Raw genomic sequence first — 284,803 nt, 5'->3', positions numbered from 1 at the left:
TTTGGTCTAGAAAGTAGGTAGTGCCTGAAAACAGAAGAAATTCTGCTGTGAAAGTATCATTCTGTGTTTGGCTGCTGTGGAAAATTTTACCTTAACCTGAGGGTGACCTCGCTGATGGGACTTGTTGAGAGGGTAACTTGTCCTCACTCAGTTCTTTATCCACATTTAATCACCTTGAAGAGCACCATTAGAGGGGTAGGTGTAGAAATTCATCTTCCTGCAAGATTGGAAGTTACAAAACTTGTGAGAACAGGGTAAAGATTAATGAGAAAGAGCTTAAATGAGCCTCTGACAAAAGGCTTGCAACATTTATTACTCAAAGGGGTGGCAGGTTGTTTTGTGGAGCTAACAGCAGGTACCACTGGATAGAACAGAGGCAAACCCATACAAAGTAGATCAAGGCTGGACTAAAACAGGGTCTGCGAAGCTGTTACACAGCAAAGTCTGCCGAAGCAAGAGTTCTGAGCAGTAGAAGGTGGAAGGTGGGGGTGGTATCGTGGAACTGCACAATGATTTGTACCAACTTGGATGCTACAAGGGTTTCCTAAGAGGACACAAAAGCCTCTCTCTGCTGCTACCAATCAAACTGCCCTCAAACCGCACGTGCTCTGCTATGCAAGCCCCAAGTAGTAAATATGACTCAATTGATTCTGAACCCCCACACACAGATAAGTCCCATTAAAACTTGGCCAGACTGACAATCCTTTTAGAAACAAACAGTCCCATGTCCTTTACTCACACATTCTACAAGCACCAAGGAGCTGGATGTGAGCACAAAAGGCTGGCAGTGCTGTCAGACAGAGTTCACCATGGTCTTAGAAGTGCTGCAAAACAAGGTGCAATAACAAATGGAGAAGGTTTTCACTTTTGTGCAGATTTAGCCAAAGGAAAGCTCCTGATATCAGCTGTATCCAGTGTCCATAGACTGAGAAAAGCAGCTGGGGGAAGCCAGCGAATGAGAAGAGAATCAACAACCAAACAGGAAGCATGGGGACTACAGAGAGGGACAGGAGAGCAGCTGCAGTGCTCGGTGTTGCTTTCAAGCAACCAAAGAATAAGGAAAATAATGAAAACAGGGTTTCAAAATGGCTGGTTGTGAAGAGGGTAGTCAGCTGGCTGCCCTTTGGCTCCAACAAAGCTTTTTCTGCTGTGTGCTGTACGATGAGATGTGTGCTGGCCACAGCAACAGGAAAGGGACAGAGCATCCTGTCCTCCTGTGATGACACCTTCTGCTGACCAGCAGTAACCTGGGAGAGGTCTTTTCTGTTCCTGTCTGGGAAGAGAGGGGCTGCAAAGAGACTGCTGCAAGGGGGGGAAAAGAGCAAGGTAAAGCTAAGCTGGAGAGAGTCTGGTAAGAAACTGGGAAAATGATGGCACTCATCTGGAAAGCCACAAAAACCATCACAGAAATCAAGGCTGGAAAGGAAATCAGACATGGCATGTGGTCTGCTACCCTGGACAAAGACAAGATCATGGACATAGAATCACAGAATAGTTTGGGCTGGAAGGGACCTTTAAAGGTCACCCAGTCCAATCCCCACCCTGTCTGGGTTTATCTGTGCAGTGTCACTGTCTGTATGTCCCCAGAAGGTCACTGCCATTGATGCAGCTCCTGTCAGGGTCACTCACATTGGGCAAACACTGATTTCTGAACTGAACTGATCCCACTGAAGGATATCATATTTCATTTTTATGAGCAGACATTTATTTCAGTACTTAGAGAATGAAAAGTTTCTCTCCACTCGAGACACAGCCTGCATTTGGAATAGGTCCTGTTAGAAGCTCTAGCATGAAGCCTGTAACAGAGACTGAAATCTGATTCTCACCAGGCATAACTGGAGATGAAACCAGTTTGGATTTGATGCCAAAATGGTACAACACAGATACAGCCAGGGAGCGTATCCAGAGCAAACCAAACTGCGAGAATCAAGAACTAAAAATGCAAAAAGGAATAATCTTGAACGTGAATTCCAGCTATCCTGAGAAGCAGCTATGGATATAAAATATTAAACACATCCTGCACCTGATACCTAACTCCTCCCAGCCATGCCGTGCCGAAGGCTGGACAACCTGGCGTGCTGCAATGCATGAGGCATTATTTTAGTCCTAATTCTGTCTGTTCCGGGATTATGGCATTAGCACCCAAATCTCACAGTGCGGTTCAAGGGGAAAACAAAAACCAGGCTCCCCACGTTTTGTCCCTGGGATGAGGAAAGCCCTGCTCGGGGGGAGGCAGACAGAAGAGTTATTTTCCAGCAGCCAGACAGTTTGGGGGATGCCGTCTGCAGTCCTCAGGACACTTGGGCAGGCAGGAAGGACTCGGTGGGAGGGGAGGCGACAGCCCCGTGCAGGGAGATCTCCCGGGCCCGGCACGGCCCGTGGGTATTGCCGGCGGTCACATGCGGCAGAGGCGGGGAGGGGAAGCGCCGAATAATTGAGAAGCTGCAGCGCCCTCCTCCCTCCCTCCCTCCTTCCCTCCTCCCTCCATCCCTCTCTCCCTCCATCCATCCCTCCCTCCCCCCTCCCTCCACACTCCCTCCGCCCTGCGTGCGCTGCCGGGAGCCGGGGTCGGCGGTGCCGGCGCAGCCCCCCCGCCCCTCCGGCTGCAGCAGCGCAGCCGCCCCCGCGGGGAGCGCGCCCGCGGCCGCCCCGCAGCACCGCCCGCCCGCCGCGCTCCGCGCCCGCGGTGAGTGCCCGCGCCGCGGGGACGGAGAGAGGGAGGGAGGGGGGGGAGGTGGGAGCCCCTCGGAGCCCCTCGGGGAGCGGGGGACGGGGGGCGAGCCCGGGAAAGGTCTGCCCGGAGCCCCGCGGGGGAGCGCGGCCGCGGCCCCCCCGCCGCGCACACGGGGCCGGTTTTGTGCCCCGCTCGGCAAGGGCAGCGCCCCGGCTCCTCCGGGACACGGGGGACCGGCCCCGGGGGACCCCAGCCCGCCTGAGCATCCCCTCGTCCCGGCCCGGCGCGGCCCCGTGTTTACGGAGTGCCGGGGCACTCGCCGGCGCGGAGGAGGAGGCGGGGGCGCCGGCGCTGACGGCGCGGGATTGATAGAAAACGGGGGAAAAACAGAGTGAGAGGAGGGATATCGGGTGGTCTGAGAGAAGCGACAGCTCTCGCTACAGGTGACCGCGCCGAACGCGGCAGGGGGGGAACGTCGGGAAGCTGCGGGAAGGGGGGAAATGGGGGAACAGAATCGGAGGAGATGGATAACCGCGAGGGAGGCGGGCACGGACAGATGAGACCTGCGGGGCAGGTGACACCCGCGGGGCCGGTGACACTCGCGTGGCCGGTGTCACCCGGCGGGGCGGCTCGGGGTGATGCGGGGGTCGGTCCCGCGTGGGGCCGGCGGCGCCGGGCGGGCGCTGTCCGCGGTGCTGAAGCCCCGACGGGGCGGCCCCCGGCGCAGGCAGCCCCGGTCCCGGCCCCCCGAGGCTCCCCCGTGGCCGCGGGCGACCCACGCACACGGGCCCCTTTTGCGGCTCCGTCTTCCTGCCGGCGTCGGCAAAACTCCCCGCGACTTGGAGGCCGGTAATGGAGTTGGCTTCCTCTTTACGTCACCCCGGCTCGGTGCTGTTTATTGATTCCACACGGGTATTTTGGAGCTGACTGGTACCAGCCGCCTGCCCGCCTCGGCCCCGGGTAGGTGTGCTCCAGCAGCCTAATTTCTTCCCTCAGATTGCTTTCCAGCCCAGGTTTTGTTGCCTATTAAATAAGAGTTTATGCAGATAGACTTAGTACCTTCCTGTCACAGACTGTGCTGAAAGTGCTGTAGTACAGAGCTTCCAAAATCAACACCGACTCTGGGAGTAGGAAGCCGTATCACTCTGGTCGACCCCAGAGAAGACTTTTGTCTCAAAAGGACCATGTCTGATTTTATCTAGCATATTAGCTAATTAATTCTCCCAGTGTCCCTAAGCACTAGGCGAGTACATTTTAGCATGCCAAGGCATTTATTTAACTGCCCAAAAACTGTCATGAGACTGAAAGTCTGTTTGCTAAAGATATTTACGTGTGTTTGTTTTATTGGCACACGTTGCTTAAGGCATGTGACTTACAGGAGTTGAACAACATATTGTAAACAAACAAAACACCTCAAATAAGCCAAAAACGACACTAGAGAGAAAAGTCACCTGGGTTAAACTGACAATCTGTTCTTACTCTCCATGAGGAATCCCTGTTGCATGACAGCAGAGAATTAAGGGGTTCTTGCAGAGATCCAAGGCCCAATTTCCCTTTTTCATCTATCAAAGGTGCTAAACTTTGCCAACAAAACAGAGACTGATGAGTAGTAAATTATACCAACAAGGAATATTGGATCCTCTCAAAGTCAAATGTGCAGTACATATCTGAGAAGACAGCACAGAAGCAAGAGCTGTGATAGGACAAGCTGTCGAACAAGAACTAGGGAAAAAATGTCTTGTTCAGTTGCTGATCAGTAAGCGGAGATGTAGGAAGGAAATTTTGCCTCAGCCCTTAGAGACAGACTGCTGGAATACATTAGACATCAACAAAAATGACAATAAAACTGTAAGTAAGGAGAAAAGAAAAAAAGGAGGGAAAAAAAGGAGGAAAGAAAAGCCAAGGCCTGTCAAGGACTGGAGAAAGGCTCTTACAAAGGAGGAACTATGGCACCTGAGAATTCACTTCATTACAAAGAAAGGTGACATGATTCTTGCCTCTACAGAAAGAAATTATTAGGCACTGAGTTATTCTTCCATCTGCCAAAGAGAGACACAGCATGAGCTAGTGCCGAGGTGCTGAAGCCAAAACATTCCATTTTAAGTGAGGGATCACATTTTTGAACAGTGGAGGGCTGACGACCTGATGAAGAAGCCATCAGAAAACCTGCTGGATTCTCCATCTGTTTATGTCAAGACTTGATGTCCTCCCAAAATATGTAACTTAGCCAAAACAAGTCATTGGGCTCCCTGCAGGAGTAATTGCCTGGAAACTAATGGCCTGCAATTCAGACAGAATTAGCACAGAGGACTTAATGGTACCTTTGATTCTTAATTCTCCAAGTAAGGCACAGGAATATAGAGGTATTCCAGCCTCCCCTCTAGACAAGTATAACGTTCCCAGCGGGTGGGATTTTAACTACGTGCCAGGAGCAGAACAAATGACTGACCAAATTCTATTTTGAATCCCCCAGTTTTCCAATTGGTTTCATTAATTAACTCTGCCTAAAAATAATCTCTTTCTTTGTGCATATTGCAGTGAAGTGAAGCATTTTAAAACCATTCTCCTCAGGGAGTCAGTTATGACTCTCAATTCAAGACGTATCTTATCCTTCTCCAATTTTTTTAGGATTATATGAAAGTGAAGAAAATTCATTCTTTGTGTAACTTCAGAGTCTCAGATGGGATCATATCAGAAAGGATTCCAGCCAAAATTATTTTAAAGGATATATTTGTAGGCTGACGTGACACTACTTCCTTCTTGAGCACAAGACAGTCTGTTTTCTCAGTTCTGAAATCACACACACATAATAGGATTTCATCCATCTTCTCTTGAAGGCAACAGGAGTTTTTCTAGAAAATTCAGTGAGAACAGGCAAACCTCTTACTGACTAAATTAATGGTTTTCCTATGAAGCCCTGCAACACTGAATCAAATAGAATGGCAAGAACTTACACAAACATAAACACCATCCTGGACTTCTCATGAAAACAAACAAACAAGCAAACAAAGAGGAAAACAGAGCAGTCTGTAACAGACTACTTAGCCTCCAGATAATCAGAATTTTGCTTTCAGAGCACCTGAGCTATTAAAGTCATCATAATGTATATGTGTAAGCAACATGTCATTGTTTGGATTATTAAGACATTTAAAAATAAGAATATGAAAGGAAAGCGAATACTTCATCTGTGTGTGGTAGTGAGATCTATATGTCGCTCAAAAGCACTCTTATCTGGTGGGCAGTATTTGTGTCTTTCACATCAATTAAAAATAATTAAAAACCACAAATCGCTCCCAGAATAAAATTATATATATATGTATATGTGTATATATATATATATATATATATATAAATCACTCCCTCTATAAAATATAAAGCCATGGTTGGGTCTGACCTTGTCACTCTTGTGGAAGATAGAAGATCTAGGGATGCAAAGTATCCAGAGCTCAGAAATATAGTAGGTATTTTTAAGCTACTTCATATAGATGTGAAAACCTGTCCATAGACTCATCTCAGCCCAGGTTGAGTCTGCTGAACTCATTAAACCACCCAAGGTGTAAATGGGAGCAGGCTCTAACTTAGATCCACAGAGATTCCTAAAACACTTTTAATTTATGAGGGATGAGACATAGTTAAGCTGTGGTTGCCAACGGGAAACTGCTCCCTACTACAGGAAAAGGTTTTTCTTGTATATGTTTCCTTGACTCATCAAATAGCAGCCCTTCCTCTAGACCATGTGGTCATCTGCATAGCACTGGATGTTCTGAGCAGCACTGATGCTGCCACCACAGCCCTTCCTTTCTGTCACCAGACAGGAACATCTCTAAGGGAAAACTATTTTTTCCCACAATAAAACTCTGGTACTTATGAAACAAAAACAGTGAGGTGGAGCCACACAGCATGTGACTCTATTGCTTTTGTTCCTCAGCACAGTGACTGTATCAATAATTTACCAAAAGTCATGATACCATAAATTAAATCTACCTGGGAGGTGATCAGAAGAAGAGCTTTTACAGTACAGGTTTTTCAAGCACCACAACCTAATTCTCAGAAGACACTGTTACAGGAGCCAGTGGTTTGCTGCCTGTGGGGAAATGGGTTACGGCTGCTGTGCTACAAGTGCCTATGAGGGTGTCAAAACTTTAGGTTGATGTTTCTAAAACCACACGTGTTCATTTAGTCCCTCTCAGCAGACATTGACTCCTACTTGTTGGTGACCATGACCTCAGTTAGTGGTTTGGTCCATTCCTCCTGCGGGTCCCTCAGCTCCATGAGTGCAGGTTAGGTCTTCTTCAACACAGGTTTTTAAAGCTGAGGATGGAGACACCCGTTCGTGCTAGACATCTATTTCAAACCTGGGCAGGTTTCACCCACAGCAGCCCAATTAAAACTTAGCTTTAATCATGTGCTTGAGCATTATTGAACTAGGTCTTGAGATGGACCCATCAAGCCATTCTAAATGAGCCACTGCTCCACAGTACTCAGCAATGCCAGGGTGGCTCCAGGTAGGATTTGGACACCCTAGTCTGGTAGAGAAGGAAATGTGTGCTTCTCCTGCCTGTCCTTCATTTTCAGCTGGGACCATGCAGAAAGCATTGATGACAGGCCTTGCACCACTCCAGCCCTGGAGCAAGGAGCTCGGGAAGCATCTGGATATGCCAGTGCCTTGTCTAAGACACCTGGGCAGCAGCAGGTGCGTTCCACTCATTAACCGGCTGTGGAATCAACAGGGACCAGGAGATGTGCAATTAATAACCAGAGGCACCAGCTCTGCACAGAGTAAATTAAGACAGAAAGAAGCAATATGTCAAGTTCCTTTGGCTGAGAGCTCTGGCACAAGCAAGAGCTATGGCAATAATATTCCAGCAGCTCTACTCTTAGTTGTGTGTGGGCACACCAGTGGAGTTACACTTACCAGGGAGAACAGCACAGCACGGGGAGACTCTGCTGGCTGTAATTATGTTGTGTCAATGAAAGAGATTGGGTTTTGGGGTCTTGCTGCTAAGGGAGGCCAAGAGCAAGTATGCAATTAGCTGCTTTAAAGTGGAGGTGATCACGTTGGCTCAGCTGATTCCCTTGCTCCATAAGGACATCTCTGGGTAGGGCATGTTTATCACTCAGGGATGTTATAATACCTGAACTTATAATTTTTAAGAATACATAATTCTTTATTTAATTCTGCTTCTCTAGTACCATCCTAGATACTGATTTAGCCTTACATATGCATTTTCAACTCACTGGGAAATGTCAAAGAGCTCTCATGCTAAAGCTCCAGGTATTACTCACGCTACACACTGCTTAGGTGTTACGTTGCCTTTACCTGACTGATGATGAAAAATGACTAAACACAGGAACCCTATTCTAAATCTTTGATCAGCTTGTGCTCACATTACTCATATAATCGGTTGTGTTGAAAAGCAGGAGGATTACTCATGTAAGGCAAGGATGTTTTGTCCTAGTGAATAAAAAGAATAAGCAGCAAAATGTAATAAAAGCAGCAGGAGTTGCTATTCACTTCTTTGGAAGTGCAGTGAATCTACCTCAGGCTTCTGCTGAGGAATTTAGTGACACAGGTTACAAGCAGCCAAATTAGCCCCCAGCTCAAAGCTCTCATTTGCATATGCAAAAAACTCCCGTTGATTTGCATATGCTACTACTGCTTCTTCTGGAACCGTTAGTAGGCTCGGGCTTGAAGAATGTGTCTTTCCAGCTTCTTCTGAGGAAAGCAGTTGTTTGAGAACCTCTCCTGCATTAATTAGCTGATAGCCAAAATAGGGGAAGCAGGGCAGCAAGGCATAATCAATTACATTTGTAGAACTGCTGATGGAACACGATAACTAATTAATGAGACCATGTGCACACCCAAAAGAAAAACGCATTTGAAACCTGGAAAGAGCTGATTTGTGTTTGTAAGCCTGATGTGTTTACTGCGTAAAGGGCCAGTTCAGGACTCCTACTGAATTATTACAGAAAGCTGGAAAGATTGCTGGTGAGTGAGAGTCAGCACTGAGAGCAAAAAAACCCAGCAGTTTCTTAGCCGGGAATAAAGGAATCTCTATAAACCCAGCAATCTTCAAAATAAAAGTAGAGGTTTAAAAATAGTGGATTTTCAGGTCCTGTGTTTGCCATACAGGTAAATCTTTTTCTGATTCAGGCGATGAAGCCAAAGTGTTAAACCAGTTCTTTACTGAAAGATTTGTGATTTTGCCTCTGAATGCAAAATGCTACCCAGAAATTAAATAAGTTGTCATAATGATGCATCAGCCAGACTCTTGCAACAGTAAAAATCCATTTTGTTTAGAGAGCCTCACACGTTAATAAATAACCCATTCTGTGAATTATGTCAAATGAAAAAAGCTCTCCTGTCTGGCTTGCAGCAAACCATAATGACTTTCATTCTGTGGTGTAAAAGTATGGATCCACTGAGGAAAGAAAAAGAAAACACAGTCCAGTAATTAGAGAGATTTCCTCCTGTGTGTTGTTAAAGCAAAGACAGTTTTTAAATGAGTATAATTCTAGAAGAGACCGTCTGGTAACCCAGGACTAAATGCTTCAGTGATACAAAAGCAGCCCTTTTCCACTCTTACTGTGAGATTTGATACAGAAAATGTGCTATATCATCAAAGTGGTAATTACTGAAAGTATAGTCTACTAACCAAAACCAGGGAAAAGCTCAGAGTTGCAAACACAGGGCTGCAGCCACTCCACTGATGCCATCAGCAGTCATACTGTTAGAGAAATGTATACCCATCATTGCAAACAGGCCACTCACTACAATCCAGAGATACCAGAATATCAGGAAGATGCTTTTCCTTTCCAACTCAGGGTCTGGAACTGCTACTCTCAAAACCAGAGGGAAGGGTGCAGAAGGATCTGCCAGCCTATTTCCAAGACCAGGTTGGATGGAGCCCTGAGAAAACTGGTCTAGCAAAAGGTGTCCCTGCCCATGGCAAGTTGGGTTGGAACTAAAGGATCTTTACGGTCCCTTTGAACCCAAACCATTCTATGAATCTGTGATTCCACGAGAGACAAATCTGGGTTCCTGGGCACCCATCTCACAGTGTTTAAAATGCCTGAACTTCAGCAGTCAGCACATTAGTGCTTGAAAGCGTCTGAGCATCCAGACCTGTGAGCCCAAACTTCCTTTAGGAGTTGCACTTGTCCAATACCACTGTGGCTTGTGACTGCAGTAGGATGGGGGAGGCTGTATCCAGTGGCTGTCAGCTTTGGTGTCAATATCTGCACTTGGAATGCAGAGTCACACAGCTGCCAAAAATGACTGTTTGGAGGTGTCCAGAGCCTCAAGGGTCCTTCTGCAGATGACCACATGCAGGTGCAAAACCAACATTGACTTCAACAAGGCACGTCTAGAGGAGCATGAATCATTTTTGAGTGTGTTTTCTCTTCTGCTTCCTTAGAAAACCCAACCGAGTTAATCACCACACATTTCTATAAGGCAGTGGTTTTCTCCATTGTACTGATGGAGGAACAAATTTACTAATCTCATGTGGTTTCACTGCTCTCCTAGAGGGATCCTGTCAGAACAGCTCCAAGAAGTTCCTGGTTGCCCACTTTCTGCTCAGCTCACTCATCTATTTATTTACCATTTCCTTGCATTAACTGTATAGTTACAGTCTTTAAGGCTTTTACTTTCCCATCTCAAGACAACAATGACAAACTAGACCTTTTTGCAAATGTGCGAATTGATTATGCCTCTTTCTCTGCAGTTCTCTCTCTTTTTTTTTTTAGTTTTGGTGGTTAAATAGCTTTTTTGCAAACCCAAATGGAGCACTTCATGCATATTGCATCACCTACAGCTCTGCACGCAAAGATTCTTGTCTGTCATACCCTGCACTCATTCCTACGCTGCTCTGCACCATAGAAATCATTGGTACCTGTACAAAACCAGCAGAAAACAAGTGGAAAACCAAAATTCCAGGCATTGGACTGCCTTCTACAGACACAGGGGCAGGAGAAAACCTGATGTCTTGGATAGGTGGATTTACTAAGGGGAGGGGATGTGCCTTCAGGGATGCACATGAGCATCTCTGAAAGGGTGAACAGGGTATTTTGGGCTTCCATCCCATGCAGGCTGTAAGAATTGTAGGTGCTGTCTCCAAATGCATCCAGGCCCTAGGAAGGAGGAAAACACTGATTCCTCCAGTCCCAGAGCTGTTTCTCACTAGACTGGTGCTCCAGAGGATCCCAAGGGACTCTGACAGCCTGGACTGACTGCTTGTGAGGCTGGCATGTAATTAACCCTGGCAGAGCATAGAGCAACTCAGTATCAAGGGATCTGCTGGCCTTCACCATGACCAGCTCTAATTTCACCTCTGAATACGTCACTTCATCTTCTGTCTCATCCAGGCAGGAAGATGAGCTCTCAGCCACCAAAACCTCCTGTGTGAACAGACTGCCCACAGAGCAGTGCTCAAATACTGATTTTCTATCTACTTGATGGGAACCATCAGCTGCAGGACAGAAAAAAGCTTTAACATCTCTCCCATCCTTCCCTCTGCCTTTTCCCCGATAATTCAGGCAGTCCAGTCTCTTCCCTGCAAGGACAGCACTTAAACCATCACACTGTATCCCCCCTGAAGGCTGGAGAGAGGCAAAAAAGGGTGATCTCTATGCACATGCTAATTATATTAATTATATCACTGGATTACTCGTCTATGCTCTTTTAACTCTTGCACTCAAGACTAGAATACAAAGTTTAGGAATTCCTTGGGGGCTAGCTCTGGATACATGGCACCCTTGCCTTATGACTTTGGTCCAATTAAATATTTCCTCTTTTATTTTGTTTATTTGTGAAAAGAGGTTAACGATGTTGGAGCACAGCTTGGAGCAGTGCTAACATCAGTGAAGTACTAAATGTAACACGGATGGAAATAACGTAGGAAATGGCCATTCAACCTCCCCACTTCCATTTTGCTGGGAAGACACACACAAACAATCCCTGAACCCATTTTTTAAGTTGATGCACACAGAAAGTTAGCCTTAAACCTGAGATATTGTCACTGGTTTAATTTAGCAACAGTTTTAGTTTAAATTAATGATAGCTCCACTTGAATTGCTCCGGCAGAAATAAAAATGGAAAGATTAAAAATAAGAAGAGCCCAAAATTACCAGCAAAGGCACAAGGCCAGATTGCTGAAGCTGGACCCACGTGAGCGGCCCCGGGATCGGCAGGGACCAGCCCTCGCTCTCGGCTCTGTGCCTGGTTTTAAATCCCTTTAAGGAGGGCTGACGATGGAGACAGAGCCAGCTTTTACAGTGGCAGCCCAGCTGGGGCTCAGCACTGTAAAAACAAGCACGTAAAACTCCGAATGAAATCGCACTCGCAACGAAAACACCGCGGTGAGGAGCAGCCCCAGCAGAAGGCTCCGCTCGGGTCGAGCTGCTGCCCGACTCCCGCATCGCCCCGCTGACGTCAGTGCTGTCCCTGCTGTAGGAGCTGTAATGAAATTCAGGATCCAGTGTCTCTTCAGACGAGCCGCCTCACCGCTACCGAGCTCACAATCAAAGGAAAACGAGAAGGGGGAGGTCAGGCTAGCACATTGTTCCACTTGTCCTTTTTCTGGGATTGCAGCGGGTTTGCTGCCTGAAGCCGCCTTTTCCATCATCTCGAGCCACCTCTCGCATCCCTTTGAGCCTTTGGGGCTCCCTTTCCCCAGGGAAACGCTTTAGCCCAGCTCTCCATGCAGCCTCTACGAGGAGGGGGTCTGAGAGCTGCTGCTCCTACATCGTAAACACCCGTGTTACTATTCCCGGGGTCCGCTGCAGGCGCTGCCTTGGGGATTGGTAGGAACCTGCTTCAATCCCACATTTCTGGAGCTCATCTCCCCTGGGCAAGGATGAAGGTGCTTTTCCCCTAGAAAATCCTGCAGCAGACTGGGTGCTGCTGACCCAGCTGCTGGGGGCATCATCCAGTTTCCCTCTGTAATAATTACTCTGGGAGCCGTGGAAAACCAGAGAAAACGCAACCTTTTCCTCTTAATGAGGGCCCCTGGCTGACTTTCCATACAACAACAGGAGATCTCTTTTTTCATTTACCACCATCGATATTCTGTTTCAAAGAAACATCAACAGCTTTTAATAGAGATCTTTGCTCGAAAATACTCCTATGGACTCCTGGACAGATTTTTTTCTGTCATTAACAGACAAATCAAGTAAGCCATTCCCAAGATGTGGTTTGGGGAAGATTGTCTGGGTAAGCTGGAGCTGTGGGGGTGATGTGGATGGGCGATGCTGGAGGGCACCGTGCTGCATCTCACCAGCAGAACAAGTTTTACATCAGGAATAATTCAGCACTGACCCAGACAGCAAGGAAGATCCATGCCTGCAAATACCTAGACCTCTCCTTCTGACTTGACTGCAGTTTTAGTTAATTTACCCTGATGAAGAAGAGTGTTTCAGTACAAACAGCAGCCACCAACAAGCACGTGGTGACAGCCCCAAGTGCCAGCCAGCAAGGAAAACCAACCCCAACAGCCTGATGATGGAGAGCTGAGCAGCTCCAAAACCGGCTGCAGCTTATCCCCTCTGAGCCACAGCTCCCTTCATCTTCCTGGGTTTATGATGAGGAGAGCAGATTAAAGAAAATAAGTATAAATTCCCTTTCCTTCCCACTGTGTGCTTTTAGTCAACCAGGGTGAGTGAAGCAGAGCAGAAGGGAACTGTCTCTGCCCCATGGAAAGGGTTGCCATCCATGACATATTTTTTCATTGTTTCAAATGGAGTGAAAAGATGTTTTCCAAGCTACAGAGCAGCAATATGCTGATCTCACTTAAACATCTGGAATAGTTTCGAGTGACTGCTTTAATTGAATATAGCAGCAATTATAGAGTTATTTCATTTCAGATGTTTTGAAAGGTTCTTTTTCTTTTCCTTGGTGACTTAGGAGGGGCCATATGAATTGCAGGGCTATGTTGAGCTGTCATGCAGGAGGATTTGGTCACAGCCCAGCCCCAGGCAGCTGGAACTGCTTGACAGCCTAAATCTGGGTGCATCACCAATCCACCAGCTAGTTCCTGCTTTAAATTTAAAGCATTTAAAGTATTTAAGTTTTTTTTTCATTATTTTAGCAGTTGAGATTATTCCAGAATAAGACTGCCATGTCTTCTCTTGGAGCTCTTTGCAATGCTGGTGAGAAAGTAATTTCTGTACCATGATGTGGCTCGAGAGTGAACTGGGTGGTCCAAATCAGTCATGCTCCTCTCTCTTCAGCTGGGGGAATGCCACTGATTTTTCCAGTGTGGATGTGAATCCCTCCAGCAAGACCTGAGCATTTGCCACCCTTCTCAAAGCCTTCATCAGCCGCTCACAAACACGCCAGACAAGATAATGAAAAATTGTTGATCTCAAATCACGGTCCCGACCCCTATTAAAAACACAGGGCAGGTCTTCCCATGACAAAGCACAACCTGGTGATGGGACCAAGGACCAGCCCATAGCCTCAACACCTCCATCCCACACCATCCTACCTCTCCCAATGGCCCTTCTTGGCTGGTTTAAGTCAATTTGGTGCAAACCTTAGCATAGCAACCTGAGTCTTTCAAACTCAACTAGGAGCACCCATAAAGCCCAAGGTAAATAATTATATAGAGGCTGGGAGGTGGGAAGCACTGCAGGACCTCTTTGCCAGCCCATGCTTCAGACATGTTGTGCTTTGGCTAACAGGAAGCTGAATTTTGGGTAGTGATGAGCACTTTTCTTGGAGAAGTATTTTTCCCTGTGGTTGAAACCACAGATGCACATTTACTTGGGAGCAGTAACAATTTTTCCTTATTATTATTCCTAGCTAGAACATCCAGCCTTTCAGCTTGTGGTTGCTCGAGGTAAAAAAAATCAGCACAATTTGAACTGTGATCAACCAAAACATGAAATGAATGCTGTGTTTCATTTAATAAACTCCAGCAACACAAGGCTGCCTGGTGGACACAATGTAATTTGTTTTGGATGTAAAGACGGAAAAAAATAATTGTTTTGTCTTCAAGGCAATTAGAGAATAAGAAAGATTTCTCTATTAACAGGAAGGAAGCTGCCAGGTTAAAATTCATATTTCATAAACTATTTTTCCTGTTCCTTTGTATTAACTTGCAGACTGTCAATTCTTGTTGTTTTGCTCAAAGCTAAGTCATCATGTGTCACAAGGAAGTCACTGCTGCTGATATTATGAGAACTACACTGTTTGTGAAGAACAGCAGAAAAGAAAGTGGGAATGGCAGTTGCTGAATAGTCCTTGAAAATATGACTGGGGATGAAAAAGCACAGAGAAAGAGCTAAAGAAGATAACGTCATGATTTTTAAGACAATCCTAGAAGAGATGGGTTCAGGCAGGATAATTTAAAAGTATTTAAAAATGGCTGGAGCTATCAGTTACTTGCTTTTCAGTGGCCAGTGAAGCTGGCACTGCTTCTACTGATCTTCCCACCTAGCTTAACCTCACAGAAGCCAGAACCCAAAATGCATTGCAGTTACACCAGCAAGAACACATATCTCAATTTTAAAAAGTATTCCTTAAACAGTATTTAAAGAACTACAAGAATGAAGCGATAAATTGAATGAAGAAACCACACTGAGGAGTCTTTTTAACTTTGTGATTCGTGGGGACCTGAACAAGTACCTTTTAAAACTTTTCCCTTTAGGTTTCACCAGGATGACAGTAGCACGCAAAAACCCCACAAACAGCCAGTATAGCCTGAGAGCTGTAGGATTGAACTTCTATAGCATCAGAATGAAAAAATCACCTGTCCTTGTAAGGGCTGGTTTGTGGTGATCCAGCCCCAGCCCGGCACAGGTGGGCAGTGGTCTCAACACACTGGATGTAGGAGCAAAGCTACAGACTTCCTTAATTTTTTGCAGTACAAGTGGAGCACAGTGATCACAAAATGGTTTGGGTTGGAAGGGACCTTCAAGATCATCTAATTCCAACCCTCCTACCATGACAAGGGACACCTTCCACTAGCCAAGGTTACTCCAAACCCCATCCAACCTGACCTTAAACAATTCCAGGGATGGGGCATCCACAGCTTCTCTGGGCAACCTGTGCCAGGACCTCACCACCCTCATAGGGAAGAATTTCTTCTTTTGTCTGGTCTAAACCTGCACCCTGCCAGTTTGAAGGCCCATTCACCCTTGTCCTGTCACTTCATGCCCTTGTCCAAGTCCCTCTCCAGCTCTCTTGGAGCCCATTTTTATACTGGAAGGGGCTCTGAGGTCTCCCTGGAGCCTTCTCTTCTCCAAGGTGAGCAACCCCAACTGTCTCAGCCTGCCTTCATAGGAGGTGCCCCACAGATGGTCCCCACATAGTCTGCCATGGTAATGGTGGGCTGACAGCCCTGCTGCTGGAAGTGCAGTGCTGTCAGGTTTGGAGTCACGCTGGGTCCTGACCAGTTCCCAGTGTGCCACAGTGGCCACCAACACCTCACAGCTACATGTAGCCATCACTGCTTTTGGTAGAAGTTAAGCCATGTAATGAGCACTTGGAGGAAATCAAGTTCCTGCTGTTGTAGCGCTGTAGCAATGACCAGGGTTACACCCATACAAACATGAAGGAGGGCAGTGCATCCCTGCTGTACAAAACAACTGGGGTGGAGAGAGGAGATTTCTCTGTAGCATCAGCAAAGCTCAAACTAAAGCTCTCCCAGCACTGGAGCCCAGTCAGAAAACAACTTAGGGGGCTCTTTTGGAGCACATCCCTCTTTCTTTGCTATTTCAGTCAAAAACTCTGTTCCTCTCTCTTGCAGCCGGGCCGCCAGCGGAGGAGGGAGATGCAGCCCTGAGTGGGTGCTGCCAAAACCGTCCGTGATCCCCCTCCCCGGAGCCCAGCCCCAGCCATGAGCAGGTTCTTCTCGCGGCTGGACCCGCGGCGGGTGCCGTGGGGGGCGGCGGGCCATGCCCTGCGCACCCGCGTCCTGCGCACCAAGCCTGTGGAGTCCATGCTGGAGGGCACGGGGACCGCGGCCACCCAGGGCGCCAGGCTGGCCAAGGTCCTCACCACCCTCGACCTCATCTCCCTCGGCGTCGGGAGCTGCGTGGGCACCGGCATGTACGTGGTGTCCGGCCTGGTGGCCAAGGAGATGGCGGGACCCGGGGTCATCGTGTCCTTTATCATCGCGGCCGTCGCCTCCATCTTGTCGGGTGAGTCGTGTGTGTGGGATTTTGGGTGATGTTCCCTCTCGTGCCACCTTGTGCATCCTCTCCATTCATGGGTGGACGCCTGGCAGGACCCATGCTCGGCAGCACAAGCTTCAAGGAGGAGGCAGCACCTTCCCCACAGACTAAAAAACCATTTCCCTGGTTCACCCAACTGGGCTCACCCAACTCATGGGGTGCACTGTCCCTCACTGCCCAAATATCAGACCAAACCCTGTACTGGGAGCCAGCAGCCCAAGCACAGTTATCCTGATGAACTGCCGATGGCTTCCACAAGGATGGAGCCTGTGGCCAGTATGTTTTGAGACATTGGAGAGTTTTGCAGTGCGTGTCCCAGGCAGAGAGCTTGACCAAGCCACAGTATTGGAGCGAGAGCAAAACGTGGCTTGTGGGAAACTCAGTTCCAGCAGGGAGGATATCAGTGGCTTGGGCAGCACCAGGGCCAGCTTTCTTTGTTGACATGGCTAACAGTTAAGAAATTCCTGGAATTAAGAAATTAGTTCTGGAGTTGATTTTATTGGCTCCTATTCACGCAGGGTCACTCTTTGAATTTCCAAACAAAAAACACAACAAACAAATGTGCAGGGACAGAGGAATTACGTATTTTAGTGAAAACCCTGTGAACTCCATCTCCTCTGTAGGAACCCAGCTGAGCATATGGCTCGAGCTGCAGTTTCCACATGAAGCCAGTACTGCTGGCATTTGTCCTTTCCAGATCAGTGCTAACACGATGATGTGATATTCCTGCTCTCCCCCGCTCAGAGGACTTTGCATGCTGTGTCAGTCTGGTATCCAGCTTTTGTCTGCGGGTTGGATAAGGAAACTTGAGTAAATGGCAAAGAGCTTTGATAGAAGCAAACACGGCAAAATGACCCAGCTCAGCTTTTCAAGCCTCCAGATTTTTATAGGTGGAGGTGGAAACACACTGTGCTCTTTCCTTGGAGGTTACCATGCTGCTCTATGGAGATCCCATCAAAGCACATGCGAGTTTGAACCCCTGACATCCTGCAGCCCAGAGGCACTGCCCTGACACAGCACAGGGGTGAGCATCACATTCTCTCCAAAGCCCACAAAAAAAGCAGAGAACTTGCAATGAGATCCGATGTTTATTTGAGATCCCAACAGAACAAATAACCCTAAACATCCATTTTTTAACCGAGGCAGTAGATAGCATCAGTGTCTCTCCTTTCCCACTGCCTGCTTTCTCTCCTCTGTGAGGGTTTGGTTAGCTGGGATGCAAACCAAGAGCAAACGGAGCTTGGGCGGGTCTGTGCTAACAAAAACATGCTGTCCTCCAAAAGGGGCTATTTCACCCCAGACATGAGCCCTGCCCCACAGCAGGAGCTCCTCCCGCCTTTGCCCACGGGAGCCTGCGCCACTTCCCACTCCGCTTTCATCTCCCCTTGCTTTTGTAGCCCTGGGAAAGTGTTTTGTGAAGGATGCAGTGTTTTGATAGTCTCCTTGACCGCTTCCTCACTTCATCCTTTACACTACTGTTGTTTGTAACAGCAACACTTTCTTGGCAAGTAAAACCAAGCAAGAATTCAGGAGCTGGACAGGCTGTTGGACTCACTGGGGATGTGATTTCAGCTCTCACATCATGGTTGCTCCTGGTGTGCCAGGCATGGAGTTTGGGCAAGTGTGCACAGACAGATTTTAAGGAGCTTTTAAAAGTTTTAAGGCCAGATGGGACCACTAGATCACTTGCTCTCCCTTAGTCCATCACAGATCACCAAGTTAAACCCCACTGGGTGCAAAGTGACCCCAGGGGTGTTTGGATTAAAAAAATTTCTAACACCAAAAAGCAAACAAACAAAACCAATACCATCCAGAAAGTCATCCAGCTCACCTAGGAGCCCTGCCAATGGGAAACCCCTCTGCACCGATTAGCCCAGTTTCAGACAAGGATTTTTCCAATTTCATCTACCCAACAAATTCCAGTTACACCTTCCCCGAGGTTTAAGCAACATGTACCCCATCAGGGTACTTACACAGGCACCATAATACATTAACCTGATAAATTAAATTAAATCACTTATTCTCTCATTGGAAGGCCTTTTGTTTAGCTCAAGTAGAAGCTTCCCTCCACAAAGCCTCTGCAGGCTCCTGTGACCACCAGCATTTTCCACTCTCACACCCATGTCTAACCAAAACCCCTTCTTGGCAAAAATCAACAGTTTCCATGTCACCCAACCCCATCACCCTTTCTGCAGCCTTTTTCACCAGCTGTTGCTTGGTGATCTCCTCTCCTGAAGTAATACAACCTTGTTTGGAACATAGTGCCATGGTCTTACCTGGTACCCATGTGGGAACAGCTCACCAGCAGCCGGGATGCTCCATGGAGCAGGAGGGAGCTGAGCATGTGCCTCAGGTGCTGCCTGGCTGCAGGATGAGAGGATGGAGCAGGAAGGAGCTGAGCATGTGCCTCAGGTGCTGCCTGGCTGCAGGATGAGGGCTGGGCTAAGGGGCTTCAGCTGCAGCTGATTGTGTGGAACTGGAGAGATGGGAGTCCTTGTTCTAAGGAATCTTTCTTTATGGAGCTGCCTCTTATATGTCAGCATATAGTGATCATGAAACACAATGGACAGGCTCAGTGGTCTGCTGTAAATAATATGAATGCCTCAATAAATTAGGTGCTGTTCGTTAACAAAGGATGATCCCTCTGAGTTTCTTGCATGGTAACGAATTATTTGGTGTTACCTCCAGTGCATCTGAAAGGCCCCTCTCTGAAGGCTTTTTTTTCACCTGAAACATCACTCCCATCATGCCAATGCCCTGTGGAATGTCTCATAGTCCCTGTGCCAGGTAGTATTGGGAGGACCATAACCCACAGCATGGCCACCACCATCCCAGCACACCAAAAGCACCAGTTCCTCATGCCACCAGTTGTGCTGCCCATCAGCTGTTTTCATCTTCGAAGGGCCAATGCCTTGGACCAAACCCCTCAGCTGTGTTTATGTCCTGCTGAATAATGTCAACAACTGTGTAATTATACAAGTGTGATGACTGTCACATCAATTGCACAAGTGTAGCAGATATTCAAGGAAAAGAAATGGTCCTCTGTAGAATGTTTGCTCTTCCGAACAGCCACTGTGTTGGCTTGTTTTCTGTAGAAGCTTGCAAACACTCTTGACTGGGGGGGGAAGAGAAATCTGTCTCCAAAGAGTTGTGGCAGGGAGAGTGTGCCCAGTCTCTGCCTACAGCCCCCAAGCTGAACTGTGCAGGAGTACTGGGAGAGCTGCATCCCTCTGGATACAGAGGGACAAGTGCTGAATAGCTCGGGCTGCCAAGGAGTAACTCACGCAGTGTTGTTGTGCAGTTATATTGTAGTAGTAGCAGTAGTAGTAATAGTAGTAGTAATAGTAGTAGTAGCAGTAGCAGTAGTAATGGTAATAATAATAATAATAATAATAATAATTTTACTAGTATTATTCTACACTGCAGATGCAGCAGATTACTATATATAATATGCATTTAATATATATATATGTATAAAATATACTGATACCTAATGCTGATATCCATAATGTATTGCTGTACCCAATGCGTAGTGAAAGACTGCTCTTCTAATTTGGGATCCTAGTAGAATAATTGAAAACTCAAACATTTTTTACATATTAATATCCTTGCTTTACTGTTATCGTTGTGTATCGATCGCAATTGTCTTTAACTTGTTATCTTGTCATTGGCTAGAAGTAGACCTGCCTCCAGGAAAGTGTATATGATTTTTAGGGCCATCAGAGAGTGACACTAGATACTTGTCCCCATCAGAGCACCAGTTTCATAAATCATTCAGGGCTGTAGTTGTCTGTGAAAGTCGTAGCTTTGCTGAGCACATGCATTTTTCATCAGCTTTGAATAATGACTGTCAGTAGGGCTGGATGGATGATGGGGATGTCTTGCAGCTCCTGTTGGGCTGCTTTACAGAAATCAAGTTTTGAAGAGCCCCATTGCAAAGCAACACACATGCAAGTTGAACAGTGAATGGAATATAAAAGTCCTCCAATAGCAACAAAAAAAGCACCACCAAATTCAGTTTAAGAGATTCAATAACTCTGTGTTTGTACTGTATAAAAACTGCACTTAGAGTCTGAGAGCAGCCACCTCATAACGTTTTTATAAATTATTCATTCCCCTCTCTATACTGAAGTGATTGCAAATTTGAAGCAATTATTATCTTTTAAATAGAGAATAGTAGATGGTAAAGAACTCAATAATTACTAAGTGTTTACACAATGGTAGTAACAGCCTTAACCAATTCACCCATACAAGCTGTACTGAGGTCTTTGGGGAAGGGGTTTTGGGGCTTAATCAGTGTTAAACATGCAAGACACTGTGTGCCCTTCTGGCACTTGTCCTGACTAATATTTGGGGAATTTATAAGTAAGTCCATCCATTCCTTTTAAATAAAAGCTAATGATTGTTTTAAGACATCAGTATGTCAGGGTCAAGTTTTTATTAAAAATTATCCTGACATAGTAAGCACACAAGGAGTTCAGAAGGTATTAATGTCCACTGAATTCTCCTCCCAAACAGTTCCAGTTAAATACTTCTTTTTGCTTTTCTTTTCTTCTTCTGCACAGTTAGTTTTGTGATTATTCTTTAGAAGATTTAAATATAACATTTTTTAAATGTTAAAATAACTTATGTTCTCTATGTGAGACGTCTTCAAACTCCTCTTGCATGGGTATGAACAAGAGTAGGGATGATCAGGACAGTGCTCGTGCCTGGATCTGGCAAACAACACAGTAATAGTTGTTTGGAGATTGGAAGGTTGGGGCAGGGAGAGACGTAGCCCTGTGTGAGCCCTTCAGTGGCATCTTGATCGGGGCAACACCAGTCCAGGATCACATGTAAACATTTAGCTAGTTTGAACTATGTCCCCTCAGAAAAAAAGAAAAATCCATCACAACTCGATTTTAGTGGAAATTTGTCTGGTTTCCAAGCCAAGAAACTGGGGATGGAGGGTCACCATGGCCCCCTGCAATGTCTCTGGGCTCCTGATGCTGACTGCAGCCCTGACACCTCCTGGCACCTCCTGGGAGGTGCCACCAAGGCAGTTTTACTTCCTCGTTTTCCGAGCACATCTTCCTTATCTCTCTTCGTATTCTTCCAACCAGGCGTTTGCTACGCCGAGTTTGGCGTGCGCGTCCCCAAGACCACGGGCTCTGCCTACACCTACAGCTACGTGACCGTGGGGGAGTTCGTGGCGTTCTTCATCGGCTGGAACCTCATCCTGGAGTACTTGATCGGCACGGCCGCGGGGGCCAGCGCCCTCAGCAGCATGTTCGACTCGCTGGCCAACCACACCATCAGCCGCTGGATGATCAGCAGCGTTGGGACGCTGAACGGGCTGGGTACGCCGCGCTTCCGCGTAATGAGGGTCTGGAAAGCAATTGGAAGCTCGTCAAAAGTCAGACATGGATATTAGGCTTCATTCATTATTTACCGTCTGTCTGGCTCTGCTACTTTGCCTCGGCGGTCGGGTTCACAGGCAGGGTTTGAGGAGATGGGATACGGGATACTTTGAGCCCCTTCGGGATGAGCTGGAATTTGGAGTAAACGCACAGAAACAGTCAAATGTTGAAGGGTAGCGACAGCACAGAAACACTTCAGCCACTGCAAACACTCTGCTCGGTCCCATTGGGACACACACAGAATTTTGGTAGAGAGCACAAGCTGGTGTCTGCGGTACTGCCATGGACAAACTTGGGGCTGTGGTGATCCCGTATGACCATCATTTCCAGCAACAATCCATGGGTCCTACCAGTAAGTAAACCAGCCAGATGTCCTGTACCTGTCATGAAAACTTCATGACTGATGGATTTTTAATGAGTATTTGGCAGATACATGTCATGCAAACTGGGACCTGATCACTTGTTTGCTGCTCTCCCAAAACTCTGAACAGTGTCTTTAGGCATCAAGATTTATCACCTTAATTAAATAACTTTAACTGGTGGAGTTGAGGGCATCTGGAGACTGCCTTTGCAATGAGACCAGTGGGTTCTGCAAAGCTTCAAGGTCTGGAAAGTGTTTAAAACTCCCCCACAGAGTTCCTGGGGATGCTGTAGATGGAGAGTAACACATCTTTTTTCTCTCACCTAGGGAAAGGAGAGGAGTCATACCCCGACCTTCTTGCTCTGGTCATTGCTGTCATTGTCACCATCATCGTGGCCATGGGGGTGAAGAACTCGGTGGGGCTGAACAATGTGCTCAATGTCATTAACTTGGCAGTCTGGATCTTCATCATGATTGCTGGACTCTTCTACATCAAAAGTGACAACTGGGCTGAAGGGCAATTCCTGCCCTTTGGATGGCCAGGGGTAAGTCCTGGGCACATGGAGGGACACACAGCACCCAAGTGGTGCCACACACTCAGGTTTGCTCATGGGGTGCTTCCACTGCACCCTTCAAACCCCAGCCCTGGTAAACCCACCTGTGCTTTGGCCAGGGACCTCCAAATCCCAGGACTGTAGTCTTGGATCCAGACCAGCTCGCTCCGCCAAACCCAGAGACTACAGCAATGCTTTGCTTTTACCTCCTGATACCTCTTAGCATAAACCCAGAACTTTTCCAAAACATCCTTCTGGAGAGCCAAACTCCACATGAAAGCATCCCCCAGGAAATGCCACTAATTGTCAGGCCATGGAGCAAAATGCTGTGGCCATCTGAGGCAGGGAGCTCCAGAGGAGCTGGCTCAGCCTCTGTGGAGTGGGGAGATACTTGTGTTGGCTGGTTTTCAACAACAATGTTCTCAAGCATTTGTTTTGAGCACTTCATAATGCCACCTGCCAGTACTTATTTTATGGACGTTCCCTCATAGCTTACTGAGAATTTGGACATATTTGGCTTTTTTAGCTTGCTTGCACTGGTTTTTATCCAAGGATGAACAGAGACTGAAAGTATCTCAGCTGGCCTAAACCCAAGATAATTTCTCAGATTTACACTGCTCGACTCCATTGGGGTTTTGTGCAGAAAAACAAGCAAGAAAGTAAAGTAAACCAAGAATCTTGATTATTGAAAGTATCCCAAGCTGCCATACAGTCCCTGTACCTCCCTTCAGTAAATCAATACCTCTCTGCCAGAGAACAACAGTGAGAAGAGCACTGAGGCTCACTTGAGACCAGAGGTCATCTTTACCTTTGGGTTGTGATTGGCTTTTTATGCCATACAACAGGAGTGAAAAAGAGGAAATAGAAAACATCTGTTTTGCTCCAATTCAGCTCATCAAGTTGAGAGCAAAAACCCATAATTTTAAAAGCTACATATCCAAAACACATCAAACCCAATAGGGTGGTCCCATCATGTTCAGCTGGTTGGTTCTCTCACAAGTTGATTGTAAAAGTAAATCCACCAAGCAGAGGTGTGAGATCACCAGCAGTGTAGGGGATACTTTAAAAAGGTAATTATAGATAGTCCCTAAAAGAGGTGAGTTTTACTGTGTTCCCTATCACCAGACACTGAGATGACAGAGATGTGATGGACAGGTGGTGCCCAGCAAGCAATCTAGATGCATGCAAGGGTTTCACAACTCCAGATCAGCTCACTCACAGCCAGGCAGTCTTTACCCTGCTTCAGCGTTTCTTTCCTATAAATGTCCTCGTTAGTATTGTATATTTTAAAAAATCACATTAAAAAAAAGCCCTAAAAAGTACAAATAATTCCTCATCTAAGGGCTCCAACATGTGCTCCTAACCTGTCTGCAGCTTCCAAGCAAAACAGAGGTTGTTTGGAGAGCGGCACACATCTGACTGCTGCTGCTCTCTCCTGCTTCCTCTGCTAGCGGCTCTTGCTGCCACATGAGACATCTTGCTAACACAGAACGTGTAAACATGTTCCAAATCCCTACTAATATAAACGGATTTGGGGTGGAGGATTGTGAAAGCAAACCTGAAATTGGTTGACTGTTTTCCTCTGCTGCTGGGGCCCTGAGTGCACACAGCTTTGTGATGTGCCATAAGTCGCAGGTGCCTCCAGTGACTCGGGACACACAGGGAAATCTTTCCCCCAGACCAGACCACTGGGTTAGGGGCACTCCCAGGGTCAGTCCCCAGCTCTATGGGTGTGTCCTCTGACCTGCCCTCACTCACCCTTTAGCTCAGACAAGGCAGAACTGGGCTCCTGCAGTTTTTGCTCAGCTCCCTCTCCCTGGCTGGGTGCCAGCCTCCCTCCTGGCACCCAGAAGTTTGATCCTCTGCACAGGTGCTCAAAGGGGCTGCGACCTGTTTCTATGCCTTCATCGGCTTCGACATCATCGCTACCACGGGAGAAGAAGCGAAGAATCCCAACACCTCCATCCCCTATGCCATCACAGCCTCACTGGTCACGTGCTTGACAGCATATGTGTCTGTAAGTACCACCTATACAGGATAAATGTACAGAAATATGCATGTAAGCATGTATTTTTATATATATATATATATATATATATATGTATATATGTATATATATGTACAGTGTGAGTCCCTTCTGGGCATCTGCACAGCTCCCCTCTCCAGTCTGAGGTGAGGTGAGCCAAGGTGCCAGTCTGACCCTTGGACAAGGTCCCTTTCCTTGGTAGGAACTGACATCAGCTTTGTTTCCATGTGCCTGCAGTACCTGCCAAGGCTCCGCTCAGCCATAGCCTGGTTTGTCCCCAGGCTCCTGTCACCTGACAAGACCCCTCTTCCAGCTACAGGGACATGTGGTAGACTTTTCTTTTTCCTCATCCCCACCCACAGCTATTTTTACATCCAGGAGTGCAGGAAAGCAGAAGGAGAAGTAGCATTGCAGCACCTTTTCTCTGTGTTTATGGGAAAAGCAGCACTGCCTCTGCTGGAGATATGGGAGAGGGTCCAAGCGAGGGGAGGGATGGGCAGGGATGGCTGTGTGAGAGATTATGCTGCTCTGCAACCCAATAAATGCATGTCTGTACTCAGGGATTTTCCCTGTAAGGGAGCAAAATTGAGTCATGAAGGAGAAAAAATATTGTTCTGATAATTTCAAAGAAAGCTTCTCGCAAAACCAAATTCTTTCACTCAAATAGGATCAGAGTGTTTCCCAAAGGAATGCAATCTGGATTTGGGGTCTGTCCCATCAGGAGTGCATGACTCAGGTAGCTCTGTCCCAGCAGTGGAACATGGCCAATATGAGTGTTAGTGACCCCACCAGTCCCACCAGCCCCATCAGTCAAACCAGTCCCACTTGACTCCTGCATCACCACTACAGCAAGGTTCAAGCATCCCTTTCCTGCCTTTGAATAGCAGGGACCAAGTTCCCACAGTTTTCTGGATTAACCACCCCACAACAAAGCACGTACAATCCTAGCCTCCAGTATTTTACATCCCCTCCACAGGGGACATAGGAGTACAATCCCAATCAGACTTGAAATTTTTTGGGTTTCCTCCCCGGACAAGCAGCCCCCACACCCTGAGAGTCTCCTGGAGCTGCTGGAGCTGCTGCTGACACCTGTGTCTCACTCCTCTCCCCTTCCGCAGGTGAGCATGATCCTCACACTGATGGTGCCCTACGATGCCATCGACACCGAGTCCCCACTGATGGAAATGTTTGTGGTCCACGGCTTCTACGCGGCCAAATTCATCGTTGCCATCGGGTCCGTGGCCGGACTGACCGTCAGCTTGCTGGGCTCCCTCTTTCCAATGCCCAGAGTCATCTATGCCATGGCTGGTGATGGGCTGCTCTTCAGGTCAGTCATGCCCATGCTGGTATTTATTTTTGGCCCCTTGGGATCTGGAGGGGAATTGTGCAGGAGGATGGGGACTGTCCTGTGCCCCAACACCCCGACAGTGCAGGGGGCAATGGGCATACAGTGACTCAGTTCTTGCAGAGCAGGGCACACACCAAAGCAATAGCCTGGGGGGAAAATATCAGGAGTGGTCTACCCAGAAGTTTTTCATTTGGTGCTGGTACATGGAGATTCCTCTTATGTAAGGATGAGGGTTTAATTCCAGAGTTACTTGCAAAGGAGATCAGCTTATACACATAAAATCTAGGCACTTATTTGCAAGTGTTCCAGTGCCCATTTCAGAGCTGCTCAGACCTAGATCTAACTCCAGATCCAGCCTCAGCAGTACTGCCAGTCGCCAGCTGTCTGGAGTCTAAGCTCCAAAAAGCAAAAAGAGCTGAAGGGATCCCAGCTCTGAGTCTGTCCCTTCTAGCTGGGTTATTGCAGCAGAGAACTGCTGTGATGTGAAATTTTAACTTCCTGCAACTCTTTTGTGCTCCAGGTTTTTGTCCCACATCAGTTCTTACACAGAAACCCCCGTGGTGGCTTGTATCGTTTCCGGGTTCCTCGCAGCGCTGCTCTCCTTGCTGGTCAGCCTGCGGGACCTGATAGAAATGATGTCCATCGGCACCCTGCTCGCCTACACGCTGGTGTCCGTCTGCGTCCTGCTCCTCCGCTACCAGCCCGAGAGCGACATCGATGGCTTTGTCAAATTCCTCTCTGAGGAGCACACCAAGAAGAAGGAGGGCATCCTGGCTGACTGTGAGAAGGAAGCTTGCTCCCCAGGGAGCGAAGGAGAGGAGTTTTCCGGCCCACCGACCAACACGTGTGGGGCAAAGAATCTACCATCACTGGGAGATAATGAGATGCTGATTGGGAAATCCGATAAATCCACCTACAATGTGAATCACCCCAATTACGGCACGGTCGACATGACCTCGGGGATAGAGGCAGATGAGTCTGAGAACATTTACCTCATCAAGCTGAAGAAGTTGATTGGCCCTCGATACTACACGATGCGGATCCACCTGGGGCTGCCAGGGAAGATGGACCGTCCGACGGCGGCCACCGGCCACACAGTCACCACCTGCGTGCTCCTGCTCTTCGTCCTGATGTTCATCTTCTGCTCCTTCATCATTTTCGGGGCAGACTACATCTCCGAGCAGAGCTGGTGGGCTGTCCTCCTGGTCGTGCTGATGGTCCTGCTCATTGCTGTGCTGGTGTTTGTGATCTTGCAGCAGCCAGAAAACCCCAAGAAGCTGCCCTACATGGCACCCTGTCTGCCCTTCGTCCCTGCCTTCGCTATGCTGGTGAACATCTATCTCATGCTGAAGCTCTCCACGGTCACATGGATCCGATTTGCTGTCTGGTGTTTTGTGGGTGAGTCCAGGATTCATTTATTTTAATTTTTTAACTGACACTTTTTTGAAAGGTTGTTAATAATAACAACTTCCCTAATTAGAGTACTTAGGCTGAGGCTTCTTCAGCTGGGACGTGCCCAGTCCTTTTCGTCTGCCCCTTGTCATACTGAAGTTCTTAGAGACCTCATTTTATCAAGCCCCTGAACCACATCTAAATGGAAAATTACACCTCCAGGAAATGTCAGTTTGATGGAAGCAAACTGCTCCATGCAAAGGTGACTATTTTGATGGCTTTTTTGATGCAAGGTAGGCGGGTTCTGGAAATTGCCTTGCAGGCAGGTTTCATACAGATATCAGCCTGCTTTCTTGCTATTGCACCCACTTGAGCTCTTCAGCAGCCCACACCAATATCTCAGCACTGTGTTTCCAAAGCCCAGAGCTGCCCAACCCCAACAGCCCTGGGGAAGACAGAACCAAGGGACCTGTAGAACATATCTCCTTTTCTTGGTCTAAATTCTTAACTATGTGGCAGGAGCAACTTAGGACTCACAGGCTCTGTTGTGGGCCCTTGTTTTTCCAAATGTAGGCTTTCTGATGCATAGCCAGGAGTCCAGCATATCCATAGTTTCTCTTGCTTTACATTGCAACCCATTTACTCCACAAACCCAAGAGAAATAGGCAGCTCTCATAGCTCCTCCATGCTGAGCCACTGAGCAGGAGCTGCCACCTGCACTGTTTGGGCTGGCAAAGCCACACTCGGTGCTTTTTTGGCCCTTGAAGGTGATAGGTGAAGCTGTAAATCCAGGGAAAGCCCTTCTACCTAGAAGCAAAGATGACTCTGAAGCATCAATTTAATCTGCTGTGATTAAGTACTTTCCCCTGTGGGTACATCTAATATCTCTTCAGCTGCCAGCAATGGTAACAAGTCAATTAAGCCACTGCATTAGGTGTTATGGGCTCCAGCAGCCCATCCACAGATGTTTGTGTGCTGGGGGAGGCACATCCCGTTGGTTTTTCTGGCAGAGATGTGTGGTCCTGATTTAACATCACAAGCAGTCCCCTGTGGTCAGTCCACAGCACGTGGAGAAGTCTGGACTTTCTCTGTGCACACTGTGGTGTAGGTTAATCCCAGGATCAACTGGAAATGAGATCTCTGGATACATTTGCGCTCAGGGAAAGCATTGGTGCAGGAGGGTGAGATCAGGCAGGCGTAGTAGCTAGCTGGGGTCCAACCCTCTCCCTCTCACCCACTGCAGGTCTGCTCATCTACTTTGGCTACGGGATGTGGAACAGCACTCTGGAGATCAGCGCCCGGGAGGAGGCCCTGCACCAGAGCACCTACCAGCGCTACGACGTGGATGTCGACCCCTTCTCTGTAGACGACAGCTTCTCCTTTGCCCCCGAGGGCGAGAGCTACCCGGGCTGGAATCCTCCCGAGGACAAGGGCTTCTCGTACCAGCAAATGGCGGGCGCCAAGGAAAGCCATCGGACAAGTAGCAGGTCGAAAAGCAAAGGCAGGCACAAAGCGCCGTCAGAGGCTCTCATTGCCAACGATGAGTTGGACTACTCACCCGAGTAACGGGATGGGCAGCGGGGCGCCACACCACCCAGACCATGAGGAAGGGTCTCTGTGGCTTCCCCGTCCTGTCCCATCCTCCCTGGGTCCTCCACCACCGCCCTGCTCACCTCCGGTCCTCGGGACACGCTCTGCGATTGCCGTTGACCCCGAACCAAAATCACTCATGGCCCGTCCCAACTCCACCAGTCGGATCTCGCCCTGGTGAATGCTGGCTGATCCCCCAGCACTTGTTGATCTCCTGGCACCAGCTGCACCAGTGGAGGCAGTGGAGTGGGAGACGTGCCAAACTGTGAGGGTGTTGAGAGGTGGAAGGAGCCACATGAGGGGACAAGACAAATTGTCCCTGGGGAATGTCCACCCGAAGGCCGCAGCGGTGGGATGCCACTCTTACGTTTTTGGCACTTTCTTGGCATGTGTTTTTTTTTCCTTTGAACCACCTAAAATGACAGCTGAGCCAGAGACACGGGTGTGTGTATAGGTACAAAATGGAGATGGACAAACTCTTTCCCGAGAGTTGTTCAGAGGTAGATGGTTGTTTCCATCACATGGTGTTTCCGTGGCCTGTTCTGGTGCGAAGGCACTCGGTGCACACAGCAGTGCTACCCCTGAGTCCATCCCCACGCCCTGAACTCGAGTACCCCAAATGCAGGGATTCTAAATTAATCCATGTCTTAGTCCAACCTTGAAGTCCCAGCACGGTCCAACATCCCAAATCTGTGGCTGTGACCCTGGTCCCATTTTGGGTCGCAGCGAGGGCTGTGACCCACTCTTGGCTAACCCACCTTGTACGAACGGTCCACAAGGACCACGCGCTGCTGCTCTGAGCATCACCTGTCTGAGGCTGAGTGCTGCTTCCAGCACCTTGTGTCTTTTACAGAAACGACTGCATCATCATTCCCTCGCTGCGCTGGGCACATTTCAGTGCTCACTCTGGCCTCAGTGCTTCGGGGATGCATCCATGCCCTCACAAAACAGCAGCATTCCTGGGTCAGCCACGCCTTGACAGGGCTGGGCCACACGCGGCGAGCAGAGACGACTTGGCAGCTGAAATCTGTCTCCCTGCTGCCATCTCCACCTTCTACCATTTCCTGTGTTTCTGACTTTGGCTTGGTGGGTGCTGTATGAAAAACACTGAAATGCTGCTCGTTCCTTAAGTGTCCATATTTCAGTCTGAAACCAAACTGAGCTGCTGGTTCGCAGGGCAGAGATGGTCAGCAGGTGGATGTTAAACCCCCTGAACATGGCCATGGCCCCCAGCAGTGCCATCAGATTCCCTGCTGCCAGTGTCCCCACAGAACCATTAGCAGTGATGGAGTTTGGTCAGTGATTAGGAGCAGATCCAGTGCTGAAGCCCATCACGCTTGGTGTAAAACACTGCAATGGAGGAACACCTTATTGAATAAATAATAACCAAAAAACCATCTCATCAGACAGCAATGTCCATCCTCCTCCTGGCTGCTGAAGGCCACAGGTGAATCCATCTGTGGGGCTCCTCAGCACAGCCCAGACCAATCCCCAGTATCAGGTGCTGCTGCTGGCATTCCAGAGGAAAATTTAACATCAGTAGAATTTCCAACATGGAAATATCCTCATGGATATTGAGAATCATTAACACTTTGGTTCACTAAATGAGACTCAGCCCCCAAAACACCCTCTGTGGGTAAGTGGCTGCTGGGTGCAGAGGGTGCCTGGACATGTGCCCACCCCCATTGTTCCCAGAGCTCAAGGGTTCAATGGACAGGCTCTGCCTGGGGCCACAAAAGTTTCCCTGCAGCGTCTTTCCCAAACAGTGACAAACTATAGTCATTTTCCCAGTGAAGAAGAGCATCTGATTCTGCAGATATTAACCTGGAGCACTGCGGGCAAGCCAAGGGATGTTTGACCTCTGTGGGGGCTTCAGATTGGGAGTGAGGATTTGGTTAATGGACTTGTGAGCTTTGCTCTGGCATTACCTACTGCTGCCCACCCCTACCACGCTCCTACAGCAGAAAACCGGAGTGTGTCCCACCGAAAAGCTGTTTGCAATGTGTGCACCGCTCACGGCCAGCTCGGAAAACCTTCCTGGAGCTCCTCTCGCAACGGTCACCGCTCACTCGCGCTTGGCTGCTCTCCTCTTCAATGCCTTAGAAGTTCCCAAGAGAGATGGCACCTCGCAGGTCTGGCGTTACGTTTTCAGGGAGAAAGATTGATGCTATTTTCCTACCAGCTCTTGTACTGTACCATATCCCAGGTAGTCATTTTCATCCTGCTTCCACACGGTATTTAGGCATCTGCCGAGCCACAAACTCAAGCCCAAGTACCCTGTTGAATCAAAGCCCGTTATTCTTCTTGCAGCCTTAATCTCTTGCTACAGAGTAGTTACCAGTTCCAGTGTCTGTCGTCATGTCTGCTCTAGTTATGCTGTATAATTTGGTGGGGGCTTGACCCCTTGCTCTTTGGTGTCTGTAGGAACCTCTCCATTGGATCCAAGCATTGAGTGAAGCCCTTTGGCTGCTCTTGTTCCCATTCACCCATCTTCCTTCCCCTTCCCAAGGAAGTGCTGGGGCAGGATGGCTGTGCCACATCCTGGGACTGCCAGGAAACAGCATTTGATGCCACAGCACTGTCTGGTGCGGATGGGCTGCCGTCAGCTCTCGCCGTGTCAGGGGTGGGAGTTGTACCCTCTTCCCAAGCCCACCACATCCCACCCAATGGAGCTGCTTAAGGAGCCACAGGCCGGGTCAGGCCTGGTTCACAGCAGGACCCCCGCCCCCTTCTCTGAGTGGCAGTTCCTGGGGGATGTGTGGGTTCAGTCTCCATTTGAGAGCTCATGTGCTGTCTCTTGTACCAGTGTTGGGGTCTTCAGTGGGCACGAGCAAAAGCTGCCAAGGTAAAATGTCCAGGTGTGTCCATCGCCCCTGGGCACCACTGGCCCCTGGGACAGTCTTGGGTGCTGCAAAGAGGTGCAAGTGCTTATTTTGCTGTAACCCCAAATCCAGCCTTTCTCTCTGGGTGCCCTGAGGGATGTTCTCACATCCCTGACCATCACGAGGGCACAGGCAGAGTGGTACCATCACGCTCCCACCACTGGTGAGAGGCATAGAGCCCCTTCATGCCTGACCACTCCTCCTGAGGGGCCCAGTGCATGGTACAGATTGAGCATAAATACCTCAGACCTTCCAGACCAACTCTATAAGATCTCAGCCCCTCCACAAATTCACTCTACACCGTCACAACCCCTCGGTCCAAGGCCCAGCACACTGGCATCCTCCACATGGCAGCGAAATCACACCCTGAACTACGTGGGATGTTGTAAATCCAGCTTGTAAATGACCTTCACTTCGTTTTGTTTGGTCTCTCTGATGTATATCTTGCTTTTTTTTTGCAGGTGGTACTTTCTGGTGTAACAATTCTCTGCAGTTCTGGTATGAAGTTGGTGTATTTGTTAAAAGCAGTTTGTTATATCCTTTTATATTTTTTTTGTGGTTTCCAGAATCCCATTGGTGCATTGTACAATGGGGTCTCGTAGTGTGTCATGAGAAAGAAAAAAATATGCAGATATGTTATGGAGTGATTTTTATTTTCAAATGATTGTGTTGTTGACAACTATACATATAATACATATATATAATCAAGATACTAAGAAAAAAAATCTAAATTTACCAAATCTGTATATTTTAATAAATGCATAAAGCTTTATTGTGTGCCTTTACATTTAAAAATCAAAGAGGAACTAAGGGATTTGTAAAGAAAGCCAGAGACAAATGTGTCTTAGTATCAGTTTCCATAGTAATGTAAATCTTTTAAATGAAAGACTAAACCAAAAAATAATAAAAGAAAATTTCCCATGTAAATTTTGTTAAGCCAATCAGTACCTGAAGGTCTGATACTTTTTCAGTGCTAAATTGAAGCTAGAGATGAACAATATCTTGCCTTAAGTGCTTCAAAGTTTCCATTGTAGAAGATCCATTTCAGTTAGCTGACTTTGGTATTGACTTGCATTGTTGTGAAAGAAAATGGTTATCTGTTTACACAATTAAAAAAAAATAGAAAAGAAGGAAAAAGCCTAAAGCTAATGACCACAGGTTGACTATTGCAGTGTGAAGCCCTGGGGAGCTACCTGGTCTTTCCATCTGCCTGTGGTGCTGCTAGCACCCACCTTTCCCTGGAGGAACTGGAGTGTGACAGCACTGTCCCCTCCCCACACAGGCACTGAGGCTGTGGGGAGCCAGGTTTCTCTTGTGAAAACACAACTGCCTGTCCTCTTTGGGGTGCTCAGGGCCACCAGTGTCCCCCCATGGTCTTCTCCCTTGTATCCTTGCTATCTGGGGAGTGGGGAGGCTGCCAGGTGCATTCCCATCATGGGGATGGGATCACCAGCTCCAACTGGTCCTGGTGGATCTGGGAAGAGCTCTGCTGGGCATTGGGGATCACCACCCCCACAGTGGGGTGACCACTACAGCTCACACCCCCTGCTCCAGACTTGATAGTAGGCACACTGTGGAGCAGTTTTTACATTCAAGACAATTCTATTTGATCCTGTTTGAGTCAGCAAACAAGCACCCAAAGCCTTCAAGAGCCGACAGTGCCATGGCCATCCCCACCTGTGACAGCCCAGAGGGGAGCAGCATGTTTGGGGAGGGCACAAAGCGGGTATTTCAGCTTTGATCCTTTAAAAACTTGAGTAGTTTAGTGTTCTTGGTGTGTCCTTTGAACACTTCCCCTCTGCAGTGCCAGCACTAATATCCTGTCACATTCTTGGCCCCTTCTCCTCACACCCCACAGTTGCAGACAGTAGATTTTCCCCACAACTGCTGTGGGGTTGTTTTGTTTAGTTTGATTTTTTTATTTTCTTCCCTGAAATAAAGTTTCTTCCCTCTGAGCAGCTTGCCCAGGGCTTTTCAAGGGTTTGGGTTCTGACGCCAGTAACCTGTGACCATGGGCAGAGCAAGCAGAGCCCTGGCACCATGCCCTGTCAAGGGTCCTCAGCCCCACTTGCCTGAAGATCATGGAATCACAGAATGGGTAAAGCTGAAAGGGACAAGGTACAGTCCAAGGACGTGGACAGGAAAAAAACCCCTAAGCGCTGCCTGGCAGGGCTCGTTCCACATCAGGCCATGCACCTCCAGCAGCAGCACCACCTTGCCAAAGACCCGACTCAGGCATCTGAGAGCGATATTCCTGTGCTTTCCCCTCCCGCTTTGCTCCAGGGCTGCTTGCGGGGCAGCATTCCAGCGGTTTCCTGCTCCCACGCCACCGTCAGTCCCGGGGTTAAATCCCGGGGCTCAATCCTCGGGGCACAATCCACAATCCCCGGGCAGCCTGCACAAGCTGGCACGTCTGTGCGCCGCCCCCTCGCCCGTGGCACCCGCACATCAATGGCAGCACTGACAGCGCCCGGCGCGTACAACAACTGCCTGTGCCCTGCCTGTGATGTCATGGGCACAAGTGTCCTGCCACCGGCCCTGCCCGCCCTGGGGACATCGCACAGCACGGCGGCGAGGCACAGCGCACACAACAGAGCCGCCTTCAAGGCTGCGCGGCGTTAGAGGCAGATGCTCGGGCTGCTGCCCATCCCTGGTCCAGGCAGGCAAAGGGTCGCTGTGGAGCACAATCAGCCTCCCTTTGGCTCGTTTTAAATGCTCCAGCCTCTGCTTCCCACAGGGAGCTGGGGGGAGTTGGGAGCTGCAACATCCTTGCCCGTGGCTGTGTTGCCCAATTTGGCTTCTACTGAAGCAGACCAAAGCGAAAGGACAGTCCTGAATCCACAGCCTTGTTTTCAAATTATTCTTCATCACCCAAAACAATTTGGTTGCTCAGACCCTTCTCCTCCCCTCACCTTTCCACTGTGGCTCTCCCCTTGCCCACCCCTGAACAGCAGCTATTCCTCTTTTCCTTCTCCTGGCTTACACAAATTATTTGAACTGAGTTAACATCCCTGGGAACAGATGGGATTTTGTATCAACATAATTAAATTGCTACAGCCTCTGGTAAGGACAGAGTCAGATCTTGATCTTACAGAGTTTTAATCAGAGCGATGACCCCAGATCAGACTCTTCTTTTAGTTGAGAACACTTCCAGCAACATGAGGTCTCAACTTTACACTGCTGGGGGTGCATCTCCACCATCTCGGGGAGTTTCTAAGTCTTCTTCATAATAAAGAATCCCACAAGTGGGTACTACTGGCACAAGCTGCTACTGGGAACATCGAAAGAGCCAATGAATAAGATAATGGTCATTTCCATGCAGGAAAATTACTCATATTTTAAATATTCCCCACTTAATGCCACAGCAGAGCAGAATTTTTCATCTTGAACTGCTATAAAAAAAAAAAAAAAAAAAACAAAAAACCTTCAAAATCATTGGGAAACTCCTGCCATGGAAAAACTAGCTATGGAAACACACAGGAAGGAAGGAAAAAAATGAAGTCAGAGGTTGCAGGTACTCTGTTATTTATTGTACAGTATTTCACTGAAAGTACAAAGGCATCATCAGTACTCACCAGAATTGTATTGTAACAGGTACATTATACTGCATGTTAAAATGTGGTGCTTTAACGAGGCAATACAGAACATAAACTTAGAGGAGGAAAGCGAGGAGTTTAAAAAAAAGTAAAAATACATTTTTAGTAACTGATCTGTACAAAAGAAAGATAAGAAACTGAACCAGAGGGTGGGGATAAGAGCCCCCAAAGTCATTTATAACTATTTGAAAAGGCACTGTTATCTACCGCGTCATTAGGACCTTTGGGTTCGGTTTCCTTCATACTGATGACTGTGGGGGTGGGGGAAATACTGTTACTAAAATGATGAAACTGATACAAAAGTATTTACAGAGAAAGGCAGAAAAGTCCCCTCCTCTTGTTCCAAAAGAGAAACATTCGCCCGGTGGGAGAGGACAGCCTTCCTCCCTATCCTCTCTCCCCAACTGTGCCAGAGCCGAGACCTTGAGCAGGGGAAAGGAAACAGTGAGGTGGGGGGAGAAGCTGTCAGAGTCCTTCTAACAATGGGAAAGTGTCTCTCTCATTTCTGTTTTATTGCTTTAAACTCTCCTATAATCAGGGGAGTTAGAAAATAAACTAAAAACCCTAAAACCCACATGATAACCCCAAACCATCTGAGTCATCCTGGCTGCAAGAAGACGGGGCAGGCAGTCAAGGACAAACTGGGGAGGGACCAAGAGGTAGGGCTGGCTGGAACTGTCTTTCTAGAGAAGGGGGGAACAGATGGGGGGGGGGAATAATGCTTCAAACTACCAGACATTTGTGCTGCTTTTTCTAAATCTCCCCCTGGGAGCCTGACAGCCGTGTGTGTCAGTAGGAGCAAACCCAGGGCACACAAACCCACCAGCCAAAGCATCCGACGGCAGCCGTGGGGCGTCCCCGGGGCGGTTACACGTGCGCGCTCTTGGCGTGGGTGGGGGAGCTGGACCCCGAGCCGTAGTAGAAGCGGTTCTCACCGAACGTCTGGGCATCTCCCGAGCAGCAGACGATGACACAGCCACCGAAGAGGCAGAGGGCAGAGCCGATCCAGCCCGTGTACAGGGAGTAGCCGAAGCTCATGATGGTGGTCTCGCGGTGGGCGCACACCGGGAACCAGATCGTCGCGACGACACCGCACATGGCTGGGGAGAGAAGGGGAGGAAAGGGTCAGGGTTCCAAACTGGAGGGGACTCCAGCATGGAACCCCACCATGGGACACAGAGCACACCAAAAGGGAAGGAAGGCTCTGTAGGACAGGGGACAGAGATGAAGCCCATCCCTCCCAGAGGTCTCCGAGCCGGAGGCCTCATGAGAGAGGGAGTGAGAGAGAGCAGCCATCTCTCTCAGGAGCCAGGAAACAAGAAGAAAAAACAGCTGCTGCCTGACACAATCTGATATGTTATTGAGAAGGGAAAAAGGTTTGTTCCCCTAGAATTAGTTTTAAGGAGGAAGAATGAGAGTCATCCCTGTAACTGATGCTCTGGAGAGCTGTAGAATTAAGAATAGGTTAAATATGAAGCAAGACCACAAAAGCTGTATGCATTAGTGAGAGAGTAAAATCAGTGGCCCAGAATCACCTGATTTAAATCACTATTTCTGCATGGACCCATGTGCTGTGTCCTCAGCCCATGTCAATCCACATCATTGCAGTGGCTCTACTGAACGATCACACAAATGTCACCAAAATATCCCGGCAAGACAGAGTAGGGCCTTATGAAATACGAGCAGAAAATGGGCAGAGATGAAATGAGCAGCAGTTCAGCATTATCAGGATTTTTTTATGGAGAAGAAAATGTCTCACAACTCCGGAAAGCAGATTCTGCTTCCCTATGGAGAATTTCTATCAAGTGATGGGGTCACACCTGGTAAGGCTGTCCAGAAACTTACTGAGTTGAATAGAAGTGGGACGTGGAGGGTCTAAACAGGAGTCTACCTAGAGTCTACAGCGGGTCAGAAAATGACCATAGGATTTGCATTTTACTTGAAATTGCATAGTTTTTTTCCCACAGAAAATAGAAATGGTGGTGCAGTGGTGCTGTGAGGTGACATGTGAGGGAGACAGTCCCCACAGAGTCTCCACATGCACCGAGGGCAACGGGAGTTGATGGTGTTAATCACCTCCCAGGAGCAGGTCCTAAAACAATACTCCTTGATGGCCTGTACATCTGAGAAGAATTAATGTGTCAATATTTACTTGCCTCCGGGACAAGCTGTGCAGGACTCCATTCTTGTGGCTATCAGAGAATGAGAGCAAAACAATAACAGGTCCGTGGCAGCGTTACAGATTTCCACCGACCGTGTTAAAAGGTATCTGGAGGCAGTGTCAGAAAGTTAAGGTTGAAAGAGGGAAAAAGAAAGGGGTGAAATTAAAAATAAAATTGTTTAGTTAAAGCAGAGAACAAACCGTAGCTCCTGGCCGGTACAGCAGAAAACCCATCCCCAAAGCTGCAGTTATTGTGAGAGAAAATATTTTCTTATGGAAGAGAGAAGAACATTTGAAGGATGCTAATAAAGCCAGTAATAATTTTGGGCCTCCTCAAAGCAAGGGCCCCGCAGCTTTGGAAGGAATTTTTGGAGAAGGTAGGGATGGGAAAGAGCATTTCTCCCGCGTGTGGAGCAGTCCTGCAAACAGCTCATGAGCTTCCAACACTTTAAAACAAAAATGTATCAGTTGGGAATCCACAAAGCATTCTAATGGGCTCTGGAAACAAAGCTGCTTTGTTGTCCGAAAAAAACACAATCATCTTTTCTTTTTTCTGTCAGCAGTAAATATATATAAATATATATATTTTTGTCTATAGACTATAAGAGCCTTATCTATACAGACCCTCCCCCACAACACAGGAGCAAGGAAAACACTTGCACTGGGGTGAGAAGAGCTCTCAGGAATGCTCACACAATGGCATCTCTTGTGTGTGTGGCTCCACTACATGTAAAACCATCTTATTTTAGTGCTGACAATACCAGAAAGCTGTGAAACACAAGCCAAGGACTTTGCATGGGTCCTTTTGACCTCTCTGCCTTTGGAGGCCACAAGCTGCCATCAGTCACCAGTGACCCCGTTGCTGAGCAAGAGGGATGCCCTGGAACAGGACTGGGTTTCATCGCTCTGCACAGATGAGATTGGGCTGTAAATCCTCCAAGGAGATGGGAAAAGGACAGTCAGCAACTGCAATACCTCTCCATGGACTCAAATATTGGTCTAGCTGTATCACAGGGAAAGGCTGAAAAAACCAGGTGATTTGACAAGGAACCCAAAGGGATTGGAAAAGGCATTTTAGGGCAAATTTTAAGTTCTAAAACAGCTGCCTACATGGAAAAGGAGTGCAGATGGAAGTTATTATCCCTTCTCTTCTGTTAATGCCGAGACACCCTTTGCCTCTCTCTAAATAAGAAAGTCTTCAGACGGTAGAGCTGCTGTAGCCAATATAGCCTAGGAGAAAAGGAAGTCCTTCAACAAACAGAAGGAATATTTTCTATTAGAACAACCAGGTTAGCTGAAAAAACAGGCATGTTTTGGAGCACACACGTATGGAAAGCTTGCCTGCTTTTTGCACCTGGAGCAGGCAATCCTGTCAAAGCCTCTGCCTCTACCTAAAACATCTCAGCTCTGCATGGCATGAATGTCCTTGCTCCATCAGATTCCTGTGAATCCACAGGGAGACATCCCAGTTCCCAGCATTTCCAAGTCCTTTTTTGACTGTGAACTTGCAGTAGCTCAGTCTGCTGAGCTGAAACTCTTAATATTCTACATTACAGGAATATTTGAGTCAGATGGAAGTGCACAGAAACAAGAAGCACAGAGGGTACTTGGAGAACTGGGGGAGAGGGAGCAGGATTACTCTAACTCAAGGGACAGTGAGTCCCTGCCAAATTCCTTAACAGTAAGTTAAAGGCTTTCTGCAGAATAAAGAATAGTTTTCTTTCACAGCTAAATTTAACTACTCTGAGTTGCTGACTCAAAGTCACACAGATTTCTCTTTCAAAGCATTTGGTTGAAATAATAGATATCCACATTTTTTTTATTCTATGCTCAAGGTAATCTTTTTCTCTTGATACCTATGATTTTACAAGTAAAACTCGGGCAGTGTCCAGAAAAGCTCAGTAACATCCTTTGTTTAGTACATAATAGCTGATAGGTCATTTTGTAGTAGCAATTCCCCCTAACTGATATATATTTCACTGTGTTTTCCAGTGCCTCAGTCTCTCTCCTCCATTAGGAAGATGTCCCTTTGGTTACTAGCAAGGGGACCCCAGATAAGTATCAACAACACGGGCTGGGCCAGGGTTTTTCCATCAACACCAGCGTATGAAATGTTTTCATGCCAGCTCAGAGCAAACCTCTGCTGATGGTTGTTTTCAACTATAAATCAATTCTCTCAGTCAGATAGGATCAAGCCAAGCCATAAACACATCAGCAGCAGGATAGGAGGGCGTGCACACAGGTTGCACTCTGCAGCCTGCGATTATCAGTGGACAGAAAAATCAATGGAATATCTGAGCCCATTGTTTTCCTGGCAAGTTTTCAACTTCTTATATATATAATTTTTTTTTTTTTTTTTGCTCCATGCTGTGTTTCAACCCCTATTTTCCCTTGTAATAAATGTCAGTGACAAACTGCCATCCCTTCCTCAAGCGAGTTAAGTTTGCCATGGGGCCAATTTCCCTGATTGCATTCCCACTCCCCATTTCTGCTGTGTTAAGGAGTGTTTCGGAGGTTGTTTTCTTTTAACCAGAGCTCTGGGACTTGCTCTCTCTTGTAAGAGGAAACGTCTGGAGCCTGTGAGGTTCTGGAAACCACAAGTGAGAGTTCAATGGCCAGGGGGAAATAAGAACAGTCCAGAGCATGTTACTTCTAGAATATAATGGATTTTAAGTCGGTATTATATCTCTCAAGGCCTGATCCGTGCTTGTTAAATGCTCTGGAATGGTAACACCTCATTTTGCAAGTAACAGATCATTCATCAACCTAAACAATGTCAAAGTCCAAAGCTCCATACATTATTCTTCTTCCAAAGGGACTGTCTTACTGATCAGCCTGGGAAAATTTGAGCTTTATAAAAGTAAATGTGGGTTGGTTTGTTTTTTCTTAAAAAAAAACATTTCCTTTCCTCACAGGATCTACCTAGTGGGAAAACCATGTTCAGAGGCAGAGGGGAGCCTGGTTTATGGAGCACCACATCTCTCCATCATCCTTGCACATCTATTCTCCTCCCTGGTGTCCCATCACAGCACGACAAGACAGGGTAGTGGCACAGCAGACCCAAATCCTGGTGTGACACTGCAGCATATGGGGTTTCACTTGTTCTAATGCAGCATTATCCAATACTATCACTGCAATTTGCCACATGTGTTCTGGTCCTGTCATCCCATTGCCCTTTGGGATTTTTAGGGACAATCCTCCTGCCTCCATGTCTGCAGCCGTAGAAGAAGGGCTGACCTGCAGCATGGTTCTCCCTGACTGGAACCAGAAACTCCTGGCTTTTGTGACACAGTGCAGCTCTGCTGGGCCTCCTCATCCTGGGCAGACTCCTCCAGCACTGAAGTTTCACTCACAGGCAGAAAATAACCCCATTTATTTTTTCATTTTGCTGAGCCCAAATTCACGACTCAAGGTTTTGGGACAGAGATGAAAATCACATTCCAACAGCTCTCTAATGTGACTCTTTGTGATTAGGATGTTCTAAACAGACCCTATAAAGCTGATTTTAGGACTTCCAACCACAATAATGTGCCCCTAAACCCTACAGATACTAATAGGGCCCCTTGGACTCAATCCCTTAGACTGGGATGTATGGACTCGTACTACCGCAGGGGGCCAGAGTAGGGATCACTTGCATGGAAGGAGCACCCAGGGGACAGCCCTTCTGAGTGTGCAGCTATATTCAGTGCCCACTTGAAAAAAAATAAGGAGAAGAAGAAGAAAGAAGACGGGCATGATGTCAGTGCTGGCTGCCAGCGACCAGCAGAGCCACACAAAGAGGCCACTTTCCCTCCCCCCTCCTCCTCTGCCACACAGACGGGTGAAAACAAGGCACCGCAGGCTGTTGCTGAGATGACGAGGCTTCAAGAACATGCAGGTGTTGCATGGGGGACAATGAGCTCCACAGTCTGTGCTGCTCAAAACAATCTCCTCCACAAGCACTGAGGACGGGAAGAAATTCCCAGGGGAACTTGGAGGCCAAGAGCTAGGCTGGTCAGAGGGGGTTGGGAGACACAGGGGACACACCAGCCCTCTTCCCATGTCCATGCCCACTCTCTGCTCCTTCCCCTCCTGCTTCCACAGGACCAACCCTCACTCAGTAGGGGCTTTCCCTTCCCGCATGCCTCCATTTATTTCACCCTGTTGCATTTACAATGCCCTGTGAAAATTTGGAGGTCATCCATTCCCTGGAAGCAGCTTGGTAGTTTAGACCTTTTTCCAAAAATAACGTGGCTTCCACAGCGAACCAGCAAAACCAGTGCCTGCAGGCCATGCCTGAGGACTCACAGGACAGAGGCAGGGGGATTCCCATCCCTCCTCCCTCACCCTGCTTCACTCCCTGCCTCCAGTCTTTGTCCCCCAGCTCCTGTCTGTGCCTTTTGTCCACCCCACAGACTGCAGGGATGCTGGAGAGCTCCAGAGTCAGCCCAGCCTGGACAAACATCCTCCCAGGTGAACACAGCCAGCCCACACCATGCCATCCTGGAGCAGGGGAAGAGCTCCAGCCCTCCACACGCAGCAGGTGCCTTACCCAGGAGGATGATGAGGATCCCTCCCAGCTGGGACCGCCGGTACTTGGCTGCTCCGGGCTCGTGGCCCATCCGGATGCAGGGCAGGACCGTTATCAGCAGGAATATGGCGGGAAGGCCCAGGACGGAGGCGGCGATCATCAGTGCTCGACACGCTTGGACATACCCTGTTGGCAAGGCAGGGAAAGAGGATTTGGGTTATTTGGCACAAGAGAAGGAGACCTTTGGACAAAGGCTCCTGTTCGATTAGATCCGGAGACTTGCATGGAGTATGGGAGATGGGATCATCCCCCGTGTAAACATTAAACCTGCGCCAGGTGTGAGGCAGTGAGGCCGCAGTGCAGTGGGCAGTGCATGAGTACAGGATGTGCAGGCTCAGAATTTTCCAACAAACAAATAGCACTGCCTGGAAAACACAAGCTCTTCCCAGCAAGACACTGAGAAATCATGGAGCTGGAAAATATGGGAAGGGAAAGTAGAAGAAATGTCTAGGAAGGAGTTTTCCTATAGCTTTTCATAGCAAGAGCTATGATTAAATAACAAGAATTTGCAGTCTTCAAGATTAAACACAGGCATTTAGAGTTTTAAAGAATCTCCCATCATTCAGAGGGCTGAATAGTGGAAGACCCACTACTGGAACTCTCAGGTCTGGGGAATACTACGAGGAGCTGCCCCAAGGTGCTGAGCACTGTTGACCTGGGAGGAGGAGGAGGAAGAGGAGGAGGGACATTCCTCAACCACATCCCAGCACTGCACCCCAGGAGCTCAGCCTGGTTGTAGGGTTTCAGAGGAGATCCATGGCTCGAGCTGATCACTGGTACAGCCCTTCCTTAAGGAGAAGTGACTGTACTTTGCAGAGCTGCCTGAGTTGCCATAACTGAGAGTCACGTTATTCCTTTGGGTCCCTACAGGCATCACAGGATCTCCTGGCTTTTCATCAACTCCCACCCCTCTCCTGCCTGTCCCTGCACACAAGGCAGCAAGAAACAACAGGGAACCAGGGGCTGTGGGTGTGCTGGGCAGGACTATGGCATTTCTACCATTCTGGGAGGATCTATGTACCCTAATATATGATTTTAAAAATATTTATATGTAGACTGTATATATAAATTTTATGTATTTTATGTACAATGTATATATACTATATAAAACTTACTTATAAATACATTAAAGCAGGTCATTACTTGCATACAAAAGAAAAAGAACCAGTGTCAGGTTTGCCCCAGTATCTGGTGACCTGCCCCAGCTCCCGAGACAGTCTCAGCAGGTGTGCTGGCTCCTTGTACCCTCTCAATAACAAAGCTGCCAGATACAGACACAGGGTTTCATGATGCCTCAAACAACACCAGCACAGTGGAGCCTCAAGCATGTCCCACTGACACATGGATATGACACCAGGAATGAGGACTTACTGTTCCTGGAAATGCAGACCCTCTGTATATCGAATATTTGCTTGATTTTTTTTCAAGAGGAAACTTAACAAAAAAAGTTACCTGAGGAATTCAGGGAGTAAACCAAGGCCTTAAACAAAGGTGATAGCAGTGCCCAGCGAGGTTTCTGTGCAATCAATTCCAATTAAACGAGAATACCAACAATTCATTTCAAAGACTTGATTCAGACCATGAAAGACTCTTGGGCACACCAGGATAAATTTCCCTCTCATGGCAAGCTATGGGTATCAAACAGGCTACAAGCAGAAACATCTTGGTTTGTAATTTGTTTCTGCTGGAGGGAAGCCTTGCTCTCTGCTGATGCAAGACCCATTTACCTATTTATTGAGTTGCATTCAATAGCGTTTCTTTGGGACAAACACTGACTTCTCTGCTGGATCAGACTTAATAACAGCAGTAATAAGAAAGGCAAGCCCTCTAAAATAAAAGTATACACACACAGAGAGAAAGGGAGAATAGGAGTGAATCTGAGACTCAATATTGCTGAGCACTGTGTGACACAGACCAAGCTCTGTAACAGGGAGAAAGTCAGGAACAATCCCTTTTACCTCTGGTAAAATAATTTTCACATCAGTTTAAACAAATAAATCAAGAAACATGAAAGAAAATGACGAGAAATAGTAATTTCTACCCTGTCAGCTTTGGGAGAGGCACCTCTGACATGATATAGGAATTGCAATTTAAAGCACAGGAAAATGAAGCACTTCAGAGTTAACAGTAATTGAAACGGGCAAGATCACAAACTAAACTTACAGGGACCAGACCTCACTAGACTTTGGCAGGTTTAATTAGCTCAAAATGCTAATTAAACACCGTGCTTAATTTTTGCTTTGTAATAAACTAGGTGAAAATTGCTATATCATTAAAAAACATCAAGACAAGTTAAATATAGTTACATCTGTTTGCTGTGTAAAAGTTCTGTCTTGCCTTAGAACCTGTGGGAAGCACAAGACCATCAAGACTAATGATGATCTTCCAAAAGATTAAAAGCCATAGGAGCATTAATAGATGCTGAAAGATTCATTATGCTCCAAATCACTTTAAGGTATCGAGCCTTAACATTTGTAATAGTTCACCATCCTCTTGAAATACTCTATTACACCACAGTGTGCTCTGTATGTTTTGCAGTGCAATCTAGAGACAAGATATGAGAGGAACAGTGAGCTTTTACTCAGAGCAGTGATTAAACATTAACTGGATTTTCGTAGCCACAGATAACATGATACCTGGGTATGATTAAAACCAGGTATAAATCAATAGGCATCCTGTTAAGAGCTATCATTCACATTCTTTAGGGTATTTAATGGACCATCTCCTGTGCTGATGAAGCTGAAGGAGCTTCACCACCAGCTCCTCTGGCAGCAGGACCTGTGCTGCTCCAGGCAAGGCTTCACCCTTCACTCTGGATGGGAAGGGGGAGGACGGGACACACGTACCTGGCAGTATGAGGATGTCCACGAGGGGCTTGCAGTGATAGAGACCTGTTGCCATGACACAGTCTGCCCACAGCCCCTTGGATCCCAGCTCGTCCATCTTCCTGCAGGTGGTGATGGTGTAGCCGCAGGTCACCACCCAGTCGTTGGTGGCCGTCGCCACAACCACCCCGATCCACCCTATAAAACTGCAGACAAATCCAGCCAGGTGCAGGCAGGTGGCCACCATCTCTGTCCCTTGGTGGGGTGAGCTGGACAGGACAGTGCCCGCAGGGGTTCAGCGAAGCCGCCCGGCGAGATCCTGGCTGCTGGGAGCAGGAGGGATGGGGTTTGGCAGGATGAGGTCCCTGATCAGGCTCTGCTGAAAGAACTCGGCTGCCTCTGCCCAGCTCCCTCCCTGGGAGGGGTCAGAGCTGCCTCCAGCCCCACAACACATGGGAGGAGCGAGCGGGGAGCCCCAACTTCTGCCAGTTCATCCAGAGCGTCCGAGGGGAAGGAGGGTGTGGAGAGGAGGAGATGCACAATCACACCCAGCCGTGCTTGAAAAACAAACCAGAGGGGTTTATTCAGATGCAAACAGCCTGACTATTCAAAATTCAGCATCAACGGAGAAAAATTAAGGCAGTGTTTGTGAGCTGAAGACAAATGGTCACACTGGTACCTCCTCGTGGAATGATGAGGGAAGAAACGTGGTGGACAGAGTTACTGGAGAGGTGGAACTGATCATCTCACCAAAGCCATCAGCACAGCTGCAGTAAAGGGAAAAAATCACTCTCGGGTATTTCCTGGTGTTTTCAGTAACTGTAAAAATATAAAAGACTCATCACTGCATTCTCTGCTGCACCTGGCTTTTCAGAAGCATTAACTAACAGTCACCGAGTCTTAAATATGTGTATTTTTAACAGCATCTTACTTCCACTTTTGAACGCTCAAAATAGAATGAGCAGATTTTAACTCAGACTTTTAGTCTGAGGCAATTTATTATACGAATTTTAGTGTATTTGATAAAACAGGAACAGCCCACTTCAAAACGACAAAAGAAGGGAAACTTTGCAGCTTGTTCTGCATCAGGAAAAGCAGGCAGGCAGGATATTTTCCTAACGTTGCTTTGTATTTTTCATAACACATAAATGAGTTATCGCGTGCCAACACACTCCTAAAGACATTTCCTCACTGTGCATCCTCCTCCAGCGCTGCTGGGTTTACCAGGGGAAGGTTTGGATCTCGGCAGATGCCACGTGCCTGGAGAGACCACTAGTGGAGAGCTGTCTGTGGTGCATGGGGAGGGAAAAGAGGCAAAAAAATGACACTACAATGGATTTGCTTCCCTCCTGGAGCTGTTAGTGAGAAATACTGGAAGCCCCACTCTGCGATTAAGGTGTTGGGAATGAAATATATCCTGCTCTTCATCCTCTTTCATCCAACGGTATTTCCCCCCATTTTTAGCAAATAAAGTGAAAAACATGAACAAGAGCATCCTAAGCTTCATCTGTTCCTTAGATTCAAAATTCAAGGACACTGAGGGCACAGTTTTGTCACAAAGCTTCACCTGCACATTGGAGTTACTATATAAATAGCTGAAAATTATCTTTAAAGAGAAACTTTTATAATAAATAGAAATTTAATAGTTGCTTTCACATTTGTTTTATATTGTTGGTTACTCCTTGTTTTTTTGTGATACCTGGTTTATGGTATTTTTGTGAAAAATTGACTTTCCTGATGCTATTCCATCTGCCAACATAACTTACTCCTCTACTGCACCCACTTCAGGTGGAGCATGCTGTTCTTACATCCAACCACCATTTTTATGTTGCCTAGGGTTCAATTCTAGATAGACTAAATCTTTCCCCAAACAATATCCCTGCTTATCTATTATTCAGTAGATAAACTTGTCTTCTCTTGAGTGAAGCTAGTGTTGTTCCACTTCCTGGACTGCACATTTGCTTTGGATGGATCATGTGTTGCCTCCTGAATTTGGAAGGAGATAAGATTACAAATTTCATCCCAAAGCTGAGGTTAGAGGTATTTTTACACAGTGATAGTGCAGGTGCATCCTAATGCACAATAAAAGTATTTTTAAAATGCTGCAAGGTATTAATTTGCAGGTTGCAAACACATCCTTTTGTAATTCGGTCTCCTACAGTTACATCTTCCTTAACCACAAAACCTTCTTAACTCCATGTTTTCCTTCACAAATGTATTTATCAGGGACTGTGCAGCAGCTAAACAGGCAAGGAATAAATTTTACACTTTGGTAACTAACACTATTCAATAGTATTGGAGCTGGAGCCCAGAGGGTACAGTGTGAATTATTTCACTAATGTCGATAGAGACAGAATTTTATCTGTCTTATAAATCACACCATCAGTAGTTAAGTGAGTATAAGTTACTATGAGACAAGTGAACAATGATTTACAAGATCAATAAAATAAGAAATAAGAATGACTTCCCAGCAATATGCCAAATAAACTGAATCACTTTGGGCCACAGTCTTAAAAGTTACCCTTTTAAAAGACACTGCTGCACACACATTAATTTCAGCAACAGTGTGAACTCCTACAAGATCAATCTTTTACCCTTCACTCACACGGTTTCTGTTTGATCCTCATTGTTCTCTCTGACAAAAGACAGGAGCTGCAATTAGTCATAGCCAAGCTATCAACACCCCATGGCTCTTTCTCATCCAGATGACTCACCTTGAACTTTTTCTTTACATCTTCAGCCCTACAGCTGCTCCCTATTTAGAAACACAGCAGTATGAAAATGCAAGTTAGGATGCAGAATAAAAGCAGGTTTAAGTGATACAGCTTGTTTTTCATTTTCTTCTATACTGAAGGCTGAGCTCATGAAAATATCAATTTAATCTTTGTCCTGACTCATACCATGCCTTTCTCTCCTCAGCTGTAAAACATGGACAATTACACAGTAGCATTAAGGGTTTGCAATAACCCGAATCATCATCAGGATTTCCTATATGCAAGAACAGTTCCTTAAAACAAGGACAAAGCATTTTTGCACTGATTTGAGGAGAAGAAAAAATACCAAAGTGTGTGTATGTGAACGTGCTTTCTTATCTGCCTAGAAAAAACTCTCAGGATGCATAAAATCACCCAGAAAAACTCCAAAATATTACTTGTGCCAAGAGTTTTATTTTACTACAATACAGGGTGTTTTTAAGTGACCAACAGCATACAGCTTATTAAGTGGTGGAAGCTCATGGTAAATGGAAGACTCATTCATATACAGCTTAGAGGAACTGCTCCCTTTTTTCATCTCAACTGCTCCTTCCCTCTCCTATTCTGAATTTTCTGCTATTTAAGCTCTCTGATAGGACATAAAACTTGTGTTAAGTAACACAATCACGTGGTTTACAAAAACTAAGAACTCCCAAGAGTCGCTCTAGGAAATATTTCCCATCAGCAGTAACCATTTTTCAGGAAACAGTAAAATTCTCATTTCTGATTTTAACTTTGTATTAACTCAGCATTTATTCTGGTAATGTGTGGTTTTAACCTCATCCATTATTGAGCTCTTGAAGAGAGGTGTGAACAACTCAAACATTGCTTGAGCAGCTGAGTGGTGACAAAACTGAGCACCACAGAACTTGCCAAGCTGCAAGTGGTTGTATTTACAGGTATAACCCCCAAATTTATGCCAAGATACACAGAAATCTTCGTGTCAATACTTTGACAGAGCCATAAGAGCTTTAGGAAGTGGAGTCGTGGGGAGGGAGAGCTTTGATCTTGTAGATTTTGCTAAAAATACCTTCTAGAGAAGTGGGGACCTGCTGCAGGCCACGGGAGTTCTGCTAACAAATTTCAGCATAATCAGGTTTTAATTTGCTGTAATCAAAGCAAGGAAGGCTCTGTCCTCGTGTTAAACACCTTCAAAGAGTCAAGTTTAGAAGTCGGTGTTCAAAAATACGACAAAGTGTTCTGACATTACAGTTCTTTATTTGCTTTTGAATCCACGATCTATACAGGTATTTACAAGGCATGGAAATGGATAACAGCACAAAATACAATTGAGGTATAAGCTAAGAGCACAGTATGTCATGTTTCAATAAATATAATTCAAAATTTGTAAACTAAGTGACCAGATAGATGCATCTTGTTTACTAAAACCATATAAAATATCTGTTAAATCTCACGTGAGGTAGAGGACAGTTCTGTGTGTCATGTAATGCAACCACAGCAACGCTGACAATAAGACTGTACATCATTGGCAAAGTATTAAAAATTGTTGAATGCACGGATCGTTTTTCCTACGGTTTCAGAATATCATTCAACCTGTTGCCTCGAGCTCACACGGACTCGGTTGTTTTGCAGCTACTTTCTGTCATTTGAGAGAATTATACTGGCATGTCAACAGCAAAAAATACTTTGGAGAGCGAGGATGAAAACACAAAAACGTTTTGTCAATCACAGAAAGCAACGTTGACGGCAACGAAATATTTCAGACCAACTTTTTTATTATTTCCTAGAATTAGTTTAAATACAGTACAGCTGTGCTTTCCTTTAAGTGAGGTATCTCTTAGAAGACAAAAAAAAATTCAATTGGTATTGTTACATTTAATCCATTTTCAAATAGCAAAGTTTTATACCGTGTTTGCTGTGCTTGATGAAGTGCTTAAAACTCGTTTTCCAAGCGTTTTCCAACTGAACCACTAACCCTGAAAAAAACAATTTGCTAAGTAATGGAGACACACTAGAAAATCATCGTGCAATTTGTAAGCAATAACTGCTTTCACAAAAGCTAAAAAATGACTGCATTTTTTTAAATAGATATATGCAGCAAATAGAAAATTCTACAAGCTTTCTGTAAAGAAAACTGATGAACACGCACACTACAAATGTAATGAGCAAAAAAAAAATATTGAAATTTGCAGCTTTCTGCTGCTTCCTATTGATGGCTTAAATAAAATTACTGAAATATTGCAAGCACAGATTAACAGGTAGGAGCAATTACGTCTTTTGTCGACTTCACCATGTTATAGAAAACTCTGTTGTGTGGATTAATTACACAAATTAAGTGCAGAAAAAATACAAAGTTGTTATCTTTACCGACAATCAAAATATATACTCTACAAACAAGTGAATTCTAGGTAGCTGACCATGACAGCACTGCAAGGCCAACCTCCTGACTAATGCTAGGAAAGGTTTCCAAAAATTTCATAACACATTCTAGCTATCCCCTCCCCGATATAAAACAAGATGTATGAATAAAACATTGTGACTTCTAAAATATGGGCCAAGACTTATTTTTTTTCCAGGCCACCAGTAGCTTTATGCTCCCACCCAACTTTTCCTACTTCACTAATTGCATTATGCCTTTACTATGTACAAATGGTTTTACACCTAAGCTATCAATATATTAAATATAGAATAAAATTAGTTTAAGGTGAAACATGACTACATTCATCTAAATGCTCAAACTGAACGATATGCTTTATAAAAACCTAAAACACGGACTTAAATCTGGAGATTTAGATAAAAATCTCTTTCGTTGAGGGATACCTGGTAATACTGCGAGTGAGGATGTTTCTAGACTGCCAAAATTACAAGAGTTTTACTCTCTAAGCTCTTATATTTTGTTGATTAAAGTACACAAAGCACGTGAAAGTTCTCTTTTAAAAATGTATAGGAGCAAACTAGGTATTCACCTTGAATCCTACTTACTTTGTTCCAAAAGGTGCACTAGGCAAATTCAATCTTGCCCTAGGTGTTTAATAATCCAACTTTCAAATTAGGGGCAATTTTAGGATTTTTTTTTTTCCTACAGGCTTCATGTCACAAGTATCTGGGAACATGACTTCCTGCCTGAAAGACCAGCAAGCAATAGCTGAAGGCAAAACAAATAACAATACATAAAATGAGAATGCTATGACTAAAAGCAAGGACCTGATGACAGAATTAGTTTCTACCATTAAGTGTGCACTTAAGTGAGGGCCCTCAAGTGTGCATTCCAAGTTCCTAAATCAGGCTGCAAAATAAACCATTCAATAGAACTAGCGTAAGGTAGGGGCAAAAAAAAAAAAAAAAAGTCAACATATATTTGTTCTAGAACTTATACAGTACTATTTACAGTTTACTAAAAAACTATCTTTCGAAGACTGTGAACACACAAAAGTCTATGGCACATTTATGTATACATTATTACTGAAAATCAGTATAAAATTAAGACTACGCGTACGAAAATTATGTTACGCCAAGAGCCTGAAAGTAGTATTTAAGAATTTTAAGAGGATTACAATAATTTAAAATGCATTCTAACTTTAGATTAACTAAATGGAATATTTACAAAGCTACTTTTAAAGTCATTTTAATAAACGTCCCATTAGCTTTATCAGCCAGATGTCTGAAAACGATCAGGAGGCCTCATCTGCAGTTGGAATTGGTAAAACATCCTATAGCTGCTGGAATTCTTGCAACAGTGAAAATATTAGAACAAAGGACAGACACCAGCATTTTAAGAGCCTCCAGCAGTCCACCAAGTGCTGCTGAATATCAACTGCTGGCAAAAGGGGAGATCTGAGCAGAAGTCACAAAATAGAGACAAGACCTGCATGGAAACAGAATATACAGTGTTCTAATATAATAATCCCAGGAGGATTCCATACATTCAACAGCTAAGCTATAAATACTGTGTGAATTAGTCACTGCAGCTGTATTAAACGAGCTGGTGGCCTTATTTATCTACACTGACAACCCAGCGAGTCTGGGTCCAAACACTGACACTGAAAAGCAACTAGAAATGCATCTCTCCATCCTTTAATAACACCTTTTCCCCTTGCCCATCCAGCTAATCCAACGCAGGATCTGCCAAGCAAGTTGAACAACTTGCTCCATTCCCTAATCATCACACTTTTATCAATATTCCTGCCTCCTCTCCTGCCATCCCTGGGTTTGGTGGTTGGTACAATAAAACATTTATGGCATTTTTAAAACAAGTGCTGCATACACAGCCAGAACTATTTAGTCAGCACCTTCTCCTCCAAACCACACTGCAAAGACAGGCCTTTTTTTTTTTTTTTTTTATTTTTTTTAATGCAAGAATTTGGAGATGGAGTTGAAGAAGGGGAAAATATAATCTGGGGGTTTTTTTCTGGCAGGGGGGTGGTTCAAGATCATCTTGAAGGCCCCTTCCAATCCAAACTATTCTATGATTCTGATCGACACTGACAAAGAAAATTGATAATTTTTCATCTATCCTGCTTTTAATTGTCAGTGTAACTATGAAACAGAGTTCATAAACAAAATTGTACATAGTTATAAAAAAATCGTCCTATGACTCCATGACATTTAATTTACCACCTCATTTCTCATCCAATTTAAAGATATGTGCAATTTCATCTTCCTCTGTGATATTCAGTCTTGTTATACCACTAAAACAGAAACAAAAAAGAGCTCAAAAGTTTTCAGTTTTACAAGTTCAGGGAAAAAAATTAATCAACGTAGGCTTTTACTAGTGGCTTCATCCAAAATTAACTGAACTATTAAGAGGATATTAAACCTAAGTACCTTAAAAAAAGAAGCTAAAGCACAAGTTAAAATTATGTAGTGAAATACTAGAATTACGAAAATATTCCTATCACTGACATGATCAGCTGACATCTGCCAGCTGTATCCAACTTTTTGGAGAGAAGTGCAAATAAAGTATTTCTTCATCCAACTCTGTAGCCATGCATTTAATCCACTAGGAACCAGACTTCAGAAGTACTCAAACATTATATATACATAAAACAGTAATTCTGTACAATTACACATTTCCCAACGCTATAGCTTAACAAACATGCTGTATTTCTTAACTCATGGTAACCCTACCATGCCAGTCAAATACAGAGACTATCAAAATGATTTTTCAAAGTGCCATACCTCAGAATTTTATTTTTTAAGCTATGATCACAATGTCAGTTAAGGCCTGTTCTATGTAATGAAAGAAAAACCCACAGGTCGGCAAGAAGCTCAGAGTGTGGAGGCTTAGGGTGCTAAAGAAATTAACACATATTCCTTAATAAATATTTTTCTTGAAAGCATTAGAATCTTGAAAACAGTTAAGTCAAGCTTTCTCAGTTTCTAGAAGAAATAGCCCCACCTTTAAGCCTTTTATTAATGTTTCTTTCACACCTACTACATAGAAGAAAACAGAAGAAAACTTGTGAATTTTTAACTTCCAAAGATTCCACTGTAATTGTAAATTTTTTAATTAATTTAAAAAAATCCCAATGTTTTCTTCTTCCAGCACAGCAGGTAAGCGCTGGCTCAAGCACTCTTTAGATTGATAACAAGCTGTTAAATAGACAATACTGAAAAGATCAACCTGACTTCACACAATGAAATTATAGGGAAAACTCATGCTGGTAAATCACTTTTGAGGCTCAATCATCAGTCATTGTGGCAATTTTGAGCATTACCTAACAGATGAAAAGCTGCCTTTACTTTCCTCGGTTCAAGAACATTTACTTCTCACTGAAACCCAAACTATTTTTGACTTGGAAGAATTCAGAATGTTCTTAATGTACTTGTATAACTGGATGTGCAATTGATAGCAAAATAAAGATACCCACACATGTTTTAACAGACAGCGTTAAAAAGTGTTGAGTCCTTAAGACTGTGTCAGAAATAGACAGAAACTGGTCACTCTAAACCAAGGGTTTCATATTTTTCATTGTTTGAGAAAAACACCAGTACAAATCAATGCAGATTTTCATTGGTTAGGAAAATCTAAAAATGTCTATCTATCTCTAGTTATTTATATCTATGTATATCTTCATCTGGACCTGTCTGGGAAAAAGAAACCTGTAGAGAACACTTTTTCTCAGCACACAGAAATTGTTCACAACTCATTAAAAACCAAAACACCCTGTTTGAAGGAGGCAGTCGTGCTTCCTCTTCCGATTTCTATTTTCCTTTCCCATTTTTTGAAGATTTCAGGATCTGTAGCTTCAATTCCTTTATCATCATCTCTAACTTCTCCCGTGCCTCTCGTTCCTGTCTCAGTTCATCCTGAAGCTCTTGTCTATCTGCCTCTGCATGATCCAACCTCTGTCTCAGTTCTGCCAGCTGTGAAACAGGAGAGACAGAGAGGTAGAGCACATTTTAGCAAAAATGAGAAAATCTAATTTTTAAATATATATAAATTGTAGTTATAGGACCTGTCACACTAGACCCCGTTGACAATACATATAATCTGTTGGGGAGATTAGGATGATGTCTGCATCAGATGTTTCACAAATCCCAGGACAAGCTGCACCTTTTCATTTCCCAGGTTCATTTCTCCGACCTGACAAAATGTTACTTCTTTATTTCAATACCTGAATGCATTTCTAGAGCAAACAAACCCACCAACACTGCTTTCTGATACCCTTTAGTATAAATGAAACAGAATTACCAGAAATGACATTTAGAAAATCTTGACCATAACCACGTAAACCTGAGTCCACTCAAATGTTTCTGTGAAATATTTTATGTTTAAACACAGAAATAAAGTACCTCCTTCATCTTTGGAATACAGTAATAGGCTGTTAATGCAAGTCCTCTGACTCCACGACTTGGATTCAGTGAAGTGCTGCAGCACAACAGTGCCCACTGCCTGCATGTTGCAGCACGTCCCACATACACATTTCTCTGGCTGAGTTTTGATTTCCAGCTCTAAGGAAAGGTACCAGTACTGGTTATTCTGCCCTGCTCTGATTGACAGGGTGAAGCAACAATTAAAGTAGACAATAAAGAAGTCAATTCAATAAAGAAGCCAAAAAGAGAGAGAAGGTAGTGCCTAGACAGGCCTAAAAAGAAAAAGAGACTTTTAAGCAAGTAGCAAATCCCAAATTATTAATTCTGTTTAATGCACACAGAGGGTTCCTCCTAGTCCACAGTTCTCTGACAAAAAGGCAGCCTGGGCAACGGCTTCAGGAAGACATTGGATTAAGGCTTGGGGAAGTTTCCTGTTCCCAGGACCTCTGTTTAAATCTGATGCTTCTTGGAACCAAAATCTACTATAAGATGTGATAAGAGAAGAAAAATGTTCCAATTATATGTTGTGAATAGCTCTGCCACACAGGTAATATCACAGTAAACTTTTACACAAGGAATGCATTTAGTTTTCAAAGTCTAACTTCAGAAGAAGTTAGAACTTGGGGGAACAATCCATGGTTTTTACCCTCTAAAGAAAGCAAGCTGCACAAGCCACATGAAACGTGCTATACATGATTATCTTCACGAATTCGAACACGTCGTTACTTGCACTAATAGGGCTTGTACCAGATGTTTAGTAAATCAGGCCTGAGTCAGAGAGGATTATTTCTGGCAGCAAAGGCCAGGAATCAGTGGAGTGGGATGTCATGAAATTAAATTCGTGAGAAGGATTTACGATGCTGGTCTCTGCCCTACTCACCAAAAATACCAAAACCTGTCTCTCAAGTACTGCCTGTTTCTCACTTTGAGTCAGTAAGAACAGGAAATATACACAGTCAGGAACAAATAAATGACCACAAAACTTTGCTGAGCTCAAGTTTTCGATTTTGTTTACTTCAAAAATGAGTCTGTTAGGACTAGTTTTCTGTGACATGGTGCAAAATACATCACTATACATTTGATCATAACTGCAGCTGATTTTTAAAAGGGTATTCCAGGATTCCCTTTGGCGTTGGCTATATTTTGTCCTATTGGAATGACATGAATACCCTCCAACATAAAGGGACAATAGTAAAAGCTGAAAGGAAAGTGAAAGGAAAAAACAACAACTCCACAGGTTTTGACATATGAATCCAAGGGGCAGGAATGAGAGACACAAATATCATTTTCATTTCCAAGAGAACTCCTGGCCAAATGTTCTGCTGCAGCACAGAAGGGGCTCAGCAGATAGTGCAGAAGATTCTGTTCCACTGAGGAACAGAAAGAGCAGCAAGTTATGCTGCTAATTCTTTTTAGCATAAAAGGAAGAAGATGAATAGCTTATTCAAAGAAATAAAATGAGACTGTTTAACTCTATACCGCTGGCAAGCCCATATACATTCAGAACAGTTTGTTTTAAATGAGGATATAACAGACCTCATGTTTAAGATTAATATTTCATCAATAACATCATGTGTTTCTGTAAGTTGCATTCTACCCCAGCTTTAATCAAGGGACAGGGAAATAAATATTGCTGTCACTGTGACCTATTTTGGTATTTGTCTGTGGTGTCAAAACACACAGAGAAAATGAAACCCTTAAGCGCCTGAGCAACAGCTTCACCATTTCCTGATAACTAAATACTGTTAGGCTGGAAACAAACCTTCCCTTCTCACCTGTGCTGCATATTCAGCTTCTTTGTCTTTTTCCAAATTGGAGTCACAGCTACACTTTTGCTTCATCACTTGGTCCAGTTTCTTCTCCAAGTCTCTCTGCTCAAAATAAAACTCTTCCATTCTTTGAGCATGATCTGCTTGCAAACACTCTAGTTCTTTCTGTAAATTCTGCTGCTCTTCAGTCAGTTCCTTCATAGCTTTAGAGTTACTTAACATTTCCACTTCCTGTAAAGAAAAATCAAGATCACATACACCTTTTTTTCTAAGACCAGAAAAATAAAAAAACCTGGTTTACTGGTTTACTCTGAAGTTGAAAGAAGTGCATCATCAGAAAACAGAATAAATGTGTTTGACTTCTTTTTCCACTAGTATTTTGAAATTTTTGAAGACTTAATTTATTTTAACTTACCTACAAGCTTTACCTCCGACAGCAGAACAACCTAAAAGTGGTAGCTTTAGGGCCCTACCTGAACTCATAGAATCTGAGATTAGCATTTAAACTAAACTAAAATAAATTAAAATAAAATATTAGGTCTGTTCCATGAATGTAAGAAGCAAAGACAGTATATAACTTAATTCAGAAAACAAAAATGTCACAAGTAAGCACCAGCCTCTAAAATCATCCATTATTACAAAAGGGCTAAAACTAAAATCCCTAAAAACAAGCCTCAGTAAACTGAAATAGGAGGATGGTGTTCTTTTTTTGTACAGGGCAGTGATAAGACCATTCCTAGAATATTGATGTCACCTCTTTAAAACCCTTAAAACTGAGAAATTTGAGAGGATACAGCAAAAGCAGGAGCTGCTTGGACCCAGCAGCTGCAAACTGAAGAGACACCAATTATTAGCGAGCTCAAACCTCCTGAGCGTAACGGATACTAAAGATCTGGTGTCTGGATTCAAGCTGAGGGAAAGATGATCTGTGTGTTTTGCTGTTCCTAAATGAATGTAATCTGTGCTATTGACTCTGGGGCCAGCCAGCTCCCAGCAGCTCTCTGGTGTCAGAGGTGAAGCGCTCTCAGACTGGCACTGTACCATTTGGAGCTGCTGCTTCCTCCGCAAAATGGTGTTCAGCTTTTCCTGCTGTTTGATGTAGGTTTTCATCACTTCTTCCATGATCTTTCCCTTGTCATCTTCACAACTGATGTCTTTCATGAGCGTGGGGGACAAGGTCCGTGCATCACCCCCCCCTTCGGCACGGGCAGAGTCTCTGGTGAGTTTGGAAGAAACGCGCTCGGATTTCCCACCTCTCGCAGGACGAGTCGGCACCACAGGTGGATCTACACAGAAAAGAAGAACACAGCATAATAACCACAGAACATTCAACTCCCAGAGTGGGGGGAAAAAAAAAAAAAAGGCAAAGAAAAGCAAGATAACAAAAAGGTGTGAGGAATTTTTGGAAACCTGAGGTGATGTCACAAAGTTCTTGCTCAGTGGTGTTACACTTTCCAAAATTCTGTGCTATAAAAATCAAAGACTTAGACATGATTCTGACTACTCACCTAAACGTTTATGCTGCTCCACACCACTTTTCAAGTCAATTTTTTCCTGTTCTTCAAGAGAAACCTCTGGATAGGAGGCAGCCTTTTTGTGCTTTCCACTGCTGAGCTTCTTCTCCGACTGCCCAGGTGAGGATTTAATTACTTCTGAAGCTTTGACTGTTGTTTTTGCAACATCCTTATATTGTGATGCAAGAGATACATTCGGGGCAACCACTTTATCACACATATAAAGGTAGTAACTGAAACAGCAGAAGAGTAAAATTCATAGTGAAAGGTAAGACATAATAAATGATGGCTGGTACAGAGCAGTAAGTTTAATTTGAGTTCAAACTGTAAAAAATAAGCACACCCTTTTTAAATTTTTCCTATGCAAAAGGAAATCCTAACAATCCACTTAATCTTTACTGAGTAGATAATCTAGATAAGGTTTTGAGGCTATCAAACAAGAGGATTTTCCAAACATGGCTGATTAAAAAAAAAAAACATACAGAAAATCATATGAAGTCTTCATTTAAATTCAAAGAGTGAAATTAGAATGCCACTAAATCCAGACAGACTCTCTAGCATTTTCATAATCCTTATACTTATATTAGCAGTGGAGGATGAGGAAGTGATCAGTGAAGTGGCAGTGAGCATCTTAAACAGCAAAGCTGCATCCTGACGGTGCTGGGGTATGTCCCAGACCAATGCTGGACCTTCTTTTCCACATACACTGAGTGGCCTGTTTGGATTTTCCTGGGCTCCCAGGAGCATCCCTTTGTACCACTCCAACCTCACCATTCAGCTTTTGGGTAGTACAGAGGGAAGAGAGTCCCAGATGTGTCCAGGTCAGTACCAAGACAACCAGTGTCCCGATGCTGGAGTCAACAATGCTGTCTCCAACACCTCCCTTTCTCCTGGGTCTGAAGGAAGGCACTGACAGAAACAGGAATGTGAGGGACCATCACAGGAGTGCTCCCATTCTCGTGCCTGTGTGGGAACCAGTGTGATGTGTTTGCTGCTTTGCTGCCTGCTGTTAACCAAAAGGGTCTGCTCTGACCCAAATTCCCCCTGTGTAACCACAGGGGGTGAAGGCACACAGGAGGTCAAGAAAAACTGTTTCCCTCACTGAAGCAGATGACAAACTGTGTGAGAAGTTAAGGAAATGCACTTGGTTTCTCAAACCAGGAAACTACTCAACAGACAACTCAGCTGCAGCCATTGCTCCACTGTGGAAGAAAGCCTTCAAACACTTTTTACAAGTCTTTTCTGGAAGAAAATTAGCTTGCTTTCACCATAAGTGGGTCCTGTGCAGCTTTCCAGGAGCATGCACTGTACTATAATGTGAAAGGTCAAAAATTATCTTCTGTCATTTCTACTCTGAAAAGTGAAATTTTAATTACATTTCAATAGTATTGCCTACTGAAGAACACTCACAGATCACAGCTTGAGTCCTGTACCAAAAACTACTCACAAGCAGTTCATTAGTATTGACATTAAGAAATGCATAAAAAGTTAGAGTTCAATTATCCCTGTGTGATCCCTTAGAGTTTCCTTAACAGTTCAGGTTGCAAATACCTTTTTCTTCAGTTTGAATTACACTTAAATAGCCAAAAATATTTAAATATTTGACAGCACTTATACTTTTAACCAGGAAATTCAGTTACCTGGGATGGAAAAAGGAGGGTGGTTGAGGATCAGCTTCTGCTTCTTGCTTTATAACTGGATACCACTGCGATAATTCCAGGTTCTGCTGTGGCTCTGCCTAAAGAAAAGAAAATAAATTGGTAATTGGAACATAGGTACATGTTATTTACATTTTCATAAGCACTCCTCAGAGGAATGGCATTTACACCATTAATACAGACACATCTGAGAAACTGGAGTATGGGAAGTGGGGTGTCTTTGGCAGAGCTTCAGGGTGAGGCCAAGCCACAGAAGTTTCCTCGATCTCCAGTATCCCATTATGGGCAAAATAGCAATGAAATTAAAAGAAAATCTCTTTACAAACCTATCTAAAAGCTCTGCTGAGTTCCCAGAACTCTGCCAGAGGCATGTTAAACAAGTTTGGGAGAAAGAGAAAGCAGAAACTAGGATTCCCAAAAGGTTGTGGGAGCCTTTTGCAATAAAGTATCTCTACATAGACTAAAAACCTGTGAGATACTTTATTACAAGATAAAAAGGAACAATTTGATGGTGTTCCAGGGACTGAATTTTATTCAATCATGAATTTTTATTGTAGAAGCAGGCAGAGCTGCTCACAGTAACATGACAACTCCATTCCCTTTGCAGTAACAAACAAAATTAACTCAGGTGCATCAGAATATATAATCTTAAAAACTTCTGTGCATTCTCTTGGATAACAATTCCTGTTGTGTGTCTCAAGAAACATTTTTGGAATCACACTTCAATCAAAGTTACTCGTGATCCTTCATACTCCCCTGCAAAGTTGCTGGTAATTTCAAGGGAAAGGTGTCTCATCATATATTTAAGCAAGACTTGTAGGTAAGAAATTGGTTCTTAATTTCACTGTGTTAAAACAGCCCTGGGATGTGGGTTTTTGGGTAGGGTGTGGTTGGCTGACCCCAGGCAGCTGCCAAACACCCACACAGCCACTCCCTCAGCACCAACCCCAGCGAGATGGGGACAAGGACAAGAAAGTTCCCAGGACAAGATAAAGATTGTTTAATAAGCGAAGGAAAGGGAAAAATACAAGTGAAGCAAAGGATATCACTCCTTGTGTGCTATATCATCAGAAAAGTTTGTAACTACACACCCTGAAATAAACTGCTACAGAACTCCATCCCTGGCAGTCAGAGAGCACCCAATGACACCAGGATTGTCTGTGCCATGGTCTGCAGAATCCCACATGACTGGAATCCAACATGAGGGACCAAATCCCACCTATTTCATTCTGATCAAAACTTCCAGCCCCCTAAACTCGGATCTCACAATGAAACTGAAATTTAACTCCACCCTTGCAGTTCCTCAAGTCAGTTCCAATGCAGACAGAAAGGAGGGAGGGCACAAGGAAGCAGAGCTTCAGAGTAGTAAATTCATAATCAAGCCTCTAAATAATAAAGTCTTGAATAATCTCTAGAAAAATTGGCCTCATCCTGACACTTGTGAAGTCTTTTCTACTTACTCAGATCATTCAAGTAATTTAAATAATCACATATAATCTACTTATATAGCAGCTAGTATGCAGCAATCTGATTTTGTCCTGAACCACATTTGTCCGTATTTTACAACTTCCATTTTACCATGTTTATATATTTACATATGAAATTACCTATCATGTAATCTCTATTTTCCAGTTATTAAGTCAGATTTTTACTTTTTTTTTAACCTATTTCAAATGGAAACCGACTTTACTGTCCACCCGTTAATGTGCATTTTGCAAATAAATTTCACAGCATGCAATCAAATTTTTACTTATGAAAAAAAATGCAATGTAACCATAAACATGAAGTCATTTTCTAACAGGATTCTTCCCTCCACATACAGGTTAATAAAATAAAGCATCTACTTATATATATATATATACATATATGTATGTTATTTCATTACCCAACAATTTGTTTATTTTAGATGCTCTTAAATAATTCTGTAAACACATTGAGTTAGTTATACCCAAACTGTTTGAAAGGGCTACAAGAAAAATGTCTTATTTGTCTTCTAAGCTAGTTGGACAAAGCTGTTCTTCAAGGAAAAATAATATATAGGAAAGTAGTTTTTTCAGTCTAATCATTAAGCCAGTAGTTTCAGCAGAGACAGGATTTACAAAATACTCAGAAGCAATGTTAACTCTTCACACTGAGCTTTTCCCCACACACTGTGACCAACACAAGGAATTAGTCTGAGAAGCAAGACAAAGTTTTAATGCAGAGAGGTCAGAAGCTGTCGCAAAGTCAAAGGAAACGAGGATCTGCGAGCGCAGAGATCAGCACAGACTCGGTGACAGCTGTTCCATGAAGAGCAGGTGGATGTGGCACTGCAGTCTAGAACTCCACAGAAAACTATGACAATCAAGCACACAGCTTACAGATTTCTTACTAGCACAAAGAACAGAAAGGAATTAACCTCCTGAGTACTTTGTCCGCTCTTAAAATATTGAAGCAGAATATTTATGCACTGTGAGGTGAATAAACTCAGAGTGAAACATTAAGGAGAAAGGCGAGGTATGGGATCTAAGATGCTCCAAAGGCCATGGGAATGAACTGATTTATTACTACTAGATGGATAAAGACCTGGCCAAGGGCAACTGTTCTTCCTGGGCCCTCCAAGATAACAAAGATGCATTGGCACTTCAGAGTACTGACTCAGCAAAGATGGTAAAGAGGTGACAGAATGGCAAATGGAACATCCTGCAAATAAATTCCCTTAGGAGTATAAGGAAAGGGAATGTCTAAATGTTGTACCTAATACTTCTCTCACACCACAGAAACGAGGGAAAGAAATTGTGGCTGCCCCATCCCTGGAAGTGTTCAAGGCCAGGTTGGACTGGGCTTGGAGCAACCTGGTCTAGTGGAAGGTATCCCTGCCTATGGCAGGGGGTAGAACGAGATGAGCTTAAGGGTCCCTTCCAAACAATTCTATGATTCCATGAAAAGATGACTGAAGCAGCCCAAGCTTCTCCAGGACAAGGAAACGGAGGCTGTGCTCCAACACTGCCCTCCTAAACTATTCTAATCTTTTATACTTTCCAGATGAATATCCACAAGACAAAAAAAAAAAAAAGAAACCAAGAAAAAATCCTCCCCCATCACTTAATTTTGTTCACGTTTTCACAGCTTCTCACTCTGGTTTCATACGATGCTTTGTAAGAAAGAATTACACAGGTCTGCAACGGAAGACTGCAGAAAGTTTCTGTATTTCATTTGCACTGGTCCAGTCCAAATGACTGCTACTGCCAATTTCAGCTGGGTTTTTTTGTCTGTGCACAAGAAACCGAAAGATCTCATGGTCTGAAATCTGCTACTGTGGAAAGGGAAGCAGCATTTATAGGTATGAATATGGAAGACTATTTCCACCATGCTGTAGTTTATTTCCTACGCTGGCTTTGCAGGGATAAAGACTGACAGGTCTTTATCAGTTGAAATGCAAAGTCTCCTTGCTAGGAGACTGCATCTTCAACTAATTCAGCACATGGAAGTGTGCCATACTGCAGACTTCCATAGGAATTTGCTGCTAAAACCCCTTCTTGTAGACTGACACCACTGTAACAGTACCTGTTACTACAGCAAGCCTTCCTGCAACACTAACTTTTCAGGAATTTATGTCAAAAGGTGTCAGCTTATAGCACCCCTTTTTGGGCTCAGCCATCTGGGCTGCTCTTGCTGCTATTTTGAAATCCACCACAAAACATCCAACAGGCAAAATGGATTTATCATCAAACCAAGAGCCATCAAACAGACACGGAAAACCAAATACACTGAAAAGAAACAAAGACAAGGGGCAGAAATCATTAAAGACCTCTTTAAGTTTAAATTATACCCAAAACTTGTACTTTCTATGAATGGAAACATCTATGATGTAAATGTTTATCTGGTGCTTGTCTTATTATTTAAAATAGAAGCTCTCCAAGGGACAAATAAGCTCTGTATTTTTGAACCACAGCACAGACTTGCAGCAGTATTTTAGGAAAAAATAAGACGTCTATTATTAACCATTGTCAAGATACCGGCCTACAGCTCATTACTTGGGCTGCTTAAAACCCCCCTCTTTTTGGCATATTTCTCTACACAAGTGGTTTAAACAGAAAGCTCTTGCTGAACAAGCAGACTTTGGGCTCCTAAATAGCCCTTTAGCAATGCACCATTACCCTGTACACAAGTCATGAGATGGGTGGCCAGCAAGCCAGGTTGCCACCCTGCCCACGTGTGTGAGCTGGAGCACAAATAACAAATGAAGAATTCATTTGTAATACTTGATTTTCAAGCTCCTTTCTGCTTTGCTCAGCTGCTGCAACACACGCCGCATAAAACCTACTCAAAGGTCAAATGGGAGAATGAAAATTCCCTCAATGGCCCTGATTTTTCCATAGTCTGTAATACCTCAGAACAGAACAAGAACCAACAGAGCCAAGCTGGCTCGAGTGGTTACTTACAGCCCAAAGAGGAAAGAAATTACCGCCCCTTTTAATGAGAAATGTTATTTCCATGGTGAAGCTCTCTTACAAATTTAACTTAGGCTTGATGTGACAAGCATTCCCACTTAGCAAAGCCAAGCAACGCGCTTCCAAAACAAGTATTTACGTGTGAGCAGGAAGAGATTTGGGAGTTTTACCAGAGCAGGTGAACTTACTTTGGACCGCGTCCTTTTCTGATTTTTCTCACTGAATTTCTCCTTCATTTCCTCCAAGAGATGCTTCAGCTCCCGCTCCTCCGATGTTCCCAGGTATTTTTGGTTAATGTGCAGGTAGCAGTGCCACTTGGCCGACTCAAACCCCCAGTGGCAGGTCCTCTTGTCCGGGGATCTGTGCGAATGCATCACGAACGTCTGGGGCGAGAACATCCCGTAGCATTCCAGACACTGGATACACGGGTCGTCCGGCGCAAGGTAGAACTGAGGTGCAAACAGCCCCTGGCACTTGCCCAGGCATTCATGCTCTACTTCAAAGGCACTGCCAGTCTCTTTCAGCTGGGCCAAGGTGTTCTTACAGGGGAGAAAACTGCCGTTTTGGGGAAAAGTGCGAGGGCGCAGTAAAGCATTGCATAGTCTCTGAGCATCCGTCAGTGTAATGAGCCCACAGGACGGAGCGTTGAATGGAAGAATTCCCAAAACCTTCAGGATATGGAGCTGGTCGGAAGTGCACCGTGAGCAGTAAATGTAGAGTTCATCACACACCGTGTTGATCTGCTGCAGTGAGAAGTCTCGGAGAACCGAGTTCAACACTTGAGGAAGGCAAAGTCTTTTTTCTCCCCCGACTTTAAAACAAGAGATGGATTCCCCCTCCAGCAGAGTCTGGGTGAGCTCCGTGGAGCTGTCCGGAGGAATGAGCAGCGGGCCGGAGAGTACTTGTGGCGATGGGAGAGGCAGGAAGACGGTGGGTGACATGGTCTCCTGGGAATAACGAGCTGAAAAAGCTGCTGGTCCACCCAGAGAACTCTGGCTGCTCAGGTGAAACTGTGCCAATGTGTGTTTCAAACCTGGATTTAAACTCAAAGGCTCAGATAGCGAAGCACTGTTTGGCTTGGCGGGTTCCCCATCAGCCTCCACAGGAGTTTCGTCATAGTCATCCAAGTTTTCCTTCTTTATTGTTGGCAATTTATTTATTACAACCTGTACTTTGTTATTTACATGCATTTCTGTCATTGCTTTTTTCAGTGGAGGACTCCCATCCTCTTGGATCCTGCTCCTTTTCTGGTCTGAAACCAGACCTAGAGGGAAGTTCATCTGTGGGCTTTCCATTGCTAAACACCAGAACTTTATTAAGTTAGTCTTAAATGTGCATTTTTCTGATTGTTCATATAAAAAATAGTTTCAAGTGATCTTGGATTACCTCAGGTACAACAAGTTTCACAATCCTTTCAGTAAAATGTTACTTCTTCAGCCTCCAACACTAAAAACTGTGACCCATTTTGCATGTAATACCATAAAATTACTAATGGAGAGGTTACACAACTTTTTTAGTTATTTGTTCAATTTTCTAATATAAAAAACCCACTGCAATATTTATACAAAAGGCTTTTCTTCATACCCTACCCCCTATTTTACACAGTAGTCTTGTACAGTAATTTAGTAAAAAATGATGTGCTGATACACGTCCATCCTTGATCATTGTTTTCCTTTAAAAAATATACTGTCTTTTCAAACAAGTCTCTATTTAAATATTAAAATAGAAAAATAGGCTCAGCCTGAAGAACGTCAATCTTAACGCAGCCAATCCAAAACGTAGTTTTAAGTTGCGTGAAAATTTTATTCAGCACTTTCAGCTCCCAGAGATCAAACACAATCTTAAGGGCTTGCTTTATTGTGCTGCCAGCTTTATGATTTCACCACCACCACGAGAGTTACTACGGCAGTTCACAAATAAATCCTCAAACTAAAGGCTGATCCAGATCGACAGCAAAAGCTAAACGTCCCTAGAGAGTCACCTTTCGCCCAGATGTCACTGGCGTGTGTCAGAATTTTCCCAGCCCGAGTTATTAGTAGTAGAGGTGAGATCCAGGCCATGGGCTGAATTCATGTGCTAGAGCGGAGTTCTGCCAGTCCTTCCTGATAACCTGTGAACAGAGAGAGGGGCCGGTCACAGGCAATCCCAGGGTTTGCTCAGCACCTGAAGGGGCTTCAAGAGAGCTGGAGAGGGACCTTTGACAGGAGCATGGAGTGACAGGACAAGGGGGAACGGCTTTAAGCTGAAAGAGGGGAGGTTTAGATTTGATACAAGGAAGAAATCCTTCGCTGTGAGGGTGGTGAGGCCCTGGCACAGGGTGCCCAGAGAAGCTGTGGCTGCCCCATCCCTGGGAGTGTCCAAGGCCAGGTTGGACGGGACTTGGAGCAACCTGGGCTAGTGGAAGGTGTCCCTGCCCATGGCAGGGGGGGTGGAATGAGATGAGCTTTAAGGCCCCTTGGAACCCAAGCCATCCTGGGGCTCCCTGCCAGAGGCAGGGTGCCTTTCCCAGTGACTCACGGAGCCCCGGGACGAGCGCGGCCGACGGGCGATGCCGGCGGGGGAGGGGGTGGCCCGGAGCGGCTCTCCCGGCGAGCACGCCCCGCAGGACGGGCGCTCCCCCGAGCCCAGGGCCGGGCACCGACCCCACTCTCAGTCCCCGGCCCCCGACCCCGCAGCCCCTCCCGGGACGCCGCATCCCGCCGCTCCCACCCGCGCCGTGACTCACCCCGGCCCCGCCGGCACCGCTCCGGGCACGGCTCAGCCCTTCCCCCTCCCGCCGCCGGGCTCTCCCCTCCGCCCCGCCCGGCTCCCCGCTGTCCGCCCCGCACCGCCGCCGTGCCGCCCGCTTCCCCCGCGCTCCCCTTGTCCCCCTCTCCCCGCCGCCTCCGTGCCGCCGCCGCCGCCGCTCCCTCCCATCCCCCGCGGGCGCTCCCGCCCTTCCCCCCGGCTCTCCCACCCCTCCACCCGCGGCGAGGCCGCCCCGCTCGCCGCCGCTCCCGGCGGGTCCCCGGCGCGCTCCCCGCTCCTCACCCGGCGCCGCGGGGGCTCCGGCGGCCGCGGGGAGCGGAACAGGCGCCGCGCTCGCGCCGCCCACCCGTGACCTCACTGCGGAGACCGAGACGGCGGCGGCGGCGGCGCGCGGGCACGAACCCGCCGGCGGCGCGCGCCGGCCCCGCCCACTGTCTGGGGCAGCGGCGGGAGCGCCCGCCCGCCCCTCCCCTTCCCCCCGACATCGCCGCCGCCGCCGCCGCCGCCGCTTCAGCGCCGGGGAGCCCGGAGCGGCCCCCTCCGCCCGCGGGAGAGGGCAGAACACGTTAAAAATTATATTTTAAAAATGTATAAATATAATAGACATTAAAAAGTGTTGTTTCTGTCCGCCCGCCGCCCCCGCCTCAGCCCGCCCGGGTCAGACCCGGCCCCGCGCTGCCCTCTCTCCCCCGTCAGAGCTCGACAGGCGCCGGCGGAGGGACGGGCACGGAGCGGCAGCTGCGGCGGGGGGGGAGGGAGAGCGGCCGTGGCAGAAGGGCAAAGCCGGGCGGGAGGAGACCCCGGCGCCGGCAGGGAGCTGTCGGGAGGGTCGCTCCCCCGAGGCGCGGCGGCGGCAGGCGGAGGCCCTCAGTGAGGGGCTCCCAGTCACTGTCCCTCAATGGGGGTCCCTCAGGGACTGTCCCTCGGCGAGGATCCCTCGTAGAGGGTCCCCCAGCGAAGGTTCCTCAGCGACTGTCCCCCAGCAAAGCTCCTTCAGTGACTGTCCCGACAGAGGGTCCCTCAGTGACTGTCCCCCAGCGAGGGTCCCCACGCAGGGTGGGCTCTGCTCTGCCTCCCCCGCTGGGGACACGGAGATGTGGTGAAGGCGGGTGGGTGCGATGGTGTCTGTCCCCAGAGCAGTCTCACAAGACGGCTCCCCCAGCCACAGGCTCACAGGAGATGCTGAAGTGCAAGAGACATTTAGGGAAGCGGAACGATCAAATTCTGCAGAGAGGTGGGGAAGATGCTCTTCAGGGACTGCTTAGTCGCTGTACAACTAGTTCACATATTACAAATTCCTGCTGCCTGCAAGAAACCCAAAGCTTTTCTGTTTTACATCTTTGAGAAGACAGCGCTTCAGCTGGGATTACGGCACAATCCAATTTGCCGTTGCCTTTCATCCCACACAGTTACATATTTTGATGTGAGTACAAAAGCACAGCACATGAAAATGGGGCAGTTGTACAACTGCCAGGCACCGCCTAGCACCGGCCAGCGCTGCCCATGGCCAGGGCTCCCTCCTGAGCTGTTTCCTAATGCTGTCCCAGAAGGATTATTAGAGAGCAGCAAAACCTGCCTCACTGTTGATCAGCTGAGAGGGGGGTTTGGTGCATTTTAATCCTTGACTTTGCACCTTTGGTATGCTTAGCTTCCCTCTGGGCTGGCATGGCCCACCGATGGGTCCTTGAGCATCACTGAAGCTGCTTCATGAGTCATCTCTTAACTTGCTTGCAAACCACCACATCCACTGTGATATCTACAACAATATCTACAGTATCTTTAGTACTGGGTGATCTTTAAGGTCCCTTCCAACCCAAATCATTCCATGATTCTATGATCTACATTTCCTCCTGATGATGGCTATGATCTACATTTCCTCCTGATGATGGCTGGGCAAGGAGTGACCTGGGATTACTGGTGTTGTGTGTGGGTTTTGCCCGTTGCTGATCTTAGATTGTCACATCTGTAGGTAGGAGCAATCCCTCATTCCATGTCTGCATGGAATGCAGCTGGTGCAATCTTTGGGCCCTGTGGTGTGTTATATTGCAAAAATAATTTATTTTTGACAGTTTAAGTAGTAGAATAGGGTTTAGAATAACTGTATAAAATAACAATGCCTGAGCTTTTAATAATAACTGTGATGACAAAGACAATAATGATTATATTCATTTTTTAAAACGTACAGAAAACCATTTCACCTTTCTATTATTACTCAGGTACAGATGAAGGAATCGTAAAACTGAAATAGAGCACGACCTCAATTTTTACATTCAGTAGAAAATCTCGTAACAAGGATCACTGTTTTACTGTTGCCACATTGCAGCACTCAGGCAGCTTTCCTAGAAACAAAGGGGTACCAAAACCAAACCTTAGTGTTTTTGAGGGATGTAAACCTCTGAATTACCTGTGAAAACAGAGAAGGAAGAGAAGGCATAAATTCCTTTCATTCCATGTAGGCCAAAGCAGAGAAGAAAGCTTCCCAAAAACTGGAACTGAGATTTAATACTGGGGAAGAACACAAGCATTGGAGAAATACAGCCCCCCCCCCCCTTTAATACTTTATTACTTATCCTTTTTTTGTTTCTGTAAATCACTAAAGATTGAGTCAGTCTTTCCCCATAATAGTACTTATTTAGTTATTTTCATGACTACTACCATTATGAGGAGAGCATAGTTCCTTACTTACATGTACCCTAGTACTTTCTAGCTCCTTTTGCCAGACTTTGCCTGTGCAACTCCCCCACAGCAGCAGAATCATCGCCAAAAAGGGTAGGTATGAAAACATCAGGCTCTATGCACAAGTTTCATGAACTGGAGGATGATCAGGACTGACACCTCTGTGCTTTCCAGCCACTCGAGATTCACCACAAATAGCGTGTATTTTAAGAAAATGTCATGGATGCTGGACCATAAACCTGAATCCAGCACGGTGCAGCAATGGGCAGTTGTATCCTGGTGCTTTCCATGAATTCCATCCTCTAGCCTGCAGCAACACAATTGCACAGGGCTGTGCAGGCATCATCTCACTGTGGCTGCGACAACAAATGTCTCTGCAGCATTTCCAGGATTGCCTCACACAGTGATTCTGCAGAAGGATTTATAAATATTGGCATTTCCTCTCCATTTACAGTTAAGCAAACACCACGAGGCAAAGCAGTTGCAGGAGTACAAGCAACAGCCTTACAGGAAAATGTGAACTGCAAGGAAAGGGAACATGCAAAAGTGCACTTATGTTTGATCTCAATTCTCTGTTTAAATTCTGTTTAATTCTCTATTGTTCTGCAATAAGATGTTTGCAGGTAAGACAACAAATAGCTTTATAGAAAAGCAAACACATTTGTGAAGAAGACTAACATCCTGTACTTATTTATTGAGATACAAAGCCATGAATAGCAGAACATATTTATATATTTTTAAATATATACACATATACATAATAGCAGAATAAAACAAGATTTCTAAATACACCAGCTTTTGGAGCTGATCCTGAAAGACCCAGACCTGTGATAGAATTGTCCAAACTTTCTAGACATTCCTGTCTGCTCCACCCTCTAGGAATTTAGGACCTGATAAAAAAAAATTCTTTTCAAATACCAATCCACTAAATGCACTTTATCATAATCCATTCTAAATTTACCGAAGAAAATGCAAGATGTATAACACCAGAGCTGGCCTGATCGATGGCTGTAAGGAAGGCAATGTACGTAGGCAGATATTCCATCTTTTATTAGACCTACTGATGTAATGGAAGCTTAGAAAGTCAGTGGCATTATTTAATTTGGGGTTTTTTTCCAAGTTCTGCTGCACATTTTCCATTTCAGGTTGCAAATTCTGGTAACTATTGTGCTGTAATGATAGTGTTGCTATAGAGCTACAATAATCAGGCAATGGAAGACAAAGTTTGTAGGTAGAGGATTGTCTAAAAAAAGATGTTAACTCTGCCTACAACTTCTACTGTGGACTGTGAAAAGCAGTTCTGAAGACACTGTGCAACTAAAACCTGAGTTACAGGTTTTAGTTACAAGAGGTAATAAAGTGCACTAACAGTGCACAGGAGGAATCTTTGACTATTAAAGTCTCTGAATTTTCAAGAAGTGCTGGGGCTGTGGGGAAGGTTACAAACTTTTCATATACACACTCCCTGAAGATGCTAAAGAGCACAGTTTAACCCTGAACCAAAGACTGTGCCTTCTCTTAAGATATTATACTGCACTTTTAAAAGAAAATCACTTCAGTAGCAATGTTTAATAGTAACACTTCGGACCACTGTTGTGAAACCTCCTATGCCACATTAAGTCAGACAAGATACTGTATTAGATACCCTATTATTTTACCCTAAGCACAGAAAGTTGATACATTTTGGCAGGCACCACATCCTGCGGGATAAGTCACTGTGGGAACAGACCCATACAGAACACTGAAGCTCCTGATGAACTTGAACTACACCTTAGTGCTACCCCAGTGCAGAAGAAGTGTAAACCCAGGCACTTTGTTCACGTTTAGAAGTCAAATGTGGATACAAGAGACTCCTGGTTCTATTTATGCCATCCATCTCCTGCAAAAGCCAAACAGACAGGGGAGGTAGATGCTTCTCTGCCTTTAATTATTGGTGATTAAATGGTAAGAGCCCACACTTCAAGTAGGCAGTTCAGATCCCTTTATCACAAGCAGGAAAAAAATTATCTTAAAATAAGCTAATTAAAATAAAATAAGTTCCTGGGGGAACTCTTCAAAAGAAAATGCAAGGTATGGTAAAATCCCCTTTTGCTCAAAGGGGCTTCAATCCCCACCTCCCTCTTCCTAGGAAAACATCATTATTCTGTGGCCGATTTCAGATTAAATTTCTCTTGGTTATACGTCTTACACTGTCCCTCACAAAGAGAGGACGCACGCTTAGCAGTTATCAAGTGTATATATAGATTATACAAGCTATTAATTTCTTTTACAGTGTCTTAGCATAAACAATTGCTCAGACTGAGGCGAGAGCAGCTGGGCACCCAACTGAACAGAAACAAGGAGCGTGCGTGGGGGGAGGTTAAGCATGTAAGATATGCAGCCATCTGCAGCACTCCCAGGGACTGCTGGTAACACTCTGCATAACCAGCCAGACTGAAGAGATTTCCTCTTGCTAAAACATACACAGAGACTGGAACACAGATATATTAAAATACTGCATCCATAGCAGGGTATGAGGTAAGTGCCCTCGCCCCCTCCCGTGTCAGAAATCTCAGAGAATGCAGGGGAGGAGTTGAAGAAACAAAGAAAGAAATCATGCAGAAATAAGTGCAGCAGACGAGAGCTTTGCTCAGAACTCCAAATCCCAGCTCTGGCAGCTGAGGTGACGTCGTTACAAGTTCCAGCTGAAAGAGGCCCTTGGACGAGCAAGCTGGAGTCGCATTTTGTATTTCCCTTGAAGCTTTCAGTCTCTGCGCAGCACAGTGAAGCCTCACAGCTTTTGTCTCAGCTCTGGTGTTGGAATGAAAGACAGAACCTACAAGGACGCTTTTTCTCCAAAAGGGCATGAGGAACATGAGGCTGAGGAATGATGCTGGAGAGGGACCTGCATTCTCAGACACATTTGGGAAATGCAGACTGAGGAAGGCATTTCTTGGGTTGCTGGGGTCTATCCCAGAGCAACGTTCTACAAGAAATGACAAGATTAGAACAAGGCTCTTGTGAGTTGTGGATAGTTAAAAGGGTCAATCCCAAGCAAAGCCCAGCATTTCACAGCATTTGTTTGAGATTTTAACACACAGAGGCCTAATATAAATGTTTTATTTAAAGTAAAAAGTGTGCACAAATAAAGGAAATGATTACACAACAACGTTCAAGACCATATTCCATATGAAACAGGAAAATAATAGTGACAATATTAACTAGCAGAGCACCCATAGGAATCCAACTCACATACAAAAAAGGAGGTTACTCCACATAAATACATCATGCTTCTGATGCAGACACGTTCTCCAAAAAACAAAGCCTACTGCACTGGACTGTTTACACCCAATGTCCCTTCTGAATATTTATGACAGTTGCTATATGCTTAACAGTGAAAAATAACAGTTAATATCATGGCACTTTGGAAAAAATTAAAGTTTAAAAATGGATTTACAGCAATATAAGATATTTGTCACTTTTGCAACATTCTTAATGGTTAGATATGTAAATAGAAAAAGTATCTTTTCTGTGGCATTATCTATGTTTAAAAAAATTAAGTTTTGCTTTACTCTTCTGTGATAAATGGCAGAAATGTCCTTCCTTACATAAAGCCGTTTTCCTTAATACCCCATAGGAATCTAAGCCACTGTAGAGACAAGGCTTTTCTTGTTTAAATAGCTTCTGCATTTAATATCAGTTCTGCCCTGATGTCTAAACCAGCCATGTGGGTGCAGGAGTCAGAGGCTGAACAATCACCATTTTAAAACTGCACGTAAGCAATTCCCTTGACATAAACGTGCTGAAGGTATTAGCTGCTCTTTAAAAGGTTTACTCTGATATTTTACATTTGAAAAGACACAACTTGAGCTTAAGGGAACATGATTTTTAACAGTGCGGAGGTTCAACACTTCCCTGAAACTGAAGCCCCTCAAATCACTTCCCAGTTTTGAAAACTCAGCCCAGTCTAAAGAGTTTCCTATTCATGTTGCAAAGAAAAATATGAGCTAACTATGATACCATGACACCAGCATGTATTTGTGCAATCTCTCTCCTTGCAGCTCACATGGAAGTGAACAAACACAGGAAGATTTGTATTATGAATTTACAGTGTTGCAATACAAGGATTTTCAAGGAGAGACACTGGCCAAGCAGAAAGTCTTCGTAAAAGCTCCAGGTAATGTTTGCTAACTTGTGCTTGCAGATACTCAGACCTGCTTTCAGTGATACTTAGCTTGTCTTGCAGCTCTTACATAATACAGATTCCTTTCTTCAATGTCTCTTAATCCCTTTTCCCCAAAGCAATAAAAAAAAAAAAAGTGGTACATTTGGCATTTCTTCAGCCCAAAACATTCATAACTATTGCTTAAACATTACAAATAAGAATTACCTGTGCTGTATATTACACTGCTTACTAACATGAAATGTAACAAACACACCTCCTAAGTCCTAGTTTGAACCATTCTTTCAATTGCTTTCCTTGAGCCTGCTCCCAACATTTCAGGTTTGACTGTGATTACAGATCACCATCTCTAAGGGGAGGAGTTAAGGGAGTCATTGTGGACAGCACCTATTTTTATTCTAAATATGCTTTTTCCACTGGCAAAGTGGAACACATTCCCAACAATGTGGCAGTGAGATCAAAAAGGAACCAATGCCCTGATCCAGGCCCCAGCTGTACCGTGTGCAGTTCTGATGCAGTTAAGACAGAAAGTGTAAAAGCAATAAATAGTATGAGGCTCTACATCTGTCAGTATTAGCTGCCCATTACCGCTAAATTATGCTGTAGAGATTTTAACTTCTCAAAGTGTTAACTGAATTCTTTATTTAAACTGACACTTGATGCCGTGCCCAACCCTCGCTGACAGGGCCAGGCTAGAAAGGCACTCTCTGCATCAGCATGTAATTCCTAGTGTGAATTCTGGAGCAAAGTCTACCAATTCTAATATTGAGTTAATCATCTCCTTCAGGACAGGATCAATAAACCCTGTGAAAGCAGCCATTCTTATTCTTGACCTGTGCAGTGTCTGCTCTCCTTGCTGTCATTTCAATCTGAAGGGCACTAACATAGCTCTAAGCATAAAACAGGGAAATCAGATGTTTAGAGAGAAGAGATTCAGAACTCCAGAAGTGATAAGTTCTTACTCATCTTGCTGAAAAACCTGAAATCCTTGAATGATAATTTATTACATCACCTGATGCAATTTGTGTTCATTAAGCACTAAAAACCCCTCCTTGCTCAGAAAGCTGTACTGGCAAACTATACAGCCAGACACCTTTGTTCAGGCACAGGAGCCCCATAGACCAACTCCTGTGTTAAAATTCAAGTTTGGCAAAACTGCTGGAAAGTTTAACATTTTAAATCTGGCAGCTGAAGGTTCAGCGTAACAACTGTCCTGGACAACATTAATACAAAAAGAAAATTAACGAGTAATTCACTGGTGGCAAGGGCAGGATGTTCAGTTACTCATTCTATGCAAGTGCATCCAAATGGAGAGATGTTTATCCATGCAGAAACAAACAGAGTAACAATTGGCACAGTCCAGAAATGGAGAATTCAGACACATTCCTCAGCTGACATCAAAAGAGGATTTATGTATTCAAAGCCTTCAAATTCAGACTGGTCAATCTTCTTCACAATATCACTATTAAGATTAAGAAACAGTCATTAGTTCAGCAAAATTTAGAAGATAACAATATTAACTGATAGTTTGACTTAAAATTTAAACCTGCCCAGTGGATTGCAATTGAGAACATTTCCCTTCTCTCTTTTGTCCTTCTCTACCTTTACAGTTACCACTGTTTTTTTTCTAACCCCTATAATGGTACTGAAACACAAAACCCCTCAGGAGCAGTGACTGGGCTGCACGTTCTCACACAAAGCAATCTACAAGGTCTGCAGTTTTAAAACTTTCCCTAAACAGTCAGTTTTGTAAAAACCTGAAAACATTAGATGTGACAGATACTGCACCTGCATCAGGAACTTTTCTACACTTTATTTGCACATTCCACATTTAGAAAGGGATGAAGAAGGAAGCTGGATCTCAGACCTGATTAAGGTGCACAGGTAACATTTAATGCTCACTGTGTTAATGTGCTACATGAACGTCACATAAAACCCTAGAAAAATTCCTGAAATGTGAACAGCAGTGACTCAATCAAACTAGAAAGGCCCTTCCCTCCTCATCCCAAATCAGGGCCCCTCCAGAATAAGGAACCACAAATCTACTACCAAAATCAAGCACATTATCATGCATTTTACCAAAGCTTGTCAGCCAGGATAACCTCACCTGACTACTAACAATTTAAAATACCCAAACAAGCCACACAAAACATCTTCTCTTGTTCAGATAAATTCAATTTAAACCCAACATTCTAGAAATATCATTGCTTGAAGCAATGCAAAAAGAAACTACTTGACAAAACAGGTCTTTTCCTTCACACATTCATTTCTTGCAGATGATACCACTAAAACTTGTGAAATAGCACTTGTTTGTCTTTTCCTGAACTAAGATTCTTTATAGTAACTTTTCCACTGTTAGTTGATTTTTACATTGTGCCAGAGTAAATTGCTTAATCCAGAAATACTATGTCTATCATGAGGACACACAACAGAATTTTTTTTGAACTAACACAAGAAAGTGCTATTTATTGCTTTAAATATCCTTTCATGTACTACAACTACAGCTAGTAAATGAATTTTGACCTCTTCACTGATTTAATCAGAACTTTGTAAATTCTCCATTACTTACTCATCATCTGGAGTGAGCTGCACAGGTTCATTGGTGAACTGGGAATCAAAGTTATCCAGACCAAACTCTCCAGATATATTTGGCTTAAATGGAGGCACCACTTGTTTTTGCTCCATCTAAGAAGAAACACACTTAATAAGTGACACCTAGAACGAGTTACAGCCTATTGAATTGGTTTTAAACAAGGCTGGAAGTTACTACTACGTTTTATACTTTCTACAATCATTCCATTAATCTCCTGGCACTTACTGTGTGTAAAAGGGTTAAAAGATTCTGCATTGCAATCATGGTAGAACATAAATTAAGAGCTCAAGGGTTTTGAGCTTAGTCATCTCTTGTGCTCAATACAAGTTTTCAAGCCAATTACTGTAGCAAAGAAAATCAGCCAAGCCAGTGGGCTCTCACATACCAGATCCCAATCCACATTGCGGAAGAAGGGATGTCCCTGGATATCTGCAAACCCTGTTTGAGGATGGCAGCCCAAACGTTCCTTTGGATCCTGTGCAGGGAATAAAGTATTTCTAAATAAGTGCCATGGCCTATTCATGGTGCCATGAATGAAATGCAAATGCTACAAATCCCACAAGAAAGGAAACACTAGAGTCACGTGGGACACTGAAGAACTAAGTTCACATTATTTACTTTGGAAACTGCCCCAATTCACTGTCTGAAATAGGCACAAATATATGGAAGCCCCTAACTGAATGTTATATGAACGACCATGCCATCTTTCTTCATTTGTATTCAGACCTTTTTAAACACACCACATGTTTCAGAGCAGGTGTGGTTAGATTACTAATTAATTTGATTTCTAACCCATACCCTCCCCTGCTCCTCCCTGAGCAGATTATGCCAGGCAGTCACACTGGGGCAGTAACTGCAGCTACTGGTAAATACTGTGGAAAGAAGGTTATCTAAACAAGACAATTCCACCTCCATGTACAGCTCTCCTACCAGGGAGCTGTAACAGTGTGCAGTGAGCAGCGTTATTTTCTTAAAGTAATTTAACCAAATCTGGTTTCTCCTGTTCCTATCTTCCTACTCATGCAACTCTCACTGAAGGACAGCACGTGCTTGGACTCATCCACTACTAAATGAGCACCTTCTGACCCTCAGGCTGGAGAGCTCCCAGCAAGCAGTGAGCACATCCTGCCTCTGCGTTCCCTCCCTGGAGTCATCAGAAGGTGTTAAAGTGATTTGTTAAGCTGCTTCTGTAAGAACCAAAATAAATCTGATAAGTTTGTTCAGTTCCCCAGGTTAAAGAAATCACTTGGAGCACGTCTATGCCTTTCACTTTGAAATTTCCTTACAATCCCAGCCTGAGATCCTGCAGCTTCATGTTTTCAGACAAGTGTTCAGCCCCACTAAAAATCTGTTTTAGGCTCATGCGTTTTCTACTCTGTTTCTCTATATGGCAGATAAAGTACATCAGCTGCACATCAGTCAACAGGTATTCAAAAAACCAGCTGCTCTTGAGAAGCCTTCAATAAACCCCTTTAGCTCTTACCTTGTTAAGGAAACTCTTTAGAACACCTGCTGCTTTAACAGAGAGGGATCGGGGAATTCGGATCTGTTTTTCCAAAATTACTGCAAGAAAACAAGGTTCCTATCAGCCTTGACATCTTTGAAGTCAGATTAAAAGTAAGCAGAAGCACAGCACTGAAGTGTAGGAGCACCTATGGTCCTTACCTTGGAAGAGATAATCTTCTGTGTTCTGATCAGGATTGTCAGAACTCCCCACGATGTCAAACGGCGACCGGCCCGCCATCATCTCAAACATGAGCACGCCAAGAGCCCACCAGTCTACGCTGAAGCCTAGAATTCAAGAGAGAAAACACCACTGGAGACATTTCACAACAAAAATACCAACACTTTTGAGGCTAAAAACAGTCAGAGAAGAAAGAATAAATTAAAAAATGTAAGTATTGCCAGTCTTTCCAATCAGCCGAATAAAGGAGAGAGAATGATTGTAGCAGACGTTACTTGGATCATTATGTGGACAACAGGAGGGGATGCTGTACAGAGACAAGGAAATGGAGAGTTTAAAGGTTGGTGTTAAGACCTTAACAAAGGTTTAGATAATATTTAAGCTACTCATTACTAACCAACAGTGTGTTATCCAGGGAGGGAGATAAGGACAAGGAGGAAGTATGTGATTCCTAACAGCAGCAAGTCAGTCATTCATGGAGCAAAGCACATCTACTCTGCTAAAGGAAAATCCCAGTAGCCAGGCTGGGACTGATACAGTCTGTCTGGCCTAGAATGTTTGTGATAAGGAAGGAAGATCTAAAGCCAGTCTGAAAGAGACATTTGACTGAAATAAAACAGTAGATTAAAAAAAAAATACGCAAACATCTACTATCTAGGCCCTTTGCAATGCATTTGTATGTAATCTATCACTGCTGCCAAATGTAAAGCTCCAAAGCCAAACACAATTCCAGACTGCAAGTATATCATTAGTAGTATCTAAAATAGTTATAAACAATAATAAATTTGAAAGACTCAAGCTATTCTTCAAGACTGGCAAAAAGAATTTAAAACAGGGAAGGCAGAGTCTCTCATTTGCTTTGTGTGATGTTTTCTGCTCTTCTTTTGAAGGCTGTATTTACTTTTTCAGACAGGATGATGAATTAAGACTGTCTAATGGAGATTTATACTTTCTACTGCTAAGCAACTCACGTAAGAAGTAAGAGACAAGGTAAAAGTTATGAAGTAGCACCAAAAAAATTCCATTTACCATAATCCTCTCCCCGAAGAATTTCAGGTGCAATATAGTTTGGAGTCCCGCAGAATGTGCTGGTTGTGTCACCAGGCCTCAGACCCTCCTTTGAGAAAAGATGGGAAGAAAATACTTTACAGTTAACCAAAGATCTCACACTCCCTCTCTGTTAAGAAGTTAATTTTGAGTTCATTTAAGTGTCCTTAATAACAAGCATAACGGCAATTCCATGGCAAAGTCAAACTTGTGCTCCAGAGTCTTTGTAGTGACAAAAGTTTTTCCAGGGGAAATGGGCAGAGTCACAGGATCCAAACAGAACCATGTGGGACTGACACATTTCAGCCTCTTGCTCTGTTTGAAATCCAGCTGCCCTGACTGTTCAGTCAATCCCTCCCAGGCAATTTGATCCAGCAGCTTTATAAAAAACACAAAGAGTACCTACACTTGTAGTCTGTGCACTTTGGCATTTGTCTTTTCTCCATGCGTGGAAGTGAAATGAGTAAACAGCTCATGAGCCCTGTGTCCAAATATATACCTTGCATTTCATATTTTTAAGTCTCTGCACCTTTTAATTTATGACAACTTCTTAATTGTTGATTTTCCTGGTTAGCAAGAAACTAAAGCTTACCTTGCACATGCCATAATCTGTGAGTTTGATATGCCCTTCAGAATCTAGCAGCACATTATCCAGTTTTAAATCCCTGTAGATTATCCCTCGTTCATGTAAATAGTTCAATGCCAGACTGATTTCAGCAGAATAAAACCTGATGTAGAAAGAGATACTGATTGCTCAAGTGATCAAAACCCAACCCACACAAGTCTTGGTAGTATGATAGTTTTGAAACATAATCCCATGTATTCTATTATTTTTCCACAGAGAAGTGGCAAGTTGTTTATAATCATCCAAATGTTTCTATCCACTTAAAAATTTGTTTTTAATTAATATTAATGACTACTGCAATCATCCCTTTCATCTCACCATCTGAGATTAAGCATATGCACCAAGAACTCAGCATTTGCCTGGACAGCTGGTAGTGGTTGTTGTAAGAGAAACACATTGATTTAGACATGTAAAAAAATACCACAGAACTGTTTTTCTAGGAAAAAAAAAATCACACTCAAGTCATACAGGGTAATGCCAATGCAAACAATACCTAAGGGATTCCTACTACAGTTCCTCCTTGAAACAAAAGTACAGAGGCTTGCAGCACCAAAATGAGGATGCAGTTCCACATTGCTTAAATCCTTAACATCTGGAGAGGATTTGCTGGCTCATCCTCATAATCTCTGCACTGTTTTGATGCAGGAAATCTGGAATGAGACACACCTGGCATGCTCCTCTGGCAGCTTCCTCTGCCTCTGCATATGGAACATCAGGTCTCCTCCATTCACATATTCTATAACAAAGAATAACCTGGAACACACAGGATTGTTACAAATGATTGTGCACGTGGCTGAAAGGGGTTTGAGATGCTACAGGTCTGGTATCAGTGAATGCCAATTCCATTCCTCCCACCTCTCTGCTAATATGGCTGGTTTCACCACTTCCCCTCCTTTTGAATAAATTTCCAGTGTTAAATATAATATAAAAGTATACTAAGTTTCTCTAGATAATTCCTTTATTGCTAAAAGAAAGTAGGTAAACCTTTCCATACTCCTAGATTAGAGCTAGTGCTTGTCATTATTATATCTGTGACTACATAAATAGATGTACATCAGTTTCTATGCACAAACCAGGAAAAAAACCCAAACTGATTTTCATTCCTGATCCCTTTAATCTCCTTTGTTTGTGGTTAATACTTCCTTCTCACTTCCCTCCCCTAGCTTGTCACCTTTACAAAACAGCAAGAACATTATTTAAATATACAATAACTGTATTTTATAGGTACTTGAAGTTATTACTGTATAGAGTAGGAAAACAATCATTTTCATCTCTACTACTTGTGTTTTCCTTTCAAAAATTCAGATTCCATTTTCCGAGTCTTGCCCAGATTCATCTTCAGAGAATCCAGGCAAGTTTGAGACCAATTTCCTCATTGTTTAAACTTATGATTTTCCTCTCGTTTTTCCTCTCCCATTTCAAGGTCCCTTATATCTCATATTCTCAAGCCTTTTTTCCCCACTAGCTGCACTTCTCTTTCTGTCCAGAAATCTTCGCATCACACCTAACAGTACTTTATATTCTTTTGCATCTTTCCCATCTGAAAACCTTAGATGAACAAGGGATTTGGTTCATAAAATGCTACAATGATTTACAAAACGTTGACTTTTGCTACCTACCTACCACCTTATGCTTTAAATAGGCCTTTGAGGTGCCTAACAGGATGATTTTTTTTTTAAATAAAGACTATCTTCTTATTATCTTATGACCTTTACCTGCTTTCTGTCTGAAAGCAAGAGTGCAGTCCAACCAGAAAGGGATGGTTTGAAGCCTGTTCAAAGACGTGTTTCTCTGTCTGAACCCAATCAATATCCTGTTTGTTGAAGAAAAGTGACATTCAGAAAAAGGATTGTTGTACTCCTTACGTCAAGTATTAATGACAATAAGCAGAAAGACTTCCAAGTGCTTTGCTGCCCTTATTTTACTTGCAAGAAATTAAATATTACATAGTTCTGCAATGTGAAGCAATACAATACAGTATATTCCGTTTTTTTCCTGAACATCCTGTACTTTTAACCTCAATATGTAACCACACTTGTGAATGAAAACATCTATCAAAGATAAACTGGTGCAGGCAAATGTAAAGTAGCACCAAGAGGTGCAGCAGAAATTAATGGCAGACTGAGAAATAAATGTAAAACTGTTGGACAGCAAGTCACAGTCACTCAAATCTTTTCAGAGTAGTCTAAAGAAACCCAAAGAAATCCTCACTAACAGGAGGTTTTCAGCAGTTTAACACTGCAGTTGCTGACAAGTTTTCACTCATCACTGTGCAAGGTACAAAAATTGTTAAGATAGAGGTCTGATTTAAACAGCAATTCAAATAACATTGGGAGATTCCTTTGTGACAAAAAAACCCCAGACTTGAACATAAGAAAATCAGACTCCACCCACTTCATTTCAGCCCAGCAAACCAACATAAGAGGAGTGATACAGAATACTGCTCCAAAACAAGGAATCAATCCAGGCTTATTCACTTCAATTCTGCAGGAGTGCTGCTGCATACAGTGCTGAGTATGGAAGGAGACACTGAGAGCAGAAATCATGAGGCCCATGACAGAACCACAGGCACAGGAGGGTGGCTGGGAGCCACCAGCCTGGCAGTGAAGATCCCAAAATATGTTACCTGCCTTGTTTACCTTCTATAGTGCAGTATAATAGTACATGTTTAATTTTCCATGAGTGCTGCAGCCCACAGCCTGGCTCCCACCTCGTGGGGGATACTGGAGCTCTTGGGAAGAGCTGCCCAGTTCACTGACAAACCCCTTGCCCACCTCATCATCGTTGACAAGCTCTTTCTTCACCACTTTCATGGCGTAAATGCGCTCGGTTTTCTTCAGTCGGACCAGCAGCACTTTGGCGTAGCTGCCTCTTCCAATGACTCGGAGCAAGTCAAAATCCTGAAGGCCCAGGCTGGAGGAAGCTTTGCCACTTTCCCTGATGCTCATTGCCTGTGGATAAAGACACTTGGGAATGGGGAAGCACTTGCCAATGTGAGCAACTGTGGAAGTCGGCATTTCGAACAGAAGAGCAAAATTAATATAAACAAGTAATTCAATTAACAGTTGTTATTCTTAAAACTGCACTGTCCTGGAAAGGAATGTGAGGGGGGAAAAAAAAGAGGCAGAGGAGAGGTGGTAGCTAAGAAACAAACTAGACTGGAGGAATTTGGAATACTTTCTAAATCAAGTGAAGGTTCGAAAACCTTATTCAAAAAACAGTGAGCAAGCCATACGTGCACACACCTGAGTGAGCAACCCAAATGTGCCTCATGTGCTCATTTTCAGTTTGTGACAAATTAGATTACCAAAATCTACAAACTGAGAGACATACAGGCTTTAAGATCTCCGAGGATCCTCATGGATCCCTTCCAGCTTGAGATATTCTATGCACAGAGTTAGCCTGGTTAAGCTATTTTACCTCTTTTTCTTCACCAACATGGTCCAAGCTCTCATGACTCGAGGGATTGTACGGAATCACTAGAGGTGAAAGAAGAATTATTAGACCAATGCAGCACAAAAGTATTTTCTTTTGCCCTAAAATTTCCACACTCAGATACACAATTTAAATGCATCTATGGCAAGTATTCAACTGATGGGTTTGAGTTAGAACCGTCATTCTGACTGCTACAAGAATAAACTGTTTGGTTACCACTCCACTAGAAACTCTGCTGATGCTGGTAAAGGTTGGTTTTTTTGCTTGATCAGGGCATTTAAAGCTTACTGATGGAAAAATGTAACTGACAGCCTAAATTCTCTGGTTTTAGTCAAGTTTCTTAAACTGATATGAAAAACTGGAATTTTTATATTTATATCCCCCGATTATTAAGAAGCTGTCTTACTTTTCTTATTCTGTGAAAAAGTAAAGAAGGGTTTTTAAAATAATTTTACTTCAATGTTCATGTTTCAGCAAGTTGCAATAATTTAAAGAAATAAAATTATTGATGTTACCTGATTCTACATTATCTGAATGCACTGATGATGGATCCATAGGCATTATTGGCTCCTGCAAATATGCACAGAATTCTTGTAATAAACTGTCCAAGTGTGAGAAGCATTATTTTAGAGTCAATAAATGAAATTAATGATCCCTAAGGAATACAATCTAGCTACTTTTTAACTTGACTAGTCAATATAATTACCCTTAAACAACAAAAAAACCCAACTGCAGTCCTTATTTTCCCTATTTTCTGGAAGTTATGACATTTCCAGAAGCTGTTGAAGTGATAACTTAGTACAACATAGGACAGAAGGACAGCAGATGAGAAGTGAGAAAAACTTAAGTACTTCAGCAGTACATATATTTGTCAAAAGAATTCACAAAATGTAGACTTGTAGCTGTCTGCTTTATTAAACCAGAAGCAGTAATAAAATTTTCTGGTGACTTAAGAACTAAGGATGATTGAACTTCTTGGGAGAAAAGTTAAGTCTTCTACACCTCATCTTCCTTTTCTGTAAATGGGAAATAATCCAATAATCTAACTGACAGTTAGAGAATTTATTTGACCTGTACTTCACTTTGAAGATGTAAAATAATGTGCTATGTAATGATATCATGAAGGATGAGATAAATGTCACTTGTATGCTTATACTTGACACAGATGTGAAAACCAGACTCCTGTCTTGCTACTAATTCTGCTCAGTGAATGCCAAACTTTCTTGCAAAAGTCACATTAACCATAAAAAATGATGTTTCACCTACTGTGATCATTTGCAGCTGCAGTTGGAAAACCAATAGCATAAAATCTTTTGTTTGTTTGATTGGTTGGTTGTTGCTCTTTCAAGACAACCTCTTGGGTAATTTTTACTTACTGGCTGTAGTGTGTGACGGCCACAATCACTACTGACAAGCTTGTGACACTTCTTGTGAACCAGGAGTTTGCAGTTGATGCACTTGTAGCCCTGGCGCCCCAGGCCCCATATCCGGTCAGTGCAGATGGCACAGTGAGCTCTCTGCAATCATAAACCAACCCTGATTAAAGAGCAAAACTAAACCATAAAAACCATCCAGCCACATTTTCAGTAACCAAGCTCATTTGCTGTGTAATCTCATCTCTCTGTGCATAGGAGTCCTTAACAGAGGAAGGCGGGAGAGCGGAAGCTTCAACACATTAAACCACCAGATAACGGGAATGGGAAGATCACAACTCACTGACAGTCACAACACAACTCTAAAGATCCATGAAAACAGGGTGCCTACAGAGGCAAGAGTGGAAAGTGATTAAACTATGGTGCCCTGACAGCCTTTGACCTGCATGAGGTCAAAAAACAAAACAAAAAAAAAGCCAAAGTTAGATATGAGGATGCTCAAGATGAAGTTTAGTGGAGACAATCTCAAGCATTAAGCACACAATACACTAAGTTTAGAGAAGAAGGAAAGATCATTGAAGCTGTCAAGGGACCTGACTTTTTCAAATATTTTGGGTTTGTTTTCTGCTGTGTCTTTTTCTGAATACAGCAGATAGCCTTCTGGGTCCTTCACTAATTATATTTGACCACTGCTTCTTGAAAATATTCCAAATGGTTTGTTATTTTCAGTCGATTACATGGCACCAGAAGCAGGCAGTTTTAAAGGAGAAAACTGAGATGTTTCTCCAAAGTAATGAAAAAAAGTCTATGCATCATAAGCAGCTTCAGACCTTTTTACCCCCAGAACTTAAAGAACTGAAAATGCACTTTCAGCTCACAGACATCTAATGCCAGCATCTCAGTTTGCCCTCTTGGAAGATTTTAAGGGAACACAGGAGCTTTTATATGATTGATATCATAGTTTCAAAGTATATGTAAAGAAAATTGCAACCAATTTATGTTTTTCTATTTTAAAGTTCCTGATAATTTAATGTTAAGTTTCCTGAAAGTACAGGGTTACCAAAAGCCTACAGACAAACAACAAAAATGAGAATAAAACTACCTTACGACTTTTCAAGGCAGTGACATCATCGTTACAAAAGTAACACATCCCTGTATCATGGCTTTAAGTACCCAACAAGAGTCTCACCCTGTTAAATCGTTTGGCTTGGAAAGTGTGACCATTTGCACAATAGAGCTTTCGCCACCGGCGGGCGCCTCGGCGATAAATGGATTCTAAGAGGAAAAACACAGGATTATCTCCATACAAATACAAACACAGAACTACAACAGCTGCTCATGGACCCTTCTGCGTAGAGGGATTTGCAGAGTAAAGTTTCACTCCTGCACCTTACAGGAAGACAGAGGAATGTTCCAAGTATCTTTTGAAGTTTTGGAAAAATTTGAAATAGAATATCCCAATCAATGCAGTTGATTCTGATTTTCCAGAATTAAAAGGAACAGTGAGTCAAGAGAAGGAAAGCTGTCCAAACAATACAAACACTCGTGTGCAAAGTATGCACCTGCCTTACCTAAACTTAGGGAGGAGCTGTGGGAGAAGAGGAAGGAGGAAGGGATGTGAATTTTGGAAGCATGTCCTGGTTTATATGATGGCTTGACAAATCCTCCAGTGTTTTAGATCTAAAGCTGACACTGGTTGGTTGGTTTATTTTTTTTTTAATTATTACTTTTATTTTTTCTTACTTGAGGCATATCAGGAAAGAAAACTGAAAACTAAGATATACAAAACCACACTGAGCTGCAAATCTCTTCCTGATTCAGCCTGCAACCTCATTTTTTTCAGACATTCTGCCCAAGTTAACTGCACATTTACATTTGTCAGAGACTTGGACACCAAGCTGACAGATGTGAGTGTGCATAACGTACACACACTCTTTTATAAAACTTTAAGACTGAGGGGAAATTACCTCTCTAATGTCTAGAACATCAGCTAACATAACTTAGGGGTTTTCAGAGAATCCTCCTGATAGTACCTAAAGATCCATTTTAAATCAATTAACCACAGATCTCTAAATGGTGACACAAGTCATTACCACTGGTTACCACTGGTTACAAGCCTTACATTTGTCACCCAGCAATCTGTCAACTCCCAAAAAGACAGGAATAGGATAAAAAACTGTCACGATAGAAAAGGCAAAAGCAAGGAAAGCAGATTGACATGGATAGTTAACAGGAATGTGAAATGCTTATTAACAATGAGTCAGAAGTGACAAACAACATTAAGTTTAGCAAGACTTTCTATTCCTTTTCAATATTTAATTTATACAGATTTGCATTATTAATATTCATAAGTGTAGGATGCCAAACCATAGAATATCAGAATCTGCTAAAACAGGAAATCTGAACTGGTTTTCTGTACTTCTCAAATAAAATGCCCACTTACTGTCTTCTCCTGGACAAGGCATGCCAGGCCGCTCTGGTACACAAGGAAACACTGCAACAAAGACATTAACTTCTGATGAATTTTTATTTCAGACAGAAAATAAATCCTTGGGTTAAATACAACACTCCTGAAAGGCATTCAGCCATATGGGAGGACAACACTGACTGCATTTCAACAAAACCTACATACATGAGAAATACGAGCAAAAAGCAGAATAAATGAAGTTATTTCCTAAAGAAAGTAACAAGAAAAAATAATGATTCTGGTTTCTCATGTGACCAATCTTCACAGTTAGTCAAGATTTCCAAATGCTATAAATGTATTATATGACAGTGTCCCAACAGCTACATATGATATTGACAACATGTGTCTTTTTTTCTCCAGTTTATTTATTTATTTCAGTAACACTACCCATTTTTTACAGTTTATTCAGCTTCAGAACTGTCAGAGAGAAGTATAACTGCAGAGACAGTCCTGGTGCCAGTTTGATCAGAAGCTTATCAAATACCAAAATAAATGGAGAAAGGGCAGATCAAAAAGTAAAGTAATATACAGAAAACCAGTGAAATACATCTACAAACAGATTACATTCTTCTTCCACATTTTAAAACTCCCTGTGGGAAGCTGAAAAGCTTCCTCTTCCTTTCAAATGGGCTGATGGTGAACTAGAGTTTTTGTACCCTTTTAAGAGCAGGAGCATGTTAAGACACTGGAATGTAACACAACAACACTTCACAATGATCCCCTGCTCTTCTTCTCTAATCTGGTAAACCAAGATCAACATTCTACTTGCAAAAACTTACAAACAGCAAGAAAAATATTTTGCAGAAGCTGCCAAAATAGGCATATAACCCTGAAAAATAAAAATTGAACAATTCCACATCAAAGAGGGGCACGATATTACTGGGTTTAAAACTGGTATTGGGTTTAAAACTGAAGTACTTAGTTTTAGAAAAGCCAAACTTTTGACTCATCTGGCATCACAAGTGGAGCTTATTAACTTTTTTCCTAATATAGATGCTGCTCTAAACCACTCATCAATAACAAAGTGCAGGATAATAAATAAATTTAATAAATAAAAAAACCCAAAAAAATTGCACTGCATCCCTTTTTCCATTCACTGACAGCAAGTGTATGCAGGCACTTGGGCTGAATGAATGAAGACACTTGAAGTCTGTCAGGAAGATCGTCCTTCATCAATAAACTACCAGCAGAGTATTTCCCCCCCCCCCTTAATTTAATAAAGAACAGCTAAAATCACAGTGCAAGGTCATCAGCATCCCCCTGACACAATTCCACTACAGGCTTTAAACAAGGAGGACGTGCAAAAGGCACAGATAATGCAAGGTCAGAATTCCACTCTTCACAGGTACAAACGTGAGCAGCAACACAGCGAATTTCCCCTCACCATGAATCAGAAGCTCTGAATCCTTGTTTAGTTCATACAACCGAAAGGCCTCTTCTAACTCCAGCTGAGAAGAAACTGTACATGGATCTCCTGTGGAGAGATAACAGAACAACACAACACTCATCCCAATTTGTTCTGTGCCATTCCACAGTTCCCTCACAGTTGGTTCTGAGATAATTATTGTAACAAAGCAGAACAACATTCTCAATTGTGGTAGTATTTATTTTTAACACTCCTCAGAGGGTACATCTGAAAATACATTCATATTGAATGCTTTCAGGAGAAATAAAAATATGGGATATTCCCAAGAGGCAAGCAGATCATCATCCCAAAACATCACTGGTTTGGTCTGCTACAAGCATGGTCATAGATCATCTCAGTACAGGGGGTGCAGGTTATGGTCCTGCACCTAAAAACCTTCTGAGATTACACTTTATTTAGCAAATTTTTAATTAGAACGGAGTCGATTTTATTTTCACAGCTGCTTCAACACTGCCAAGAATTTAACCAGAGGTGCAAAAGCAGTTACACCTCTAGTCTCTCCTCAAACCTCAATGAAAACTTCTGACAAATAACATAATCTAAGCACAACACCCCATTTTTCTGATTTTTAACTACTACTTTCACACTCTCACTTTTTTGAAATAAAATCCCTTTAAAGAAAGGGCACCAGGGCAGGAAAAAAAGTGTGGGTTGGCTGGTTTTGTTTCTTTTTTTTTATAAAACAATTGCAGTTTTGTCAACCATTTGAGATGGTGCAGGTTAAATTACATGCCAAATACTTGATGATAGAGTTTCTCTGCCAAGACTGTGTTTTCTTTGGTGTCTGATGTAGATTAGTAACATTATAAAAAAACTGTCCCCCTAAAACAGTAAGCCTTTTTCAAAATAATACTACAATTACAACTGAAACATTTTTTAAACAATGTTGAATCTCAATCATCTGCCCAAAAGAAAGAAAAAATTTCTAATTATTAGTTCAATTTTTTCCCCCTCTCTCCACCTACACAAGATGTTCTGTGCAAGAACAAGGGATTTATCTCTGCCTGCTTGTACTCCAACATGAGCAGAACAAGCTTCTTTCTAGCCAAATCCCCACAGAGCAAGTCTGCTGCCATATAACACTTCCAATTTTTAAAAGAAATGCTACTTTTCATGTCCTTAAGTGGTAAATTGGAAGAAGGTAGGACAATTCCCATCTCAGCTGAACTGGATCCACTCTGGAGGTTTTACTGCTCTGAGTTTTTGGTCAAGACCATGGTTTGAAAGTTAATGAGCACCAGCCTATTAACTATTTAAGCTCACTATTAAACTCACCCCACAGAAGTTTTTCCAGTTGTTTTGTTTCTAATGTATCATAATTTATTTGTTTCTAATGTCTCTTCCCCCAGCACAGGAAGGACATGGACCTGTTGGAGCAAGTCCAAGGAAGCCACCAAGATGATCAGAGGGATGGAGCAGCTCTGCTGTGAGAAAAGGCTGAGAGAAGTGGGATTGTTCAGCCTGGAGAAGAGAAGCTTTGGGGTGAACTAATTGTGGCCTTCCAGTGCCTGAAGAGGCTCATAAGAAGATGGAGAGAGACTATTTACAAGGGCCTGGAATGACAGGACAAGGGGGAATGGCTTCAAACTGACAGAGAATAGATTTAGATTGGGTATTAGGAGGAAGTTCTTCCCTGTGAGGGTGGTGAGGCCCTGGCACAGGTGCCAGAGAAGCTGTGGATGTCCCACCCCTGGAAGTGTCCAAGGCCAGGCTGGATAGGGCTTGGAGCAACCTGGGCTAGTGGAACGTGTCCCTGCCCATGGCAGGGGGTGGGACTGGATGAACTTTAGGGTCCCTTCCAACCCAGGCCATTCTGTGATTCTGTCCATTCTTTTCTATTGCTAAAATAGTAATAAATGTAAATGGTCCATTTGCAGCGTTCTGCTTTATTGTTTTCTGTACATCATAATCCCTCAGATGAGACTTTGAAGCCACCTGCCATCATTTCCCCTCCATTTCCCTACAATTGGCCCACCTGAACATCCCACTGCCCATCCACTCCACAAACTTACATCATGCAGAGCACAGGGAAGAGAAGGAACAACTGATTTACTCAGACTCACTATTGGAATCAACAAACCAGTTTTTCTTCATTTGTTTTTGACATCTGTACAAACAGCTTTTTGTTTCCTTTTGGCAGAAGCAAAAGAGGGTCTCAAGAATAAGCAAACCAGGAAAAGAAGTTGATAGACATCTCTTTCAACAAGTTCAAGCAGTACAAATATTGCAGTCAAAGACAGCTGGGACACACAGGAAAATATTTACTTTTGAGTTATACAGCAAGAAACAACAGACTGAGGACACACACAAGGCCAGTGCCCATCCCACAGGATGTTTCAGGAGACAGAGGGAAGATGAATCAGCCATATACAGATAAAATAGAAATTTGTCTAAAACTAAATCAAGTTAATTCTATTTTCCAGTAGCATCTGAGAATTTTGGAAGTGATTCCACTCAACTAAATTAGATCTGTCTTTGTGTGCCATTACCTCCATGACACAGGAGTAGCTACACATGATGCTTTCAGCTTGCAAAGGCTAAAACCACACTTAGTATATGCCAAATAAAAGCCTTACTGACCAGGTAAATCCAGTTCAGTCACACACATGAACAGGCAGTTCAGTCAGGAAGCAGTGATGCCTTAGATCCCTTATCTTGTCTTACACTATAAAAAGCATCAGCAATAGTGTAACACGAACCAGCCCACAACACACATTTCCTCATGTTACTATTAAAGAGCAAACTTCAGTTTTAGTGAAGAGGATGTGATACAGGAATTTTCCAAGAAAGCAAAGCAGGTTTCTAGAAAGAATATCAACTGAAGACACTTCAGAGTGGTGGAGAGAGAGAAGGCAGAGGTCTGGGCAAGAGACCATGCATTTTTCATGCAAGAATTACTCACAAAAAAGACAGAAGGATTTTTTTAAATACACTCCTCATCACCAAATTAACATTTTATCCACTGACATTAAACTGTAAGTCAATGATTAAAGCAAACACAGCTTGCTCATGAAAATTAATTCATTTGTGAACACATGAATATAATTCAGTCAAACTGCAGCATGCCTTTTTTCTTAACTTATGTCTAATTAAAGAGCAGAAATTGAGACAGAACAAACTGTGACTTCAAATAAATTATTGACTCAGCACAAAATTTTTATTAAAATATATACTTCTTACTCTGACAGACACTGCAGACTCTCCCTCTGCAGTGAGTGGTCCATTATCCTCCTCATGATAAAACAACACAGCCAGCTTACTGTGAAGTAAATGTTCAACTCCAATAGCTCTGCTGTATGATCACTCATAAACACTCCATTTTACTGTACTGCATCTGCCTGGTGTAAATAACTGTGGCATAATGAGAGGAAATAAAAACCCCCACCCCACTCAGACTCCCAAACCCACATAATCTTCAACACACCTGCCTACAGGGCTCTTCCAAAAATCAGCTCTGGTCCATGTTTAGCTTTCAGCTCCAAATAAACTGGCAGTCATCCAATTTTGAAAGGGAGGAAACAGTTCTATAAGCACCTTTTATGCTGATGGCTGCCTGCAAACACCAACCACGGCCAACAAATCACTGCACACTGCAGCCCTTTATGTACTGCATCAGCTAAAACAACTCCACAGCCATCCCATAACCCAGATGTGCCTTTGCTGGGGCTCAAAACCTACGTGTAGAATAAACTGATTGTACAGAGAAAACAGGACCTACCAATAACCTTTAAAAAAAAAATACTACTGTACACATGCAGCTCGACTGGATGACATCTGCTAAGGAACAGGGAGAACAGACTCTGGACTTTTTTCATCCAAGGTAAACTTTAAGATGGATACTGTAAGTGCTAAAGATGACAGGTTCTCAGCTAAAGTTGTTATTGCACTTTGATGAAAAGCAACTATACATCATTCAGACAAGTAATTTCCCTTTTAATATTTAGAAAAGGTTTTATTAGAAGCTGTGTGTTAATAGACTTTAGGTTGTTAAAGTAACAGCTGGTAATAACACTCGAGATATAATGTTTTTGGTTACACACACAACTCAACTATATATTAAATTGCATCGATATTTTAGATAAATACTGCTATTTGTATAATTCAATGTCAGTTGAACTCTTTTTCAAAAATGTAAGATGTAAAGGGAATCATGGTCTTCTTCAGCAGTATGAGTACTTTCTGTTCCCTTCATAAGAAATCCCAACATTAAATTAACATTTTGATATTCACTGAGATCTTACTTGGTTTAAAAAGAGAGAAAGTTACACACTCAGCAGTGTGAAACAAGTACCTTCTCATTAAGCTACACTTACAAAGGCACTGGATGACCATTATTTTTGGAGTCAGATTTACTATTTCTGTGCTCTATAAGAAGGCAGAGGGAAAGGAAAAGATGCAAGGGAAAGAAAAGCTGGAAAGTTGAGCAGCATATTGATGAGCATTGATTTACCTTCCTCATCAATCCACTTCATGGTGAACAGCTGCTCGTTGTCGAAGGAGCACATGTCCCGAACTTCACTGCACAGTCCCTCAAACGAGATGGAAGGTTCAAAATAGGTTATCATGATGTCCCTGAGCAAGAGAAAAACAGACTTGAGAAACTACACTGCAAAATGTAGCACTTGACCATCACCTCTAACACTTTTCATATGCCACCAATATAAAACCCACCCCTGATGCAGCCTCCCTCTGAAATGTTAAAGTAAAGTGAAGTACAGAGGTTCCCTTCTTATAGAAAAGTCAGGCTCCAAGTGATTTTTATTACTTGACATTTAATCCTCCAGGTATCTGCTTCAAAAAAACTAAGATTTACTGCTCAAATAACTATGAAGTGAGTTGCAGCAGATATTAGCACACAGAGAAATCAGATATATTACACCAATGGAAACTCAAGAATGAAATGCTGCAAATGTTTTGAATAATGTTAATAACATATTTTTGGTTTTACTTGCTCTATAACAGTTATTTTGTTATTAGATATCAAAATGTAAAAACACACATCTTCTCCGACTAAATTCTGATTGTGTAGATGTTATGAAAAATTAATGACAAATACTAAACAGGTTTTCTAGGAGATTTGGGGGGATGTTCCAAATATTGAAAGAGACTTTAAGACAAGAATGGTGTTTCACTCTATGAAGGGAAGGCTGACAGAGAGCCATATACTTAAAATTCAGATTTATCAATTTACTGTTAAGCAGAATGGGTAGTTCTGTGATAATTGAGATTAAAAGTGAGTTAACCTGTTTTTAATATGTTAGGATAAAATGCTGACCAATTGTGTTGGTATTGTCTGGGCCTTAAAGGGGAACAGGTGACTCAGGGTTCACCTTAAACAAAGGAGTCAGGAGAAACAGTTCAGAGGAAGGTGGAAGGCTGTTTACAGCACACTCCTCCTCAAACACCTCATTTAAACCCAGTGTCTGAGCTACAAGACTAATTTTCCCATAAAAACCTCAGCTAGTTGGATTTGCATCAGTGGGTGCCAGCTCCCAGGACTGTTTGGTGGGGGGAAAAAAATAACCAAAGTTTTCATCTGGTCAAAATTCATATCAAGCTTCCTACCAGAATGAAGTGTACATATGCAGCAAGTTAAATGTCTTTAAATCACCTTGTGCATGGGCAGAGTGGGATCAAGGAGGTGACTTAATGTAACAGTTATGGTCAGGGAACCGGAACGATGCTCCGGAGTGCAGAGAGCACACGATAAACAAACTGCTGGCCTGAGGCTCCTCCAGGTTCAGCAGCAGGAATAAAATCAAGCAGCAGTTTCTAAGCACTCCAGAAGAACAGCGAGTCTGCTTCTGGATTTATGAGCACCACCAGCTGGTTTGGGTACAGGAAAGACTCCAGTAAATAGGATAGAGGTGTCCAGGATGGACACTGTACCTCTTCAGTAAGCTGAATAAAGCAGTCAAAAAGTTGCTACATGGTTTGGTTGAGGAATTGCTCCTCATCTTTCCGCATGAGACAAGACGCAAAACAAAACATTTGGAGCCCAGTATTTAGGCATAATACAGCAATTTGGGGCAAATGAGGCTTCATTTGAAAGCCCCAACTGTGCCCACCCTACACAGCAAACTCTTCTGTGCAACACAAAGGTCTCCCTTTGCATCCTCCCTAAAACCAGCAATAACTGGGAACTCAATTCCAACGTTTGTTGGATCCACATCTGACAGCCTGTGACTGTCACAGACACACGGGCACCCCCTACAGAGCAGCTCCGTGTTGGGAGGCAAAGCCTTAACCTGTATTTCCTGTTTTTCCGGGAAGGAAATAAGGCACTGCTTACTTGGCAGCTCCACCGATTTGGTGCTAAAGTTTACCATTCCTTTGTTTATTCACATTTTAGTCCTTCAAATAAAGGATAGTTTAATTATTTTAGAATTTAAGCAAATCCTCTAGATTACTATCTTAATAACTCCAACAGACAGTTATTAGATAATTTGGAAGATCTCCTCTGCTATACCAAACACTGATCAGTGTTTCAGAGAACCTTAGCTCAGAGCAATATTAAAAGAAAAAGATGATATTAAGTATAAAAAAGGTTCCACAAGCAACACCTACAAAACAGCCTAATGTATCCCATATTATGTATGTGGAAATACAGATACATTATACCTATTATCTACATACCCACATATTTATCACACACCTGGGTCAGTCATTAAGGCTTTTGATAATGTCTAATTACAGACCACTGAAATGAAGCCACACAGGACTCCTGGGGAATTCTGCTGTGTCAGGGTCATTTCTGTACCATAAGAGGCAGGCGTTGACATTCACAAACATTTAAAGCATTTCTTTCCCCCGTGGAGGTCTGAGGTATCAAACTACCTGGTCCCACAATCAGTTTTTCAGGAAAAAATGTACTTTTGCAAAGGTAAACCAGTGTTGAAACAGCAAGAAGGGATGAAAGTGTCTCCATAGGCTTAGACCAAAGCTTTCTTACGCTGAACACTCTCCTTGATCATCGACAACCCAAGACATTATGCTGAAGAATTGGTCAGAAAGCATTCAAGACCAAGAACAATAAAAAGAAAGTAATGCAAGAACTCAAGAATCCTTTAGAAATTAATTTTATGGAAATCCTTATGGAGGTACATTTTGATTTCACAATTAAAATTCAATTTTTTTCACCCATCTTTTCCCACTCATGCAACTACATTAAAATTAAGAAAAGAAGCAAGTTTAACACATATCATGAGAGGACTGTCAGGAGTATTTTTCATTCGAACCAAGTCAAACTGAAGGCAGGCAGAGCACTGGTAACTGCTTTTTTATTAAAAATCTAATCTACATTACAGCCTGCACAGCTAAAACCAGCACAAAACCTATGTCAGGCACTGAAAGAATACAAGCTAGGATTTCTAATAATGACAGAAAAATGGTTCTTATACTTGATTAGTTTTACTTATTTTTTTAAATCAAGAGCATGAATTCTACAGGGTTCCTTGAGCACAAGCAGTGTGTTATTCCCACCTGTTCTCTGCTGCTACAACATGTATTAATGATATAACAACTTGTACTGACCTGACAAAAAGCATCTACAACAAATGAGATAAGACAAAAGGCAAACTTTGAATATCATCAGAGAGCTGAAATGGGTGTAATTACAGATGCTGATCAGTGCCATAAGCTTGGAGCTGCTATACTTTTGTTATTGCATCAACAAAAAACTATGTAAACTTTTAGAGTAATAAATTCCTAAAAACTCCCTGAGGACCCTCTATCACACACACTGTACAAATCACACTAACTCTTTACAACTGGTAACACTATTTTAAGCGTTTTAAACAACCAGCCCTATGAGAAAGATAAGCAAAGTTCACCTGAGAGAAGGAAATACGTGGACAAACTCAACCCACTGCCCTAGTTCCCAAGTCTCCGGGAAATCCCCACCCCCTTATTCTCATGATCTCTGTTCATTTTCAGGAAAATTTTCCTTCCTGTTTTAACATCTTTCATGAACTTAAGATAAAGAATTAGCACTGCACAGCTCAATGAAACAAAGGCTCTTCAAAGGGTCCTGTGTGAAGTCTTTGTCTTGGCTGAGAAAAGCAATTGGGCTCCTGGCCAGACCCACGTTTTAGGGATTCAGGTTCAGCTCTTTTCCCCAGGCAAGTATCCCAACTATCAGATTCACAAACCTTTCAAGAACAAATCTGTGCTTCGAAGTGGCTGTTGGTTTTTGTTTTTTTCTTTAACCAGAAACTCCTCCTGGAAGATGAAAAGACCTTCCCAGCAAGACTTTCCCAATAACTTCTACAACCCACTTAAACGCTTCTATTAAAATGAAATTAAGAGAGATTAACATTTCCTGATTAACACTATTTCCCATTAAATCCTCGATCCAGCTCTAATCTTGAGATGGTTTATTTGAGGAAAGGGGAAAAAGGTGCCTTTGATATCAGCATTCAGATCCTCAGTCTCCAAGTCATTCCAGGGTAAGTGCAGGTAAAGTGTTTGGCTTTGATACCCACTTGATAATGCGAGTCTGAAAAGGGGCTTGAGACTTTCTGTTGTAAGAAAGTGGAGAGAATAATTTGCTTATATCTCAAAATAAATCATGACTAAGGCATTCAGCCTGTTAGTCTGTAGGTATTCACAGTGGTTAACCAACACCCTCCATGACTCAGTGATGTTATTAAACTGATAACTGCATTAACAGAGAAAAAGTCAACGGATAAGACTCAAAAGAAACATTCCAATATCTCTGAAATTATTACCACGGTCATGAGCCAGCATTTCTGCCCAGTGTAGCAGATTTTTTCCTCACTCCCACACCCTTGAGCTGCTTTCTCCCTTCCTGCTCCACAGCCTTCCTCTGCTAAAGCAAGAATTTATGTGACTGCATGTGAAAATGATCGAGATTAGAACTGACCCAGCAGAAGAAAAATAAATGGTTTTAACGCAGAACAATTCCCCTTTTAGTTCACTGTCTGACCAAATGAAGGCTTCTGCCAGCTGATAGCCAGGGGCACCTCTACTTCCTTAAGAAAAGGTAGATTAAAGAGACTGTGAAACAAAGAGCTGAGAATTTCACATACTATTACTTTGACAGTCTCACACATCCTTTAAGGCCACAGACTGTGTCAGTCTCTAGAGTAACTTCTACAGACTTCTGGCAAGAAAAGCCCCAAATCAGACACAAGCCAGAAACTAAGCACAGCAGCAAATGCCAAATGTTCAGTGTGGTTTCTATACCTCTCCTTAAAATTATAGGGCCAGAGATAGCAGAGAGTAAATACTGAAGAAGTAATGCACCCCTTCTTGTGCTGAACACAGATAACTGCAAGGAAGCTGTCAAGTGTCATGTGTTTGCTCTTAATCCAAAAATGCAATCTACATTTTTTGCTGCTTAGATCACCTCCACTCAGACTTAATGGCTCAATGAACCACTGGCAACCCTTGCACTCAAACTTTTTAAGTCCTGTAACTGTTACTATTTAATAGGGGGCCATGAGCCCAAGACAGAACATTTCTTCTGCCTTATATGTTATTGCTGGAGAGACACTGAATTAGGCCAACAAAATTCAGATTTCCATTCTGCAGACCTCTAGTATTTTGCTTTGTTTGTTTTTAACAGCAGAAGCATAATCGATGGTACATAATAATAATAATCTTAGTTACCACTCATAGGCTCCCTTGGAAGTCACTCAGTCCCTGGGAAAGAGCCTAAAAACCTATGAAACAGATTTTCACACAAACATCCTCTTTTTTCAGATCTGGACATCACCTAATACAGAACAACCAGGACCAAAGCTGGACCCTGAACACACGCAGTATGAATTTTGGCGTGTATTATGAAGGAATATGCAGTTGTTCCTGCCAGCAGGGCCTGGGGATGAAGGGAGCAGGGTGAGCAGGGCAGAGAGGCTGCTCAGGTACATCCTTGTTCATCGGGAAGGCCATCCCAGCAAGAGGGAGGATCCAGCTCCCCCCAGACCCCAACATACGGAGAGGAGGCTCCTCCGGACACAAGCGCTGCACTTGAAATCCATGTAAACACGGCTGGACGGTCGTAGAGGGTTCATCCTACCTTCTCTCCCTCCTCCCCTGCAGTCAGGGGATACCCAGGGCTGGAGCCAGGGGTGTCCGGGGGATCCCGTGCTGGGCACCCCGGACCCGGCTCCCCGCCCGCGGGGCTCGGCGCCGCACTCACCCCTTGTAGTAGGCTTTCACCCGGACCTGGTGGGCGCTGTCCCCGCCGAGGCTGCCGCCGAGGCCGCCCGGAGCCGACATGGTGCTGCCGGCGGTGCCGTCCCGCTGTGTCGGCATCGCCCCCGGGCCGGGCCGGGGGATCCTGAGGGAGGGACCGGGGCCGGGAGCGGGGCCGGGGCGGCGGCGGCTGCGCGACCCCCGCGCCTCAGCGCGCCCCGCCCGCGCCGGGCGGCACTACGTGCCGCGAGGGGGGCGGAGGGCAGCGCGCAGGAGAAGCGGGGCGGGGGGAGCGCGAAACCGCGCGGGACGGCACCGGAGGGGAGCGTGGGATTTTTTCCGGAGGAGTCGCTCTGAGAGGAGCCGAGCGGCAGCTCTGCTGCCCAGGGATGAGGGTAACAGCGCCCCGTATGTGCCCCCCCGCGAGCTGCGTGGGCTCTCCCCGGCGGGACTCCACACCTCTGGGGCGGGATGTTCCACGCCGGAGCGGAGGGGGGAGAGGGGGCGGCGGCACGCAGGCAACAGGGGCCGCAGTGGCGGAGCCGCCGCAGCCGCCGCTCCCAGTCGGGCAGGTCTGAACCCGTCGGACGGTCCCTCTGCTTCCTTCGCCGCCCCCGGAGCGGGGCCGGCACCGCGATCCACACACAACTCCCCGGCACTTGGTACGGCCCAGCGCGGGGCATGGCGGGGCCGCGGCGCCGGCGCGGCGGGAGCGCAGCAGGATGTGGGGTGTTGGATATTCAGCGCCGGGACAGGGAGCGAAGGAGGAAAACTCGTTTTATCCAGGTACCGACGGGGCTCATCCCCACAGCGTGGGCAGCAGGCGAGGGAGGGATTCTCCCCCTCTGCTCTGGGGAGATCCCACTTGCAGTGCTACCTCCAGCTCTGGGATCCTGGACACGAGAAGGTCGTGGAGCTGCTGGAGTGAGTCCAGAGGAGGATCGTGAAGATGCTTCGAGGGCTGGAGCCCCTCTGCTCTGGAGACAGGTTGGGAGAGCTGGGGATGTTCAGCCTGGAGAAGAGAAGGCTCCAGGGAGACCTGAGAGCCCTTTTAAGTGCCTAAAGGAACTCCAAAAGAGCTGTAGAGGGACTTTGGACAAGGGATGGAGTGACAGGACACACAGTAGTGGCCTTAAACTGAAAAAGAGTTAAGGTTAGATATTAGGAAAAAATTCTACCCTGTGAGGGACGTGAGGCCCTGGCACAGGTTGCTCAGAGAAGCTGTGGCTGCCCCATCCCTGGAAGTGTTCAAGGCCAGGTTGGATGGAGCTCTGAGTATCCTGGTCTAGTGGAAAGTGTCCCTGCCCATGGCAGGGGATTGGAATGAGATGGTCTTTAATGCTCCAACCCAAACCATTCTGCTGTTGTTCTTTTAAGGCTGAAAGAGCCAGAAATGCCCATAGAGGTACTGGCTGGAAGCAGCTGTGGGCCAGGCTCCAGCTGAGCTTTTCCATGAAACCAAACCCATCACTACCATCCCAATGCCAGGAATAAAAGCATTGGACATATCTAACTAAGCTCCTTCGCAATCAGTTCACACCATGACTCCTCCACTGTTGTGGCTACTCCCAATCTGATTTGAGAGGTGACAGAAAATTCTGGATGTTAACACAAATCCATGGCAAAAGCAGCCAGTGCAGAGCTGATGGGCAGCAGGAGCTGTTCAGAAATTATGGCAATGCATTTCTTACAATTACTACTGACCAAAGTGTTTTCTGTGGGAATTCTCAAGACTCCATGCACTGTGCACTCCCCACAAGACAATATGGTCAGTTCAGGTGAAGCTTTAATTCCCATACATGCTTTTTTTAGAAAAGTAACATGAAGGATTTGTTTTAACTGAGAGGGTAAAGAGGGGGGTTAACAAAAGGTATTTTGATTAAAGCTGTTAATCATAAGCCACCTTATCACTGCAAGCAGTATTTCCTCTCAGCTTTGCCTATTTAACATCAATAACTTTGACAACACACACTTATTGCCCAACGCTTCCTGAACTGAGGGATGCTTCCGGTAGTCCTAAGAAAATGAGAACACTTTTTTTCTTCTGTAACAGTAAAACAATGCCTTTTTCCCACTGCCCCCTCCAATCAGTATTGGAGCACCCTGGAGCTCCAGCTTTTTGTTACAGGCTGCTGCACTTTCAAAGCAACACACTTGGCTCTTCCTCATATTTGTGATAAAACAACTTAGAGCCTTATTTTCTTTACTTCAGTTGTGGTTGCAAAGTACAGCTTTTTTTTTGCTACCTGACCTTCCTGCGGGGATTTGTTCAGTTCTTTGTTCCCCAGGAGCAAGTTATTTGCTCCACCCAGCATCCACAGAGTCTTATATCTTATTTGTACAACAGAAAGTACCTTACTCTACCTGAACTCACCCGTGTCTTGCACCAAGACTTCCAACATGTTTTCTACTTCCTGCTGGATCTCCACCACCTCCCTGGGCAGCCTCTTCTAATGTCTAACAACCCTTCCCATGAAGAAATTCTTCCTGATGTCCAACCTGAACCTCCCCTGGTGCAGCTTGAGGCTAAATGTCCAATCACCAGCTGGTCAAGCATTTCATTCTCATTCATACAACTGGTTCTGTATAAAATATTTAAACTGCCATGAACCAGCACTCCTGTCTGAGGTAGCAGTTCTCTGCCTCTCACTGCACAGAGCCACTCTTTCTGTATCCTTGGGAATACAACAGCTTTGGAAACACCGGTATACCTAAGGCTGTGTAATAATGTTGCATAATTCTAAGATACAGAAGACATTGCTTCATCACAGAAATATGTTTCATGAAGAGGGATGAGTTTATCAAGATGTCCCACGTAAAATTTGAATTGGGTCTGTGAGGTGGAGTGACTACTTGTCTTCACAGAGTTTGGGCTTTGCTCATCTATGCCTGGTAATATGCAGGAGCTGCTAATTTCAGACTGGAATTCTTGACATAATTCAATTCTGATGAATCATGGTTATTTTAGGGGGAGGGTTAGTCTTCCCCATAGCAGGGAAAGCTCTGAGGCAGTGTTATATAGGAAGGAAGTAAAAACTCGCTTAACAGGGATAAAAAGCTGTTTCACATTCCTCAGAGAAGTTAGTAGTTCACCAGCAGTGCCCTGGCTGGAACTGCTGAGGTCCTTGAGAAGCAGGTATTACATATATGGAGAAGCACTACAAGGAGGTAATTCCCTGACCTTAACCATGGGAACCAGGAAGGTGTCCCTGTCCATGGCAGGGGGCTGGAACTGGATGATCTTAAAGGTCCCTTCCAACCCAAACCACTTTGTGATTCACCTCCCAACAGCACTCTCCAAGCAGCATCTACCACATCCTCCATTTTCCTACTGTAGCTAAAGCATGAAAAACTAAAGCTCATTTGTCACAGGCCCAAGCAACACATACCTGAATTCTACCCCTCCCACAGGAACCTTGCAGTACCTGTCCCTGCAGCCGTGCTCACTTTGTTGCAAAATGTGGAATATGTCAGAATTATCTGAAGTCAGGATGTTCTGTGTTGTAAGATCTCTGTGTACTTTCAAGCCTAATCAGCAAGAAAGGAGAACTCATCAGTGGGACAGGCAGCAGATGGATCCCTTAGTCAAGGACATCCTGGAAGCAACAAGCTTTAAGGAAGCAGTAAATCAAGATGTTAGCAGTGCTAACTTGGCAGAATACTCAAGGTCCCTGTATACTATAGCTGAACTATCTTCATTGTAATACCAAAAATCATGCCTGCAGGTCAAAAAGACCCTGGCCAGGTGCAGACCCTTCCCCAGAGCATGCGTAGAAGTTATCTGGGATTATGTACTTTGTATAGAAATTAATAATGAATCCTAATTTCCAGAGGAGACCACCAAGATGATCAGAGGGATGGAGCACCTCTTCTAAAAGGAAAGGCTGAGAGAATTGGGATTGTTTAGCCTGGGAAACAGATGGCTCCAGGGTGACCTAACTGTGGCTTCCCAGTGCCTGAAGGGATCCTACAAGGAAGACACAGACTTTACAAGGGCCTGGAGTGACAGGACAAGGGGGAATGGCTTCAAATTGACAGAGAGGAGGTTTAGATTGGATATTAGGAGGAAGTTCTTCCCTGTGAGGGTGGGGAAGCACTAGCACAGGTTGTCCCATCCCTGGAAGTGTCCAAGGCCAGATTGGATGGGGCGTGGAGCAACCTGGTCTAGTGGAAGGTGTCCCTGCCCATGGCAGTGGGGTGGAATGAGATGAGCTTTAAGGTACCTCCAACCCAGGCCATTCTGGGATTCTTTGATTCTAATAGAGGGGCTGTGCTTGGGAAGTGACTAACTCCGAACTGTGTATAAATAACAGTGTGGAAAGTCTGGTGGGGTGTGCTGGATTTGTGGGATACCACCAAGCATCTGGGCTTGGGCAGCTCTGAAATAAATAATCCGTGTCGCTCTCGAGTGTGTCATTATTGGCTTGTTGCACACTGGGGAATGAGCCTGATTTTGTTCCCCAGACAGTAACCTGAATGACCACACAGCACCACGTGCAGAGCTGTGGGTGTGATGGAGACTGGGCTCCTCACCACAACCTGCCTGCACTGGTATGAACCTGATCACTGTCTCACGGTGATCCCACAGCTGCTGCGGCATCCCTCAGCCTGGCTCCCACATCCCCATCCCCATCCCCTTCAGTGGGATAATAGGATCAGTTAGGTTGGAAAGGACCTCTGCAATTATCGAGTCTAACTGATGACCGAAAGCCACCATGTCAACTTGATCAGAGCACCAAGTGCTACGTCCGGTCTGGCCTTAAACACCTCCAGGGACAGTGACTCCACCACCTCCCTACGCAGTCCATGCCAAATGGAATTCCATTCCAAATGGAATTCCAAAAGTCCAGTCCAAGATCCCCCAGTGCAGCTGCCACAGTACCTATGGTGATGGGCAAGGGAGGTTACACGGGATTTATCCTGAAGGCACCTCTCACAGGCAACCAAATACATCCAAACCCCATAAGTATTGTCAAAGTGCATATGTATCAGTGATGCAGGAGAGACCAGACTGCTTTAACTCATATTCACACAGTGCTTCAAGCTGATGGGTGGCAGGAAGGGTGGAATGAAGCAAGCAGAGCCTCAAAAAGGAAAGTTGGATGGCTTGTGCTGCGATTAAGAGCGAGAAGCTGCTGAGAGCATCGAAACAACAGCTGCTAAATGTAAGAGGCACTTGAAAGAGTCTCTATTTTGTTATACATGGAAATGCGTAGGTTATTTTGGTTGAGAACACCGCGTTTTCCAAACCCCCGACCCCTCACGGGCAGCGCCAACATGGCGGCGGGCTCCGTCACGTGCCCGGCGGCGGCCGCGCCCCGCGCGCGCGCGGCACCTCCCCCGTGAGGGAGGCGAGAAAATGGCGGCGGCGGCGGCGCCTTGAGCGGCGCGTCCCAGGCGAGTGTCCCGGCGGGACGCGCGGGGCGCGGGCGAGCGGCAGCCGCGGGGCCCCGTCCGGGCCGCGGGGGCGGGGAACGCGCGCCCTGACCGCGCCCCGGCGGCGGGCCGGCCCCTCCCGCCCACCTTTCCTCCCCTGAGGGGGCGGCGGCGGGGCCGGGCTGGGCGAGGCGGGGGCTGAGAGTGGGTCCGAGCGGGGGGCGTCCGGCGAGGGGGCCGCGGGGCCCCTCAGCGCGAGGAGGGTTCACGGCGTGGCATGGGTTGTATTCCCACAGAGCATATCTTCGTTATTTGTTTTATTGTCATTTTATTACCTTTTTTTTCGTTATTTAATTATTTCTTTCAGTGCCTTTTGCCATATACCAGAATGCCTGTGGGTGGTTAAGCTTGGAGGAAATTTTCCGGTTTTTTGTTGTTTTTTTTTTTGTGGTTTGTACCCTTAGAGTTGTAGCGGGAGGTTGTGAATGGAAAGAATAAGACTAAACTGTATATATTAAAAAGAAAAAAAAAAGCCCCGACTATTTTTAGATAACAGTTATGCTTGCGGATTGTCAGCAATGTTTGTTATTACCATAGTGTTTACCAAAACTTTATAAAACATGAGCAGTGATATTCGTGTGCACTGTGAAGGTAGTTTAACCTTACTGGCATAGACTAGCAGGTATTTTTTTTACTTAAGGTGTCTGCTTTCACCGAAAAATATAAAGCAACAAAACTACTGAATATTTACCTTATGCACAGTAATTTGAAGTTATGTGGCGTCTTGTACTGTTACTGCTTGAATAAACACTTATTTTCAATATAGTTTTCTGTTGTGCTTTGTATTTTGCGCTTGCTTAAATCCATAGTGGTGGTTTAAAGTCACTTTAGTGTGTTTTTTAAAACTTACTCTGCATTACGGAGATTCTTTAACTTTAAAGTTGCTCAGGAGCATCATTGCAAGGTCTTCATCATTAAATAGGATTAATTTTACTCCAAATTAGCATCTCATACCTGCTTGAAGTGTGGTGGTTGGAGGAGATGCTGGGCAAAATTTTAGGAGCTCTTTCCTATTTTCGTTGTACATCCATTATGGGAACAACTTGGGCAGTGACAGCTTTATTTTTGAAAATGAGACACTCTGAGCTAAAGGATTAACAGCTCTCATGGGGTGAACTCGTGATGGAATAGTTAGCAAGTGGGATATGTTGCACATCTTGCTTATAACACATCCAGAATGTGGCTGAGAATGAAGGAAATGATACATCCAGTGTTGTTTTCTTAGGCTCATTTAACTGCTTGCATAACTTTGCAAAAACTAGCTAGACAAGCTGTAGGTGTAAATATTTTGAAGTGCTTTTAATGTCCTCTGGAGGAGACAGCACTGGTTTTTTGAGGTACTTTTTATTATGTGAAATTAATGTAAAGTGGTTTTAGAAGTGCTGCTGGTTTTATTGCAGTTGGAGTGGTAACCTGTGTGTGTTAATTTGTGCCCTGATGTAGGCAGACAAATGGCATCGATAATGCACAGCACATCTGAATTTTTAACAGTAGATCATACTTTTTCTTTAGTTCTAATAGCAGGGAATCCCTACTTTTAAAGCATCCTTCGTTGCCATGAATTTTTTTTTGATGGCAAAGTATATGCAAGGATCCAATATGATGGTGGGCAAGAGGTCCTTAGGTGACCATATATCTGTTAAATTTCAGTTCTTGCAGGTACCCAGGAGCTGGAGCATCGTGTGCAGCTCTGCTCGCAGAGTAGTTGTGTTTTGGGAGGTGAGGGTGGAGCCTGGCACTGTAGTGTTCTGCTTCCAGCTGTGTGAGCTGAAACTCCTAATTATGTTCCCGTTTGATGCAGCATCCAATGGGTGGTTTGTTAAGCACTTGGCAAAGCTGCTTTTTTTCCCAGTACGTTTGCAGCTCTCTCTGATGATTTCTCTGAGCCCTTCTTTATGTTAAGAAGGAAACACATCTTCCCCTCCTCCCTTTTATTAACATCCTTCTAAAAGCAATAAACAGCTACTATGCTGTTTCCTGTTAATTATAGTACTAAGACTGAAAAAGAAACCAAAGTAAACACCTCTCATATATTGAGGTTTGTGATTCATTTCAGTTTTAAAGGTGACATTTTGGGAGAGAGATTGTACTCTGCAGCAGAGGGAGTTCTCATCAGGCTGGGGAGGATCATCTGAGGTGATTAGATAGGTAGTTTCTTCCTTGGTTCTTCCTGCATTGTGTGAGGTATTGCTGTAAAAAGCATTTTTCAATACATCCTTTCCCTCTCTTTCCAAACAAAACATGCTACCAGTGGTTTTTACCAAGAACAGGGTTTGCTTCTTGTCCAGGATCAACCAGCAGTTCAGTGCTGGGCTGTGAGGGAATGGGATATGGCAGTACGCCTTTGTAGCTGGCTGGAAATCTTGCATGTATTCCTGAGCAACTTTTGATGGATCTTAGATTATAACCACATTTCTCAGTAAATTTCATCAAGCAATAGCAAATACTACAAACTTAGATTAGGTATTAGGAAGAAATTGTTCCCTCTGAGGGTGGTGACTGGCACAGGTTGCCCAGAGAAGCTGTGGCTGCCCTGTCGCTGGATGTGTCCAAGGCCAGGTTAGACGAGGCTTGGAGCAACCTGGGCTAGTGGAAGGTGTCCCTGCCCATGGCAGGGAGTTGGGGCGAGATGATCTTTAAGGTTTCTTCCAATCCAAATCATTCTGTGATTCTATAAATCTTACCCATTTGAAAACTGTCCGTTATTTTATCTCAGCAAAACTTTGATTTTTTTTTTTGTGTTTAACATCAATGCGTGCTGGCCTTGTTTGTGATCACTGTTATCTCCGTCCTGCCAGGCTGGACGGGCGCTGCACAGCGATGGAGAATGAACCAAACACAACAACATGTTCTGCACCTACGACGACTGTCGCCACCACCTCCACCTCCCGGACAGCGCTCCCGCAGATCTCTGTCTACAGCGGCTCCGACAGACATGCTGTCCAGGTACTGGGCTGTGGGATGTTCTCCCCTGTCCTGTACAGAGCTCTCAGTACAGGCATTGCACAATACTTTACACAGGATTAACTTTCAAGTCTTAATTGCTGTTGTCTGTCTGCGTAGCTGATTTACCATTTTCTGGAGATGTTGTCTACTGAAGGATGTCAGACCGCTTAAGGACAGTGCAGGGTACAGACCTGACTCCCAAATAAGGGAGGGGGGAAATGCTACACTAGAAAGTTTGGTTGGTTCATCATGTGCTAAGGGTATGGATTATTAACATAAACCTTTACAAAATAAAGCTGTTTGAGCAACATTGACTACAGGGATCCAGAGGTATTTGTGTGGGATCCAACCCCTTCTTGCTTCTCTTGAAATTAGGTCTCCTTGAACTCTGTACAGTCTATTCTGTTGGATTTCATAATTGGGTCTCTCACACACTACCCTGGTCTCTCAAAAAGCAGAACATGATGTAGGATGTGTTGACAAGCAGCTGAGAGGCTGGGATGTTGTGTTGGGAATGATGCTGTATTGTCAGGCTGTCCTTGAGAGCATGAATATATTGATGCTGACAATGCTCTGTGACTTTAGCAAGAACAGTGATGGAGCAAGTTCAGTATTACAAAACTGGTGTGAAAAGAATTTATTTGGTTGTGTCTCCTTTTAAAGGTAAACTTCAACATCATGTCAGCATGGTGTGTGCTTTGTAATTGTAATTAATTACCTACTGATTCATCACAGGTTATTCAGCAGGCCTTGCATCGTCCTCCTAGCTCAGCTGCTCAGTACCTCCAGCAGATGTATGCAGCCCAACAGCAGCATCTAATGCTGCAGACTGCTGCTCTGCAGCAGCAGCACTTAAGCAGTACCCAATTTCAGAGTCTGGCAACTGTTCCACAGGTGAGAGTGAAGATTGCTGACAAAGAACGGTGTATTGTCTAGAGCAGGGCTACAGTCGTTGTCAAACGTAATAACAGCTTAAGTGCCTGAGCTTAAAGCCTCACCATAATTCACTGTTATGTTCTAATGACATTGTTATTTTTAATTGTATCTTCCTCCAAACAGTTTGGAGGGTTTTGTCTAGTGGTATAGATGCTCCAGTAGGCAACCATTCCATGCTTTATTGCATGCATTATAATGCATCATGTAAATCATCAAGCAGTAATAAAATAAATATTAAAAATAGACTACTTCAATCTTCATCCCATGATTTTCTCTAAATGTTGATGGGGAAAGCAATAAATAGCATTGTATCCTAGTAAAATCAAATAAAAATAATGAACATCTTAGTGTGTTTCGCCTCACATCTGGCTGCATTATAAGTAATAGCAAAATTCAATTGTAACTCTGAGTGTGAAAATGTAGGAGGTAAATGACATTTCATTTCTGAAACACAGCTTTTAACATTAGTGAGCACTGGAGGAGACCCATTTTGAACTCAAGCAGTGGCAGGATTTCCTTTGACCTCAGTTGACCTTAGATTGAGAATATGATTTTGCAGAGAGAGGTGGTGGTTAACGATTTTACACATGGAAATGCTAAAATGGAGTTAAAGACCTCAGGGGAATGGCTGCTTGGTGTCAGAACTGGACTGGCTCTTTTTGGCTCCTGGCTTTTCCTTCTATACCTTTTTCATTAGATTGTGGTAATATATTGATTTGTCTTTTTTTGTTGTGATGGATATGTGTGTGAATATACAGTTACTGAGACAGAGCAAAAGAAAGCAAGTTGGGGGAGGCTGAGAGGTTTTGGTATCAGACTGTTCATACAGAAACCTAAATCCCTGTCCCTGTATCATCAGAAGGGCTGGAATAGCCTGCTGTGATAGACTCTAGATGTGCATACATAATTTACCATTCTAGAATATGAGGGTGTTCTTTACAGCATTTGTAAGGCTTGTTTTATTTTTTTGAGGAGTCTAATTGTAGTAAAAATAGGTGAGTTTTAACAATGACAGTTTTCAATGATGTCACATTTTAAGTTCTGAGTGTCATAGGTAGTGAGCTGACCAGTAAACTCCATCATGAACAGCTTGATAGACTTTACCTCTGATAGATTTTGTTCAAGTCTTGATCTGATAGAACCTTCATGGCTGAAATTGGGTAGGAATTCAAGGAATTTAGCATCCTGCAGATAGGATTCCACAGTGCAGAGTGCACTTTGCTGAAAACTATTTCCACTGAGAAAACTATTTTTACTGTTAACTCAGACAAAAGGTAAAGGTAGAGAGGGATATTTCTCGTGGTTTATGCAATAATATGAACAACACTTAAACCCTTTCTGATTTCAATATTTGACACATATTCTTGCTATTTAGGCAAGCCTGTCAGGTGGGAGGCAATGTACTTCCCCCCCTGGGAGTGTCACTCAGCAGTCAAGCATGTCGCAGACCTCGGTACGTAACTGAACACAGCCCTCCATCCATTCCCAACCCTGCTTGGTTGTTACATGGCTACTGGGAAAAACAGAAAATACTTCAGGATTTAAAATTGTGCGGTTAAAATTGGTATTGCAGAGTAAACCGCAAGACTCCGTAGTAAGCGTTGGGTGCTGTCTGCTATTGTTGCTGGCCAGTGTTGGCTTCCCCAGTCCCAGACCCCTCCTGGTGCTCTGAGGGGCAGCTGCTCACTCCAGAAGCACCAGTGATTGTTCAAACTCCTGCAGGAGTCACTCCCTGAGCTCTCATACTCTTACTCAATTTCTTATTGGATTTCCCACATTAGTTTCTTTATTGAGGGCACTACAGTAGATTAAAATCATTTACGGTGTATCAGTGATTAAAGAGCACCAAATCTAAAGAATCCAAGTCAATGCTAACATATATTTATGAAACTGATGAAATGTTTATAGCATTCATTCTTTTATTGGTTATCATCTTTTATCATGCATCTCTTTCGCACTTTCACTTCCCATAATCTAGGCATGTGCTCAGGTTTCAGTTTTGAGCAGCTCTGTGTTCAGTTCATGTTGTATTTCTTTAAGTGGCATCTTCAGACATATAATTTGCACAGTCTTTACAGTTCTACAGTTGTCTGGTGTTGGATTTGTTAGTCCTGGAGACATCCTGCTTATTAGTCACACCCTTGAGCTGTTCATGACTCCAGTGCATAGCTTCAGTGATTTAACTGTATATTTTTTTTAAGCTCTCATAGCTTGGCTTGGCTTACAGTTGTTAGAAGTAAAATCATTCATTCATTAAATTTAGGAGGGAAAGTCTTTAAAGATGTCTGGTGTTAAACTAACAGAATAATTGGGCTGGGGTTTTTCAAGGAAATCTTTTAAGTAAAAGAGCTGGGCACTTAACTCTGTTAGACTGGTTAGAAAAGAAAAAGAAAAAAGAAAACCAAACCACAACAACTTTTTTTTTTTTTTTTTTGAGAAGATGCTACAGAGCAGTTGTCGAGGAATATTTAATATGAAAATAGAGAAAGTTGTAGTCTTCAGTCATTTTTCAATATGCATATGGAAAATGAGGATTTAAAGTCCATATGTGGTGGCACAAAGAAGTATCCTGATCAGGTTGCATAACAAGCGTAACAGAAGATACCAATCCAGGCAGATAATATAAACATTTAAAAATGCTTCAATATTAAAATTCATGTGTTTTTGTTAAAATATTATGGGCTCATGCTACTTCTTCTGTAAATGTGTATTTCTATGAGGTATATTTTTCAGACTTCATAATCATTGTTTATACTCGTAACTGCTTATTATTATTTACTGCAAAGTGGTTGCTTGCAGTTTAAGAACCAAAATGTACAATCTTGCCAGAATTCAGTTTTGTGACGATTGGGTCAATATATTTTTGATACCTTTACAGTTCAGAGATTTCAACTGCCCCTGCCATTTTTGTCAAAGGCTTTCTGGCTTTAGACCATAGGATGACTGAATTTCCATGACAGAGGCAATATTTTTGTTTCCTTAGATTAACCTCTCCACCTCTCCCACACCTGCACAGATAATAAGCCGTTCTCAGACCTCCAACACCACCAGCAGCAGCATCACCCAGCAGACGATGTTGCTGGGCAGCACCTCTCCCACCCTGAGTGCAAGCCAGGCTCAAATGTACCTACGAGCTCAGATGGTAAGTTTGGATTACAGTCCTAAGACTGGCCTAGGTCCAGCCCTGTTGTCTCCACAGCTCTGCTTGTTAAATAACATTTTGACACACTGGAAGATTGAAGTTCTCTTTCTTTATTATAGTAGATATTGGGCTTTTCTCTTGTCTTTGTTTCACTCATTTGTAATATCGGAGGGGAAGTCCTCTTGTGTAACAGATCATAGGTGCATTTATAAATCTCAAAGGTTTTTCTCAAAATGTAGAACAAATATTTTAAATTATTTTCCTTTAGTTTTATTTACTTAAAACTACCATGATAAATTGTTCTTTAAGTAAGTTAATCTAACAGTAAAGTAGTGAATCTTAGAATCTGTGCATCAGTACATGTAAGTTATGTATCTCCTTAAGGTGCTGCATTTCTTTTACAGATTTTAAAAATTTCAGTCTGTTGGCATTTATTTTTTTCTTGCTTAACAGCTTATTTTTACTCCTGCGACCACTGTGGCTGCTGTCCAGTCTGACATTCCTGTTGTCTCATCATCCTCCTCATCTTCCTGTCAGTCTGCAGCTACTCAGGTGAGCTTGTGTAAACTTATGGAAGGTCTGTGCAGTAGAGTGGGCCAAAACTTAAAAGGAAGGAAACATTGTGTGCTTATAAAAATGACTCACCCCAGACCTTAGAGCAGCTGAGCTGCTGGAGGGCTCCTGCCAAACTCAGCTGTTCCTCTCCCCTCTCATGGATATCTCAGGTGGGTCACTATCTGAGAAGGTGTGCTGAAAGTTGAGTTGTACTCACAGGGGTAGGGTTGCAGTAAGTGCCATCTGCATGGCAGTGAGGAAACAGCTACTCTTGTCTTCAGAACAGGGTTTGAACCCTTCCTGTGGTGACCTGCTGAGCATGTGAGAAGTATAAACTAGCTGTTCATTACAGGAGTGCTAAATGCTGAGTAAGGAAGGGATCATGTAATCAAAATAGTGGATGGTGGTAATAATTAGTCCTCTTTTTCATGTAAATATGATGTAAATTAATGTACAAGTCGTTATCCTTGAAAATAAAATTCTAGCTCAGCAATAGGATTGGAGATCTGGGATCATTCTGTACAGAACCTGGCTGTGATGTAACAGACTTCAATGAAAATAATCTCTGCCTGATTTACTTCCAGAAGGCAAACCTGTTGTTTCATGTGACACTGGAGGTGTCAGGAAAAGGTAGATTAATATCACTGTAGAAACAAAGGTCTCAGTTTTGTTAATGCATGGATAACACAGAGCAGATCCTGATCCCACCAACCACCCAAGGTCTGCTTTATGTTGGTGTCTGGAGCTCACTCACAGGCAACTGCACTTGTGCAGTGTCTGTATGAAAATAAAATTGCTTTTGCTTAAGATGCTTTGTGTCATTCACTTTGAAGGCACCATAAAAGAAAAAAATTAAAATTTTAATTCAAATTAATGGAAAATTTCCATTTCTTTTGGAAGTTCAATAAGGAGCAAAAGACTTTTCTGTGTTTTTTTTATTGTTAAAGTAATAAAGATCCCTATCCTTCTCTAAATTTTATGGCTTATGCAGATTTTTAGATTCTTTTAATCACATGGGATGAGAAATATTACTTAATGTGATTTTTTTTTTTTTCTATTTTTGCCTGATGTTTGTCGTGGATGTTTAAATGGTTTGGGTTTTTTCGTGTTTTGCTCATTTCCCAGGTTCAGAACTTGACGTTGCGCAGTCAGAAGCTGGGTGTGCTGTCAAGTTCCCAGAATGGCCCACCAAAGAGCAGCAGTCAAACTCAGTCATTGTCCCTGTGCCCGAGTAAACCTGTCACCATTTCCAAGGGCAGCCAACCAGATCCCTCAGAAAGCAATAGGAAAGGCGAGAGCCCAACTCCGGAGTGCCGGAGCACGCCGGTCACACGGACATCCAGCATACATCACTTAATAACACCAGGTAGGGTGAAAATGGAGCTGCAGGAAACTTATTTTCGTTACAATAATTGGTATGTTACAGTTCTGTCAGAGTTCAGTGCTCTCTGACAGAGTTCTTTTAGATATTCCACATGAATAGAGTTTAAATTTTAATAGTAAATTTATTTATTTGTTGATATTGGATGTTGCACAGGATGTTGACTGAGCAGATGCAGTGATGCAGGAATGTTCTTAAATCACAGTACAAGCCCAATATAGCAATTGCAGTACACAGTTGAATCACAGCACAAACAAGACTCTCATTCCTGGTCTCCCTGTATACTTATTGTCAGGCCATGCCATCCCCAATCTCTGGGAAGCAATATGTGGCCTGAAACCCCATCAAGCCTCTTGCTCTCATCAAAATCTATTTGTTTGTGGTTTGTTTTTTTCTGTCTTGTCTGTGTCATCAGAATGTTCCTCTATCAAGTACCTTTATAAATCCATAGGTAATAATGCTCAAAATCTTAGTATTTTGTATTAAGAGATAAATGAAAATAACCTGCACTTGGTTAGATAAGTACTTCCATTGCATGCAGCTTATTTGCATCTTGGCGTCCTTATTTTGAAAGAGTGAGGGTAGTTTAGACAATTGGTCTGAATTCTGTGGAATTTAGCTTGGCTAATGGCAGCTTTTAGAGAAAGAGTGGGATTTGGAGGGAGACATTCTGGAGGTACTGAGCCCTAATGCTCTCAGAGCTCAGTTTGGTAAGGAAAAAAAATCCATCCTTAGTAGCAGAATAAATCATAAAAATCCTACATAAATGAGTTTTTTCTCAAGTGGACAAGACAAAGCAAGAAGAGGTTTGGATGTGGAGGACAATATGTGTGTGTGCTGTGAGGAATTACTAGTGAGTCACTGGTTCACTTTAAGGTGGTATCTCTGGAAGCTGCACTATTTTTAGATTTGTACCTCTCAGTTTGTGTGTTCAAGTTCAGGCAAATACTTTCAGTGTTTTAAATTTATACTGAATTCTTGGAATTTTAGATAATACTATTTTTAGAGACTAAATAAACTTTTAACTTAACAGTTATCAGCAAATCCTGATGATTGTGACATGCTTATAATTTCTCTTCCAGTCTGTTTCAAAGTAAAGGTTTAATTTGTTTGAAGTTGCATGAAATTCTTAAATAAGCTAGATCAACTTAAATAGATAAACACAATAAACATTAGTGTAAATAGGCTGGATCAACAGTAATCTTAGAACTAGCTCCAAAAAGATAAATTTATTTACTTTTATCTAGAAAGTACATATATGTAAAAAGCATGGCTATGTTTCTTTATTCATTGCTGCATTGTGCTTTGGAAATGGATATATTCCTCTAATAAATTGTACTTGTGTACTATGTGCTGTCAAAGAAGATATTTCTAAACATATATCTTAAGTGTTCAAAAAATTGTGTTGATCTTTAAAGTGAAAACTTTTTAAAGTATTTTATAATGTTTTCAGGATTTGAAGAAATAGATACTAATTGTCGGGTGTGGGTTTTTTTTTCCTCTCACAGCTTCATATTCTCCATTGCAACCTCATTCTCTAGTAAAGCATCAGCAGATCCCACTTCATTCACCACCTCCAAAGATTTCCCATCATCAGCTGATATTGCAGCAGCAGCAGCAAGTCCAGCCGATCGCACTCCAGACTCCTTCGGGCCAGGAGCCGCCTCCATCCCAGCACTGTCTGCCCCTCCCGAGCCACGGGCTTCCTCCGGCTCCCAGCAGCGTCCCGTCCCACTGCTCGCCGATCCACATCCATCCTCCGCCTCTAACGCTCTCTCCCAGCCCATCCCAGTCAGCGCAGCAGTCGGTGGTGGTGTCCCCTCCGCCGTCGCACTCCCCGAGTCAGTCCCCCACCATAATTATTCACCCCCAAGCCCTTATCCAGTCCCAGGCGAACTCCCTGGTGCCGGCGGCGCTGCAGCCGGAGCCGGCGGCTCCTCCGCCCGCTCCCAGCACCCCGGTGCGCCCGGTGGCGCAGCCGCTCAACCTCCCGCCGCACCTCCCGCTGCCGCCCTCGCCCGCCGTGCACATCGGGGCGGTGGAGCAGCCCGGCCTGGTGTCCCCGGGACAGCAGCTCGTGCCCTCCACGCCACACCAGCAATATCCCGCCCTGCAGTCTGCTCCCATCCCTCTGGCTGCTCCTCCCCAGCTCTCGGCATCGTCCACCCAGATTCAGCCGCTGCCCTTGCAGTCTGTGCAGTCTTTACAAGTGCAGCCTGAAATTTTGTCCCAGGGGCAGGTTTTGGTTCAAAACACTTTGGTTTCTGAGGAAGAACTTCCTGCTGCAGAAGCTCTGGTCCAGCTGCCATTTCAAACTCTTCCACCACCACAGACTGTCGCAGTAAATCTGCAGGTGCAGCCATCGGTTCCCATTGAAACTCCAGTGGTAAGTGGTAACATTACATCCTTTGTTCTTTATCCTGGGCTTCTCCAGAGCTGTGACTCTGGACCACTGACTTCAGAGGGAGCTAAACCAGGTGCTATTGACTATATTGCAGTATGTTTAAAGTTAAGAAACTAAATATATGTTAACAATTATGTTAAAATGAACTCTTATAAATGTACCATATGGGCTGTAAGCTCTTACCTCTATCTTAATACAAATATAGGCATTCCAAATTTTGAGTAAGAGAAGCATCTCTATACTAAATAGAGCAGATTATTAAGATAATAGGGTTCTGAATAGTTATTTTTATACTAACTTTGCAAATATCTTCGTCATAAGAGAATAGGGCAACTTTTGATGCTGTTTTGGTAACTCCCATCACTGCCGTTTAATGTGGTTCAGTGTTAGTCTCAGACGTCTGCAGTTTGTAACTGAAGGTTTTGGCTTCAGTCACTGACCTAAAATCATGTACAGTGAAATAAAATGATGTGCAAATAATGCATTTAAGATGGCATTGAGATTAACTTGAGCAAAAGAATCAACAGGTCCCGTAGGCTTTTTTTGGGCTATCAACAGGTTAAGGAAGGAGGTGTGGTGTTCATTTTTAACTTATATTAAGAGTTAATAATCTCAACTGTGATATTTCATGTAGAAATCAGGCAAAAGAGTATAAACCAAGTTTGCTTTTGACAAGGTGGTGTTTTACATTTTAATCTGCTCAACTGACTCAGTAATTCATGTAATTTAATAGTTTTGAGGAAAGTACTTTAGAATCTCTTAAACACTAATGCTTGATAGTCTTGGTGTACTCTTCTGAAATACTGAGTTTGATTATGCTGCTGAATAAGACAACAATTTGCAGTCTTGTCATTAAACTTGTGTTTTGTAGATGTGCTCAAATAGCATCAAATGTGTGTGTAAATAAAAATACTGTATAGTTATACAGATAAGATATCAAAAAGTCAAGTTCTCTGGTCTCTTTATATTTTGCTATTTGTAACAAAATACTTTAATTTTGCTCTCATAGACACTGTGATGTCCTCAAAGTTCACTGTTTTGTGTGCAGTTTGGAAACTAGTGTTTTATTAGGAGATTAGCATATTTGAACTGGTAATTTATTTTAAAAACTGTATTTATGCAACTCTTTTAAGGTATTAGGATAGAATGGAAATCTCTCTAAAGCAATAGTTTGTTGGATGCAGATTTACCAAGTGGAGAATGTGTGTGAAGAAGAGATGCCCGAGGACTCGGATTGTGTGCACATGGCAAGGACACCTACACCACCCACCTTGTCTCCACCAGCCATAACCTTGGGGAATGGAGAGGCCCTTAATTCAGATGATCCTTTGTCAGGTGAGGACTAATGTCCAACTAAGGTAACTTTTGACATATGGATTTGTGATCTGTGTAAGTAATTAATGGCCAACCATGCTTATAGTCAGTAGATACTGAGTAAAGGAAAATGTTCGCGTGAGAAGTGTGTGTTTGTGGAATATATAGTCTGTCTAGAGAAACAATCTTGTTTTAAAGGTAAAATCTATAAATCGTAGGGAAGAGCCTGTTAGGTGGTGCAGAGATGGGTCTATCACCTCTTATTTCTAGAATTCTGAGCCAGTGGTTGGACATCAGTGATAAAAACATAACATACATGTTATCTTTTTCAGAACACGGGGGACTGCCTTCAGTGACATCATCAGTCAGTGCCTCAGTAATTAAATCTCCATCTGATCCTTCGCATGCCTCTATTCCACCACCACCTCTTTTGCTTCCAGCAGCAACAACAAGGAGCAACAGCACCTCAATGCCCAACAGCATTCCTAGCCTAGAAAATAAACCTCCACAGGCTATTGTTAAACCCCAGATCCTGACCCATGTCATCGAAGGCTTTGTGATTCAGGAGGGGTTGGAGCCATTCCCTGTAAGTGTAGAAGTTGCTAAGAATTTTTTACTACTGATCTTTGAAACAAACTGTTTGTAAGGATGATATTTGTGGCCAGTAGGTATTTAGATCCTGAATTATTTTTCAGATGTTGGTTTTGACCTATTGTCTACTGATTGGTGAGTTGAGTAGTAGGTTATATCTGGAGATAAATACAGAGAGTGATTTTAGGCTACCATTTGCAGTAATGTTTTTACATTTGTCTGTCTCCAAGATCCCTCAATTTTAGTGATACCGTAATTTAAACCTCAGAGCTGAGTCTATGTTAAAATTCCAAAATGTTAAAAATTGTTATTTAAAGCACTGTCAAACTCCTTAGGGGGCTAGGTGTGATTAGTGCTGTGCCTGGTTAAGAATTACTGTTGAAAATTTTAAATCCACAAATGGCCAATTTAAAACCTGCCTTATTAACTAATTTAATGTGTATCTCATTTCACCATTCGTTCATTTGCGTAGATATAATGTGTTTCTTCTTTGTTAAATATAATTGCAAAGTGTGCAGAGCTGAGTCTTTATTTGTTAGAGAAAGGGTATGTAGAGCTTTGGCACCACATAATGATTCATGGATAGGGAGTAGAAACTAGTCATCCACTCAGGTACAACTGCTAAATCACAAATACAGTTTTTAGTTATTCCCTGTTGCTTTGCTTTTATTGCAATAGGTCAGTCGTTCATCTTTGCTGGTGGAACAGCCTGCAGAAAAAAGGTTGCTGGTGGAGGGTCAGATCATGAGTGTTGTGTGTGTGGAGTCAGACTTGCAGAACACGAAACACGCAGACAACTCATCGGACACAGAGATCGAGGATATGATTGCAGAAGGTTTGTGGGTTTTGTTTGAATACCCACTTTTTCCCCTTCGGTTTTGTGTGTAGTACATCCTGTCTGTAGCCCTCCTACTTCTTGATACAACATCAGTGCAAAGTCAGAAACTGTGAAAACAGTGCCTGAAAATCCATAAAGCAGGGTTTCCTAAGTTGTGGCTGATGATATGATTGCATTTACTAGGATGTCTCTGGACAGTCCGGGGCCCTTCTTCATTTTGCAGTAACAGCCTAATTTAGGCTATGGCAGATATTTGAAGTGCTTTGCTTTGTGACTTTCTTTTGATTATGTTGTAATTGTTGTAATTCTACATAGAAAAATGAAGAAACAATTTTTAGAGTCTATTTTTAAAATGTATTACACAATATTCTACTATAAGATAATCTGAGGCCCATACCTTATCCTTCACAAACCTTCACATAGGTATGTCAAACTAAATTTTAGAAGGCAGACATCTGGCACATTAATAGTGAAGAGTTGCAGTGGGACTGGAAATTTTCTATATCTTTAATTGAGTTTAAAATTGCTGTTGATTTTTGTATCGTCTCCCAGTGAGGGGCTTATATTTAACTAGTTCTTTGAGAGGAAAGTCCAGTGATATGAAACCATCAAGTACATCAAAAAAGGTCATCTGGATTGTTTGACTTGTTTGGCATTCTTTGGTTCTTTTGCAGCTCAGTGGAGTTATACTGATATTCTATATGAAAATGAGACCCGTAAATCTTTTGTCTAATGACTGTGCTTAGTAAACTGATGTGAAATAAACTTTCTTGATCAAAAGTATCACCTTTTTTAATATCTTATTTCACGCAATATATTTCAAACAAAATAAACTTTTTGCCCTCTGATGTATCTTCTAGAATGTTTGAAGCTCTGTTTGCAATAGTTATTTTGCCCTTAAGTTGTTTCACTAGATGTTAATTCAGTTTTCAGTATGAACACTATGCTGTTTCTCAGATTTTGAACAGCTTGTCTGTTTTATGGGATTCCTCAAACACTCATGGGTTTGCTTTTAGTTATTGTTCCTGACAGCTGGTGTTAAGTTTATGTACAAAAGTCGTAACTACTCATGAGATGAACTATTAGGAAACATCCAACGTCAAGATGCATCCACATATGCAGAAGTTGAGCAAAGATTTCCTTGTACTAAACCTGGATATGACTGTGTTTGTGGTAGAAACACCCTTCAGATATGCTTTTTGGTGTTTCCAGCTCTTTGCTGCCCTAGTGCTTTTTGTGGAGCAGAAAAACAGCCACCTCATCTCACCAGTAACAGAAAAATATTCTGTACCAGGAGGCTGCAAATCAGCAGATGCCATAATCCTCTTTTTTCTTACATACAGTTTATCTTTTTCATAGATTCAGTATTCCATAGATTCAAGATTCAATGTTTTCCTTGCTTTCATGTGTCCCTTTGGTTGTAGCAGTTGCTTATTCAAAGAAAGTATTTAAAAGGTTACTGCATTATGTCATTACAGGAGAGCTTGAATTTAGACTGTGGAAGACCTGATTCTCTTAATGAAGTCTTTATAAAGTAATTTATGAAGACTGTAACTCTGTTTAACTGTTTGCTAAGTTCGAGGACATACTTGCTCATGGATGGCTTGAAATACAGCAAAAAACTGATTAAATTCATTGCATAACTTAATTGAAGGTTCAGTAAGGTTCAGTTTGCTCAAGATCTTTTCCACAGAGAATGAAATCTACAGCTTGCTCAGCTTTGCATAATCATCTCTTAATCAAAGGATTTAATTAAATGTGTTAAATATTTGAAAATCTTTTACCTCCCTGCTTGAGGTGAGAAATGTGAACATAATTTGTGTCATTGAAACTGACTTCTTTGTACCTCACTCCTTTCTTTAGAGGGACTGGATGAAATCGAAAATGAACTTCTGAAGTGTGAATTTTGTGGAAAAATGGGGTATCCCAATAAGTTTCTACGGTCAAAAAGATTCTGCTCCACATCCTGTGCCAAAAGGTAACTCTGTCTGGTTATTGCTTATCGTTAAGTGGTTAATGGATTAACCTCTCTTGGTTAAGAGAGGAAGAATTCCCAGTCAACATCCGAATGTAAAGTCTTCCATCATTACAGCTGGAAAGCTGACATTTAATCCCAGATGTTTTAGAAATGGGGAATAGTTTCCCATTTCTAGTCACCGCTTAGCTCTTTTTTTTGCATTCATGTGCCTGGAGATGACCTTTCTCTTTGTGTCTGCTACATTCCCATTTTAAGTAGTGGGAGTTTATATTTTTCATTTGGTACTTGTTGGGATACCACCAGTGAAATATATTTAAGAAGGGGTTTGGTCCCTTAATCTTAACATGGGATTTTTGCCTCCATCCTCTTTTGACTGGGTATCAGCCAGGTAGAGAAAATGGAACCAAAATATGCAGTGTGATTTTTAGGTTTTTAGTGGATATTTCAGAGAAGCAGAACTGTATTATGTGATAAAATGCAAAGGTATTTCTATCATGGAAACATTTTAAAAATGGGAAGGACAGACATCTTCCAGGGATGATCTAGGTGTACTTGATCCTGCATCAAGACGAGGAGCTTGAGTAAGTGGCCTTTGAGATACCTTTCTCTTTTATTGCTGTGACAGCTGTTGTTTTAATTAAGCAGCATTTCTACAACACTGTGATTTTATGGTTACTTGATTGAATTCAGTCCAAAAAACCATTAGTGCATTATTGAATATATCTTACTTCTTTAGGCACAGCCTTAGTTGCACTAAGAAATTTGGGCTGTTTACATCAGACAAGACCAGTCGTTGGAATCGGAAGTCAGATAGCCAAAGTCTTGGGCGACGCGGGCGTCGGCCGAGCGGCCCTGAGGGGGCGTCACGAGAGCATTTTCTTAGACAGGTCTGTGGAATATTTGCTTAAAACTATGGCATTGCTTTGGGAATTGCAAATAAAGCCTAATACTGTAGTGTATTTGTACTGCGTTTTCCAGCTTCCAATTACTTATCCATCTGCAGAAGAGGATCTGGCTCCTCATGAAGACGCTGTTCCGACGGCCATGACCACGCGGCTGCGGAGGCAGAGTGAGAGGGAGAGGGAACGGGAGCTGAGGGAGCTGAGGATCCGGAAAATGCCAGAGAGCATCGACCTGTTACCAGTGGTGCAAACTGACCCCTCAGTGTGGACTGTGGATGAAGTTTGGGCCTTTATCCATTCTTTGCCTGGTATGTTATGTGCAGTAACTTGCTCTCTTGTTCTTTAACAGCAAAGTTTCTTGCGTTATAGCATCCCTGTGATGAGGAGGTGGTGTGGTTACAGCACTGGTGTACTCCTTAGTTGGTCATAGAGACTGGAATGTGATTTGTTTCCTCTTGCTTGTTCCTTCAGCACAAATCCCATGTTGATAGAGCTAGTCCCACTTCTGCTGTTGCATCCCAGCTGATGGAGTTTAGAGCTGTTCCTTCCTTCAGCCTGACTTCTCTCAAGAGGTCAGTAGAGAGGTCAGACACACTTCCTCCTTGTTACAGTTCTCTCTGCCCTCCTCACTTGCTGGTTATTCAGTAGAAAAAGGAAGAGCAGTGTTTTTTCCCTTGATACAACTGATACAACTTGATACAAGTTTGCAAGACCTATCCTGATACAAGTCATTAAAAAAGAATAAGCAAGTTGCTTCTATAAGGTTAAACTTTATTTTGCATAGCTTTGCTTGGAGAACTCCTGCCTAGAGATTCTGCTTACTGGTAGGCACAGTTTGTTCTCAGAAAAAACAATCTGTTTTCTCCTTATTTACAAACATTTTCTTTTAGCTCGATATTCACAGTTACCTTTATGTCATCTTCGCATTATTTGACATTTATTTATCATTTCCTAACTATCATGAGCTTTAAAGCTTCACTCCCCACCTTTTCCCAAGGATGCCATTCTGTCTGATCAGATGCTGTAATTCCTCCAGGTAACAACAGGTCTCCACAGTAGCAGTGGAGAATTTTTGTTCCTTACCCATTAAAACACAGGTTAACTTTGTTCCTAATTTTCTACTTTTTCTGGGATGCTAAACAATTTTTCTGTGTATCCCATTATGTTAATAACCTGTAAGGAATATATCTTCATTGCGAAGTCATACACGTGGGTTATCACAGATAAGCTTTTACAGGTCAGGCAAAGAATGGAGTAAAGAGTTGTCTTAAATCAGCAAAAGTCATCCCTGAGGTACTTTTCTTCTGATAGTTTATTGCAGTTGAGTTACCTTATCTGCTTCTGGGAACCTGCAGGGTCATCTGTAAAAACAGTCAAAGCTCCTTAGGTTTGACATGGTCATTTGTGTTTCTGTAGTTGAGCTTTGTTGCTGGAATATAGTTGTATCAGTCTTGTTTTGAGTTACTGCTTTTATGGATTTGAGGCTCCAGGTAATCCAGTAACTGATCCCAGGCTCTAAAAAGGGCAGCTCCTGTCCTAGAGTAATTGAAGTGGCACATAAGCACAATTCACTTGCAAGTATGAAACAAAAAATGTTATTCTTAAAATGCAGTTTCTGTTTCGAAACATTACTTTTAGAATATTTCACCAGCAGCTGGAATTAGGGTGGTTTTGTATTATATAAACAAGATAATCTTTGATTTTAAATTAACTTTACACTTCTCTGTATTTAATGAAAATTTATTTTATTTACTCATTCTCATCTATATGAAGGCCTAGTTTCTGTAATACTTTTTAAAAAAGTTCTTTAAACAGTATTATATTCACAACTGGTCAGAATTATTATTGTTACATCTACAGCTACATTCACGTTTATTGACAGTTTTGAGGTTTATTCTGTTCAATATATTCTCAATTTACTCTCTTGAAAAATTAGTTTTTCATATGCTGTCAGAGTTGAATAATATGAAAAATAATAGAATTGATTTTCATTATGCTGGTTTATATTATGTATCTCCTTGGTGCAGTCCCTGCAGACCATCTGCCATGTTGTAGGAGATGGTGATTTGTCACCTTTCCACAAACATCAGGGACATCTGTTCTGGGTTACAGCTTTCTGTGTAGTCTGTAGCTGAGATCTGAGTTCCTCTGGAGCCTTTCAGAGAAATGAAGATTGTAGGACACTTCTGCCATTACCTCTTTCTTGTGGTAGAAGAAACAGCCACAGTTTAAGCACAGTTTTCTCCTTTCTTTCTTCAGTTGCAAGATAAATGGCCCTTCACTCGCTTCCCATCCTTTTTTTATTTGGCCAAGTTATTGCACAACAAACAGTTGCAAAAGTGCTTAAGAGTACCCAGATGTGCTTGGATGAGGGAACTGAAATACATTCAGCTTCCATCCTCTGCTTTTCCAAAATGACTTTGATAAAAAGTATTTCAGAAGTTGCATGGAAATTCTTTGTGTCCTGCTTAAAGGAAAAAGCCTGCAACAACATCCAGTTATCTGTTTGAATAGGACCAGTTTTGTTCTGAAATGCAGGAACTTCTCCTGATCTCTCAGATGCTTTATAAATGCTGTGGTCTGACAATCACAATGTCTTTAAGTCAGACATGCCATGGTACCTTTCACAGGAATACTCAGTATTTGACTTACAGGTGTTTTATCTGTTGTCAGCACTTCAACAGGAAAACCTTTATGATGATGTTGTAGTTAATTGTTGCATGAGGTCTGTTTAACAAATCATTAAGAAGAAAAGTTGTGCTTTGTTCTTTGTTTAAAGCCAACCCTTCCCAACCTTGAATGTTATGACCTTTACACAGTAATAGTCCAAATTAATTCAAGTTTGGATGTCAGTACTTCCTTCTATGTTTCCTTTCCATTTATCTTGTACACATTTGTAAATCCATCAGGAAATTAGACTGTCTGTTCTTGATAGAGTTTAAATCTGAACACACAAGAGGACGTGACATTAAATGCTCTCATCTAGGTAGGAGAGGAGTTCTTCAGAGTAATTTCATATCTCTGCAATAGTATACATTTAAAATGGGAAAATGTAGAAATGCCAGAAAATAGACTTAACTGAGGAATAATTGAAAGCAGAAATGGAAGGTGGAGCACAAATTAAAGTGTGTCTGAAAGGCTCTGAGACAGATGGAGAGACCACTGGACTGAGAACACAAATATCTTTAAAAAAAACCATGAAAAACATGGCTAAGGGGAAAGAAGCTTCAAATAAACAGCTGACAATGAGTGCTCTCTTCACATTGTCCATCTAACAGAGCTGCCATGGATCCAGACATAATTGGCTGTTTCTGCTTAACAGATGTCCAGAACATCTTTGGAGAAACCTTTGTTTCCACAGTGTTCTTCAGTGGAAAAGGGCCCTCAATTACTTGGGGCAGTCCAATCCATGGAAGAGTCTTTTGTCTCACGTTGCAAACCTTGGTAACCTGAGACCACATTATTTCATGTTCAGAGTTCAACGTGGAAAAAAGATCCAGCTAGTTTAAACTTGTACTTGTGAAGTGAGTTACTGCCCTGTATAGATGACAGATATCTTCATGAGATGGTTATGCTAAAGCCCATAAATCAAAACTTTGTTTCCTCAACCCAGTGGTGTAACACAAATGGACTTAACACCTTTTGGAAATGGTAGCTATGTGGATGTTCTTCTTGAGTTGCACATAGCAGTAGAATATAGTATCTTTCATAACAGTAAATAGTAGTATCTTTTTATTTCTGGAAAGAACCTACTTGAATTATGCTCTTGATTACTATGTCAGTGCTGTTTTCCTAATTTCTTCCAATTGTGGGAGGTTGTTCCTTATAATGAAATTTCAATTCTTAATTGAATTTCCCAGCAAGTTACAGTGTAATTAGAGGCTGTATTAGAAATTACTTTCAGATTATCTCAGAAGTCCCCATCATAATATTGAACTCTTGCATATACTTCAGGTTCTGCAAGCTAAAGGGATGAGTGCTGGAAAAGGTGTAGCTGAAAAGCTCTAGTGTGGACAGAATCATTGCATCTAAGAATGCACATTTCTAACCAAATAAATCTATTTTTTGTCACCTTTTAGGTTGTCAAGATATTGCAGATGAATTTAGAGCACAAGAAATTGATGGACAAGCTCTCCTTTTGTTGAAGGAGGACCACCTAATGAGTGCAATGAATATTAAGCTTGGACCTGCATTGAAAATCTGTGCACGTATCAATTCCTTGAAGGAATCCTAGGAGGTGAACATGAAGGTTTAAACAACAGTTTCTCAGTGACAGAACTGACAGTAATATGCCAACATCTTCACTGTGGCATGAGTGTTACTGTGATGTTTTGTTAAATTGATGGGGTTTTCCCCACATAAAGACTTAAAAACGTTCCTTTGATTATACCAAGTAGTCCTCTGTAGTTTCCGACAACTAATAGGTTCATGGTAAAACCCGAGTAATACTTTGAGTTGAAGTTTTTCATGTAAAAACATGGAGTGAAATATGCTGTGATAGGTTAAATATTCCCCATCATGTACTTCATTTTATGAGTTTAAGGTTAACACCCCAGCCCCCACCCCAATCTAAACACCTTTTAGATTGTGTTGCTGTAATCTGAAAGATTTTTTTCCCACATACAGCAGTGTTTGGACTGAACTGACAGAAGTGTCCACAGGCCCTGTGGAAGCACTAGTACCAGTAAAATGCTATGCATTTAGTTGTGCTCTCTGAGTTTCTTTTAGTCTTGAGCTAATTGTTTGTAAGGGGTAGGTTGGCAGCTGGCTTACCCTGATCTCTGCCACTATAGTATTTTCTTGAAGTCTGTAAAATACTATAAACCTTATAGATGTCTCATCAAAATCCTCGTGATCAGGCTACTGACACTCCTGCCAGAGGTAACTGAAGCACATGTTACTTTACTCTTTGAATGCTGCTATGCACTAAGGGGGCATTAAGTGTTAGGTTTGTAGTTTCACATGCTGCTAGTTAAGCTAGACCAGCAGTTCTCAAATGGGGGTTCAGAGTGGGCCCTGAGGAGGTGTGTGAGCCCTCAGGGTTCAGGTTCCAAATGCCCGGGTGTGAGGGGCTGAACGCTGCAGCCAGAAACAGTGTTGAGACAAGTTACTGGAGAGGCTGGAGACAGAGAAGGGACTATAGCTCAGATGTTCTTTTAACTGATACCTCTTCTGACATGTCTTTCCCTGTAGTGCATTCCCATTGGCCCACTGGAAGCTCCCAAGCACCTTTGTTTGTCCCCTGGCCGGTGTGAGCTGGGCTTGCAGGAGTCTGAGGAAGGAGCACAGGGCATTGCTCCATGAGGCCCCTTCAGAGCTCGCTGTAGGAGCAGCTGCTGCTGGCATGAGGGAGCCCAGAGCTGTGGGTCAGCAGAAGGAATACCAACACTTGGCAGCTCTAGGAGAAATCTCCAAGGGCCCTGCTTTGTCCCTCTGGCAGGAGATTTTGTCTTGGATGCTGCAGACTTAGGCAGTGGGATTTTAGTGTCTCTCACCATCTTCCTTCTCACACTCTTTGTGGAACAAACACGTGTTTCCCCAGCTTCTGATGCTCTTGGGAGCTGCCTGAGCTCTGAGGCAGCAGCACCTTCTTGGCCTTTGCTTCTCCATCACCTGTGCACGGATGTTCATGGATGTATTTTGTACCTTCTGTGCCCTCCCTTTTGCAGCTCCACTCCCCTTGTGTACAGACCTGGATCCCTAAACTCTTGTGCAGGGAAAGAAGGGTACGTGTGCTGGTAGTTGTTGTGTATATTTGAATTAAATATGTGTACGTGTCTGCAAATAATGTATTTTGTATTTTATGCAAATTAATGCATTATATGTGATTGTGTAAGGAGGTATTCGGGAGGACTGTAAAGTATTCCTGCAAAAAGAGGAACTGACCTGAAGTTTGAGAACTGCTGCCCTAGATCAAAAGGAGTCAATGCACATACACTGGCTGAAAGGCAGGTTTGTGTATTATTATGTATAATATTTAACTGATGACTTTAAAGAGTAAATTGGGATTACAGAAAAATCTGTGCTTCATTTTCCTTTAATTAGACTATTACTGTGTTTCCACTAACAGACTTTCTGTCCTTATCTTCTGGAGATCAACATCAATAATTGTTTTTAATTACAACTGTTTGAGCTTACTAATAGCAGATATTATCAATATTTTTATTAACCACTGAAGCTCCAAGTTAGGACAACCCATTGCTGTTACACATTGGTATGTGGTGAGAGCCCTTGTCTAAATGTCACCAAAGGCTTTAGAGAAGGAATTGATGCCTGGGTTTATTTTGGAGGGATGTTGCTAAGCACTTTCTAATTTGTTTTTTCTGTCTTCGATTACTGTTGTAAAATAAACTTCTTAGTTGAAGGTCCAACATTTGGCAATGTTCATCTGAAAGATGTTCAAATGATGGAGACAGTGTGTTCCCATTTGTAGCATTTCTGTAAGATACACAGTGTAGCATATCTGTAACATATGTTCTAAAGGATATGTTCTGTTTTGATGAGCTAATTGAAGACTAAAGATATCTTAGATATTTATCCTTTGGCTTTTGTCTAAAAGTTTTATTATTTTTATACGGAAAGTTCACTGGCTAATTTTTAATCTGTCTTCTGATTGTACTGTTCTTAGGCAGTGTAAAAAGTAGGGCTACGTTAAGTGTGGTTTGATAATGGCTTAAGGCATATTAGAAAACGTGGACTTAGGAGTCTTATTTAGACCTGCAGTTAATCAGTGTTACGTGCATGAGAATTTCATGGCTGTTTTAATTTTGCTTTATTAGGCAGCTTTCAGGAGAGCTCCTCCAGCTTGTGTTTGTCCAACTCACTGCCAGGTGCCGGGAGCTCAGAGCAGACCCCAGAAAGGCACATCTGTTCCTGTTCTTCTGGTGCGTGACATTCCCTGTGGGTTTGGGAGAGCCACAGATAGTGAGTTGTGCTTTAAATATTTTTGAATGCAGCAACTAAGAATGTGGGCCTTCTGCAGATTGGAAGTTTTTTCTCCCTCACTTATTTTGGTATGAAACTGGAACTTAAAAGCAGACACAGCTGTACCAGCCTGTGCTGGTAGAACTGCACTCCTGTGGGAGTGTTTGCCAGCATAGCTGTGTCAATAAAATCAGTTAAAAAAAAAAAAAAAAAGGCACACTTGTGTGTGAAAATGGGCTGGAAAATTTCCAAGTACAGCTGAAGACTACTTCAGAAGCTTTTGAATTTACTCAAAAAAGCAATCTAATACTTAGACTAATAGTCCTCCAGAACCATTTTACATACCAACCACTTTTTGCTGTTCAGATAGGTGAGGTTTTCCCAGGCTTTATACTACCATTTCCCATGGCTTTCCCACACATTAGGCTGGACCCCCTTGCAAAAGAGGAAGTATTGCAGGTTTTAATTGACTGGTTTTTAGCACTTGCTCCCACTGGATGTATCTACAAGAAATCCTTTTAATTAGCTTTATTTCCTGGGATTTTGCTTTCTGTATTCAGACTTCTGCTGTAGTGGGCTACATCTCACAGTAATCCCTGCAGTATTTCAGTTCCTATGGGAAGAAATGCAGGATGTTGTGGGATCTTTGCTCAGAAGGGAGGTATTTTGCATGGCTTTTTCCCTTCCTTTTTCTCGAGTAGTCCCCATCCTGCCCTTCTCCTGAATGCAAACTGCAGCATTAGCTCAGGGCAAACTCTTTTACAGAGCACTGGACTGAATGTGGCTGTCAAGATTTCATAAAGTAGAATTAGAATTATTACACTTGTCTCAGCTTCAGGGTTTATTTGTGGTTTTAAAGAAATACACAGGAATGATCAAAATGGGTGCTCAGCCTCCCCTGCTTCATATGGATCACATCACTGAGCTTTGCAGCAGGAGCAGGGAACTCTGGTGAGGAAGCTTGGCCACCTTATCCTGGATCACCAGAGAGTGTTTGAAGGGTTTTTAGACAGACAGTTTTGTAAATCCTTTCTTTACCCATTAATCCATCATATTTTTTCCAGAAATGAAGTTCTGGATCGCAGATAGAACCTTTGCTAGGTTTTTATCCATGAGATATCTTAAATGGAAGGTTTATATTCTGAAAACATCCATTTCCTCATTTCTTTCCTGTGAAAATATTTTTTTTTACCCCCTGCCTTCTTTTTGGACAAATCACAGGTAGTAATCCAGCCTTTTGGATAGAAAGATGGAGTCTACCCTAAGTGCAGATGTGGCAGCAAGAGGAAAGGAATAGGATAAACCCAAGTATTTTGAGCAGGTCTGTGACAGCTGTAAGGAAACATTAGGAAAGGTGTGGATTGAATGGAAGTTTCTCATGGGACTGGGCTGGGTGTAGTGTGTCACTGCCTGGCATGCCAGCTAAAACTTATGCCTATTCCAGGTGACTGTTCTCATTTTAATATCACAGTATCATTGCAGGAACTTCCAGCTCAACAGCTTAACAGATTTCTTACACACTGACAAGTGTAGAGCTCTGAGTGATCAGAGAATTCGGTGACACCTGTTTTAGGAGTCGTGGTTTTGCAAATAATTAGGCATCCACATAATTTGTAACGAGTAGTTCTGATTCTATTGAGACTATTCAAGTTCATTCAAAGTAAGCATGTATAAAAAAGCTTGCAGGGTTATTTTCTCACCAGTATTGCATAGAGATGTCCTGTTAGCATATATTTAGAAATATAGTGGTTATCATTAACCAAACTTCTACTCATCAATTGTTCCAGGCTGCAGAAGGATCAATCTAGGATACTTTTTTTAATGTTCAACTTAATTAGTTTATTAGAGATGGAGACAAACTAACATTTCAGAGTATTTTATTTTCAATATGTTGTTTCTGTTCAATGCTGAGTGGAACAGGTATGAGCAGAGCTATAAATGAGTAATTTCAATGTAAGATGTTAGTTGCTTGTAGTGAATTAATTTTCAAGTCATTCTTGCTCAGTGGGCTGCAGTTTGAGACAGGAAATATTGTGAGGAGAAAGAAATTTAAACTCATTTAATACTTAGCTCATTTAAGATAACCCTAAATTAGGTTAATTTTAAAAGAATTTGCCTTTAGTCTTGAGAATTTATTTAGACCTGATCGGTTCTATGTAGTTACATCCCCTGGATGGCTTTGCAAATACTGACATTTAAACAAGAGGTGGTGATTATGGGCCAGACAAGTGCCAGCTGTGTCCTGCTTTATCCCCTGGGTCTCGTGGTCAGCGCTTTCACATGTGCTCAAGGCCCCACCTTAAGCTGTGTAGGTTTGTGTAACCTCAGCATTAAAACCCACACACACCTGCTCATTCCCTTGAAGGTTGTGTGCAGTATTTACTGATCTCTTACAGGGATGTGGAAGGAAAAAAGCAAAAGTTCAAAGTCGTGAATATGTTTTTCATTGCAGGTATATAGGAAGCTCATATTCCAGCTTTTGTAGCCGTGGATCTAACTTTTCCAGAGTGTGGTTCTGGGAGTCAGTGTTGTGAACAGATTTCAAGTTAAAAAATGTTAAACTTCCAGCATATATTCCTTCTAAATTATCCAGAATAACTCTGTACAGCAAGGAGCTACAAAAAAGACACTTAAAAAGATTTTTCCTCTTCAAGTAATTATAACTTGAGCAGAATTGTACATTCATGGAATAGTGATCATAAATAATGTTTAAGTGCAATACATAACACTTAAGGAGCATTCTAATTGTGTTTTAAAAGTACTGTGTTGGTTCATAGGGTTGTTGAGAGGCTTGTAGTGTTGTTCCTAGTCCTAAATGAGGGTATGTGTGCTGATTATGGGATTAGGCTCCAAGCAGAGATGTAATCGATTCCTGAGGTGTATCTGCCCTGTGGATGAAGCCCAGGCAGCCTGTGGGAAGGCTTGTGTTGTCCTCCACTACCTTGCCAGGATATTCCCATCCTCTGGCAGCCTTTTGCAAAGTAATTTTTGGAAAGAACAGTAAGAGATTCTGCACACTCAGCTTCATTTTTAAGTAGTCTTTGTGTCACAGAGTAAGCAAACCAGTACTGATCAGGAAAGGTGTAAAGATGAAGGGTTTTATCATTTAGTGCCAAATACTCAGAGTTGAAAAGACATAGAATATCTCATTAAAATCAGTGTTGATTTGTAAGACATATATGAGGAAAGTACAGAAGTTTCTCATTAAGGGTTAACACTTCAGCTGCTCTTACCATTAATATCAAATAATCCTATAAGAATTAAAGGCTGTAAAGTATTTGAAATGTGTAAGGCTCATGTACAGAGGAGATGCAGCAGTGGTTGTCTGCAGTTCTTTTATTTCAGGGTTTCTGTCCTTCCTGGCAGTGAAACTGTCACCCTGTTCTAGAGAGGAACATGGTCCAGAGCTTCATGGCTGGATCCAGGGATCAGTGTTGGGACAGCCCAGAGGCACCAGGTGTGAAAGAAAATGCACAGAGGAAAAGCCATAATTGCTAGGAAGGCAATAAATAGGATGGAGATCACTGCACAACTGGTATCTCCCTCCATGAATAACAAGGATGGAAGTGGGCTTACAAAGAGAGGTACCATGAATATGTTTTAAAATACTTACTCGGGCTCAGATGCCGCAGTAGATGCTACGTGGAGAGCTGCAGTGCCACTGGTGCCACAACAGCCTAAAGGCTGATGCTCTTTGGCACTTTCCCCTAAAAGTATGGAAGAATAAATTTAACAGTAACATCAATCCTTTAATGTTTGTTTTGGCTGCATGTTGTGGATTCCCTGTGAAAAAAAAACATAGCATTTTAAAAACTTCAAATGGCTTTAGGAGCACTGCAGCAACTCTGGCAATTCTGCCATGTTGTGTGAACTTTAATTAGGGGTTGGGCAGCTGAACGACACTGATAAATAAAACACCTCAACAGCCTCACCCAGCTTGTTGCAGTTCCAGTTCTGTGTATGTTTGTGAATCAGAGACCATGCAAAACACACCTGAAATGGACTGGAAAATAACTTTGCCTTCATCGGGTGTCAAATTAATTTTAAATGAGGAATTTCCCCCTGCCTGCCTAGTCTGTAGGAATTAGTTATTTCATGATCTTCTGAAAATGCCTGGTGCATTACTGTATTTGAGGTATTTGCTGGTTTTTAAATGGAATTAGGTTTTGTAAATATTTTGTCAGCCCCGTTTCAGTGGGTGTCCAGTTTATATAAAACCTGAAGAAATGCTGTGTCAAAACCTTGTGTTTAGCCATGGTTTATCCTATAGCATCTCCTGCACTAACTGACAGCAACTGCAGTTTGAGAGAGCAGGGAGTGATTGCTTAAGGTTGTTTTTCCAGTTAACATTGTACGTGCTTTCCCACTTTTAACATGGAAGTAGAATTTCCTCCAAGTCTGTTTTCCAGCAGAAAAAAATGAAATAATTTGTGGTGCCAAACACTTCAAAATATGTTGCTAAGTGTTGCCTCCTCTTATTGCACTAGTTTTAAAATTCAGTTTTTGATCACTTACTGTCCTTTTGATGGCCTTTTTAACAGATTTTCCCCCCAAACCACTTTCTACTCCTGAAAAATGCTTGTGTCCTTTTGATTTCATCATGGAAGCCTCAAAGGAATTTACCCCAGACTGTGGGTGAAAGAAGCACTATGTGGGGTGAAGTAATAAAAGAAAATAATCAAACTTTAATATGTTTCAGAAATGTAAGATTAATTTATGATTCAGATGTGATTGTGTATTCTTATGGAGTGAAATATTGGAATATTCTTTTATAAGAAAATTTAGCCCACATAGCATTAAATTCTGCAGTTAAATCTATCTCTATAATTGATATATAATACTGTAAATTATAACCCAAAAATTTAAATTTTACAGTGGAAGAGCACACAGTGAATTATGTAAAAGTATGATCTTCACTTTGTGAGTCATTTTTAAGAAGCACTTTCCTATTACCAACTAGCATGTGAATGAATTTTAGATTCTCTCATTTGTTATGATCTGTAGAAGTGAAACTTCTTTAATCTGTCTGTTAATGGGTAAATCCATCCTACAAATGCTGAAACAAAGCACCTTATACTATGCTGCTTAAACTTGCTTGTAATTGCACCTTTTGTTATCTGCAGAGTTTTCTTAATGAGTATTCTTGTGTGAAATCATTGTTCCCTGTGGGTCTGGGGGAATGATTAACCAACCTACAGCATCATTTAGTTTCTCTTCCAAAACAACATTGTATTGTGAGTTCAGTGCTTCAGAAATAAATGCTACTTTCATTTGTCTGCTTTGGTTGCGTATCATTTATTTCTCTTATACAAAATTAAACCAAGTCCTTTATAAAACTGTAAGAATTTGGAAATTAAGAGTATTTTTGCTCGAAGCCTGACTAATTCTTTCCCTGCCATAGTCACCCTTCATATTTAACTATTTTAAAGTAATTTGGACTTCAAAATAAACTGTATTTTAATTTAAGCCATTCTTTAGCCTTGGGCATGTATTTATATATAGCAATTAACCTTGTTGCTTAGATCTCTGACTGTAGTAATTTAATTTTTAATATGTACTTATACATTACAGGAGCAGCAGCAAAGAAACAGCGAAGCTTCAGCACCTCTCCTGTGGCTGTGGAAGTTGCACATCTTGCACTGCTTTTGTACCATGTGAAGTTTCTATTTCTGTAGGAGCTGTAGCTTTACATTAACTAAAAAAATTTATTTCTTGTTAGACAACAACCCTTAACTTCAATCAAGCTGACACAAAGCCAGACTTTAACAAGAAAATACACTTCAAAAAAATCACAGAAGTTGTTTGAACTTTGGATCAGCACCTGAATGTAGCTCCAGCCTTGAAGACTTTATTGCATTTTGTACTGTAAAACCTGAGATCATTCCATGTAAAGGAAATGTAAAATTCTGTCATAAACATGAGGTTTAACAGAAAACTTGACTTATATAAGCAGTGGTCTTTTAAACATGTAATCTGAGGTTGAATCCCGTGAACTGACAGTGCTTGCAGTGCACTGGGACCAGTGTCCCGCACTCCAGTGCAACATCCGCTACAATATTGGAGTTTTTTCCATGGAGTGTAGCTCTGGAGCTGGTTCCTTGTGTTGTCTGTAAGGACCCAGCCACAGAACCTCAGCGCCCACACTTATTGCAGCCTTTCCAGCCAGCAGCTCATTAACAGATGACAATCACCACACCCGGCTCATCAGCTGGCTCTGTGTTTTCATTGTCGAACGGCACAAAGCAGAATTTCCAGCTGACAAACGGGTCTGAGCTCCACGTCCCCTCTGCCAGCTCGACCTCATGGCACCGGCACCAGTACACGGCTGCCAGGAGGAAGCTGTTGATGAAGTACAGCCAGGGCACGTTCATGTCCACATAGGCTGGAATCCACGCTCCCAGGAACACAACCAGGACCTGGAGAACAACTAAAGGTGCCCAAGTGCCAAGAAAGCAGATGAGGAGTCTGCTCAGGAGCTGCCACTTAAAGCAGGTGGTGGTGTTGGACGTGTAGGAGAACATCAAAGCAGGCTGACTGGAGATGGAGACGAGCCTGGCAGACAGCAGGGTGGTCACCACCTCCTTCCAGCAAGCCAGGAGAGCAGTGCCCAGGAGCAGCACCATGGCACACGAGACTGAGTAGCTCTGCAGGCTGGCAGAGACGGGGCACTGGTAAGGAGAGACACTCTTCTGAATTTCCAGCTTTTCATAGACAGCGGGAACTTTCAGAATACAGAAAAACCCTGAAATCCATATAACCACCACAGCGAACACGTACAGTAATTTCTGGCCTCTTTTAGAGAACTGGGATGTCTGGGAGACAGTGGTGTAATAGTCCAGAGCAGCCACGAGGTACACGGGGTAGTGCAGAATCCCGCAGGTGAGAGAGGTGATCTGGGTGAAGAGGCAGATGTGGTACTTGGTGAACCGCATCCCCCAGAGCGCAAAGTCTTCAAAACAGAAAATGAAACAGAAGATCAGCAGCAGCGTGAGATCGAGAAGTGCCACTGAAATGCAAAAGTATCCCATAAAACTGGCTTTCACGGTTTTTGGCTTAACTTGCAACATGAAGAAATCAAGGAAGACTTTTCCGAGCATGATCAGGAGCAACACGCAGCTGGTTTCAAGAGTTTGGTTGCCATGGGTGCAGTGGTACCGACCAGAACCATTTTCACAGAGTCTGGCAGCCATCCTCCAGTGGTGAAAACAGCAAAGATAAGTGTCACAGGGCACAGTGCTTCATCTCTGAAAAGGAAAAAGTTAAAAAAAATTTATTTCTCGGTACCTCTACCAGTTAGTTAATTCTCCATCATAGCAAGTAGCCAATTTACTCTGAGTTTTCCAGGCTCCTTAATTAAGAGTAAATAACTTCACTAACATATCATTAAATTGCCAACGAGTGTTTAAATTTTATGTTCTTCGAATTACATTTTTGAGAGTTACAAGGTCAACATAGACATAAGTTACTTTTCTAGTTGCTGTCCCAAGGAAAGGTTTAGGAAATAAGGGTGACTGTGCTCCTTTCCTTTAGAAAGCAAAGAGATCTTTCTGTGCAGCTGGGCGGAGGGATGGAGGTTCAGAGCTCCTACACATTTTGAAGAAATTAGACAATTACAGAAATTGTACAAGAGATATCGCAGTGTGGCCTCACAGTTCATGATGCTCATACAACCTGTGAGAAATTGAGACTGCAGAAGTGTCCTGAAAGCAGAAAAAGCATCAATGCAGCCCATCCTTTTCCAAAGTCCTGGAACTCCGAGGCAATCCAAAACACACAGGCTTCATTAGTGACTGGCCTTTTTTGTTCACCTTTAAACAATGTGAGTGCTACAATGACAGACACCTCAGAAGAGCTGGTTTTCCTTTGGACTTCCGTAAGTTTCCTTATGATAACTCTTTTCTGTGTGTTAATTCCTAAGGAAAATGAACACAGGATGGCTTCATGTAAATCAGTAAGACAAATTAGACAAAGCTTTCCATGCTTGCTTCTCTTTCCTTGAAGAAGCAGGATGGCATCAGTGACCTCAGTGAGAGCAGAGAAGAGCCGAAGTAAAGAGGAGTTGCCTCTCCAGGCTCTGTGTTATCAGCTGGACTTAAATAGACAGCTGTGTTTTGTCACCCACTTGCCGGTCATTGAACACTGGAGTTAGTGCACGTTTGAGTTCGTGTGTCCTGGAGCAACTAGAAGTCCTTGGCAGTACAGCCTGAGAAGTATCCACAGATACACAGATACGTGTTTACAAGCCTACCTGGGCTCAGCGCTTCACCCTTTATCGGCTCAAGTGCATCCTCTAACACCTGATACGTCTCACAGAACGACTTAATTCCGTCCATGTTTCGTCTTCACGTACCGGACGCTGCGCTCCTGTCCGCGGAAAAGGAAACCTGCACGAGAACGGGGTCTCGCTCGGTAAGTGTATAATAATAATAACAATAACTTATATATTGTAACGCGGAATCACCATCCAGGCTGTGCGGACCCGGCTGCGGGCACAACCCGCACCCTGCGCACGGACGGACCGGCGCTGCCCGTGCCAACTCTCGGGCGCTCCCGGGCGCTGCCCCCGGCCCTCCCGGCGGGATCCTGCTGCTCCCCGCAGGCACAGGGAGGGAGGGAGGCGGCCGAGGGGGCTCCGAGGGGCTGCTCCTGCTCCCCACGCCCGGCCCCGGCACCCACCTGCGGCCGCCGCTCCTGCCCCGCGCCATCGCCTCCTCCCCGGCGGGGACCGGGCGGGACGGGGCGGGACGGGGCGGGATCGTGTCCAGGGAAACGTAACACAACACACATCACACATCTAACAGATAACATGTAGCACATATAGCACAACACAACCCCGTTGTGTCTGATCCCCTGGCCGAGGGAGACGAAGCGCCCCGTGGTACCTCAGCGCCATGGGGATCCCAAATCCTTATGGATGTGGCAGAGAAACGCTTTGGGTTCTAAACGTGTTATGTGTCTGGGGGGGGGGGGGGGAAAAGGCGATGGCGGAAGGTGAGGGCTCTTCAGCGGGAGCCCTCGGAACCCTCAGGACTTGGCTGCATGGCAGGGAGCACAGGATGCTCCCTTTGGGAAGCCGTGAATCCACACAGTGGGTGTTGTTTGATGTATACAAGTGTACAAGTGTCAAGTGGCTGGAAGGACTTTCTCTGAAAGCAACTAACTCTCTGGAATTAAATTCAGATATAAGTAGAGATTTTTTTTTCCCCACTTTTTATTTTCCCTTTCTCCTTCCATGGTTCATCTGAAGGATTAAATAACTTCACAGGGAGAAAAAAAAAAGTGATCAGTACTGTGAAAAACGTGAGAGCTTCAAGTAATCTCCAGCAGCATTCACACTGGCAATAGTTACTTGTCCAAACCATTTTTCCCAGGATTGTTGCACAAATTGGAGTATAATAAGAAGCTGTTTACACCTGAGAGGGTATTGCACCTTCTGAACACTCAGTCCACCCACAAGTATCTGAAGGTTAGTGCCTTCAAGAGTAGTTTTCTTCTTCTGAGTTCTAACCCAAGGCAAAGCAGTGAAAATGATTTTCCCAGTGGGAGCTAATAAACCGTTTGGATGTTTTGGTTTGTCACAGCAGAAAATACTCTACTGGCCTGTATGGGGAGATGCCTGGATGGTGGAAATGAGCAACCAGGAGGGGACAGGGACAGTTTAGATATATTTTTCTGCGGATAAAAATCCCAGTGGGTGTGTGATGTCCAGACTATGTCAGATCCATGTTTAGTGACCCTGTTGAGCAGGGTCCTCAACGTGGCCCATGTTACATCCCAGTTTCATGTCATGGCTACTTCTCAGCTTCCCTTTCCCTCCACCACCTTTTTCAGCTGTTTTGAAAGTTTGCTTATTATGCACAGGTTACCCCTGTTTTCTGCTCCTGGATACTGCGCCTCATCTTCCATCCCAGAGAAATGATGGTGCAAGATGGGATGCCCTGGAAACTAAATGCAGAGCTTGGCATTTGCAGGTTCTTCTCGCCGTGCCAGAAAAGCTGCTCACACTCAGTACTGGATAAGGGCTGGATCTTCCTTTGCAGGAAAACTTGCAGGTACTTGACAAACATCATGTTCTGAAAATAATGGCTTGAGCCCATCCTGCCTGATTAAAGAGGCTGCATTTATATCCACAGGCAGCAATAGAAGGGTTTAAGAAATCAGTTTATATTTGCATGCAGGCAGCTGTGTGTGAAAACAGAGGAGAGTCCTCCTCCAGGATGAGGTGTGTGAAATAATGCAGCAAACCTCTTGCAAAAGCTGCTCATGTACTAAAAGCTTGTGTGATGGTTCTGTGTCCTCTGTTGTAACAAGATATTTGCATGAGGCTTCCTTCCTTCTTCAAGGCTGTTTCCTGCTGCTGGTTGCTTATACTTTCGATTCTGCTGTTGAACTTAATTGTAAGGATAGGATTTTAGAACAAAGGGGAAAGCAACAAGAGAAAAAAACATCTCTGATTTCAAATCTAACTTGATAACTTTGTGAAAGAAACAGTGACTGATGAAAGTGTCCTCACTGAGCAGGGGCTGGGCTCTACTCTCTCCTCTTTGTGGCCTCAGAAGTCACTTAAGAAAAGCAGTGTGGACCATTACAGTTCCTGCATGTTGCTTCTGCCTGATTTAGGGCCAGGAGGTTTCCTTCAGACAGGGGCAGGTGCAGATAATGAATACAACTCCTTTCCATAGAGAAGTGTGGGGTGTTCTTCCTCTGCAGTTAGAACTGAATCTTTGCTTTTCCCCTGCCCTTCCTCTTTGGGATGAGCTGTGCTTCGGAAGCTCATTGCCACCTGACCCTTTATGCTGTTGAGCAGAAGAAAACAATTTAAACCTCACTTTTGTGCATTTCAAGAAATCTGATGTTGGCATCTCGGCCACCTCAAACCATGTGGGAGAAGACAAGGAGATCAACTGTATATGTTTGTATTTTGATGCCACGTGTGGGGAAAGCTGCTCACTGTGATCTCCTGCAAAACACACTGTGAACTCCTGCAAAAATGATTGTGAAAACTCCCTTTCCTGAGCAGTGAGGGGCTGGGGGAGACTTGGTTTGGAGAGGGATGGTCACTACAGCTGTGGGCAGAGCAGACCGAGGTCATTGTGGAATGTTCTCTGGAACACATTTGTCTGCAGGGATGAGTTCCAGTCTGGTACAGCCTTGCCTGCATCCTCCCCTCGATGTGCCTTTAACTGGGTGTTGCCCAGCTGAGCATGTTTAATGCCCTATATTAGATTTTGTGCCTTGTCAGCACAGGATCAGCAGCTGGAGTTTTGCAATGGCAAGCGGTTGTGGAGCTGCTGTTCCTGAAAGGCTGCATGGCTCAGGAAGACAGGACAGTGGTTATGAAGATTTAAATTTTTTAATAAAATATTTAACTAATAGAGTATGTAACTAATAAACTATTTAACCAACTTTATTTTTATCTAACTTTATTTTTAAAGAAGAAAATGCTTGACCGGTGTCCCATTTGCAAGATGTTTTCATTTACTTTTCAGGAATCTTATAAGAGCACAGACAACGTGGTTTTAGATCTTCATTTGAGGTGCTTATCTTAAAAGTAACAGGTTTGTTCTTGGGAAGATCTTGTTGAGGAGAAACACATTTCTGTAGTAATTTTAACTTGAAGGCGATCTTGTTATAGAATCTCAACTCTGATTATTCAGTGAAAATCCAGTGAACAGTGCAGAGTTGGATCCATGGATTTTTCAGGAGTGGTGGTTCCTTGTTTTGTGTGCCCACCATGTGCTTTCACTGCACAAGGTGTGACCTTTCCCGGTGCCCATGGTGGCCCTGCAGTGTTGGTGTTTCTTGGCTTGTCTTTGACACGAGTAATTTTTCAGGGAACTAGAAGAAAGAAAGTACGAGCAAGGCTCTGGAAAGTACATCACGTGAACCAGTAATTTATAAAACCCAGTTGGTGGCTTGCTGGTCACTTTGATAAGGAACTAAAATTGAGACTAAAGCCAACATGGAGTGCAGGGTGTGAGCTGACTCTCCTTGTGCTGCCCACAAATACCAAAGCTGAGCCAGTAATCTTCTGTAACCTTTTAGAATATCACTGCCTCCTGGTAGACTTTACTTTTAAACAAATTCTGTAGTGGCACTTTCACTTAAAAGGAAGCTTGAAAGGGTGGAAATGTAATTTAAATCCCCCCCTCAGTGTGAAGAATTCAAAACTCCATCTTCTGATTCCCAACCAACAACCTAATTACTGTTTGAAGACTCATGTGCCAGAAAGAGAAAATAAGAATTTACTGAGGGCCAGTGAGAGTCACACAGGACTCTGCTCCACGTTCCATTTATTGACTAGCAAAGGTAAAATGCCAAAGTGTCTCTCTCCTAAGAACCTACATCCTTCACTGGATCCAGGCTCCTGAGTACTTTTGGGGATCACAAACTGAGCCTTTTCAGTGTTTGGCTTCTGTTGCACATGATGAGGATTAATGGTTGTTACCACCTGCAGAGAACGATTTGCTCTTTATCTAAAGCAGGATCAGTGTTTACTCAGTCCTGTTAGCTCTCCTTACTTCAACTTGCACTGAAACCCTTTGCACACTGCCATTACTAACTAACTCTCTCTAATGTCTTTTATCATAGAACAATTTTTTTTCTGAGTGACCATTATTTTCACATACAGAAAAATACACATGGCAGAGCAAATGCCTCCGTGCCAGCCAGGCAGGAATGGACTCTTTGTGGACGTTATCAGGAAATGTGCCTTTTGTTTTCCTGCACCTGTTGCTGAATTACAGATAAAATAATCCAGTGCTTTATTAAATAAAATGAGAAGCCCTAATGAAATTGTACCAGCCATTACCAGGAAGTCTATTGAAAACATTCAGCAGCTGCTTCAGTCCCAGTTCCCTTACACTGATAGGATTGTTTTGCCTGTGTCCTTGTGCTCTAAATAAGAAGGGCACAGTGCCTTGGACCATCTCACACCACTCTCCTCTCACTCCCTGGGAAGGATTTGGTCAGAATCAGTAATAAATGATGCTCAGCACCACCTCTGAGTTGTACAAGTTTGTTAGAAGTTGGTGTCCCAGGTCCTGCATCTGAGTGTTTTGCAAACATCAGGTCATGTACCCTGACAGCAGTAAAGCAGGTAAAAATCTACTGGTTTATTCTGATTCTATAGAGAGGGGTTGATCAGAGATGCTGAGAATCAAATCAGTGAGCCCTTCTCCTTATACAAAATACCTCAGCAGCCTGGAGCGAGCTGGGGATCAGCCTCATTCAACAGTTAAATGTCACCACTCCTTCACTGAAGTCTCTGACAGAATTGATCTCTCTGTCTCTGCTGTATTTAAAAGTCAACCCATCTATCACAGCTGTGCTGGCAAGTGGGTGGAGACTCTTCCCCAGGACAGGCTGTAGTTCCTAACAAGAACTGTCTAATTCTAAAGAAAAGGTAATCCCAGCACTAATGTCCGTGCTAAATCTTGCATAAAAACCACTAAGAAGTTGCATCTCCACTGCTTTGGAGCTTGGGAAAAGTTTAATACACAATTTCTGGTACAAAAAGCATAACAAAGAATGGTGTTCAAACTTGGATGGTTTAAGGTTTGGTTTTAAAAATGTATGAGAAGTAGGTGGATGAAATGTCAGCCAAGGAGTAACTGATGCACCCTCCCCTCCCAGCCAGGGAAGGAATCGCTGCACCCAGGGGCAGCAGGAGCAGTGGGAGGACACACAGGCCCTCAGCATCCCCTGCTGGAGTCCTTTGTGACACTGAGAGTGAGCAGGATATTACCTCCAGAGTGGCTCCTGCCCTGGTTTTTTGGTGTTACAAACTTGTGGATCTACTCTGAGTTTATCTCAGTGCAACTCCCTGGGGCGTTTAGACTCAAATATATGTAAAGCAAACAAAAGCTTCCTAGAATGCAGAGAAATAATTCATATAGAACTTCCCTATTGGAAAATTTGATCTGGTCAGAACAAGGCAAACTGGGGGGATGGGGAGAGGAGAAGGACATGTCCCTGCTACAAACAGTTGGGCTGTGTCATCTGCAGTCAAGGCTACGGGAACCAAGAGCTCATTTAGGCTCTGGAGCAAGTGAAGGGGAAGCTGCTCTCTTTGTCCTCACTGGGGTCCCTCCAGGGAAGAAAACAGCAGGTAATGTAGGTACTTAACTTTTCCACAGTGGTCTTTTCCCTGGGTGTTTTCAGGTGTATTTTATTTTGTGAATTGCTTCTGTTTGTGGCTGGAGTACATAAAGTGAGGTGAGGGTGTCACGGGGGGTGCTCAGCTCAGCACCCTGAGGGAGGCTCAGGGCAGGGCACAGCAAAGAGAGGAACTGGGTTTGCTCTGTAGACTGAGCTCACTTGAGCTGATTCTGCCAACAGCTCCAGGAGGGGTTCTGACAGGACTTCCAACTGCTGCCAGCAAATCCCCTGCAGCTGGAAGAGTGTATTTATTTCCCTGTTGCCCAGTGCTTTCAGTGCCAGCTGTGAGGTTGGAATATTGCTCTGCTGTCACTGTGACTCTGCTAGGACAGAATTCCACCCTCAGAGGAGCTGGAAGAGCCCTGCAGTGCTCTGAGGGCTCAGTGCCACCGCAAGGACTGCAGGGGGCCTCAGGAAGGGAAATAAAGGACCAAAGCCAGCAGGTGTTTTCCATTTCTACAGGTCATGTTTGCACTGTCTACATTTAGTGTTTACAGGGGGCAGATGCTTCTGCCACTGCTCTCCTGAGTCCTGGGGAAGGTGTAATTTAGGAGTGAACTGAGGAACTGAGACATTGTCCAATTTTACCTGTCCCTTTTTCTGCTCTACGATGCTCAGTGAACTCCAGCCGGTGTTATTTCGAACAGATACTGAAACAGGCCTGAATGAGCAATATATATAAAAACACACACAGAGCTTTTTATATATATATATATGCACAGGTTTTATATATATAAATCTCCTATTTTATATATATATATAAACCCAGGAAAATCTGCTGCATGATACACAGCAGGTGAAAGCAAATGCTTTCCCTGATCTGCTGCTACAAAGGTACTTCACTGTTTGAAAACTATTTATCATCACAAGCATCCCACCCCACTGCTGTAACTTTTCTACAGATACAAGAAATAAGTGAGTTCATCAAATAATATTTTTGTTTCTTAATTGCTAGAGAAAGATCTGCCTCTGTTTAAGGACCCTAGAACACCACAAGTGAGCAGGTGTTATTGTATGTGTACCAGAGCAGAGCACACTTGGGTGTAATATCTCTGCCAAATGCTGTCTACATTAAATACATTTGTGTTTTACCAGTAATTGTTAAAAGTCCAAATCATTAAGAACTTTGAAATGCTCGATATGAAAATGTCTTGATAATTAACTAAAGGTGGCCAAGTCCCTTTGTGATTTTCTCTTTGGACTGGAAATGTTTGTCAGGATACCTTAAGTCCACCCATAATTTTACTGTTACTAGCATGTTGTAATCACTTCTCTCATTACCTTGTTCCAAAATAATTCAGAAGTACTGGGGGGATATTTCTAGGAAAACTAGATTACAGTAATGAGTCACAAGTCCTTTCCTTAACCACTACCCAGAGCTCTATCTTCACACCACCTCACAGGTTCAGAGCTGTTCACAGCAGATCAAGTGGAAGAGTTTGAGGACAATTCAATTTCTAAGCCATGGGAGCCTGGAACTCTCTTAAGGTGACAGCACAAATGTTTGGTGGTTAATTCTGAGCCCCAAACACTTGTCCCCAGGTGGGCAGTGCTGGCACGTGGCACCTGTGCAGTGAACAGGGAGCAGATGGCACCATTACAGGAGTATTTATTATCTGACCATTTCAACTTTATTTTCTCAGCGAGGCCCTGAAGACATTATTTCACTTAGAGGAGGAAAAGTACTTGAAACAACTTAAAGCCACTACATTTTCTTTAAAAACTGGCCAGGGCTGCCCCCTGTGAGCCCCCAGAGCAGGTTCTGCTCTCCCCACCACACACACCCCCCAGTCAGTACAACAGCATTTCATTTGCTACTTTAATCAGTGACAACACACAAGTGGCCAGGAGTCAATCTGTTTAGTTAATGGGTCCTTTAATTTTTTGCTATATTAATAAAAAAGTGATCCAATTTATCTGCTTCCTTATGGAGTAATTATTCAGGAGATTTAAGAAGCAAATACACCATATCCATGAATTGTTTATCAATGCGCTCACGATGATGTAGATATTTGCACGATCTGAAAAATTAGTATCTTCATCCAGAACGCCGACGCTGGAAGGATGGGAAGCAATTTAGGATAAGGGAAAAAAGTTCTTTAAGTCTGATATGAAAACGTCAAGCTTACCCTTATCTTCTCTGAGTGGGCTGGGGAGACAATCAGTCTACAGTTCAAGTCATCGAGAGGAAAGACGCCGAGTCTTAACTTCTTCCATGCTTTAGGCAGATCCTGCAGTCCATCCTCCACACAGGCAGCAGGGAGGGATGCACAGGAGAAACCCCACCAGCTGCTCCAAAGGGATTTATAAACAAATCATTAATGGTCACTTCATATCAGCTCTGAGTCACCCAGCTTTTGGAGCAGAACAACACTCTCCTGCCTCTTCAGCTTAAAACTACTCCAGTTCCAGAGTACAGAGAGGTTTAACATTAAGGCATCCATACAGCTCTGGTGTTTGCTTTCATTTAATAAAGATCAATTTACTCAAATACATGGAATGTTGGCACAAAACTAAAGCTCTTGTGGAACAGCTACCAATCATACACAAATATTCTGTGAGGTCCTCTTGACTTGCATTTCTCCCATAGATACACCACAAAATGGCTTCAAGAATACAAACTGAATGCTGGATCAAATCTCTAAATAATAAGTAGCAGTTAAAGTAAATGGTTTGCTTTATTTGTAAATTATGTACAGAATACATTTTTTTTTTCTTAATTATGATGGAGCAGGAGAAAGAAAACAGCCATTATTTCCAAACTGTGCTGCTTCCTTCCCCTGCAGGAGATGACGTCTCTCTGTGCACCGGATGCACAAAACCAGTTTGGATTTCCTCAGTTGCTGGCACATGGGCTGGAGAACAGAGACACTGCAGCCAAATTCAGCACTACCAGCTCCTCTATTGTCAGCAAAATACTTCTGCTAAAACTAGTTTTCTTAGGAAAGTTCTCACAATCTTTCGAAAACAAAATCAAGAAAAATATCAAGAAAGCTGTGGGCTAAGAAGGGCTTTACCTAACTATCAAATGAGTATAACTAGGAATAATCTGAAATTTGGTCATTCAACTTTTACCTGGTTTACAAAAGCAAGTTTGAGAAGCTAAACTAATTGACCAGTTATGCAAGTACCAGAAAACGATGTTTTTCAGTATGTTTGAGGACAATCTGGGCAATCTATCAATCAATAAAAAACTTGTCAGATTGATAAAACTTCTGTAAATGGATATTAATGATTAACATAGTACCAAGTAATCAAGTTAATGGTTAAAAAAAAAAAATGAAGGAACTAGATATAAAACTGTTTGGTAACACGTATATTTCAGCAAACGAAGATGCTACTGTATGGTCTATGTTTTGGTGATCAGCCAACAAAGAAAATCCAACCATTTGCACATACTTAGTCCCAAACCACAGTGAGTTATGATTTTCCATGTGAAGGCCTACTTTCAGTATCTTCCTCCTCTTCCTCCTCGCAATCCCCTTCATCTGTTTGCTGTTCCAGTTCCTCTTTTGTGATCATTTCAAAGTCGTTTCCATTGCCACTACTGTGCTGGGACCTGTCATCTTCGCGCCTGTCACTGTCAGTGTCTGAGTGTCGCTCCCCTCCTGAGCCCTCTGTTCCCGAGTTCCTCGTGCCTTCTGTTTTCCCATCCTCCTCTTCCTTCTTCTCACTATCTGATTTCTCCTCGCTGTCGTATTTTTGCTGCTTTTTGGATTCTGATTTTTCCTCTTTCTTTGAGTCTGCTTTTGGTCCTTTGTATTCGTGTGTGTACAGGGGCCTGAAGGAGTCAATGAATCCCACGTCTGCTGTCAGGTTTGGCAGGAACCAGAAGTGATGCCTTCCTCCAGTGATGAGCCAGATGATCAGGAAAAGGATGCAGCGAGCTGTATGAGAACAAGGGAGATGCTGGGTTTTGTTATGAACACACAGAATGTACAACCACTGGGTAGGAGATGCCCACCCCAAGCCAGGGACTGGGTGACGTCGGGGGAAAATCCCTCATTCCGCAATAGCACTGGAATAGTTTGTTCTTACCACGTCTCCCCCATCCCACTAACCATGGATCTTATCTCTGATTTGGCCCTTAATCCCTCTGCTACAGAAATAAAACCAAAGAAACCTTTAAAATCCTGGTGACACCATTCTCACCATAGAATCTGTTCTTGTGTGCATTTCTGGGGTCCTTTTGCTCCTTTTTGTTTAAACAGGCAGCAAACGAATCTGCACTACACGGGAAACACCAACAGGTGACACGAGCCCGAGATCTCCTTCTTCCCGTGGCACAACTGTGACACCCGGTGGCCGGGAGGGAAACGCACACAGGATCCGACAAACAACGTCCTGGGACGTGGGACCGCCCAGCTCCGAGCCCGGGGAAGAGCCAGGCTGTGCCTCTGCCCTTGCAGGCTCCGCCCGCCCGACACTCACCGACGGCAAGGAGCAGAATACTGGCGACAAAGCAGCCCGCGCCCACGCTGAGGTAATAAACACCGACGCGCATCTCGGCGGGCCAGAGCGGGAACAGCGTGGCGGCTATCACAGCAATCACTGGGCAGGAGGGGAGAACACAAGCAGGAGGAGCATCGTTAGTTTTCCCTGGCACGTGTACAGAGGTTCCAGGCTTACTGTTCATTCAAGATATTGGCTTAGCACAGGGTGAGCTGACAGTATTTCTGTCTGGTTTTGTACCGGGTAGAGACACCTCATTCAGCAGCTCCAAGTGGCTGCACTTGGCCAAGGGAGCCAAGAGAGCAGCTCTGGGAGAGGGCTGGAGCCAAAGGGTGAGCAGGGAGCTGCTGGGACCAGTGCAGCAGGAACTGCTAGGGGGAGATCGTGGTGACCCCAAGGACAGGTCAAAGGCCTAACAGTGGCCCCAAAGGATGACATGGATTCTCAGGAAAGGTGGCTCCCTCAAGGTGAGGAAGCTGGAATGTGTTGGACCACCAGTACCGTGGATGGTCTGTCAGGTCACTGGTTCAGTTAACATCTGCACTAATTTAGATTAAAAAAATTGGCTGATTTGGCTTATCCTACACAAATACAGTTCTACAAATTAATAACATAGTTCATATTTCCATATAACCCATATTTGCCCATTGGACAACACCCCCTGGTTAGCTTAAGGCAACACAAATCAACAACTCGTGTCTACTCTGACTTACCAAGTACAAGTCCCATGGCAAAAGTTTTAAAGTGAACAGGGTCATAGATCCACACATACACCTACAACAGAAATGACCTGGTTTACAGTCAGAAAACAAGATCTCTGATAAACATCTCATTTATCCCCTCACCCAAATACTCACTGCCAGGCTGCAGTGCTTGGTGCCCTGCAGTCAGCACTGGAGCAGGGCAAGGGGTCGTGATTCCCAGGAAGGGTAACTAACAGGTGATGTAATCCTGGGCAAAACAATCAGACAGCAGAACTGACGGGAAAATGAAATATTCAGAAAAATACCTGAAATCAAGTTTTGGTTTTATCTTTATTCAATAACGTTGTTGAGCATGAAGCCAAAAACAGTTCTGCAAAAGAGTGAAAAGCTTCTCAGGTCCACCAAGGGGTAACAAAAAGGCCTGTGAGCTTTGAAGAGAAAAAAGCCCAGACTGAACACCTGGAACAAAGCAGGAGGCCAAAACCCCAGCCCATGTGCTGGGCTCAGATCAGTGTCACTGCCCCCTCCGTCCCACAGCCAGTGTTACCTCAGTGTCTGCAGCTGTGACACTCAGTGACAAATGTCTGTGTGAGGACTGTGGGTCATTTGAATCAGAGCTGCTCAACCATATTAAATAAAAAACTTCTTGGTAAAGTGCAGGATTTTCTGAACTAGAAAAATAGGTTTTTTTTTTCTTAGCAAGCTAAACAGCTTGAATCTGAGCTTATAACTCTGAAAAGAAGCTGCTGATTGCTAGAAACCAGCATCCCTCGTTGCAGATGTGTCAGTAAGAACTCCCAGAAGGACACCTGGGAGGCAGTGGGGATTCAGTGTGATCAACAAGTATCTGACATTGTGCTTCTCACAGGGGGGCAAAGTTGACTGTACTCGGTGTAGCTGCTGCCAGTCAGCTGTTCTGTGAGCCCAAACAAGCTGAAGATCGTGACTGGGCAGTAAGAGAGTGTGTGATATCCTGTGTTTGTAAGAGCAAAATAATGAAGAAAAGGGAAAAAACAGCTCTAATGCAAATACACAAGAACTGGCTCTAAATTAGCTAAAAAAAAAAAAAATTACTTAAAAAAAACCTCTTGGGAGTTGCAGTTCTTAAAAAAATCCATCTCGTTAATAAAACAAAATAGGAACTGATGTTAAGCAGTAAATACTGTGATACTGCAAATGCTGTGGTGCAGCCCCATTTGGAATGCCAGACTATCCCAGGCACTCCATGTAAAGACAACAGGGAGGATCAGAGTTAGGTGTGATTCCACAGGAGATGGCATGAAACAGCATGAAACAGCAAGGCAGTGTAAAAGAACTGACTGAAAAGAGTAAAAACAAGATACATAAGGGAAGTACATTTTTTCACACAAGTGATTTACTTATGGAATTTGCTGCTGTGTATGTTTTATAACCAAAGGAATACAAGAATCCAAGGGGAAATTCCAGTACAGCCACACACAGCATCAACACAGCACAGTAAAACTTGCCACTCATCCAAAACTATAGAAGGAGAAATGTGACTCTGTACATTACAGAGCTGGTAAACAATTAAGTTCTTTTGTCTTCCAGAAAAGCAAAGCACAGAGAAGTATTTAAGGCCACCATTTCAGTTGTAAAGCCAGGATGAGAATTCAGGAATGCCTGAGTGTCACCTGCCTGCTCAGATCACAAGGTCAGGCAGGTATTTTTTATTTCCCCTCCTGCAACTGAACATCATGCTCTGAAAGGCTCGTGTTTGGGTTGGAACTATCCTGGCATGGCAGTGGCTGGGGGATAACTTGTGCTGGAGGGGCCTCAGGAGTCTCTGACCCACCCTCCTGCCCCAGGCAGGGCCAGCTCCAACAGCCCAGGGACAAACGTCTCACCTCACGGCCACCAACACTGAATTACTGGTAAATCAAATTTTCTTTTAGATTTCTTCAAGCTACTGTCCTACATGTATATGTCTCTACCCTCCTGGTAAATATCTAAAACTCTGGTTTCAAGATCAGCCATCACATTGCCATGAATTTTTCTTTCAGCATGTCAAGAAGGAGTTTGCAGAAATCGAGTAAATGAAGCTATTTTCTGACAATAGCACAGTGACATTCAAAGTTGGAAAGTACCCATAAATCTTACCTCATTTCCATCCAAGAAAACTTGGTCTTCATGTGGCTCAAGTTTAAATTTCCTCTTAGTTTCCTTTTTCTTGGGTGTTCCTGGAGTCTCATCCTGAGGACAAACAAATATTTTTACCTACATCTATAAAATCATATGTATAAATTATGATGTATACATTATATATATATGAATTATTATATATATAAAAATTACAAAAATTAAGAGGTTTTAATTTCTACTATGTTAATTTAGTCTGATAACTTTTCACAAACTTAAGATCACATTCACAATTTTTTTTAAAAGTAAAGATGCTTCCTTTCGTCCTACTCTTAATTATTACCATCTGGGTACCTCAAAAATAAAGGAAAATTGTAAGGAAAGAGAAATTTTATTTTTAATTAGTATCTAAAGAGCAGACTATGACTTCAGGATTACATTGTCTTTTCAAATGCATAGCAAAGCTGGGCTGGCATTACCAGGAAGTCTGCACAGAGATCAAGAGCAGGGAACACTTCACCATCACTGACCTCATTAGAGTTATTTGGTACTTTGGTGCCATATTTACCACAAGAACATCCTGGCAAAATCAGTTTCTGCCTGTTTATTCTCTGTCCTCTTCAATCTCTTTCTGGACCTTGTTATTCCTGCTCCCTGTCTCCCATTTCCTTCTCTTTCCTTACTTCATTGTGCTAAACTAATTTTCTGATTTTGATCCTGAGTTGTTGTTCAAGTTCCTACTCACTACCTTATATAATCCACTACATATCTGCTCAATAAATAATGACTAGTTTAAAAATTAACATTACATTTAATAATGTACCTCCCCTGATGACAGCAGATTGGAGGAGCTCATAACTTTCATAATCAGCATTTTGCAGCACCTCAGGAGCTGGGTTATCTTACACTGGCTTCTGTGCGGACACTGCAGCCAGACTGTTCTAATTCTTTCTTAGCCATGTAAATTTTTTCTGAAATCCAAACCTTTGTAGACAGAGTATACTCTCACTAAATGTGAGAGGAGTGTCTGAATGGGAATAACTTTGGAGCACTGTCCTACCAATTCTCACTGATTCAGACCACTATACATAGAAGAAAAACCACCTCCACTCATCCAGTTTCTCCTGCAGGTCCCTAACATTTTAATTTAGGAATTCTGTTCTGCTTATAATAAAATAAGTAACAAAATAAATCAGGAATGAAAACATGAAAAAACACACATGAAAACTTGTTCAGTAACAATAGTTTGAACCTGAAACATCAAGTAAGACGAGGCAGGATGCAGCTCAGTAAGGAGCTGTCACACAACAGGGCATCTATTACACAGCCAGTTACAGGCACCACATACCAAATATTACATTCCAAACATTCTTGTTACCAAACACTGCAAAACTGTTTGTGTTTCACTTGTGCAGCTGTGCTGGTTTTAGATGTTTGGTCACATGCACATGTGTCATTCCATGCTAACTGAGGTACAAAGCCTCCTTGGGGAGGAGCAGGTTTGGATTAACTCAGCCCACACTAGAAGATGACGAGGTGCACAAAGGCCAACTCAAGTCTTTTTTTTGATCTAGATTTAAATAAGAACAATTCAAAAGGTAACAAAAAAAAGCAGTATATTTTAGAGATGAAAACAGGAAAAAAAGATAAGTCATATTTTAGAATAACCAACTGTATTTTTCAGCCAATGTGATCTTAACAATTGGTTAATGCATTTGTTACAGGTTTGACTCTTCTCTTACAGGCAGTTCTTACCTTCTTGCACTCCTCTTTTTCACCATCCTTTTTCTTTTCCTTTTCTTTCTCCTTCTTGGTTTTTTCATCTTTGCCACTTTCCTTCTTGCTCTTTTTCTCCTCTTCCTTCCCACTCTCAGCCTTTCCTTTTTCCTTTTCTTTCTTTGTATCCTTGTCAGGCTTCATTTTCATCACTTTCAACGCTCGATGAAAGAACTGTTTTTTCAGGAGTCTTAAAATGAAAAAGAGTTAAATGATACATTTAAGTGCGGCTGTGATAACAACATTTACACTCAATTATGTTATTAGACACCAACCTAGATTCCTTCTCTAACATAATCACGAATAGCATGACTGGAAGGCAGAGGTCACCATCATCTGCTCTATTTACTACACACACCAGACCTAATTATCCCATGTCTTGCCTGTTGCTTTGCTTTTTTTTTTGGTTCATCTGTTCAAAACTGGGTAAGAAATGTACTTTTCTGTGGCAGCATTTTGCAGTTATAGATGAATACATAAGATGTAGGAGACAGAAAGCCACCAGGTCCATTTAATTATCTCTCAGGGCTTACTGAGTTCCTTGGTGAGTACAATAAACAGAACTGCTCTGTGGAACCTGTGGTACATGTGCAAGTATTCCATCCATGTCAGCTACAAACAGACCTTATTGCAAGTGTATATATGTGTGTGTGTGTGTGTGTGTGTGTAATACTGACAATATTCAGGAAAATCCTTCAGTTTACCTTGCTGCCCCAAGCAGTGTAATGAAAGCCTGAGAGTTTTGAGAAAAAAGATGATGAAACTACATCTTTTCCACCCTCAAACACTGCAATAAAAATACATTATTTTTGCATACAACCACACAAGTTTTAGGATGCACGAAGTCTAGCTTACATTGGTTCCCAAATAACTACAATATCTTCTCAACTACAGTCATTAATGACACTGAGGAGTTAGTCTGGGTCATACCTGTTGCAGTAATCAACTACAGACTCTCGGGTTGTAAATAGAGCCTCTTCTCCTTTCTTTGCCTTTGCCCATTTAGAATCCAGGAGGCAATCCACAGCTTTTGAGGCTAGAGGAAAAAATGGAATTAAAAATGCATTAAAATTAACATTTATTTTAACATTTAGTCTACATGCCTTGAACCACACTGACCAGTCAGTTCTGGTGATGTTCCACATCCTTTCAAATCTTTAAAGTAAGACTGGTCCCTACTCTGACATGCATCACTCTTGACAACTACACACCTTTAAATCACAGAGTGAAAACGTTATTGTGTTTACTCCAAGCTGATGAGATTAATTTTATGGCTTCCTAAGGCCTTGATAAGTTTTCAAACCCAAACCGTAAGATCAGTAATTATTAGATAAAGCACCAATAATAAAATCAAAGCAGCCTCTCCCGCCCTCCAAGTACAGAGCTAGAAGAAATGTTAATTATCTGGTTAAAAGTGAGCCTACCAATAAAATAATCAACTCGGTGACCCATCATGTTGGTGGATTTTGTTGGACAGTTGAAGCGCAAGTATTTAGCAACAGCCTTCTCCTCCTTGAATGGCTCACCAACTTCCTACAGTGGGAACAGTCAGAAATTAGTACAGTTTTAAACACATGGGATTATCATTCATTTGGGCTCAAAAATCTGATGTTGCAAAGTCCTCATTATTTCATGGCAATATATAAATAATAAATAAAATATAAAGGATGTGAAAATAGGTCAAGGCATTTTTTCCCCGAGAACCCTCTGTCTACATAAAGCAGGAATTTTTAAGTTAGAGGATCTGAAGGTGAAACTAAGAACTCTTTAACAGCTCTGAAGAAGAGCAAAGTAAAGGAGGACCTAAGAGGAAAGCAGTGGGCACATGGGAAGCTGCTTAAGGCACACGAATGGGATGGGAACAGTTGTGAAGCTGGGAACAAAGGAAACAGGGAGGAATGAGCATGTATGAAATGACAGCAATGTAGGCAGACTGACAGAACACAGAGCAGCCTGAATTTCACATGAGAAACGAGAAAATCATGTTGAAAAGAAGCCGAAAGATTTGATAGAAAATTTATGTGCGACTGCACGACTACAAAATGACTTAAACTTCAGAGCACGCTTGAGGAGATTCTTCCAATCTACAGAGTAGGAGGCACAGCAGGATAAAGCACAGGAACATCTGGACAGATGCCATATGAAAAAGGAGCCCTCAGTCTGCATACATTCATGAATTCTGTGCTTGTACCACCTTGCAGAGGTAGCAGAACTCAGAGATGTGTAAGGCAGAAGGACCGAGATGGGACTTTCAATTATGTAAAATTAAGATCTAACATTTGCAAGCAGGAATGGAAGAACTTTCTAATGTTCCTGCTTCACAAAAACACATCTGAAAAAAAATAAACTGCGATATTAAAGTGATTCAGGCAAACTTCCTCAAAATTCCTTCCTATAAGAGTTCTTTTAATCTGTACGGTTTAATTCTCCAGCCCCTCCTGCTACTTGTGGATCAGTAACAGGGACATCTTTCCAGACTGCAGCACCTCTTCTGTACCTGTTCTTCTCCTGCTGCCCAAGGAAATAGATTATACAAGCCACAAACCAGATTGGTCATTTACAGGAATTAAAAAAACCCAACAAAATCGGTTTATTTAAAGACATAATGTTCCTAAAGGCCAATAAACATATACAACCTCCATTACCACTTTTAAGATGTATAATCATAATATCACAAGCAGCATGTGAAGTGAAAATGCAAGGTCAAATAGATGTTGTTACACCAGAATAAAAGCTTCAGATGGTAAGAGTTGTTAATTTTCAACAGTTTGCACAGCTAACTTTCAAAATCAACTGGTTAATGAATATCCTCCTAGAGGAGATTGTTGCTTTTCCTGTCTGAGGACAATTTTTAAAGAGAATAATCCAGACATAAGGTATCCAAATGACCAAAAGACACTGTGGTTTGTCAGCTCTGAGATTTTTAAAAGTCTAAATCCTCTATATGTAAGCAGAAACATGCTCTCACATTCCCCAGTTAGTTTAACAAACATGTGCCCAAATTAAGCCAGATGATCCTAACAGTCCTCAAAGGGATTATATTATCTCCTTCTCCCTGTTCAATCCTTTTTTTTTACATTTTTAAAATGTGTATCAGACATCAGATAACTCACAGAAAACCATTCCCTGACCGTGCACGTTTGCACATAGTTTATATTGTGTGGTTTGATGTCCTCTTACATGGTACAGTTGTCCCAGTAACTGTAAATCGCCGACGATGGCACCAAGTTTGGTATCAATTAAATTTGAAACAATTCACAGGGCAACTGTTCTTCATGGCACAGAGAGTAAAACAGTCAGAGAAGCTGCAGATATTCACCTCAGTGTTAATTCCCCTGATAAGGTGGTTTTTCTCCTTCTTCCTAAAATATTTATGATTCTGCAGGGTCATGTGATGCACTACACAGGCCGGGGCTGGCACCAGGAGATTTTCTTGCTCCTTTCTATCTATTGCTTTGTCCTTTCTCTGGGATGGTTTCGTAACAAGAAAAGCTTCCCTGTGAGAGAGACTGCCACAGTTTAACTGAGAATGTGTCCCCTGCAATTTAATCCCCATTTTTCATCCTATTTTCATCCCTCTGTTTGCACAGCCAGGTTTCTGCTAAAATATTAAAACATATGATTGACAGAAAATAATATTATATTTCCTCATAAAGTGAAATCAACCAAAGTTCAGAATCCTGGCCACAACTTTTCAAAGTTGCAGTTCAATCAAACTTTGTGTTCAGTTGTAAAAACCGCCCAGATCCAGGCACTTTAAGCCTCCTTAGGCATTTAGGAAAAGATTAAACAAATTAATCAAGGGGTAGTTCTGAAAAAATTATAAAGCTTTAAACCAGGTAACACAGTCTTAAAAAGGAATATGAAAACTTCCTGCTATTTAAAGTTTGCTTTCATAGGAAAGACAAAGATTCAGGAAACATCTCAACCTATTTCTAGAATGTTGAAGATGTCTTAATTAAAATTCTATGATTAAACTGTTTTAAAGTAATAAAAAATAATGTCAAACTTTCGAATACTTCTACTCTAGATTTTGTTTAAACTATTGGATCTACTTTAGTTTTAGATATTGAAAAATGCATGTTGTCACTAGACAGCATGTGAAGTTTAAAGATTTACTGATAACTTACAAACTCTGGGAGAATGCCATTAAAAATAAAATCAACCCAAACTTCTTATTTGTCTAGACAGAAGAACTCCACCTACAGAGAGGAAAAGCAGTGAGTGCTCAGCCTAGTGACTTACTAGGAATGCAATGACATTTTAAAGAATAATTTTCAATCACAATCCTGCTCTATATGAATTCATAAAACTTTGAGATTTTCAAGCCCAGGGATGTTCCAGACCCACAGAAGGGAAAATCCTAATCGAATTATTTACCACTATCTCCCACATCAAAGTACAGCACAGTGCATTCTGAACTGCCTTCAATACATTGATGTAGTTCCCAGTTAATTCAACCCCCAGCTGGGACTGCAGCCTGTCCACATCACAAATAACATCTGAACTGAGCTACTGAAACTGGTGTGCCCACGAGCTTCCTTCTCCCCTTCAACTCTACCTAAGTTGGAGCTGTTCAGGCTTTCTTACTCCTGGAATGCTCAATGGAATACAAGAGGCCAGAGGACATTTCTGGTTTGGAAATTTCACTCATTTTATTCCCCCTTTGCATCACAGTTGTGAGAAGACAGCTATGACCAAAGACAGGATAATTTCCTTCCACAGGTCTGTAATGTAAACAAGGTTTCTGGAAAATCAGAAGAGAGTAAATAATGAGTGTCACTAACAAGGTAAGTTATTTCATGTGCAGACAAATGCATTACAAGGATTTATGCTCCTGTGTTTTAAAGGGGTCATCAAAATTCTTTTATTTCAATAAAATGAATATCTAGCTTATTTCTTTGCTCTTAGATTTTCAGAACACCATCCCTCACAGCAGAGTGCTCAAGCCTAATAGTTTATACAGTTTTCAGATAAGGAAAAGAAGAAATCTGAAGCACATTTATCATGTGCAGCCTGTTTTTCAAGATGAAAGGCAACATCAAAAACGACACTGTGCTAACCCAGGTTCCATTCCACACACCTCTCCTCGTACTGCAGGGACACTGCAGCTGCAACAGGGTTCTCTTCTCTGGAGATGGGCTGAGCACATCACAGCTTGGGCTGAACTGCAGGATTATCTTTTCCCCTTCCCTGGTGACTGTCAGAACCTTAGACTGGATGTTCTGGGCAGGGGAGGGGGTGCTGCTCATCCGTTCTGCTGAGACATTTATTCTTTGTCTAAAATAAACCAAGGTGCAGCAGGGCAGAGAAGCAGCACAGAACTGGCATGACTGGATCGCTGGGTGGGAGTGGGTAGGGGGGAAACAAACCCATCAGGATCTTAGGACTTGCTCTAAGGACTCCATCTGTGTTTTCTTGAGTGATTAATAAACCTAAAACTGCTGGACTCCTGCACTGATGATCAGTACAAGGATTGCCCCAGGTCTCTTAAAAGAAACTGTGGCAGAGCCATGTGGAGAAACCAGTTCTTCTGGATTACCACGGCCGTGTGCTGGCCACAAAATATTAACTTTTCTTTACAGAAAAGGATTAGCAGATGTTTTTCAGTCTGGTTCATATCCTACAAAAATAGAAGTACTGGTTTTCTTCATTCTTTCTTTTCAGCCATTGCTAATTTTTTTGAGCAAAAGCTGTAAACGTACAGAGTTCTCAAACACATCCAAGGAGCAATGTAAGGTACTCTGAAGCCAAAACACACCAGCTTCAGTCCCCTTCTAACCCCAGGCCAGCTGTTTCGACTTTTTCCCTTCCCGCCTCCAAAGATGTAACTCAAAATTTCCAAAAAACTGATCCTGGTTTTAATGACAAGTCAGGCTGCTACTTTTAATTCCTATTTTTCTAGGTTTTTTTGCCCCCTTGATCTTTGTTTTTTCCTCCTCTATCACCTGATGCCACTCAGCTTTCAAAGAAGTTATTTAGCCTTTCTCCTTTGCTATTATCCCATTCAACTTTACCAGAATTTATGAGAAAATAAGGACAAACAGGCAAGCTGGATGAAAATCTGCATTACTAGAAAGCCACTGCATTGTCCTTTCTGCAGATCCTTTCCAGAGTCATTCACACAAAGCTGTAGCACAGGAGCAGCAATGCAGCTGTTGCATTTTCCTTCCAGCAGAGCCCAAATCCTGACAGGACACAACAGTTAATGATTAGTAGATGTCCTTCATCAGGAGAATCTCAGAGCTTCAATCAAGGGAAAAAAGTCAACAGGGAAAGTACCTGTCACTGATGCCACCTCAGCCACCAATTTGCAGTGAGACACTGCCCCAAGAGCTGCCCAGGGGCTGTTTGCTGTGTCCCCGGGGGTGGTGTTTGTGTGCATGAACATTTCTGGAGCGCAAGACACGGCACAAGGTGCGAGGCAAACGCTGTTGATCACAACGCAAAGATCAAACCCAAACTTGACGCGGGGAGACTAAAACTGAGCACGGTGGAACCCAGCCAAGGTAATGAAAACTTAATGCCTGCTTAACAGTCACACTGCAGAGCTGCCAACACAGTGCCACGTGTTACCCGGCCCAGCGCCGGGCACAGGAACCAGCGCCGAGGGTTTTGTGGTGAAGGGAATATTTCAGGACAGGGATGGAACTGTGGGTTTTTCCAAGACATGAAACAGCTTTGTTCAGGTTGCTGGAGTAACAGGCATTCAAAGCCATCTCCCATCTTTTGAGATGTATGTGGCTAAAATAAAAATATTAAACCAGCCATTAGAAAACATATGCTGTTGTTCTTTCAGTTAGTCCTTTAAACACAGCAAACATTCTTGATTTCAGACTTTTGAATCCTGTGGGAGCCACTGGGGGAGTGATCTGCATCCTACAGACCAGTCTCCTTTCACTACTGCATCCGAATTCATCTCTATGTTAATTACAGTCAAATTACCACCAGGAATGACACTTGGAAAATTTTACCTCTAAAATATCTTCGTTCAAATTTTTGAAGTTAAAATTTTTGCAAGTTTCACAACTTTCAGAGGAAGAGTCTAAACTGTGCAACACAGACTGGGCAACGTTGTCTTTCGATGAAAATACATTCCACAGAACACATCCTTCCTGTGACCACTTCCGATGGGAAGCACACAGAGTGGACTGGACAGAATTATCTTTTCAGGCTGTTTTCATGTCTAGCTCTCTGACCCAATTACCATGATTCCAATTTTGATGGCAGGCATAAAATCCTATGAAAATTATTCCAAACACAGGTTCTGTGCACATGGTATTGTAATTGAGCTCCATTACATCAGCCTCTAGCACAGCTAAATACACCGCCTGCCCCCGAAAGCCTCACTCCTGTAGAGAAATACAGCTCTGCTTAGTAACAGTGGGGTGTTCAGGTGTCAGACACGCTTGCAGTGTGACAAATAATCTCTTCCTTAAGGGGCACACATCACACTAAATTAAGTACACCCTGCTAAAACAACTGAAGCACCTACAAATCCCATGCTTCATTTTAAAAGAAGAAACTTCCAGCATTAGCCAGAAAACATGATACTTATGCTGCAACTATACCAATAAAGTTCAAAAAGCTTAAAAAAACCCCAAACCCAAAACCAACTACCAAGAAAAACATGTGTTGTTTTACTCACTGACCAATTAAGAACATCCCTTGGGCATTCACCAGTATTCTTTGTTCAGGGTCTTGTCTTCCCATTGTTGCTGAGATACACTGGGAACCTACCAAAATCCACATTTATCTCCATAATTATATCACAAATTTAGGCCACGACCTTAAGCGTTAACACCCAGGCATCGATTTAATTACTAACAATCTAGGAAATACTTTTACTGCTAACAGGCTGGAAATTAAGTATGTGCTTAACTGCCTGCAAGACCACAGCCCTGGGTGTTACACAAAACATTAAACTGCATTTAAATTGGGTTGGATGGATGCTTTATTGAGCCGTCGTCATCCTTGGAAAGGGACAGTCTATAACAATCACGAAAAGAGAATAATTCTGTAATGTTTTACAATAATTCATCGAATGCTGTGATGGATAAGGCTTGTTTAACAAGATTTTGATTAATTACTCCTTGTAATTCTCCCCCTGCCCCCATAATTTGAATTAAAAGGAAAAAAGGAACCATTACAAGTATGGGCAGATGTCCATCCTCTTGGGGGAAGGCAAAGTGGGCTAGGAAGGGGAAAGATAAGAAAGGAGAGAGGGCAACCAAGCAGAAGGGTGACATATGAAGTGCACACTGTTGAATGGCTCTCTGATCTCTGTCAATATTATCTGCTCTTACAGCAGAGCAATAAATCCCAAACAAACACTGTTTAGGCTTAGTGTTGATAATACACAACAGTAATAAGCATTATAGTCACTGATACTGCAACTGTGCCCAACACATGCATTAAAAACTCTGTAAAACTCCCTGCTGACACATCAGACTTCCAGGTAAGCGAAAGCACCACGGCAGCCTTCACTTCGCCTCTCAGTGCCACCGCACAATTATCACTACATTTTAACACGATCTCAAAGCTGATTAGGTCTATTTTTAGATGCGGCTGTTTGTTTATGTTTTCCAGACGCTAATTTCCTTTCCTTAACGCATCATTTCCTGGCTGGGGCACGTTTGCTTTTAAGATGCTTCTACCATCTGTCCCACGTCTTTTGCTTACGATCCCCGGGCCGGACACGCCGGGTGAAGGTGCAGCTCCCGAGTGTTTTGGTGTAACCCGCACTAAGCTATTGTTCACACCGGTAACGGGTGCGATCCTGAGAGTGCCACGGCGATTATAAACAGGGAACAGCCTGAAATCTCTCTGTTTGGTCATCGACAGACGAAGAACTTCTGAGGGCTCAGACCCCACGGGGATGAAGCGGAGGCGCCTCGGATGTGCCGGGGGGCCCCACTGGCCGCCCATCAGCCCCTCGACACGCTCCGACCTGCGCTCTATTTGCACAGTTTACCGATCTGCCAGAAAATTCTGAGGGAAACCCGCTCGCCCCGTGCCATCCCGGGCTCTCCCCGCGGCCTGAGGCGCCCCCGGTGCCCCGAGACCGGGGCGCTCCCCTCCCTCACCGCGGGCCGCCTGCAGCCGCCGTCTGGCAAACGGGGAGGCCGCGGAGGAGCGGGGGAAGCCGCCCTGAGGACGGGGAGCGAGAGGCGCCGCGCGGGGCCCGGCGGGGGTTGAGGGATGGAGAGGAGGGGGAGTCCCGGGTACCTGGACGCGCTTCCTGTGCCGCCGCCGCTCCGCCATGTTGTCCCCGTCCGCTCCGCCGGTGACGCGCGGGCAGGGAGGGGGGGCGGCCTCGCGAGAGGCGGCGGGAGCGGGCGAGGGGCGGGGAGGGGGCGCGCCCTCAGCGCCTCCGCCCAGCGCCGTCCCCCGCCCGCCCCTCAGCGCCGCATCGACCCGCCTCGGTCCATCGGTGCCCCGGCGCCTCAGCGGCTGGATGCGGTCCCTCAGTGCCCCGCCTCGTCCCTCAGCGCCTCATCGACCAGCCTCGGTCCCTCAGTGCGCGACCTCGGTCCATGAGTTTGCCTCAGTCCCTCGGCGGCTCATCCTGCCTTAGCCCCTCACCGTCCCTAATCCCGACTCAGCCCCTGAACCCCTCAGTCCGCGTCGGTCCTCCAGTGCCTCCCCATCAGCCCTTCAACGCCTCAGTCCCTCAGTCCCTTCGCGGACCTTTCGCCGACCCTAAGTGCCCTCCCGCCACGCCCCGCCTCAGCACCTCGCCTCGGTCCCTCAGTTCATTCTGCCTCAGCCCCTCACCGCCTCCTCTCAGTCCCTTATCCCGCCTCAGCCCCTCAGCGCCCTCCCGTCGCCGTCCCGTCTCAGCGGTCTCGGTCCCTCGCTGCTCCCCCTCAGCTCCTCACCACCACACCTCGATCCCGCGGCCCCTCACCGCCCTCCTTCATAGCCCCGCTCACAGAACCCCAGAGCTGTTAGGGTTGGAAGGGACCTCTGGAAATCATCCAGTTCATCCCCCCTGCCCAGGCAGGGTCACCTGAAGCAGGTGACACAGGAATGCGTCCAGGTGGGTTTGGAATGTCTCCAAGAGAGGGAAACTCCATGATCTCCCTGGACAGGTGTTGCAGTGCTCTTGCCACCCTCAATGTGAAGAAATTCATCCTCATGTTGAGGCGGAACTTCTTGTGTTTTAGTTTATGGCCATTACTCCTTGTCCTGTTGCTGAGCACCACTGAAAAAAGCCCCTCAGTGCCTCAGCCCCTCATTGTCCCTCGTCAGTCCCTCGCCGTCCCCACTCAGCCCCTCATTGTCTCCCCTCAACCCAGTAACCCAGCAGTTCTCCAGGTCTTTGGCTGTAAAAATCTATACATTTAGTTCTGATACTCCTCCATAGTATGTTAGGCCGTAAAGATGCTCTATGCAGCAGGCCTTTGTTAGCTGATACCTATTTAAACAGATTCACTGCTCAGACCTCTTCATTTACTTACAGAATTAGATTCAGAAAGCAACCTATATAAAGCAGAAGGGCCCTTTGCCAGAGGTTGTCCCACATACTTGCGCTATGAGGTCACTGAAGTTAGCAAAGCGTATAATCGTTTATCCTGGCTCCATGTTTCCAAACCACACCCTGGCACTTTGGGATGGAAAAGTATGTGCAGTGCTGTGTCGTCCTGTCCAGCCCTCTCAGATCTTGTTGCCCCTTCTTGTGCCTACAATTTTGGAACTTCTCAGATTGAAAACTGAGCAATTAAGAACCTAAAAACGTTTCCAACAGTATATTTGCCCCTCAGTCACTGTGCCAGGTTTTGTGCTCTTGCTGGTACGACATCTTTTTCTGTTGAATGTTTTCCTTTTGCTGTTGCTGGGCAGAAAATCTATACAAGTTACAAATTAAGCTGACTGACTGCAGAGCGAGTCAACCAGAAAAGTGTAATTCAAAAGATAAACTAGGGAAAGGGAATTGAAGTTTTTATGGTTACAATAAAACAATGCCTTGTAAAAAGTAGGCAAACTGCATTTATTAAAGAATGTATGTTTTAAGCTGGCAATAATTCAAGCAGTTATTTCATCTGCTTGACTTACAGTAACATAAAAGCCCATCTGACATGGAGGCTTTCTTGCAGAAGTTGTTTCAGCCACTTTTAACTTACAGATTGCTAATAATACATGATGCCTGCAGTAAGGATTTTAGCACTGCATAGCTCGGACCCTCTGCTCTACCTGTACAGGCACAAGCTGAATTTCAGCTGCGAAGCTCTCCCTGCTCCATGGAAGATGCAGTTTGGAACCACACTCCTGCCTGGTCACACTGCCCTCCTCCTGAAGGATGCAATCACCTTGTGATGGGTCATCATCCCTCATACCTCTACTTTTGGGCTCTTTTCAGGTCTTACTTCCCTATGCCCCCTGTCTCTTTGAATCTATTGCTGATTCATAAACCCATTTTTAATGCTTACCTCTTCATTTTGCAGGGGTTTTTTTTGGCATGGTATGTTATCTGCAGTACATCAAGCTGTTTGCTGCCAGAAAAGCACCTTGACTATCTGGTTAATCTCTATTTTGCTTCCCCCTCCTCCCCTCCAGAAATTTTAATTCATCTGAAGTTTGAGAAACACTAAGTTGCAGGAGCACTTCCTAGGACAGCTGGGCATGGAGCAGCACAGGGAGCAAACCCATCACTTCAAGCAGATCTCTAAGAAAGGACTGAGGGATGGAAACTGGGCCAGGGAATGTGTCCTCCTGTGTACTGCACTGGATGGACCTACCACTATGGAGCACAGAGCAGAGCAAGATTGAAGTGTACCTGGAACAAGTTTATTTGCAGTCATCAGTATGATGCAAACAGGAGAGAAGCAAATGGCTGAATCCCCAAAAAAGCCAGGGAGTGGAAGTGAAGGTTCAAACTGCTTGTGTTTAAGGTCAGTGTCTGTCAGCTGAGGGGAAGGCTGCAAAAAGCAGCATTTCAGAACCTCACAGTGAAGTCACAGCCCCTGAAGGACCAACTGCCCTTGTGATTAGGGTAGATTCAGAATTGCTGTTGGGAAGGATATTGCATACAAGTGGGGTGGTTTCCTCTTTCAACTGAAGCCAAACCAACAGCATTTCATTAGCTTACATTCCCTCTTCTTCACCCCAGCTGTGTGATCTAACACAGCAGTAAGGATGCTGGAAACTTAGTCCAAAAAACAGCTGGATACATCAATGGAACGAAAATGCATCATGAGCTACTATTAAACATAGAAATCACCTCTGTTTGTGAAATAGGTCCCTGGAGATAAAGGAATTATTCTGAAAGGTTTGCTTTGTTCTTATGCTCTCCTTTAGGTGTCCTCTCTTGGCCCCTGAGGCAGGACACTGAAAGAGGTGGTGTTCTACTCTTTCTGGTACATATTTTCTTATACCCTTAAATTCACTTGTTCCTGTCAATTTATTGGCATTTGTGCTCTCTATTATCTGATTGCTTTGGGCTCAGTCACCCTGGATCCATAAGATGATATGGACTTATCACTGTGACATACACACCAGAAGGACAAGGCTACATGTTGGCAATTGAATTACAACCATGTCACTAATTCTCTCTGGAGTCACACAGCCTTCTGCAAAACAGAAGCTGAAGTCACACCAGAAGTGAGAGCAAATGTTTGCTGAACAAACCATTCGCTTGCAAGAAGCTTATCCACTGGCCCCATGGATAATCCTTCTGGCTTTGGGGAGAACACAAATCACAATTACCTCACCCATTCTGTTGAGGGGCAGGAAGGGAAGGAGGGGAGAAGAGGAGGGGAGGGAGGGAGGAAGACAAATTCCCTGGCAATATGTTAGGAGACATCTCCTAGATCATCTGCAGGTGATATCTGGATGCAGGCTCTGGACTGACCTCCCTTTTCATCCAGTCAGCTTCAGCACCGATTATGGGTTCAAAACATAAGGAATAGGGGCCTTGTGCTGTACAGCATCACATACTGTCAAGGCAGGTTCAGCTAAAATCCACCCACAAATACATGAGTCATAACTAAGAAACACGTTCCACTGTAGACATATCCTGAGTCACTTTCATCTCCGAAACTTATAAATATTTAGTTAGCCACTTAGCTTTTAATTTAGCAGAACAACAAAGATTCATCAGACAAATCTCCAGAATTATCTTTCACTAAGAAGCTTCTTAAATAATTCCTCTCATTCAAGTTCCTTTTCATTTCTATACAACTCAGAATTATTTGATACATATAATTGACAAAAGTCACAGGTGAGCTAAGAAATCATTTCTCCTGATTCTGTTCCTTCTGCAATTAATTGCATCTATTTCAAATACCAGCTTTGTTCACGGCAAGAGTATATTCTCATTTTAGTAATAACTGTTGAACCCTGATAAGGACATTAAGGGCATATCTCTCCTAGTGTGGGGTGGCACATCAGATCTTCCTAAAGACCACTGTCAGTCAGACTGTGCTGGAGTCAGTGGGGATGTACCTGCACACAGAAATGGAAAACACATCAATACATTTTTTTAAGAACCAGCTGAGATTCGGGGAAAAAAAATATATGAAAAGGGCTGGCTAGTATCTCTGTATTTTTGGCAGTGGCAGGAGGGGAGGATAAGAATGGTAATATTTAAGGATATAGCATTAGGAGAAACTATTTGTTATTGTTTTATGAAAATCATAGATTTGTTGTTATGACTACAAGTGGTTGAGTTAAAAATATTTGTTATATAAAAATGTGAGTCTTGAGTTTACTTCCCTCCATTTAACAGATTGAACCAGAAGCCAGTGAGAGCTTTACAGACCATCCTTCAATGCAAACCATTTAGGAACTGCTGGAGCCCCAAGAATCCCAGCTGTGCAGAGCTGTTTGAACCCTGGGACTGAAAGCTAATCAGCAAAGAGGAGAACCAGGTTGGCTTGATGCTTTCTTTTTCCCCCCATGGTCAGCAGTGCTTTTTCTGCTTTGCTGTTTTGTTTGATTGATATTTATGTCAGCAATTCACGCACACAGATGCCACATGTGCTTTTAAATTTTGATAAATCAAAACATCTATTCATGTCTTTGCTGTACTGTAGGAAAAAATACTGCATCATTCTCTATACAACACAGACAATAGGTCTTGATAGGTTTTCTGTGGGCTGGGTTAAAGGCTTTGCAGCCTCACTAACAGGGAAATTGGTGGTTCAAGAAGAACGTGTGGGTAGTACAGAATTAATGTCTGTCTGGGAGAAAACAGGCTTGGGCAAACTGGGCAATGAGACAAAGGAAAGGACTGCATAAAGTCCAAGTTAACAGAGTAATTCTTGTGATCTCAGTACAGGTGAGAGTAGGAGCAAAGCCTTCCCAAAGAAAGGAAAGGAGCCTTGCAACTGCAAAAAACCCCCAAACCCTAAACAAGTGAGAAAGGAGAGGTCAGGTTTTCTCTTACTACAACAAGTACTATTATACTGCAATTGCCATAGCAATATAGCTACAGCTCTTTATTATAGCATGAGGGGCTAATCAAAACCAACCACTACAGGTAACAGAACCCTGATGAACACAGTGGGCTGGAACTGGATGATCTGTAAGGTCACTTCCAGCCCAAACCATTCTATGATAGAGTAGACTTGTTATTTTCCAGTGAATGATAAAGGGCTTAGATAGAACATTACCAGAGCAAGGTACCAAAATGAGCTGTGTCTAGTTTTGGGTGCTTTCCTGTAAAATTTCTGATGCTGAAGGTGACTCAAAACACTGCACAACCAATCAACATTCTGTGAGGGTAAAGTCAAAAATATGAGAAGTTTCTTCTTAGTTTAAAAAACAGAGGCAATTTTAAAAACTAGAGGTGATTTTTTTTTTGGTGGTTCACACTTAAAGGATAATTTAACATTCCGAAAATTATTTTGTGGCAGATTCACAATAATATAAAGTTTAAAAATTTAAATTTTTATAAAATAGCTGGTGGCATGGGAATGGGTCAGTTTGAAATATCACTGCCCTGTGCATCTGGCTGCCTGCTCTTGTGTTTGTGTGCTGGATTAGAATGAACACCTGACTTGGTGGACTAGGTGGGAATTCTTCCTCACTTGTATATTCATAGCACTTTTTATAGATTTTTCACCTGTGGAATTGAGCAGAGAAATTATCTGTTTGGCTCTGTCTGAGTATGTATTCCACATCATCACCATATGCAGCAATCATAAGGTCAGAAACCCAGGTTGTCACAGGAAGGATAAGCCATTTCTTCTTTTTCAGGACTTTCCTAGATCTGTTATTTATAGTACAGAACCATTTTGTTATATGTTTATTGTATCTTTTTATTAATCTTGTCATTAACCTCGGCCCTACTACAAAAAAGCAAGGGAAGTCTCTGTCCCTGGTAGCCCACACATTTAGTGTAGATACAAAATCAGATACATCTACCTCTTACAAAAAGCATTCTCTTCCTCATTAACTGCATCACTGCTATGAACTAACACAGCAAGAGATGTTAAGTGAAACATTTCTGATGATGCCACTCAAAATAAGTCATCTGCATCCCCTTGGGATTTTAGTGGCATAGCAGAAAAAATGAATGTAGTGGTGGCACAGACACCAGGAAGTCATTAAGTGGCAGAGTTCTGCCAGCTTTTTAGTTACTTGTGATTGCTACCTGAACCCCTTTGCAGCTGGAAAAAGCACAAAAAGTCAAAAACCATAAGAATCAGTAAGGCCTCAATGTTTACATATGAACATAATTCATGAAAGCACATCAAAGCCTGGAAATATTGGTCTGTCTACTGATTCTATGGGGTTTTTTTAATTTATTTTTAACTTTTTTTCCCCTTCATTTTCTTTGAAGTGTTTGTGGGAGAGGAAACATTCATTACCAGTGGTATTTCCTTCGTTAGAAATAGAATCAACTCTGTTTAGCTAAATCCCTTTCCTTCCTATTTCACTTCACAGCTGTTTGCAGTTCAAGCCTTATTGCATTTTGGCTGCTCCAGCACATCTCCCCTGAGTACAGGAAGCCATGAAGTCATTTTTTTTTTGTCATTTTGGGAAGAAGTGCCCAGTGTGTGTAAAGGATCAGGTGTTTGGGGTGTTTTTCAGTTGCAGGAGTAGTATGAGACTGCAGAGTTTTCATCCCAACTTCCTCAGCTTTTGGCATCGTTTGTGCCTGAACCATTTACAGAAATAATCACACTCTTCAGAACCACATTTCAATCTTCCCTCCCTGGCATGTGGGATTGCAAGTCAAGCTTCTCTGCTGCTACTTTAGAAAAACAGGTTTAGTTTCTTCACACCCTTGCCCTTTTACCTGTCCCTCAGGTGTGCTGCATTTCCCTCGGGAGGGCAGCAGGTGACCTCGCGCGGCTTTGCAGCGACATCTCGTGGCCTGACTCACCTGGAGCCGTGTCAGGGATTCCTGTTCCAGGGTGGAGAAAGTCTCATGTGGATTGAGTCGAACATTTCATGCAGTGAGGAGGTAGGATGCCATTTGAAAACCAGGTCATTAAGTGTGTTTAATTAGGTAAGTGACACTGGCAACATGATTGTCAGTTGTACAAAAATAAGTTAGAAATTGTTGCACATGCTAAAAAGAATATAGGTATTTGCCCTTCTTCCAAAGACTGTAAAGTTTGGACAGTATAATAAGATGAACATCTGAACTCGCTGTTGCAAACATCTAATTACACATTATCTAGTGCACAAATATAGCAAAGACATAAAATAAGTTATCTTAAGCTAAAGTTAAAGAACAGAATATGAAAATACTCTCCCTCATGTGTTTAGCCTCTCACCGTCTAAACAGCTTTATACCTCTTGGGCCACACAAACTAAGCTGAGGGGAGCAAATCTAAAGTAGCAACATACAGCAGATCCACAATTTGTCAAACCTCAATTCACAGAACTTCAATTATCAAAAATATTTGTGTGTCCTTTGGAGTAAAGAAGCGTTCTTGCAAGGAGGAGAGTGGAAATATACTGACCTCCAAAGCCTCAGTGGAAAACCAGTGTATGAACAAACCCCTCCAGAGGGAACAAAGATAAGTCACATAGAAATCACAATAAATGCCGGGGGGTTATCCTTAGCCAGAAGCTCTATTTCTTGTTCTCTTGTTCTTGTTTGTTGTGAGATAATGACTCATCAGTAGCACAAGTGAGGGGAAGCCATATTTTTGCAGAGAAAAGGGAGTTTTCAGGCTAAAATTGGTGTCTTTTTCTAAAAAGAAGAACACTGAGCGTGCTGCTGAGTGAGCAGCTTTCCATGGCTTTCCCAGGCAAGCCAAGGGGAAGTTTGTTCTGGCAGAGGTTGGCAGGAACCTGGTGGGTTTGAGCCTGGTGCCTGCAGGAATGTTACTGTCCTCCAGTGACTGGTCTTCATGGCAGTGTGCTGGTGCTTCCCCCTAAACCCATCTCAGCTGTGCAGTCACACAAAGCAAATTCCAGCCCTGGTGATAAGAATGCCTTGGAATAATTAAAATTAATAAAATTAAAATTACTGTCACACATGGTATTTTCATGTCCAGCGTTTAATCCGTGTGTCTTCTTTATACCCTGTATATCCTTCCCAGGCACTTAGAAAGGCTTAGTTCTGGAATAGCAATTGGGATTAACTCAAATTTCTCTCTATTCTGAAGGTAATTCCATACTCTCCCAATGAATTCCATATAAATATAAATTTTGTTCAGTAGAAGGAGGAGTCAGCTATGTGTGGAAGCTGTGACTTTCCCGAGTAGTTTCTCAGCAGCCCACAGGAACACAGTGTAAGACAGATGTAAGACAGACAGTGCACTCTGAGTCTCTGACAGCTTTCAGTGATGCCACTGGACTTTAATGAAAAAATAAATTTCCCTGCTACCTATAGTGGTATTCTTTTCAATGAATTGCACTTCAAAGTAATTGCACTAATATGTAGTTGCATTTTTAATGCCTTTGAGATACTACACTTCCTCATGCTGCATTGGCAGCTTATTTCCTTCAGCCACACAGAGGTTTCAGGCTGTAGCTTCTTCTCAAACACTTTGTAACTTAGAGGTATTATTAAAAACATGTTGTGTCCTGGAGTTAGCTCAACTTTTCTGGAAAGCGATCATCTGGAAGTCAGCCTGAGACCCAGCTGTGTCACAGGGAGTCTCCCTGCTTTCTGAAACGATCTGTTCCACTGCTTGGGAGGTTTCTGGGTCCTGAGAGCAGGGACTGTCCAGCGTGTCCCCGCTGCTGTTGCAGTGCAGAGGGGAGGCCATCTCAGAGGGCTGCTCCGAGGGTTTCCCGGCAGCAGGGGGCAGGGGCACCGGCAGAGGGAGATTCATCATGTAGAACACGTTTCCCAGGCGTCGGGACACCTTTAAAGACAAAGGCACAATCGCAGCAATCGCTTCTCGAGACACTGTTAACGCCATTAAACATCAAGGTTGACTCTCTTGTAGCAACTCCAGGGACATCCAGGGGATCCCAAAAATCTCGAAGGGTTATCAGTGGTTAGCAAAAGCGAAAAAAATCTTTTGCATTTTCCCTCTCTCATATTTTTCTAAGCCTGGATTGTGGAAGGAGCTCGTCAATACTCAGCTTGGGAGTGTGGGGCCTGACTGCAGGACCCTCCTGCTCCCTGAGAGCAGCAACACCCCTGGGACAGAGGGAAGGCAAACTGCCAGCCAGGAGTGGGGAAGGTGGTTTTAAGGAGAGAAGAATGAGAGAAAAGAAAAAGAAAAGAACCAGACAGCAAGAGAAACACACAGAGAGTTTGTATTAGTGGATGAAATTGAGGGCAGAAAACTGTAAATATAGAGGGACTAACTGTCCCTGAAAAATGTATGATCATATTCCTTAGGGTCTCTCTGTGTGCTGTGGTAACATGCAGAGAAGCAAAAGCAAACTGTGCTGGAGTAATTTCTTTTCTCCCAATATTATAGTAGTTACCTTATCAGTGAAAAAAAAAGTGGTTTAGTTTGGAAAAATTTCATCCTGTGAGCTTCTGGCTCATTCACGTGTCTGTGACTTTGGAATACATTTAATGATCATACCTGAGAGCGGATTTTTAATGCTGGTCCGAGTTTTAATCCCATTGTATCCAGGAGATGTTCCTCTGTTAGCAGTGGGAGGGTTTCTCCATCAATAGCATGGTCTTTAAATATCTGATGAAATGATAGAAGACATCATAGTGTCCTAAAACAGACTGGTTATTTTTTATGCTTAATCCTGAGACACAGAGAATAAAAGGAGGAAATTATAATTTTACTGATTTATCTTTGCATTCATCTCCTAATGGCACAATGAAAACTACTATCATATTTGTAACTTTGTGACAGCCAGTTACCCCCTCACATTTACATTTATTTGGTCACCTTTCAATCTAGATGGTCCTAAAGACCTGACAATGTGATGAATGTTTATAATCACCTGGGCATAATCTGAGCAGCCTGGGAGGCTGACGATGAAGTTGTGCACGTCATCAACAGTCCACTTGCGAATGTCTTCGATGGAGGAAACGTCTTCTCCATTCAGGATCAGGCCATGTGCTCCTTGGAGGAGGAAACACAGAAGTTATGGTCGTAGAATTTTGCTGGCAAATCAGGAGGAAGTGGTTGTTAACATGAAAATTTTTACGCTTCTCCAGAACCCAATAAATTAATAGCAGTGTGTAGTCACAGACAGATATTACAGGAGTCTTGGACAAAAAATCACCAGATAGTCAGTAGTACCTGGATCTGGAGGGGATTTTTTTGGTGGGTTTTTTTTTTGTTTACTGCTGGCACTGTACCTACCAGTCACTACACATACAAATGATGCTGCAGTATTTCCTCTAATGAGTACATTATCCAATATTTTTGATTCCTTAGATGTTACTGTTATTTTAATTTTACCAATATGTCAGTAGAACAGATCCAAGCCTTTGCTAACCCATAGTGCCTACTGAGAGTTAGGACACATAGAAAAGTTATGGGCAGAAGGGAGAGACTAACTCACAACTTCAGTCAGCAATTTTGTTTATTTTAATTGATATTCATTTTTAAAGCAGGCACTGAATTCAGTTATTACTGTTTGCAGCATATGAATTCTACATTTACTTGCAGTGACTCTAACCTTAACAAAAATTTCCTTAAAACAGAGGGAAGAAATAAGAAACCATATCAATAAAAACAAATGATTTCAACATATAACTGTAATCTGGAGATCTGACAAACCTGAAGGTAGCAATGGGTTGTTGGGTACTGGAAATCCATATGGTAATGCTGAGAATGGGATTGCAGAAGGGTACATGTATTTGTCATCAAAAGCAGCACAGGAGCTATTGGCTTCCTTCTCATTTGTGTTGCTGCAGCTGTTGGTTTCAGTAGAAATTTCATGAGTAGCACAGTTCTTTCTCAAGCCTTGCTCAAACTCTTTACAGTTTTTGGCAACTGCAGATGGCTCAGTCTGATTTTTGCTTTGCTCATGTTTGTTTGGTGTCTCCACCTCTATTTCTTTCTTGTCTTCTTTCTCATCATCCACTGCAGCTGAGGCAGAGTCCGTGGGTTTGTCCTCAGCCTGGTTCTTCGTGCCATTGGCACTGCAATCGGCAGCTTTGTGGTTTCCAGCTCTTCTCCCTGGCCGACGTCCCCTCTCCCTTTGGAGTGTGGTCACTGGCGGGTACGGGCTGGTTGCCATGAGCATGGTGTTCCCATGGATTTCATCCAGGGTGGTGCGATGAACGTACAAGTCACTGGGAAGGTGGCCCTCAGGTAGCCTGTGCCTGCCACGGAAAGCAATGGGACTTGCTGGCATCCCGTGGTAAAGGAAAGGTGCTTCCAGGCCCAGCAGTCCTTTCCGATGGGCTTTCTCCATTTCCTTTTGCTGAAAAATAGCACTCATCTCCATCTCCATTCTAAGAGACACACAGAGCAGGGGCAGTTAGGGCAGCTCAGTTCCTTCATCACCTTTCTTTTCAGCACAAATGAACACTCAGATAATTGAATAGGCAAGAGAACTGCTTGTCTTGTCTCTCCTCTACAGTGCTGTGTGTGGGGACACAAACTGCAGATGGAATGGCAAACTGGCTGTATTTAATGTGCTGTCACACACATAGAGCAAGCTAAAAGGAAGGGAAAATGTATCTTCTGTGGGATGCCCCTAGATAATATTTCAGGCAAAAAAGTGTCATTTGTGTATTGGCAATCCAGGCATTATGAGGTGATTATGCTCACTTGGGGTTTGAAAGATTGTCTCCAGGGTCCTAAGGGTTGGAGACTAAAGAAAATAAGTGAATTACATTACTAATCAGAAAACTGTACTGAAAACTGCAAAATTCCACTGATATTGCAAATGATAAAGAACTAGAATTGTATTATCTCTGGAACATGACATTCAGAGCTAATGCAAAGTCCCTTGGGTAGCTCTCCATAGTGCCTGGCACTGGAGCATGGCTCTGAGAGTGTGAAAAGATTAGATCCGGGTGGTAAGTGTTCAACTGATCTCCTTCCTTGTGGATAAAGCCAGTGCTCCAGAGTCTGTACCAGCTTCCTGCCCCTGGAACAGTGGGTAGGAGGGCTACTAGTGAGATATGGAGACTATAAGGAGTAGTATTTGTCTCTGCTGTACCAACCTTTGCTGGCATCAGCTTTCTCTGGAGCCAAGCCAGTGACCAAACAGAAAACTACAGCTCCTAGAGGAGCTTTGAGGAACTTTCAGTGGGATTTCTGCATTTTTCTTTGGAAAAGGACCTGTGAAGTTCACCAAGATAGCTTTCTTAACACTGCAATGAGGATAACAGGTCAGAGAGAGTCTGACTTCTAGAAGAGTGGAAAATTGTCAGAGAAACAGTTTGGGCAAAAGCTATCTATTCAGATTTTTGGTTTGAGCAGGAATTAGCTGATCACTCCATTCAGGGATTTTTTTTCTCTGCCCTCTTTTCATCTTTGCAACAGCCTCTGAATTATTGATTTTTCTGCTTTCAGAGATCCAAAGGAAGTGTTTTGTCTATCTACCATGTCTTTGTATGTCTTGCCCCACTGTCATTACTCCCACACAGCTCTTGAAGTGGAGATAAGCAGCAGAAAGAATTACATTCCTGCTACTCCTCCAGATAAGATGGTCTGTTCTCTGAGGACCAGCAGATGGGGAATCACTGAGCTTTGATATGAGGCAGAGTCCCTCGGAGAACAAGGATTTGGGGCCAGGTGCTCAGCAGCACAACTGCAGGAAGTGCAGGAGGCTGTCAACACCTGATTTCTGTAACAGGTGAAAGGTCCAAAGGCAGCTCTAAAGGTGATGTGTGCTGCACAAAGCAGTGTGAAAAAAGTGGAAACTGCCAGGGTGGAAAAAAACTGAGGTAAAAGATTATCTCATGGATTTAGGCTGGGGTTTTTTATGTTAGGATTTTGCTGGGTTTGGTGGGCTGAGGGAAGAGCCTGAACAGGTAGGACCAGCTCTGATGTGGCTGAGACTGGATGTGATGGTCATGCTTGCTGTTGGTTATTTTACTTGTTTTTCTCAGGGCTTTTCCATGTGGTAACAGCTAAGGGAAGTGCATTGCTGATGCAAATCTTGTGCAATAATCAAGCTAATAATCAAGCTTTGTTGACTGAAGAGCCCAAGACACTTCTGTCATAATTCTCTTCAGATGCCTACTCATAATTTATCTGTTCTTTGCTCTTAGTCTCACTGTGTGAGGGATGCTACCACTGAGTGCTGTGCTGCAGCCCAGGGCAGGAGTGGTTGAGGTTATTCTGCTATGGAAATGGTGTGGCTGTGAGGGAGGGCACTGCTGGTTACTTAACCAGCAGTAACTGGTTAAGTAACTACTGGTTACACTTACACTGGAACAAATTAGTGGACTTCTCTATAATCACCCTGATATTCCAACTATTTGGTAAATTAAGAAAGCTGCCCACCTGGTAGGGTGGACACAGAGCTAATTATCCCAAGGGCCCAGCTGTAGAGGCTTAAAATGTTATATGTGACAGCACACAGCTGGAAGGTTTGCATTTGTTTCTGAATTTTTGTAACTTCAGGGTGTTTGAATCAAGAGTTCAAGGGCTGGGGCTGGAGTTTCTTTGTTTCCTTAACCAAGCTAAAGGGTTTGTTTCTTTTTCTTACATCATTTTAAGACTAAAAGCAGAATAGGGGCAAGCAGAATGTTCTGTATCTTCAGGTCTTAATAGATAATCAAGGGCCCTCTGCTTCTCTGGATGACTTGAAAAAATATCTCAACCACTGTAAACAATAAATGTGTGCTTTAGTAATTGCCATTTGCCCTAATCCTGGCAGGCACCTCAGAGCAAAGCTTGCTATGGATTACCTGGCAATATTTTGCTTTTGAGCCAGTTCCTGTCTTCTGGCCACAGCTTCCATGGATTCTGGTTGTAGAAAGCTGTATCCTTAAAGGAAAGGAGAAAAAATAAGTCTTTAAAATTCACTTGTTTCCTCAAGCAAGTACACAAACCCCAAAGCAACACAGAGGCACTTTAAAAAGCTTTTTAAGACTTCAACTATGGATTCCACCAGGAAGCAGATATGACTTTAAGTCAAATCCTATTCGTGGTCATTGCTTTGGTGGGAATGAGTAGACGAAACATGAAGTCCAACATTAGGTGTTTGCAGGATCAGATCTGTAGTTAGGAATATCTGCTGTTATCAATAAAGAAAGGAGACAGCAGGGTGGTTTTAGTTGGAGTCTTTGAAGCACATATAACTGCTCAGAAAATAATAACCATTAATTGAGCAAAGCAAACCTGATCCTTCAAGACTGTTTTCAGCCTGGAGGGCATGTAATTTTAAATTACATTTCCTCTTGAGGAAATGTCTTATTTGAGATCTGCATTAGGTGGGGAAAAAAGCTGAAGCCAGAAATACTTCTTTATAAGTCAGTGTGACATTGAGAGTTCATTCACTCATCTCAAAGAAGGAACCATGAGATCACTTTGTATGAAGTGATGTGTAAATTTATGTGCAGCATGACACAAGTGCCACAGTTGTGATATCCAGCCTTCCCCTGGGAGCTATGCCCTGTAATTTTGAACATTTATTGAAAGGACTTGCAGTTGCCCTACATGAGTAAGGTGGCATGTGATATTATCATTATAGAATATGATCAGTATAAAGCAGCCAATACTCATACAAGAGCAAGAGTTAAATGTAGTGTGAAAGTGTTGTTGATTGGGCTCATTTGTTTAGCTACAGCCTTCTTTTCAGATGTGAAAATGCTTGGAAAATACAAAAAGAAAAAGCGAGTAGAAAAACATGCAAATGACTTTGAAAACAGTGTATTTAACAAGAGCTAAAATGGATGTGTTTAGACCTAAAGTGGTGCAGTTTAGATTCTCTGGTGGACAGGCTGTTTCCATTCAGTGAGACTGTTTTTCTAAAGAAAATAAACTGTTGCTGACACTACCAACAAACCAACGGCAAACCAGTAGGTGCAGTTTGCTCTCTCATTTACACACTCTCACTTTTCAGGATGCAGACGCTGCTTCCTTACCTGGGCCTGGGTAAACTCGGTTGGCCAACATGTTTGGCACGTTTGGGTGCTGCGGGACTGCGGGTCCAAGGTGGGAGGATATGTGGATTTGTCTGGGATCAGCCGAGGCCATCATTTCAGTGGAAGGTAACAGATCTCTGGGAGGGAAAAAACCCCAACATTCAGATATGCAGAGGACATTGCTTAGTTAAGAATAATCAAAGGTCTGTACGTGCTCAGGGACAGCACGGTTGTTATTAACTGCAGTGCTGTAACAGGGAAATGGTGCCCGGTACCTGTCGACCAGGCGCGGCTCAAACTGGGCGGGGATCGCCTGCACCCTCTGCTGGCCCGGCGCCATCAGCTGGGGGTTCACTGCCATCAGCTGATTCCTCATGAGCATCTCCTGCCGCTGCCGCAGCTCTGGCACAAAGCAGACACAGCTCTGGGGTCAGTGTGCTAACTTAGAAAGTGATTCTGTCTGCAGTACAACTTTACCAGAAAAAATGATTGTTTTTTTTCCCCTCAAGTACGAGTTAGCAAATCACACTTTTTTTTTTTAATAGCAGCAACTAAAAAATATGTTTCTGCTGCCACCATAACTGTTTTGTTTAATTAATGCAAATTTATACAATCAAACTGCATTAAAAATAAACGAGGATGTGCACAGTCAAGTGTACAAAAGGACAATTTACAATGAATTCACATGACAGTATGAAATAGAAGAAGATAGTCATGGATGTTAAGTTCTCTGCTTGAGACAGCTTTTATTTCTAATATAGTTTCATTTTTAGAAAAATCATATTAGCTAGAACCTGTCTTGTCATGGAACATCAACCCTAGAAAGAAGAGCCTACAATGGTGAGCCAGAACATCATAATGTCCACCTGTGGCTTTTGTTGCTAAGTTCTTTTGTGATCTTGACTTGTCTTTCAGATGCTCAACATCTCTTAATCAAATCTGGAATTCCAAGAACCCCTTTTGTTAACTTTAAATCACCTTAGAGAAAGATTTCTGCAGTTACTCCTAAGATAAATTTGAAATGCCTGTTTAAGACATCCAACCTGTTGCTGGCTGGTTTTTGTATATTGTAGAGGAATTAGCAATCCTATAAACAGATGTAGTCTGGGTTTCTCCCTGCTCACCTCCTGCTGCCATTCCACTTGCTAATCGGTACAGGTGCTTCTCTTCCAGTGTTCCTTGTTCCCCCAGGATAGACATCTTCCTCATGTGCTCCCGAGGAGTCATGCTGCAAGGAGAGACAGCACTGGCTTTGCTGGGGTAAGGATCTGAGTCAGCAGGGCCAAAGAGAAAAATGACATTCAACAATGTGGGGAACAGAGCAGGTTATGCCAGTTATTTCTCAGAGAAGCAGGTAGTCCTGCCAGTCACAGCTGGACCCTTTAGTGTTTGTGGGTTGTACTGTTTTCCATATAGAAACTTTCAGGTTTCAGGACAGTGCAAATGTTGCCTGTGTTTACACTGAGTTGATCAGTGTCCTTGGATCTTACAATGCAAGGAAAGCCAGGATGCTGGGAAACAGCAGCTCAAAAGGATGTAATTAAGCCAAAGCCTTTGCCTGCAGTATCACAGCAGCCCTGAGGTTAATGATGTGCTCATATTTAGAAAGGCAGGTATCTTTGGGTTCATTTGGGAATTGTAATACTTTGGAGCCTTTTTTACTGCAAACTAAGTGAAACAGATGGAGAGAAAGGGTAGAAATGAGCTGTTCTAAAAGACATCAACCCCTTAAGGCTGCCAAATGCAGTAGAAAAGGTAAAATAACATGCTTTGTAGTGATGAAAACACTGATAAAACAAGTGAGACTCAGATTAATTACCCATACATGTACAGGTTAATAAAGCCAGATAAAGAGTAGAAATCTAGACTAAAACCTAATACACTGCAAATGCATGGCTGAGTAGCTGCACTGTCATTGAGGTGAATTGTGAGAGCATTTCCAAGTCTGTCCAAAGAAGAAGGTGACCAGATTAAAAATGATCCTGATACCAGTGGAATGAATAACCACAATATGCCCTGCTCAGGATTTTGGGTGAATAATCTATAGCAGGATTATTTGTGCAGACAGGTCATAAAGGAAGCAAGTCCTGTAACCAGAGCCTGGATGTTAAAAAGTTATCCTGTATGGAATGCTTTAAGCTGAGGAGTTGACAGAGGGAGCAGGCCAACTCCAAAAGCAGCAGCTGGGACATCTGAACACTCATTTCAAACCAGAGTTGCACAGCAAATGATTGGGTTTTAATTTCTTTTTTTAAAGTATGTTGAAAGTAGGGGCTTGAATGTCTATCTCCATTTAGCTCTGATGAAATGGACTCTTTCTGTCTTCTGAAAGAAGGAAAATGTAATGTCTAAGTGTTCTCATCCTGTAGATAGAGAGTCATAGCTCCATGAGTTCAGCCAGCATTTGGTAGAGGAAATAGTGAGGGAAATGCAAAGACAGGAGCACTGTTCATTATCCAAAAATCAACTGGAACCCAAATCCCATATTTTGTTACCCAAGCCATTTATAACTTAATCATTATAACTTGTTTTGCTGCCTTTGCCCTATTGATGAGTTAAAAAAGAATTACAGGAAAGCTCTCAATGTAATTCACATTTCTCAGGAATTTACCATTTCCTTGGTATGGTGAAGATACTTGGTCTGAGCCTCAAAATGCGTTTTCCAAAAGGCAGACAAGTGAGTCGTTTCAGCCATTCAGACTGAGAGTAGAGGCTGCACTTGGACTACCCCACTGGTGCTCCCTCAAAATACAAAATTCTTCAGATTTGTAAATGTAAATGCTTGCTTCTGTGTTGGCCAAGATTCAGGTCTTCCTGGCAGCACACATCCTGTCAAATCCAAGACTAGCACCATGTCCTTTGTTCTTGACATATGTATTACCCAAACATGTGCTGCTGGATATATTTCCATTTGCCTTTTTTTTTTAGGATACTTTAGACTTAAAGCGATTTAGGATGCTGGTGCTTCATGAAGAGCATTTGAGCTGCCAAAGTGCTTCTGAGCTGCTAAAGCATTTTAAAGCTCAGTACTAAAGCGATTTAGTGCTGAACTAAACTTTTCAGCAGCTCAAAAAATAGGTGGCAACTGGGATGATGGTATTTGCCACACCATATTGTCCAGTGAGCCATTTAGGTGGTTTCTTGTCATGGATAAATGACTGCATTAAATGTTCTGCAAAACAAATTGCAATTTTAAACTTCATGCTGACCTCCTTACAGCCTGATCTTTGGCCTTTGCCTGGTGCATCTGACCAGAGCAACCTGATCCACCCAAAGATGTCAGTGCTTATTGCAGGGGGGTTGAAGTAGATGGACTTAACAGTCCATTACAACCCAAACTATTCTATGATTTTGTGATATGAAGATGCAAAGAAATCAGCAGAATTCCAGATAGACATAATAGAAAAAAAATCCAGGTTTTAAACTTTTTATTCTAGTAAATCAGAAAAAAAACCCCTTAAAAACTAGTATTACCACTGACAAAGTATGGTCTGTAAGATGACTGACGAGTTGTACCACTTTTGCTTTTTAGGAACTGCTGGAATGCATCGATCCCCTGTTTTAGTCACAGCTGTGAATGTGCTGTATTCTGGGGAATATGTCCCTGTGTGGGAAAAAGACACACAGATAAAAGACACTTCCTTCATCAGGCCTACCTAGAACTACGCTTGCCCCTAAAATCACACCTGTGACTAAAATTAGGTTGTTCAGCTCTAAAGTGTAGAATCATGGAAATCCTAGTGGGAAAAGACCCATCTTTTCTGACCCAGATCCCCCACGTGGGATCCCATATACCCTGTCTGTTGTGACAGATATCTATCCACAGCAGTAACTGTGGTTAGAAACCAGTAGCACCAGCATCGCAGTGGTGTTCTCTGTGCTGTCTGTGCAGTCCCTAAAACAAATCTGGATTTTGTGTTGGATGTGATACAGTGTCTGTTGACAGGCAGTCTCTCACACCGCCTCCTTTCAGAGCTGAAGCAGAAACTATTAAAGAATTTGCTTTAAAACTTTCTTTTAAAAAGTGAGGTTTTCCCTGAATGTGGGATATTGGATGCAGCAGCACCCACAGTGGAGTTGATCCATGTTTACTGGTAGATTAGATGACCAAGATTCACAGAACATCACTTCAGGCAACATCCATTGCTTCAGGCAATGTGCATCACATAAACAACCCAGCCTTGCAAAGGTAGACTGTGTGGTGTGTTGGTTTGACAGGGAAAAGATATAGTACTGAAAAATAGTATTGAAAATTCACTGATACTTTCTTCCACTCAAGCTCTAGCTTACTGCTTCCATTGACCCAGTTTTTGAATCATCATGAGCCAAAAGGAGGGTTTGATTCCTTAATGAGGTTTTCACTGGAGTTGCTTCATGACATCATTGGTGCGATAATCAATCCTTTTTAACTTAACTTGGATTTTTTTCTCAGATACATAAAAATAACTCCGGCATTTGTGATAAAAAATTGAGATGTTATTTCTACCAAAATTATAATCTACTTCTCCAAGTTGAATGTCAGAATATCAGTTTGGTTCAATTTTAACACAAAGAACATGTTTTGTATGTATATGTTATCTATATTAAATTATCCCTGAATTTCCTGCTCAGGGAAGTATTGAATTGATCAGGTAGGATAAATAGTTAGCTTACTAACATCCTGTAAAGACTTGTGTGTAACTCTGTGCCTGGAGGTGGTACTGAACTTGACTAATCTATGTTATTCCATTTGGAAAAGCACCTCTTTTGGTTACTTAGCTGTGGTTCTGCCTGGCAGGTCAAATTTAGGGTACTCAAGGTTCAGACTATTTTCATAAGAATGGGCATATTAGAAACCACATCAGCAAAGCCTCTGTGAGGGAACAGGGAAAGTATAGTTCTGATACATTTATTAGCTGGGATTTGAGGGTAGCTCAAAATCTGGCCTCGGGGTTCATATAAATTCATACACACCAGCTGTCCAGCGTTAGATTCATATATGGCTCTGCTCTGATCCTATTGCACAAATCCTGGCTGTACAGCACATTACGGGGATGAAGACAAGTTAATCTCTACTTTTAGAGTTTTACCCTTAGCAAACCCTTCTTGGCAGCAGGCAGAACCACTCACCCAGGACTAATTCTGTCTCAATTTATTAGATGAGAAGTGGCAAGACACGAACTTCATGAACCAGAAGCATTTGCAAATCTAATCATGCTGCCATGCAGTTTCAAAATGCCTGTACCAGGCCGTGTGTCCATGTTATTAATTGCATTGGCAAGATACAGTATAGTCTTATGTATAACATAGGCCTGGTGGAAGACTTGTTTTTATAGTTAAATTCATTAAGGTTTCATTAACTAATATTGCTTTTATTTATATCAAGCACATGGAATTAGCATTTTTTAAAGTCAATGTTTGGTGTAACTCAGTAGTGGCTCCACAGACTGTCTGGAAGAAGCTGAGTATTATTTAAAATGCTCAGTTAATCTGTGTCAGAGACATCAGTCAAACATATAAACATGTATCCCTGCTTATGACTGAAATCATACATAATCTCATTTGTGTTTCCACTGGCTTCCTTTTTAGAAAAACCTCTCCTGATTACTTGAGAAATCAAGTGCTGTTTAAAGAAAGATAAATATTCCAATATTACTAATACTCCTAATGTCATTAACTGTAGGATCAAGGGTTCTTGCTCTAAACCCATTCTAAAAGTCACAAAACTAGAGACTATAATTATTCTGGAGTCCGCAGCCAACAAATTAAATGACTTTTGGAAAGCAAAAAAGCAATTATATTAACATTATGTCATAGAAGAACACAAAATATGTCTTCTTAATTGGGGTAAGGTGCCATTGGAGAGGCTGTGGGGCTAAATTCTAATCCTAGATACGTGGGCACAGACTGCTCAGGGACTGAGATTAGAGTGTAATCCTAAAACTGGATTGAGAACGATACATTCCCTAAAGAAAGGAGAATAACTATATTTATACTGTATGTAACAGCCAGAAGAGTTTGCATTGCATTCACATGGATTTGGAGACACGAATGTTTCCCCATTTCTGACCCAGCTATTTGGTAAGATTGCAAGCAGCAAGTCACTCCTTCTGGTTTTTAAACACAGTGGTCTCAGGAAGTAGTCAAGGCTTAGTACTGGCAAACTCAATCCTTCAGGAACTAAGCTGGGTTCATAACACAAGTTCATCTTGTTCCCCCTGGAATGGCTGGAGGCAAAGGGAAACTTATTCCTGCATGCTACTAAGGCAAGTGATGCATTGACTAAAACCAGAGGTGGAGGTGCCTTGTGCTGAGCACAAACACACACTGAGATCCCACAAAGCCTATGAGGTGAGAGAGACAGATGGTGGAGGAAAAAGGAGCAGTCCTGCTGTTTGATGTGGCACTGGAGGCATACGGATCCAGGACAGTCAGCAGCTGAGGTGGGGACTGTGCTCAGCTCTTCCCCCTCAGCTCAGCGCTGTAACCACAGGACTGGTCTCTGCAGAACCACAGGGCTGATGTTATTTATTTGTGTTCGTAGCAGCACCCAAAGGCTCCAGCTGGGGTCACACTGAGGGCTTGAATTATGCCTGTTAAAAATCCAAGTACAATAACCAAGCAAGAACTAGAGGAGAAAGTGTGTGTGTGCACATGGATGTGACATTGCACACCCACCCTATATCCCGGCAAACTGGCACAGGGAGAAGGTGTTTACAAGGAATGAGTCTTTCTATTACATCAGTTATATACACAGAGATAAAAGCATGATGTCATTTGTTTTCCCTGTGGGTTTATTTCATAATTAGGGATGACATTTGAAACATTATCCTCTTGTCTTTGACTTTTTTAGAAGCCCAAAGATTGCAAAATATGGCTTAAGTGGGATCAGTTAGAAGGAAACTAAACTCTTTTTAATAATTTTAATTTTAAAGCATAAAAAATTAAGTAGGGTTTTATCTATTTATTTATTTATTTACTAATACTGGAAATGGAAGTCTTGGGGGTGGAAAGCTTTCTAATCATTGGAGGGCAAGGTTGGTACTTCCAAGTGAAATGCAGTTGAATTTCAGTGGGATTTATGTCTTGCTTTAGCATGAAATACTAGTGCAAATGACAACTCTTCCAGTGCCAAAAGAAACCAGATAGTGGAAAGAGGAAAGGGTTTTAGGAAGGCTATTAAAAACTCTTTTCATTTGGCAACTCTTCAACTTCACTGGCTATCTAAGAGTTTGAATCTAGAAAACTTATACTGAATCCTCAGTATCTGACCCTTTAGTCAGGATCTTAAATACTGCAGCAGGATCCCTCGGATTTCCCCAAATCCTCCAATAAAACAGAGAACTGCATTTGATGTGTCTTAGACCACTAAGGTAAATCAAGATGGTGTGAGTTTTCATCATTAATAATTCCAGGTCAGCTTGCTTTATTACAAAGCAAGAGACAGTGCATATTCATATGAAAAAAAATATTTGCAGGTATATTAAAATATGTGTAAGTCACGCGTGTCAGATACTAAACCCACTATTGTTCTATGAATTCATGTATAAAGTCACAAGTTTAATACAAAATTTTCCCCCCTATGAGATTAACATGTGGAATTGCACACCTGATGCTGTAAACAGACAATGAAATCAGCAACTCAAACAGACCAAACATTTTCAGCTCCAGTTTGAAGGATTAGACCATGATGAAATTAATTGAGTTAGGATTGCCTCCCTCTCCCACTCTTTCCATATCTCTGGGGCACTGGGGAGATCTGGAAATTCACATGTTGTGTAACTAAGGAACCTGAATTTTTAGCTCTGAAGGCAATATATTAGTGCCCAAACCTTTCTTAGTCTACAGCTAATTCCATACACGGATTCAGATAATGACAAACTGTAAAGAACCCTTATTACATTATGATATTATTTTTCAAAAATATATCCCACTGCATACACTGGTGTTCCACAAGCTACCAACACTGGGGTTTGTTATGATGGCTACACACACAGGCAAAATTTTCATTGGGTAAATCTAATATGGGTTTGTCAGACTAAATGAGCCAAATATATCTGTGTGATGATGGCCTTGATTAATTCTGATTGCACACTGATTTAGGAAATCCACTGGTCCGGGAAGTATGTTGAGGTTTTTCTACTGTACTTTAAAAATATAAATTATCACAAAGATTAAGATAAATATATATATATTAACAACCAGCTACCTTTAAAGAATATTGTGTTACAGTTAGACAAGACAGGGAAACATTGGTGTATATATATTAAGCAACACAATCTGTATGCAAAATTTTCTAATAAAATACTTAACACACAATAACAAGCCTTCCCAAAGTAAAATCCTCCATTTGCAAAGTAGATCTTTAAGTATTTCTAAAATGATCAAGTTTATATCATAAAAAATACAGCGTTTGCACCCAAATATGCAGAATTATTTACTCATAGTAATACATATAGCAGATTGCTGAGAAATCAGAACATAGCTAATCACATACTTTACCTTTTCTGCATCACCTCTGCCTATTCCTAACTTTAGTCTCTGCACTCCAGTGCTGCTCTTACGTAAAATCACCATGAACAAGTTTGCTTTGATCTGCTCCGTTTCTGTCGCTAGACAAGACTTTCCTATCAAAATCTGAAAAATCATACACCTCTTGGCATTGCTTAACAGGTGTTGCATCACCATTTAAGCTAAAAAGCAGCACTTTTTGTTTTATGTATACTTACATCTATTGTGCAGACCTTAGTTTTGGGTAAAATGAAGACACCATGAACATCCAAGAGTGTGTGACTCTGCTGTAAGTCTTCTTTTCAGGGTGCCTCAGTAATGTGTTTGGCAGCTTTTAAAACACATCAAGATTAACATGTCAAAAACTGCCTTAACTAACGCTGACTTGACTTTAAATACAAACTGAACTTGTCTTGATTAGCCCTCATCCCTGCTCCTAAGCCCTCCCCACTCTGACATCACAAGCTCTTCTCCAATACCATCCCCTAACCAGGCTGTAAAAACATAATTACATGAAGAGCACTACACTGAGCTGATAAACCTATTTCACATTTAACCTGCTAAGCCGTTGTTAGCTTTTAAGATGCTTGATGCATTCACTTAAAATCTTCCTGTTCCAACAAGAAATACAAGAGAAGGTTTGCAGTTGCCTGGCTCTCACTGTTGTGTTACCTATTCATAGTGATTTTTAGAAAGGGTGTAGTTCTGACCATTGGCAAGCAGTTATCCCAGAACTGTGATATCCCAGAACTGCGTATCCGATTGGATTGGGGGGAACTGCAAGGTGGAAATCCTGTTAAGCATATTGTGAGGCTAACACAGGGATCAGATGGTTATACTGCTCAAGCCGGCAAGTTACTCTTTAATTCTCACTGGCCAGGAGTTGGCTCCCAGAACCAATTCCTAGAAATGACAGGTTTTGAAATGCCAGGGAGTGCTTAGTTTCTTCCAATATCCGTGTCAGCTGATGGTACAACAGTGTTGATGTTTGTTAATCCTTGGACACCTGCCTCAAGTTCATCGGGTGCTCACTGTAACAACTAAAAATTGTCCCTCATCCTCTCTCAAACACTCAACCAATGCTTAAATCTGGAGAAAATGGGCTCATTCCTGCTGAAAATCACTCTCAGGAAAGTTTTTTTGTTAGCAAAGTGATGTGATTCTGCTATAGTTCAGCACATCCTCACAGAAAAAACCTAATTTTTTATAGCATAACACAAAATACATATGCAGTATCTAATATGGGATTTTTTTCAAGTGACTGTGGCTCTCTAAATATTTTTGTTGCAAATGCCTTCATGGCTCTTTTGTTGCTCTCTGGACATTCTTTACAAAGAAGAAAATCAGAAACATTGCTTAAAAAATCCAATAGTAGATTTTAAATATTATTTTAGGACTTCCTTTAAAAAAAAATCAGAGACCAGCTAAAATAACCTGAGAATAATTTTCATGTTGTTGTCAAGATCTTTGCATGTACAGCCAGACAAGGAAGCAAAGGAGCATTCCAGGCTTAAAGATAATTTTCAGCTCGTATTCAGTCCACTCCACTCAGTCTGTAGCTGTCTACAGAAACCTGTGACTTGATAGGTAATGACTAGATACAGTCTTGAAATAAGTTCCTCTGCTGGAATTTTTTGAGTGAAGTTGAAGCAAGTGCTGTGTAAGATGCGGGATTACCCAAATAAATTAAAACCAAAGTCTTGCATCAGCATCCATTTTTCATCAGATGTTTTAATCTGTGTGAATGGCATTTGAGGAAAACCACAAAAGTTTTAATACCAGGAAAAATAACTTCTTGAGGTAGAAACAAACCAGGAATATAATAAGGATATATATTTATTTTTTCCTGTTTTATCTAATGAGGTAAGTTTGGAGAGAGAACAAACTGCTTCCCAAGATCCCTGGCATTGAGCCCTTGGTTTCTGGCACAGGGGTAGGATTGCTGTGGGCTGCAGTGACCTGTGACAAACACAGTGCACAAAGATGCTTCAGTGGTCCCTGTCCAGAGAAGATCAAGTTGTTCTTGACGAGATTTTGCAGGCATCAGGCAGGGATGTGTTTCTGAATCATGCAGTGGTCTGTGTGTCTCTCAGCATTCCTGTTCCTGCTGGTGGTCTTCACCAGCACGAAAAATGACAAAGCAGCAAAGGAGGGAGAGAAAGGGATGTAGGAGATGAGTTGTGAATGGGACAAAGTAACGTGGAGTTCTGGGCAGTTTAGTTACTATTCCAAAGCTGAATTAAGAACAAGGAGACTCTCTCCGTTAATTTCAAAAGAAATGTCAACTACTTCACATCTTTCACAATTCCTAGAGTACCAGAGTGGGTTATCAGTGTGGAATGAGCTCCTTGCACTAAAGTGGATGTAGTCTTACCATTGTCACTCGACATTTTATCAGCACTGATTTGGGCCAGAACTTTTCTTTGTTTCCTTTTGACAAAGTCAGTGACAGACCTGGGTCAGCTGATGCAATGTATCAGTCTTCAAAAATGGAAGGCAAAAATTGTATTAGATCATTTTATTACTAGTTCAAGAATTATGCTGGTTGTCAAAATGCAGTGCTGGAATGGATTTGTCTAAGTAAAGAATCTAAACTAGAATCTAAACAGGTTTTAATCCACTGTTTCTAAACACTGTCATAAGTGAGGAATCTGTGAAAGAGTGATAATCCCTCTTTCTTCTCCTTATCAAATCTACTGAAGCAAGATAAAAATCTACTTATCTCCACTTCAGTGGAGACATATTTCTGTATAATGAAATTAACTGGACTGATACAGAACCTGGTAAATGGCTTATTTATCACAGATCAACCTGTCTTTTCCCAAAATGAAGTTGGTGTTCACATACATCACATTCTTTATCTAAATGTCACTTCCTTCCATGTTTTCCCCAAAAGGTCTGATCTAGATGAGCACAGTTTCCACAAGCATAAGTAAAGAGAGGAGGAAAGTCTAGGACCTGTAGGCTGGGAATTGCAAGAATGAGTTTGAACAAGAAGCTGTGTCCTAGAATCCTAGGATTAGGAACAAACAGCAGACTTTACAGTGACACAGAGGCTTAGAAACAGGCGGGATCTTGCTTCACAAGAAATTGAAAAATAACCAGGGAAGGGAACAGGCAAAGCTGTGTGTCAGAGTCACTGTAATCATCTGATGTCCTGGCTGTGCACAGTGTCCTTCAAGCTAGAGCATTCCTTGGGAGTTATTTTTTTTCCCAGTCCTCAGCCCTTCACTTGGTTGCGGGGTAGCTCCTTATTGAGTTGCAGACACTCTGAAAAGTGCCCAACTTTGGTGTTCTCCTGTACTAAATTCATACTGACTGGGCCAGCAGATACTCACTGCAAAGGCAACAGGTTGCAACACGATTGCTTGTTCAGTGGAAGAGCATTACATTTACCACAGCTCTTGAGAGAAATTTGGAGAAACTAGCTGGATTACACAGCTGCCTCATTCCCAATGGAAATACAGGAATTAATCAGAGAGAACTGGAGCCAAACTTTAGACAAGAATGAAGCCACTAAATTTTGTTTAGCGTGGCTGATCTCAGTTCCAAAAGCCAGTGAGTGAATCTCAGTGATGAAATAAAGCAAACCATTAAGATCCTTTAGAAATTAAATTGACCAAATGTTCTATGTGGAAAGAAGACTGGATTTTATGTGTCCCTGAATCAAAATGGTTGGAAACCATACAAGTTGAGGTTTCAAAGACCTGATTTTTTGTTTGGCTAACATGATGTAAGACAAGACTAATGTGTTTTGGTCAAAATTTTTAAACTTGCCACATGTTGAAAGAGCAAATCAGTTGATAAAATTAAATTACCATTTCCATGCATGCACACCAGACATAATGGAAACTGCACTGTGCCATATTCATGTCATTTACAGAATTTCACCCTGTACATGCGTTTTTATATTGGAGTAATAACTAACAAAGCAAAACCTGACAATACACATACTTTATAACTCTAATTAAACCATTTCATGGCAGACATTTTCCTATTTGCCCATTTAGCCATTTTTTCCCATTACCCTGAGTGTGGATTCAGGGTTTTTTTTGAACTAACTTTTGAAATAACAGCCAGAATACAGGGATCAGGTGCCGTCTTTTAGGATTACCCTAAAAATGCTTTACAACCAGCTCCTGTATCTGCCTAAACCTGCTCTTCTCTGTCAACACACATTCAGGCTGAAGTTGCACACAATGCAATGGGGAGTTTTGGTGAACTCTCCAGCCCCATTGTACCAGATGGTACCGTATGGAAGTACCGCTGATCCTTTGACTCTGTTGATTTGTAATTAGGTTTCTAGTAATTAATATAGTTTGCAGGCCTTGTGTGAACTCTGCAGATTGCCCATTCATGTAAATGATTAACTGAAAGGGGATTAATCCTGGCATAAGTTCAACTAAAAAGAGTTTTCCAGACTGAAAATCTTCTCCATTAGTCTCGTATATTGTAAGAGAGAATGAAACATTAAGTTTCTACTTGTGTAGTTCCATTTAAAAGGAGTAACTCGATATCAGTGTTAAAAATGTCTGCACTGAGGATATAAATATACATTTGCTGCTGAGATCTTTTAGTCTTTAATTTTATGGTATTCAAAATGCATATTCAATATGAACGAGTAGTTGGAAAAATCTAATTATCATTGCTAATATTTAATAGTTCATATGGTAAATTCTGGCTTTGAAAAAATATATGTTTTAGAACTCTACAGTTCGTGTTTAGCGGCTGTGTTGACATATGCAAGGTTGAAATTCTTACAGTTGTAATAAATCAGTGGCAACAGGGGCTGTCACACACCTCTGCTCACAGCGTCCATCCAGCACGTCACTGTCATAGAATCCAGAATGGTTGGGGTTGGACAGGACCCTAAAGACCACCTCATTCCATCCTCCCTGCCATGGGCAGGGACACCTTCCACTAGACCAGGTTCCCCTAGCCCGTTCCAACCTGGCCTTGAACCTGGCCTTGTCCTGCCAAGTGTGCAGCCCCTCAGGTCAGGCAGAGCTCACTTTTGCATGCTGGCACCAGAGTTGCATAACTTTACTTTTTGTTATGTTTTAAAGTATTAAAGTACAGCGAAATATCAAAATCTTCCTCAATCTTTCCACCCACGAAGTCTAACAGAGTTTAGGGGGCTGTTTAAGGTTACTCAGTACACATTTGTGAACCCAGGGTTTTATCTGGCTTTGTATTTTCTCAGTGCCTCCTCAAACTCCTCCTGTGAGCACTCTGTGGTTGTCCATAAATATGGAAGGAGGTAGTTGGATTTGGTTTTCATTTAATTTCACACAGTGAAATGTATTTTAAATGGTTGCCTGAGGAACTACTGAGGCTTCTGGGCCATTAAAATCAGAAGATAGAATATTTATTTTGAGGGAAAAGATGAGGATACTCAAACACTTTGGATCAAATTGAATCCTCAGGCATGCACACTGATCTGGGAAGTCTGGAATGAGTTTGCTCCAGGGAAGTGTCAATGTTGTAAAATATTTCTGAGAGTGTAGGAATAGATGAAAATAAAGTGTTTATCCAGAGGGCAGCACAGTGCTGATCTGTACCTGGAAGCCTGAGCTGTGTTTCCTAACCTTGGTTCTGCAGAGCATTTTCCAGTGAGTGCAGCTGTGTCTGTTCTTCCTTGGGGAATGGCCTTCCCAGCCCATCCTGTTTGCAATCTCTTCCGAAGGATTTTATCTGGCCCTAAAGCTGATCCCTGCTGCTCTGTGGATTGCCTGGGTGTGAAGAAAGTCAGCATCAAATTAGTGGATGACACAGATGTTGTGGCACAGCATCACTGCCAGCTGAAGGATTCCCAGCTGTGTAGGCAAGGCTGAACTTATGAGGGGTCAAAGTCAGAGCTAAAAACAATAAAAACAATAAAAAACTAAAACCAATAAAACATAAAACCAATAAAAACAATAAAAAATTAAAAACAAAAACCAATAAAACCAATAAAACAAAAAAAAAAAAAAAAACCAAAAAAAAAAAAAAAAAAAACCAAAAAAAAAAAAAAAAAAAAAAAAAAAAAAAAAAAAAAAAAAAAAAACAAAAAAAAACAAAAAAAAAAAAAAAATAAAAAAAAAAAAAAAAAAAAACAAAAAAAAAAAAAAAAAAAAAAAAAACAAAAAAAAAAAAAAAAAAATAAAAAAAAAAAAACAATAAAAAAAAAAAAAAAAAAAAAAAAAAAAACAAAAAAAAAAAAAAAAAAAAAAAAAAAAAAAACAAAAAAAATAAAACCAAAAAAATAAAACAAATAAAAAACAAAAAAAAAAAAAAAAAAAAAAAAAAAAAAAAAAAAACAAAAAAAATAAAAAAAATCCAATAAAACCAATAAAAACTAACCCAAAAAATAAAACAAAAAAATACCAAACAAAAAAATAAAAACAAAACAAAAACAATTAAAATAAAAACAAAACAAAAACAATAAAAACCAATAAACAAGAAGAACCATAAAAAATAAAAAAATCAAATAAAAACAAAAACAATAAGAATAAAACAATAACAATAAAACAATAAAAAACAAGATAAAACAATAAAACAATAAAAAATAAAAAACATCCCATAAAATAAACAATAAAAACTAAAACAATAAAAACAATAAAATCAATAAAACAAGAAAAACAAAAAATAAACCAAAACCATAAAACCATAAAACCAATAAAACCAACATAACCCATAAAAAACTCATAAAACTAAAGCAATAAAATATAAAAAAACCCCATAAAAACCATGAAAACATTAAACCATTAAAAACAATGGAGGGACAGCGGTGAGCGTGGTTTGATGTACATGGCTGGAAAGATTGAGGCATGAACATGGTGCTGGTCAGCCCACTCTTCCCCTACCTCCATTTGGCCACAGCTCCTGGCATGTGTGTTCTGATCCCACCAGCCAAGGTGATCCCCTGCACTGGCCAAGTCATCCATGGAGCAATAACATTTTTCCACCCACCAACTTCCTGGTCCTGAAACTGCCCCCACTTCACTGGGCAGCAAACTGGGTCACACAATAGAAGCCCATGGAGGCAAAGCTGTGGAGGGAATTGCCATGGAACAAACAAAGGTCACAGTTTTTACTATGGCTAAAGGACTCAAAATCAAAATCACTACAGATAACACCCAATCTTAATTTTCTGTATATATATTGGGCCAATTGCCTCCCTGTATAATGCAGCATTTGTACAGCAGCAAGGATGGTTTAGTCCAGTGTGTTTAGATTCTCCTTTTATTTATACCACATGCTTGGGGTTTTTGTTTTCCTTAACGATAATAGGGTCATCCCAACAGAGTTTTACTTTGCTTGGTTTCATTGAAAGAGACACTACTAACGGGAGGGAAATCCCCAAAATGATACTTGGTGATTAAGTACATAGACTTTGGATTTCAGTGTTTTGCAAATCCTTTTTTTTCAAATGAACTTGTGGCACTAATCCTCTAATGGTATATTTCTTTGGAATATATGCCGGATAAGGAGTCACAATGAGGCAAGTACAAAAATCCCATTAATCTCTCCTGATGGATGTGTTGTGTGGGATGCAACTTTAACTATTTTGTTCCAAAATTGGTTCTCTGTTCCTAACCTTGCCCTAGCCTAGACAGAGGGCAGAGTGGATATAACAAGTGTGACACTGAGCACCCCAGATGGTCACAGACCATTTAACTGGATAGAGAGGGAAGGCGTTTATTATTTTAAACTCTAAAAGCTCAGCCTGTCCCGTGCTGCCCGTGACATGCTGCAGGAAGCAGACACAGGTCTGGGAGGCAGGAGCAGGACACCTGCTCAGAAGTGTGTCACAGAGGAGACAGACACAGCAGATAACAGGGCCTGGCTGTCATGACAGATCGTGTGTTACAGCACAGCCTGGGCCTGTGGCAAAGCACTGCTCGTGTTTGCAGCCCAGTGCAGCCACCTCACTCTCATTAACTGCTTTGTTTTGGGATAACCCTGTTGTCCCCTCTTCCCTCACAGCTGATGTAAAAAAGGTAAAGATTTGCTTTCTACGAAGAGGAGAAACTGTGAAAGTGCATTTCCCTTCTCACTGAGTTACAGGCAGTTTGTGGCGTATTATCACTGTCACAGCCTCCAGTGATGAAAGAGTTTCTGCATGGGCAGCACATCACCTGAAATACTGATGTCAAATTGTGTGAGTTAGCCCAGCCCAACCACTGTAATTGGTGCTTAACCTGCTTAAGGATTTCCCCAGTTTCAGGGGACAGGGGTTATCAAATATTCCCATTCCACATTCTCACTGAATTGCAGTGGGCACTGAATGTCTTGGGCCAGAAGAACCCGGCATGTGTTCAAAAATATGGGTTGCTTTGTCCCTTCATCCCTGGTCACTCCGTTGTTAAGCACAAGTAAAGAGCTGCCAAATCCAACAAGTTCTTTACTGACACAAGTGATTGGGATTTTCCATAGTTTTTGTAGCTGAGATGCCTGAACTTGTGAAGTGAAATAGCACACAGGGAGTGATCCTTCCCAGTGGATACAGGTCTGTAGTGAGATGCTAGTTTCAGAAACTGGGACAGGACAGCCACTGCTGGTGTCAGAAAACCCTAAAACCATCTTGGAGATCCTTTCTGTTCTGGAATAGAAATGTGCCCTCTGGTCCTGCAGGGAAAGATGGTTGATCACAGTGGGTTTGTACATTTTTCCCTGGTGTAAATGTTCCCCGGTGTGACACTTCTCATGGGCATGATGTTCACTCCTAAGTTTTTCTGTTCTTAATCTTATCCTTTGGGTCCTTGTACCTTATTCCACCCTGTGGAAATCATTAGTGCACTGACACACTGAGTCAGGCCTGTCCTCAGGGCTGGTGTCTGCTCAGCTGCTTGCAGTGGAATCATTAGTTTTGTTTACCAGCTTTATCATTCCCCACTAAAACCACTCCAGTTCCCATATGTCTTTAGTGTGCACATATCCATGGATGGCCTCTTGTGTTTAAAGAAGTATAAATTATATTGCAACAGGTGCAGACAAAGGTGAGCAGGAAATGATAAGGGAAGTTGAGAGTTTGCCATATGAGGGGAGACAAGAAGAGTTTGGCTGGTTTAGCCCACAAAAGGGAAGACCTCATGGATTGAAAAGGATTATCAAGGCTAAAGAGATTCAGCATAAATGGCCATTATATGGTTAAGATAGGAATTGTAAGGTTCTCCATTGTGGAAATCAGACTTTAGGGCAGACAGACAAAAAAGAGATATAATGAAGTTTGAGGCAATATAGAGTGTGTCCAATGATTGCACTGTAATGTATCATCATGTTGCCTACAAGCAGATTGCAGTGGATGATACAGTGTGACCTCCTCCCGTGTCTCCTGTTGCCCCAAAATGAACAGGAGTGCCCTGGTCCTTTGTATCCCTTTTCCTTATTGAACTGTGCAACATCCTGCTGACAGCAGGGCTCTGCTCAGCCCCCAGCACTATTTCTGACCAGTATGGACAAAAGGGGTGGGAAAACAAAGAGCTTTTCTTCAGGTAGTCTTGTAACCTGATCTGTAGGGTGACTCAGCCCCTTCGAACAACAGCTGTCTCAGGGAGGTACAGTGCTTTGGGTGCAGCATCGAGGGCTGTGCTGCCACTTCCTGATTTCTGTCTTGAGAGTGATCTGAGCTGGGACATGATCAGAGAATTTACATGGACTTCTCAACCCTGCCCAAAAAAGAGAGGCCAGGGACAGCAGACTGACCTTGGGATACAGGACAAAGGAATAGAGGCATTGGGGAAGAGCCCACACATGGCTTGTGCAGAGCTGCTGCTGTCAAACTGATGAAGGCAGAAACTTGTGAGAGAAAACTACGTGGAAAGTTCCTCTTAAGGAGAAGAGTGGGGTTTTGTTTGCATGTCATGGCTCACCTCTCCTGCAAGCCCTGAAAATGCTGTGAAACATGAAAGGAATCCTCAGGAGAACCAATGGAGAAGACAGGTATGTTCTTTGTCTAAAATAACACCACTCTACAGCATGAAATCACAGCCAGGGTAAGCAGGATTGGTCTGCAGCTCAGGAACTGTGCATGTACATCTCGGTACATTGGTTTGTATCAGCTCTGTATTTGTAAAAAATACAACTGTGTCAACATATTAAGAGTCAGACTTTAAACAGTGCACCAGCTTTTTGTAACTGTAAGTGCTCTGCCCTTGAAAACTTGTATTATGGCAGAAAACTTCCAACACAATGAGAAAATGTATATACATATATGCACATCAGTATACATATATATATACTCACATTTTTAAATACACACACACAAAGTATATGTATACAAAAATTATATTTGCTTTATTTTTACATTCCCCCCCCCAACACACCTCTTGCTATAATAACATGGAAACTATCTGTGCAAGTCACAGGGTTTTTGATTCTTCTTCATGTGTTTCTCTGTTTTTGGGAAGGGGATGCCAGTGATGTTCTCTATAACTGATGGTTATGGAAATGACCGAGTTCATGTACTCTGTGGATGGCAGCAAATTGTGGAACGAGTTGTGTGTGCGGGTCTGTGCTGGGGAAGGCGGAGTCTGTGTGAGCACAGGAATCCATTCAGGAGCTCTGCTGTGTTACAGGCTCGGGGGCTGAGCGCTGCTCATTCCCCCTGCAGTCGATGGCACACAGCAGGACTCCATACACGTACATGTCTTTTCCTCAAAGTCCTCACAAAGTCAGTGAATGCCTGCTTAGTTTTTATGACTGCTCCATTAAAAGCATGTCTGTGTGGGCAAATGCTAGAATTACAACTAAAGAAAGGCCATCCAATTAATGTTTAGAGAAAAACAAAACAGCTTCAGAATCACTGGCTGATGCTATAGCTTGTGTAGCATAAAAAGAAATAAGGAAAGCTGTATAAATTACAGAGTCAAACTTTACTGTGCCTGTGAATTAGTGACCAAAACTGAGGTCACTGAACTGTTCCAAATAAGCTCCCTGGGGGTTTGTTTTCTTCCAGCAGTGACACATTCCCAGTGTCCATAGCTGTGATATCTGGTTGTTTTTGGCACTGTCACTTCAGCTTTGCTTTAAGGTTGTTGGGGTTTCATTTGCATGTTCCACTCTGAGCTGTGACATTATTCAGGCAAGGATGGCCTTGTGCTCCCTGTTGCACACCTCTTCCTCCTCCTCCTCCTCCTCTCACCTTCCTGACTGCCAGACTGGCCTTTGGCATGAAAAATTACTTTGGCATCAGATGTAACCTGGCATCTCCTCAGAACAGGGACATCTCAGCCTTGATTCTCTAATGAGGCCACAGGACTATGAGTTGAACCTGGGGTTAAATGCCAGGGGAAGCAGCAGATTAGTCCTCAGCATTCTCAGCTCAGGTGGGGTGGCCTCGGGGGCAGTTTGCTTTAACAAGGCAGCAGAGAGTGATACTTGTGCCATCGAGGACTGAGACCATTGAGTCTGCTGTGCCAACAGTGAGCATTACCAGTTCCTTTTGAAGGAGGAGAGATATGTTCAGTCTGGTCAACTAAACAGTGCTGTTCTGTTATTAGCATGAAGGCAATGATGGTGAGTTCTCAGTGCCATTATGGACGAAGGTAAGCAAGAGTGAACATTACAAAAGCTAATTCTATGTCTGCTGATCCCCTGAAAGATGACATGCTGAACTGCCAGGACAAGCAGGAAGAGGACACCCCAAAGAGTTCCCCGTTTGACTTTGTTATAAAACAGTTCCAAGGAAAGAGCTGTGCTCCTGAAAAAAGGAAAGAGCAGCCTTCAGCCATCAAAAAATTCTTCAAGGGCTTTGACTTTGGGAAATCTGAAGGCAAGGACAGAAGGGAAATTGAAGAAAAAGAAATAAACAACTCTGGAGCTGATGATCAGAGTGAGAAGGAAGATCTCTCTGTAGAAGGTAATGCTGGTACAATAATGAAATATATGTGCATGTGTATATATTTTAATTTCATAGAAAATCAGTTGCTGTTTTTGCTAGCCAAAATCTTGTATTTGCTCCTTACAGCTTATCTTTTAATCAGGATTTACTTCTGATTGGAACATTGTCAAGGATGTACCCTCTAATTTGATAGGTGCCAAGCAAGGAGTAAGATCCATGTTGCTGAGGAGGGATAAAGCTTTTGGGTGACCTCTCCCTTGGTCTCCCATGTGAGAAGTCAGTGCTGAAGTCAGCTCATTAGTTGCAGAGCTTATTTGGTTTCCGAGCCAAGCTTTGAGCAGCAGCTTGGCCTGTTGTATTTAGGATGGGTCTCTGTCCACCCTGCTGCTAAAGCAATCTGAACACAAGAAGAGGAGATGTTTCCTTCCACTTGACACTGGGGAGGGGAAGGGAAAGCGAATGGGAATTCATCATGTATGTTATTTTGCACACACAAGAATACTCTTTACACTCACACCAGGGAAAATGAAGCTATTTTTAAAAAGGAGCTGGATGAGGCTCAGAATTCCATCCTTGGTCCTAACGATTTTTAGTCAGTTTGGGGAAATGGTGACAGGACAGCTACTGAGAGTGGGATTGCTATTTTGTGTAATTTTTGGCTACTTTGTTTTCATCAGTAGGCATTAGATGAAATTACTGATTTGTTAAAGGGTTTGGCATTGCATGTAAATGCAATTTTCCTTGCTGTACAAACTGCACAGAAGAAGAAGGTAAGTGGGTGTTGCTCTGCAAAGCCCAGAAAAGCAGGAACTCCCTTACACAGATGATGTATGAAGCTGAACACAGGTTATCATGAAGGAAGCAGCAGGTTCACCACACAATTGCAGGGCCACTGGCTGCTGAGGAATCCAGGTGAGACTGCTGAGCAGTGTGGCTGCAGTGCAGGCACAGCAGTGGTAACACGGCTTGTGTTTCCCAAATAGCTGCAGCTCAGAGCTGTGCATGAATTTCATGTCCTTGAACTGGTGGTGCAGTTCCACATGTCCGAAGTCACTGGCACAAGGCAGTGTGGAGAGATGCAATGGGAGATTCTTTTCTCACTCTGCATCAGGAGCTTTGTAGTGATTTGATCTATAGTGATCTCACCACTCAGGTCAACATTGATCAAAATCAGAGCCTGGTTTACTGACAGATTTAATTCATTTCCTGAAGTCTTCCCATGGCAGCCTCAGGCAGGTTTTACACCTTTTTTTAAGTACCAGAGGTAACCAGGGCCCTATTTCTCTGTTGCTCAGATGGACACTCACATCTCATTTCTGAAGCGGAGTCCCCATCTGGTGAGCAGAGATTTAACCAGTTCATGCAGAAACTGGGAAAGAAACCCAACAGCAAGAATCTTGATCTAAATAATTGTGTGTTAAGTGAAGAAGATGTAACAGAGCTGGGTAAATAAACATTTTATTCAACTAATCACTTCATACCCTTCTTTAATTCTTATTTCCCTGTTCAGTTATTCACTCTTCTCTTTTCCTTTCCCCTTCTTTCATACAGACCTGGCTTTTTTTAATATTTTATCTAGTGGTCCCAGAGAAATATTAATTATTAAATTATATAAATTATGTAATATATATATAAAAAATCATACAGGTCTGTGAAGCAGATGAATGTCCTTACACTCAAACTACAGATAAGAAAACTGAGGTACAAATTGTCATGGCTTTAATGCTTTATTGGAACAGAAAACACCTTAGTATTAGTATGTGTTGACATCCAGAGTGTGCAGAAACATGCAAATATGCCTTTTCTTTTCTTTCCTTGCAGCTTCTTTACTGCCGTTTCTCCCAGAGCTGGAAGAGATCAGCCTGTCCTGGAATGGTTGTGTTGGTGGGACTTTGAAAGCTCTCACTGTCCATCTTCATCATGTGAACCTGTTAAAAGTCCTTCGACTTAACAACTGCAGGCTGACAGCTGAGGATGTCATCTCCTTAGGTACAGGATTTCATTTACATTTACTTCCAGACAGCTTGGGGCTAATGTAATCCATCTCATCTCTTCCTACATCCCACTCCTGCTGCTTCCACACTGGGCAATGTCAACTCCTGCTGTGAAACGGTAGAAACTTGGGCTTATGGGTGACCTTATACCCTTAGGTACCTCTGCCGAGTTCGTTCCTCAGGGTGTGAAGCTTTCTCACTCAGAAGGGAACAGTTTCAATCCTGTTTGCAGGAAAGCATGTTTGCAACTTAGATCAGTATTTTTTGGCTAGCTGTGATATCTAATGGTAGATAGAAGACCTGAAGCAGAGTCAGTCAGAGTAGGGGCAGCTCAGGTCTTCAAGCTGCAGGACAGATGAGTGCTCATCACAAAAACCCCAGTGGTCTTTTGGAGGAGAAAAAACAGAAGTGCTGCCTCAGAACTTCATGACTTGGGTTTTTTGCAAGTCTGAGAGAAGCCCATCCCTCTGCTTACTTCTTTCCTTGGAGTGCCTGCACCCTGCTTTCTGCAAGACATGAGATTTAAAGGTTATAAAGATGGTATTACACACTCAGGTTCTGACACTGAGTCACCTCTGGGCCTGGAGTTTACTCTGGGGTGGATCTGTGGTTTGTATCTAAAAGAAGGACAAACTCAATCAACTATGGATTGTAAAAGTTACTGTTTATTTTGCAGGTTCTAGAACTGGTCTGAGTTTAAAAGCTGGTGTTTGTTTGTGTCATTCATATCCAAGCCTTTTCCAAGAAAGGTTCAGAGATAAAATTACATATATGTTGGTAGCTCAAAAGCAGGTCATGCTATCTGCTGGGGAGGAAAAATGCATTTCTCCAAAAGCTGGTGAAAATAATTGATCTATTTCTGATGAGGGTAAAATCTGTGTTTTATTGTCTATTATTTTTTCAAATTAAGTTAATTCTTTTTCAAACCCTTTTCTCATACTTTTTTTTCCTTTTGAGTTTTATTTGCTATATTTCCAGTTGATTTATTCTGCAGGGTTCTGTGCTCTTTCCTTCCCATATCTGCTTATCCTCTGCTGAGACAAACCCAAAACTGATCACAGGACTTGAATTTCCAGTCCAAATGTGATGCCCTTGAAGTGGGGAATAACAGCAGTCAGTTTGCATTGATTTTGCCTGCGATTTTGAAAATAACTCGTGTATTTAGGCCAATATTGACTGTTTGACCTTGTCCACATCTATCTGAGGAAATGTGACCTCTTGTGGATTCAGTGCATTCTGCTTAGAAATCAGTGTCTCAAATGTAACCATAATAACCTCTCCTGTGAGATTGCTCAGAGCTGTGACTGTGTGAGGTGATAGGAAACCATTACCGGAGTTATGGTCCTTTATTTATCTTCTGGGTGGAAAGTGTGTCTGGAATGCTTGTCCTAATGTCAAGCAGAAACAGGCTGTGCTGCACTTCTCAACTGTACAGTTTGTTCAGTATTCAAGACTGAGGCAATAATTTAAAATAAATGCAAAAATAAAAATTAAGACAAATCCTTTTTTCTCAAACCTAGATATGCACTTACAGAAATAATTATTTTTCTATTATAAATCTTTTGTGAAGAATTAATTATGAAAACACACAGACATGAAAGGGTGTTACTATTAAAATACAGTTCTCAATTATTAGGTTGATGACAAGACTTTAGATCAAAAATTTTTGTGGGACACTTTGAAATTGCATTTGCATATGGTCTGATTGATTGATCTTTCTTGGGAATGAGTATATGCAAATATGCATCTGCCTCCCTCCTCTGCAAAGGAAGTTAGGAAGCTGGATTTTATAGTGGGATGTTAGTGTTTCAAAGAAGCATAGATCATGCTGGCAGATGCTTCAAGCCTGGAAAAGGCTGATTTTTCTGAATGTAATCAAGGTCAGTGCTGTCTGCCTTGAAATCATGGGAAAGTTAGTTCAAGTCAAAACAGTGATCATCTTGCTTTCTTATGAAGTGAGTCAGAAACTCCTGTCAGACACGAAACTTTCACATTTCAGAAATAGTAGTGTGAGGAATTCTTCCCTCCCCTCCAAAGTGACCTGTGGACACAGCACAGAGGATGTTGGAAGTTTGCCAAATAAAACACAGCAGAACTGCACAAGACAGTAAATTCAGACTTGCCACTTGTATTGATTTCCCTCTAGACTGGACTTTTTGGGTCCTGGCACAGGTCTACAATGATGTCCAACAGCCTGATGAGAGTTTGTGAATAAATTTCAGGTCTTGTGTGTACTGTAACAATGACTTGTGATCTACAATGCTCCTTAGACAACGTGAGATTTTATACAACTTTGCTGCAGGAGCAACAATTCATTCAACAATTTTCCTGGCAAGACATTCAAGATAAAGTAATTTGAGAATTAAGTAGCTAACCTTCCTCTTTAATATATTTCAAACCTGTATTTTTTGTTTGTACTGAAATTGATACCTAGAACAAATCATCCCATATTTCTGTTACAGGAGAGGCATTTGAAATTGTTTCTCAGCTTGAAGAACTGGATTTGTCATGGAAGTAACATAGGGGAAAAACTATCGCTGCTGACAAAAAAAATCCAGAAAGGATGCAAGTTAAAATGTCTGAAAATTACAGACTGTAACCTGACGGCAAAGGATGGGGAATCCCTTGGTATGTGTGTCCATCTAGCTGGACTGAGACTGGCTTCACAAGAATGGAGCTTGTTTGACTTAGTTGATGGCTGTATGGGGCTTAATACTGGTGGAAAGTTAATTTATTTCAAGCTTTGCATTATAACAGTATTTACAACACAATGTGGGGATTTAATGCACTTCCAAAGAAGAAAGTTTTTTTCTCTAATCATGTGAGGGAACATTGAGGAGAACAATTAGATCTAAACCACAGTCTGGCAGCCTCCGTGGTCCAGGGGTGCTGGATCCTTCGAGACCTTGAGCAAAAGAAGTGCGCCAGAATTTCCAGCACTGATTGCTGATTCCCATGGGATGGGAAAAAAAGCCCGAGAGCTGGGAATTCAGGCTGAGCTGGCAACCACTGACCACTCCTCCCATCTGTCTCTCACCACAGTTTAGTCCTGTGTGGTCTTTTTATCTGAGTTTGTGTTTTCAAAGGTGTTTTCTCTGTAAAGAGAAGCCTTTGTGCTCTCATCTCCACTGCAGGAGGAGGCCCACATGTAACATACAATCCTCTATATTTTCTCTTTGTATTTCTGCTTTTTATTCTCCTGTATTTTTATAACTGTCCATGTATTTTTTCACCTTTATTTTCATACAGATTTTTCACTGATTTTTCTTGATTCCTATCCAATCTTTATTTTGCTGTATTTTGGAGGTAGAACAGGAACTTAGCAAGCCTAAACTACATGTACAGGCAAACCCAGCCCACTTCTTTCCGTCATGATGCTGTATTTTTCTAGGGTTCATCTGTATGTACTCCAGACAATTACCAATTCTGGTTTTCCTTTCTTTTTCTTTTTTCCCCCTGAATTTCTAAATGTGATCCCAAACCTCGAAGTGTTAGATCTCTCTATCAACAAACACATCGGCTGCAGCATGAAGGTTATGGCTCAGGATCTGAAAAACGTGCCAGGCTTGAAAGAGTTAAACTTGCACATGTGTGGATTAAAGCAAGACAGCCTCCAGGGCTTAGGTTAGACTTTATGTTCAGAAAGACTTTCATTCTGAATAAACTGTACATCTGAAAGCCATTTAGGAAAGGCAATGAGGTGGGATTTTGCTGATGTTTTGGCAGCATTAATGGGCAGTAGTTATTTGCTGTTTGAGGATTGATAAAAGACTACAGAGGCTTTCAGCAGGAGTCACATTTATCTGCCCTGAGCTCAAGCATGTGAAAGTCAACGGGGAGAGTCACCCTCCACACCATTTATCTGAGACACATCTCAGGGTTGATTAGTGGCTCCCTGGACATGCTTCCTCTTTCCCCAAACAGAACATAGACAAGGACACAGACAGGGCAGCTCACTTTTAACAAGCTAATCCTACTCTCCCAGGGAAATCCAAATTCACCATTATCACTTAGACACTGCCCAGTGAAGCCATATGAAATGGGCTTCTTATCTATGTCTCTCCCTAGTGGATGTCTCATGGATAAGGCAAAACAACTGGCATTAATTAGCACATCCATCAGCAGTTCCTGCAAAAGGCTGAGGATTGAATGGATTTGGGGGATGAGCTGGCCTCACCTTCACCTGCTCCTTCAGAGAGGAATGGAGCTGCATGGATGGGGAAGCTTTGCTGTATTACTGTATGTCTGCTGTGATTACACTCTGAAGCTTAGTCTAAGAGCTTTGCCTGCAATACCTTGTGCAAACTTTGGTGCTGAAGTAAATAAATGCCCAAGCTGTGACCTGGGCTGTTGTAGCAGCCTGTGACCAGTTTGCCCCCTCTCCCATTTCAGACACTGCTTTGCAGCACCTCGCAGAGCTGAGGAAATTAGACATATCGTGTAACAGAGAGATTGGTGGTGGCTTTAAAGACTCAACAGCTCATTTGGCCAGCTTGAAAAATCTGGAAGTCCTTGATCTTCACCAGTGCTGTGTCACAGAAGAGGACATGACTGTTTTGTGTAAGGACATGTTGAGGAAATTCATTAAGAATCCAGGTTTTGACTTCTGAAAATATCTCAAAGATGTAAGGAATTCTGCCTGGCAGAATAGCTGATCTCAGTACTTTTTTCATTAGGCAGTTCTGGGAGTGCAGTGTAGGGAAATAACTTTCTTGATCAATATGGAGTGGTATCTTTGCTGAACCAAAGGAAATCTCAGAGTGTCTGATCCCACGTGGAAGGACCTGAATCCACCATAATTCAGACCCACAATGGGAATGTGGGAACTGCCTCTAAGTACTGCTTTTTTTGATAATCAGTAATTTTGGAAATACCCAGGGACAGTTCCTCCACTTCTATGAATTAGATAGATCCAAGGTGTGTATGTGCATGGAAATGTAGCTGCCTAAAACTCTCCTGGTGAAGTGCACACTGAGTAGAGAGTGATTTTAGGAGTTCTGGCATTGCTGCTGCTGTGGCTTTCTCCAGGTTGAATTGATCCAACTATAAGTGCTATTGGGAAGAAAAAGGCATTTCCCAATCAATTTTTAAACCAGTTTATTTTTCTGTTTGCATTATCATAACTTTTTGACATTTGTTTTTACCTTTAACAACAACAAAATGCCATGACTCAAAGTCTATATTTGAAAAGTTGCCTTTTAAGCATTGGGAAATATTCATTATTAGTAATAGCAATCATGATTTATTTTTAATTTCTTGAATAATAGAGAATAATAATATTAAGATGAAGTTTCAGTTAGCAATGAAGACATTTGGAAATAACCACCATCTCATTTAACGTTTAATTAATGTTTCTTCATCTAGAAAATTTCCTGGAAGCCACGTTCTGACAACCTTCCACACAGTATGGAATACCTAATTTCTTGAACATTCTTACTGAAAATGACAAGGCTGTTTATGGACTAAAACATTACTCATCACGAATTTCAGTGTAAAAACTTGGCCTTGACTTTTGGATTGACTTACAAAGAAAAGAAATTATACCAGGCAAATATACAACTACATATTTGTTGTGGATGGGTGACTGTCTAATAAATATTTGATGTTTTCATAGCCCAGGTGATACCTTTACTCTCCAGTCTTCAAGAGCTGAATTTATCCTCGAATAAAAGTGTAGGAGTCTCATCTGATCCTCTTCTGGGCCGGCTCAGGTTTTTGCCGAAGCTGAAATCTGTGGCCATCAGCAACTGTGGTTTAGGTGAAGAGTCGCTTTCATCACTAGGTAGGAATGTTCTTTAAAGTGTGTCTATTCTCTGGGTATCCCTGTGGGACAAAGCACTTCATTCTTCTTTGGCTGAACTCCAAGGATCATGGTTACATTGTACCACAGGTCCAGAGGGAAAAAGCCTGTGGTCAAACCAGTTCCCCCTCTATATCTGACTGGCTGAAGCCCTTTTAGTCCTTTGTCTGATAGTGAGCTTTTATATATTGCCTAATTTGGGAGCATAAAGGAACAAATATTTGATGTTATGCTGTAATTATAGTTGGGATGTAACACTTCATTTGCAGTTTAGTGGGGTAAAGTTTTGACTGAGGGTTTTTCACCTCACTGAAGGTGAAAGCTTCAGTAGAAACTTTCTGGGGTAGAGTGAAGCCTGGGGCAAAAGAGGAAATTACTGAAGGAGTGGAAAAGATATTGCACAGCCATAAATTTTACAGGATATGTAAATTCAGCCTCTTTTGCCTACTTATTGCAAATCTCAGTGGATTAGTGGCTACACTGTGCCTGTGATAGGTGTTCCATATGGCACATGAAATCTAAATACAGAGGGATCTCTCAGTTACTGTGTATGGTTCACTTATATTTTGTACTGTTTACTAGTGACATTAAACCTGTAGTAATGCTTGACTGCCTCCAGCAGAAGCAGAGGGAATGAAAACTGGTCTGAGGCCCCTGCAGGAGTACTATATTTATATCATTACAATTATGTAAGAGTGACACCATAGAAATCAGTGTTGTCAGAAGATACAGAGCATTTCACCTTAAATAGTGAGTTCGCAGAAAAAAAAACTGTCTTTGAATTAATATAAAATGATTTAAAAGCAAGCTGTTAAATTATATTAATTCAGTGGGACAAGGACAAGCCAATAACATGAATAGAAAAACAATAAACCCCTTCACAGATTCTGTGTAGAACCTATAGGCAGGCCTTTCTTATTTTCTTTTGTCTGACTTTTATCAGGATAAAAGAAGTCACTCTAAGCACAGCCTGTTGGGATCCTATTTACAGGTGAATTGCAGGTGAGGTGTCTGTTGAGGCCGTGTTGTTTTCTCTTAGTAAGCAGAAGTTGCTGGTCTTAATCTTTTCAGCTGAGGCTGCCCTTCACCTTCCTGAACTGGAGATATTAGACCTTTCTTGGAATAAGTGCGTTGGTGGGAACCTAAAGCTGCTTTTGGGAGCACTAAAGCTTGCAGCGGAGATTCAAGTGTTAAGACTGAGCAGCTGTAACTTGGTGGCTGAAGATTTGGCGCTTCTAAGTACGTATAACACGGTATTTACCTGCAGTCCAGGCACTTAGACCACAATTCAGGAGGGACTTGTTCCTTGGGCTGAGCACGTTTTCGCATAAATCAAAGGAAAAGATGGAAAACACAGCGGTATTTTCCCAGAAAGGGTTGTCATCTTGTACGTCCTGTACATGTTCAGTGCAAAAGCTGAAAAGGATAAAATACAAAGAATATTTTAGCACTTTTATCTATTAATAAAAAAACCCACCAAACACAGAAAATGTAGGGTTTAAATCTCTTTTTTTTTAATATCAGATATTTAAAGATGCCTCTGGGGAGTTTTATTTTGCTCAATTTCTGTTTTAGGGTTCACTTTATAGAAAATGTATGTGCTGACAGCCAGTAGTACAGGCACTACCAGCTCTCAATCCATTAGGTGTGTTCTGGAGTCAGACTACTGGGGGAGAATTAAAACAGAAATATTTTCACCCACCTCTTAGCAGCTGCTGGGAAATACAAGAAAATGGGAACATGATAAAGGAATGAATTCTAGGATTCTTTTAAAAACTTGTTCATTTTATGCTCATCTTTGTGTTCTGTGGCCCTGACTCAGGGGTTTGAGTGTCTGAGATTGGCAGTAGCTGTGTGACAGGTATTAAGGCCCTGGAATGTGAAATCTGGTGAGGTGAAGCCTGAATACTTTTGACTTTAAAAACCATCACCCTTGATGGGTGTCTCCTTTACCAATCACACGTTAAGGACCCCAGTTACCTTTAGGGTATATTAGGCCCTCCCACAGTGAGAGGTTGCTATTGCAGCAATCCAACCTCATCTAGTTTTGCTTTCCTCTTCCTAAATCTCCCTGTAAAACCTGTCTGCCTGTTTTAATTGGCACTTGGTACAACCTCCCTCCAACTGACTCCAGGGTTTTCAGGGTGCCATACCCTTTTAACTTAGTAGTTCCATTCTTTTTGAATTACCCATGTTTAAAGTGGTGTACACTCCTTCAGCTGTGAAAAAACGGTCTTTCTGAGATCAGCAGCAAGTCATTTTATGTTGCTGAGGAGCTAAACCTTGCTGTTTGACTGCTGAAAAGCCTTAAATAATAAGGTATTAAAATACTACTCTCCTTTCTGAGGAGCTTTTAAAGCAATTGCCAGGATTTATTAGTTGTGTTTGTGTCTATCATCTCTTGCAGCATCACTGACACAGGATGGCCATCTCTCCAGATTGCAGAAGCTGGATTTGAGTTACAATGACAGCATCTCTGATGAAGGGTGGGCTGTCTTCTGTCGAGGTTTAGCAGCATCCAAGGAACTCTCGGAGCTGGATCTCAGCCTCCGCCCGTCGTCCTGCCGAGACTGCGGGATGTGGTTCAGTGAGTTGTTGGCAGCACTGGCACAGCTCCCTGCCCTGGCAGAGCTGGGCATGCAGAGATGGGTCCTTTCAGAACCCCAGAGGAAACAACTGGAAAACTTTAATCACGACAACAAAAGAAATATTCGCTTTGACTGTTGATGGAGGCGGAAGGTTTCTGGGAGGCCTTTCACGAGCAGCACATGGACCAAGTATTATGTGTCTCTCACTTAGGAGACCACACAGTTTTTAATAATCTCTTGAAATAGTTTCACAGTTATAGAAAACTGTTATTTAACCCTCTGCATCATAGATAATTCCATTTAATAACCTATTCTTTGAGATTCTCTGGGCCACACTTACACCGCTATAGACACTTAATCTTCATGGTGCAGTGGGTACTGCCCAAAGAGCAGTGCTGGACTCAGATGGACACACTGCAGGTTTTCCAGGGAAGTGGAGGGGATGTGTGTTAATGCAGGTGGGTGGGCAGTGTGAATGTGGCCTCAGAAAATGCCTCTAATATGAAAATACTTGAAACCTCTGTGTTTTAAATTTTAGTTTCTTCTCCCCCAAAACTTTTGCCTCCTTGTGAATAAATTAAATCTACATAATTGGGAGATTTGGAAACCATCCCAACAACTCAACATTGTATATTACTCCAGTAAGGAGAATACAGGAGGAGCTGTTTTGCCTCTGCTCTGGTCCTTGATGCCATCTCATAGTGTAGATGAGTCCTGTGTACAGAATCAACATAAAATCAAGGTAAGAAACAGTTGTTCAGTGTCTTTGCTGGTCTCAGGGGCAAGGGAAATGCTGTGGTACACTAAATCAGCGATATGTCCTGCTACCTTAGCAGGATTTTGGACACATAATCAATCCATAATCATTCTGGCTAAGACTATGTAAAAATTTCAGGATACTTGAGGGATGTTCCTTCTCATCTTAAGCTGTTTCAGGCTTACCCAGACTAAGCTTTTGGAACAGACCATTTTATGACATGCAGCACAAAACCAAAATTCCATGTCTAAGAGACTGATCTAGAGCATATGAAAGCCAGTGGGAGTCCCTGCAGTGTCTTCGTGCTTCCTGCATTCAGGATTCATCCATCAACCTTCACACCACCTTGTGACATAATGTTCTTATCCTTACCCTAGAGATGAAGGAAATAAGCAAAGTCTATTATTCCAAGCCATAGGGCAGCTCCCAGGGAGAACCCAACACCCTGCTCAGTGCCCAAGACTTGTTAGAAAAAGCACCAGCTTGGGATGTGTAACCAGCTCCTTTTTAATGTGATAATTACTTTTATTTTTTTACATTTTATTGCATTTTCTTACACAGAGCCAAATTCTGGCAGAGTCAGTCGTGTCATGGAGCATGTTAACCCACACGTGAGCTCCAAGACTGCAGTGGGATTATTCATCGGTAAGGTATTTTAGGAAGTAAAGATATTAGATCTGCCCACTGAGTGAGGAGTCTTAGAGAAATCCTGAGGCAGCTTGAGGGATAAAGTTCTGCTCAATTAGCTCTGAGTATCTCTACATGCTGCAGCAACCTCCTGGAGGAGAGGCACAACAGGATCAGTCAGTGGCACTTTCCTAACTTGCCAAGGCCCCTCTCAGCAGGTTCTGTCCTGCAGATTCTGATCAGTATTCACCTTTCAGTCCACGTGATCCTTCCAACATCAGCTTCTGGCTGGTCAGGGCTATCACCAGCAGCTGACAATGCTGTGCTGATGCCTATTGATCATTTAATCCATGACTTCATGTGAAAGTCTCCCTGGGTCCAGTTCCACTTGAAAAGTGCACTTGGCTTCCCCATCTCTGAGAAATGTGAGTTGAACTGGAGTGTCTTGGTCAGAGGCAGCAGGGAATTGCTACAGTGTGGGATCAGTTACTTCCTACACAGACCCTCAGCCTCTGAAATGAACCAAAGAGCCCCTGTTTCTTACAGGGTTGACGAGAGATTTTCAAGTAGTGGCTTAAGACAGGACATGTGGAAGTACCATCATCTCTGTTTAACAGCAGCACACCAACCATTTCTCTTAATTACTTGCCTTCCTGTAATATTCCTCCTCAAATATGCCTTTGGTCCAACTGGGAAATTGATCCTTTATCTGTTCTGTGAAGATGTCTCTTAATCACTCCTTTCCCACTTGAACCTCTCTCTCCAATTAATCTTTAACATACAGATTCTGCTGAAATCTTCCTGGACTTCAGTGTTGGGGTTTCTTACTCTGCCATAGCTGGGTTATCAGATCCAAGCACATTATGGACCTCACTGCAGCAAACTCTCCCCTTGCTGTTCCTGATGCCCTGCTCAGTCCTTTACCCTCTCATGATTCTCTCATACCTATTGTGCCGCTAAAAAGCTTTTATTTCTTTTATCACCTCTATTAAATGTCCTATCTATCTGCCAGTCTTCCCAGAATTCTCTCTTCCGGTGATTTTCTCTAAATTATCCTTCTCTCTGTTCCTCTTTGCCTTCACTTAGGGTGAAAAAATTTCACCAGACATCTCCAAACAATCAAAGCAGCCTCAATCAAAGCAGTGAAATGGAAAATCAGAACAGAGCCGTCCCACTTTCCTGCAGTCCCAGCTCTCTCCTGCCAACAAGCATATTAATGAGATTTCAGTATCAATCAAGAGCCACATAGAAATTAGTTCCATACCCTGGATGCAGATTCAGAGAGATGCAACTCTAGGAAGAGCTGGTCTCAGTGACCTGCCTTCACCACCTCCTTCAGGATGCACAACCTTCCCTGAGGCAACTCAGACGAGGGGAGGGAGAGCAGGACTGCAGTTCTGACCAGCTAGTTAAACTAAATAAAGGGTTCTGCTCCCACCCACTCTGCATTTTGAACCTGCACAGTGGCAGGTCCCACACAGCTCTGTGCTCTGTATATGCTGCAAATAAAACTCTGGAGAGGGTTAAGGAGTAACTGAGTAACACAGAATAAGAACTAGACAAGGACATCAGATGTCTGGGACAAACAGCTCTCTGTAAAGTGCTGCGGAAAGATGTGGTTGCAGATAAATTTGGCATGCAAGAATTATAGTGAGGAGTGTTTGTCATGGTTCTTTTGAATAACAAAGATGTTATGATGTGCCAGAACCAAAATGATGGCAGAATCTTGTATCCTGCAGACTCACTGCTTTCATATAAATCTGTCACACACAGGCATTTCACAAACTGTCACCGAGCCATCTCGGGGAAGAGATGCACCACTGAGGATGTGACAGCTTGCAGTCATTCAAAGTGCTGTAACTGCAGATTGTCAAAACAGCAGTGAACAGTTTTGCAAAAGTGTGGAGATACTTTCAAAACAGCTTTTTACACCTCTGTAAAGATGGTAATGCAAGTTCTAGTAGAAGGGTGTGTGTTCTGACTGCCTGGAATCCTACTCTGTATTTCCAAACAAGGAACTGATCATTCTAGAGAAAAAACTCATTAAACAACTGCTGGTAGGTGGGGCCACAGATATTGTTTCACTGTAAATATGTTTGTACCTCACTGACTGGCAAACAGATTTCTAAGAATTGCAAGTGAAATACTTTGGGATTCAGAACAAATAACACTTCATTGCACCAGATTCCTACAGGTTAGATTGATTTCCAGATTAGATTAATTTCCACCTAAGCATCTACCTTTATGATTAGAAATAACATGCATTCATAATGAGACATCTCAAGAACATTTCTGAGATTTCCTGGTTCAGCTGGGGTCAATGTGGACAAAAACACAAAACCAAACCTAAAAAAAATAATTTGTTTTCATTGTCACACTCACTGATTCAGATGCTTTAATAGTGCTTGTCTCCCACTTGCTTATCTCTGCTCGCATTTGTCCATCTTGTAAAAGAAAAGAGTTCTGTGCAGTTTACTGCCCAAGTTTCACTTTTTTTATGGGCTTCTCCTTTTCTTTTTCCTTTCTTTCTTTTCCTTCTTTCTCTCTCTCCCTTTATTTTTTTTTTTTATTAAATTATTAAGCATCAAGAAAGTTCCAATCCCTTTCTGGTTCATCAACCCACACCACAAACTTTGGATCTGAAAAAGAGAGAACAGTCTTGTAACCTGGAGGAAAAGGGTAAAAGCAAAAAGCCTTGTGGAATGGTGTCACTGATGTATATTCATGGTACAAAAAGCATTTTGTTCTTCAAAATCCCCTTTTATTCTGGATTAGACTACATTATTGGCAGCTAAGATGAACTGTCAGTCATCTCATTTTTCTCTTATTCTCTGTTTTATGTTTTTCAAGAGGAATTTCTTACCTAGGCGGACACTAGTCCCCCATACTTTTGATTAGAAAAGTAAATGACAATGTGTACACTTTTTTAAATGTCAGTTTTTAGTTTGGAAGAAGAGTTTGGGAAAAATAGCAGCTCACAAAGAAATTACAGAATTACAGAAAGAGAGGAATAATTTAGATTTAAAAGAATCAAAGACTGAGGAACCACCTTTCCTTCCTTATTGCCCTGTATGTTTTTTAATTCCATGTGACCCACTGATGATACAGAGCAATGTTCTTTTGGAAAAAGAAAAACAACAAACCAAACATAAAATCACACAAAGAAAAGTGTCTTGTTCAATATGTTTGCACAATGGATCTGCAGGTATCAATGAGCTGATGGCTGTGGGCAGGTACTGCAGACAATTATTCTCCATATGCAGTTCCTTCAGATTCTGGAAAATATGTGTGCAGAAGGTTTAGTAAGTAAAGGATTTTTCCTTAGCTTGGTATATAAGCAATGTGCAGAGAATATTAGCAAGTGCAGAAGTTTATAAACTGTGAAATTGTTGGGATTATTGATAAACACAGAGAGGCAACATGGGTTTTAAACACTGATTTCTGACATTATTCCTATTCTGACAGCCCCGGCCTGGTGCTGCACCATGTACCTAAAGACATTAGGAGACCCTTCAGTCCTGCATTTGGAAGCAGCAGAAGTTCATGGAATTTCCATGTTGCAGCAAACCAAGATCTTCCCTCTTCTATTGCTCCTGCCTGCAATTTACTGATGTCTTCTGGCAGACTTCTGAATTTAATTCCTTTATCTTGTCCCAGTTATAATCTCTGTAATGACTCCAGGAGAAAGACTTCCTCTGGAAAGATACTGAATTGGTTTTCAGGCAGGCTAAGGCATTTAAAACTTATCAGTTCCTTCACCTCTAGAAGTATCTAGACACAGTCGTTAAAAAGATACATTATGTCAATTAAACAGTAATCTTTGAGATTTAGTTTTTAGAGGAAAAAATCTCCCAAGAAAATGTTGTGGAGCTGCATTACGGCTGATGGATGAACACAGAATATTCTGCTCATTAATGTCACGTTATACCTCACAGTGTGGTGGAGATTTTGGCAAAGAAATCCATGTTGCTTCCTCTGCTGGAAAGATTTCTTATGGGGTTAATTTTATTTCTTAGCAGAAACATTAGTCTGCTTCTTCATTTCCTTTGTATGCACAGGGGAGAGCAATTTAAATGAATGAAATCTGAAAGTGAGTCTTTGCATAAATTACTACTTGGTAAATGTAACTTTCAAAGAGAAAATTGCACCAGTGAAAAAATCCTTCTAAAAGAAGTGTTGCATTGTATAAAAAGGAAGGTGTACTCTGAGCCCTACAATGGGGATGTCCATGAATACTGTTACACTTATCATAGCACAGCTTTAGGGTGCATAATTGTTCATAATCAAATGAATAGCAAGTGTCAGTGGAGTTAAAGGCCTTAATAATATCACATCCATTTTTAAATTACCCTCTGCTCAGTTTGTGATATTGATTCTATGCAAATGCAGCTCTGATTTTCTAGTGCACACAGAAAAAAAAAAAAAAGAAAAAAGATACAAAAAGCTGCAGCAGTCCCTCCAGTCTGTGTCATCTTTTGATTCAACACAAAGGTCAGTGTTTCCACATTTTTGCCCTTTCCTCCCTCCCTGTCAGTGATACTGAGTAACCCAGGCTCAGGTGTGTGCCGGGTGGAACTGCCTTCTCACTGTAGCAAGGAAAGGAGGCACTTGGAATGCTATTAAAGCAGTTTTCACTCAGATCTAGCATTCTGACACTGGCTAATCTGGTGAAGGACCCAGGTACAATGTGTAGTCCCACAAAAACTTGGGAAAGGGAAGGCCAGCAGCAGATGCAGCGTGGGAGATCCTCCAGGCTGCTCAGACAGTGAGCACTCTCATTTCAGGGAGGTTCCTCAAACCTGGGAGAAGCTTTTGGAGGAAGCTGGGCTCCAGTCCCCCTACACGGGTCTGCCTCGAGTGGGTGGAGCCCGCGCCCTCCTGCTCACATGGCAGTGGTGGAGGCACTGGGGGGATTTATTTGCTGGAAGGGGCCAACACAGGCATCTTTGAAGTAGGGACTGATCCGTGTAACCACGGGCGGTTCTGCAAAGGCTCCTCGGAGGAGGGCAGAGCACCAACTCCATGCTCTGGGGGTGAGGTGACGAACCTCCCCTGCCCTTCCCGCAGGTCTGAGCACCACTGGCATAGCCCAGCACCCACAGGGGCTCGGGGTGGCTCCTGCAGGGCCCGGGGCTGCACAGAGCAACCCCCGCGCACCCCTCCGGCTGCGGGCCGGGACCTCCTTGGAAACGGGCTCCGTTACCAAACACTCTTCCCCTCGGAGCAGCCTGGTTACCAAATTTACTCAGCGTGGGGCAGCGCTCGCCCTTGGCCGGTCCCCGCAGGTTGACGCGGGGAGAAGGAACAGGAGGTCATGGCTCAGGTAAGGCCTGCAGGGCTGGGGGTTCATCTGCTGTACAGGGACCACTCCTCTGTTAGCTCAGCCCCTGTGCCTCAGCAGGTCAGAAACACCCACCAATCCACGCTCTCCCCTCATGCTTTTCCTGCCTGTATCTGTTACCCCAGTGCTGCACACCGAGAGCTGTAACCCTTTGCAGACCGAGCCCGTTTTTACTGTTATGCAGATCCCAGCACAAAGCCCGCTCCTGGTGGTGTTGCTAAGCTGCCATAACGATGCAGTAACGCTTTGTTTTGTTTTCCGGTAGGACACGTCGGTTCGCCCAGACCTTCACCTGCACTATGTGCAGGCTTGTCAAAAATCGGGCCAACCTGAAAACCCCTTCGTTGCTCATGTGCTTCAAGAAGCTGACAAAAAAGATGAAATGTAAGGCAATAACAGCGTGTTTCAGACACTTCTGAAAGCCTTAAACAGGGTAGCAGGATGAGGAATTGAACGATGAGAAAGTTCTGCAGTTTCAGGCTTAAACACAAATCAAATTTAGCATTTACTGCTGAAGTTCTGGTTTGACTCATCTTGACATCATCTTGGCAGAAGTTTGTAGCTATATATCCTTTCTGGGCAATTTTACAAGCAGTGAAAGGAAAAAAAAAAAGTAAAAAATGTACAGGATGGTGCCTTTCTGTCCCTTAAAAAAGCCAAACCCAGTGTCCAGTCATCCTAACTCCCTTCCTTTTGTCTTGCTCCTGTTTAAAAAGCCTCAGCTGCATCCAGTTAGCTTCCAGCTGGTCATGCTTCCCTGAGCTGTCTCCGAATCCTGCCAAGCTATTAACCACCCAAATTCTCTCTCATTATGTGGCTAGGTAGGGCTTTCTCTTGTGGACACTGCTGGGGTCAAAGTTAATTTTCCTTTGGGGGAAAAAAAACCTGAGAAAATGAAACGGTTTTTGTTAGGTTTTGATCCTGAGAGCAGGATGGAGTAAATAAAGCAAAGGGAACAATTAAAAAGAAGATGATGAGGTAACCTCTGGGATAATCTTTATTTCCATCTGCCTTCTCCTCATCTTGCTTATTCCTGCTTCCTGTGCAAGTGTGGTTCTTGCAGCTGTGCGGTGCCTTCAGAAAGGGCAGTGCTGAGGGACAGCTTGAATCATGTTATCTGTGCTGGTGTTGCCAAAGGTGTGTAACCATGGGCAAGCTCCTCAGTGAGGGCAAGCACGGCCACACCTCCTGTCTGGAGAGGCAACTCATTTCTCTGTGTCATTTTACTTCTCCTCGTGTGCTTACGTTTTTATGTTGCAGTAGATGTACGAAAGGGATCACATTAAAAATAGCTGGAAATAATCACCCAGTGCCTGTGCAGAGAGTTACAGATGATGATCTTGGAGTTCTTGCCTCTGTCTTACGCCACGCTGCATTTGTCAAAGGTAGGGTTTTTCCATGAGTGTTTAACATTGCTGTGCTAATATAAGAAAACATGATCGGTCTTGATTTCAGTCTTAGTTCATCTTTGTTTCTTTCTGTTTAGAGATCAGTTAAATGTAGGTATGCATCTGTCACATTCCTCATTCTTCATCTTTTTCAGGTTTGGATCTTGCTTATAATGTATTGACTGATGCTGGAGCAAAGACCATGGCAACATTCCTCCAGGTGCCAAAGTGATGGTTATCTTTCAGCAACTTGTAATTTATTTGGCCATGGAAATATTTATATGTGGTGTATTGGAGACAAGAATGCACTGGTTTGGCAAAATTCCATTAGTTTTGACTTTCACACCCCAATCCATCCTATTAGAATCTTGTGTTGTATTCTCTGTGGAGATTTTTAATTTCTGGTAGAAAGCCATTGGATATTTGGCTAGGGTGTCTTGAGGAAAGAATGGTAGAATAAACTACAAGGCTTTTAGGCTTACAGTTCAAATCAACAGAGGGGGTAATGGTTGTGTCAAGGGCCTTTGTTTTAGCTTCTTTATCACCTGTATTAGCCTTTTTGCAGGCCTAAACATAGGAAACTTTAATACTGCCTTTTTACCATTGTAAACAACTGGAATACAGATGGAAAATGGTGAGTTGTCACCTGGTGCCTCTGTTCCTAGAGCTTGGGGGGTGCCATTAAGTTCACAAAATGCACCTGAGCTTGACCATGTGCCTCGTTTGGTCATGCTGAGCACATGGGATCCTGGGTGGTTCCTGTAGGCCCCATGAGCACCCCCACATGCCTTTCCCTCATTATCTGACATATTCTGGCATTCCTTAACTACTTTTCCAAGGCATGGGCTGCCTGAAATGCAGCAAAGGACAGAGTTTTGTATGTGTATCCCCTTTCTGAAAAATACAGGTGTGCTCTGGAATAAACTCTCATTGTTTCCTGTTCTGTTTGTTCCTAAGGAAAACTCCTCTCTGCAGTACCTGAACCTCATGTTTAATGATGTTGGCACAAGTGGGGCAGAGCTGATAGCGGGAGCACTTCATGTGAGTGTTTGTGTGGGAGGTTTAGACAGTGGCATCTTGTTGGATATTTTTGCTTTTGATGACCAGTACTGGCTGTCCTGCCAACATCAGAGCTGCCTCAAAGGGGCATCTGTCCTTGCTCCATTCAGCATGTTGCTGTATCACAGGGATACAGCACAAGGTCTGCCTTGGGAAAACAAGGCAGACCTCAGAAATCAGATTTCACTCAGGTGAAAGTTGCACTGTGCTGCCATTAACACTTAATTATCTATAAAAACAGTTGCCTATAAAACCCACAACTATTGCAGTTGGATTTTTTCTGTGTGAAAAATGCTAAGCTACAGGATATAGAATGCCATCTGTTTTTTCCTTTCTTTTTTTCCCCAAAAAACATTGTATTAAATTTGCCTGTACCTTCATGTCAATATTTGTCTTGATTCAAGATGTCTGAGACATGTTTTCAAAACTTTGCTTTACAGCAGCAGCACAAAACTGAAGTTGTTATTTTTGATGTGGTTTCCCAAGGAAATGAGGCTTGTGTGTAAGATTTGTTGTTTTGTGAAGGAGACTCACGTGAGCTCTTTCCTCCTCCTTCACAGTCTTTGAACCCTTGAACTGATTTCAACTAAATTTGACAAGCCTCCAAAACACTGAGGCTGTGCAGGAGATTTGTACAACACTGGGCTTGTACAATGCCTAGCAAGTTTAAATTAGTTTGATATACTTTGCATCTCAGATGCCAATTTAGGCAGAAATATTTGCCTGGATTATTTTCATGTGAAATTTGTGGACTTGGGAGAAACAAAAGTTTTCAAATACTGGAATTTTGCTTGCAGACTCTCATGTCTTTGATGTCCCCGAGCCAACAGGGTAAGTTATCACTTAGTTATCTATGTTGTCACTTTGACACAATTCTTCTCAAAGGTTGTTTTGTCTCTGTGTGACAACAAGCAGGATTCACACACAAAAAAGGATAGTGTTGTTTTTCAGGCTGTTTTAAAGGAATAGATTTTATTTTTTTTTTTTAATTTTATCTAGAGGAATAGAAGTCTTGTGCACATGAGAATGACTGGAAACAAAATAGGAAACCAAGGTGGGATGTTCTTTGCTTCAATGCTGCAAAGTAACTCAACCTTGCAGAAGTTGGATCTTGGAGACTGTGATCTGGTGAGTTACCCAGTAAAATTATCAGCAATGACATAAGTCTTTCAAGGGTATTACATGGGTCCTGCAGAGCTTAATTAGGGGGGAATGCCATCTGTTGTCATTGATTTTACATTTTGTGACAGCCAGAGGTGACACAATATATAATACAGCAATGTGTGCTTGGAAAGGCACGTTGCACAAAGCACCTGGGAAGTCAGAACTGATGATATTTTAGAGCCATTGTGTCCCTGGGGATATAAGTGCTTGTCTCACATCCTCTGAGGTTTGTTTCTGCTGCTCATTTCTGTTATTCCAATCCTGTGTAATTCATGTTGAAGAATGGACTTTTTATTCCCTGGAGAATCTTTTCCTTCTGAAGTGTGCAGTGCTATAGCACCTGCAAGTCACCCATCCCATGGCTCTGTTGCTCCTCTCAGAGCTCAATCCATAAAGGACAAAAGAACAGCAGTGCTAAATTGAGTAGAAAAGCACCAAATTTGATCTTGGATGACCTGCTCCCTCCTAGAGCCAGGCACTGAGACTTCTTACACAGTGCACAGGGAGACTCAGGAGGGTTGGAGTGGCCTGTGGATCACTTTTAAAAACCTGTAATTTTTTTCCTGGAAATTCAGAATTTGCTCCTAGACTACAGAGGTGAATAACCCCTCAGGAATTGTGAAGGTCTTATGAATACATGAACAAGAAAAGTATAGCCAGTGTAGGATTTATTCAAAAGCTTAGTATGTGTGTTCTTGGTAGGGAGTTGATTGAGAGTTGGTTTAAAATTAAGTGGTTTTGGGTGTGGACCAGCCTAATTGGAAAGTAGCATAAGTAAAAATTAGTGAGCAAACCAGAAGGAAATAAAAAAAAATCCGAATTGACCCATATTCTAGAGTCTCATTTCTCTGTACCACATGATTGATACTAAATTTGAATTTACCTAGTGGATGAATGTTAGGGGAACACACATAAGCTGATCTTGTTTTATAAATCAGGAAAACTAAAATACAGGATCAATTAAATGGACAAATTAAATGGATCTTGAGATCCATTATTCTTGCTTTTTATTTTCTGAGTTGCCAAGTCATTTGTACTATTTAGTCTCATTCCACTCTACTCTTCCCTAGGCAGTTGGCATTGATATTGTCAGAAAATCTGTTAGGTGTCTCTAAGCAGTTGACTATTGTACTCTAGAGGACAGGGAGGCAGAAATAATAGTCATGGTAATTTGGCAGCTTGATCTATACATTAAATAGGTTTCTCTAAAGAGTTTATTTGTTTTCATTTCCAGGGCCTGAAGTGTCTGATAGCAATAGCCACAGCCCTGACTCAGAACAAATCCCTCAGAGCAATAAACCTAAATCGTCCCTTACTGTACAGCCAAGAGGTATGTGAGTGACTGTGGTGTCAGCTCAGAGAGGAGCATAAGCCAAGTCAGTGCTGATGTATTTATGGACATCTGAACTACACAGCTCTCTGGAATTTCTTGCAAACTGAAGCAAATGGTTGCAGAAATATTCTTTCTCTTTCTGTGCAGTCACCACCTGCCCCTGTTTAACTAGAAAGTTAAATTTTAAAAAATCTCTTTCTTGGTACATTTGTTAAATAATGGGCTGATGGAGGGGGGTTGGTATTGGAGAACAAAGTATTCCTTCTGCTGTTCCAGCATGGAGTTTCCTGCATTGCTCAGCAAACTGAGGGAGAAATGCTGTTTAGCAGGAAATGAGGGGAAGCACAAAGGGCTGCTGTTTACCTGAGTCTAAAGAAGAAAGACACACTGCAGCAACCCCCCACCTTCCCTGGGCTGGGGGCTTTGGCTGTTTCACTGTGTGTGGCTGGTGCTGCTCAGCTCATGGCTGTAGAGTGAGGGCTGTGGTGGATTCACCTGCCTGGCAGAAGTTCCCAGGTGTCAGTGATAGGAACAGTGTTTTCCTGATTGCACGAAGGCCAGATCTTCCTCAGTTCCCTAAGGTGAATTTAACAGTTTAAACAGATTTCAGTTGTTTCTTTTCTACTAAGACAGCTTTAGAAGTCAATTTAAACTACTACTATTGAAAACAGAGGCCAGTAAAGACCTGGTCTGGATATGTCAGAGACTATTGCCACTGTTTCCACCTTCAACTCTATTATTTTCTGAGGCCTCTGGGTTGTTCCCTTATTTTTGACTCACAGTACTCACTGTTATTTTGTTAACTAAACATGCCAACTTGAGAACAAACTTTCTTTGTCTTACAGTGACAGGACATATTTTTTCCCACAGCAGTCCTGTTTCCTTTTCATAAAACCACAGGATCATTAATGTTGGAAAAAAACAGCAGGATCATTGAGTCCAAACTTTGACCAATTCTTTCTCTTATGAAAGCATAGATTAGCATCATGACAAAATACTTTCAGTGTTAGCAAAGACTGACTCAAACATTCAGGTTTTTAACAGCAATGACTGGAAGGAAAACTGATCAGACATAATGACTAAATGTTGATGCTTCTGATATTTGCAGGGATCTAGATAGTGCTGTAAATCTGCAAATATATTTCTAGTATTTTCTCTTTTTTTTTTCGTCTTCAGCCTTATCACAAGATGATGTTTCATGGCTGTTTTTATACAATATACAAAATAGAACACTACCGTTGACCAAATCTTGATGTTAGTTATGTATCTCACTTGTACTGAAGCAAGACCATGCCTTATCCTAAAGTTCAGCTTGGTAAAACTGAGTGTGTGTTTGTAGGAAGAGACCACAGTCCATATAGCTAAGATGTTGAAGATCAACTCTTCTCTCGTGGAGCTGCACTTGAGCAAGCATGAAATGAAAAACTTTGGTGTAGAGCGACTGTGTGAGGCCCTGTATGAAAACTCCAGCCTGAGATACCTTGACCTCAGCTGGTAAGAGTCATTAAGTGACATATCCATGACTAACAGAAATTAATTTTCTTAGCATCTATTTTTTTTTAAAATATGTGCATCTCTCTTTCAGTAACAAAATAACTTCTGATGGTGTAAAATTTTTGGGAGAGCTGCTAAAACGGAACCAAAGCCTGGTAATCCTGAATTTGAATGCAAACAGAATAGAAGATGTTGGAGCCACGTACCTGAGTGAAGCCTTGTCTTTGCACAACAGGACTCTGCAGGCGTTAGTATCTGCACAGTTTCCCCAGGGACTGCAGGTGTAGGGAACCTGGACTTGGCAGTGGCAGAACTGGCATCAAAGCTGTGTGCTTTGATGTTGATCAAAATAGGAAAGTCAGGAAGTTCCAAATGTTTTGGTCTATTTTTCCTTCTTGGGGAAAGAAACCTGCGAGTGAGAGACTGGGTGGGATTTCTTTACTAAGCTGCCAGGTGAGATGCCCCAAGACCTGTGGGACATCCTGGGGTGCTGGGGGTGAGCCTCAGGTCTGCTCAGATCTCCCACAGCTTTTCCAGTCGCTCTAAGAGGTGTGTGGGGGGAAGGCAATTAGATCTGTCACTTCTTTCTGCATCTTTAAAGAGCAGGTCCCTGTGGGGCACAAACGAAAACAAGAGCTGCAGGCCTTCAGAATTCTGAGATAATCAGATTCCACACAGGGATAAGGCACTATATTTGTTGATTCTGATCTTCAACACTTAGGAAAATCCTCTATTTAAGTTTGCTTCCGGGTGAACCCAGAAGAGCTGTAATCTCTCCACCAGGGCGTCTTTTGCAGCTGCGTTAAACCCTCTCGGGCAGGATGTAAAAGCTGATCAAAGGTGTTACCTGGAGCCATTAGTTTTAAGTAGCAGACTGAGGAGGTGGCGGCTCTGAGGTGCCTCTGAAAGCCTTCCAGGTTCTCTAACATAAAAATAACTGCCACTCCACAAAGATCAAAGCTTAGCCTGGATAAATGCCAAGGCTTGGGCTTCAAAGCAGACTAGAGATGAGACCTGGCCACCATGGAGCAAGTCACTGACACCGGGGAACTCAAGAGTGAACAACCTTGGCTGCATGAGCCTGGAGAAATAAAGCAAATCAGAGTCCAACTGCCTTTGGCAACCTGAAAAGGATATTATAGTAGGACTGGCCTTGATACAATAAAGAATTGTATTATTAATGACAAATATAGAAGTTCAAGATATATTATATAATAATAACATATAGAATAAGCATAAATCATAGTTAAACTCTTATTTTTAACTAAGAGATGTGAGTTCCATGGTCTGGCATGCACACTGTGTAACTGTTTTTCTCTGTCTGTCAGGTTGTCAGTAGTAAGCTGCAGTATAAGTGGCAAAGGACTTACAGCTCTTTCAAATGCAATCAAAGCAAACATGATACTTTCTTATATATACATCTGGGGGAACACATTTGATGAAGATGCTTGTATGGTAAGTGTTTGTTTCTGAACTCCTCTGAGAGGGTTGGGTTTTGTTCATTTGTTCCAATTTGTTTTTACCGTCGCTGGGTAGACTACAGCAATCAGTGAACAAGATACCTGATTTACTGGTTTTTTAAAAATTAATTATAACCTGGTGGTGCTGGATTGAGACAGTGGAGATCAGCATACTGAAGTGATTGAGTACTTACCGTGTGTTATCTTCTAGAGCCTTCACTGCAGTCAAAAAGAAATTTTATCTGTCATATTCCTGTTTTCATTTTTCAGTCATTTTCAGAGTTAATTCAGATGGGTCGCCTGAATCCCAACTGCACAGACGTGGCCCCGTACGAGGTGGACGGGCAAGCTCAGCTGGCAGAGCTGTCCCACGGCCTCCAGAGGGAATACTACTGGGCCCCACGGCACAGGGTCGTGGCAGACAGTGCTGCCAATGCCAGCCTGGGACTTGTAGCTGTTTCAGAGTATCTGTGAGTGAGGCAGCAGCTCAGTGCACTCCACAGGTCTGAGCTTTGCCTGTCTGGTTTCTAGTAAAATAAATATCAGTGTCAGATTTGCTTCATGTTGTTTCTTCAGGTTTAAGTCTAAAAGAAATCTAAAACTGCTTGAAATGGCAAAATGATAAAATATTGAACAAATGACCTTCAAATTCAGTGCTAAATAATGCCCAGTCTATGGAGAGTCTATTACTATGAAAAAGTTTACACCCAGGCAGAGCACACTGACAAAAGCTGACACTTAGGGACATTTTTAAACCAAGGTAAGTGAACTTAAGCATTAAGCCACAATCATGGTGGATCTTCAAAGCTAGTGAATGCAGTTTACTGGGATATACATGGAATTTTGATTAACTTGCAGCCTGTACTTGTTTCTTGCACTACAAGTAGGAACCACAACCAACCCTGGTGCCATTATTTCTTCCTATCTCTTGAAAACTGTCTAAAAACTTTTCTATCATTATAGCCCTGTGGCAACTCCTGCACATGAGTTGCATTTAATGGCAGTTAAACATTGTTTAAAGATTTGGATGCAGACTTTGTAGAAGTTTGGGAATCACTCAGCTTGTTACCTTTTTCCATCCACTCTGCTCATCCCTGCAGAAGTGACTCCATTTATGCTCCTAAATAGAAAAAGCCACCAAACAGAGTCATGGATTATCCTGCTCTCATATCTATGAGATCCAAGTATGAAGAGAAAAAGGTAAGGAAGTAATTTTACCAATAACAGCTGAGAACCAGCAATGCAACTGCTGCTGTTCTGACTCTGTATTATCACAGTGGGAGATGCACTGACACCCCTTCCCCAGCTGAAATGACCAAGGCAGTTGTGAGAGCTGCTCTGTGTGTATGTGGAGGTTTTTTGCCGTTTGATTGCTTTTTTTTCTCATTGTCCCTTGCCTCCACCCCCCCACACAAATGAGTCAGGCTCTGTTGCTCCAAAAAGCACCTGATATCACAAGAGGCCTTAGAGGTAAGCCCAGAGCAGGTATGTTTGTCCTACACACCTGCACAGGACTCTCCTGACCTGCAGCCCCCGTGTTAAGCACAAAGTCCGTGTGTCACACACTGTGAACACCCTGTTTTAGAGGGGAGCTTATATTTTAACTATTGTTAAACAGGAAGGACGGAGCAACGAGAACAAAAGTTGAGGATACACTGGACGTGGTTGTTTGAGAAGAATCTGCAAGCTGTGAACATTTCTAAGTTTTTAAACAATTAGATAAGCCTGGATTGGTATTTTTCCCCAGTGTTGCTGCTCTGGGACATAGCAGGTTACACTCTGATAGTCTACAGAGAGCCCTCTCATTACTGAGACACTGGTGACAGAATTTCTTGTCAGAAGGACCACTAAAAGACTCAGATTAAGGTATTTTTTTCCACGTATCTTTCTTTCCGTTGTCTGGTATATGAAATTCAGACTAGTTTCACTGCCCAAATTAATCTTTAATTTACTCGTATGAATGACATTCATTAATCTGCCCTGGTAGTGGGGAACCAACTCTTCCAAGAGCAGTATTTTATTTTTAGTGGTGTGGTTAAGATGGCAACAATATCATACACAAAATGTGTCAGGATAAATGGCATCTACTTTCAAAAGTGCTGGTGTATGTGTTTGAAATATTTGCACTCTATCTGACCCCTTGTTTAACAGCAACATGCTCAGCCTAGAAGAGCACTCTGCATTATTGACAATACCCATAAAACCAGCTCATGTGTTACAGTTTACTTTTATATTCTCTTGTAAGTAAAGGTTGCAGAGTAATTCCTACTGAATTCTGTATAAACAGCTTCCTAAAAACTAAAATAAGTATTTGTGCCTAACCCTGTATTGCTTAAAGAAAACTATGCCAGAGACTGCTATTGCTTTTCTTTCTCTGAAAACCAAACCTTGACATCTTGTAAGAATTTATCTTGTGTTCTTTGGAATGAGAGAATTTACACAGGCTAGAATCTTTTGCCATGTTCTAAGTTATTTTAGTAGCTAAAGCAAGCATAGTCCTGCTCTGAAAACCATCCTTCCAGCTTTCAGAACTTGCTCTACTTTTCTGAAAGACAGAATCTTTGCCCCAGTTTCAAAGGGAAGGAAAATGACTGATCCAGCTGGGCAGTAGTACAGCACAGGTCCCCTAAAGCCCACCCTGTGCTCCAAGGGCCCCCGTGGTCCTTGTTCCAGGGTGCTGTGAGGGGGGTGATGTCTGACTGTTTCCCTCTTGCTATTGGTGCAGTCATAAACAGGAGACACAAGGTGAGGGAAAATTACAAAACAAGTTTATTAAAGTCTAACATAAAACACTTCAGGCTAAATATGTACAACCCCCTCCCTTCCCAGGGGATTATAAAATTGAGAGTTGAGGTATATACAAATAACAGAGGAAAAAATTGTATATACATGACATACTTTAAAAATAATTTAACCAAAAAAATCAGTTATTAGTCCTTATCTGAACTTAATTCTGCAAGGCTTATTGAGCCTCTTCGGGATCACAGCCCTGAAATCCTTCATGTGGGACTTGTCTGTACTTGAAAATTGCTCTTTAACAAATGATATCAGAAAGGTTGTCATGCTTTGTGCCCACTTATGGGCACAAATTTGGAAGTAAATGTCATACGAGGAGCTATTCTCACCTAAATATTTCCAAGCAGCCAATTCAGAGATTTCTAGATGCAGAGAAGCTGTTCAGGCAAAACTGACTGAAACAACAGACAGCTCGTGTCCTTGTCTCCAAATGACTGTTAACAGAGTTATTAGAATTCCTTCTTTCCTTTTGCAAGGAGACGTCTGCCTACAAAGATTCCATGCTTTCCCATATTAATCCCTTACAGAAATGACCAATACTGTTATGAGCCTTGTACCTCCCAAATGAACCCAGAATCCCTAAGCCTAGGACTTCAGATGGGCAGCTGATTTCCATGCATCTATTGGCAAAAGGTACAGTCCAGACCTACAGCCTGAACACATCTACAAATATATTTTTATATATATATACTTAAAATCTATATTCTAGTAAATGAATACAGTTTGTAGAGATCATACCTCAGCAGCTGAGATATCTTCATGAAAAATGAGGCTAAAAATCAAGATTCTCAGATGGGGACTCGAGAGTGCAGGTCACTAAATTATTGCTCCAAGACAAAACTACAAGCCTGTGTATTCTATTAAGAAAGGTTAAAATTGTTGTCTTGTAAAAAATAATGATTATCTTCTTGTCTATAAAGAAAACTAAATGACTAATAAAGCAAGTGTTACTGTTATAAGTATCTAAACAAATCCTGTATAAATCTAAGCACTGTATTTTTTAAAAAAGTCTGAAATCTAAGAATACAGTAACAAGCTATAATTTTAGAAATATAAAACCAGTCCAAACAAACATTGTTATGGAATGCATTTTCTACGTAGGAATGTAATTATTTTTTAGGTTTCTTTCCAGAGCTAGTTCTCTCTCATGGTCATTTATCCTGGACATGTTTATCTTCAGCTACTTTTCCTCAGGGAACAGCAGCATATCGTTAGTTTGTCTTCCAAACCTATTTAGATATGGAAGTTATCAGTTGTAGGGTGTTTTCTTTCTCAGTATTCATGACTAAGCCTATGTCTGTCCCAAGATTTCTGCTCTGTTTTCAGAGAGAGAGAAAGTAAAGAGGAAGCTTAGGACAAGATAAACACACTAAAGATCCCGATCTTTGGGGTTCTTCAGTCTTAAATGGCAAGGCTAAGGAATCCTTCAGGGGCTACAGCAACAGCAGCTAAAAAAGAAAAAAGGGGAGGAAAAGGGGAAATGCCAAAGAAACAGGAAAAAAATACCAGAGAACTTCATCCTTTGTCTTCTGCTAGTGTTATGAACATCAGCTGTTCATAAATGTTGTAGGACAGGGAGATAAAGAAATTAAAGGTCAGGCAGGTCCATCAATGATCAGCTCCAGTGGACAGAGTGAGAGATTCCTGAATTAAGGATGTTCCCATTGAACATGGCTGTACTCCTGCTGTCCATGGCAGACTTTATCAGCAAATTTACCATATATTAAAGCATAAAATATGATCAAGCAGCAGGTTTTAAACGTGGCATATACTAAGATGATCAACACAAAGCAAAAGGTCTATTACTTTACAAGTACAAACATGTAGGAAGAAAAAAAATAAATCTATAGTCATGGTCAGGAGTCAAGGGATCACTCGCAGAATATTTAAATGAAACCCTACAAGAAATTTTTCATGAGTCTGTTTAATTAAGGTGCAGATTAATTATTACTCCATGTAGAACAGGATCAGTTAAGAGGTATCTCCTATGCTTTTCTATTTATCAGTGTCTGGACACAAGGCATCAGTGGAAATAAATGCTAGCACCAAGTAAATAACCAACAAAGTACAGCTCTAAATGCATTGTTGGTACAGTATGATCACTGTTTCATTACTATTTGATGATTACTTAGATAATGCTTACATTGCTAATGGCACAAACTGGCAAAACAGAGTAGGAGAGTACTCCTACGGTCACCTAGTCTTTTATGACCCTACCAAGACACTAAAAATGTTGCTTTTTAACTATGTCTGTTGCTAGGAATAAAACATATCTTTGTATGGGCCTTGCTAGGTACCAGTTTTGTGCATTTACTGTGGACAAGTGACATGAGAGTTAAAGCAATACACAAAAAATTCAATTAAATCAGTCACACTCTAACAAAATCTCCCCTGGAAGAATATCCATCTGCTCTGCTGTATTAGTCTTTAATACCCCCTCATGTAGTGTTCACTTACTATTTTCACAGTGAAGGGCAGGATTTATTTCCTCTTCTGGACCTCCTGTCTAGCACAAGAAGCAGCACTACAGTAAAAAAAGGACTATGAAGCTCTCATTGACACCTCACAAATTAAGTCACTGCATCTTTTTGTCTCATCTACAACCTGCATGTTCCAGCTCTCCTTTTGTTGCTGTTTGTGCCAAACCCGGGGCAGTTTAGGGATGTGAACAATAAATCTGGGACAAGATATGACAATGCTGGATTGACTTAAACAAACAAACAAAGGCAACTTGTTGGAAAGAAGACCCATTAGTTTCTATGCCATTAGGACCCTCTGACTTGCCACACTACAGAAAGAAATTAACCTTCCCTTACTTGTCTTGTCAGGAAAATACACTCAAACCTTTTTTACCCTCTGGTCAGGCTTCACCTGCAGATGGCACTTCTGGCAGCCAGCAGCAAATCTTTGCAAGCACCTCAGCAGAGCCCTGACCGACCTTCCCCATGGACCATTCCAGCACCTTGGGAGTGCAGGCTTATGAATACAGCCAAATTATGACTTTCCCTTGCACCTCTGGGTTAATATTCTTAAACTATCAAATATGGCTTAAAATATCTGTTCTCAAGTGACATTGTGACACATCAAATCAGCAGAAACATGGGAGGAGATCTCCAAAACACATTAACATACATAACAGAGAATTCTTAAGGCAGGTGTTGCTGGAAAGGAATCGTCTCCTAGAAATCAGTGTTAACTGCAAATAGAAATCTGATTGTAGATTAGCACAATTCAGCACTGCACGATGGAGATGCCTTACAGGTGTCTTTACACAAAGGGAAAACAAAGAATAAGTCCAATTCAAAGAGCGTGACTGCTTGTTTGATCATGTGCATCTTACCAAACGTTTGCAGGTTCGCTACCAAACTACTGCTCTGTCAGTACAACTGCTGCAAGAAAATGAACTGAGGTTCTGAGTATCCAGTCACAGCAGATCTCAGCAATGTTTCTGATGAAGGGGACTGGCTCCCTGTCACGGGAAGCAGCATCTGGTGGTCTTCAGTCCCAATGGGAAGAGGAAGTGCTAAAGACATCTCAGAGGGTTTCACATCTATGGACTCCGACAAAGGACTTTTCTGACTCTGAATGGATTCTTGTTCATTGAAAGAATTATCAAGTGCATTAGAATCGGGGGGAGTTTCGGGTCCTGAGGAAAAGACAAAAAAAAAAAGATCTGTTTAAAAGTTCCTGCGCAAATTCTGCAAATTCCTTCTCAACTGACTGTCAAAGCCAACACTTGGTGTGTCCTAGGCTGCCTGGACAGCTGGGATACCAGTGGCTTCCATCTGCTGGAAAGCCAGAGCAAGCTGTAAATACAGTGTAGGCACTGGGAGTCACATCTGCTGCTGCTTGTAGTGTGACAACCAGAAGGATGATGCATTCCAACCTGATCTCTACTTGGCATGGTACAGGAGATAACAAATCCTTAACATCACAGTGAACGAAGGACCTTTAAAAAATGTAGTTATGAAAGTTTCTTTGAGATTTTCCACCCCAGAAAATCTCGGAACCAGAGCCACAGCCAAGCATCCTTTTTTAACTAAGGTAGCAATGTACAATGTATCATTTATCCATAAACTTCTTCGGAAGAAAATATTTGTTAACTCCATTCCAGCCAGACACATTATAGATTTTATCCAGTCACCTGAGAAATGACTTTCTATTCCTAATTGAAATCTCTGTTAATGGGCTCCTCGCTGCCTTCCTGTTTGAACGCAGCCTGACACAGCTCTTGGATGGCTCTCTGATTAAACCACACTGGATATCTGACCCTTCCTCTTTCAAATCATGCTCCAAAGCCTGTTCTTTCAGTGCTGGGGCACTTCTGTCTGCCTTCTGTCTCTCCATGAGAGCTGGCCTGCCTTGGCAGCTCTCCCAGCTCACACCCTCGGGCTCTGCCGGGCCCCCTCCACACTTAATGCTGCTCTCCCCTCACCCCCGGCTTCCTGCTGCACTGGGGCCTTCCTAAATTCAAATCTGTCTCTGCACATGGCTCTTGCTTTCTCATTCTCTCCCTCCCAATCCAGATGGGCACAGATACCTATTATTCCTCTTTCCATATGACAGAGGCAGGGATTTATGGCCAATACACAAGGATGGACAGACGAGGTGTACAGAGGCACTCCTAAACAAGGCTGGATACCTGAACATCTCTAAAGCAGATGCTTTTGGCTCTAAAAGAGAGCTATTATCCAAAAATCTTTTATTTTCTAATTTTAGGCCTGCATGAGCAAAAAGATTTATTCAGCACTGGAGGCAAAAGAGCTGATATAGTTCCTTAATCTTTCTTTGCACAAAGAACTCACCTGCATGAACTTTCGTTTTGTGCTTCTTTAGATTTTTTATATCTGTGTAAGAATTTCCACACATTTCACAGATAAATGGTCTTTCACCTGAAAAATATTGGTTTGGTAGTTAGAACAATCTTGACATTGAAAGAAAATACAGTTAGAGATGCAGGATAACGGATTTCAATGTTGTATTTTAAAACACAACTTTGTAACTCTTTAGTTTGTCTGTGTGTCTGTATTCAGAATAAAACTATTTCCAGAATAACAGTTTAAAATAAAGCAAGAAGACCTTAAAAATTTAAAGTAAAGCCTTGATCATACATCAACACCTATGCTGGTGCAAAGATACTACTCTGAAAAAGGCAATTAAAAAAAAATGAATGACTTTTTTCTTTACATTATGTTAGCCCAGAGATGCACAAATTAAGAAAATCTGCTACTTTCAGGTACAGCCCAATACAGTGCATTTTAAAGGCAAAAGGGTAGAATATAATTTATAGTGCAGGAAGCAGCTTGTCCGAAAACTGACCTGTATGGGACCGAAAATGTTTATTGAGCTCTCCAGAGGAAATAAAACTCTTTTCACAAATGCCACAGATATATGGCTTCTCTCCTAAAGGAAACACAAGGACTCTGTTATTTCAATACATAAACCAGAATACACACAGAGAACAAATCAAACTGAAATGGAGGAAACGTCCAGTGGGAGAAAGAGCTCCCTAAACTGGAATCAGAGGGAAAAAAACATGAGAAAGGAACTAGATGACAATTCCAGAGGTAAATTCTGTGTCATTACCCATCTCCAGCCCTTCTGCAGGATCCAGCCCTCCCTGGCCAGGCCTGTTTGTGCTCCGTCCCTTGCAGGTCCCTTCCAGCTCTGGGATTCTGTCCCCCCTTACCTGTGTGTTTCCGGGAATGGGTGATGAGGGAGCTGGAGACAGCAAAGGCTTTCCCACAGCTGTCACACACGTAGGGCTTCTCCCCGGTGTGGCGCCGGACGTGGTAGGTGAGGGTGCTGGCCTGGGCAAAGCGCTGCCCGCACCGGTCACACACGTACGGCTTCTCCCCGCTGTGCTTCCTGAAAAACAACACCCCAGTCACCTCCAGGAGGGAAGGGAAGCAGCACCCACTGCAGAAGAACCTGCCTCAGTTAGTGCGTCATCCCCAAAGCTCCTTCTGCTAATGGTCTGGGATACAGCAGAGATGTAACAACTGAGCCTGCAGTTCTTGTGGAGTGAAACTCATGGCCTGTTCCATCTGGGATCAGCACATCCGTGATTTCCACGGCAGCTGGACTGAAATACAGGCCCTGCATGTGTAACATGCACCATGGGAACTCAGCATGCTTTGCATTTTAGTGAAAGACAAGATGACAATTCCCAACAAGGGAATACCATTCCTGCTTCTGCCAAAAATGCTGAAAGCCACACACAGACAGCAGCAAGAACTGCTCTGTCACTTCCCACCACGGAACTCTCTGGTGCTGCAAGCAGTTTAAAACAAACCCTGTGCCCCTGCCACAGGGATACCAGTGCACAGGCCGCAACATTCATACAGCACAAATCTCCTCCCTAATGAGCAAGTACATCCATGGAACTATTCTGTTAGGCACTGTGAGAGAAGTCCCATGAGAAAAGAGGGAGAAATGCCAAAATTATGTGAATGTGCTCACACTGGAGTAAAGGATTCTATTTAAACAGACCCAAGGACAAGCATTTGCAGGATCTCCCTCGTGCCCACCTGGCGTGAATCTTCAGGTTGCTCGAGGTTGCAAACTGCAGGTTGCAGACGTCACATTTGTAGGGTTTCTCCTCTCCGTGATGCATCCGGCTGTGGAACACCAGCTGGCACTTCTGAGCAAAGCCCTTGTCACACAGTTCACACTTGTATGGCTTCTCCCCTGGTGAAAAGGAACACCCTTGTGCTCTCTGTATTTACCTAAGAAAGCTTTGCAATCCATGACCCGAGCAGAGCTCAGGTGTCTGTTCTAATACTTCACAGCGGATAACGAGACTATTTTGTAACACGTTATGTTTGTGGGGAAAAAAAAGGTAATAATGTTTTTAATAGTGCCACTTTCTCCACATTATTTTAAGAATGCTGCTACCACGTTTTCAGACTTTTTGCTGGTTAAGTCTATTCATCATTCAAAATACTCAAGATGAACCAGTAAATCATCTGTTTTCTCTTGCCTGTCCAACAGTAACAAATCTCTTTCATAGAAAGTCTTCAATGTACAGTCTAATGCTCACTAATTTCTTGTTAGTGTCTGCTGCAGAATGCTGCAGGTACTTCTCTGACTAGTCATGTTCTCTTAGTGCTGAACAGTCTCCTGCAAGGGCTCGTGCAACTCTGCAGGCCCAGATGACAGAAAAAAATGCCTTTCTCTGCCATTCTGTGGCAGTGCACAACCAAACCACAAACTCAACAATTCACAAGTATATTGTGTACATAAAATCTTCAAAAGTAAAAGTATTAGACATCTAATGTGCCACGTAGCAACCAACACCATGGAATTCCCTACCCACTCATGCAGAAATTCCCAGGACAATACCCTCAGAAGTACAAAGTACAGATGACATTCCTACCAGCACCATCCCTGAATTCTGCTCACAGTCAGGCTCCAGTAACTTGTTGTTCATCATCTTTTTAAGTCAGACATGTTGTTTTAAAATGCTTAAGTGTTTCTAACTGATTTCTCTTTGATGCTTGATATGACGCAAACTCCTGGTAATGTTACTGAATGCAACATCGCACATTCCTGCTGTATTTTTACTAAAGGAAATCCCAGATGCTGTAGTAATTCAGCAAACTTCCCTACCTGTTTTTGAAGACCCTAAGGGACAAGTTATTTGTAACAAGATTGCATTTTTTCCCCACTTTTGTTCTCAAACATGTATTATGTTTTAAAGCTTAAAAAAAAGCAAGAGGAATTCTGGTATCAAGTACAGCAAGATTTTCATGCTCTACTGACGGTAGCTTTTGGCACTCCATCACTCTACAGAGCTAAAGCCAGCTCTTCTGAGTCTCTCCAGAAATCAAGATGCTCAGACTTATAAAGTCCTCTCTAGCTACTAAAAGTAGAAACTATGATTTTGTACTGAAAAATGCTGAAACATTTCCTGCTACCAGGATATCAGTACTATCCCAACAAACAAAATTTCAGGAGGAAGGAGTCAGAATGCAAAGATCTTTCTAGTCCTGCGTTCAGAGGCTGTGTGTGATTTCAGGTCTCCACAGCCCACGAGGCCAAAGTCTTACCTGTGTGAGTTCTTACATGTGTTTTCAGCTGATTGCACTGGGTGAATGCCTTCCCACACAGGTGACACACGTAGGGCTTCACCCCCTTGTGTATCCTCATGTGCCGACGGAGGCTGCTCGCCTCCGAGAACACTTTCCCACACGTGTTGCACACTGGCTTGGCTTTGGAGTACTTCTGGTCCAGCTCCTCTCCTGAGCTCTCCAGCTGGTAAGAGCCCTTGTCACTGGCTATGTTGGACATGCAGTGCTCCTTCAGGGCACAGCTCTGCTGAGGTTTCCCCCGTTTCTGTTTGGCTGCCATGGTCTGGGCCAGCACATCCTGCGCTGCCAGCGTCTCGCTCTCCCCCACGGCTGCCAGCTGCAACTCGGAGTTATCACTGCCCTGGGCAGCCTGCTCTGTTATCTGGGTGGCCAGTTTGTTTGCATCTAAAAACATCTCGATGGATGTGTTCTCGATCACATCGTTCTGATACGGGAGGGATTTATTCTCTGTGCTTTTGGGGGGGCTGAAATTCTTCTTCCGCTTTTTGGGTTGAGGCGATTTCTTTTCCAAAGCTGCTTTCTTTGCCAGGGGTTGAACCAGCTCTGCAGCAGCAGCAGCAGCAGCAGCATCTGCTTTCTCCCGATTATTGTAATCTCTGAGAGTCAGAAGGCAAGTCTGCTGATTCATTTCGACGTTCCCAGTGATACTGGATGTCTCTGTGGAAGAGGGATTAGCAATAAAAGCAAAGTCCTCCATCTTGATCTTGCATTTAGTGACCACTTCTTCCACTTTGAGATAGTCAGCAGCCTGGTGAATCTCTTTAACATTCCAGCTGCAAGGAAACAAGGCTTGGGTGAAACACTCCGGACAAAGAAAACATTTGTTCTGCACCGACTGTATCATGCAGGGACACAGAGCTACGGAAAAGTTACAGTGTCAGAAAATATAACTTTGAGACCACACAGCAAGGTCTGATCTCTCAGTGCTGCAGCAACACAGGGCTCTAGAATGTCTATTCCTCCTGAGCTGAAGTCATTGTCTAGTGGGGTCTGCACACCCTCGAACTGAGGATTTTTATTTCCATTACATGCCTTTGTAGAATTTTAAAAGTCAATTTGTAAGGTGGTGATGCTTATTGGACCAAAAAGCTCAGAAATCACAGCAGAAAGAGATAAAACACTGGAGAATAAAATGCATAAATTACCACCCCATAATCCTTCTGGTAAAAGTGTCAGGTAATTCACCAGCAGCAAATTCACCTCAGCAATTCTGTGAGGCAGGTATTAATCTTGTTTTATAAAACAATCTGCAAAGAGTCTTAATTCTGTATCAGCTGCACATAGACACCACTAACACCAAGGAAGTCCTCATTTAAACCACTACATTCTATTTTGCAGTTCCTACAACACAGGCCTTGATGGTTTAGAAAAAATTGATCCGGAAAAGGTGGCAACATGTACCATCAATGGGTACCACCAAATTTATGGATTTACAGCACTTTAAAGAGAGATCAATGGTAAACAACATAATTCTAACACTCTATTACACAGTAAATGCAGTTGAACAATAAGTAACCTGCACAATTACTCTCTGTACATGAATACAACTGTTTCAGCATCTTGTACCATATGAGCACTGGGTTCAAAAATATCACACAACACACCTTTGTTTTGGCACTCCTGGGTCATGTAGTATTTTAAAACATGCAAACAGACGAAATTCAAGTTGCTAATATGCATCACATCCACTGTTCCTCCAGAACTTAATACAAAGAATCCAGTTCTGCCTTACCACAAAGTTTATTTCCCTACTCCCTTCTCTCCTTTAACAGCATGAATTACCTGTCGAGGTTTAAGTTTCCCGTATAAATAAATTCCAGGAGCTTTTGGAAGCCATCAGCTTTCACTTGAGTCTGATCCAGGACAACATTATTGTCGGACGCGTCTCTGTAGAAGGCCCCGAAGTACTCGCTGAAGGAGGCGAGCACGTTCCTGTGCGCTTTGAACTGGAACTCCCCGATGACCACGGTGCAGTCGCAGAGGAATCCGGCCTCTCGCTGCTTGTTCAGCCTCTCCAGCAGGTGCTCACAGTGATGGGAATACTGCATTTTGGGAACGCGCTGCAGCCGCTCTGTTCTGACCTGTGAAAGCACAAAAATAATAATAAAAAAATTATTTACGTGCAAGCTGTCACTTTGTTTTGCCCTCAGCAGAGTTAATGATTACAAAAGAGTCAGTGTCCGTGATCACCGAGGGCAGTTTGAGTGGCAGTGGGATGGAGGATCCTCCCGGACTCGGGGAGCCGCCGGTTTTAGGACAGGGGGCGGGCAGAGGTTTTGTGCTCCGCCGGTCCCAGCCGCTGAGCAGTCCCGCCGTGTCACACCGGGCCCGGGGAAGCGCCCGAGCTCAGAGCCCCGCAGCTCGGACCGACCCGGGCACCGGCACCGGGCGGTCACCGGGCCGGGCTTTGGGGCCGCCGAGAGAGCGAACGAGGCGCGGGACCCGCAGCCCCGCGGCCGGACGGGTCGGAGCCCGCAGCGCCCTCCCCGGCCCCGCGTTCCCCGCTGTCTTCCCGGCGCTGCTCTCCCAGCCCGGCTCGGCCGCGGTGGCCCCCGCGCACCTGCGGAGGGAGGGAGGGAGGAGGGAGCGCTGCCTTCAGGCCGCCATGTCCCGGTGACGCCGCCGCCGCTTCCGGGACGCGAGTTCCGGCCAGGGGCGGCTGGGGAAACCGAGAAACAAGCCGGGTTTAATGTAATGTTCCCGCCGGGCCGCGCCGCCGCTTTAATTAAAACAACTCTGGTGAAACGGGTTTAATAAACCGAGAGCGGCGCCCTGGTTCCTGAGGAAAATAAAACGAGCCTCCCCGGCGGGTGTTTCCGCCCGGTTTCGAACCGGGGACCTTTCGCGTGTTAGGCGAACGTGATAACCACTACACTACGGAAACTCCGCTGGTGGCCTAATGTGCCGGTTATTCACTCATTCCCTCCCTCCCCACCGTCCCCGCTGTCCCCACCACGACCTCCGGTGTCTCATCCTGCCCCGCGAAGTGCCCAAAGCACCGGGATCGGGGAGATCTGCATCCCAAGGGACCCGTCAAACACTCCACGAAGACCCGCATCCTCCCCCCGCCTCTCGTCCCCTCTCCCCCCTCAGCGCCCGCCGGTCACCCCCAAGCGCGGGGGGCTCCGGGAGTGTCCAGTGCTGCCCACACACACCGGGAATAGCACCATCCATGTGAAACAGAAACTTCAAGGAGGAGATGGGGAGTGTTTGGCACTGCTGGAAGGGCAGATGAACGCACAGTCGAGCTGGGAACAGGACACAGAGCATGTCACACCAGGCAGTGACTCCTCCACAGGCCTCTCACTGCAGCTGGAGTTGGAGAATGGGGAAGCCACTAATCCTCCCGGATTTTCTACTCCATCAGGCACTAAAAATGCCTGATCTTGGAAGCAGCTACAGACTGTTCCCCTACAGAAGGGAACTTGGTTTTGCCATCCTTTGCAAAGGAGAACACAAGCCAAACCCCAGCCAGTGGGAGAAGGAGTAAAAAGAGCTGAGAGAAATGAAATAGGAAAGGCTCCAGAATGACAGAGAAGGGAAAGGGGAAAGGAAAGAAAGTTGGAAGTAAGTAGCGACAACGTTCTGTTGAGTTTGGCAGTGGCAGCTACAAGATTTCTTAATGCTACTGCTGTCATCTTGCAGAGGTTCTAATGGCTGCAAGGATGTGTGTGCACAGAGGTGACAAAATGAGCATCCTTAATAGCTCTTTTCGTGCTTGTAACATCTCCCAGGTCCATGCGGAAAAACACTTCTGGGAATCCACTTCTGCGCAACTGTAGCACTCAGCGTGAGTTTGACATTGCAACCCACCCCCATATCTCCCCAACACAGATAACACAATAACATAGTAACATAATTACACCCATTTTGTTCCTGCAAGATCTTCAGCAGTCCCCAAGGATTAAATTTTAATAACTGTAAATAAAACACAATACAAATTAACTAATGCATATGTATTGCTATTGACATAATAATATTTTCAGTCACAGCTTGACGACCACAGTTAAGGAAGAAAGGTCCTGTTTAGGTCACATAACCTTTCTCCAAGGAGCTGAATGGTCTCAGCTCTCACAGCTGCTGAATTTGCCTGGATTGTGAACAGGTCAAATATATTTCCGGTATTTTTTTCAAAACAAACCACATTATTTAGATATATACATTCCCAATGTCCTTTACCTATGACAACTCCAGAGCACCTTGACCAGAGGGAGATGCTGATGTTGCCATGGAGACTGGGGTGGAAAAGTACTTGTAACACTGTATTTTGTTTGATTCCTGTAGGTATCCAAAAAAGCACGGGATTGTCATGTTCTGGGCAGATGTGAGGCTGTGGGGAAGAAGTGGCACAGCTATTCCCTGAGCAGGCTGATGTGCCAGCTCTGTGTCTGTCCAGGCTGTGCTCACTCTTGATGCCTCAGCACATGTCATGTCATGGACTCCAGTTATGGTGTCACCCACAGTGACAATCAGTGACCCCAATCTTTGAAGGCTGCTCCTTGCTCCGTGTTATTTTCCAGCTTGACCTGGACAGCTGTGAACAAACAGCACCGAGCATGGGTTCTCAAAGAAAGTGGCACATCTTACATCACCGGAGCTGAAAAGCTGCTTGTACAAGGCACAAAAGTAAAACGAATTATGTGTGTCTCAGGCTCAAGGAAGAGGTGACTAATTATCCTACTGAGGTGGAAAAAACTTACCACCTTCTGTGAAATTACAGTTCAGAATCAAAGGTTTAGTTGCCCTGAAACCCTCTGTCACTGTCCTGATGTTGGCACAGAGTTATCAGGGATTGACAAGCTCTGCTCCAATTCTATCACGAATGAATTATCATCTTATTGGTGTAAGGACTTACTCCCACTCCAGTCCTTTCTGCTGTTTTCTGGTGGCCTCTTCCCTGGAATTAAGTTGAATGCATGGTCCCGGGAGGTGCTGGGGTCAAACTCAGAGCTCCTCCTAATAAGAAACTTTCAGTTTTGTTAGAAGGCTTCTCTCTTCCCTGAGTGCCTCCCAGTCAATTACTGTGTCAGAGTACAGGGAGGCTGAGCCTAAAACAGTGCACAGAAAATATTTCTAAAATCCATGTGATTTTATAACAGATTTTACGTAACACTTCATGGAAAATAACCTGAGATTACAGTTACCTGGGAGTCTAGAGGGAACACCAATAAAATCGTCTGGCACAATTTATTCCTAGTTAGTCCATGAATACATCTTTCTGAATAGGTGTACAATACTTTTTTTGAGAGGCTCTTTACCAGAACGATAATGAACAGCACATGTATGACTAAAGTTGAGAAGACCAAGAGCTCTACACTACTGCTTTACACTCCGTTGTACCTGCACAACTGCACTGCCTGGGAACGCCTTGCTTTTCCACGGAAATCTCAGTGTCAGAAAGCAAACACACTAAAACCTCTCTGAGGAACGTGACGCAGCAGAGGGGAGGCAGCCGGTGTCCAAGGGGAGTGCTCCAGGAAGCAGGTCCTTCAGGGAGCATCCGCCCGGCACCGAGAGAGGTCAGGGCAGAGATAAACAAATACTCTCATCCAATGGAGCGCGGGGGGCTGGCACAGCCCTGCTCGGGGGGGAAGGCGGGGTCTGCGCCCGGCTATTCTTCCAGGGCTCCTCGGCTGGGACGGGCAGGACTTGAATGTGGGCCCGGGCCCCTGAGTTCAGCCCCCGGGCACCCAGTCGTGGCCCTAAACCCCCAGACACCAGCACCCAAAATCCTGGCACCAGCTCCTAAATCTTGGTACCAGCCCCTAAATCCTGGCACCAGCCCCCGACTCCCACTCCAAGCCCCGGGCCCGGCTCCGTGTCCCGGTTCCCTATCCCAGATCCCAGCTCCATTCCCAAATCCCGGATCCCGGCCGCGGGGCGGGGCGGGCGCGCTCCCGGTCCTGGCGCGCTCCCGCGAGCACGCGGCGCGTTCCAAACTCCCGCCACTCTGAACGCCCCGCCCCCTCTTCCCGACCCATCCAATGGCGACGGAGGAAGGTGCCCCTCCTGCCAATGGGAGTGCAGTGGGCGTGGCCGCGGCCCTTTAAGAGGCGGTGCGGGGCGCGCCCCCAATGCGTGCCGTGTGGGGAGGTCCCTTGCTAACTAACCCTAATGGCGCCCGCGCTCCCCTCGCCTGCCCGCTGTTTTATTCGCTGACTTTCAGCGGGCGAGGGGAGCGCCCGGGGGGTGGGGGGAGGCGGAGGAGGAAAGGGCTCCGGCATTAAAAAACGTCAGCGAGGGGGCTCCTCACCCCGGCCCGCTCTGGGGTCCCCGTCCCGCAGCCCGGAGCGCTCCCGCCGCCGCGCCGCACGGAGGCCGCGGTCGGCCGGCCCAGGGCCATTGCCGCCGCGAAGAGCTAGTCTCTGTCAGCCTCGGCGGCGGCCGGGAGAAAAGAGGCGGTCCCCCCCCAACCCCGGGCAGTCGGGGGTCCCAGCAAAGCAAACCGGGAGCGGCGCCGCCGGGCTGGGCAGCCGCGGCTCCCTCAGCCGTGGGGTGCGCGGCCGGCGCCGCCCCGACACGCCCCAAACCCCCCATCTCCACCGGCACGGTCCGACCCACCGGGGTCGGGGGGTCCAAGCGGACCCACCGGCTCTGCTGGGCCGGCCGGGGACGCCAAAGGGAGCCCCCAAGGCGTCGGTCCCCGCCGAGGTTCGCTGTGTGCCCCCCCGGTGCGGGATGCCGAGATCTTATCTGGGAGAGAGAGCCCTGCGGCCACGGGAGCTCGGAAATGCCGGATTTAACGCATCGAGTTTAGGAAATGTTGAGTTCTACTCATCGATTTCAAGCAGCGCGGGGCTGAATTTGCAGAAACATGCGAGACTGAGCACTGGGGACAAATATTTCGCTGAGGTGTGGAACAGGGATCGTGAGAGGAAGGTGTCAGGGCTTGTCCCCATTCCTCTCTGTACGGAGGCCTTGGCGCTGCCATGAAGAGAACCTGCCTGTGGTGTGCCAGGCACAGCACCAAACCTGGATGAGATGTGCCAGGCACGGTACCAAACCTGCCTGTGGTGTGCTGAGCCGCAGCACCAAAACCTGCCTGTGGTGTGCTGAGCCGCAGCACCAAAACCTGCCTGTGGTGTGCTGAGTCACAGCACCAAAACCTGCCTGTGGTGTGCTGAGTCACAGCACCAAAACCTGCCTGTGGTGTGCTGAGTCACAGCACCAAAACCTGCCTGAGTTGTGCCAGGCCCGGCACCAAACCTGCCTGACGGTGTGCAAGCACAGAGGGAGGAGTGCCCAGAGCCCGCCTCATGCCATCACCATCATGAGAATGGGCTGTTCAGTTACCTCTGCTGGTAAGTTCTGGCCACAGGCCAGACCTTCTCGGTGTTTCTGTACCAACCACTTGCAGAGGGTTCCCTGGAGCTGCCGGTGCGATGGAGCCAAGGGTGCCCCACTGCCCCACCACAGGCCTCAGCAGGGAACAGACATGGCCCTACAAACGGCTCGGACATCGCTCAGTGCTCATATTTACCAACCCTTCCAACCCTTCCATAATTTCCTGAGTGTTTGACCAGTGCCATCTTGTGGCCTCGTTTTCTTCGCACTAAGGATGGGAGTGAACTTGGGTACTTAATTTTTTGGTTCTGTTTGAAAGAAACCTGGTGCTGCCAGAATAAGTAGATATGGGAAGGTCTGACCCCACACACTTGAAGATGTGTAGGTCCTTTCTGGTAGTGGAATCTGAATGTTGTTTAGTAAACCCAACCCAGCTAAAGCTAGCACTGGCTCTGCCTCTTGTAATGCTCTTTCTTGGTTCAAACAACTGTGTTTTCACTGTTTTATCTTGTTTCTGAGCAACAGCTTTCACTTAGCATCAAATACTTCATTTCAGACTCGTGACTAAACATGTAAAGCCAAGATATTTCATGCACTTACTACTTTACATTTTTCAAATGAAGCTCTCCTTGTCTTACAATTCTCTCTCTGAGAAAAGTCGTGTCTCCTAAATATATCTGGTTTTGTGACATTTACAGTGGGGTTTTTTTTCACTGCCAGTTCTCTGAAAGAGACAATAAGCTTAAACTGCCAAGTTTCTGCATGCATGAAAAAGTATGTGCTCTGCAGATCCATGTCAGAGAAAAAACGCTAAGGAACTGAGGGCTTGGTCTACTTTTGTTTCTATGTATTTCTGGAAGGAAGGGAAACTGTGCAATGCTGTATTGTTGCAGAGACTACTGTTGGGCACATGGACAGTGCTCTGGCCAAAGGTGATACAGCACTGTCTGAAACCCCAGCAGCATGAAATGGCCTCACTGCACTCTTATGTGCCTGGGGTTGGCTTCCTTCTGCATGGTCATCTTTTAGTGTGCTGTTCCCAAACACTCCATAGTCTTCTGTCCCTGTGGGAAATTGCTCCTCTTCTGTGGAGAACCTAGAGAAAAAATCATCACAACGTGGATGAAGTCTCTTAGGAGATCCCATAGAATTGACAGGATAGCAGGAGGGGTGATGTTACTATGCTTGTGCAAACAGCTCGCTTCTGAGGGTGTTTGGGGAGCTGACAGATGTGGGGCCCCTGAAGGGACAACTGGAACTCCCCCTTTATCACATTTTCAATTGCACCTTTCTAAACGTGAAATCCCAGCCAGGGTTGATTCCAGCTGTGGTGCTGTGTGGCAGGTGAGGTCCTGAGTGTTCCACTCCTGACTCTGCCTTCAGCCACCTTTCAACGACGTTACCCTTTTCCACCCCCTGAACAACTTGCTGTTTAGAAAAGCAGCAGAATTTACATTGCTTTCATTATTCTGTTTCCAGTTTACATTTTAGCTTTCTTGCGTTAGTTTAAAAACAAATCACGATTGTTTGGGCTGTGTGTGATGTATCGGTGCACAACAAACAAACCAAGGAAGGTTTAAATCAGTTCAAGAGGTTTATATGCAAAGATGGATAAACTTAAGCAAATTAGAATAGTTTCACGTGTTGGTATGACTTTGTGTGCAAATTTGAAGTACGCTTTGCTATGTACTTGAAATGACCAACAGAAAAGCTGGAATTTTTTCACTCAGTAAAAATTCTGCTAAATGCTTCCCAGAGTTGTTGGCAGAGGTGGCAGCACACGCAGACTTCGTAAGAACAGTGCGAGCAGAGTTAACGTTGAACTGCGATATTGAGTCGAACAAAACAGTTCAAGTTGACCTTGCTTATGAGACAACAAAAAGTGTCTTAAGGAGAAATAATAATTATCAAAGAGTAAAGAATGGTTTAATTCAAAGGCTGTTTAACCTCCGACAGGTCTGGCAAACATTAATAGAACCCTACCCTAATTCTGTTTGTAGATTGCCTCAAGAAGGGGTACTTTGAAAGTGTGGTTGGATGTGGTATCTAAGGATATTTATCAGCAGAGGGAATGGAAGGAGCATACATCTCAATCATTTTTACATAAGTAATTTAATGGTAAAGTGAAGTCACGCAATCAAATCTTTGTAAATACTAAAAAACATGGACTAAAGATGGTTTAAGAATGTAATAACTCTCTGTGCTTTTCTTTGCCCAGTTCTCTGCATTCAGCTTAACACTCCCAAGCTGGGAAGTTCTACCCAAAACAAGTCTGGAAAAAGCCACCCCAGGCAGTGCTAAACCTCTGGCACGGGAGCCTGGGAGAACTGCTCTGGGTCTTGGTCCTGTGCTGGGTGACTCTGACCTGCCTGGTGGGTCAGAGCAGGTCTGCCTTGAAGGCAGAGCTTTGCACTGCATGGCCTTTGCTCAGAAAGCTGGGGGATGGCTTTTACCTCCTGCATTTACAGTTCCCAGGCTGCGGAGGCCTGAAGTGATTGTAACTTGGGTGGGCCTATTAGTGTGTTAAAATTAAGCTTTATTAGTTGATCTGTGTGTATTCAACTCTAGCTGCAGTTCTGGGTGAAGTCTTACAAACCCTCAGGTCTGTACAGAAAAAACAGTGTTTGGATCCGTGTATACTTCCCAGCTGTATCAGACCTAAAATGATAGTGGTTTAGGAGTAGAAGGACTTTTTTCTACCCCTCTTTGGTCAGTTGAATATTGTATTTTAAAGATTTCGTTAGGGTGAGCTGCTCCCCTGTGGCTGCTGAAGCCTTTGTTTTCTATATCTTATCTGTGCTGTGAAGGTCTGTGGGATGTGCTCTTGCTGTTGATTCTATTTTTACAACGGTAGATGGCAACAGACATTCATTTGTAAAATATCCGAGTGGAGCTTGGTGCATTACAGAATTTAATATGCAGGGAGGATCATTCTCGGGTAGGAATTTAAGTAGAACTATGTGTAAATACTTTTTCTTTTCTTTTTTTTTTTCCTTTCTTTTTTTCTTTTCCTTTTTTTCTTTTCTTTGTTTTCTTTCTTTTTTCCTTTCTTTTTTCTTTTCTTTTCTTTTTTTCTTTTTCCCTCTTTTCTTTTTCCCTCTTTTCTTTTTCCCTCTTTTCTTTTTCCCTCTTTTCTTTTTCCCTCTTTTCTTTTTCCCTCTTTTCTTTTTCCCTCTTTTCTTTTCCCCTCTTTTCTTTTCCCCTCTTTTCCTTTCCCCTCTTTTCCTTTTTTTCTTTTTTTTCTAGTTTTTCTTCTTTTTTTTTTTTTTTTCCAAGTGCAGGCAAGCTGCCATTAAATTGAAAGATTTGCAATTAAAATAAATTTTTATAGAATCCACTTTAAAACGAAAGTTTGGAAAGATGATGTTTAACCTTCACAGGAGAGTACTATAATGAAGTCAGGTATTTAAAGTGCACTTTCCACTGTATATTATAGATAAACTCAAGTGGTTGAGAAATGTTGGTTAACACTAGATTTTTGTTCCCTTTCAAGTTTGCTCAAAACAGCACTAATTTTCACTTTATCTTTGGTTGAGAAACTAATTAAAATATATCTTTGCACAAATTAAAGAATTCTATTTCTTGTTTCATTTTGATAAATTGTTTTGACAATGTGACCCCATTTAAAATAGTGTCAGAGATCAGCATTTGCAGACCTTCAGTTTTACTTTTGCCTCTAAAAATGCATTGTGTGATTTGAAACTAGACGTGCAAACATCAGCCTTTCTAGTACACGGCACTATGTTGTAGGAAAAATTGCTTTCCACATTTCTCGTTTATTTAAACAAATTTACTGTTTGCTTTTGTGGAATATACACTTTGTTTCCCAAAAGCGAATGTGGGAGTTGCGTGAGTGAGGAAGGTAATCATCTATAACAAAGTTATAGCCCAGTCACAAGACTTTTGGGAATTTTACAGCTGCAAACTGAAGTTCTCCTGCATTATCATAACATTCTGCTTTGCAACGATAACGAGTTTAAAGGCTGGAATTTCTCTGTTTTTATGGAAAAGATAATCAGACTTTCGTATATTAATGATGGAATATTGGCAGCTGTGATAATTTCATGGTAAACATTTTAGTGCTGCAAATTAGTATTTTAATAAGGCTGTTTCTTATTACTGTACTGGTATTTATCTGAGTTGTACAGTTGGGCGCTTCACTGTGCTCTGTGGGGGACAACACGAGGCAGAAAGGATAAAAACTGACTGAAACGAAGTGATGAAGGGGGTTTGGTCCCAGGGCTGCTACTGGGTCCAGATGTGCCCTTCTGAGCTTCTTGGATTGTTGCTCTATAAAACAGGGGTAAGGATCCTGACCCCCTGTTGAGGCTGTGCATGGGAAGTGCTCAGCAGCATTATCCGCCTGTCCCCTTGCCCGGGGCAACAGACCCATCGAGCCCTATTGTTTCCGGAGGGACCAGGCTCTTCGTGCATAAAACTGTCTTCTAGGTCGCAAACTTTCAGGATCAGGACATTTACCACGTCTGCATGCTTAAACCTTTTCTCTCCGGTCCAGCCTCCGAGCCTCCTAAAGAGCAGAATTCCATCACTTCTTTCATCACTCTAATATTCCTTTAAACAACTGTATCATGGGATCTATTGTACTTAGCTGTAGTATGTCTACCGTACAGTCCATGTTTTTCATCACAGGAAGCAGCTTGAACTGCTTATAACACATGGAGTAGATATTTGTCTTGTTTTAGAACAGCTTTATATCGTTCAGCTGGCTTTACAGCCTCTTCTGTGTCTAAAGATAAGTACGTTTAAGGATAATCCTGAAGTTTTTATCTTCTGCATCATCAGCCCACACTTTCGTTATGGTTTCATACTGTGCTGCTCCAGGCAGCTTTGAACAGCCTTAGCTTGACAATTAAGGGAGTGAACCGGCAAAACTGCTAATTTCTCTCCCTGTCCTTCCACTCTTATCTCGTATTCTCTAAGGTACACGTCTTTATCTGCGTGTTTCCAAGAAGGTGTTCAATTAATAACTCAGACAAGTCGGAGCTGATAGGATCTTTTCATGTATTAATTTAACTCTTCCTTTCAAATGGAGTGCCAGAAAATGACTGTTTTCATGTTTTCTCTATTTATTCTGGCTGGATTTTTTTATTGAAGTTGCACGCCACAGTCCTTTGATTCTGCTCCCAAGAAATTATCAGGGATTACCATAGTGGCCTTACAGGTAACGGGGGTTCTCACTGATGTGTTGAGTAGTAGCTTTCTTCTGTATTAATGTTGATTTCAGATTGTTTTTTACTTATAGCAAAAAAATAAACCCGCACACTTGGCCATGAAGGATATAGAAATATTAGCGTTTTTTTTACTCAGTTTGTTGTGTTTATTTGTGGGGGTTTTTTTCTGATAATAAGAATGATGCAACTCAGCTGATGAGTGCAACAGAATTAATTTTCAGTGGACAATCACAAGACTTGTTCAAAGGCAGAGGTTTATTGGTTTGTATGTGTGAGTCATTTATCAGTTACAGAGAGTGATGTTTGAGCTCCCTGTTCTTTCATTAGACATGAACGACAACATATTTAGTTTCCACTAAGCAATAAGAGCTAAGGTGATTTGATATTAGGAAAAAAAAAAATCCTCTTGGCTCTTGTCTATGGTTTAAATTCATCTGGTCCCAGGGGAAGCTCAGTGTGAGCTGGGAGATACAGAAAAACCGTAGTCATTCTTGGCTAAACAAGAGACAGGAACACCCATCTCCACAGACAGCAGGTTGTTTAGTGAACATGAAATTTATGAATCTCCCTGAGAAAACAGGTAAGCAACTAACTAAAACATGAAGTTCTATACTGAACAAAAATTCTTTAAAACCCCTCTCAGGGAGCCTTTTTTTTGTTTTGTTTTATTGGAGATGAAGGTAATGATTTTTAATTGGTATTTTTGATGCCAAAATATCACTGATGAAGTATTTTACAGAAAATACTTCAGAAAATGAAATATTTCTATTCTTATGGCTTATAAGTCCATGTTCTAATTGCTTTCAGAGAGAGCAATTGAGTTTGAAACTATCAAAATAGATGGCAAATTCTGAAAAATGACAAGTAGATTCTTTCTTCTGATTTTCCTTGTGAAAGCACAAGAACCTTTCAGTGAAAAATTTCCCTGAAACTAATGTGTAGAATCTAAACGTGATGTTGGCCACTACAGAAATAAAAAAATAAAATTACCCATTAATCAGCATTTTTATATCATCCCTTTTTCTACCAAGTTGATTTTTCATTCTTCAGTCATGAGGACTTTCCATAGTGATTTTTCCTTCAGGAATGCCATTTTTAATGTAGCAAACTTATGTCACCAGGACAAAAAGTTGGTTAACATCCAGTGAGGATCATAAACACATGTGGACTAACAGTTAAATCGCTGATCCTGTGATTAATACTGACCGTTGTTCTAGTTGTCAGTCTATTTCATGGAAATCTTGTGAGTGTAAAGTTCAGGTTTAATAAGCTTGGGGATTCAGCAGTTCTGGAGTATTTCCAGTAGTTTGCTTCCATTTCCAAGTTTATCTTGGTAGTACCACCAAAGCAGGTGACACGTGAAGCTGCAGGTGACTCGCTGGCTCGTGAGCCTGCTGTGTCACAGGGCTCAGCTACAGCACTGTAATGTTACACTTTAAAATACAGTGTAGTCTTGTAATAGAAGCCAGTTCCAGTTCCCATCACATTTTAAGTGTGTTTCTCTGCTGTAAGTTCTGGCCAAGTGTTTCAGATGGTTCAGGAATACAGCTTAAAGAAAAATACTGCAAAAAGGAAAAATATTTAAAAAGGTGAAAGTCTGCTTTCTTGAAGCCAAGTCCTGCAACACTCTGTTTTCCTTTTTTTTTTTTTTTTTAAGTATAGTAAGGGCTTCAAGTGTTTCCCATCTTAATGCTTGTGCAAGACAAAAATATGCCTTTTAAATGAGCCTTTTCATATAAACAAGAGATATGTACGTTCACTGGCTGAAGGCTTGGGAACCAAATGTGAAACCCAAAGGAGATGTTGTTGAAAGCTCGCTGGTGTAAAGGCAGGTCTTGGGCTGTCCCCAGGTTCCTAAGGACCATGTACTGCTTGACAAGGAGGAATATGCACTGACAGCATTCCTTAAAGGAATGCTTCAAGGACAAAATTAAAACATTTCCGTAGGGTGCAGCCATCAATCACCAGGAGGATGTTCTTGTACACCAAGTACAACACAGCAGAGCTTTCCAGTGACCTTAATGCACTGGCCAGCATAGGAGCTGCTACAGTAATTACAGATTACATTAAGTATCGAGCAAAAGCCAACAGCCAACTACCAGGCAAACCTTTTATACATTATTAAAATCATATCCTTCCCAGAAGATCCAAGCTAATAAAATTGAATTCGATAATGCAATCAGTAAAAAGCGGGTTTAAAAAAAAAAAAATAAACATTTCTCCTTTGTTGATAATGTCCCAAGAAATCCCCTGTTTTATATAGTGCCTAATATACGTAAGTGTGAAAATAATCCCTCAGGTATATTAAGAGTTTCAGTTGCACATTCTCTGAGACTGCCTCGAATTTTTTATAATTACATTTTATTAAGAAATAATTGTTACATATCAAGTGTGGCTTGCACTTTGATTAAAGACTGAAGGCTGTGGTTACCTAATATTTCAGCAACTAAAATAGTGGGAAAATTTTAGAAAGTATAAAATGGGAAAGATTTTTCTTGTATATTAGAAGATCATTCTTCCTGAGCAACTGACTGGGACAGTTTGTTACAGGCCCTGAAAAATAAAAAAATATTAGAGGTTTATCATGAAAAACAGAGGAAGGAACAAACACTTTGTGTGTAAAGGAGACCAATGTTCACTGCTCACATTTCTAATAAACTACTTATGACTGGATATGTCCTCTGTTTGATCACCTTAGAAGAGCCCAGGTGTGTCTGACCAAAAGATTTTGAAAACCTGGCATTTTGAGGGATGGACTGAATAAGAAATTTTCTTCTTCTTGGCCAAGTTAGAATATGTTATTATTAAGTAGATCCAGGGTTACCTGTGTTGGAGAACTGACACTGTACAGCAGCTGCTTTTGTGAGGTTATTGGTCAGTCTATGATTTCATACGAGCCTTAAATGCTAAAACAAGGCATATACTATTCCCATATATCATATACAAAGTTTAGAAAGAAGTTAATATTGAACAATATTCTACAACTAGATTGGTTTTCTGTTTCTGTGAGCCTAAAGGGTCTGGGACCTGGCTGTAAAGCTGTCAGCAAATGAGTGGAGTCTGCACTGAACATCTAGAACACGGCTCGAAGCAGAATGTGGTGCAGATTCCCTGAGTAGGTGGTAAAATGATTAAAAATAAATAAGACCAGGATAAATCAGTTTCATGGCGATGTATTTTACACACAAACCACTGTCGTTGCAAAAATCTCTCTCTTAAATCAGTAGCTGGCACGGCAGTACAAAATGCAGCCGTGCCCGGGTGAGGACCTACATGTTTGTTGTTTCTTCAGTTCTCCCAAAATGATTGGAAATGTTGCAACTTTGTGCATTAGATCACAGCTATTACCTAAAGCAAGAAGTATTGCCTGCTCTGTTCCTGTGGAAAGGCACGGAAATCCTGCTTCCAGTACGAGTTAACTGTGAGTTTGTCATTCTTAATTTAGGCAGTTACTCCAGGTCTGGATAAAGTCTTAGCTATGGCTTTTGAACCAAAGTTCCCCCAACAAATTCTATTACTTTTTAAAAGTCACGTTGTTTATTTCAAAACCAAAGTGTAGGTTCCTATTTTTGTAAAAAATGAGGCAAACCCTCTCCCCCCTGGCTTGAGTCTTTGTTGTTCACTGCCTCAGGAAACTTGCCTGAAGCAGCAAATGGATGGAGGAGCAGCAGTACAGCAGGCCAAAGTCAGCCCTCCTGCAGGTCCAGTGCAGTCCTTGGAGCAGTGCCTGCTGAAACTGGGGCTGGATTTGGTTCTCTATCTTTGCTGTGTGAGTAGAGATCCTGTTTCAGTTCTTCAGAGGCGCCCAAGAAAACTTTGTAATTGATGTTTTCCACTCATTTTCTTCCTCTGCTGGTTCTGTATTTTGGTTGAATCGTGTTTCCCCAGCTTTCAGATGTATGCTTGAACGCTGGAAAAACTCACTCTCATGCATAATGAAAGAGGAAAAGTAACAGAGGAGGAATTTATTGGCTGGAGTCTCCATTCCTGCTCTATATCTTGCTCTACAAGCTCCCACAGCAAGTGAGTGGTAGAGCCAAGAATAGAACACCACTTCTCTGACACCCAGTCCAGTGCCTTAACCCCTGCCTCCCGTGAGAAATTTTGTTTCGTTTTTCTGTGCAGTGCAAAGATAAGATCATACTTTATTTTGGTGCCTAAATTGATCTCTGGGGTGAATGAATAAAGTTGGGAAATAGCCAGAGAATAACACAATGTAAATAGTGAAACATAAGGAGGTTATATATATATAAAACACTACAGCTTCTCAGACTGCCGTGTGGCTAGGTAGAATTAATTAAAAATTGTATGAAGCATTTGAGTTCTCTCAAGTTTGAGCATATGAGGTCTTCTTCAGCAAGAAAGCAGGATTTCTTTTGCTCAGCTGGATTTTGATTGAGAGCAGCCAATGGAGGTGTTCTTTGGTCTGTAATGCAGTCTCTGGTAGCATTTGCTTTGTTGGGATAATAGCAGGTGTTGTGCTGCCTCTTTGGGGACAGCAAAGGAATTTGGGAACAAGATGGAGTTAGTGTGAGTTGATTAATGCATTGGAACTGCAAAGCATTGCTGTTCTTAAGGACTGAGTGTAATAGGCGTGTGTAAACCTAAGAGAGAGATGTTGATATGAAATACTGAACTGCATCCAGTACTCACAAATGGTAAAGACAAGAGGGGTCTCTAGAGGTGCTGACTCTGTGTACCCTCTCCAAAATCCTCACCTGTGCTCAGCTACCAGCGATACTCACACTGTCCTTTGGTTTGGTGTCCACCAAACCTCCCAGGAGATTCATGGCTGCTGTTGTGCTCTGTTAGAGCCAGCTCCTTTTCAGGATTTCTCCTCCAGAAAGACTTTGAGCTCTGATAAATCAGGGAGTTATCATCTTGCACTCAATTTCAGGCAACTTAGAGCTTCTCTTTCCCAGCCTTTCCCAACATGTGAACAAGGGGCAAGTGCTAAGTGCCAGAGGTGAAACCTGGATCCCACCTCTCTTTTAAAAGAATATAGGTTTGAAGAGTAAATATTTATGAAAGATTTATTTCCAAAATCTCTCCACACATCATGAATGTGTATGAATGTGTATGTAAATGCAGGGGAGACAGATTGCTGTGAGAGGACAGAAGAGAGGTCACCGTAGCTTTCTGTCTGTGTTCTTTAGCCACACTTATTGCTTTTATACAAACATCTGCAACACAAACTGCTCAAACGCATTTAAAATGTCCCTACATTATTTCAGGTAGCTGGCAGTGTGGGTGCACCCACAGGTTGCTGGGGACAAGCTGAAGCATGACCTTACAGCACCACTGGGACAGGGACACCCTTCTCTGCTGATGGCAAAGTAACACATTTCCTTGCTCACTGGCTACAAACGATTGGGAATTTTTTGGCAGTGCTTTGCACTTGGGAACTCTTTATTTCTCACCACTGAAACACTTTGTGGGAACATGCCAGTTTCAGTGAAACTTCTGTAATAAAAAGTTTGTTTTCAGGCTAGACTCTAGAGGGAGTGTGCTCTAACCCTGATCTGCCTCTCAGAGAAGAAGGATTTAACCCCCAAAGTCTTCACATTCCAAGAGAGTTCTAATTCTGAGTTATGATGTTGCTAGAGTGCTCTTTTTCCTGTGCTTCTGTAAAAGCAAACAAACAAAAAAACCCAAACAACAAGCAAATCCCACTTCTAAGGTCATCTTGTTGTGATTGAGAGTGCTTCTGAAATTTTGAAAGGATTTCTGGGATGGGAAAAATTCTTTTCCTTCTCTTTCAACTTTGCACCTCACCACTCCGTCATGAACTTTGCATCTGAGATTTTGCTCTTGATGAATGAGCTCTCAGCCATAAAGACTGCTGTGAACTAGGCTTAAGGACTTTCCTGAAAAATGAAAACCAAAAGGCTAAACCACAGTTACCTTAGGAAATGTGAGGAGGGAGAAAAATGAGATCTTCACTCTCCTGCCTCTTCTAAAGGGTTTTGTGATTCGTTTTTCAGATTCTCCTGTGCAGACACTGGCTGCTTTTGCTCAAATGGAAGATGTGGGTAGAGAATTGCTCTGTTATCAGAAAGGGTCTGCTGGGCTCTCAAGGGCCTGGCAGGCAATGGGATGGTTCTGATGGAACTGATCCCTTCATGATGCTCTGTCTAAGGGAAGTCACAAATTGACTTGGCTCTTCACCTTCATGGGCTTCTTTGGTTCCTGCAGTTAGAAATGTCAGCTGCATTGTAAAACAAATGGGAATTCCATCTGTTGTTCTTTCTGAAATATGATATCTATTGTTATTTACTGCTTGCTGTAGTTGTGGCTGTAATATTTTGTCGTCATCTGTGTGACAATTGAAATAAAAGAGCTGAATTTTGACCTCATTGGGTTGACTGCTGCTTATACTCTGCCTTCTTCCAGGCATCAGATACCAAGAGGCTGCTCCTCCAGGCTGTTGGAGACCTCATGGTGTTATCTTTACATGGAGTTGTATCGAACAGAAAAATTTAAATCTTGTAAATCACTACACATATACTCATCCCCCTCTGGGAAGATGTTGGGGAAAAACGTGGTTGAGAGCTGTCTGGTGTGCTCTTAGACTGTGCTCATATTATGGCTATGGGCACAGAATGAAAGCAAAAATGTAGAAAACAAATGGGAATGCTAAAGAAAATTTTCCAGAGACTGTTTGAAAAAGGACTACTTGGTAGTCAAAGTGTTGTGGGACTGTACTTGGTTGGGCTTTAATATACATGGGGTTTAGGTATGGTGGAATTCTTTTGGGATTCCATATCTAGCAGAAACTTCTGAGCAATGGTAAATGGACTTATGTCCTAAGCAGAAGTAGCAGCATGTAGCACAGAAGGGAATAATTCCTGTGTGATGTGGAAGGAATTGGACACACTCTGCTGCTGTCAGCTGCAAGCATTGTCTGTGTGTGCCCTCTGTTGATAAAAGGTGTGTGTGTCCATATGTGCTTTCATACAACCCTGCACAAATTGAAAAAGTGGTGCTCTAAAGATACCTTCCCCCTTAATGTCTCTTAGAAATAGCTTCCAAACCAACTGTTAGTGTAGCTTGCAAAGTCTGGCAGTGCATTTGTGCTTTAATACTGATGAGTCCTGTGCACAAAGTGCTTTGAAAACACCTTTCAAGGAAGGAGAGCAAAGATGGTTTCTCTCAGCCAGTGTGGAAGTCCTGCAAAACTCCTAGTGAAGGATTACAGCAGAAGGGAATATTTACTGGGCACTGGAGCACAAAGGAAGCCCAAAAATTTTACATTTTTTCTAAATTATTTTTGTGAGTACTTCAGATTTGCTTCCGACAAACTGTTTATTTCAGTATTAATTTTAATAAATTGAAAGCATGTTCATTTCTAGGTAGTTTTTACTCAGTTTTCGAACATTGAGCCTTGTTTTAGTTCCTCTGGGACTGGAGGATGGGGTTCTTTGTTTTGGTACAATAACCCTGCTATAACCAGCCATCATTTTCTGTTCCCTGCTCCCTTAACTTCTGTTCTTTATGTGACGCTATTTGCATCTTAGCTCCAGCAGGCATCAAATAAGATGTTTAATTAAAAATGTTATTGGAGGTCCAATTTAAGATCAAAGATCAAATGCTATCAGAGATCTAGTACTTTGATACCACAATAATAGGTACCTTAGAAGTAGTCAGATGGGTTAGATTAGATAGTAATTTATTTTAGCTTGTTTCCTTTCTCTTAGTACTCATTCCAGATACCATAACCTGCTAGAAGTTTTAAGAAGAAGCAGTAATTTTTAAAGTGAAAAGTAAAAGGCTCCCAGTTTAAACAAAACTGATCAAAAAATTATGGAAGTAGGAAATTGAGACCTTTAGAATATATATGACCAAAAGCATAATAAACATTGACTGGGAGCATAATCCTGAATGCTAACAGAAGTCCGTTTGTTGTAACAAACATTTCATCTAATTTAATCTTCAAATGTATTGCTGCCAGAAAGAATAGAACTTTCAGGCTCTAATGTGCTGGTTACTCTTGAACTTCAGCTTTAACTAGTGATGCTGATAGTGTCTTCCACTGAAAAGACCATTTTAATTACGGTTGTCATCCATCTCAGTGACGTCTGTGCATGTGTATTAGTCACAGGTCATTCTTTAAACTACTAAATAAGTTGTGTACCGAGATCGGAACAGGACATAAAATTAGGTTCTGTTGCCATCAGAGCACAACAGTGTGTGAGTTTGGGCTCTTGTGAGTGCAGAGCTCACGGTACAACACGAGGCCGTGTTAGTTCATTCCCTGGCTGTGCATCTGCACAGTTAGTTCTCAGGTCCCACAAGACATCAATCACCTCTGAAAAGATGCAAGAACCCTCCACTTCTGACACAGCCCGTGGCAGTTAATGGAACCAGGCGATGTGTTTTTACCTGTTTATTTTTGTTCTACTTCTGAATTACCTTGATTTTAGATTAACTAATCTAAATGTCTGCTTGGTGGAGAACACTAATTTTTTTGTATCCTTTCACACTTATAAGTTATTCTAGCAGCTCTTCCGGCTAATAAATCATAACTAAGTTGGTTTCTAATGCATTTGAACTGTCAGCCAGTATGTGCAGAATGTTATCAGTTTTCACGTGTTACAGATAGGGGACGTGGAAAAGTGGTTTTCAAATGGTGTTGAGCTACTGCAAAGATTTTCCATTTGCTTCCTTTGCCTTTGTGCAGTCTTGAGGTGATTGTGCTGAAGAGGGAGGGGGGAAGGTCTGCCAGGAGGGACGCTCCCAAAGCTTCCTTTGGCACCAATGGAATCCAAAAATCTCTGAACTGGGCAGAGTTCTGTGAATCTCCTGGACAGACAAGGGAGCAGAACTCCAGCTCCCGCTTACCAACCCCGAAAAAGACTTTAAATGACTTTCCATTTTTTCTTGCCCCAAAGTGGCTTTGGAAACACGGCAGGAATGCAAATAAAAGAGTCAGTCTAATCGGGTGTACAGTTCTCAGAACTTCATTACTCTTGCTTATCTGAAAAACTGCAAATAGGAAGGGAAATGCCAGCGGGGCAGAGATGCATTGTCACATTGCAAATTTCGTGTTTGGAGGGATATTTGTGAATGCTAACAGAAAGCCTAACATTCCAAATTCGGTACTTGGGTTCAGTCTTGTGAATGAACACTATTTTTAGAAATGAACTCGATTGAAAAATCCTTATTTTCCATGTAAATGGACATCTTGTTTAAATTCAGAGGCAAAGAAACCTGAGGTTAAGTGTAAGACCCACAATTCAATTTGCATGTTGAGTAATTCAGACTGTAATAGAAGCTTTGTCATGTTAAGGTTAGGTCTTTCCTGTGGCTGTTCAAGTGGGCTCTAAAGACTTTTTAACATGTTGCAGGATATTAAGAGGGGAAGGTTTGACCTACATCCATTTTTTTCAGACCCACTTCTGCAGGTTTCATCACACTTCCCGTGTCTCACACGTGGGACATTGCTGAGGGCAGAATAGGTGCCCAATTGCCTACATACAATTTCATCAGGAAAGGTATATGATTTATTGCCCTGTAAAGGGTTTTGACATGAAGCCTGTGAAAAGCACTATATAAATGCCAATACAATATAAAACGTCACACAAATACTTTGCTCATTAATTCCGACCCTGTGCTTTTGTGCTGGAGAGAAATGAGAGTGAAATATGAATGTGTTCCTTATGCTTTAAAGGGGAAAAAATGGGTTTGTGGATTTTATAAAGGCTGATGTGTTAACCTGCCTTTGTGGTTCCTTTAAAGACAAGCAGCAAGAAGCCCCCTCTTTGCCTGGTGGTAACACTGCGAGTGAAAGCAGATAAAGCCCCGACAAAGGGGAGCCCCACACTGGTGATGACAGTCCTTGGTCAGGACACAGCTCTCACCAGACAAAGAGATGATTTCATTTTTTTCATTTCAAAATTTCATTTATTTCAGCACTACTAGCCTTTCTGCCATCACCCAGCTACAATTTTACCCCTTACATTTTGTCATATTATCTTGTTTAAACAGCCTAATATCCAAATCTTCCCCAGCCTTCGTGACCTGTTTCAAAATGTGGCTCCAGCAAAAGAAAACGTGCTTCACTGGAGTGTTTTACTGACTTGTTACAGCTGAGCAGCCCCTTTTGCACATCTTCATTGTCTTGCCTGAAGGGCACAACAGCTCCTCAAAGCCCAGATCTCACCAGTGCCCAGGTCCATCCTTCTGGGAAGCCACAGGACCAGGGAGGAAGAGGAAGGTCACAGAACATACCAGAAATCCACCTTTCATCCTCTGCAGGGATTTTCCAGTCTTGCCCAGTTCCCTTTGCAGAATGGGAGCGAGCCTGGCCCAGTTGGTATAAATGACAAAATTCTTGTGTCTGATCAGCTGAGGTTTTCTCTCACCTGCATGGTGGGGCTTCAGTTTTTTTAAACACTCATGCATCAGCTTAAGCTCTGAAGGCCGAGTGAAATTTACTCCTTTCCTTTATTTTGATTTCAGGTTGCTTTTCAGATTCCTTTCTCCTCTGTGTTTCTCTGTGATTTTGATTGTTTCTATTTTCACTTTAAATAGGATGTTCACTTTCTGCTGATCTCTGCTGACATTTTCCTCTTCTGATTTGTAGTACTATTAATTCCCCCTCTGTTCAATGTTTTGTCTACATTCAGAACATGTTTGTTTTTCTCTAGTGGCCTGTAATTACTTTCCCCCTCCTTCTCTTTAATTTTTCCAATTATGTTCTCCACTGATGCTCCTTTAAGAGCAAGACATACTGTGAGTAACTTCTTGAGGATATGAGGATATGACTTTTTAGGCCTGAAAGTGCTTTTAGACTTGGAAAAGAGCTTGAGTTGAGAATATTGATTGCACTTCTCTTTGGTATAGGGGCAAATTAGTGTTTTGGGTGCAGTTAGTTAATAAGTGAGTCCTGTTTTTTGTCCAGGGATGGTCCTGCATTGCCACCTTCTAGAGGGACGGGGGGGCAAAGGCAAGACAATCCTGCTGTGCACCTTAAAACAGAGACCTTCAGCTCTTGGGTTTAGGGAAACCTCTGGGCATTTCAGGTGAGGGCTGGAGGAATCCAAAAGCACCAACTCAAAGTAACACAGGAAATCTGGAAGGAAGCAGAAAATCAGGTTCAGTTCTCCAGTGTCCCCATTTACCACGGGGGCCTCCACCCCGGTCTTTCAATCTTGCCTCTGGCCTGTTCATTTTCCTCTGTTTTTCTTTCAGACTGTGTTGTGGAAATCCAGGTCGTTCCTACAGGCAGAAACAAGATCTGCTTCATAGTTGGCACCCCGTACCATTTTCACAGGGAAACATTTCTCGAGGAGAGCTCTGCAGGGCTCGCTGCCGCTCCGCGCGTCTCCCCGCCCGTGAATGCACTTCATTCTTCCCGGCCCCGCGTTTCCAGCGGCACCTTCACCAGGGACACGCTAATTCCAGGCCTGCTGGAAATCCAGAGGCAGCTTCTCTTCCTGGCAGGCGCCGGTACCGGACCGTAAAGCAAAACCCGTTTGGGGAGGGTTTTCCCCGCGGGTTCAGCGCGGGGCGCGCACCCCGTGCCCGCGCCCTGCAGTGTCGCGCCGCGGCCGCGAGGGGGAGCCGCAGACCGCGGGGGCGCGCAGGGGCCGGGCGGGAGCGCGCAGGGGCGCGCAGGGCGCTGCGGGGGCGCGCAGGGAGGTGCGGGGGCGCGCAGGGCGGTGCGGGGGCGCGCAGGGGCCGGGCGAGCCCCCGCGGCGGTGGCGGCGGCACCGCGCGGCGTTTCCGCGGGCGCGCTCTCGCTCCCCCCGGGTCTCTCCCCAAAAAGGGTCGAGCAGCGTCCCCCGGGGCGCTGCGGGGGCTCCGCGGGCGCTCCCCCGCCTCGAAAGTCGTTTAGAGGCAGCGGCGCAGCGCGCAGACAGGGAGGCTTTGTGCAGGCGTGTGCGTGGAGCACAGCGCAAAGCGGGAAAAAATAAGGAAAAGGGAGGGAAAAAAAAAAAAAAAAGAAAGTGGTCAGGGTAGGTTTGTTAAGGAATCCGGTAAGTTATAGGAAGCAAAATTAAATGTCTGGTGCTTACACGACTGCATGTTTTACAAGGGAGAAGGAAACTGTGCAGAAAATGCATGGGCTTTTATTGTTGGTTTTCATTGCCTGTATTGTGGTGGATGCTTTATGCTACGGAGAGCAAGTTTAATTGAACCAGATCGCTGATTTCATATAGTAGGGGGCATGGGGTGGTTTTTTTTTTTTGTTATGTTTTCTGAGTTAACCGTTTCGGGAACTGGAGGCAGGCAGGGCTGAGCTCCGCAGCTCCGAGTTTCGAGCCAGCAAATAAAAGCACATTACATAAAAACAAACACCGAACCCGGTTATCAAAGCCTCGATCTCTCTCTATTATTTTCCCTTGTATTTGGTGCCTTTTTTTTTTTTTTTTTTTTTAATCACATCTGTCGTTCCCAGCCTTTCCCAGGACTGCAAAGCAAAGTGGACAGCTTCCATGTGACCACCTAGTACAGGAGGCATTTTCTGCTGGGAAACTTTGCAGCGGTTTTCTCCTCTCCTTTCCTTTCCTTCTGAGAGCTCAGAAAAGAAAATGTACAATCTTCCCAGTGATTAAAGTCTTCGTATTTGTCTTCAGAGTTATCGGGTTTATCCAAACTTTTGTGTGTGTGTGTGTATCCCCCCGCCCTCCCTCCTGTGCATTTGTAAAGTAGCCCCATCTAGCAATGATAAATATCCCTGTTGATCACTTGATTGATTACCTCTCGGAAAGGTCACGCGGGCTTGCAGTAATTTCCTTTTGCCTAAGGCTCCCTTTTCACTTTTACTCCCGCACGACAGCTCCAAGTATACAGGATCTTTATTTTTGATTTTTAACCCCTAAATAGCTCCCCGAAAACAATGCGTTGGTGAAAAGAAGGAGGGAAATCAGCCGGCGGCTCGGCGCTGCCCCAGCCCTGCCGCGCTCTCCCGGGGCGGGTTTGGGGAGGGAGAGCCTCCCTCCCCTGCTCTCCTGTGGACTGAGAATTCGGATTTAAACAACCAGACAAGCTATTAATTTACCCATGCTACCCAGGGTCCTGAACCCAATTAATTTCTAATAATTACAGCCCAAGGGGGCTGGAGAGATCCCTCTGCCTCTTTCTAGCCTTGCCACTTCGCGGCATCGAGGTCAGCATATAATAATAAAGTGTATATTTTGAAAGTGATCAGCAGAACAGTGAGTTATTGCAATGAATGAAAATTGTTTCCATTTTGGCTAATTGAGCCCGTGGCTGAAAGCTGGAGTTCTGAGACTAAATAAAGAGGACTGTTTCATTTCGACATGGACTGGAAATCCCTGCATAGCTTTTCGGTCACCCAGCAAGAAGCTTAATTTCTTAACAGCAAACCTGAAATCAAGCGTTGGGTAAACAGTATTAATAATTGCATTACAATGATTAAATTAATCTTACTGGTAGCTAGGAGAATATAGATTGAGATTGAATAACACGATGTAAAGTTCACTGCACAAAGACAATAGCACAACAAATACCTCGATGAAGAATTCCAACTTTTCTCCAAGTAGGCTGCGGGGCTTGTTCAATTATAATGTAAGGAAGAGAAAATTTCCTGTTACGGGGAGTGCACTGAAACCTGTGTGTGAGGGGGTGCCTTTGGTCTCCCAGCCTGTGTTAGAAATAGATTTAATTCCACTCCTCCACCCAGAAAAAAAAAAAAATTACAACCCAAAATTTAAATCTGTGTTTCTAGCCGTGGGTCTGCTGAAAACGATCCCGCATCCCCGCGGCCGGCTGCTTCCCACCGGGAAGGGAGCGGAGGTTGCCGGCGCGGAGAAGCTTCCCCGCACGAACGAAACGGAATTCCCGGGGGGCTGCCCGGGACCTTTCGGGGAGGGGGGCGAACCTGATGGGGCCGCGGCGGGTGACCCCGAGGGCCGGCGGGCGGGCGGGCAGGGAGGCGGGCGGGGGGCGTCCCGGGACCGCGGCCGGTGCCCCGGGAGGGCGGTGCGGCACCTGCCGGGCTCCCGGGGCCACTGGGACGGCGGGCAGGTGGCGGTGACAGCGGGGCACGGCCGGGGTCAGGGCTGCCCGCCCGGGAAACCCACATCTGCAACCCCGGCCCGGGCGCGGGGCTCGGCCGCCCGAGCGGGAGCGGGTCCCCGGGCGCGGGGAAGGACGCGCATCCCTACCCGGGCGGAGGCTTTGGGGGGTCTCTGTTTGAACCGCGGGAGGGGGGCGTGTGAGAAGCGCGGGGAGTTTTGCAAAGTTCACGGGGGTTTTCATTTGTCCCGAGCGAACCGGCGCCGCAGGTCGGTGCGGAGGGGGGTGATCCGGGGACATCCCGGTGCAGCCCCGCAAGGAGAGGCGCTGCCTGCGAGCGAGGTCTGGGGTCGGGTAGTGCCGGGACCCCGAGGGTGGTGTCAGGACCCTCAGGGCAGCCCCGGCCCCCGGCCCTGCGCCGCGCATCCCCCGCGCAGCCCGTGGCCGCTCCCCGAGCCTGTCGGGGCAGAGGGGCCCAGCTCCGCCCGGGACAGCCCAGACTGGGCACCTCGAAGGGCCAGGGGAAGGCAGCCCCCTGCCCTTCTGCCCCTCCTGCCCCTCCTTCTCGGTGGGCGTTGGGTGCACCCCTGCCCGGCTGCGGGGGGATGTGTGGTGGGCACACGGTCCTAAAAAATATACTAAATCTAAGTCACAAATTAAAAATAACGACGGGCATCAAGGACGGCTCCGCAGAGCGGGTTCAAGCGCTTGCGCCCGTCTGACGGGCGTTCGGGGCAGCACTGTGGGATCCGCGGTGCCCCCGCCCCACGTCGGGGGCTGTCACAGGTGGGGTCGGGGTGCCCGGGCCGGGAGGGGGGGGGCTCCACGGGCGGCCCCGATCCGCGGCACCGGCAGCAGGGGCGGCGGGGGTGGGAGACTGAAGGGGGAAGGGGCGATGCTGAGGATTTTATTAAAACAAAAAGTTGAGCAGCGTGTATGTACTGGCGCAGCCTCGAGTCTGAAAGATTGTAATTTTCTTTTATGGTGTCTGGCAGGATTTGCAACAGATATTAATGGGAACATAAATAGCGCATGGAAGGTATTGAACAAAACTGTTTAATGCAAGGAGGTTGTACCAGGGGAAAATCTATACGTAGTTTGGATTGATTCATACCTCGGACACAGCCGTCCCCTAAAGGAGTTCCCAATTTCTGCGCGCTCCCTCTTTGATTGGCAAACCCTGTAATTAAAACAGATTAGAGCGGTCGGTGTTACTGTTTTTAAAACGCTTTTTTTCTGCCCAACTGGTGGTGGCTGAGCCGAGTTCAAGGTGGCGAAAAAGCGTGCGCGCTGGGAAAGTGTACGATTTCATGGTACGCATACATAATAAAACATGTAATCAAATTATATCTCCCTGCCTATATATACGGAGAGATCTACGGTAATTGCTGCCGGGTGAGAGTAAACTATTTAAACGTTGCGAAGACGCCAGAACAGTATTAATATCCCATTAAAAAAAAAAAAAAAAAAGGCAGGGGGGAAAAAAAAAAAAAGGTGTCACTTTTCCCCCCCCTCCACCCCCTGCCCCGCGGGATCGCGGGTCTCCCCCGCCGTGACCCCTCGCGGGTGCGCGGGCGGCGGAGCGGTTGCCCCGCGGCCGCGGAGGCGCAGCCCGGCGGCCGCTGCCCGCCTCGTCCCGGCCCGTCCCGGCCCCGGTGCCGGCTGTCAGGGTCCCCACCGGCGGTGATGGATCGCTGCAAACTTTTTTTTGGCGGCGCTGAAATGTTGAAGAGCGGGGGGGAGCCGCCCGTGCGCATGTGCGAAGGTGTCCAAACTGACAATGCTGGAGAGATAGCGAGCCGGGATTGAGAGAAAGGGAGAGTGTGTGTGCGGGAGAGGGAGAGGAGAGAGGGAGAGGGGGAGCGAAAAAAGAGGAAAAGCTCCGGGAGGAAAAAAAAAAAAAGAGCCCCCCCCCACCCCAACCCCACGCCAGCATCGGCCGCGGGACTGGCAGCATGCGATCCAAGGGCAGGGCGAGGAAGCTGGCCGCAAGTAGGTGCAATACCCCTTTCTCTTGGCTTTTCACCCTCCCCTCTCTGCCATGTTGCATAGATATGTCTGGTGCGCCGCGGAGCTCGCCGGCAACCTGCAGCATCCCCTCCGCGCCGCCCGGCCCGGCTCGGCTCGGCTCGGCCCGGCCCGGCACGGCGGGCGGCGGCGGGACCGGGGCGGGGGGTGCGGCGGCCGGAGCCGGGCCGGGGGCTGCGGGCGGGAGGTGGGGAAGGAGTTGAGGAAAAGTTCAGTGGCGAGCGCTGGAAGTTGCTGCTGCTGCTGCTGCCGGGGGCTGGAGTGGGGGGGGGGTCGGGGAAGGGGGGGTGCGAGAGGCTCCGGGCCCTATAGTGGGCGCTGTGGGCTGTCGCAGGGCCGGGGGCCGTGCGGGGGGAGGGCGGTGAGTGCGTGTGCGGGTGCGCGGAGGGGCAGCGGCAGCTCCGCGGGGGAGGCTGGCGAGGCGCGGGCGCAGGTAGCCGGTGCGGAGCTACCGGAGACCCCTCCGCCCCGGCCCTGCCCCGCTCATCCGCGGGCTTGTGCCAAAATCCGGCTCCCCGCGCCCCGCGGAGCCGCGCGTGGGGCGTGCGGGGCAGCGCGGTGCGGGCGGGGCCGCGGGAGCCGCCCCGCGTGGCCGGGATGCCCCGCGCGGTTTTGGGGGGGGGGGATGGACAGCGGGGCCGCCGGGCAGCGCGGAGCGGTTCCCAGCCCGCTGGAGTCACCCGCTAAAAGTTGATGTAAATGTTGTAATTTCAGGCGCTTTTCCAGCACTTTTTTATACAGTTTGGCCGCCCGAAGGTCTGTGTTCCGCGAGGCGAGGGCTCGGCCGTCCACACGCAAAGCCCGACTTACTTAATTATTTGTCTTACGCTCACCCCATCTGTTTCTCCTTTATGATAGGGATCTCTGCTTTTAACTGCTGCAATGTTGGGGCTCTATCTTTTTTTTTTTCATTTTTTTTTTTTTAAAAGAGGGATTCAACAACAAAACTTCGCCAGCTTTCGCGTCCTATTTTAAAAGCAACTGATGTCTTTATTTTCTCTGACACATCTGGGCAAGTTTCATTTGATATCCATGGCGATGGCAACTCACATTCTCGAGTGAAAAAAAACGGGCAGGCGAAAAAAAAAAAGTGAGATGAAATGTTACATAAGTTGCGTGACGTAAAAAGCAGATGCTTATTTACTCTTTATTTGTGAAAGGGAAAAAAATAGAGGAGCGTGGAAAAGGGGAAGCAAAAGATGTCTCTGGATCATCATCAGCTTTTCTGTGAACCTGAACAACTGCAGCAACCTGCGTTTGATTATGGTGATTTTAAAGTGGATAATCCAGCGCCCTCGACTTGAAAACAAATATATTGTTAAATCTCTAGGTTGCCATTCTTGCTTTGGAGATAACTATGGAAAAAGAAAAGCTCACGTCCCCGACAAAATCCGTCAGGTTTCCTTGTCTCTCCCTTGCTTTGCTCTCTGCGCAGCGATGCAGGGCTCCTGCTGCTGCTCCTGCTCCGGCTCCGAGTCCGGCTCTGCGGGCGAGATCCGATCGACTGCAAAGTTTGTGCGCCTTGGCGTTCGCAGCAGCAGCAGCACTTTCTCCCCCCTCCCCCCCAAGACAGATGCGTTGCATTAAGTAATCCTTCGGTTACAATCGACTCATAAAGGAAATCATATTTAAAAAGCCGGTATTTATTTCTTTTTTGTATTCCGAAAAGCTGCTTCTTTCCCCCCCGAAGAGCGTCTCAGTTTCATGGCAAGTGGAAGGAGGGTTGGAGGCGACCCCTGTAATTTAGTCGTTCGAGAGGAAAAGTTTTTAGCTTTTCATTTCTTTCTGTCTGAGTTAGGAATAGAAAATATTTTGTAGCCTTCATCCTCTTACATGCAAAAAGGTACAGATCGGGATCGAGCGCACTTCTTGTGTTATTTCACTTTTACTGCTTCGTGCGTGAAACAAAAATTGCCCCCATTGCGTGACTGTCGCCAGTACCCAGGAAAGCTTTTCCCTCCTAATTAAGGGAGAACAGCTTAAGAGCATTTTCTTGACCTCAGTGTAAAAATCGCTAAAAAAATAATTTTGAGGCTTTGCCCCCCCCCCCCCCAAAAAAAGTAAAAAAGAAAAATAATTCAGAAGAAAGAAAAAGAGCCACGCGGGGAATAGCTAGTGAATTTTTTAAATGGCCAGCTGTAAAAATAAGGGCAAACACACGGTCGAGTCTGTCTCCCCGCCACGCTCTCGGGAGGCAGGCGGTGAGGAGCGGGGTGCGGGGTGCGGGGAGCGGTGCGGGGCGCGGGCCCGGGGGGTGCGGGCCCGGCCTCCCGCAGCCGCGCTGCACCTGCGCGGGCATCCCCGGCCCTCGGGGCAGCTGCTTTTCCACTCGGGTGGGTTTGTGCCCTCCTGGTGAAACCGTATCCCCGAATAACCCCCGCCCCAGCACGGGCCGCCGCAGCCCTGCAGCCGGCCAGGGGTAGCCCCAGCCACCACCCAGTAGCCTCATAAAGAGACAGAAGGTGATCAGATTAGGGGAACACACGTGAATAAGGAGGCACTTGTTACTTTTACACTTTATCACCACTTTTTTACAGGCAATTTAGTGCAGCCAAGGTAGATCCAGATCCCTCTAACCATCTGAGATAGTAAAATAACACTTTCCTAAGTTTCAGCAGGTTTTCCTGCGCCTGTAATTTGCCTCAGTCTAGTACTTAAAAGGCTTGATTGAAAAACAGAGCCGGCAAGTTTATTTGCCTGTTTAAGACTCTGTCCGGGAATTTGTTTTCGAGCAGGGAGATGTTTGCCGTGTCCCGGCTCCCGGCCCTCTCGGCGAGGCTGTTTATTTGCCATCGCTTTACCATCACTTCCCACTCCGGGCTCCTGGACCGCCGGGGGGAGTCGGTGCCGGTGACCCCGGTCCCTCTCACACCGCCCCGCCCGGCCCAGCCCGGCCCGGCCCCGCCGCTGCTGCCGCCGGTCGGCACCGCCCCGGCACCGGGCTCGGCTCGGCTCGGCTCGGCACTGCCCGGCCCGGCGGCAGCCCCGGCGCTGTCCCCGGGTGGCTCCTGCGCGGCGGGTGCGGGCACGGGAGGCTGCGGGGACGGGCCAGACAATCCCATTATATGCCGGGCACATTTTCACCAGGCGCTTCATTAACCCTTTTCAGGGCAGAGAGTGCACGTGTGGCTTTTCTCTCCCGCTTTCTGCCCTTCCTTCTCTCCTCCTCTCTCTTTCTTTACTTCTCTCATTTCTCTCCCTTTTTCTTTCTCTCTCCCTCTTTGTCTTTTTCGCTTTCTCTTTTTTTCCTTTATCCTTTTTTTCTCTTTTCTTTTCTTTTCTTTTCTTTTCTTTTCTTTTCTTTTCTTTTCTTTTCTTTTCTTTTCTTTTCTTTTCTTTTCTTTTCTTTTCTTTTCTTTTCTTTTCTTTTCTTTTCTTTTCTTTTCTTTTCTTTTCTTCTTTTCCTTTCTTCTCTTCTTTTCTTTTTTTTCCTCTCCTCCTTTCCTCCTTCTTTTTCTTCCCTTTCCTCTCTCCCTACTTTCTGTCTTTCTCCCGCTGTCTCTTACTCAGGGCCAACTGAATTTGGGATCAACTTTGTGGTGCTGCAGTAGGTGACGCCGCGCAGAGCTGAGCCCAGGGCCGAGCTCTGCTGTGCCTCCTGGCTGCTCCCCGTCCACACCGGGGTGCTGGGCAGAGAAAGGACACAAAGGAAAAGGACGGTCCGAAAGGAGAGCTCGTTATTAATACAGCCCTGCTTGTAAATGAAAAATGTAACCCTTGTTAATTAACGCTGTTTACATGGGGTACAAGAAACTTAAGAAATGTTTCTACAAAGGGGAAGGAACTGTTTACAAAACTCTTTCAAAAGTGTGACATATTGCTGCAGTTCCAGCACTAAAAAGCCAAACACACTTACACGCCTTTGAAGTTGGCTGGCTGAGGCAACATTATTTGACTCGGATTCAGATATTGCTTGTGGGTATAACTAATGGCTTTTACCTAGTTAGTGGGCTGGGAGGGGCGAGGGCCTGGGCGCCGTGGCCATTGGGTCCCTCTGGAGAGCCGGGGCTGGCTCCCTGCCAGCTCTGTACAATGTCAACATTGAATATTTGAATTCCCAGACTCTATTTAACAACTTTCTAAATAAATAAACTCATTGTGTGTCTGTGTTTAAAATTATTTCACCTCTTTCATGAAAGCTACAGCATCTTATTACACCGGCCTCTCAGGCTGCTTTTCCCCCTTTTCTTTCCAAACAAACACAAACGGAGCTGAGCACGGGTGGGGTTTTTTTTACTGTCTCATATCTCCCATTCTCACTTTCTGTTCAGGAAGCACGAGTGGAAGCTGCTCGGACATCCCACCACGTCCTTAGTGGGACAGCTCTGTGCACCCTGTTATCTAATCATAACTAAAACCAAAGCCAGGTTCACCAAGTCAGTTAAATATTAATCATTTCTAAAAGGAGGCCCATGTGAGTGCCATTGCTGCAGCAGTGCCCTGTACATACTCAATCATTTTGGCTGCCATACCCTAGGCAGGCTCCAGGGACAGCTTTCATTGTTGTTGCCATAAATGGCTATTAGTGTTCATATTCACCTATTCACCTACTTATTTAAGTGCACATAAGTGTGGATGTGGCTGTGCTTGCTGGATATGTGGGCATATGTGTGTGTTCATAACATACTTTTCTGTTTATGCCACAGAGATATATGTGTGTGTATATATATATATATAATTCCTATATCTATGTGTGCACATACAGAAAGAAAGGCAGGTAAATCCATTTGATATTTGTAGTTGCAATTAATGTATGTACAGTGTATGGATTGTGATGGGCACGGGCTCCTCGGGTGCTTGTAGTCCTGGCACCAATATCTGTGCATCCACACAGGCTCTGAAATGCTGTGGATGCATATAGGAAACACGGGGTTGAGATACAGCAGCCTGTATAAATAAATATGTATATATTGCAGAGATATGTTGTTCCCTGGGATGCCTCCCAAATGCACTAATTGTGTGCTTCCATGGTGGGAGTATTCACTGTAAAATATTTATTGGCTTCACTTGTAAGTCGAGGTGTGTGGACAGAGAAGGTATCTGTGGCAGGGAGCACAGCTCCCTGATAAAACTGTCTGAGTTGCTGAAGGAGAAAGTGGGATGAATTTTCTGCCAGGACAGGTATGTGGTGGATGAAAGAAAAGTGTTGCTGGTTGCTCCAGCCCAGCATAGATGAAGAAAGGGCAGTGGGGAAGCAGATGGAGTTTTATAAATCTCAGCTAATGAAACCTTGTCCACAGAAATTGCCTTGCTTTGTAGTAAACCACTCTTTAAACAAATGTACTTTAGCTTTGGAAGGGCTTGTTCAGACACTTAGGTTTCCAACCAAGAATTCATAATATTTGTTTATTTAAAATTTAACTAGGTTTGCTGTAATTTTTGGAGCAAGTCAGTGTTCTTTTACTGTAATTTAATACAATCAGTTTTACATCATTTCAGTTTAGTTAGGCAAGGAGTGGCTTACGAAGAGCAGAAAGAGGTTTAATCCCACATGGTTTTCAAACCAGCAGATGCAAGTGTCATGTTATTCAGTAGACAGAGCTAGAACTGGACAAATGCAGATTAGAAATACAATTTATATTTTAAGTAGTGAAGGTATTTAACCAGTAAAACAATTTACTGAGACCTGGGTGGATTTCAGCATCACTGGAATTCCTTTGTCTTAATTAAGGTTGGCTGTTTTTCTAAAAAGATATGAGCTAATCCAAACAGGAATTAATTTAGGGAATTCCTGTAGCCTGTGTTGTACAGGAGGGCAGACCAGACCCCTCTTCCTGGTTTTATAATCTATGCACCTAGTTAAAGCAGTGCCATTTCATATGGAGACATAAACTCAAGGCTGGGATCACAGGAATGCACTTAAAAACTAAATGGCCATTAAAAAAACCCGGGCTCAACTCAGACAACGCAGAACCAACGTCTGGCTCAAGGTCTTTTCCATCCTTAGCACTGCTGACCTGGATCACAGGCTTCCTCAGAGCCGTGTTGGGCTCAGGAGTGCCTGTCCATGGGTTTGAGGGCAAAGGCAATGGTGGGTTTTACAAAGATGGGAAGAAGGAATAGGGTGTAAGTGCTGAGGTTTGGGTACAAAGAAGGGGATCTGGGGTCACAGGTTTGATCACTGCTCTGTGATGGGTTTCCAGTGGGTTCCTGCCCACCATGTGCAACTGGTCACTGCTGCAGTTCTTAGCACCCAGAGCAGGAACCAGACAAGACCAGTATAGATCATGATACGGACAAATGAGCACCAGGAAGCACCTCCCGGCCTCCCATGGCTGCAGGGGCTTTTGGGGGGGGTGTTAGCTGGCAGATAAATGGCAAGATGGGAAAGGGGATGGAGATGTTAAGGAGGAGTGGATGTTGTTGTCCCAGGACTCTGTCTCTTTGCATTGCCATCTAAAATAACAAAACTCAAAATGCTTAGGGTGCAAAGCAACCCTGCATGATCATTCATTGACTTTATGTTCCCTCCCTTTTGTTTGCATTTCCAGGCTATGCCGAGGCATTGCCTTCTCCAGTGCTGCTGGAAGAAAGGGCAGCCACGGATACGTGTGGGAGGAGGGAAGCTAGTCTGCAGTGAATATTGTATTTGGTGCTAAATATGTAACAAAGAGAAAGAAACGTGAGTTAATCCAGCAATAAGAGTTGGGAAGTGAAATACAATTCGTTTTATTTCAGGGTTTAATACCGAGGCCTGTTTCAGTGAAGCATTATCTTTTAAAGTAGGATATACACAACGACATGACCCCCACTACCTTAAGGGAGTGTCAAAGTTTGATCTCCGAATAAAGGAAATTCAGAGTTAAGGCTGAAATGTACCACATGGCCTCCAAGTCTCAGGAACAACAGGAGGCAAGGAAGTACCTAAAGCTGTGGGCTGCACTTTAAAATGAGTCCAGCAGCTACCAAGCTGCCAGTGCTCGTTGCAGATACGCAGCACGGTTTGAGCTGGGATTTGTATTGACTAAAGAGAGCCTGGCTCAACAAGATCTGAGATGATCTTGAGTCTTTTTGGAAATCTTTGCTGATCTGTGATGAGCATGTGAATTTTACGGTGGAAGGATTACAGGTCTGGGCTTAATTTATGCAACAAAAACACTCTGTCTCCTTTGACACCAATAGCTTTTGTTTAGAAAATCTTATATTGGAGCAAAATTTCGGTTCAGGAAAGAAATATACCCAAGTTACAGCTTTATTCATTTTCTGAAGAATTGCTTATATGTCTGAATGGGTGCACTACATTTTAGCCCTGTTTAAGCTCCAAACTAAATTTAAATTGCCTGTAAAATAATCCGCAGAATGGAAACTGCCACACAACCGTAGCCCTTGCTCCCTGACCCAAACCCATATTCCATTGCAAAGCACTGCACTGCTCTGTTCCGTGATTACAGTAAGTTAGAAACCAGAAGAGCAAGACTTCTATGAATAGGTTATTTTTGGCAATTGCATCACCAATTATGTATAAAATTTCAAAAAATATGAGTTCTGCCAGTTTGATCTCTGAGAGGGATACAGAAAATGAAAGCTTTGAGACTGCTGTAACATCATACTATTTTGTCTATTAGATATCATTAGATTACCAGAATACTGAGACCTTCATATCAACCAGTCTAACAAAAATTTCCCAGGTGGTTTAAATTAAAAAATTAGCCATAAATATATTTTGTATAATGCAATTTATTATGGATGTTTATTGTGTGCAGTGGGAAAATGTTTGGTTTCGGATGATCTTACCGTATAACATGTGCCCTACTGAAACTGTTTACACTGTGGCAGGCTGTAAAAGCCCCAGTCTAATTCCAAGACCGGCTGGGCTACATGCTCTGAAAGCCACAGGAAGGCAGACCCCTTCCCCTGGAAAGCCAAAGGGGCAACAGCATCTTGTATGGGACGCATGCAACAAAAAACTTGGCAGTGGGGAGAGAGCTGAATGGCAGAGAAGACTGGAGGATAGTTCAGGGCATGTTTATTAGGGAAAAGGGATAAAAATGGTACCAGCTTGCAGCAGGTCCTGTTATACTGGGGTGGGAGGCTCACCTGTGTCTAAGAGGTATTTTCCTCCTACGTTTCAGCTGGATTTGGAGAGTGGGCCTCTGTACTGATGCTCACCAATGACTCCAGACTTGTCCTTCTGCAGCAGAGAGAGGGGACTAACGTGGGCTTAGAGACCTTGGGGTCCCTGTGATGGACACATTCGCACTCTGCTGGGATGCTGCAGCAGGGAGCTGACGGCTTCAGTAAAAGATCTCCCGCCTCCTCTCCTGTTCTTTTGCACAAAGTCCACACGCTGGCAAGGGTGAAATCATTCCTCAGTTTAAAAAAAAGCAAACCCTCAAAAACTTCTCCCCCCCCCCCGCCCCAAGCTCCTTCACACATGTATTAACACCAAACTGGCAAAGCCAATGGAAAAGGATTTTGCGTTTTGGCAGCAGAGCTGGCTCAGTGCTCACTGCGGGCCTTATCCCAAACCCACTGGAGCTGAAGGATCTTGTACCGACTTCAGCGGGCTTTGGATTGGGTCTGGCCAGGAAGAATCTGCTTCTCTTCATCCTCGGGGGCTGGGGGGTTATCAGCAGCTTTTACTCTGTGGTGAGCCCCAACATGCGATGCTGTAACAGATACCTGGATTTACATCAGTGTAAGTGAATTAGGTTGGCCCTATAATCTGACCTCATTTGAGAGTCATTTTAGCCATTACAATGAAACATGAACGCTGCTGATGGGGGGATTGCAGTGACTTTGAGTACTTGTTTCCCACCATGCCCTGCCTGTTCCCCCTGCTCTCCCTCTCTCCTGTGGGTTGAGGACTTGTGGGGGCACTTGGGGGGTGCAGGAGGGGGTCCAGCACCCCTGGTTTGTGCTGCAGAGCTCCACATCCCAAAGTCTGTGGTTCTCCAAATAGCCTGAGTTTGTACCTTCTGAACAAATAGCTTTGCTGCTGAAATACCTGGTACCTCTAGTAAGCGCTCCATTTATTGCCTCCCGATTTCATCTCAGACAAACAGAAGGTATGAGAGGGACAAGCACTGACCGCTGGAAAAAAATCACCCCAAACATGTCTAAAGCACAGCTTGAGTCACTGGTGGTGCCCATATTTTTGATTTAAAAACCATTTAACATTTCCAACGTTTGACAGAAATGATTAACCTTTCCTTCTTGAAAACTCTTTGTGATTTGAACTTACTGTGTCACATTTTATTTACTTGCACCTTGGTGAGGAATTAAGCAATGCTTTTGGTGAGTTTTAATCTTTCCCCTTCTCTTTGTGGCTCTCTATGAAGGAAGAAAAGGAAATATGTTGTTTGAAATAATTTTGAAGTGATGTTTCTATTTTACTTTTTTTAGGCTCTTGATGTATTTTTGGCTGCAGGGACTGGCATGGAGCAGTGGTCTAAGAATACATAACATGGAAAAGCAAAGGGATGTCAGCTGTATCTGAGTTAACAACACGGCTCTATACTTTTGCTGGTTTGTTGTTACTGTGTCATGATAATGATAATTTACAGCCATAATGAAAACTTGTTAATTGTAAAAGATAAACAGTGTGAGATATTTGTCCTGATTCTTTCAGTTCGTATGGTAAGCAATGTTTTCAGTAGTCACTGGCTGCCTAAGTGCTATTAAGCAGTTATGCTCTGACTGAATAATTACTGTCCAGGAGTTCGAGCTTCCTGATAAAGCCAAGGTAACTAAGAAATGAAGAAATGATGCACTAGGTCACTCCAGACGATGCAGATCAGAGAGGCCTGAGGGAATAAACCTGTGCAGTATCTTTCATATCAGTGACCAGGCTCAGAATGAAAGGAAAGGTGAAATGATCTGTACTGACCCAATGCTCTGACTGAAAACTGAACTGAAACTGAGCCAGAAGGGGTGGTACAGAATCAGACACAAGATGGGATGCAGCAAAACTTCCCAGCTGGGGCCTTCACCACGCACCAAGCTGAAGGATCAGCCATGGACCAAACATGGGAGATTTATTTCCATTCTGACATTATTATTTATTGTGACTTGAATTAAAACAGCGACCACAGAATGCAGCCAGGACTGGATGCCTGTTGTGCCGAGCTCTGTGCAAACACGGGCAGCCCTCACAGAGCTCAGGCCTTGAGAAATGCAGATTAAACCTCGGGCCTGGTGCCCTACATGAGCAATTACAGCATCATTGGAGGTAGTAATAAAATCCCAAGGAGAAATGGATGCTTTAAGGAAAATCCGTGGAGTCGGGACTGCGGAGTGCCAGGCTTTCCACTTGCACATGGGTGGACGTGCTTCAGCTTTAATCCCATCAGACCTTTCCCCCTGCAAGGAAATGGCCCTCCTGGCTCCCTCTTAGCCGACCCTATTATTTTTGGCCATGTCCATTAATCTTGGGTGATCAAGCTGCATTAAGCTGTGAGTGTCCTTGCAGCATCACCTGCTTGCTTTCAAAGAAAATAGCTCTGAGATTCCCAGGGAAGGAAGAAGGCAACACGGGCAGGTAATCCAGCCCTATAAAATCCCCGGGTTGTGGTTCCAGCCCGCTTTCCACGCGGGCGCTGCGAGAGGGACCTGAGCAGTGTGGCTGGCAAGTGCCAGCAACCAGAAAGTCCCTCAAGCCTATAAGGTTTATTAAGGTTCTTTTTAAGTCTGTGCCAACAAAAAGGGTCCGCACAAGCTCCGAGCGAGGCTTCATAAGCTCAGTTTTATGTTCGGATAATTTGGAGCCAAACCGTCACGGAGTTCACATAGCGAAATACCCCACGGAGCATCGCAAACTGCGAAGGAAATATATTGAGGAAAGGGAGGACTGATAATTTTATGGTTTTCCTCGAAGTTAAGCAGTAAAATGGGCTTTATTTAGCAATTTCCCAACTTCTGATTGCAACTCTGTTACCAGGGTAAGGGTTTTACATATAATGTTTTGTAAATAGGGAGAAATGTTAGAAGCCGAGGTGCTACAGCTTTGTGCACAGTGTTTGGACCCGCTGTGGGAAGCAGTGCCACACACTCCTGGTTCCCAAAATGTTTGACTTTTGGATCAGACCCCTGATCAAGACATGGCAGCAGCAATCAGCTCTGCTGTGGAAAGCTGAACATTGAGCTCAGCGTGGCTGGGTAGCCCTTGGAAGGAATAATCCTTTAAAGAGAAGGGAATAGCTTGACCCAGGTTCAGGGATGAGAAACATACACTTCATTTTGGAGTGTGAAGCATTTCTAATTTGAAATACATTGAAGAGCCTTGATTTTTACAGGTGAGCTGATCGTCACAATCTCAAGGCTCGTCTTCTAAAGCAGGCTGTTAAAATCCCTTGTCCCTCAGCCTTTTGGCCAAAATATATGAGTGTAAATCTAGGTCCAGAATTCCTCCGATGGAATTTATAAGATAAACCTCTGTTATGTTTACTCCTCACACAAATAACTATTTTACACTTGGCATGGCTCATCTTTTAAAAGTCTATTTTGCAACGTAATAATTCACACCCACTTCTCTTTGGGAAGTCTGGGAAGTCATTTATAGATGGGAAGTTAAACGTGGCTGGGCATTAAAGGGAGTACTGCTGATACATGCAACAGCTCAAAATGTTGAGGGAAGTGGTTATGGATATGGGAGAAGATGCCATCTTGACCTTGGCGGTTTGTTTATTAGACACTAAATCACAGACATTTCTTCTTCCAGTTATAACTGGTCTGAGGAAGCAGATATAACCTTAAAAGCCCTTTCTGGGGTTTTAAACAAAATTTAGATCTCATCAGTGCTCAGGATTTATGCAGCTTGAATGAGAAAAGGGAATGCAGAGACCACTGTGGGAAAGGAAAAAAAAAGGTGAAGAAACTAGAGAAAAATCCCCTGAAATACTCATTCCAATGGCTGTATTTCCTTTTCAAAAGGTTGCCCGTCCTGGTGACACAGAGCAGAGAGAATGAGAAAATATTTCATGTCTTTTTACCCACTTTGTTTATACACCTTGTGCATACAACAGCCAGTAACCATCAAACTCAACCTTCTATATTCTCTGGAAAGAAGGGCTGTCTCTCACTGTCAGCAGCAAAGGTAGCACTGGAAATAAGGTGGAAGTGATCGGACAGTGGATCTGGGATGTTGGAGAAAGAGTACTGGGAGATGGGATGTGCCTGATGGATTGCTGTCAGACCCCTGAGCAGAAATAATTCAGGAGTATACATTCTTTCTCTCTCTATATATATATGTATGTGTATGATCTCGGCAAGCTAACATGGCTAAATCACCTCTGTGCATCCTGACCTCCTGCTTAGTCTCTCATTTCAGAGGCTCAGTGTGAATTTGGGTGCTGGGCTTACTCTTCAGCTCCACATATTTGCTCTGTGTTCGTGCTCTGCAGAAACAGCTCTGTGGGTCGGTGAGGATCCAGCTGAAGCCTGCGAGGGCTGGAGGGAGCAGTGTTGCTTTAGGCTCCCTGCCTGTGGAGTGACATATCAGAAGCAATAAGTCTGAGCCTGAGCTGATGTCTAACAGCATCGGAGAGTGGGCTGGAAGGCTGAACTTCTGCAAAAATGAAAGCAAGGAATTTAACAGCAGTAAAAAAGAGGTTAAGGAAAGAACAAAAAGGAAAGGAAATAAAAGTGATATGAATGGCTAGAAAAACAGCTATGTCCAAATATTAACCTCTGCTGCTGTATTTGGACACTGGACTGAGTTAATGGGAGTAGACGGTGAATACATGTTTCGTTGGAAGAAGCTACTTAATTTCAGAAATTATCTGGATCATCTTGATACATAAAATATATTAGCACAATATATTTTATGTATGTTCAAATCTGCCAATAGCTTGAAGACATATTCTACAGGAGGTTAGCAAGAGAATATGTGTTTTACTGGTGGGGTTTTCAGCCAAACTCTCTCGCTCTTGGAGCTTCTTATCCCTTTCTTCTCCAAGATATCTTTCCCCTAACCATCAGAGGAGTAGGAGCAGGAGCAGACAGACCTTTCCCCAGCCTGCTCAGCCATACCTCCTGTCAGCTGCAGGAGCCACACAGACAGCACTGGCTTGAGGGTTTTTTTCCTCTTAGCGTGATAAAGGAACAGCTCCAAAGCACAGGAGTTAAACTGGAGTTAAACTGGTGTGAGAGCAGAATCTGCTTTGGCCCCAGTGCAGCTCCACTGGCTGTTCCTCCTGGGATCCATCCAGGGTGGGGAGAAAGCAGATACAGGGCAATCTTCACTTGTCAAGGTTTTTCTCTAGTCTCTAACACTTAGAAGTGCAAAATATTTTCGGTTCTTTAAAATAATGGTTTTTCTCTCCCTCTTGGATTTCTGGATGTCCCTGGGATTTGCGTTCTTCCAAGAGCATCATTTGTTTCACAGCAAAGAGTCATGGTGAGACAGCCTGGGCTTTAATTTCTGGGAATATCTTTATAGGCTTGTTTTCATGGCTATATAACAACATTATTTTATCTATCTATCTCTCATTCCACTTCCTGATATACTGAATTATCAGGACTACCCATCAGTCACTCTTGTGTTTTCTAGCCCTCAGTGCCAGTATCAGTTTTTAGGATATTTTTCCAGTAATACAGCTATGCTGATCTTGGTGACTATTACAAAAATTATATAATATCTTTAAAAAACTCTGCTGAGATGTGGAACACCAGCTGAAAAGAAGCAAAAATTAGATTTGAACTATATAATTACTGGCTTCCTGAGTGTTTGAGTGAGGAAAGACAGTTGACTAAGTTACTTTTTAAAAAAAAAAAAAAAAAAAGCAGTGTGGAAGAGAAGGCCATATGCTTTTATAATTATGCACTAACGAGCTGTGACTGTGCCCCACCTAATGTTGTCCTCTGCAGCCTTTCAAGGCTGTCCAGCTGATTTCTTTCCATGATTACATCAGGATTTCTCAGGTTTTCAGAGGCTCACACAGTATGTTCGTGCACCTGACATGTCAGATGGCCTGAGATGTGATGGGACATAGGGGTGGGGGGAGATACAGGGGTGAAGATCACTCAGTACAAAGAGAAAAGAAAGATTTTGAGGGTGTGTTATGCCTCTCCTGATCTTCACCTCCACACAGCTGTGCAAGGACCTGCTCAGCTGTGCCACATCACGGGGAAATTGGGCCCTCTGTTTTAGGCTCATTTGCAAGGTAGTTGGTGAGTTGGGAGGCTGGTTCTGTGTTGGACAGAAGAAAAGTTTCTTGCTGTCAAGTATGTTGCTGTTTATCCTGTAGGACCTCATGGGAAGAGTTTTACATCCTGCTCCAGGTAAGGCTGTGTGTTTGTGGAGTCACCAACTCAGGTACCGCTCAGTTAGTGATAATTTTGGGCCAGGGACTTTTGGGCTTTGGCAAACTGTCCTGATGCTTCTTTGCTGCCTCAGTTTCCCCCAGCACTGCCTGCAGCTGAAGCTGGGGCTGTTTTCATCTCCTGGGTGTAAATGCATGCATTAACAACAGTCTCAAGGTGCCATCCCAGAATTGCTATCAGCAAAGTGCTATTCCTCCTGGAACTTGGGCAGAGGATACAAAAAATGGTCTGATGTTTCCTTGAGAAATACCTAATTTTCTTCTTCTCTCTTTTTTTTTTTGGTGAAGTTTTCACTTGTTTAGTATTGTGTCTACTGCCACTGCTTTTTTTCAGTGTTGGTTACAAAGTCCCAAAGCAATAGGAGGAAGAGGTTTTTTTCCTCCCCTGTGTGCTTTTTAGATCATATTGGAGATTAGCTCGGGGGAACGACAAACCACTCTGTTCCCAGCAGTCTCCCCATCCACAGCTAAAATGTTATGGGAGTAGGTGTTGGATACCATGTCTGGTTTTATTTCCTATTACAACCTCAACTGCCAACGCTTCCGTTGTTTCTTCTTTCAGCCCTATGATTCTGCCATATTCTCTGTACTTTCCTTGATGTAGAGAAATACATATAAAAACCAGAAAAAATAATTAACTTCTGGCTGCAGGTTCAGATGACCATCATTCAGCAGCAGAAGTCAGTGTGTTTCTTCAGTTTCCTGCTGCCCTGGTCAGCACTGTGTGGGAAGGGAGGTGGGAGATGGTTTTGAGGGTGCTCAGAGAATGTTGGTCTCTTGAAAGCTCACAATGTGCTGTGTGTGGGGAGAGCTTTGCCTGTTTTGGTTGCAGTGGTGGAGGTGATGGAATAGCACCATCTCACTCTGGTTTTGGTTAATAAGCAAGAAAAAATGTGCTAATCCTCTCAGAGTGTCTGATAAAACCAGCAGAGACGGGCTTTGCTGTCCCATGGAGGCTTTGCTGACCGCAGCAAGGGCAAGGTGTGTGTTGGAGGCTGTTGGTGTTGAGGAGCATCCTCTGGAGAGGACAGGAATTGCTGAAAGGCTCTCCAGCTTCTTGTGCTGCCCTCAGCACTGGGCCAGTGGGATTTCCCATGTCGGTGGTGGAGTTTCCCACATTTATGGGAACCACAGGCTTCCCAGAGCCAGCAGCCACCTCTGGTCAGAGCAATACCAGAAGCAGGAACCTGTTGATCCGTGCAGAGCACACTAGAGCCGCAGAGTGGTAGGTGATAACTTCTGCTCCTGAGGCTTTGAAGATTTTTTTTCTTTGAGTTGTGGAAGGGGATTTTCACCTCTGATGCCCCAGGTGAACAAGCTGGCATTGTTAGAGTATGGTTCCTGCACGTGTGTCACTGTGGGCTCTGGCACCTCTTAGATGGCTTATCCATAGCTCGGGGTTCAGCAACCGGTGCCCATTTTCTGGATCTGTGAGGTCTGTGAAAAACCTGGAAATATATTTCTGACCAGACTGAGGCATCATTTGCCATGTAAAACTGTAAATCTGTGTTTATCCAACGTTAACAGATGTAACATAAATGAGTTCCTGTGCTGTCTGCTGGTTCGCTAATGGCACTTGTTTATAAGTGCTTTATGTTAACAGCTATTTGATGGTGCCCATTAGTTTTTCCTAGGTTAATGTTATATAATAAAGTGAATGCTGGCCAAAAGCAATAGTAATACGATAAACAAAAAATCCAAATGCTGGGTGAGAAATGTAATGGAGCGAGGGCTGAACTCTGGTGGGAGTTTGGTTTAATCTAAAGGTTAAAAAATGTTATAATTTGGGTTTAAGTAAATTGGCTCTTTAGTCCCAGAGGTCTTGCTCTTGTACTTCTTGTGCCTCCAAAGCTTCCACTAATGCCGATGGGAGTCTTGGGCGCACAAGAAATGCGGGTTCAGGTACTAAAGTTACAGATTGGCTTGGACCAAAACCCCTAATCCAAATACCTCCGGCTTTTGAAAGCATTTGCCAATTGGATTTGAATCTGGACACAAACATTGTGGCTTGAGCTCATCTGAGCTCACTTACATCTGTGTAAATCTGTAGTATGGCCCTGATCCAGCAAAGCACGTAAATATGTGCCTAATTTGACTTCAAGGGGACTATTGTGCGCTTAAAGCTAAGCATGTGTTTAAGTGCTTTGCTGGACTGAAGTCCAAATACATGGGAGTCAATGAAATGACACCAACTAGTGCAGTGTAAGTGAGATCTGAAATGAACCAAAATGTTTGCATTTCTACCTGGAAATGAACACCCTGTTCACATCCTACGTATCCTGCATGTACTTTGTGTTTTCATCCATCTGCACATAATGTGTTCTGTACAGTAACCTGTCCATTCAGTACAGTAAAAAAAGAAATATACTTTGAATTTTCCTGCTCTATTACTCATATTTCATGAAATGTGTTCTTATGCCAAGTGTCTGTTTATATATATTTATACATGTTGTTTCTTTATTGATATTGGCAAGATACAAGAAGAAAAGAAATATTTAACAGTTAAAAACTTGTAAACAGTTTTATCCCTCATTTAAAACCTTTTTTTTTTTTTTTTTAATGAGTTTACCTGACATGGTCAAATTACTTTAACTTGGTTTTGGTTTTGCCAGTCTGACCAATATGAAAAGTATTTGTTGAAGATATAGGTTTGTTTTTTAGCTGCAAATACGCACGTTAAACATGTTTGCAATTAACTGACACGTGAACATGCCTTTACAATCAACTAACAAATGCCACTTCTGTACTTTAAATCCCATGTTTAGTGATTGCCACGCTACATAAAGCTGTCAATGAATATTTTCACATGAATACATTAATACCAGTTAAAAGATTGTGAATTGCTTGTCGGCTGCTGCAGCTCATTGCAAAGAGAACACAAAAGGGTTAATTGAGCCCAGCCCTGCGAAGGTGGCAGAGGCATAGACTAGAATGGGGAATTAAACCCAAAACAAATACAACAAGAAATAGCCCTCGTGCCTGAGTATGACAACCACAATGCAGACATAAAGAGGTGTAAGCTGCAAACGTCTGTAGGTTATTAATGAGGTAATAGAAGCAAAATTAGGTATCAGCAGGGTTTGGCTCTGTTTGAATAAAACTGAGATCTTTTATCTCAGATTCTGCTAGGCAAGACTCATAAGCTGTGATTTGGTGGTCTAGGCTGTGCCCTTCTTGGTTATGGGAGTTGACTCATGCCGTTTAATTCACCAGTGTTTTCCACTCAGGGCAAACAGATGTGGAATCAGATGCAGAGAAAGATTGGCGGGGAAAAGGGAAAAGGTTTTCATGGCAGTTTATGAGCAAAAAATGCTTTTGTGTGCCTACTTTCAAATCAAAAGAATATTTTGCACTTCAGCTTTGTGTGTCTGGAGAGCTGATACTCTTTTCTTGCAAAGCCAGTGTGGAGGGGCACGTAATGGCAGTGCTAAAACCTCCGTGTGCCCAGCTGACCCCTGCCCAGGATGGGCATGGGATCGATTTTGCCAGCTTCCCTCTGAATTAATTTCAGACTAGATGAGAGCAAAGCATGGGCACAAACCTCTGATCAAGGCTCAGTATTTGTTAGCTTAAAGAGTAAACTTTTCTCCAAAATAGCAGAAAAATACTTTTTTCCTGGCTCTTGGAGGACTTGACAGCCAGAGATGCTGATGCACTGCTTGGAATGATCTGCCCTGTCTTAATCCTTCCTCAGCCCCACTGTCACTGAGTAAGTGACAAAACTCCCATTAACTTTAGTGATGCAGAATCAACCATAAATGGGTATGGTTTGTCTTTAAGAAAAATTACTAAAGGATTCAATTACACCATAAATATATTCAGTGGTTGTGAAGTGATTCTGGTGCATGTACAGCCAAACCCTGAATTCCTTCTCAAGTAAGTGTCTGGGTGAGGATTGATTACAAATCCTGCTCTAAGTTACACCCGTATAACTCCCCGGAGCTGATGGCATTCCTCCCTGCTTCCCTTGCATGGACAGTGCAGGGAGGCTGAGCTGTAGGGAGCCTGCCACATCCTGCTTCTGCTCTGCTTGGATGGGAGCTTGGAGGGATGGAGCCTGTCCCTGTGGATCTGCAAAGCTCCTTGTGACCTGGAGCAGCACCTGTGGTGTGATGGAGGCTGCACCAAGGGTGGTTGTGGCCCTTCAGCCTTTGAAGAGCTCTGGAATGATGTAATCCCAACCCTGTAAGCCGCTGCGGGACCCTGGGGTTGAGAGATGCCCTATAAATCTCAGTCTCTGGGTTTTGTTACCTGCCTGCTCTGTTACATGAGTAATGACTTCAGGTAAAGAATGGGCACTGGAGAAATGGGTAATTAACAAAAACATCCTTCTGTGTTTTCTGCTCAGCTTCCGTGACTGGCGTTTTCAAAAGCTGGGCACATGTGATTTGTAGCCTCCCTCTTTCACCAACGCAGAGGCAGGGCTGGTTTGAAACCTGGCAATCCCTGAACACTTGCCCACTTTCCTGCCCTTTCATTTGATGCAGCCGGGGCTGGTTTTCCAGAGAGTCGCTGGTATCCGCCTTGACGTGACGTTTTCATGCCACAGTTAAGTTTTTTTTTTCTGAAGCGTGGGTTGCTTTTGAGAGTGGCCTGGTGCAAGTGCATTAGCAAAGTGAGCCTGCTGTAAAATATTGCTGCATCCAGCTGTCCCGTCAATAGGTCAAGCTATTTGTCCAATCCAGACAGGGTGTCTAGTTCTCCTGGCAGCTTCCCTCCCTTTGGCATGGGAAAACCTGTTTTGTTTAGCACTAGGGAAACAATATGTATAAATAGTAATGCTTGAACCTAAACACTCCCGTTGTCTTTATGCACAGAGTGCTGTGTTACTGGTTATTTTATGATAGATTTTTTTTTTTTTTTTCCTCCCCCCGAAGGATTCAAGTCCCAGCCTGCAGAATAGCTGCCGTTGAGTGGAAGCATTCCTGCTATTTTCCCCTCAATTCAGAGGAAGCAATGCACTTGTTGTGTTACCTTGGTGAATCGAAAGTGGTTTTCACTTCCCTTAATTAAGCCTGCTTTGGCTCTGGCCCCTCCAAGATGGAGAGCGGAGCGCACTCAGGAGCGCTGCCGCTGATTTGAATTCCTAAATTCCTCTCCTTGCAAACTTCAAAGGCAAGTATATTGCTCTGTCTAAGAGGCACCAATTATGTAAACCCTGGGCTATTCAGAATGTTCCATAATTATTTATGTTCAACGAAAGAGGTTTTAACCCAAACTAGACAGAAAACTGGCATTTCTCCAGTTATTAGATTCTATTGAAAAAGGTATTAAACAATGGGCAGGGTAACATGGTAGATTAGTGTCCCTTCATCTTCCTGACCTGGGCATGTGTCAGAGCTGTACTGAACTGACCAAAATTACTTTGATTTGATGGCCATTAAAGGTCAGGAGCAGAATGGGATCAGACATGTTAGTTGAGTCTGAAGTACAGAACATTATATATTGATAGTAATTAAGTTGTTTCATTTAATAAGCACCACCAGATTTAAAGGCATTGTTACAGTATCAGGGCTGGGAGGAGGAGACAGGCAGCTGTGATATGGGCTGGGGGAGAGAGGGAGAGAGAAAGGGTTCTGGAATGAGTGAAATGTGTCCCTGGAGTAATTTTTTATTTTATAAACTGAATGCAAACCTGATGGAGAACTATGGAAATGAGCAGTCATGCTGGATACATACACACACACTCTCTCAATATTCCTATACTGTGGGTAATGAAAAGTGCCTTCAGGGATGGGGTGGCCCTACCATTCATCAGTGCCATAGCCTTAAGTGGGTAATAACTAAGAGCTCCCATATCTAGTGTGTATATAAATTCTAGCTCCTCAGTATATTTGCTGCAGACTGTATTTAATTTATACAATTCCTTAGCTTTAAAGCTGTCAATTGATAACATTCAATCTGCGAGCCTGACTGATAAAAGGGAAGGGAAGAAGTATTCTCTAGTGACTAGAGCAGGAGAAGGGTGTAGGGGCCAAAGATGTGCGTGGGCAGCAGAGTGGTCCTTCATGTGGGCTTTGCTGAGACCAAACAATCCTATCTTTGCTTTTCTCTTCAGCTCTTTGGGACACAAGCTGGTCCCTCCGCTCAAGAATGTATTGAATAGGTGTTGAATGTATCCACAGTCAGCAGGCAACCACCTGACATTCCCGAATTGTGGTGAGAATGGCATCCCTCTGTGCTGCTGACCTTTGTGAGTTTGGGAGATGCTGAGAGTGGTGGCTTCCCTGCATCCATGTTCCAGAGATATCTGTAGGATTAATCACTCTGTTTGGGAGGGTTGGTGATGGAGCTGACCGGCTTTTGGAAGGAGCAAGATGGGAAAGAAGCCTCCAGTGCAGCAAAATAAAAGGATGTGGGTAAGTGAGGGCTCTGCAGGAATTAGCTATCCTGTGGATGCATAAGTGGATGTTGAACTTAGTCAGTATGTGCTAATCCAAGTGTTGACTCTCCCCTTGGACACAGCAGTGGTGGGGGATGTGAGTCTCCATGACTGAGTGGTGTGCCCATCACTTGAACACTATAAAGACAGCCAAGCTCTCACACTTCAGTAAATTTGGGAAGTTGAAGGGAAAATGGCCAAGCCATTTGGAATTCAGCTTGTGAACCCAGTATTGCACATTTTTCACCGCTCGAAACAAACTGTTATTAACAGGGAGCTTTGTTCTTGATCCATATTTCAAATATCTTTGTGTCCAGGAGAAACTGGTCCAGAGCTTGGCTCAGATTCCCTTCAGTGCAAGATGTACTGGTTCTTCCTGACCCCAAGCTGCTCCTGGGCTGCAAAGGCTGTCCCACACAGGGCCTCTCTCATGGCACAGTGACAGCACCTGTACGAGTGGCTGCAGTCGCTGCTGAGACTCACAGCTCTGCTGAGACTTGCAGACGTCAAACTGTGCAGATAATGGTGATTCCCACTGGTGGTTTTGGTGCTGGACCTGCTATGAGGCACAGCAAGTGCTTTGTATCCCAGTTTGGGCTGTCTAATCTGGGGGCAGTGAAATCACCTGGTGCTGCTGGGGGGTTTGGCCAAGGCATTGGGCAGAGATGTGTGTTGGGGTCTATCACAGGTGAAGGGTGTGGTAGAGCAGGTGCTGGCCAAGGCAGATCTTCAGGAGAGCTGGCATCTCTTTCTCCTGGTGTGTGGTTACATATCTTGCTGACAGAGGTGCCAGGAGGTTAACCTGGCTTTCAGGGTAATTTCTTCCTCTGTATGAGACTTTGAGAAATGTCATGCCTTGCATGTGGAAGCTTTTTAAAAGTAATTTAATGTATTGATTGGGAAGGAACAATAATGAGAGTGGACTGGATGGAGACTTTGTGGATGAGGCACGCAGAGATTGCTGCTTTTATGAAAGAGTTGTAGTAGGTGCCTGTGTGTCCTGTGTGTTTGCTGGTTTGTATGAGAGGAAATCCCACTTGCCATGGTGACCTGAGACAGTCAATTCATTGAAGACTGTCTTTGCAATCTGGATTCACCTGAAACTCCAAATAGTGCCTTGAAATGCAGTTAGATAACACTCCCTTTAATTCTAAGCTGATGCACCTGTTGCTCAGGCTGCAGTGCTGCAATTCAGTGAAAAGGAAGAGTAACCTACCAGTAGCGCCCGCAAGAGCGGGATGGATATGCGTACAATTGCTAAAATAATTGTGTGGGATGCTCTGAATCCAGATGGTGTTTTATAAGTTCAGCTGTAGTTTTAAATGACTGAAACCTTGACGTTGCTCTTGACTGGAGCCACAGAGCACAGCAAAGTTCACTGGCTCCAGGCAGCTGAGAGTGGAAATGATTGTGCAAACTGGGAGGCGCTGGATCCGGCTGGGAGCAGTGTGGGACGAGCAGGAAGCGTGGTGTGGGGCAGGCGTCCAGGAAGAGGATGCAAGGAGGAGTGGGCACCACGTTCCTGGAAAGCTGGTCGTGAGGAAGCGCTCCTGGCCGTGGGTGGACATGGGAGTGGTGGCAGGGTGCTAGTTTCAAGTGTGGTAGCCTGCAGGACAGAAGACACATGTCTAAGTGAAAATGTAGTGGCTGGGCTGGATTTGGGTTTGCTTTGGGCTCAGATTCAAGAATAAAACCTTTTTTTGGCTTAGCAATGCCCTATCCATGCCCCTCGCTGGAGACACTGCCTTTCTTAGCGAAGCAGAGATGTTGGCTCTCATATCCACTCCCTACTTCTGCTACTGCTCCCTGCATCTGTGACCCCACCTCTCCAAACAGCCCATTTTTCAATGACAACTGAGCACCTTATTTGAGCAAAATAACTCCATTAGGAGAGGGTTCCAGTGCAATCAATAAACAAGCATCGAGTAGAGATAAATAAACTTGAAACAGGCATAATAATTAATCTGTGGGGGGGGGGGGGGGGCGGGAGAGCTAAATGAGTTAGCAGTGTTTAAGAATTTGGCATAGAAGCTTTCAGCTGGCTTTGCCCAAACTCTTTCAATGGGAGAAGAGTCTCCTGAAAAATTACTCGAAATGGCCCAAATCACAGCTCAGAGCTTGCGATAGCCCAAGACAGGAAACAAAAAGAAGGAACGTTTGCCAAAGAAGGGCTGCAAGGTCTTGGAGAGCTGTGATGGAAATAAACCTGTTGAGGGCTAAACAAAACCGTGCATCGCCCCAGTACAAAAGAAGGAAGGAAGGTGATCGCTGCGAAACGCTGGTGCGCTCCATGAAACCCCTGTACCCTTCTAAGAATACCCTTTCAGTATGTGGGTCAGGAAGCAGCGGTGGCTTCAGCCTGGATGCCTGGCGAAAAACAAAGCGATTGTTCTGTGGTATGTTAATGTGGCAGGTGCAGTTTTATTTAAACAAGAGGTAGCTATTGTCTTCTGGAAGTGTGGTGATTTACAGGCTCATAGCTTATCCTGGAGGATCAGGGTGTTAAGTCATGTGCCTGTATGTGTGTTTTAGCCCGGGGTGGCCGTTCTCCTGTCGGCGTTTCTGAGCCAGGAGGAACTTAAAGGGGACGGCACCTGTAAGCTGAGGGATGTTAAACCAGGGCTGTAATAGGTAAACTACTGAAAGTGGGGACATGGATTTGGAGTGAAAGGGAGGTGTGGTCTCCAACCCATGTTATGGTCTTGGAGGCTTGTGTAGGACCCCAGCTGATCTCAGTGGGATTTGTGTGTGAGAATTTGTGAAAAGAACCTGGCCTTATAAACACTGCCTGGCAAGCCGTGGGAGAGAACAGGAATTAACAAATATCTTCATTCCTGACAATTACTCCAATGTGGTACCTCCACAGCTGAGGACAGAATTGTCAAAAACTCAGTATGTGACCTGGCATCTCCCCTCTCCCTGTCCTAATTGATTTTGCTTTTGTTGAGCTTCATCCTGAGCAGAGGGGCAGCAGAGAAGCCCCTTGTCCCATAGCAGAGACACTGAGCTATGTGGGCTGGAGGCTGGTCCTGCCCCAACAGGGAAGCCCAGCTGGTTTCCCTTCCATGGGGCCTTAACACCATGGCAAGGGCTCCTGCTGATGCTGTTGGTGTGGTTCTGTGCATTTGATCTGATTTGTGAGCTTAAATAGGTTAAAAAGCTGATAGGAAGCTTATCTTTGCATGGTAACATGTTTGTGAGGTTTTGGTTTGGCTTTTTTTGGGAGAGGGTGTCAGATAACCCAAGTGGGCTGGGTAGTCAGGGAACCATGTCTTGTCCTGCCTAACTCCACAGCAGTGCTTTCATCTCACCTGTACCTTGCCTAGAGTAAAGGTATGGATGCAGCCAAACTCTTCTGCACCTGCTGGTTATTTATGTCTCTTTATTAGTGCTCTTCTGCCTCGAGAGCATCTTTCCAGAATATTGTTCTCTGCTGTGCTCTGAGTCCAGAATTTTTAGAGACTGGATAAAATAGTATATTCTGACCCTGAAAAACCTGCTGGATTCCTCTAACCAGGGGATGAGGGCTTTTTGCTTTTTTGCTCTTCTTGGCTGGGGAAGAAGGTCTGGGCATGATTCTTAAATTTTACTTGGTTGCAGAGTGAGATACATTGGGATACATACATTTGTACCAAAGAGGAAGCATTGCAAAGAAACATTTAAATGAAGCCAAAAATTGTGGCT

General features: G+C 43.4%; 12 protein-coding genes, 2 long non-coding RNA genes and 1 other non-coding gene across 39 annotated transcripts in view; 6 read left to right on the top strand and 9 right to left on the bottom strand.

Moving 5' to 3' along the window:
* The first annotated feature begins 15,995 nt into the window (after positions 1-15,995).
* Positions 15,996-33,469, top strand: SLC7A14 (solute carrier family 7 member 14). Its single transcript, XM_032698015.1, has 7 exons — positions 15,996-16,819; positions 21,955-22,191; positions 22,940-23,157; positions 25,037-25,183; positions 26,311-26,519; positions 27,061-27,938; positions 29,176-33,469. The coding sequence occupies exons 1-7, from the start codon at positions 16,516-16,518 to the stop codon at positions 29,496-29,498; spliced, it is 2,316 nt and encodes a 771-aa protein (XP_032553906.1). The 5' UTR covers positions 15,996-16,515; the 3' UTR covers positions 29,499-33,469.
* Positions 33,470-35,912: 2,443 nt separating this feature from the next.
* On the bottom strand, positions 35,913-46,034 carry CLDN11 (claudin 11). 3 transcript variants are annotated; one of them, XM_032698365.1, is made up of 4 exons: positions 45,578-46,034; positions 42,693-42,857; positions 36,936-37,100; positions 35,913-36,422 (listed from the first exon to the last, which is right to left on the bottom strand). In XM_032698365.1, exons 1-4 carry the CDS (start codon positions 45,801-45,803, stop codon positions 36,388-36,390), a joined length of 591 nt encoding a protein of 196 aa, XP_032554256.1. In that variant the 5' UTR covers positions 45,804-46,034; the 3' UTR covers positions 35,913-36,387. The 3 variants fall into 3 exon arrangements, with proteins under 3 accessions (XP_032554256.1, XP_032554254.1, XP_032554253.1); XM_032698363.1 differs by having other exon boundaries at positions 36,824-37,100; positions 45,578-46,032; XM_032698362.1 differs by having other exon boundaries at positions 35,913-37,100; positions 45,578-46,031.
* Positions 46,035-49,507: 3,473 nt separating this feature from the next.
* On the bottom strand, positions 49,508-67,544 carry SKIL (SKI like proto-oncogene). Of its 2 annotated transcripts, none has more exons than XM_032697980.1 (7): positions 67,491-67,544; positions 64,649-66,570; positions 60,010-60,107; positions 58,364-58,602; positions 57,897-58,141; positions 56,862-57,086; positions 49,508-54,636 (listed from the first exon to the last, which is right to left on the bottom strand). In XM_032697980.1, exons 2-7 carry the CDS (start codon positions 65,753-65,755, stop codon positions 54,475-54,477), a joined length of 2,076 nt encoding a protein of 691 aa, XP_032553871.1. In that variant the 5' UTR covers positions 65,756-66,570; positions 67,491-67,544; the 3' UTR covers positions 49,508-54,474. The 2 variants fall into 2 exon arrangements, with proteins under 2 accessions (XP_032553871.1, XP_032553872.1); XM_032697981.1 differs by lacking the exon at positions 67,491-67,544 and adding an exon at positions 67,186-67,210.
* Positions 67,545-75,344: 7,800 nt separating this feature from the next.
* Positions 75,345-102,290, bottom strand: PRKCI (protein kinase C iota). 4 transcript variants are annotated; one of them, XM_032697716.1, is made up of 18 exons: positions 102,247-102,290; positions 93,147-93,268; positions 88,655-88,744; positions 87,247-87,297; positions 85,993-86,078; positions 84,807-84,947; positions 83,946-84,000; positions 83,416-83,474; positions 82,770-82,946; positions 81,711-81,808; positions 80,662-80,748; positions 79,963-80,098; positions 79,353-79,440; positions 78,305-78,430; positions 78,123-78,202; positions 77,025-77,114; positions 76,616-76,731; positions 75,345-75,508 (listed from the first exon to the last, which is right to left on the bottom strand). In XM_032697716.1, the coding sequence occupies exons 2-18, from the start codon at positions 93,259-93,261 to the stop codon at positions 75,421-75,423; spliced, it is 1,683 nt and encodes a 560-aa protein (XP_032553607.1). In that variant the 5' UTR covers positions 93,262-93,268; positions 102,247-102,290; the 3' UTR covers positions 75,345-75,420. The 4 variants fall into 4 exon arrangements, with proteins under 4 accessions (XP_032553607.1, XP_032553605.1, XP_032553606.1 ...); XM_032697714.1 differs by lacking the exon at positions 102,247-102,290 and adding an exon at positions 98,862-98,992; XM_032697715.1 differs by lacking the exon at positions 102,247-102,290 and adding an exon at positions 94,308-94,396.
* A 1,898-nt stretch (positions 102,291-104,188) lies between these two features.
* On the top strand, positions 104,189-133,480 carry PHC3 (polyhomeotic homolog 3). 6 transcript variants are annotated; one of them, XR_004358784.1, is made up of 16 exons: positions 104,189-104,254; positions 107,092-107,239; positions 107,975-108,133; positions 109,551-109,628; positions 111,159-111,317; positions 111,771-111,869; positions 112,998-113,238; positions 114,762-115,639; positions 116,842-116,992; positions 117,304-117,557; positions 118,241-118,397; positions 120,264-120,378; positions 121,115-121,265; positions 121,357-121,588; positions 125,360-127,232; positions 128,060-133,480. XR_004358784.1 is itself a non-coding variant. In XM_032697724.1 (15 exons), the coding sequence occupies exons 2-15, from the start codon at positions 107,114-107,116 to the stop codon at positions 125,512-125,514; spliced, it is 2,922 nt and encodes a 973-aa protein (XP_032553615.1). In that variant the 5' UTR covers positions 104,189-104,254; positions 107,092-107,113; the 3' UTR covers positions 125,515-133,480. The 6 variants fall into 6 exon arrangements, 5 of the variants coding, with proteins under 5 accessions (XP_032553615.1, XP_032553614.1, XP_032553617.1 ...); XM_032697724.1 differs by having other exon boundaries at positions 111,192-111,317; positions 125,360-133,480; XM_032697723.1 differs by having other exon boundaries at positions 125,360-133,480.
* Positions 133,481-133,889: 409 nt separating this feature from the next.
* Positions 133,890-136,920, bottom strand: GPR160 (G protein-coupled receptor 160). The gene is made up of 3 exons (XM_032697728.1): positions 136,881-136,920; positions 136,453-136,588; positions 133,890-135,448 (listed from the first exon to the last, which is right to left on the bottom strand). The coding sequence occupies exon 3, from the start codon at positions 135,392-135,394 to the stop codon at positions 134,378-134,380; it is 1,017 nt and encodes a 338-aa protein (XP_032553619.1). The 5' UTR covers positions 135,395-135,448; positions 136,453-136,588; positions 136,881-136,920; the 3' UTR covers positions 133,890-134,377.
* Positions 136,921-144,206: 7,286 nt separating this feature from the next.
* On the bottom strand, positions 144,207-160,720 carry SEC62 (SEC62 homolog, preprotein translocation factor). The gene is made up of 8 exons (XM_032697734.1): positions 160,622-160,720; positions 152,818-152,926; positions 152,324-152,429; positions 151,373-151,583; positions 149,639-149,731; positions 147,530-147,590; positions 146,796-146,915; positions 144,207-146,251 (listed from the first exon to the last, which is right to left on the bottom strand). Exons 1-8 carry the CDS (start codon positions 160,655-160,657, stop codon positions 145,785-145,787), a joined length of 1,203 nt encoding a protein of 400 aa, XP_032553625.1. The 5' UTR covers positions 160,658-160,720; the 3' UTR covers positions 144,207-145,784.
* On the bottom strand, positions 154,463-160,566 carry LOC116791575. The gene is made up of 2 exons (XR_004358785.1): positions 159,046-160,566; positions 154,463-158,137 (listed from the first exon to the last, which is right to left on the bottom strand). It is a non-coding gene; the product is annotated as an uncharacterized LOC116791575 (long non-coding RNA).
* Positions 160,721-161,400: 680 nt separating the features above from the next.
* Positions 161,401-168,418, top strand: LOC116791670. Of its 3 annotated transcripts, none has more exons than XR_004358816.1 (3): positions 161,401-161,435; positions 165,123-165,264; positions 167,651-168,418. It is a non-coding gene; the product is annotated as an uncharacterized LOC116791670 (long non-coding RNA). The 3 variants fall into 3 exon arrangements; XR_004358815.1 differs by lacking the exon at positions 161,401-161,435 and adding an exon at positions 162,961-163,287; XR_004358814.1 differs by lacking the exon at positions 161,401-161,435 and adding an exon at positions 164,527-164,615.
* A 977-nt stretch (positions 168,419-169,395) lies between these two features.
* SAMD7 (sterile alpha motif domain containing 7) lies at positions 169,396-177,005 on the bottom strand. Its single transcript, XM_032697931.1, has 8 exons — positions 176,903-177,005; positions 176,054-176,180; positions 175,779-175,915; positions 174,600-174,678; positions 171,508-172,187; positions 170,723-170,844; positions 170,347-170,457; positions 169,396-169,668 (listed from the first exon to the last, which is right to left on the bottom strand). The coding sequence occupies exons 1-8, from the start codon at positions 177,003-177,005 to the stop codon at positions 169,396-169,398; spliced, it is 1,632 nt and encodes a 543-aa protein (XP_032553822.1).
* Positions 177,006-191,422: 14,417 nt separating this feature from the next.
* LRRC31 (leucine rich repeat containing 31) lies at positions 191,423-213,567 on the top strand. Its single transcript, XM_032697629.1, is given in 12 exon segments — positions 191,423-194,192; positions 195,853-196,110; positions 197,388-197,537; positions 197,914-198,081; positions 200,549-200,597; positions 200,599-200,714; positions 201,543-201,710; positions 202,479-202,646; positions 203,701-203,868; positions 204,958-205,125; positions 206,294-212,349; positions 213,465-213,567. Coding segments are annotated over 11 exon segments (1,746 nt in total). The 5' UTR covers positions 191,423-194,179; the 3' UTR covers positions 206,614-212,349; positions 213,465-213,567.
* Positions 212,373-234,042, top strand: LRRC34 (leucine rich repeat containing 34). 6 transcript variants are annotated; one of them, XR_004358778.1, is made up of 12 exons: positions 212,375-213,181; positions 213,465-213,583; positions 214,460-214,584; positions 214,743-214,807; positions 215,545-215,628; positions 216,646-216,774; positions 218,045-218,140; positions 219,483-219,637; positions 219,729-219,884; positions 220,966-221,092; positions 222,198-222,297; positions 233,807-234,042. XR_004358778.1 is itself a non-coding variant. In XM_032697631.1 (11 exons), exons 1-11 carry the CDS (start codon positions 213,173-213,175, stop codon positions 221,569-221,571), a joined length of 1,266 nt encoding a protein of 421 aa, XP_032553522.1. In that variant the 5' UTR covers positions 212,374-213,172; the 3' UTR covers positions 221,572-221,652. The 6 variants fall into 6 exon arrangements, 3 of the variants coding, with proteins under 3 accessions (XP_032553523.1, XP_032553522.1, XP_032553521.1); XR_004358779.1 differs by lacking the exon at positions 233,807-234,042 and adding an exon at positions 222,845-222,957; XR_004358777.1 differs by lacking the exon at positions 233,807-234,042 and adding an exon at positions 222,716-222,957.
* MYNN (myoneurin) lies at positions 223,844-234,614 on the bottom strand. Of its 2 annotated transcripts, none has more exons than XM_032697627.1 (8): positions 234,547-234,614; positions 233,769-234,067; positions 231,945-232,759; positions 230,424-230,583; positions 229,583-229,761; positions 229,213-229,296; positions 228,699-228,785; positions 223,844-227,539 (listed from the first exon to the last, which is right to left on the bottom strand). In XM_032697627.1, exons 2-8 carry the CDS (start codon positions 234,032-234,034, stop codon positions 227,271-227,273), a joined length of 1,860 nt encoding a protein of 619 aa, XP_032553518.1. In that variant the 5' UTR covers positions 234,035-234,067; positions 234,547-234,614; the 3' UTR covers positions 223,844-227,270. The 2 variants fall into 2 exon arrangements, with proteins under 2 accessions (XP_032553518.1, XP_032553519.1); XM_032697628.1 differs by lacking the exon at positions 234,547-234,614 and adding an exon at positions 234,153-234,283.
* A 183-nt stretch (positions 234,615-234,797) lies between these two features.
* TRNAV-AAC lies at positions 234,798-234,870 on the bottom strand. Its single transcript has one exon. It is a non-coding gene; the product is annotated as a tRNA-Val (tRNA).
* Positions 234,871-260,273: 25,403 nt separating this feature from the next.
* Positions 260,274-284,803, top strand: part of MECOM (MDS1 and EVI1 complex locus) — a 333,649-nt gene continuing 309,119 nt past the window's right edge. For all 6 annotated transcript variants that reach the window (XM_032698113.1, XM_032698110.1, XM_032698107.1 and 3 more), the window contains exon 1: positions 260,274-260,440. In XM_032698113.1, coding sequence (XP_032554004.1) covers positions 260,404-260,440 — 37 coding nt within the window. In that variant the 5' untranslated portion in view covers positions 260,274-260,403. The remainder of the gene's footprint in view (positions 260,441-284,803) is intronic.

This window comes from Chiroxiphia lanceolata, chromosome 10 (genome assembly GCF_009829145.1).
Source record: "Chiroxiphia lanceolata isolate bChiLan1 chromosome 10, bChiLan1.pri, whole genome shotgun sequence".
Lineage (NCBI taxonomy): Eukaryota > Metazoa > Chordata > Aves > Passeriformes > Pipridae > Chiroxiphia > Chiroxiphia lanceolata.
The sequence above is the reverse complement of the archived record's forward strand: the minus strand, read 5'-3'. Positions and strand labels throughout refer to the sequence as shown.

Excerpts from the sequence above, each read along its gene's own strand:
- SAMD7 (XM_032697931.1), bottom strand. The coding sequence starts at position 177,005 with ATGACTCCTCGGGAGCACATGAGGAAGATGTCTATCCTGGGGGAACAA. Across the intron at positions 175,916-176,053 it reads GAGCCGCGCCTGGTCGACAG|AGATCTGTTACCTTCCACTG; the intron begins GTACCGGGCACC and ends TTTCCCTCCCAG. Across the intron at positions 172,188-174,599 it reads CAAAAGCAAAATATTGCCAG|AATGGAGATGGAGATGAGTG; the intron begins GTAATCCATAGC and ends TGTGTCTCTTAG.
- CLDN11 (XM_032698363.1), bottom strand. The coding sequence starts at position 45,803 with ATGGTGGCCACCTGCCTGCACCTGGCTGGATTTGTCTGCAGTTTTATA. Across the intron at positions 42,858-45,577 it reads GGACATCCTCATACTGCCAG|GGTATGTCCAAGCGTGTCGA; the intron begins GTACGTGTGTCC and ends CCTTGCCAACAG. Across the intron at positions 37,101-42,692 it reads GATCCTCATCATCCTCCTGG|CCATGTGCGGTGTCGTCGCG; the intron begins GTAAGGCACCTG and ends TTCTCTCCCCAG.
- PHC3 (XM_032697723.1), top strand. The coding sequence starts at position 107,114 with ATGGAGAATGAACCAAACACAACAACATGTTCTGCACCTACGACGACT. Across the intron at positions 115,640-116,841 it reads TTCCCATTGAAACTCCAGTG|ATTTACCAAGTGGAGAATGT; the intron begins GTAAGTGGTAAC and ends TGTTGGATGCAG. Across the intron at positions 120,379-121,114 it reads TCCACATCCTGTGCCAAAAG|GCACAGCCTTAGTTGCACTA; the intron begins GTAACTCTGTCT and ends TTACTTCTTTAG.
- GPR160 (XM_032697728.1), bottom strand. The coding sequence starts at position 135,394 with ATGGCTGCCAGACTCTGTGAAAATGGTTCTGGTCGGTACCACTGCACC.
- PRKCI (XM_032697714.1), bottom strand. The coding sequence starts at position 98,977 with ATGCCGACACAGCGGGACGGCACCGCCGGCAGCACCATGTCGGCTCCG. Across the intron at positions 80,749-81,710 it reads TGCTTTCAGACAGAAAGCAG|GTTATTCTTTGTTATAGAAT; the intron begins GTAAAGGTCATA and ends TGTGTGTTCCAG. Across the intron at positions 80,099-80,661 it reads CTGCCAGAGGAGCATGCCAG|GTTTTATTCTGCTGAAATCA; the intron begins GTGTGTCTCATT and ends TTTCTACATCAG.
- MYNN (XM_032697627.1), bottom strand. The coding sequence starts at position 234,034 with ATGCAGTATTCCCATCACTGTGAGCACCTGCTGGAGAGGCTGAACAAG. Across the intron at positions 229,762-230,423 it reads AACCTGAAGATTCACGCCAG|GAAGCACAGCGGGGAGAAGC; the intron begins GTGGGCACGAGG and ends GTTGTTTTTCAG. Across the intron at positions 229,297-229,582 it reads CCATTCCCGGAAACACACAG|GAGAGAAGCCATATATCTGT; the intron begins GTAAGGGGGGAC and ends TGTTTCCTTTAG.
- SKIL (XM_032697980.1), bottom strand. The coding sequence starts at position 65,755 with ATGGAAAGCCCACAGATGAACTTCCCTCTAGGTCTGGTTTCAGACCAG. Across the intron at positions 60,108-64,648 it reads AGAAAAGGACGCGGTCCAAA|GCAGAGCCACAGCAGAACCT; the intron begins GTAAGTTCACCT and ends TCTTTTCTTTAG. Across the intron at positions 57,087-57,896 it reads GGAAGCAGCAGCTCCAAATG|GAAGTGGAAATGTTAAGTAA; the intron begins GTACAGTGCCAG and ends TTTTCTTTACAG.
- LRRC34 (XM_032697630.1), top strand. Across the intron at positions 216,775-218,044 it reads ATCTTGGAGACTGTGATCTG|GGCCTGAAGTGTCTGATAGC; the intron begins GTGAGTTACCCA and ends TTTCATTTCCAG. Across the intron at positions 219,885-220,965 it reads CACAACAGGACTCTGCAGGC|GTTGTCAGTAGTAAGCTGCA; the intron begins GTTAGTATCTGC and ends TCTGTCTGTCAG.
- SLC7A14 (XM_032698015.1), top strand. The coding sequence starts at position 16,516 with ATGAGCAGGTTCTTCTCGCGGCTGGACCCGCGGCGGGTGCCGTGGGGG. Across the intron at positions 16,820-21,954 it reads CGTCGCCTCCATCTTGTCGG|GCGTTTGCTACGCCGAGTTT; the intron begins GTGAGTCGTGTG and ends TCTTCCAACCAG. Across the intron at positions 26,520-27,060 it reads GGTGATGGGCTGCTCTTCAG|GTTTTTGTCCCACATCAGTT; the intron begins GTCAGTCATGCC and ends TTTGTGCTCCAG.
- SEC62 (XM_032697734.1), bottom strand. The coding sequence starts at position 160,657 with ATGGCGGAGCGGCGGCGGCACAGGAAGCGCGTCCAG. Across the intron at positions 149,732-151,372 it reads AAAAAGAGGAGTGCAAGAAG|GATGAGACTCCAGGAACACC; the intron begins GTAAGAACTGCC and ends GTTTGTCCTCAG. Across the intron at positions 146,252-146,795 it reads TATTCTGCTCCTTGCCGTCG|CTCGCTGCATCCTTTTCCTG; the intron begins GTGAGTGTCGGG and ends GTTCTCATACAG.